The following is a 288,358-nucleotide window of genomic DNA, read 5'->3' as shown; positions in this document are numbered from 1 at the left end:
CCCTCCAAACTATAACGACGTCGTCGCAAAATATTGCAAAGATAAAACAGTGGTGGTTTTAATTTTATGTGACAGTTATGGTTTGCTAATGCCGCTTGCTTTCTTATGGGGGTTCCACAGTAGCGAGGGATGGATTATGGGACATCAAAACATGGTCATAAATTAAACGTAACGTGGAGATTTGTACCGATGGGCACCTGTGGCACCCATCAGATTTGTATGCACGTCCTACGTAGGATGTTTTTATGTAATGAAATGATAGTTGTGTAAATGATTCTAATTTTTTAATTTTGGGTCGCACTCAACAAAAATCTTACTACCTGCTCTATTCCCCAGAGAATGTCTTAAAACTTGTCGACAAGTTGAAAGATGATACTGGTGTGTCTATAATTCTTGTAGAAAACCCTTGTTTTGTTAAAAAATGTCCCAATTCAGAGTAATCGCCTGGATTCAGTTCGATAGTTTCTTGTTAATAAATAGATGATGTCGTTGTAAAAAAATAGTTCGCATGAATTTGCATGGAGTGCCCTTTGGTTTTTTGCAGAGGCCACTCGAATGCAACAATTACAAATCAATTCGGTAATAAATTACCATAACGATTTCCATTATTACGTAAAGAGAGCAACCAGTGCCCAAAAGACAATAGAAATCGATCTCGCGGCCAATAAATATCGGTAAGAGTTGTATAGCGGCATGTAAGAACCAATTTACAAACATTCCTCGAGATGTCGGTAAATTTCAACAGAGAGAAACCGATTGGAGTGAAGATAAGTCCTGCTAGGCTGGTGTTAGTCCAGACGTACGTTTTTATTATTCTTTCTAACAATCAGCCGGTCGCTGTGGCATTCTTCGCGATCCTTGTGTGCGTGGCCATAGCCAAAAATGCCGGAGAAATATCATCGAATGCCGGCGAGGATTTAAACGAGACAAAGTGTCAACGTAGCAAATTGCTCCAATTACCATTATCGAAATGATGGATTCTTTACGTAAGTTAGACGCGCCCGGAATTAGGTTAGTACGGACAATATTGGTCTGGGCTTGGCTAAGTCATTTTGATAGGAACGACAAGCAGAAGAAATATCATTACTGGTTACACCTATTAATATCATAACAATATTTAAATATGTATTAAATATTATTTCTGCGACCGCTAGTGTAAATAGCGAAAATCGCAGCAACAACCCCCCTGGTAAACGCTTCCTTACGCACGTGTACAGTAAATTAACTCCGCCCACTACTTGTTAGGGAATTTTACGATTTAGCGAAATTATGATGGCAGCACCTATGACCGTTGATAACCAAGTACAAGTAGTTGAAAAAGTATAGTAGGTACATTACTCGAGTAGTAACGAGATTACGTACACGTGGATTTACATTACTCTCTCCTTCGTCGCTCGTATGCAATTCATCCACTTGTACGTAATATGCTCTTTACAACTCTCGTAATGTAATATACTATTCTACTATGAATACATAATCTCAAACTTTATGATATTCATTTGAATAGCGCATTGACATGACTTTACGGTACTAGTGCTCTAGTGTGGTAAAATAAATTAAACTGAGAAAAATGATATTTAAGATATTTAAGGAAGATATATTAGGACGTAAATTAAGTTCTAATTGAATTCTAGTTGTTTGTAATAAAAGATTGCCTAAAAGAAAAAGAATAGATGTGCTTTCTGTTCGAGTGCCTTATATTATTATTATATCTTGCAAAGCTGGCGAATCAAATATGAATTTGATAAATCTAGTATTTATAAAAACTCTCATCAGCTGTCATTTATAGGAACGTCGCAAAGCAAGTCCATTTGCAATTTTAACCAATACAGATTTTTTTAACTACATATATAAAAAAAGTGTTAAAAACGCATTAATTTTGGAAGAATCTTCAGCTAGTCCAGCAGTGATTGATCATCTTATTAGAGACCAAAATGTAAAGTATGGAAAAATATAGAAAGGTGAAGCTGTCAAAAATGCCTTGACAGATTCAAACCTATTCATAGCTTCAAAATTTATATTTTTATTTAATTTTTATATTTTCATAAAATGATTTTCAAAGTTTCACAAAATGGGAAATAAATATAAAGTCCATTTTTTAATTATAGTCCGATGGATGAATTAATAAGAAAAACAACTGTAATATGGCTATCTCTTTTCAACATAATGTAAAACAAGCTATTGAACTCTTGTACCTATTTTATTAAGCCCGTCTCACTATGCATCTCGCTTTGGCATGTGCGATTAGGGCAAGACGCGAGTTGTACGTTTCTACATTAGCAACGTCAAATTTTTAGGTTAGGTTTTAACCACATTTGTGATATTTTTTTTAATTTTGCTTGAAATTTCCATCCAACGAAAACCTACCCTTCAAGTGTATCGAATCAGAGTGCCAAGTGTGCCATTTTTGGTAAGCAGATCTGGCACTGTGGGATGAACCAAACGCAGAATTAAAGCAGAAAACGGTGGAATAAATTTGCAGAGAAAAACCAAGGCAGCAAGAAGAACACAAATCAAAATCTCAAAAATTGAAATTTGTAATAACAACTGTCTCAAGTCGCCAACATAGGTGAATTTTCATTGGTAGCATTGGTAGCATCATGCACTGTTGTCAAATGTCAAAAGCAGGGCAGGTTATGTCGATTTCTTGATTTGGACTATCCTCATGAGACTGTAATTAGCAAATGGATTGATTGTACCTTATATTTTAAATTTAGTAGATCAACTAACAAGGACAAACTAGATACATTTTCTCTTTTGTCAAATCTTCTAAATCTGTTCTTTTGATATTTTGATTAATGTGGTTTATTTTTCCAAGAGCAATTTGTTCTCCAGTCTACAACAAATATTTCTTCAATTCTTTAACTTAATTTATCATTTACATCAGTACGCTTAAATTTATTCTTCTTATCTACTAAACGAAAACGAACAAAAAATTCTAGATTTTTTTATTAACTTAAACTATTTCTCCTTCTATTAAAGTATTTTAAATTTTGGTTTTTCTATCTTTCTGTTTTTGACATCTGGTAGTTATCTAGTTTTTTCTGTATTCTTCCTTCTTTATTATATTTCTGATACCGTAATTGATATTAATATCCACAAATCCACATTTTTTTATTCTTGTAAATGTTATCAGTTTTTAGTTTCTGGCACTTCTTGCAGCACATTTATGTGATTTTTCCTTTTGCAATGAAGGTACATTAACCTACTTAAAATTCTATAAAAATGACACATCTGTATGTTGAACTACAAAGAAACATTGAGTATTACAGTCAGTTTCGGCACAGCAGAGAGAAGGACCATCATCGCAGAGCGTGAGTCTTTGATAATTCCACCGGCGCGCGTTACAGTGACACATGTCGTCGATGAGGCAGATGTCTTGTTGCGGCTCATTTTTTAAACGAAAAGAAATGATTACAAGAATAATAAATGATGATTAAGAATGAATAGATAACGCAAGGACCGGGCCGGTTTTGTCTGTTGTTGCGTGCCGATACCTCGACAGCGGTGCCGTTTAACCAAAGAATTCTTGTCTCACGCTACTTGACGCGTCAACTGACGGTACTGTCCTGTCCTTCACCATCACGACTCGTTGTCGACCTCCAAAACAAATCACCGGCCCATCAGAAAGACGGTTCAATTAGCTGGACGTTACTTATTGCCGATGATGTGCGGATTGAGAGGACATTAATAAGAACCGCAGGAGAGGTCGTAACCCCGGTCTACGACGCTCTCGAGCTTTCTTGGTGATAATTTTCTCATTAGGATCTTGTCGACAAATAGGCGGAGAGTTGGTCTGTGAAGAGGTACGTTGAGGTGATTTTTGACCGTCGAGCTTGTAATTGAGTCGGCGGAATTAATGACAGCGATTTTGTGGCTGTTGGCAGGTTTTCAATTCAATTTTAAGAATCTCTGATACGGTGGTTGATAAATGTACCAATAATAGATTCTGATAACAAAATTGCAACAATTTTTTTTTAATCTATTAATAGGATGTGTTTAGAATTGTTTTACAATTTGTGGTCACATCGTTGTGAGGAATGTTACAAATGGTTGATAAAACTGATGGACATTTTCACACCACTCGAAACGACTTTACATAATAAAATTTTAGTAAATCGGTACCTACTATATTTAGTGGTATGACATTTCGAATATTAAAAAATATTTAATTTGGGCACTCGTGTGATTGCCGCACTCAACTAGTGACTCGTGCGAAATATGTCACATTCCATGCTCGTTGTGTAAAGAACTATAACAAAATTAACATATCGGGTGTTCATTTAAATTTTTTCTTAAAGTTGGCGTTGAAGAGTCGATTGTGAACGCACCACGGATTGCAAATCACGGATCTGCTGTTTAAATCTAACCTCACTTTTTGCGTTGTGACTGACCAGTGGTGCGTTCACAATCGACTCTTCAACGCCAACCTTGAGGAGAAATTTAATTAAATGAACACCCGATACTTTAGTAGGTATGACTAGAAACACAACTAAAGCTTCTAACCAAATACATATGTGAAACTTATTGTTTTAGTGAAAAATGTCCTGTTAAAAACAGTAGTAAAAAAGTAGAGACCTGAAATTAATTTTTTGTAGATGCCTTAACAATTTAATTCTACTTTTGTTGAACAATCAAATAGATAATCTAAAAAATTACAATGGCAACAGTTATTTACGCAACAAGTGAGATATAGATATTACACTATTATTGCTCGGATGTGAAGTTTGCACAACGAGCGGTAAATGAGTTTGTGTAAGCACAAGTGCGATAATAATGTAATATGGAATATGGTGTTGCCTGTTTACATTTTTGACAATGCGATTACAACTGCAGTTCTAATTTTTGTGACGTAGTTTTAATTTCTTAATGTAATGTAGTAACACTTGTTATCATATTTACTATCAAAATAAATTTTGGACAAGTACATATTTCCGACTTTCTAATTTCGTAGAAAATTTGAATTCCTTTTTTTAATTCTTATTAGTATATTTTCGATACAAGAATAATTTTTTTAAACCTAACCTTTGCAGCGTCTGTATTGTGGTCGTTTTTGTAGCGGCCATTGGCACAAGACGGACGTATTGGCGGCATCGCTTTTATCTTTTTTCTTCGATACCAAACGACGAAAATTTTAGCTAAATGGTGTATCGGCGTTGTCCACTTTAGGCGTCTCAAAGGCTTCCGCCATGCACGTAAGCGTGCTAATTAAGCAATAAATAATTTATTATGCGATCGAGTAAATAATACCGACTTATGAACCTTGACAATAAGAGATGCGTGGAATTCACATTTTAATAATAAAGTTGGAGAACGTCCGCCGCCACTCGATGAAATGGAGCGGCGCATCTGTTCGCTCGCGTAATTACGTAACGTCAAAATATTTTGACGTGTACGAAAGCATTTAAATTTGTTTTAACGAATTACAATTTCAAATCGATCCAATTAAGATTCATTTGATGCGGGCATGTTTCAGGTGACGCCTGAGAGAAAAGTGACACTTAAATTCTTTTTGCGATTGGTGCGAAAAGGTATTTTTAAAGTGGTCTTCAAGCGTTTGGGTGGCACCAAGTTCAGAACATTTTCTCTGAGATCATTTTTCGTTTTAAAAAAAATTGTTGAGAGATCATTCCATAAAAATAAAAATGGTTGGATTTTTTTGACCAACTTCTTTCTCATCTTGAGACTTATCCTGTGATAAAATTTTTATTGAGTTCTATTCTCTGCGTTATAAAACATTCTGGTATTTGGAAGAGGAAATTGCTAAAAATTAGTTGTGACAAACACCCTTTTAATGCTGTCGGAATTGGGCCCAGCCTTTGAAATGTTGCCGTACAATTTCTGCGCTTTATATAAAGTTACAACAAATTAAATAAAATTAAGTGAGGAATCTTACTGAAGCTATTTCGTTGATCGAAATCCAACTCCTCGTTTGTAATTAAAGCCGGGAAGCGAGACGGAGTGAATTTCAGCGAGAACGCGAGCCCTGAAGACCGATATGAAGTGCGCTCTCAGCAGTACCTAAGATATTCGCTTCATCAAGACGCATCTCGATGAAATTAACTAAGTGAGTGTTTCTTAGACGCATTATCCGACCGATAATAATCAATACCGAATGCAGAGAATCCGCAAGCGGCGGCTTTGTGCAACTTTCGAATAACCGGAAACCTCCGGCTAATAATCCGGAGAGCTGCTATGAATTTCAAAATTCGTTTCAATTGAATGCGTGATCTGAAGAAGTGAACTGATTATCTCGATAAAGTTCCCGTTTTGTCTCTAAAAGGCAAACACGTGAACAGGTTTTAACATTTTGCAAAATTGAAAACTCTAAGCAAATATCGTTTTTATAGAATTTCTTCTAGCAAATAAAGTGCATACATATTTAGAAATCAAAAATAACTTCTAAATCTTTATTTATCTACAAAGTAATCAAAATGTTGAATTTTATAATATTCTTGTGAATGTGTAATGACCTATTTTATCTCAAGTGTGGTAAAGTGACACTTTGAGTCTGTATAAAATAGATACTTTAAACCTAAATATTATATGGAATGAGGTGTTAATATAATAGAATGTGAGAAGATTGTTATTTATTTGATATTTTTATCCCTATTGTGTGCTCCATAATTTAGTTCTTGTCAGTTTATTATTAAATTATACTTAATTTGGAATAATTAAGTATTTTAATAGCAGAGGTAGATAATTGTCTCATAGGAAAGCGTGTAAAACCAACCTAATGAGTAATTCTCCTTTGTGCAGAATGTTACATCTGTAGAATGTATATTGATGTCTTCTATTTAAATATTCAAATATTTTTAAAATCTTTATACAGGGTGTTATTGAAAGTTGTACAGATATTTTAACCACGAGCTACTGGCTTCATGTATATTATTTAAAATATTTACAAATTCTATGTCAGAAAATTAAATGACATTTATCTTTTGAGCTACAATTTTTTTAAATTCCTTTTAGTTTCCTACGTTGTCCTACAACCTCGTAGGTAAAATTTCGGCACATTTTATAAATACACCTTGTAAGTATATCATATTTTATAAAATGTACGCCAATGCGAAGTAACCTATAGGAAATATGCTTTAAAGCAAGGAAACCGCATTGGTGTACGTTTTATAAAATATGATATACAGGGTGTATTTTTAAAATGTGCCGAAATTTTACCTATGAGGTTGTTTGACAACGTAGAAGACTAAAAGCAATTAAAAAAAAATGTGGCTCAAAAATTAAATGTCATTTTATTTTTTGACATAGAATTTTTTAAATATTTTTTCCGAGTTCTACATGAAGCCAGTAGCTCGTGGTTAAAATATCTGTACAACTTTCAATAACACCCTGTATTGCAAAGTTTAATTAGACAATGGTCCATATGACTACTTTGCATAAAAAAATAAACAATTTCAAGTAGATGCAAAAAAAGTACATTATATCATTAACAGTAGAAGTGAATCTTATTGTGCCGACCGAGACGAAGTTGAGGTCGGAACTGGGCGAAGCACAAAAAGACCTTCTGCTCTGAATGATATAATCTACTATTACGTTTCAACCTTACAACTGAAAGTTACACTTTTTGAACTAGTTTTGAAATAGTTATTACATCTTAACCTTTTTTGTGGCTCAAAACTATGTCTTAACTTTTTCCAGTGACTCATTTTACTACGAGATTCTCATTTCACGTTTACAACTTCGATGTTTGCGCATTTTCCAACCATGGACAATTGCGTGATGATCCGTTTTTCAGCGCTCAGCGATGAATGACTTATGACTCCGATTGATGAGAGGGTTGTTTAAAAATAAAATTACACTACTCTACTCTCTTATTAAAAATAGCTCGCGTGTATAACGTGCCTAGATAGTATCGTTTATGACATTAATATTTCACGTTTGACGAATGCGAGCCTGTAATTACGTCGACGTCGGGGGATAAATCACGATGTCTAATCAGTGCTAAGACAATTGCGGCTGAAAATAGCCCGGGAATGGTCTCACCCCAGCCGTTAATTTTTTTTTGTATGTGTGTGGTGTGTCGTCTAGAGCTAGGAATAACTGTTACAACTAACTTAAGTCGTATTTATTGTTTGTTGATGTTCTTCTTAACTTCTCTAAGGCTTTGTTTTGCCACACGCTTTCAAGGGACGCACCCCTTTTAAATCGGCCGCCAAAATATCAATTGTGTTACAGTGATCGACACCCCGACTATACAATCGTAGAGACAAATTGTCTTGATCTAAAACACCAACATGTTGCTAACATTGTTTATCCGTTTCCTGTGATAAAAAGCACTCAGTATTTTTTTACTAATTGTCAACCCCTATTTATTAATTAATAGTTAACTAAGAACTTATCTAGTTATTAACATAATTAAAGTAAAAATTGTCATAATTATGACAAACTAAATTGAATTCCCATTTAATTGCACCATCTCTAATGTTCTTTCTTGGGGCAGTAAGAAATGAACCAGAGGACTTATTAGCTTCTTGTCCACAGGAGGATCATTTTGATTCGTCAGATAACTGACGATTAATCCAGCAATAATAGTAACCACGACTCCAACAAGTGTGTAGTAGTTAAACGAAATTCGGAACAAGAAAAAAGGTTCAGATTGATTCGCATCATTCCTAAATAAAAATTGAAAAATAATTTTTAATTTAACTGTTCAAGATTTATGTAGGTATAGTTTGTCCAACGAGAGATTGGTTGACATAAAAATGACTAAATTCTACGTAGAGAAAGTAGTACCTAACGCACGTAAAATTTGAAATATATCATTCCAGCAGTAACATTTTTGCCTTGAAATTATGCTCTAATTAATGTATTCTAATGGATTTTGTAGTGTTGGATTAATTTAATAAAATTTAAAATCTCCCAATCTCTCGCTGGACGAAGTTTACCTAAAATTGGACGAAGTTTACCTGAAATTGGACGCATTTTGCCACGTTGAGTTGTCGATGAATAATTGCTGAGATGTAAGTGTCGCAGTCTCCTGAGATTCGTAGTACTTGGCAGTTATCAAAATGCTTCCTAGAGTAAACGCACCGGCCATACCTCCAAAGAAAGCCCCCTGCAACATTGGTTGTAACATATTTTGTATACCGGGTGTCCCATCACTTGTGTCCCGTAGGAAAATGACTTTAAAACTAAATTATATTTATATGAAGGTATTATGGATGCATAAATACTGTTCACCGCCACAAAAATTGGGTATTACTTTTTTGTTAAAATTAATTACCTAGGTACAGCAGGCAAAAAACTATCACTTTAAAAATTAAATTTTGTTCAATGCAGTTCAAATTTAGTATACGTTTTGAAAAAATGGTAGAGCAATAAAATCCGTGATTAGAATTTAATTAAAATGTTTTGATGTAAAGATATTTGGTTAAATTAATTTGGGCCGTTCTACTTTATGAAAATTTATTGCAGACGAAGATTTATGAGGGGTGTAGTGTGTTTGACGCCGTAACACAGGCAGGTACCGCTGGAACCCTCTTGAATGGTCTTCGTACCATAAATTGCGGACAAGAATAATACCCACAAACTTAACTTTGTCTTCCATAAATTTTTATAAAGTAGAAGGACCCAAATTAAATTAACCAAATATCTTTACATCAAAACATTTTAATTAAATTCTAATTACGGATTTTATTTCTCTATAACTATTTCATAACGTATACTAAATTTGAACTGCATCGAACAAAATTTAATTTTTAAAGTGATAGTTTTTTGCTTGCTGTACCTAGGTAATTAATTTTAACAAAAAAGTAATACCCAATTTTTGTGGCGGTGAACAGTATTTATGCATCTATAATACCTTCATATAAATATAATTTAGTTTTAAAGTCATTTTCCTACGGGACACAAGTGGTGGGACACCCGGTACAGGTGTCCCAAAAGTACCGCCTTTCCTTGAAGGTGCGTCATCTAGAATTGTTCTGGAGTACCTACTGAAAAATAGTTTAAAAAATTCCATCTCAACTTCTACTTCTCTCCTGAAATGCTTCAGCGCGTTCACGGCAACATCGTTAAACGCATGTTTAGACGCAAATGGGTAAAATTTTGAACATTTATTTTAATAAAATAATTTTTGTTTGATTGTTGTGTTACTTCTCAAGCTCATCAACATGATTGCCTAAGTGTTCAATAATACAATGCTATTACGTATTTCTAAGTAGAGGTAATTCTGAGGTTACATTGTTGCTTTTTTTATATTTTAAAATTGCGTATATTTTCTAAATGAAAGCTCGGAATTTTTTAAAAATATTTTTCCAGCACTCTACCATATCCCTAAATGACGTTCCTTCAAGGAAAGGCGGTACTTTTGGGACAGCCTGTATAGACAACTTTAGGCAAATTTACTTTGGCGTTAGCCTTGGGAAACAGTACTCCCAGTGTAAATATCCCCAGTGTTGGTCCTCCATATAGTGCGATTACGGAAACGATCCAAGGAAATACATTTTCCTCCATACCCACAAGGAAAATCAGACCAGTACTAATAAGTCCAACTACTACTGAAACGACTTTCACAAATTTATTAGAAGTTTTTTCGTCCCAACTTTGTGAACGTTTGGTGAGTAAATCTTTGTAAATAATGACAATCACGCAGTTTAGAGAAGTAGACAATGCACTAGAATAAATTTAAAATACGAATATTTGTGTGCTCTCAGAAAATTGTGTAAGTACCTTAAAGCACATCCAAATATTGCTGCAACGAAGAGACCAGACAATCCTGGAATATTCTGAGTGACTTCCATTACGAAGTAAGGTACCAACTGATCGTCGGAAACGATTATTTTGTTTTCTAACAGATCAACTGACTCGTATCTGGCGTAGATCAACAAACCGTAACATACTCCCAAAGTACTAACCACGGCTGCCCCAATTACATAAAATGTGACTGCCCTAAAATTGTATATTTCTACAAACGATTGCACTTTTTGTATTGTTGTTACAATGTAGATTGTTTGAACGTCGAAACACACAAGCACTTCTGCACAAAATCCTGTGACACCGCTATGATACTCATCAAGTGGACTGATAAACCGACAGTTATTGCCCAAAAATTGTTTCGTTTGGTGGGATCCGGATCAAAGCTGCAAATTACTGTGTAACGATGTAACAAAAACGAATCGTTTTTTACTCAAAAATGTCAAGATGTCCACTGTCAACTGCGCTGTTCCAAAGAGTGTGAAAACCACCGATCGATTTGATGCCCAAACCAAACGCCACAACAAAAGCTACTACAAGAACTAGGAACTGGAGATTATCAGTCCATACGACAGTCTTTAAGCCTCCGATTGTAGTGTAGAAAATGCAAGACAAGCACACCACCAATATCATGATATGTGGTTTAGTTCCGCTAGCTAAAATTCGTTTGCAAACTTTAAAAGGCGACATAGTTCTTTTCTTACCAGTTGCAAAAGTCAAACCTACAATGTAGATGACTATCGAAACGAAGAGAATGTTTGTTATGACAAAGAAGACAGATACGAGTACCTTAATTCTTTTGTCGAATCGCTTCTCCAAATAACTGTATACGGTATATATTTCGGCATTATAAAAAACTGGTAGATAAATGCAAATATTTGCGATAGCAGCAACAACTAGAGAAATAGACGTCAGTAAGTAACTGCCACCATATTTATAAACCTCTGGTGGTTGCATCAAAAGAAGCGGTACAATGTCAGCACTAGAAGTTCTTGATCTCATTTCGAGTTAAACTAGATCGGATTTGATTACCTGCAGAGCATGGAGATCGCAATTGGCAAAGGTTTTAATTTTCGATTTATTAAATATCTATTGGTGATGTCCTCTTTGGCACCACAATACGCAAAGTAAAATCCAATCAACGTACTGAGGATCAGTAGAACTGCAAACAAAATGTAATCATACCAAAAGAACGACACAACCGTTTCCATGACGATTGTTTTGCAGTTACGTAGACAGATAGGTATGTTTTTCGACAATCCGTAAGTCAGGTAACTCATATATTGAACAAAAGTACACAATTTAAACATAATACCAAGCCATTTTTACTTGAATGCATTAAATAATAATCGCGTCGTTTAAATACTGATAAAATGGTAAGTACATTACTATCAGTGCAGTAGATCAAAAGTAAGGTTACCCGAACTAGGCTTCTACAGTCTATTCCATTTATGTACTGTAGCATTCCATTTAAGTATGCAGTATATAATAGCATAGGGACTATTTTCCCGTCGTTGATTGGTCAAAATGAGAGAAAAGTTTACACCAAGGCAATGTTCGATTTTTGATAACTACTGTCAAATTTTGATATTTGTCCTGGAATAGTACACTACTGAATGGATGGGTAGTGACGATCTTGAGTGATTAACAGGAAAACAAATCAAGGGTGCTACCTCATCTTTTGTTTTATCGAAACGTCAGTCTTAGCTTAAATGTACACTTATGTATATGTACAGTGATGGACAAATAAAATTCGGACAAAAATGACAATCACTTAAGTCAAAATTTACAAATTTGCATCGTTTAATTTATGACTTTATCACAATTAGGTTAATTTTGGTATGACATATTATATAGACACTGACAAATATATTGACAATTCAATAGTCTGATTTACATGGATTAAAATTTAAGTGTCCCAGTTTTATTTGTCAATCGACCGTACTTGCTATACACAGTCGTTTTACTGGTTGCCTTCCTCTCGAAAAATTATTATTAAGTAATTCATTAATTATCAATAATGAATGCTTTATCTTAAATCGTAAAACTCATTTAACCAGTTATTCTGAGATAATTGCTTACAACTACAGAAAACGTCCGTAAACTTTGCCGAAATCGAAAACTTTTTTCAAGGTTAACATCAACCGCGTTGCTTTAAAACTGACGTTTCTTTGACATTTCAGCGAAAAATATACCTACCAGTGGCGTCGCGTTTGGCATTAAAGTTGGTAAATTACCCAACTAAATTTCAGAAAAATTGAATAAATTGGATAAACAGGTTGTCGGATCACCCAGAATTTTAATAATTTCTAATATGTAATTCTAAACACACAAACTAAAAAATTTAATATGATTTGAACCAATGAAGTTTTTAGGGTCATACAGAGACTCCATAGCGTAATTCAGATAAATCCTACCTCTTGTTTTTTTTTTTCTGAAGAAATATTGCCGGAACTAATCATAGATTGAATTTTTTTTAATCCTGGCCAGTCGATGTTGTTTGAACATGTCCGGTAATGGATATGATAATTAATTTGTACAATTTCTTCAGAGGCCGCAGATAAGAGTCGCCATTTTCATCTAATCCGGTGTACTAATAATAAAGCGATAAAAATTGGTAAATCTGTAAAAAACTGAAAGCTAATGCGTGTTTTCTGTCGTGAAGTAACGGCCACCGATTATTCTTTCGACAATTGACACTTTGGCATTATCTCAAACAGTTACGAAACGTCCATTCCCGTTGTAACATTAATAAGAAAATCGTCGGTCCGTTGAAGTGAAACCGTCACCGAAGAATTTATTGTTTAACATATTAAAAGCATTCCACCTGCATCAAACGTACCGATAATGCAATAATTTTTTTCACATATAAAACAATAAATAATCGACGAAAGCAGCGACGTTAGCATAATTGGATATGCAAAATTTGCGGAACCGCCACCACTTGGATGCCCCTATGAACGAGAACGAAATTTTGCATATAATGCGTCGGACTGCGACTTAGAGGGATGCAAATGCACATGTGCATGTTCAACAGTAAATCATGCAAACGGAAGCAGTCCGCCTGTCTAGTCTGGTCTTCCTCGCTGTGCAGCTGTCTTGGTGTCTTCCCCCGAAGAGCTCGGCCCAAGATAGAACACCGCAAAGAGTTAGTTCACACGTCCGATGGCCTAGACTTGCTTGGGGTGAAACGTTTGATTCATTGCTTGACATCTGATCAGTGCTATGGCAAAAAAATAGACAACGTACACCGATCTGTAATGTGTGAAGATATGAAGACCTATAAATCATTAGACAGACGCGACGACTATCGAGACCATTTTTTCTAGAGCGCTGCCAACAGGAAGGTTTTATTTGTGGACTGGGAGATGTGCGGATTTTTCGCAGTTTTGATAAAGTTCAAATGAGCGTATCAAGGATTGACAAAAGGATCAACACATGGACTACATGTTCTACGAAATAACCAACATTTGAGCTAATTTCTTGACATTTTCAATTGTTGTTGAATTCGAATCTCTAAGAACAAGGAATGAAATATCTCTTCGTACCATTTGAATATTTCCTTTTAGTATGTGCTTGCTACCAAAGTTGAAATACCTACTTTAGACTCCCAAAAATATTCATTGTACACTTTGAAATTTTCCTTTTAATATGTGATTACTCTCAATATTTAGGTCTCTTTGAAATTACATTTCGAACAAAAATGGCCAAAAAAATCTACAAAACATTGCCAAAGCAAAGGGTCCATAATACGATTTGTAAATTATCTTTTAAAATGTAATTAGCATGAATGTAAAAATATCTTAAAACCCGTTAGATTCCTTCCAAAAATTTTAATATGTGAAAAGTTCCCTTAAAAATTAGAAAATCCACATTTAAAATACATACTTACATAGGTACATACTTCAAAAAGTCCTTTCAAAACTTACAAATATTTTCGAACCCATAGGCTCGTTGTAAAAATTCAATTTCACGCAAAAATTAAAAAAAAAATCAAAAAAAATTGCAAAAATCACGTTAACTTTAACATTGTAATACTAATCTGAGTTAGGAAAAGTGAAAAATTTCCTACTAAGGGCGGAAATAATACTTCAACACTAAAAGATCAATTTTGGTCGTTTCCTGGGATACGTAACATAAAAGGTGGTATTTAATTGAGAGAAAAGCTTAAACGCCTTCACAATTTTTCATTACTAAATTGTTTCTCTATGGTAACGAAAGCAGAACAATTTTGATTTCGCTTTTTAATTTAGAAAGAATTAATAGAATATTAAAAATATCCAAATTTTATGTATTTTCCAAACTCCAGTAGAAAAAATCATGTGTGCAATACGTAGGAAATCCATTTTTTTCCGTACACGGCATGTTTTTGATCTCGACTAACGTCTCGATCAAAAATCCCATGCCTAATACGGAAAAAAATTACATTTCCTAACTTATTGCACAAATAGCTATTTTCTTCAAACGTCCGTAAATTATGATATTATACTGCTGCATTGATAATGATAAACTGTCATTTCATTGTCATGGCATCTAACGAGCTGACCAGCGTCCGTGAAGTTATTATTTCCGCCGAGGGGCGTCCGTAAAGTTATTATCTCCGCCGATGACTGATGAGCGGCGGATTAGCTAAATCATTTGAAATTCCTACCTCAAATGTATTTATCACTTTTTCCGCAAATTCAAGTCATACCCGCTCATGTGTTTACACATCAATTAATAACGAAGCACAAAAAAAGAATTAGTCGATTACAATACTCGAATGAAAAACAGTAAAAACTGTTAGTATTAAAACAGCGATCGTTCTTTCTTCAAAAAGTTTTTACAAGAATAGGCGTTAGAAAATTGTAAAAAAAAATATTCGATTAAAAAAAGATTAAGAAAAATTCAATTGGATATTAAATTTATTACGTGGACTTCCGTAACACCCTGTATACGCGTTCTTCATATTTTCTTCTCCCTTCTTTGTTTTCTTTTTTTTATCGCTTTACCTGAGTATCTTTCGTCCACTTATTATTTTTTACATAGTTTTATTAAAGGGTTTAAGCTTATTGCGCTTGGGAGAAGCTTTGATTCTGGTTCTAATTTACACATTTATTACGACGTTAACTAAACTTTTGGAAAAAGATTGTATGCCAAGACAAGAATTTCCTCTTGACGTCAACAAATCAATGATGCGTAAAGCTTCCACGCGGCGTAAAACTGCAGTGATAAATTTGGAACATGGTATTGAAGTAGAATTTATGTCCTGAAAGAATTTTAGTTCAATTTTTTTTCAGCAAAATTTATTCTTTTACAAGTAACCAAAATAATTTTATTATCAATATGCTTACTTTGAAAAAGCAAAAAGAATTTAATACAGTGGTGTTACATGTGCAACATAAAGCTCAGATTTACTGGGTGAAGTATGGCAACTATGCGCGATAATTTATGTGGCAACTGTGTGGGTAGGATAGAGTGACATTTCTTTGACAGTTCATAGTCGCGCAATTTTGAAAATTGTCAAGTCAACCTATAATGGTAAAAAAATCAAATGCACGCCTATGAAATGTCATACAAATGTCAACTCTATCCTACCCACACAGTTGCCATATAAATTTTCGTACATAGTTGCCATATTTATCCACAATCATTTTGAATCACCCAATATTTTATCATTTTCTCATTTCCGCATCTAAATTGTTGTCACTTCTACTATTTCTTCTGTTTATCAACCCGTGCTTTAAATTTCTATTGCTAAATAATGTCTGCACTTTTTCTTTAAGATTTACTTTATTTGATAATATTTTCCCACAGATTTTATTTATACGTTTATAAATACCTACGATTATCGATTATTATTCGATTATCTTAAATATAATTAATATGTTTAACCGACAGACGAATTGACGTTTTTTTAAATCCATGATTTTCTCTCTTTGTTTTACAAATGCAGTTTTCCTTGCAGTTGCTTTGACATTTTATTTACAGTAAGAACCGCCATGTCATAAACCCTAAAAATTCATTGGTTATTTCTAAAATGAACTATTTTTGCAACAGAAAAAATTCACACCACTGCTTTTTCAATTATCACTAAATATATAACGCTTGACATCTATGATTTGACAGTTACATCAGACTTTAGCGGAACCAAAAGCAATTTTTTTAACCCTCTTTATAAATGATTCTACGTGCGATACTTTTGGAGAAAATTTGTTTATTTATGATTCAGTAAGATCTAACTTTCATATAAACATTAATCTGTAGTTATGGCACGTGTGCTATAAACTATATAATGTTTTAAAAGTAACAGTCGAATATAAGCAGATGTTAAGTTAACACAGGTGTTATAAAAAAAATTAATTTGTTGAAAATTGGATTTGATTTGGTATGTCATTTCAGATTTGATCTTGTATTTTATGTGACAAAATTTCAGAAAAAAATAACTTTCCTGCTTAAACTGAGTACAAATTCTACTTAACGATGGATTAAATCGTTTTATAAAACAGGTGTATTTCCTATTTCCTAACTGTAAATGTGAATGTTAGTTGTTAATTATTTCTACTAATTTACAACTATAAAATATTTCAACATTTAAATAATTATTTAAACTCGGAAGATCCAACTGAGCTAACCCCACATATTTATTCCTGCACACTCACAGCCATAATGCGATTTTTGATTTATAGTTAACCCCTAGTGTTGCAAGGGTGCAGCATCCCAACTTTTATTTGCCCAAGCACCTGTTTTATTTGATATTTAATTATGTGTGGATAATAACCGTAGAAGAGCGACAAGGGGAAGAACTTTAATAAAATCTAACTAATAAAAGAATCGTCACATAACTCGACCCCTCTGTTTCACATGTTCGGAGGGTGTTTCAAACAAGTGTTCGAATATCGAGTGACAAAAAACAAGTCCGGACTGTATAATGCTACATTACATTTAACGCCTCTGAAGAAATTAATTGTGGAGCAGTTTGCATAATGGGCTTTTATGATGGTTATTACAAGCCGGAATCGACAGAAAAAGGTAATTAATTTTTGAATTAAATGAGACACGTGTTGTTGAATTAGCATATCGGTTGGATTGTGTGTGTCGACATTCTTTCCATTTTATATAGTTTATGAGCTTTTAATATGCCTTAATGTTCAGACACATAACTATGATACATGGAGGTTAGATCAAATTTGGGAAAATATTTTAAATATTCTTTTAAATAACTCATTGTGAGTGGCCAGTATGTTTCTAAAATTTTTTATATACAATCGTGAGATAAATCTTATTATCTCACTCATGTCAGACACGTAATACTTTACCACACGCCATACGGTAAATACATAATGATAAATAATGGAAAATTCAAAATTTACTACATATTTTACTACTTTACTGTTTTTCTACAGTATCATTGCATTTGTGTGATTACACTCAACCTACAGCCTCGTTGTGCAAACTTCACACGCATGCGATAACAACATCTATAACGCACTTGTTACGTAAATATCTCTTTTCACACCGGATGATACAAATATTGGATTATTTATAAAAACAACGATTAAAATCGTTGCAGTGTCAAGATCAAATAATAAATTACCTATTTTAATTTAATTTATCGTTTTCCTTTCTGTTTTTTGTGAAAGCCTAGCCTGCTCAGAGCAACGTCCTTTGCGCCGGACGGCAAAGCGAAAACAACAAAGTGCTATCTTTTACATTGAACGCTTTAATAAATCTCTGTGAAAATTTACGAGTTGTCTGAGAGACTATTACCAGTGTCGTCCTCGTTATTTTTCTTACCGAGAATATGACTATAAATTTTTACAAAAAAGAAACGAATTGAAGATACATGTATCAATGCTCCTTGCTTATTTTGTGGCGGCATCCAATTTGTGCGCCTTTAAACGGTTACAAGCAATTTTCAGCGGGTCTGTTCTGCATATAAACTAAGTCAACGCACGACTGAAACATTTCGTTGCGGCTTCGCCTTCCTGAAAAGTACGTATTAATTAGCTTCAAGTGTTGAAACATCCTTATTAACCATACGTTTCAGACTAGCAAAACATTAATTAAAACGCCTCAGACGCTCACCTAACCCAGACAATCACTTAATAGCGACTGAAAAATGAGAACTTGAGGAGTGCTAATTTACAACCGTTTCGAGAGAACAAGGCAACAATTAAACCAGTAAGCGATGATCAAAAGCTAGTTTTCAGAACGAGATGCAAGCTTGAAAAGCTTTCGTAACGACCTTCAAATGATCTGTGATTTCTGATTTATCAACCACAAGAGTTCCTGAACAGTCGGTATTGTTTTTTTGATGATTTGGACAACAAAAAATCCCATTTAACAGTAGGTACATTCATCGTATTCTTAGTAATAGATACATGTTCAGGGTGGAAGGAAAAACTTAGAGAGAGATGTCAATAACTGTTGGAATGTTTATAAAATGAGAAAAATATTAGACCTCACAAGTTTCATTTTTTAATTATTTAGGAAAACGATTTGCAACATTTTTTATTTCAAGATATTTATAGGTATTGGATAATAAAATAAATTCTGCTCCAATTCACTTTTGAATTATGGACTATCCTAATTAAACTAATTTCTAAAAAGTTACAAACAATTTTTTCCATCTCACGCAACATTTTCGTATTTAATAATATTTTTTTTTGTCAAGAATAAACTTTCACTCGGAATATTAGATCTGACGCTCCAGTGGTTTGCAATAAATGAAGGCTGGTAAAGCAGATCTAATTTCTTTGACCATATTCGTTTTTAGCACCGTTAGAGAGAGTGGAAGTGTTGATGTAAGTCAATAATTTTCTTAAATAGTTTTAAAAGAATTGTTGCTTTACTAAAGAGGCACAACGGCAAAGAAAATGGCTAACAAAAATAAAATAAAATAAATATTTTTTTGTTAAATAAGTTATATTTAGCAGTTTTTAAAAATTCTTGTTTGTCTGTCTGGTTCTCTCTTTGAATACACTTTACGCCAAAACTAGTAGAGCGATTTCCTTCAAGCAGAATTTGTTAAATAGATAAAATTCCCAAATGTGTTCTGTACTTTGTATCATCATGATATGATATCAGGAAGCTGCGCAGCAGCGATAAATCTATGCCAACTACATTGTGGTGTAATAAGCTCTCCTCGTTTATTTCTGTTTCGTCGATTAATTTTGCTATGGTTCTTATCGGAAGGCTAGAAGAAATGTTATGAGCTTTTACAGTCGAAATGAAATATTATTTTGTATGAGTTTTCCAAGATACTGTCGCAACATTTGCAACCTCTTAGTTTCATCGTTGTTACGTTTAATTTTCATCATTTTAGATAAGATATAAAGCAGCGCATACGTAGGTACATTTTTCGCTAAAAATAACGTCTCGGGGCCATATTTTTCTGATAAGAACCAATTTCCTGTGAATTATTACCTCCGCCATGCATCTTCCGCCACCGTCCATATCTCCAACAATTCCTTCGAACAAGATATTTTAATTGGAACCTTTAAATACGTCACCGGTGCCCATATTAATAACCCGGCGCAATTTTTCTTAATCCATCCTATTTTTAAATGGCAAATCCGTCTCGCGTCGCTATTTTTACGGTTTCGGCCGCCAATAAAAATCAGATTCCGTCCCGCTCTTGATCCAATTGTGGATTTAATCGTCGATCAAGGAGCGAGATTTTTTGTCTCATCCTCTGTCAGCGTTACCAAACACCATAAATTCCGTCGATCTGGTAGCCGCCGAACCATCCAACATCACGAAAGGTACAGTATTGTCTTTACCCGTCGATTCTTATCGTAAATGTGAATCTGGAACCCTTTACAGGAATATAAATCGTAGCAGCTAACGTTTTGATTGTCCCACAAAAAACGAAACACGTATTAAGTTTATGAGGAATTTCGAGGAAATTTTCCAACTATTCGCTCCGCTTTTGCTCTGCGTAAAGCATTAGGTATACTTGCAGTAATTAATTGCGATTAAGTTTGGCTTCTTAGGAACAAATTACTTTCTCACACAACATCAGAAGTTGTACACGAAGGTCCGGGCACATCCAGCCTAATCGCCAGGATCTAGGCTATTGTATTCTAATGGATCAAACGCTTTCTTGGGGAAAAAAGGCAAATTGGAGCTACTAGTTAAATTAATGGCAAATTAGCCACGAAGGCATTTCTTAATTACCTATTCTTGTTTATTACACCTGGAATAATTCGTATGCACCGTTTCAAAGTGAAATTAACTAACTGTGCAAATAATGTATTTTTTTTTCCACTCTCTACATGGTAAGTACGTTGTTATGACATTGATTTGATAGATGTAGGTACAACTTTTTGACCTAGCGTTGGTTACAACAAAAAGGTCTCGGCTTCGCCTCGTCTGAAACCTAGTTTTCGCGCTGGAAAATACACCTACCGTACTCTAATGTAAATAACTATTGAAATCCAGCACCGAGGTGAAGAATCATTAAATCAGATTATGAGACTCATCGAATCTTTTTTTCCGCCAGTTCCTGCTCAAGAATTTTTTCACAATCTGAAGAATCTCCTCTGACCTTGAAAATAGACTCAGATAAAGATCGCTGATAGTTCAAACGTAATAAAACCGAACAACATGTATATTAAATTTTCTATAATAAACGTCACACTTGATTAAAGCGCATTCTTCTTTCCTCCAGTTTCTTCCACTATTAATCACGACACAGGACGAAGAGTATTTTTCATAAGACTTTTACTGCCAGCACGTCTACATCTTGCGTTTCGCGGACCGGCCGGGTTAAATTTGTCTATTAATTACCATGGCCAGAGCGCCAGAAAGAACTCGACAAATCCGAAACATCTCGAACACGAGGGGCCTGTTATGAATAAATTTGTTCGAAAATAAACTCTTAATAAGTTTGACATTGCGCTCCGGTCGGAAGCTGTGTGGCATCCAGTTCGCAAGAACCGAATTTTCTGGTACATATCACACGAAATGGACCCATTTATTAAGACGCACCCTCCATTAGCCGCGCTCAACCCTTTAATGGGGCGCAACGGATTTATTTTTGGGTGGGAATTTTTCATGGTGACGATGGTAATTTTCGAGGAACGTAATAAATTCGACGATTCAATCCGTCGCGGGACCATACCTGTCAGCGGGTCCAGACCTTGGTCGGATTTACAGTTCGAAGACTATCTTTGGGTACATCACTCGTTCCTCGATGGTCAAATTGGATCGGGAGATCTTGTAAGACAGTTGTCCTGTCAAGTCCGTCTAACGAGGGTCAGCCCCCTGCGGAGCACTACCGACCACAAAATCATTATTATTGATCACCGATCATGACTCCATATGTCACCGGATAAGAGATTCCCACGTGATTTCAGGATTGGATTCTTTATTTGTTTTTATGGCTATATTTAGAGGGACGGTGGTGGTAGGCGTGCATTGACGAGCTTAAATTGTTTGTTTGTTGCTTGGAGAGAAAAGTCTGCAAACTTTTTTAACCAACAAAAATCTAGATTCTAGGGAAGCCGATAGTCATCAGTGGTTTCACAATAATTCGATGAACGACAAGTATGTTAACTACCAAAAAATATCTTTCCGAAAGATCACAAACACCTACAAGAAAATTTCGAATAAAACTTGTAAACAAATAATAGGTACATAAATTTGATTCATTTTTTTCTCTTTGGTTTCGGTAGATTTTTAAACATTGTAGGTTGGACTTCGTGCTTTCGACAGCCCAGTATGGCCAACCGCTCGACGATCGAAATGCATTCCCAATTCCAACGTAAAAGAATATAGTAGATATTTTCGTGGTGCAAACATATTCTTAGAAGTCAGATGTGCAACAAAACTAAGAAAAATGTCCCAATAGAAGAAAGCTGAAAAGCTAAACATAATTGATATGTTGCAGAAAACTGAAAATAAGAGAAAAATATAATTCAAGATTTTTTTTCCAAATACTAAAGAATATTTCAATATTTTCTTGAATAATTAATTCTATAAAATTTTCAAAGTGAATAGGTCAAATTAAAAATTCGTAATCAAACCATCTAAGAAATTAGGTACTGCAAATAATGTAATGAAAGTTTGTTTTTATCATTTGCTTGTAAAGACGCTCCTAATTACCAATGTTTCCAAGATTTCAATAAATTCTGATTGAATTGTTTGTCTCAAAAATTCCTTTCCACACTAGTACGAAAAGAAAAGTTATTTTTGTACTAGTGCGTTAAAGTGACATTTTTCAAACTGAAATGACAATTGAAAAGTATTAAAATTATATTATCATCACGAATAGTGTTATTACACTCACCGGCACAAAAAACGACTCATTATGATTTCTTTAATAAATGGTCACCATGGCAACCGAATTGTTTTGTTTAAATAAATTATTAGAAAATTTGCGTTACTTCCACGTTGTGTTTTTGTTGGTTGATTTAGGTGTTAAAAGATTTAATGTGACAATACGAGATACTAATTCAAAATGCTGTTCAAATTTTGGCAATTTTTCATAACACAAAATTTTTTCTGAAAAATTACTTTTATTTTTTTTTTTCATTAAAATTTAATTTGCTGTGTTTAATGTTTTGTTTGTCGGATATTCTTTGGCAAAGAATAACTTAAATAACACTTATCAATACAACATGATATCAAAAAATGTTTCTAAGACAATGAATTACTTAATTATACTAATAAAATTCAAAGTGAGTCGTTTTTTGTGTCGGTCAGTGTATTATTGTAAAAAATAAACTAAATTTTTTTTACAAATATTTGTTAGTGTTCGATTCGTTTCAGGTAGGTATAGATTTTCTACTTTATTTAATAAATTTGCATTGCGTAAACAACGCCAATGACAAATTTGGAACGGTCAAGTCTGCTCCCAAAAACAGTTTCTGCGAATTATCAAAATCAAATAACACGTGCCTCGCTCATAACACTTGTTTGGAAGTGACTCCACCGTCATCAGGATGCATCGAGTGACGACGCCAAGAAGAAACAAATTAAAATTAAAACGGTCCCCACCCCTTCCGAATACCGCCCTTAAGACAGTCCTAATAAGTTCGTGTCGGTTTATTAGCTTTGAAAATTTTAATATAGGTGTTCTTATGTTGAAGTACTCATTAAGTTTTAATATAGCCCCGAAAAAAGATATTAATCTTGCGCTGTTGGCTTTTAGGCAAATGAGAAACAGAACGGCGAAGACGTGCCCTCCTACCTGCAGTATTTACCTCATTTATTATTATTTATCTACTCAACTCCCGTTTCTACCCACTCAGATTAGAGTTATTACATTGTAATGACCCAACGTTTCCCACATCGGTAATTACATACTATTAAAAGGGCAAAATATTCAAAATGTCAACCCGATAACGCCCGATTTATTCAAAATGGCCGACAAGATAATTGTTGTATTTCTACACAACACACAGAACGAGGGCATGGTAATTAGGACCAATCGGGGCCCACCCTCCCATTAATTTTTTTAAAATGGAGCCTCGTAAATATGAATTTTCCGTGCGAAGTTCCAATTGCAATAAATAAAAGCGGGAAATTTTTACGCCTCCGTACTCCACATACTTCACCCAACAGGTAGCCATAATTTTGGCAACAACGATAAATCTCCAGATTAGAACCGTTTAGGGAAACGCTCGCCGATTAAGACCGGAAGTGTAAGAACAAAACGATATAACGCAGGACCGGAAGCGCCTGATTTGCCGGTTGAGAGACACACACGATCCTTGGCGCTTTTTTAAATGTCACTCTTAAAATAACCGTCCGGCGATATAGATTGGTGATTAATTATGCTTGCAAATAGGACAACATCAATTAGAAGGACTAGATCTGAGAGAATTATAATATAAATCAGTCAAGTGTCTCAGGGAGACGGGATTAGATGGACGACATAAATCTGTCGAATGGCACAGGATGGTATGCAATCGTCAAGAGTGTCTTAATTCTGTACGCAAATAAACAATTGTTAACATTTAAAGAGAACACTTCGGATGCCAAACAATTCAGGCAGGAAATAGACACCGACGGATGTTTCTGCACTGAGCTGGTTACGATTGAAGCGGAGTGGAAATTTTCAATGTTGAGAAAATTTTGTGGGAATTTGTTTAGGTGATCGTTCACGAGCGAAAGAAGCAATAGTGGAATAGTTATTTACCTAACGTATGCGGGAAGTGAAATTTCCCGCGTGAGCATTTTGTTTGCGGGGCGACCGCAGGGAGTGCTGCATTAGTACGAACGCGGGAAATTTCTTCCAGCAAAAGTTAGGTACAATATTTTTTGTAACGAATAACTCAAAAATATTTAAAAATTAAATTAAAAATGTAATTACATATTTAACATTGGTAATTTTTTACTATTGGGTTGGTAGCACCTTCCGCGCCGATTAAATTAAAGATTATTAAAATTTAAAACGTGGGTGCCGTTTACTACGATCACGCAACACGTTGAACAAATTGTTCCCCTATTATTAGGTACTCTTACCTTTTTGAATTGCTATTTTTTGTGTTGATAGGAAGGAATTAATTTTACAATTGCCAATGTGACGAAACGTCCATTTTGTTCAAAGTGAATTATCGTTTCTGTCTGTTTACGTTATTAAATGCCAACCTCATAATGCATTTTCCTCTAGTTTCTGCTTGCAAAGTAAAAAACACGGCGTGCGGGAAATCGTTGAGTCCGACAACCAGGAAATACCGATTTTGAGGCTATGAGTACAAAAAGTGTTTTTGAAAATTCCTTTGACTGGATTACTTCTAAAAGGAAATGACGTTGTGTCTGAGAAATGCTCGATGAAGCATGACACTGCCAAAAAGGATTGACAGGAATAGATCTGAGTGCTCTTGAATTTAGAATGTAGTGCCAACTGCCTCCACTATTTTGTTAATCATTTGATTGTTTACGCCAACTAAGTACTTAATGGTAATGGATAACAAATTGACAAGGTGTCTAGTCTAGGACGATAATAGTTATTTAAGATATAAGTGTAAAAAGTTATTCTTTATTGCACGAACGGGTTTAAAATACGACCGAGGGTACGAGGGAGTATTTTAAAGGATGTGAGTGCAACAAAGGAATATTTTACACGTATGTCTTAGGTATAACATTTTATCTACGATCGTGAGATCATCGCACCGGTGTTAACATAAATTTGTATAAAATTATTATTATTGATTCAATATTTTATGAATAACCAAAGTCGTTTGAGAACAATATCGTTTAGCAACCTACTTCTAAACAATGTTTCCAACAAATTGTATTGTTGTATGCTGACTGTGCCATAAAAGCGTGCACTAAAGGTTTTATGGCACGATTCCGTCAGTTCACTAAACGTCAACTTTGACAACGATTTTTAGTGCAAAAAGTGCCTACTTTTTACAGGATCGTAGATAAAAGAATTCGACGAATAGACACTTTTTAGTAATTAGAAAATAACAAAAGCTTCAACATTGAAAATAATTTTACAAAAATGCAATTTTATTCTAATTTTAAGTCAATCAAATGTAAGCAAATAAAACTAAATTATTTTTTAAAATAGAAGAACACGATACTGCACAAGTTACATGGGATTTGTAAATTATGTTTTTTTTTTTACTTTTTCAACACTACCTACCTATTTATTTAGAAAATTATAAAATAAGTTTCTTAATCCAGCTCATCTTATGACTCATGGATCAGCTTATGATGTGGAATAAACATAGATACATATGTAGGTACCTACACATTTTACTAAAAATTGAAATATACCTAAAACATAATATCACTTTTTAATACAGATATAGAGGGTGTCCCAAAAATGGCGTACTAACGGTGCACTACGGTGTAGAAGAGACTACCGTAAACGTCAGAAAAATGTTTAAAAAATTCTATTGGACTTAATTGCTGATTTGGCGGTCCTTGAAAGTGGCACTTAACAGGAAAATTATTTTGAAATATATGTATGAAATTGTCATGACAGCTACCTCTAATCGTACATATTATCACAAAGTACAAGATTACTCACTACCAATATCTAATCCTGCACAATAGTGAATTTAGAAGCTTTGGAAATCGAAAAAAATTTTTTAAATCCTACGCTAACATTTCAAGGTAATGATGTACGAGTACATCTTTGTTTACATTGTATTACCGTTAATAATAAAAATAATAATACTTAAAAATATATTTCTATGAAGATAAATCAGATGGTGTGAAGTACCTAACGGGAAAAGATGTTTTTGAAAAAATATACATCTTTTTTCTTAATTTCCATTAATTTTCCATTTGCACACCTTCGGAGAGAGAGGGTGAAACATCCAAAATATTTACCATTGGAAAATTCTTCACTATGATTATAGTTTTATTGTAGTTTAGATTTCATTTCGTTTATTTCATTACAAATATGCATCAATTTTTAACAAGAAGGGTTTAATACTTTAGTACAGACAGCAATATTTAAAATGTCGTCGTAGGTTCCAGGGATTCAGTAAGAGAGCGTTTTTTATACTCGTAAGTACATATATGAATATTTATATAACATAATAAAAAATTATTACTTACCTTGAAATCAACCTGATTTTATAAGAAAATGTAACTAATAAAAAATATAAATGCAAATGCATGTTCCGAGAGAATACCACCTCTGTCTAATTTCTTAATTTTTTGTTTCTTCAAATTAATTTTATTTAGTTCCACCATGACCCTAAATTTACTCTTTAAAAATATTTAATATTCAGTATTGCACCAACTGATCTAGATTTTCATGTTTTTAGTTTTTTAGTACATACATATGTAGTTAATGTATGAAGTAAGTACTATTGGGGACACGGAAAACTGGGCAGATGTGTCATTCAGTTGTCAAAATTTCTAAACCATACCTTAGCTACTCATAACCAAGTTGACAGTCTTTTTGAAAATATCAATTATAATGACGGTAAAGGTGCATTTACATTGACACTTTTTGAAATGACAATAACAGACTGCCCAGGATTCCATGTCCCTCATTGTACATAGGTAATATTTTTGTTTTACAATACAAAAATTTCCGATAATAATGCAGAATCTGGAAAAGTGTCCCGAATGCTTGCAGCGTTTCCACGTTGAATGGCAAGGGAAATCCTCTCGAAAAGGAATTTCTCTGATTTTGAATAGCCTGATTCCGCAATAAGTCGGTTTCTGATGACATTAATGAAATCGATGGTTTCTTTGCAACAAGGGTCTAAGGTTTCAAAAACTAAACCTTTAAATATGTAATTTGACGAAATAATTGAACTATGTATATTTGCTATGTTTGCTTTTGCAAGCCATTTCAGAGGCAAAACCTGAAACTTCAGATGTTTTCAAAACGTAACTGTCTGCAAGTGTATCTACAATAGTAACGTCCCAAACTAAAGGTTGATCTTTAATCCATGGTACTAAAGTCATCCCAACTGGGCGTTTTCCATCATACTGAGACAGTTTGGTTCTAAAGTTGAATTAACATGAATAGAAGTCAAAGACCGGTTGATAATAGAATTAATTTCAGTGTGTCTGGAAAATCTACCACTGCTTTTGGAACAACTTAGATCGTGGATGCCAATTTCGTCAACTTTTCGCATTTGCAAATATGAGGTGTACAATGATTACAACCCAATCTTAAACCAATACAAACTTGGAAGGAAGTGTTATCTAAAAGAATACCAATATTAGGAGAAGGTATTGCTTGTAACCAAGATCTTGATTCTCTGCATTGCAAAGACATAAAACGAGCCAAATCTCTAGGTGAATTAAAGATTAAGTCATTGGCAATTATTCGTTTGATATTGATATTATCCCAATTCTTCTGAAATTGTGCAATTGTTGGTCTTTCGTTCTCATTTTCTACATCCCAGACTGCTAAAGCTTCATCATAATGGTGAATAATAAGCTCATTATCCTTTGAATTTAGTACATAATATAGAAAATAGTTTTTAGATTTGTTTGTGCATACCTATTTATTTATTATTAGTGTAGGAATTGGCTGCCATTGAAACATAGAAAAATATTGCTATAGCTGTCATGTCAGGTCAGGTAACTCAGGTCAAATATAGTTGTTATCAAACCATGATCTCGTCTCATCCAGGCTAACACTTTTCGATTTTTCTTACACACCATGAAATTTAATAAAACATTTCTGTTTCTCTTATTATCAGTTTATTGATAAAACCCAGAACTTAGAACCCAGAATCACATCTAAAATAAATTTTTAAGTTATACATAGGTAAATTAGGTGAAATCATTAGTAGGTATTTAATTTTTATCTTAAGAAAAATTAAATTAAAGTTTTTTAATGATTATGGAGGTCATTCACGAAACTCAGATAACCGTTAAAGAAACGGCAAATATCAGTTGTCATGGTTTTGAATTTGCAATGCCTTATCGAGCCTTACCGGGTTTCGTGAATGACCCCCTAAGTAAGTGGTGTTAAGGGGTGATGTACCTCCCTATAACCTGGATGTTAAACAAACCTAAATTGTAATTATTATGTGATGATACTAACAAATTTTACATTTTCAATTGTGTTTGGACAAAAAAGGATTTTTCAATCTATCACAATTTCTTTGAAATAAGCGAGGAAATAAGTAAATGAAAATAAACCAACAGAAATTATTTTCTATTGTAAACGATGGTTGGTCATCGCATGTCCCTTCGTTCTCATTACTTGGTTGAATTTTTTTTTCTACCTTCAACAAACCTTTTTTGAACATGCAGAGAAATCTTTAGAGCTACTACTGCTATTGACGAAATATTTGCATTTTATGATGCTGACAATTTACGACTATGGTCAACGAATTGACCTTTTTGCCAGTGTTAGTTTTTATAGCAATCACACTTTCAAATTAATTCTATTATCCATATAGATATATAAAATTAATAAAAAAGCATAATTTATTCACATCCAGAGGAATTTATTTAACTATAATTTTTACATAATACATACCTACCGGGTGTCCCATCACTTGTGTCCCGTAGGAAAATGACTTTAAAACTAAATTATATTTATATGAAGGTATTATAGATGCATAAATACTGTTCACCGCCACAAAAATTGGGTATTACTTTTTTGCTAAAATTAATTACCTAGGTACAGCAGGCAAAAAACTATCACTTTAAAAATTAAATTTTGTTCAATGCAGTTCAAATTTAGTATACGTTTTGAAAAAATGGTAGAGCAATAAAATCCGTGATTAGAATTTAATTAAAATGTTTTGATGTAAAGATATTTGGTTAAATTAATTTGGGCCGTTCTACTTTATGAAAATTTATTGCAGACGAAGATTTATGAGGGGTGCAGTGTGTTTGACGCCGTAACACAGGCAGGTACCGCTGGAACCCTCTTGAATGGTCTTCGTACCATAAATTGCGGACAAGAATAATACCCACAAGCTTAACTTTGTCTTCCATAAATTTTTATAAAGTAGAAGGACCCAAATTAAATTAACCAAATATCTTTACATTAAAACATTTTAATTAAATTCTAATTACGGATTTTATTTCTCTATAACTATTTCATAACGTATACTAAATTTGAACTGCATCGAACAAAATTTAATTTTTAAAGTGATAGTTTTTTGCTTGCTGTACCTAGGTAATTAATTTTAACAAAAAAGTAATACCCAATTTTTGGGGCGGTGAACGGTATTTATGCATCTATAATACCTTCATATAAATATAATTTAGTTTTAAAGTCATTTTCCTACGGGACACAAGTGATGGGACACCCGGTACTTAGGAGTAGGAGTAGTTCACGAATTTGCAAATCGTTAACGAAACGGCAAATACAATGCTTCAACAATATCAGTTGTCATGGTTTTGAATTTGTAATGGCTTATCGAACCTTACCGGTTTTCGTAAATATCTACAATAATATTTTCTTTATATTTTCTATTTATTGCTTCGTGAGAAAAAATCTAATACACGAATTGTTTTGATTAGCCAACACTAGACTACCTAAAATGGCGGCCAAGATTGGCAAACGTGTTTTTCGCGTTATGCAATCGCGTCACTTTAAAATATCTCAACAATCGTAAATGTTCGCATTTTGTCTAGATAATAAATTCCTCCAGATCAAGATAATTTCGGAGATCTCCGACGAAGGAATTGTCCAAAGTTTGCCGCGAATGTACCCGGAGCAAATCCACTTGTTCATATCTGCATCGGTGAATGTACAGCAGGCCGCCCGTATATAATGCCGGAGAAATAAAGGGGCGTTACCATGGTAACTGAATTCCACCAATCAGCGGTTTCATTATTTCATAGCACACTACTACCGGGCACGAAAATATGAGCTTGGGAGAAAGCCGCCTCGATGTTATTTCATTGCAGCTTTCAAATTAAGCTCTCCGTGCTTCGTGCTTCTGCCGTCGTCACGTTCGTGAATATCTAATAAATAATATGTTTTATTATTAATATCGAGTTGATGGAGGTAACGAGGATATAAAGAGTTTATTTTATGATGGAGGAGACGGTGTCGTAATTCAAGACGACAATAAGGTAGAAGGGTTTATCGACGACAATGGCGACATTGTTTCGGTTGCGTTTCACAAACTAGATTTAATTTGACGAGTTTATTGGCGGAGGTTGTCGAAGTTTATGACGACTCTGCATTAAAACAGAAGATATTCATAATTAAAATTTAATATTCACAGATTAATAAACTGAAGAAAAAACAAGAAGAAAAAAAGAATGTTAAAATACAGGTACCTAGATAAATATAAACATGATAGATACAAATTCTGTTAAAAAGAAACATTTTTTATTCACATACTAAAGTAAGAATAAATCGAAATCTTAGCTATAAGTCTTTGTTTGACTTAAATACCATAAAAATATGTATCTATATTTTAGAGCCAGTGCCACTAAAGAATTCACTTCAGTTCAAAGGGTATAAAGCGTTACGGAATCGTAGTAGAGCAGAACATTAGTTTCTAGGACGTATGGTTAAGTACAATTCTTATCACTACCATATAGAAGCAATTGTTTTAGAAATTGCCACTACAGGATAATGGTAAATACGCTTTTATTTATAATATTCATCCTGTTCCCAGAGGACTAGTCATAATGCTCCATTTTCTTTCAGCGTAAACTAACGAAGTGTTTTATTTTGGAAAATATAAAAAAAAAATAAATTGTAACTTTGAAACCAGCTCGAAGTCTAAGATTTTCTCCCAAGTTTATTCCACAATTTATCAATTTAAAAATTTTAATTAAAAAAAAACTGTGATGATCATCTTATTTATGAAATTAATGATTTCTGATCTGACACTTATTTGAAAAAGAATTGTCTATATTAAAGCACACTTTAATTTTTTTTTAATCTATAGTAACAAGATAAAAATATAAGCAAATAGAACGAAAGTCGATCTTTTATATTGTATAATTCAAAGTACAAACGCTTACAAAAAAATCAGCTGCTGAGACGTATATTTAAAGGGTGAAATTAGTTCCAGGAGCACGGTGAGTTAACCTTCTTTTTAATATTGTTATTGAAGGTATATTGGTTTATGTATAAATCACAGAGGTTATTTAACAAATAAGGACAACGTTCTTGAAGGAAATGACCCTGAGGCATGATGCAGTAATGAAGAAAAAAAATCTGTTTTGAAATACCTATGTATACTTTCATATGTTTAGTAGTTGTTAACTTTTTTGAATTTATTTGCTTAAAAATGAATAATTATATAAAATTTAGTTTGAAAAGTTTATACAATTGTGAAATAAGATTTTTCTTAATAAAACGTAAATACTAAGATTTTCAATAGATAATTACGGTCACATTTGCTGAATTAAATTACACTATTAAATTATCTTAAATATGTTATGGCATTTTAAACAGAATGTTAGTAATTTTGCAAGACTGTGAGGTGTGCAAATTCACCGTAAAAATGATTAATTTAAAATGATTGGCAAATTATATGGTGTAATTTTCATTTTCATAAATCATAGAATAAAATTGTAGAACATAATTATAGGAACCAGATGACATTTCCTCAAAAATTAATTTAAAATGTGACAGAATTATTACAACACGTGTTGATAAAAATATGACTCCATTTGTAAAATTGAGCGCAGTAAACGTAACTACACTCACCGGCAAAAAAAACGGAACATTAATTAGTCAACAACAAATTATTCCCATAATACCTATTTTGATGTATTTTGACCAAGAGGCAATGATAGCAAACATAACCTTGAGCATTAGCATAGGCTATTTTATTAGCAATTTCGCATAAAAACAAATTTTTTGCTTAAAAACCTTCTTTTCTTAAATTTACCATTTTTATAATAATCAAGCAACCTGGTTAGATTTTTATAACTTTTATAATTTTTTATTGTTGTTAACTTCAAATTTAAGTGCAGAACGTAAAAAAATGCCTCTAGCTGGTGTGAATATTGCCAGAGCAGTAGCTTTGGTTGAAGACTGTTGTTGTTTCCGTTATGCAGCTAATGCTATTGAGGCTCCTCTTATTAGTCGTCACAGAGCTGTTAGAAGGTTTCAAGAGACTGATTGAAAAAGAGCAACCACATACCGCGACGATAGATTTTTAAATAATAATGGTGTTCCGCTTTTTCTGCCGATGAGTGTATTATTCGATAAAATGGTCATTAAGTTTACAACGATAATACTATTGAGTGATTGAAAATGATTGTGGATAAGTATGGCAACTATGTACGAAAATTTATGTGGCAACTGTGTGGGATAAGTAAGGATAAGTAGAGCTGAAAATTTCTTTGACAGTTCATAGTCCCGCAGTTTTGAAAATTGTCAAATCAATGTTCAATGGTATACAAAAAATCAAATGCACGCTTATGAAATGTCATACAAATGTCAACTCTACCCCACCCACACAGTTGCCACATAAATTTTCGCGCATAGTTGCCATACTTATCCACAATCATTTTGAATCACCCAATACTATCTATCGCTGGTAGTTTATTCAGTCAATTTCGTTATTTTTTAATAAAAACTTAGTGAATTCTGGTTACTTAACTGATATACTGGATAATTGAAACAGCGATTTTCTTATCCAAAATCTATGAAACACTAATACCTAATAATGTTTTAGTTTTTTCCTAATGCGAGGTTATTTTAGTGGAGGCATTAGAAAGTATCGTATTTAACTCGCGTGTAATGGTTACTACGCACTTGGATCATGACAGCATGACAGCTCATGCCGATAACTGCATTATTCATTACATTCGTTACACGTTCTTGAATACTATACTATACTAATAATACTAATAATACTAATACTATACTATACTATTCTCCACTCCTCTTAAATAATACTTTCGGTATAGCAAGTGCCCAAGCTAAAATTTCGGATGGTATCTTTAACATTACAAATTTGAAAACTTAAAAATGTGAATCGGCACATAGGGGAACATAACTTTATATTATAGTTGTTACGCCATTACTTGGTGTACAACAACCCCCAGCCACCCGGACTTGAAACTTTTACTGACACCCTATATTTTTAACTACTTTTCGTAGGTACGTTTGTGTAAAAAAATCATAACTTACCGAGGAAACTTATTGAAATATTCTACTCTACTTTAAAATTTTTATTGAGTAAAAAAACCTATTTGACCTAGTTCAACTCGAGAACATTTTCAAAATAAAGAAGAATCGCCTGTTCTATATTTTTGTTATTTAAATAATGGACGGTGACCATTTTGAACATTTAATTTGATTAAAATTTGAACATTTATCAGCTAATTATTTTGAAATTATACCGGGTTTCAACCACCAAACCTGGCCATAGGCACATTACACAGGTTTGGTGATTGATACCCGGTATATATTTTTTTAAATTTGTTATTGTTGATATGATACACGCCCAATACTCATCTGTCATAATTAGGTATTTAAAATGTTAAAATTCGCTAGACAATATACGTTTTTTTTTTTAAATTAAAAAGAAGCAACAAATGAATTCTGATAGAGAAAATGTTGAAATTTGTACAAAGAGTAGGTATTACATTTATTCGTGTGTAATGACTATTACGTACTCACTCAGATAAGTAAGTACTCGTTTACGACTTTTGTCCCAAATTTCATCCTCGTAATAACATGGTAAATCCGTGCTAGTTCAATAATTCTACATCGTTTAAAGTAGCGGCAAACGTCAAGTTGCAGCTACTCAGTTGAGACAAATCAGGCGAATTTCGATCTTTCGATGTAATAAATTGATTGTATTTATTTTAAATTAGATATTTATTAGACACCTCTGTTAAGTGTTTCTCAAATAGCAAGATTGGGGATAGATAAAATTGTAAAACGTATTATTCCTACTTCCTCTGTGTTTTCATAAGCTATACAATTTCTGTTCTTTCGAAGATTTTTAAATTTCAGTCGTCGACTGCATTCGATAGGTAAAATCTGAATATTTCCCAGCCGGCGTGTCCCGACTCCATATTTTCCTAGTGAAACTGCTCGTCCATAAATTTCGTGCAAGAGCACCCGACGAAAATTCCAATAAGGAAAATTGTCAGAATCCCATTCCTGTATGAACGCTCGCCGTTCGCAATCATGTTGTCAAATTGTAGGCAATGTAGCGCCGTGCTGTACCTCATTTCAAATCTGGCGCTACTCCTACCCCCACACCGAGTGAGGAGGAAGGAAGAACTCTCTCGTCTCTCGCGGATGAACCAGAAGCTCTCTCGTGCTGTTAGTGTGTTAGTGAACCCAATAAATATAAGCGCGATTGCCAAAACGCAATATTGGTGACCCCGACGTGATCACGCCGACATCTAGCAACGCCAAAATGCCGGGCGGAAGTGACGCGAACGAGCCCCAAGTCGCCGCCTCGCAGCTGACGCTACCTCCGTGCTGGACGCATAAGCCGGAGCTTTGGTTCGCCATGGTGGAGGCCAAATTCAACCTGGCGACACCCAAAATCACAAAGGAGGACACGAAGTTCAGCCACGTGGTCGCCGCGCTCGGTCCAGACCTCGCCGGAGAAGTAGCCGACCTCATACTCAAACCAGATGCGGACGCCCCGTACAGCAGGTTGAAGGCCGAGATTTTGAGCAGGACGACGCTAACGGAGACCCAGAAGCTGAAGCAACTCCTATCGGGACAGGAGTTGGGCACCCGGAAACCCTCGCAACTTCTCAGGCACATGAGGACTCTGGTGACGGACACGCAGTACGTTAACGAATCCGTTTTGCGGGAGTTGTTCCTGCAGCAAATGCCCAGCAGCATACAACCCATCCTGGTAGCGGTGACGGGGATCGATCTCGACCAGGTAGCTATGGTGGCGGACAAAATCCTGGAAGCCACCCCAACGGCCGCCATTGCAGCCACCACACGCAACACGCCGTCCACCCCGCAAGGCCAGTCCACATCAACGTCAGAGGGCGCCACTCTAGGGGCGGTCATGCGGAGGTTGGAGAAGATGGAGCAACAATTGAAGCAGCTAGGCAACCAACGTCACGAGCGGGAACGAAGCAGAGGGCGCAGCCAAAGTCGCAGCCGAGGAGCCCCCGACACGGACACTGGCAAATACTGTTGGTATCACTACAAATTCGGAGACCGAGCACGGCAATGCAAGGACCCCTGCGCGTATCCAAAAAACGCCACGTCGGGGCAGGAGTAAAGTCAGCTCCTGCCACACGGTGTACAGCCCGTCGCCTCTATGTAAGTGACAAACAGTCAAAGATACATTTTTTGGTGGATACGGGGGCGGATTTCAGCATTTTGCCCGCGAAGTTCAGAGACCAGAAACGTTACGTTCCGCGTTTCAACCTGCAAACGGCAAGCGGATCCGGTATTAAAGTGCTAGGTGAAAGACTGCTTCGTCTGAATATCGGCTTAAGACGAGAATTCACGTGGACGTTTTTAATCGCAGACGTGACAGACGCCATCCTCGGAGCAGACTTTTTAGACAGTTTCAAATTAATAGTGGACATCAGTGGTAAAAGGTTAATCGACTCGGAAACGTGGCTAGCAGTGCAGTGCCCCCTAAAACAAACAAGTCCACAGACAATACGGGCAGTGTTTACGAATGCAGCTGACGCGTACCAACAACTGCTGCGGCAGTTCCCCAACGTACTCAGGTCGTCAAACGTGCCAACCGAACCGCATCACACAGTCCTGCATTACATTGAAACAAAAGGTCCTCCAGCACACCATAGACCGAGGAGGTTGCCCCCGGAGAAATACCAGCTGGCCAAAAAAGAATTCGAAAATCTCCAGCGACAAGGCATCATCAAACCTTCCTCATCGCCGTGGGCCAGCCCACTCCACTTGGTGCAAAAAGCTGACAAAACTTGGAGAGCATGTGGAGATTTCCGGACGCTCAACGCCCAAACTGTACCTGATCGGTACCCGATCCCACACATACAAGACTTCAGCCAACACCTCCGAGGCAGAACCATTTTCTCCACCATCGATCTGGTAAGAGCCTATTACCAAATTCCGGTTAACCCAGCCGACCAACCAAAAACAGCAGTAACTACACCATTCGGGTTATTTGAGTTTACCCGTACACCATTTGGTCTCCGGAACGCAGCCCAGACGTTCCAAAGGTTTATGAATGAACTGTTTCAGGGATTAGATTTTGTGTACGTCTACATAGACGACATTTTAGTAGCGTCCCACACAGAAGAAGAACACCTCCGTCATCTCAAACAAGTACTAGAAAGACTTCATCGCCATAACGTGGTAATAAATCCAAAAAAATGCACTTTTGGGGCCGCAGAGATCAGCTTCTTGGGGGTCAAGGTCACGTCAGAAGGCGTAGAACCATTACCAGACAAGGTCGAGGCCATCTGCAACTTGACGTTCCCAACGACATCGAAACAATTGCAACGTTTCTTGGGCATGGTGAATTACTATCGGAGGTGGATCCCACAAGCAGCAAAAACCCAAGCACCCTTAAACGCCCTCCTGAACGGCTGCACACGACGAGAGGTCCCGATCGAACCAACGGAAGAGACAAAAACAGCTTTTGAGAAGTGCAAAGAGGATTTGATGCAAGCAGCCAGGTTAACATACCCCAGCCACAGCAACCCTCTCAGCATCGCGACAGACGCTTCGGACTGGGCAATCGGCGGAGTACTGCAACAGCTCGAAGAGGGACAGCAAAAGCCAATAGCATTCTTCTCAAGGAAGCTCACCGGTACCGAAAAAAAGTACAGCGCCTACGATCGAGAACTTTTGGCGATTTATCAAACCATATTACACTTCCGACACTTCCTAGAGGGTCGCAATTTCACAATCTTCAGTGACCACAAACCCTTAATTTATGCCTTTCAGAAAAAACCAGACCAGTGTACTCCACGACAAGCTAGACAGCTGGATGTAATCTCCCAATTCTCCACGAACATCAGGCACATCAGTGGGGAAGAGAACACTCCAGCGGACACGTTGTCGAGAATACAAGCGGTCCAATCATGCAACTTCACCGGGGATGCATTAGCTGAAGCACAAGAGCATGACGAACAACTCCAGGCCCTAAAAACAGAAGGCAAGTTCACCTTTGTACAGTTGCCCATTCCGCTGTCAGAGAAAACCCTCTGGTACGAAACGACACATGGAAACCGCCTCTATGTACCTAGACCATTCAGACGACTCGTCTTCGACAAGGTACACAACTTGGCTCATCCGGGGGTCAGGAGTATGACGAAACAAATCACCAAAAATTACTTTTGGCCAAATATGAAGAGAGACACCGCATCCTGGGTAAAGACGTGCCTTCAGTGTCAGAGGTCCAAGGTCCAGCGCCACACAAAAACCCCAATCGGCACCTTCAGTCAACCAGATGCACGCTTCAGCCATGTACACCTAGACATTGTCGGTCCTCTCACTCACTCAAATGGAAAAGAGTACCTACTGACGATGGTGGACCGGTTCACGAGATGGCCAGAAGCAGTGGCGATCAGCGACATAAGCGCCGAAACGTGCGCCAGGGCATTCATCACCACTTGGATGAGCAGGTTCGGTGCCCCAGCCAGAATCGTTACAGACAGAGGAACACAATTCACGTCAGCTCTATTCCGAACTCTGACAGAACTCATAGGCACACACCACATCCAAACAACTGCCTATCACCCACAAAGCAATGGTACAGTGGAACGGTTTCACAGATCCCTGAAAGCAGCGTTGATGTGCCATCAAGCCTCTTGGTCGGAAGCGCTGCCCCTAGTACTGCTAGGTCTCCGGACAACAGTCAAAGAAGACCTCGAAGCTTCACCAGCCGACCTGGTCTACGGCACTGCATTGCGATTACCCGGAGACATGATCCGAACCAGCACGCCCGCTTACAGGGACAACCAAGCACCAACACCCCACTTTGTAGAGGAACTGCGGTCGAAGATGAACGCGATCCCCTATACGGCTTCACAGACACACGGCGAGCACCCAGTTTACCTCCCGAAAGACCTGCAGCAAGCCAAATACGTATTCGTCCGAGTCGACGCCGTGAGGAAGCCATTACAGCCCCCTTACGACGGCCCATACAAAGTGTTGGCAAGGAACCCTAAATATTTTTCGTTGCAGATCAAAAGCAAACGCAGTAACGTCTCAATAGACAGGTTGAAGCCGGCGTACCTGGAAACAACAACCAAGAACCTGCCAGGGGACAAGAGCGCGAGCTGTCAAGGATCGACCAGTTCCGGCAGTACCGACCATGGGACCAACGCAAAGCGGACAAGGGCAAACAATTCCCCAGACTACGCGCAGAGGAACCGCACAACACGATCAGGTCGTCATGTGAAATTTCCGACACGATTCGGGGACATGGTGCAAGTGTACTGATAGCGAGCGTTGCTTTTATGTTACCTTCTCCGTTTCTATCATTTGTCAATCTAATTTGGTAAAACTTTGTAAATATTCGTTTCTATCATTTGTCAATCTAATTTTGTAAAACTTTGTAAATATTCGTTTCTATCATTTGTCAATCTAATTTTGTAAAACTTTGTAATTTTTCGTATTCGTATTTCGTATTCGTTCAAATGGCATTTTCACTGGGAGGGGGGTACTGTAGCGCCGTGCTGTACCTCATTTCAAATCTGGCGCTACTCCTACCCCCACACCGAGTGAGGAGGAAGGAAGAACTCTCTCGTCTCTCGCGGATGAACCAGAAGCTCTCTCGTGCTGTTAGTGTGTTAGTGAACCCAATAAATATAAGCGCGATTGCCAAAACGCAATAGCAATACCTGGTGACAGGCTATCAGCCATCTGTGAAATATTCACTGCTTAAAATTCAGTTTCAGCAAGAGAGATCGGTCGGCTGAAAGAGTTCGCACACTCGAATTCTCGAATACACAATGCGACTTACGTTGTTTGTTGTTCTTTTAAGAGTCCGACTTTACTCAATTATTTTCGCACCGACGTATCCACGAAAAATGACCCCCTCGCTTAAAAAAACCTTGTTAACAGCGATCTATCGGCGATTAGAACGTGAAACACACGCAGAACAGGTACGGCTCTAGGAGTCGCTCGGCGGCTACTTGAATAGGATGCCCATCGCATTTTTTGGATTTTTGACGGCAATGAAGTGTTTGTGAAGAGGCGGAGGGAGCCAACATTTGGCGGGACCGACTGTTTCTACGATAGTTTTAATGATGCGGCCTAATAGCCGCACAGATAAAATGTACAGGTGGGAACGGGCATGTGTGCATTCCTTTTCTATTAATTTAAGAACGATGTCCTTTAGTCAGGATCGCGGCGACGTTGGGCCACGATCTCTACATATGGCATCCTCTAATAACCGCCGGAAGATTCCGGACAATTACTTATCGCGCATCAATTACTGTCAGCTCCGATCTTACTTCTTAGAAATTAATCGAGCCGTTCTGTTATCCTGCTTTCTTGCCTCTGTTATAACGATATCCTGATTCCTCAAACTCTACATTGTGTCTCTTCGCTGCGGGGAAAAACTTGATCACGTTTAATGATTTTATTATGACCATTAATGATAAGAAAAAGTGGGCAAGACAACGCTGCTATACCATTTTCAGTTCCTTTAACGTCACGGTAAATCACTACGAAATAATGAAGTCCAAATTCGACACCACTCCATTCAAAAGAAAACGACATACCTAATAACACGTAGTAATAGTAATAGTAATAGTAAAAATACGGCGACATAACTACTTTGAAAGCACTACGATCAGTGAAGTTAAGCAACATCGAGTGTGGTCAATGTTTAGATGGGTGGTCTCCGAGAAAACTTATTTCGTTGTAACTTCAGTACTTGCATTGCTTGCATTACTTGATTTCAGTCTGTGTCTATAATGCATAATAAATAAGTATAGAAAATAAATCACAATATAAAAAAATGTACTTTCAAATGAATGATCGTTATTTGATACAAATATCCGGCCTCGATGCCGTGCTTCCTTTTTTATATAATAATATTGAAATAATATGATTAAAATATTATTTCCCTATAAAATCTTAGTCTATTAAACTCTCAAAAGTTTTATTTATTGGCGATTATTTCATGTTATTGCTATTTCTCAGAGAAAATTGGCTAACATTTGAAGTTAGTCGATTTGGACTAGGTATGTTTTGTCGTCAACAAATTCAATTTTGAATTTTGGATTTTGGAAAATGGATAATCATTAAAATTATCATTAGTCAATATCGTTGACTTGCTCAATTTAAGTATTGAGTGAAATGGATTAAAAAGTTTGTTTAAAATGTTACAGCAACAGTGTGATCTGAAGATTGGTTTAGATTTAAATTAGAGACTTAAGTCTATACCCTGTTCACTAACGCAACAAAGTAGTCACGTGTACTTACACCACGCGATTTCTACGCGGTCAGCTGACCAAGAGACGGAGCCTTTCGTTGTAACTGAATGAACTAAACAAAATAATGTACTGAGATTAACTACATAACACAGATACGGGATGTTTCACTGAAATATATCGGAACCTTGTTTATCTTTTATCGTTGTATTTTTAGTCTTGTCCAATTCTGAACAATCAGAGGAAAATTGCGTCATTTTATTACTATGTAGCTTAAGTGAACGAAGTATAGAAAGTTAGAGTGAACACTAATTACAGTAGGTACCTAATTTCATTTCTTGAAACGCCCTTGTTAAGAAGTACATATCTGCATACATATTAGGATTTTTCTTTTGATCTCTGAATTGTTGCCATCGTTCCTAATCGGTTGTTGTTTAGAGATGCCAAATTCCGACAGCATTGGTGGAATTTCTCGATATACTTTGCTTGATGTTTATTGTTTATTGGCAGAAATATGACCGACTCAATTATAGCAAAATCTTTATGCATTTTGAATGCCACAATGGCAAATTTCTTTTTTATTTTCGAATAGATCCTCTGTATATTTTTGTTTATTTTTTTATTTTTTATCGCCACAATTAATTTTAATTATTCATATAATTTTTGGTTTATTTCCTAATTTTGAATACTAATTATTTTCAAAAATTTTTATCGTAAAACTTTTAATTAATCAGTTCTGTAAAGTCATGATTTTTGGATCAGTTTAGATAAACTTCTTTCACTTTTACACTTATCCGCCTACTCTACGGACCACTCACGTTTCACGACAAATTAGTACAACTCAGCTAATGAATAATCAATTACCAAGAAGAATTTTTTGTGTCATTAGACTTAATTTAAGTTGTAAAGTAAATTAAGGAAAATTAATTTTTATTATCTAATGACGATGCCTGTCTAAACTCGATCTGGTTTTTTAGATAACGTAATTAAATTACAATGACGAAACAAATAGTTGTTAATTAACTTTCCATAATAGAACTAAATTGTTCGATTATTTTTTTAACATAAATTTTAATTTCTAGATAATTTAATTCTGATAATAATTTCATTGCAACTGACACAATTTTTTTCTCCTTGTTGTCTTATCTTTAAATAAATTTAAGTTAGTTAATTAATTAATTTTTTAGATAAATAATAAATATCTTCTTTCTGTTATCCAAATCTAGGACATCTTTCCATTTCAAGAATTTTTATTGAATTCAAAATGATCCTTAATGAGTTTATTTTAAAGTGAAGGACAAATTCTCCTTGTGTACTTTAAAACGTTGTAGAAAAATACATACATATATGCAAAAAACTACATTCTATGTAGATATCACTCACCCACTTTGCAACGATTTTATCAAGCTTTACATTCTTTAATATTTGGTAACCGTCCATTTCTTTTATCAGTAAATTTTTCAAATTATTTAGTCCGGCATTTTGTTCTATTTGCAGGTGTAAATTTTTAGGTAAGATATTTACAATATGTTTTTCATTAAAAAAATACAGTACCTAGATAAAATACAGTACCTGTAGTGGTATAACACAACATACATATTATATTGGAAATAAAATTACTTTTTAAGAAAAATGTTATAAATTAGAAAAAGGATGACGAAATAGTAATTTATTATACAAGTTTTATAAGACACCATTTTGTCGCACGCGTTTTTTAGAGCACGAGGAGCGCAGCGACGAGTCCTATAAAGCAAACAAGTGCGACAAAATGGCTTAGAAAACGAGTATAATACAATGATTTTTTCTATTTTGTCTCATAAATTTAAAAAAAGTTCAAAACATAATGCTAGGAAAATTATATTTGGCAAATATAAGGGTTGGTAACGCTGGTAAATAGACGAACAATTTGAATTTAAAGTGTCGTGAAGTGTAGTGATCACGTAGCAACAACTCATTATGAGTCACTGCCAACATTAAAAATTTAAGTAAATATTCCTGAAACGCGTATCGAAAAGACCTGCTTTTCGAAACCCGTTTGAGTGTTATACTGACTGTGTTATAGGTGCAAAATAGAAAAAATTCTTTTGTTTGCGACCATGCCTAATATTCTATTTATCCTACACATTTCAAACAGCTAATGAGTAATGACTTACTTTACAACAATACGCAGGATACTAAATTATTTTAGCATTGGGTCTAGAACCTCGTTGTGCAAACTTCACATCCATGCGATAATAATGTCTATATCCCACTCGTTGAGTAAATAAATGTAACCGTTTTCCTAGTCTTAGATAAGAAATCCTTAAACGAATCATCTTCAGCTAAAAAATAAACAAAATTGAAACTTGATATTTCTATGTTTCGTTTTATTTTTTTTCTGCTTTGTATGCTGGTCAAAATTTTCCCAAGAGCTCGATTGCAAAGTGGGTCGCCTTACTTTGCCTCCATAAAATATTCTGCTATTCGTGTAATTTCCCTCTTTAAAATTACATTCTGACAGACATCATTCTTTCGTTATCTTGTCGAAAATTGTATAACAACTTATGAAACATTCAGTTGAAGCAATCAGCTCGGTCACACCTTGCCCTAAAGAATGCAAAAGCGGCACTCGCATTTCGCTAATTGCCCGAAAAATATGATGATTGGATTTTAATAGTGACAGGTCCTGAAAGCTGCCTTCCTGTAGTTCTGGTAGCGATTTTTCGATCTATTGTAGCAGCGTTTAGGCGAGAATGTGAAACACTCAGCGAGAGGAGCAGCTGTGGCCATTTTGCGCCTTCGCACGTTTCTCTTCAATTAAAAGCACGAGATCCCGAAAAATAAAAGTAGTCCTTGTATCAGGGTCCGGCATCCGTTTTAATGGCCGCTCTTGCGAAATGATTGCGGCGCTAGCGCGGCACAAAAGGCCCACCATACATCAAACGGAGTAAGAAAGATGATTAAAACTGTTTCAAAGGACGAAAACATCCGAGTAGGTAAATAGGAACATTCCTGGAGTTTTTAAAATTTGCGTTTGTCAGATCTCACCTTATAAATTATTCAGCATTGTAACGCCGTACAGGCAATAAATATCCGCCGCTGTTATGGTGTGGTGGTAGTAATTTACGTTTACCGAAAGCCAAATAAAAGGATCAGAAACGCGGACGGGAGATGAAGAAAGGATGAATTTACTTAGGCGAGCGACGGAGGCGCATATAAGAGCCGACTCTTAAACGCATATTAATGTCCTGTTGGACAAGCAAAAGGCTCCCACTGTTTGTGACTTATGCGACGCTCAACACGACACTCTTTATCAACAACAACTCGTTAGTTTACCGCATCTGCGGATCGCCAAATTGAACAATCAATTTCCGCTTTGCGGTACAATCAGCGAAAAAAAAATGTCAATTACCATTTCAGTATTAACGCAGCGTTGATATTGTCAAGGTTTTACACAATCTAATTTTAAAAAGTAAAATAACTTCGTAGTATACGAGGTCAGGTCAGGTCAGGACATGTCATATCACTGTGTTTTCTGGAACTGCCAATTTAGAACTAAAAAGTTGACTTAAAAATTTAAACATCATCAAAGCAGTGGGAATGGTCTAAATATACAGGGTCTCTATAAATGATTGTCTGGTCAAGCCAGCCTTGGAAAAAAAATTTACTGTTCCGCTTTTTTGAAACCGATGGCAAATTCTAGTTCGTTTTCACGGTCACTTCTGAAATTAGTGAATGACGTTTCGTTTGCGCTTGTCAGTCGAGTTTTGGTTCCTTATATTCGTTTTATCGCAGTTAATCACAGTTAATATACACCAAAAATCTGTATTTTTCAATCAAAATTGCAAGTACGTCCGCTTTTAGAGGTAAATACACGGGCAAAATTTGTGAGGTTATGCTTTAATGTTTTATGTTTTATTTTAGCTTTATTTTCTTTACAATGGTTTATTCTGTTGAATAGAACACGTTCATTGTTGTTTTTTACTTTCGAAATGGAAGGTTTAGTAATGGGGAATTATCTGTTTGTAAAAATGAATTCCATCAAAATATCTGAACAACATTCAAGATGATTGTTAACTCACATTAAGCAAATTGTGAACAGATTTTTAACAATCAGAACAATTAGCAAAGGTAAATCATTAGGACGACCACCAGTATCTGATGAAATACTCGAGGATTTGAAAGAAATGGTGGAAAAGACTCTACAGATATCCATAGTCTGTTTATCTCAACAATCTGGTGTACCACGATGCACTTGTCACAAAATCATAAAAAATAGGCTACAACTGCATCTTTATAAAATTAGTGTTGTACAAGAACTCCAACCTGCAGATTATCAAAGTTGTGTTTAATAATGTAATCAGTTTAAAAATCACCTCAATTTCATAATTTGGAGTGCTGAGAATCCACACCAATTTGTAGACTCCTTTACATGTTTTGAAAATTGGTGTGTGGAACTGTGGATAGCAGTGTTGCTGTACCCTTAACCAAGAAATGCTGCAAAATATTTTTGAAAATAAATGAAGAATTGTCAAGTGTTTAGAAGTTAATGGGGGACATTCTCAATCTATTTTATAAAAAAAATACCTATTTGTGATCATTATTTAGTGTTGTAAATTATGTTGTTGAATACATTTGATTTTATTGAAAAACCAGGAAGACTTTATTTGTTATGAAAAACACTGTTATTTATATTGGAAGAAAAAATGGGAGTCAATACCATATTCGACAATTCAGTCTAGGTCATATTTACCACTAGCATAAAACAAGGAATGTGAAAGCACTAAAGCAGACAAAAAGGCAGTATCAAGTATTGTATTGTGGTATACGGGGACAAGGTGTTCTCAATATTTATCTGTTTGGATTTGTTCTCATACCAATTCTTGTACAGTGTGTGGCGGTACGATGGGGGCAATAATTGTTCCCCTGTTGGTGTTGATATTAAATAATAAATACATTAATGTTAGCAAGAGTAAAGCACAGTTGAAACTTGTCTCTGGTTAAAAGCCAACAACCTAACCTGAAAATGTGACATTCATTATTTGCCGAACAAAGCGGCACATTCAAAATTTGACAAGTTTCCATGGCTGGCTGGACCCGACAATCATTTATAGAGACCCTGTAGGTGCTGCAATAATAAAAAAAAAACAACAATAGATATCAGGTTGCCAACACAATAAGTTGCAAGCAAACAGTACAGAGTGATCAACAAGAAACCAAATCAAGAGTGCTACCTCATATTTTGTTTTATCGAAACGTATTTCTAACATGAATCAGACGCTTTTATTTACTTGCTGTGCACACTCGTTTTGTTGGTTGCCTACCTCTCAAAAATCTATTATTAATTGCCTTTATAAATTTTTTGTAATTCATGAATAATAGATTTAAAAGAAAGTTATAATTAATTATTATTTTTTATTGATAAAGGAAAAAACACAGTTACACAAAATTCCTTCATAAGGCACAATCTTTAGTTACAACATTTTAAAAATAATTATTTTTCACAATTCTTTGTTTTGTTGTTTTCTGTAAGAAAAGGGTAAAAGTTATTATTCTCTAATTTTTGGGTAATTGAGAGCTTACTCGTATCTTTTCTAGCAGTGTTTAAAACATTTAAATTACTCCAAGGTCAAAAAATAAGTTTTCACAAAAACTGCTCAAAATGTTCTCCATTGTGGTCCAGATAGAATCAAATTCGCCTCTCATAATTTCAAAAACCCTTATGAAGCTGTCAATTTGTTTAGGGTAATGTGTGGGTTTTATTTCTTGCAACACACAAAAGGAAACAAATTAATATCCTTCTTAAAAATGTTCTGATAAGTGCCATAACACAATTTAACTTGTTGTCTTAAACGCCTTATGGAAGTTGAGGGATGTTCCTTGAAAATTTGTTGAACATTTTGCACCATTTCTAAAATTTGAACTAAGGACTGACCTGACTTCTTCTTAATGATGGATTATGATTTGCTAAAATTAGGCACTATAATTTTAAGACATTGATAAACTTGTTGATAACCAGTACCATCAGGTTCGGACATCTGACTTGAAATTCTTCATTATAAGGGGGTACAAAGTAAGGCCAGTCTTCATTTTCTTGTTTGACCCTCTTTCGAAAATAATCTAATAAAAAATGCCTTCTCTTTAATGGTAAAACCCATTTTACAACTTATTCTGGGGTAATTATTGCTTACAACTTCAATAAACGTCTGTAAACTTTGCCAAAATCGAAGATTTGTTTTTTAGGTTAATTCACTTAAATTGTCAACAACAACAACCTTGAATTTTGAAATGTGATATGATAATTTACTTACCCTTACAAATGTAAAATGTTGCTCTTGTTAATCTTATAAATTGTTTCCCTTATCTTATAATAATAATAAAATGCACAATTATAATTCCAACGTCTAAAATTCATAAGGTATCATTTTTTATTAAGTAGCGTTTGAGACCATAAATTGTCTACGCCCATGTTTTGATCGCTTATGTGCATATGATTTTGCTACGACGTGACCGATAATTTGCAACGCTTGCTCTGATTTGGATTCTTGTTGATCACTCTGTATGTACCAAGTGAAGAGCGTCTATAAATGAATGTGGGTTCCTAGTTGGCGTTGAAAGTTTGCTGAGTCTTTCACCAGACATCGAATCATATTAGTTTGATCTACGATATGCAACCCTTAGAACAAATTGGTTTCACTGGTTGCCTATTGCCTAGCTTGACAAAACTGAAGCTTTACAAAGAAAATGAAATAAAAATAAAATAATGAAATGCATTATTGATCGGTCTCAACACTCTCTACAAATTACGTGTTTATTGAACATTTAAGAAGAAGGTAAATAACATCAATGATTCAGTTAAAAAAGTAACAATAAAAATTAAAGAAATGGCTCGAAGTGTCCTCCATTTTGCTCTGAACATCTTCTCATTCTCACTTTTTTATTTTCAAAAATATTTTGTAACATCTGTTCATTGATGTTACGAGAACAGTTGGTAATCTCTTCTATTAACTCATTTAAATTATTCATTTGTCATTTATATACCTACTTCGTTTTTCAAGTAGCCGAACACAGAAAAGTCTAAGGGACTTAAGTCAGGAAAACAGATTATTCTGAAACCAGTTATAATAACTTATGCGGTTTCAGGAGCATTAGGGAGGAGCTCTTGTACAGTTGTTACTTTGTATGGATGTAAATGCAAGTTCTCCTTTGACAATTTTATGACATGTGCTGCGAGGTACACCAGTTTGAGTTGGTAAGGGATGTTCTGATGTTCTTCTAAACTAAATGATCTCGTATGTTTTCAACTGCATCTTCAATCACCTTGGGACGACCTGACCATTTCCCCTTTTCAACACTAGTGGTAGTAACAAAACGATTAACAATTCGATGTATGTGAGTTGCGAGGGACTTTTCTAAAACATTTTGGTCCAGGTAGTTGGCCAAAAATTCTTCTTTGCAAGCTTGAACGATGAATGTCTATTCTCCGTCTCTTTTAACACTGTTGCGGCAATATAAGGAACTTATTTTTTTTTTTCAAGTGTGAAGACCATTTTAACAATTACTCTTGAAATATAAATGATAAAAAAACCTATGTAACACTACCGGAAATAATCTAGCTTTGCAAAAAGCTTTTTCTTCTAAGAATAAACAGACGAGGAACGCAAGAAACAACGAAGCAGCACTTCAAAAGCGGAAATGAGATTAAGTTGACTTTGTGTTGACAGCTTGTGAATATTTGACAGTTTGCGATTAGTGTTTCATAAATTTAAAGGGGGTAGCAAATTCAAATTCCAGAACCATCTACGATTCCACATTCTTTTAGACATTCTTATAGACAGTCTGTACAAGTTAGCAAGTAACAGTCAACAATTTACAAACAACAATTGAACCTATTGTACTGTAGGCACTTCAGACGAAAAATGTGTTAAGAAAACGATAGTAGTAAGATAGAAGTTTTGTTTGGATAAAAAACATATCCATGAAAATTATTGTTTGAACCATTTTAGAAAGAATACTAAATTTACAACGGCCATTAGACTTGGATCTACCAAAACAGACCAGAAAGAAATCTGCAGGATTTTTTGGGGAATCAAATTTCTAAGATGGAATAAAGATGCTGCAGCATCGCTGAACTAAATTCAGTATCAATTCTAGTATTAATTTTTGTTACCATGGTAATTATAATTAAAAGCAATATAACAGTGCCTGATGTCCATCCCCCTATTTTTTTAAAGCTGTGATGTTTGATAGTTTAAATTTAATTTTGATATAACTATGGATTAATATAAAAATAAATTAAAATTTATTTTTATATTTATCCATAGTTGTAGTTGCGATAGTTGTAGATGTTTTAAATTTGTGTGACGGGTATGTAACGGGCCTTCAAATAAATTTATATTTAGAGCAACCTATGGAAATTCAATTGTTTGCAACATTTTTCCAGCGTAGAAAATGACACAAGAAACGTCTGACATTTTAACGAAATAAAATTATAGTCGAAATGTTTTGGATATGGATTGTCAAACTCAAGGTCGCTTAAAACTTATGATTGAACTGTACATTAGTGAAATCTGTCATAAATTCCAATAACCTTATTGGCGCGCCTAGTTACTTTTGCTGGTAGTGCCAACTTAACGACAAGTCCCCAATCCACATCCATAACGTTCCGACTGTAGGTTAGAAAATATTTTTAATTTTTGTAGTGCATTCTCCCTATTCCTCCTCCACGGAATATGACAATATGAAATTGGGAAAAAGCTTACTATGTAACCTATGTAACTCCGGAGAATAATTGCTTACTTACAAAAATTATTTTACACTGTTAACAGAGTTAGAATGTCGCCTACGCCTACTCTAAATATATATTTATTTGAAGGCCCGATAGTTGTTTTAACTTTTATTATCTCTCGAATAAACAATTGTGATATTGTTGTTATTTAACGCCACCAAGAGGATTGTAAATAAAATATTTGGTAATTACTTTAAATTGTACTAGGTAATTTTAATGTTCATCTTATCAGGTTTATTATGAGTTAAACAATAACAATAAAGTATTTAAACTAAAAATTATTTTCGTTGAATGCCAAAGTCCAATAATGCCAAATTTAGTTGTTTCACTATTACGATAATTGTTATGATTAATTATTGTATTTTATTTATTAACATGTTGCGTTAAAGTAGTATAAAAACACTTAAAAGATAGTATTAACTAATTTGTAGTCTATCTAATAGCACTGATAAATTTTGACTGCGCATTACGTAATGACCTCTCATCACAACAATAACAATAATTCATTCTATTCAACCCATTAAACCAAATTAGTGGCGACCTTTAAACGGACGAGTAGTATCATTAATACAGTGTAGCCAAAATGTTTGTTGAACTATTATCTGTTCTTTTTCTTTTCCTGTTAATTTACTATTACCTGACAAAACAAAAGTATGAATACTGGAAAAAGCGTGGAGTTCCTGGACCCAAACCGTCCCTATTCATGGGCAACATCGGCGAAACAATTAAAATGAAGAAATTACTTGGACTTGTTCTGGCGGAGATCTATCAGTAAGTTGTACAAATAAAACCGGCAAACACTTTTCCACGTTTTGCAGAAACTATCCAGACCTACCTTTTGTTGGGATTTTTTTGGGGAAAAAGCGAGCACTCTTGGTCCGCGATCCAGAATTCATCAAAAACATCACAGTCAAGGATTTTGGACATTTCGTCGACAATGACGGTTTCGTCGACATGCAAGTAGATCCAATTCTGGGAAGGCACCCTTTTTACTTGAAGGGAGACGACTGGAAACATGTTAGAGGGCAACTCACTCCTTGCTTTACCACAGCCAAAGTAAAACATCCAATCTTAAATTGCAAAATACTACACACTTTGTCTTCCAGATGAAAGTAATTTTTCCTTTGATTGCCCAGAACTGTCAAAAATTTGTTGACTGTATCTCCAGACAAGAAGACGCGTTTAATCCGAATGGAATCGAGGCCAAAAGCTTGTGCATAAAATACACCCTCCAAAACGTCTCAAATATTGCATTCGGAGTTGACAGCGATTGTTTCAACGACCCCAACGACGAGTTCATCGACCTTGCAAGAAACATTTTGCAGCCAGACACCAAACAAGCAATCAAGTCTGTGTTGGTCAAGCTCTGTCCATCTATATTTTCCTTCCTTTCTATAAAGTAAGGAACTACAAATGTTTCCCACTGAATTTATCAGTTTTGATTTAGAATTATTTCAAAAGACGTTGAAAACAGACTGCAAGAACTCGTCACCAACAATTTGAACTATCGAGAAAAGCACAACATAGTGATAAACGATTTCTTGAATGTTCTTTCTACGTTGAAGAAGACTCACCGAGACTTTACCGACATGGATGTAACAGCACACGCAGCTGGATTCTTTGGAGACGGTTACGAAACTAGTTCAATTGCGATGAGTTTCGTATTGTTTGAACTCTCTTGTAATCCAGAAGTACAAGACAAACTAAGAAAGGAACTGGAGTCCTTCGAGGAGCCTCTCTCTTACGAAACACTTCAAGGATTCACCTACCTCGATGCCGTCGTAACAGGTCAATTATAAAAAAATTTCTCAAAATAAACATTAATAACTTCCATTCTTAGAAAGCCTCCGCAAGAATCCGCCAGTTTTTTCCTTGACCAAAACCTGCACAAAACCTTACGTTTATCGCGCATCTGCAAGCGACTTCCAAAACATTTCAGTGTCTTTGGAATCCGGTACAGCTGTAGTGATTCCGGTTTACGCTTTGCAGCACGATTCCAAGTACTTTCATGATCCTGAAAGTTTCGTTCCGGAGAGATTTCTGGATGATAATAAGAATGATTTGTACAAATACACTTATTTGCCCTTTGGTGAAGGTCCCAGGATGTGTTTGGGTAAGTTTGACGGCGATGAGACTGCAATCTGGTTAAATTTATTTATTTAGGGCAAAGGTTCGGTTTGATGCAAATCAAGGCTGCTGTGGCTTACGTTATTAAGAATTTTGTTCTTACTTTGCATAAGAAGACTCAGCTTCCGTTGAAGTTAAATCCTTCGTATGTCATGATGTCGCCCATAGCAGGATTGTGGGTAAATTTTGAAAAAGTCAAAAATTAAAAGAAGTTATTAAGTGTAAGTAAGAGTATTACGAATAAGATTAAGAAACAAAATTGTTTTTGGTTAGAAATGTGTTATTTGCTTTGTTTTTTTCGTTCAAGTATTTTGAAATAAATCAATTATCATTGTTATTATTATTACTTTTTTTTTATTTAAACTGCAATACTAATTAAAATGTAAAATGATCTGGCAATCTGAAACAGAAAAAATGGTTTAAAGCATGAAAAGACAAACATTCATTTTTAACAAATTACCTTGTTAAAGACACATTAGTGGGAGACATTTAACAAATAGCTTGAAAATTTTATTATTCAGGTCATTAGTTATTGGAGGCAAAGAAAAGCAAAAAGCTTAAATGTGGGATTATTCAAGAAGCAATCGAAGTAATAATTGGTAAAATGAAAAATATTGACTTTTCAGAGAAAATATTTTAAGAACATTTTTATTTTGTAGCCATCTTGTATCTCAACCTCTCTACACTGTTTTTGAGGTTCAATTCTAAACATTGATAACCCGGAAGTTTTTAGACCTTACCACATACCTACATATAAAAACAAATTTTTGGTTAAAAAGTATAAAAGGAGTGTTAAAAAATTGAGATTCAAGAGAAAAGCTACAAAATGCGAGAAGAATTAAAGCTTGAACTGATTCTCGCATCGCCGATCAAATTAATTTGTCAAATAAAAATGTCACAATTGTCATCATTTTTCAACGATATTCTGGAGGTGTTTGATAAAGTTAAGTATGGCACACGTGTGTTAGCGGATTTAAGCCACTCGTTTTCAACTCGTGGTTTACCTGTTTTTTCGCGTGACTTATATGCCTTCTAACACACTAGTACCATAAATAACTATTTATTAAATCTATATGATTATTTAGTCTCGAAAAATTACACGAAAAAATTATGTTCTTAATTAACCAGTTTGTGTGTCAAATTTGATTGAATTTGTTTCATTAGAAGTTGCAATTTTGGGGTTGGAAGTAAAACTTGCCGCACCTGTATTTCAATTGAAACCCCACTGACCGGGTCTCCCCTATGTGTACATTTGTCGAACCAACACTCGCTGCTTCTGAAAACGCAACAACAATTCCGGCACGATTTAAATATATAAAATTTTGATCGTCCCTTTTACGACATTTTTATTCCTCATAATTTATTTATTATTTGTTTTTTATTGCCACTCGGGATGGTAGCATTTCGGGCGTGCCAGCCTGGAAGGTCGTCATAGTCGACCGCCGGACCACAAACGACTTTTGCCGACGGAAGCTGAAATATTTCAGCGGATTATGATCGGGAAAAAATTTTCATTTAATTAAGAAAAACAAAAGGAGCGCTCTTATCGCGCCAAAAAAATAATAAAATAGTGCCATATCCGCCGCATAAATCGAATCTTAATTGGTGCAGAAAAAATCAGCTCGTAAATCGGAGCTTATCTCGGGAAACACGCTTACAGGTGCTTTTCTCTATTTTACGATCGTAGTACTCGCCGCCAACTGAAATTTTTCATTTATCTTGATAGTGGACGGCGCGGGGGCGGCTCTCGATGTGTTGGCCGATGATGCGGAGAGTTTTGAACTTTGGTGCGTGCGCTTGCGAGAAATTATTTCATAGGAGAGCTTTGAGGGAAATTTTTTGTCGGTGTGGACAAGTCGGCAGACCAATTACTTTAATTTTACGACTTTCTGCTCCAGATAAAGTTTTAGTGCTGGACACCAGGGGTGGTCCGCTTATCGCACGACAGATCCCGTGTATACAACGGTCTGGAAGTGCACTCCCGGATCAGTCCGGGTGAGGTACTGGCCATGGACGTCCGCAGGGAGGGGTGAAAAGGCCCATCCTCAAATCCTCTACTCTTAACCCTTTTTAAATATCAGCAAATAGCTTGAAATAAAATAAAATGTCACATTCCAGATTGTTTTAGAGTAAAAGTACTTTCAAAAATTGTACCAATTTTACTACTGTGTTCCTTGGTGTAATTTTTTCTCATTTTACTTTCTTAACCAAAGTTGCATCATACTGTATATACTTAATAAAATAATGTACATCACACAGTTTAGTTTGTTGAAATTGAAAGATTTTAACAAACATTTTTCTATCACTATTTCTCTAATTAATTAGATTTGCCAAATTTAAATGTTTCTCTTCTGAAACAATTCATTCAAATTTCTGAAAAATATCTCAGATTCTGATTCGGTATCTGCCATTGGCAAATTTGAAATTCGACCTGACTTGACCTAATTAATATAGTTATGTCATTACTCTGTCCTCAAATGCCCTAGCCACCCCCAGAGGAATTAAAACAGAACAACATTTTTAATATGCCTGTTTAAAAGTTTAAAGGTGACAGGTTACAGAGGAAAGTTTTTGAAATGAAGGTGCGTAACTAAGAAGAAAGAACAAAAGAATATATGCCACTGCAGAAGTAAATAAATGCATAAAAAATGTTGGACAATGAGATCAACAAAAATATTCAAATTAATACACCAATTAATTTTATTGCCTGTTACGAAGAATTTCAGAAACATTTTCCTGCCGAAGTAGTCGACCACTATGACGACGTTTACCAAGTGGGAAGGAAAGCTGTTGAATTCTAGAAAACGGATATATTGGAAGAAAAACGGTAGCGAAAGAACAAAGGAAAACCAACGTAGTAGAAAATAAAAGCAACTCCATCCACATCATTCGTATCATGATGCAAATCTAGAAAAAAGTAAAGGCATAAGCTTTTTTGTTCAGTCTATTTTTTTTTTGTTATTTTCAAAAAAAAAATAGAAAGGAACATTTTCAAAAAAGCTTGTCCAGTTTTGGAACAAGAACAAAAACAAGAAGCAGTGTAACTCGCTGATAAAATGACAAGAGATTTAATCTTGTTTTAGCCATTAATGTTAAAGGTTTCGAGCCATGTAAAGCACAATAAATTTATTACAATCACTCTGGGAAAATATCTCTTTGAAAATGTAATTTTTATCGAGCTCCCTTTGTGAAAGCTCGTGCGGGCGCCCCTGTAAAGGGCCGACACTCCGTTATCGGTTAATATCAAAGGAGTCGGTCTGTCTGTGTAATAGGTAGTAATTAAGAGAGGCAGTTTACTGGCTCAACCGGAGCTCTTCCACAAGAAGGCTGACCTCAGCGTGGTGACACTCACCTGCCCATATCTCTTTTGACGGCCCGACCGGCCACTAATCACATTTTATTTATTGCTATTGATGTTTCGTGTCAATTATTTCGGTGAACTTGAATTATACGATATCGTCGTAACGACCGGCTGAACACATTTACATTTCGATATGCCACCGACACGTTTCGCATTCCGCAGGACATCATCCGGATTATCCGCCAAACTGCGCACTTGCGTCAAGTACGAACGAAATGATCGCTCCTGCGTTAATTAAGTTCTTTGTGTGCGGAATCGAGATCGAGCAATGCTGCACTCTGGGGATTATTTTCAGATTTTTGACCGGCTTTGGCGAGAGAGAATAACTCTTCTACCGAGGGAAAAGCGAGCAGGTACGATACTGGAAATAGTTCGCGGGTTTAAAAAGGCAAATGGCAGATTTTTCAAATCTTTCACAAGATGTTTCTCATTTCTAGAGTTGTTACATTTTAATTAAGTTTTGAAAACATGACAGACATAATTTCTAAATTAATACTTCTAGTAATGTTAATTAACTGTACCTAGCGACAATTTGATTTTGTAATAAGTTTTATTTCCATTTAGATACATTTCTAATTTCATAAAAATCTGCAAAAGTGTAAAATAAAACAAAAATTGTACGGTAGATATTTTACAGCGCTCCAAGTAAACGGGCACTCGGTTTCGCCTCGTGCCTGAAACCTAGTTTTCGCGCTGTAAAATACCCCTACCGTACTCTAATGTAAATAACTATTATGATGCATTTACATTCGGTACACAATTGTAATCGTTATCTTGGAACAGAATTTAAATAAGATTTTTAACAAAGAGAAAACCTGAGACAAACAGAAACTGTTGTAACAATCTAGTTATCTATTATTTAATCTGGAAGTACGAAACAGGTTTTTCTCTTTTTCTGCTCACCGTTGTCATTACCGTCAAATTTATGACTACAGATTTACATGACTCGCTCCGGAGTAAATCAATTGTAAATCGATGTCAATTCCAGTTAAACCGGACACAGCCATGTAAATAAATCCCGCCGACAAAAACCGACGCCATAACTTAACAAGGATTCAGCAGAATCCGCTTAATAATGCTGCACCACGTGATGACCTCCCAGAGCCGTTCCGGACTTTTTTCCAGATATGAATAGATGTGAGTTATGGAATGGTCCGGACGGGAACTAATCGCCCGGACTTATCAGCTCACTTCCTGCAGTTCGTCCTCCGGAGGCATGCTCCACCGTGAGCCGACGTTAAAATCCCCTATGATCAAAATGAAATTCTTACAGTAGTCAAAAAATGCGAGAAATGCTCGGCATGCCTGCCGCTTGCCAGTAAACTGGCCCTTAAGTCGCCCTCCTTAAGACTCGCACGCTACTGTTACAAGCACCGCACGGCAGCCGACAAAGCTCTAGTCCTGTTTCAAAGACACAGATTTAGTATTAACCGAGCTTCGAAATAAAACCAATAAATTTATAGCTCTTAAAAGTGTTTATAAAACATTGGCCGCTCCAACATGCTGATGACCATTTATTTCAGGCCGTGCTGGTGCTGGTCTTTTTCTATGCGTGTGCAAGAATTTTATACCAGTTTTGTTGGGCTTTTTACCACTACATCATATATTCTTGCTCATTATTGCCGCTGGCACGGGCTTTCATCCTGCGACGTCGTTACAATAATTGTTTAATTACCGCCACCGAAAAACTGAAAATTCGATGTCTCCGACCAGTTTGATTTATGGACCATTCGGATATCTTTCGCGAATCTAATCGGCTTTCTTTGCGGTGTCATTACTTTAATTAGGCCTTCTTAGACGACACTAAAAACTTTCTTGACAGTTATCTGATGGTGTTTCGGACTTCGGGACTGTTTCTTTGAATTAATTAATGGGAAGTTATGAGTCTTAGGCAAATTGAGGAGATGTGAGACGGTTTGTCTCGTTACGGTCTTGTTAGCGGCGCTAACACGCACCAACTCATAAAAGAGTCGCTCCCGGAGATGTTAAAACTGTGTTGGACCGACTCTTTGTATTATTTTAAATAATGTGACAACACTGACAACTATTCCTACTTGTCTAGTTAATACAAATAGTGAAACCGCTGTTATTGGCCTTGTTAGGAATTCCGGTGAATGTAGGTACGTACAGTTCGGACCAAAATAGACTCCACAACGTATTAAAAGGATTCTTCTTGGCGAAAACCTTCCACAGCATGAGAGATAAAGTCCAGTGCAACGGTTTTAGGTCATGATTAAATCAGTTAATAAAATCCCCTTACCATCCAAATATTTATCAGAAAAAAATATGATTTTAATTGTAGACCCTTTTTTTATTTAGTTTTTACTTCAATACTATTAAATGGTAATCGATTATAAAGATTATGGCTCTAGAGGTATGGATAGAAGTAACCAATTAGATTTAATATGGACTGAGGCAAAAAACACTTAAAACGTGTTCTCTATCTAAGGAATATTTCTTGGTAAATCTTTAAATTAACTGTACTATAAAATTATCCATAATAATTACTTACTGACAACTACAAGACATTAGTTACATTTATTCCGCCTAGAAAGATATAACTGGTGTTTTGTATATGTACAGTTGCGGCCGTTGAAAACTCAGACACTTTGACAACGCCAAACTTTTGGCTTTGTAAATGGTATTGAAAGTGACGTTTCTCAAAATGTCACTCAAACATTATTCACATTAATTTCTCTCGCAATGGCTCTTATACTCACACCGTCCCTCAGTCAAACACATTTTTGCAAATCAGATAACTGCGGCATTTCAAAAGTTACGCGCGATTCTGACCTAATATGTCAAATACTGACACTGACTTTATAATCCTTGATGAAAATCCTGTTTACGCTAATCAAATTTCCGAATTTATACAGAGTGTTTAAATCTTTCCTGTCTGAGATTTCAACGGCCGCAACTGTACCTCTTAATCTTAATATGTTATAAAGGTCAAAATTTGTTTTTATGTATTGCTTGTATGCCTATAACTAAAGAATTACTGCACAGATTTTGATAGGGTCTTTATTAGTAGGTAAAGTGTTTCTTTAACTTCACTTATAAATTATATTATAATACACGAACAATTCACAATCGCTCGGAACGGTGGTTCATCAACGGAGTGTCCACAAAGCATGGTGTACTCCGTTTCTGAGTTCGATGCCGGTAAGTCGTAAAACCGGATTGTCATAAATCAATAATCACCGCTTAACACACGCATATGCAAATTTCTTTTGTTGGGACGATACTTGCGCTCGGCTCATGTTAATAAATTGGCCATCCTGTCTCTGAAGACTTTTTGCGGGCGTAAGAGAAAATATGATGTTTGGAGGATGCCACGTAAGGGATAGTACTTTAGAGCAGGAAATCCAAAAAGTTGATTTATAACATTTTAATATTAGTAATACCAGAAATATTAATCTCTCTGCTTATAATTAATTATTATTCATGAAATGTTTTAGACGTACTGGAATCTGTCAGCGCTTCGGTCGTTTTATGGCTTAGCGGCATCGGGCTCAGAAACAGAGTAGGTATACAGTAGGCTTCGTTGATCTAAATTTGTTACAATGACAATTTGTGAGAATTACATTTATAATACATGCTTTAATTCAATATACTTCGATTTTACGCTAAAATACTTCTTTCTTCATATCTACACATTAAGAGCTTATCTGAAACTAATATTTGACAAATTCTGACAGCATTGTATCCTCGGTAAAATTTTCCAACAAGGAAATTGGTTTGAAGATTTGAAATAATCTTTTATAATAGTAATTTATTATACGAGTTTTATAAGACACCATTTTGTTGCACGCGTTTTTTAGAGCACGAGGGTGCAGCGAGGAGTGCTATAAGGCAAACAAGTGCGACAAAATGGCTTATAAAACGAGTGTAATACAATATTTTTTCTATTTTGCCCATGTTTTAAATTTTAAATTTAAAAAAAAGTTCAAAACACGATGCTAGGAAAATTATATTTGGCAAATGTGACACTGGTAACTAGACGAACAATTGCAAGTTTTGGATTTAAAGTGTCGTGAAGTGCAATGATCACGTAACAACTACTCACTGTGAGTCACTACCAACAGTACCAACATTAAAAATTTAAGTATCTAAATGTTCCTGAAATCGGTATCCAAAAAACTCCTTTTCGAAACGCGGTTGAGTGTTATACTGACTGTGTTAAAGGTGCAAAATAGAAAAATTAAATTATTGTTAAGATTAAGATGACATTTAACGGGGGAAAGTCGGGTCAAAGCTAGTTTAATATAATTTTTGTCTTATTTTATGTTTCGTAAATTTTAACCGCTGTTGTTCAGTACAATAAAGATAGGACTAAGTATACACTGGCTTTGTTTTAATTTTTATTGAAATTACTGATGGTTTATAAAAGCCTCCTGCTTGAGAGAATCCTTAATAAAAGAAATTGATATTACGTTTATTTTTAGAATTTCCTTGATATTTGCCATCACTTACTTCGGATATTTTCGTATAATACTTCCATTTTAGAGATAAATTAAATAAAAGGCACAAAACTGATAACTCTAAAAGCAGGGACAGCGTTTTATTGCTGATATTCCTGCAACTGAAAAAGAAAAAAAAAATGTTTTTAAGAGGTCCAAATGCAGAAGCAACTGAACTTTGTAAGCAAGGAAAATTCTGGTTGTCAAATTTTAATAAAACTGTGGAATTAATACAATAGAGAGGTCCCTCAGAGTCTTTACAGAAAGAAGAATTTTCTTTGTTAGTTTAATAGAGTTTGAGAAGAAATGACATAACGTTACTGATAGATGTAGGTATACGAGACCTACAGGGTATTTCACGAGTGATAATGAGCCCGACGGAATTGAAAATGCAACCCACAATACATTTGCAAAGTTAACGTGGATATATTTTTTAATATAGTTATATTTCAAAGTGGTTTACAACTTTAAGAGTTTTAGAACAAGCTAGTCATGAAATTTGTTTTACTGTGATTGCATTCTTTGGAGGCCTATTTCGTAGGTTGGCTCTTGAACGCTCTCCTAATGTTATATAACAGAACATAATTATCAAAAAAAATTGAGAAAGTTATGAGTTCAAAAAAAAAACGAATCGAACCACAATTTTGTAAATAAACAAAAACAACATAAATTGCTCTTTTAGGCCTTAGGGCGCAAAAGGCATTATTTACGCCCGCAAACTACTGTATAAATAATATGATTTTACAAAAACAATATTTAGTTCGTTATTGTTAAAGTGTTTAAATCAAGTCTAAGAAGAATTGATTTACAAATTAATTCAACAGATTCATTTCCTATGAGCAATATCATTTTGTTTCATGTTTGGTAATACATTTACCAAAGGAGTAGAAGTAGTGTATTTAATTCTGGTGACAAAAGTGTACTATTCTCCATTATTCCTATTTACGGAGTCAAAGTGTTTATGGTGGTGGACCTTATTTAATCAGGAATAGTATAGTCATCCAAGAACTTTGTAGCACATTGTAATTTCAATAAGGAGAGGAGTATCATTTGCCACCTCCTACTGAGAAACGTACCACTTAGCCCAACAGAGACTACCTGGTGCCCTCCTCCATCTTAATTAAATGCAGAGCCGGTTTATAAAATTGTATCTGTATATTTACGTCAATTACCTGTTTCTTTGTTAACTTTTAACGATAGGTCCTAGAGTACAAAGTTAGAATTCTTGATGACATCTTCATCATAATTAATACTTCGCTTTAGAGATACACTAAATAAAATTGTTGCAAGAAGAGCTGTTCGTGCAGTTTGCCCTGAAAAAGAATCAAACACGTACTAAGTAACTAAGTAAGCCTGATTCTTTTTGTAGACATTTGCTTTAATGAGTTAACCTAATCCCACTCGGTCTGTCAAAGTCTAAAGAATCGTAATAAAACTTTTGCAGTAATATAGATAAGGTGCCGACACCCTGTACAAAAAGCCGTTAATTTTTTTGCGGTAGAGTTGGTCCGTTTCCAGGTATAGAGTCGGTAGCAAAACCGCCTATAATATATTAAACCGTCTCGTTAGTGTTTTCTGAAATCATGCCTATTTGTGTCTTCTGATCATAAATGAGTGGAAACACCAGCGACGGACCAAATTAAAACCGAAAAAAGTACCCATCCAGTATATTAAAGTTATCTGTTCTTTAAGGTCCCGTACGAGCCATAAAGATAAGGAAATGGTTTGACGAAAGCGAACGGAACACGGTGGGTGGCCTTGTTGTTAAACCAATTCTTAAAATGCCTAGTACTACTAATTTCGTCGGATTATCTAGGTTCGGACCGACATTCCGCGCTACTTCATGCCTCTTTAACGTATATGGAAATTGTGTGAAGGTGGTATGCGGACAACCATCTGGTATATATTTGCATAAACGATGCCAGGTTAACAGGCTGGTTATGGTGCTTTACCGCTTTGTGGTAGTTGTTGTTTATGGTTGTATTATCGAAACGGTTGACAACGAATCAATCGGAGTAATGGTGATGCTTTTGTGGGTGGAAGCAGTTTGAATCTCCGACCAGAACTTGTACTACTATCGTTAAAAGAGAAAATTATACACATTATCATCACTTGTCAGTATTTTATGTGAGCTCTCAACTAGCAGCGTTCAACAGTTCAAAGCGGTCTCGGTACATATTTTGAGAAAATTAAAATTATTATTGTGACTTTGTTGTGAATAAGTACCCACAACTGGTAACAGTTATTTTTCTCAAATTAAATTAAATCAGTAATAGTATCAAAAACATAAACCATTTGAAACAGTGTAAAGTTTGAATTTCCCGCCGTTTGACACGAATGACATTTCTTTATGTTTAATCGGCACATAATTAAATATGTTTGTTTTTAGCAAAGGGTGCCCGTAGATATTTGCTTCGAGAATAGGAATCGTTAGTTATTCTATTTTTCATGTAAAATATTGCAAAGAAAGAATAAAAACGGAAAGATTTTTTGTTTATAAATTTTAGGTTAACTGGCATCATGCTCTAATTACAACTGTCAATTTACACTTATTATTAACAACAAGTTTTCATGAAAATTTTCAGTAATTTTTAAGCATTCGAAGTATTACCGCCGACAGTTTTTAATAACAGAAAATATCATTAAATTATTCGCAAACAATAGTAGGTATTCGTATCTTATTTTTACTACTTATGGACATTTTGATGTTTTTTTTTTGATATTGTATAAAACATTAAAAATTCGAATAATATGCAACAGAAATTTACTAAATAGAAACAAATCAAAGTAATCTAGTGTATAAACAAATTTGGAAAGAATTCTATTGCATTTATTTCAAACTGCTATTTTACTTTAAAAAATTCTCTGCCATAAATAAATTATACATATTCAAAATCTCGTAGAGATTTGAATTTATGTTTAATAATGATGCAGCAGACGGTAAAACGGTCAATAAAAATTTTCAATAATCGCAATCAAATCTAAATCTTAACCTTTGCCCTTATTGTGATCTAGTGAAACGTGTGCAAAGCACCATCACTGAATAGGGTTCACAAACTAATAACACATATCTATTTGTCAAATATATTAGTCCTGTGAGGGGGTTGATGGCAATGTCGAGGGCTTCCGTATTATTTAGTACTTCACCCTAATCTGATATAAATTGCAAGGATAGCCCTCCCGGCAACTCTCACTTTCCCCCTCACACACGGAATATTATCAATGCCATATTGAATATCAAGAGCGCGTGTAATTCCGACAGCCACTTAACCGGAGCCTCCGGAGCGTCGTTTTCCCTTTTCATTAAACCAATTTTGCTCGCAAAAATTTTATCGTTCCGGGATTTTCTCTAAAGACAACTATGTATTATTCCGAGAATTTTTTTGAAAAAATTATTGAATTATTGGCACTCTTTAATATTTTCGGGAGGTTAAGTGCATTTCAAACGTTTTGTTTTGCAAAAAGGGAAGCGAAAATGAACCGAGCGGCAGTAAAAAAGCTCGTTCGCTCGTAAAATGGAAAAAGTTAAAAGCGCCGAGTTGCGCTTTAATTATAATTTTTCATGTCTGCAATAATCAGTAATTAAAGGTAGAGCTTAGTGAATTAGGGGTGTACACACACGTGCAATAATATGTCAAGAGGAGATATTAAAAGTCAGCGTCAGGACATGAAAGGACGACCCCGACCGTATACGGTGTCCTTTATTCGGTTTTATTAAACTCCTCCCCAGCACGTTATACTGTTTGAACATTTATTAGTTAGGGTGACCACTTGGCTATGATTAAACCAGAAGTGGGATCGGAATTTTAATACATGTCAGGGGAAATTGATGCTTTCGACGGGATCCGGGACCGGAACTCTAGACCAGCACAGAAATTCTCCATTTTTTGCATTTAGCCAAGGCTGTTATTTATGGGTGTGGACGGGTTTTGATGGTTTAACGATCCCATAAACTCGAAATTATGCCGTAAAAGGCTAACGTGTTCCTAATTTGTTCACATAAATGTCGGTTTCGGCGATTATGCAACGAGGGCCACAAACCGAAACAAAAAAAAAGGAAAAATTATTTTTTGTGATTTGACAATATATTTTTAGGTATCCCCCTTAAATGCAATTTTTAAAAATTGCAGAAAAATGGGTTTTAACCTAACCGGAAAAATATTTTAAATAAAATATTTTGAAATGAAATTTAATAGACCACTTAGTATTCACAATTATAACTCTTTATTATTTCTTTCTCTGTATCATGGCTCTGATGATGACAGCTATGCTGTTGAAACACTCATCACTATAATAATAAAAGAAATCAATAAAGTCTTCACATAGGTATTTTGAAAGTAATTTTTGTTGTTTTGCCCTTTGGTTTACGATGTTATGGTTAAAAAATGTTAAAAAACCAGACAATTATTCCTAAATTTTGCTTTTTTAAAAAATAACTGATTTATACTTATAAAATTATTAAATAGGTACTTATGCATTATTTATTTACATTCGTATTGTCAGTTGAAAGTAATCGAAATTATTTTCTGTCATCTTAACAGCCAATCATTGTTTATTACATCGAAGATTAATAAATAAGTTGAAAAGTAATTGCGTTGATTAATTACAAATTGGTGTTTAAGTTATGTTTAATGGATGCTGATTGCAAATGCAAAGAGCACTGTGCTAAATTTAATTTATTTATTTGTATTTAATTAAATGTAATGGAATTAATGGTTGGGTTTGGGTATCATGTAAAAGATAATTGGAATATCAATATCAATTTGAATTTATGATCTTTAAGATCTTTTCGTCATTCTCTACTTCTTTGTATGTGGTAGTAATACGTAAGAAATGCTGTATTAGCTACATGGGCAACCCAAAATACACGCCAATAACTTGTGTAGAGTGCTTATCTTTTTCTTTCGAAAAATAAAGTATTACATGGTACTTTAATTTTTTTTGCACTTTATTTTTATGTATTTATTTTTATACAGAGAAAAAATAATTAAGATGCTATTTGTTTCGTTAAAAAATGAAAAACATTGCGATAATGTGCAGTACTATACATACAGTATAATAGGCAATATTTTAGCAATATTTTGAGCTTAAAATTCTTACTTTTTATGTAAAAAAATTATTCATCATATTCTATCAAATGTAAATTACATAATGGTAACATTTCAATGTAGGTATAGATTTTTTAAAACTACGTAGGTACAATCAATTAAAACTATACTGTAAAAATATAACAATATGCATACTTATAAATAAAAATGTAATCCCAATCACAGATAGGTAAATGAAAACATTGCATTGGATGGATCACAACCTGCTGCATTATAACCGGTCTGTTCATTTCATTTCATCATGAAAATGTTTCCGAGAAAGAGCTAATTTCCGCCGATGAGGGCGCCACAAAACGGGCGCTTCACGCTTAAATAATAATCAGTGCGCTAGTGCGCAATATAACAAAGAACAATTACACCACTAAACACAAAAACAACGAACAGTAAGGAAAAGATTCACGAATTTAATTTCAAAGCAGCAAAAAACAAAGTGTTTTTGACTTCAAATTCAAAATGTCATTTGAACAAGAAAAAGTCTCGGTGACAAAACACTAGGGCTCTGCGGGGATCACTCAAACTACACTTTTGAACAGGCCACCAGATCGTATGCATGTTGTCTGTGATAGAATACTGGAAGCCAAAGAAAGCCGAAGAGAGAAAATATACCTCCAGCTTCTAGATGGCGTTGGCGTACCATTTTTCATGTTAATTTGAAAATATTAAATATTTGACTTACGTAAAGTAAATTTTTATTTTTGAGTTTTATATATTTGAAAAATAAAAAACAAACAACCTAGAACCGGTACTAATATAATTGATGCATTAAGTACGCGATTGTTAAATTGAACTCTCCTATTCTAGACTAATTATTTCCACTTCATTTAGAACAAAAAGAATAAGAAGGATGACATTAGTAACGCCATACACTTAGGTGACTTCATCTATAACAGTTTCTCTTTGGCAACTTGTAATTATCCTTTATATGTTAATGTGTTACATGTACATGCTAGAAGAGCCGTTCATTGAAACAATCAAGGGGATAGTTAATGGCATGTTAGTGTTTAAAAGTGAAAACTAAAACCGTTACATGTAGTAGTATATTTAAATTTTCTGAAGCCAGTGAAATGTATTTTAATTTATAAAAGGAGTGTACATGATCAACACATACTATTCAATCAGGATTTGGGAAAGGATGTAGGTAGTATACTCCGTACTCTGATAGATTGCACGTTTTTTGACAGAAGACAGACACAGAAACTGGTTTGGCGGGAATTAATCTGCAGGGATACAGCGGTTTTCTACATAATGTGAAACAATTGAGATGGAGAGTTTAGTATTTTTCACTGCTTTATGTTTTGGAACTAGAATTTAAAAACGTGCAATCTATCACCGTACGGAGTATACCACGTTTGTATCGTTGAATGAGGAGATATCCCCCTTGGTGTATACCGGGTTATTCACACAAGAGTACGAGCCTAATATGCAACCCAAATTACATTTCATAGGAAACTAATGTGAAATGTAATTTGGGTTGGATGTTAGGTTTGTACTCTTGTGTGAATAACCCTGTATATTCTGCGCTTTCCATTTAGCAAGTTGTCTAACCATGTTTTATTTAAATCCATAATATAAGTTTTTGTATGGAGATATTTGAACTTCATTGATACTCGTATCATTTAAAAACCATATTGTCTTAGTATCATTAAGGAGTGATACTACCATACCATTTAAATAAGATTGACTAGTTTTGTTACTAGATTTATACATACAGGGTTATTATAAATGATTGTCCATCACAGTTGGCATTGGTGGCGTAGTTGAATGTGCCGCAAGCCTCATAACATGACTAACATGAGTCAGACTAGTATCGTGCGTCTATCAAGCAGAGACTGCAGACCAACCTCACCGAACAGAAGACTGCGGACCCCACGAGGTGGATATGCACCGTTCAATGTGAAGACTGTATTCTTCAGGAATCTGATGTGCTGTACTCGCTCCAGAAGAGAAGAGTGAACATCATATATCGGCGACCATTTTAAACACAGAGAGGCGCAAAAACGCGAAAAAGAATTCTACGAGTATGAATGAAAACCAAAAACTGTTTGCACCTTTTTTGCGTTGCACTCGATAACTTTTTAATCTTATTGTATGCAACAGAAAAACTACTTCTTCCAGCCAAACATGTGGCTCATAAATTATATTCGAAAAGGTCCTTGACACGGGGGTGATTTTTAACACAGGCGAGGCAGTGCTAGAGAAACAGTTACCAGGTGTTTTGGTAAATGGGTGATAGCATGTTTGGGCAACCTGGGCTACTTTGCTAGTATCATCAACCTCTGGCAGATACCATGGTATAATTCCTGAGCGCCGGACTAGGTCCGGGTGGGACACCTTTGGATCGTGATACGGCGGTGCCGTGATCGGACGCATCTTGTAGGGATGGCCGGTGCTGGCAGCCAAATGCACAAGATCATACGTTTGCTTGATAAAAGGTTGTGAGGTAATAATCCCGGTTCCCAGGTACTGAGAGAACATTAGTAAACGTATGTACGGGAGCTATCGCGCTCTCACGCTTGCATTGGTGGTCTCCTTCTGAGGAGACTGCGGGTGGGTTGTGCAACCCAAACTGCACACTGGGCGGTTACAGGTGCTACCAGAACATGCAACGCAAGCCCGGAAGACAGCGCTTTGAAGACGACGCCCGTGGTTGAAGCCTCAAGTCATGATCGAGTTAGGGGGAGGAAACCCCCGGACAGGTCACTGTATGCCCTTGATTGTGTTTATCGTTTACATGTTTGTACCGTCCCAATTTAGCAAACCCGAGTCCGGACCTGTGCTTTGCCGTTTGAATGAGGTGGAGATGAGTCCGATTGTAGATTATCGTACCACTGTGGATTGTCTAATTTAACGAGGACCGACGAGCCGGATCTATTAATTGTCAAATATTTAGTGGTAAAGAAAAACAGAAAAGTATAAGTGTGTGAAATTGCATTTCACGCACTGTTATGTATGGTTTCTATAGTTTCAATCTTACAACAGTGTAAAAAAATTATATGTAAAAAACTGACCCACTTCACGCATAGATAACTGTGCGTGAATATCAATGTCTTGAAGCAATTATAGAAAAAAGCTTTTTTTTGTACCGGGTGAGTCAAGTTTTACCTCCCGCACGATTAACCCTATTAAAAAATTAATAAAAATTACGAAACTTTAGGGTTACATTCCCTTGATATAAGACTTCAAATGTGTGCAATCAATTTTCCGTCATCACTTCATTCAGAGCCATAAACTTTTAAAAATCGATTTTGAGCAAAAAAACATTTTTTTCATACACGCTCATAATTCACAATAAATTCAAAGAACACACATTCGTATCAAAAGAAAATTATTCGTTTTTGAATTATCCCAATTTTAACATTAAGAGCGAAAAATGACCAAGATTAACAACTACAGTGTCGTAAATAAATATCTCATTGTTGGGAAACATCTGTTGACAACTTTTCTAGTAGTTCTTAAGCCTCTAAAGGTACCAAAAACAACCTACGTCAACTTCTTTTGTGGAACTGACCGCCCAATTTAATAATAAATCATAGCTAAATTTTGCAATTTAATATCAAATTCCATTTATTTCAAAAACTTGTGAGGTTTTCATGATTTTAATGACACCAAATTTTTCCTATATGTTTGAAAGGACTCTCAGTGAAAAAATATATATATGTATGTATATTAATGTAGCGCTTATTGAATTAAAACCTGTTTCATTAAAAATTTTGAAAATTTTACAGATTGTTCTGTAGTGATACACAACCATTCCTGAATTTTTTGAGAGTTTTAAATTGATTAGAAGTGGGTGTTTTCGCTCGGGCGGTAAAACTTGACTCACCCGGTACTTTTACTATCTGCTGAACTAATTTGATTCATACACACTGTATATTAATAAATATCAAGTTGTTTTTCGTCTTTATAAGTTAACTATTTCTTATCACAAAGCACGTGTCACTATCGACTAATCCAAAGTGACTTGACAAGTCTTCATTTGCTGCTAAGTAAAAAAAAAACGTTTTTTTCAGCTTTGTTCTACTATTCTCGATATGTGAGAAAAAAATTTCAGTAGCTAGCGACAGATAGATAACCATGAAGATATTTTTGCCCACATCACATTCCTAAAAATAATCCCGCAATAAAACGATTTACAGCGTGCATTACGGATCTCTTTATTATCTTTATTTACAAAAGTAAACCTCCGCTCATTTAAAAAATTCACAATCTTCTGTTTGGTTTCACTTTCATAGCTAAACAACTATCAAATATCACTGACCTTCCGATCCTATCGGAACGTCGATTTGGCAACACCTTAAATTTTATAAATTACACTTTTTTCGTGATCCTTTTCATATATTATGTTAATTTCCTTTTAACAATCCTAATTGTTAATTAAAATATAGCCTCGAACAGAGTCGAGAAGATATTGTTGTCAGTCACCGTCAAGTCAGGGCAACTAACGGATGTACCGCGTAGTCACGGATTTAAATTACGTTGATTCGGTGAACTGCAATAAAAAGTGTCGTTAAATGTAAGTGCAGTGAAATAACAAAAGTGGAAAGGGAACGGTCAAGTGAGCTGCGCTACAATTTTCGAGAAAAAGTTAAAATCGGTAAAAGTGGAGCAATTTTCAGTTTTGAGTGTAGATGGCATTGACTAGCGCATAACCTCTAGCACTTTTTTATATTTTGCCAAAAATGGAAAAGCGTTTTACAGTCGACCGTGCTAGTCAAGGTCATTGGCACATAATTTGTGTTACTTAAGTCGATTCTTCTGAATTTCAAATGCCGTGAATGATGAATAAAATTTGTTGAATAAGTGTCGCCAACAAAATTTCTGAGAGAGAAAACACAGAAAAATGTACTGAGTGGCGCCAAAAAGTAAACTAACAAACACATTAATTTTGGCCGGAATCACTTATCAGTGATTTGCAATTCTAATACAGAAGTGGACGTGTTTGTTCAGAACGATCTGATAAATTTCATTTTTTTTCTATCAATGCTGTTTGTGTTTAATTGTTCAGGAACACATTAATTTTTATTGGTTATCTTAATAGGTCTGCGGTTTGCGTCTAGTTAATTTTTACAGAACTTTATTAGCCTTCTAGAGATAATTATGCTAATTTAACGTTCTGAAAAATGAGGTAAGGACAACGTTTTGTGTCTTGGAAAAGTCGTAAATCTGTCTTAGTGTTGTCATAGTGAGTCACAGTTGCAGAATATCTTCTAGTTACGTAGTGAGGGTAATGTGGGAGCAGCAAGTAGCGCATCGAGTGTGCAAAGCTTTCTTTGACAGAATTGAAAAGGTTTTGTCAGTTTACACATAATTTTAGAGCAGATTAGTAACTGGCTGTACACATTTTAAAAATTGGATTGTTTTGCTGAAAAACCAAATTTCAAAATAGTAGTTTATTAACGAGTTCGCGTGTAATTTGGGCTTTTTTTGGCATTAGTGGGCCAGTTTAAAACTCGAGTGAAACGAGAGTTTTAAAGGTCCACGAGTGCCAAAAAAGCTCAAATTACACAAGAACGAGTTGAATACAACGTTTTTTCGACGAGTCCCCCAAAGGCTCCAAATCGCTGAAAATCTTTAAAATTAGCTTGACGTTTCGTTTTGACAAGTTGTCAAATTTATCAAAATCCGTTCACATAGGAGAAAATTCTCAAATTCTGACAGTGTCGAACAAAAAATATGTTTTTTGTTCAACACTGTCAGAATTTGAGAATTCGAAACGTCAAGCTAATTTTAAAGATTTTAAGCGATTTGGAGTCTTTATTGGGGTCGTTGAACAAAAAAACGTCGTATTCAACTCGTTCGTGTTTAAATTGGGCTCTTTATGACAAAAAGCCCAATTTACACACGAATTCGTTAAATAATATACTGTTATTGCTGTTTACCGTATGCACAACAAGAGGAAGAGAAGATTTATGTTTTACCTGACATTGAATGTGTCTAGAAATCGCAGAACAGCTCATAGGGAAGACTTCTTTTATTTAAATTACAATGATTAAGAGCCAAAACCTTTTGTTACTTTATGTTCTAGAAAAATTATAACAAAGAAAAAATCTTCTGAAGAATATTTTTTATTATGAGACTGACATGCTCAATTAGTAACAACACCAAAATTTTGTTTATAATTTTTGGCGGAAAATACAAAATACAAAAATATCTTCCATTTTGAAGAAAGTGATTTGATTTAATAAAGACAAATGGAAAAAAATGAAAAAATTGTTAAATTACTTACTGGTTGTCAAAAAACTTTTGATTGCAGAAATGAATTATAAAATGGAACAGTCCCAAAAATGAAACATTCTTTATTTATGAAAGAATTAAGATTGATAGATGTTTATAAAAGCAGTGTAAGTTTATCTAAATAAAAATTTTGTGTACGAAATCGTTAAGGGATTTTATATTTTTTGTTTTTGACAGAAAAGTGTTATTTCTTTATTTATGAAACCGCTTTATAATAGTGTAAAATATTCACAACTTTTTTTATGGCGACGCTTTTTTTCCTAAAGTTATAAATAATTTTTATTTAACCATATTTTCTCATCCTACGTTCTGTAATGATAAACAATAAATTGCAGCGCCTGTATTACGTGTCTTCTGAAAAATCTATTTCATTACCTGCACAGTTTACTAATAATCCCTCAGAAATGTGTGCAAAATTAAAATTGTTTATTTTCTGCGTTAGATCAAGAAATGATAGTAGTATGTATTAGAATTTCCAGTTTCATTTATTTATTCTTCACAAACAGGAGTTATAACATCAGTAGTTTTCTTATATTTCTTTTGTTTATTGTGTTTTTAACCTGTTTCTCCAAAAATAAATGCATAGTAATACTGCCCTTGTTTTAAATAAGTACAGTCTTAATGATTACCGATTTCTATAAATACAGTAGCCTGCTTACTTAGCCACTGTATTGATTTGTTCCTATTTCTCTTCGATAAACCATCATAATTTCCACGACATACCAGGAAGAGTACCATTATTTACTTGGTCAGTTATAGCTACTAGTAAATATAATGAAAACAAAAATGCGAAAAGTAATTATCTTTAATTACCATCATAATCACAACAATATAAATTTTATTAACATAAGATAGTAAAGAAAAGAGTCTTTGTTGAAGTCACGATTTTTCACATTCCTTGTCGACGATCGACAGTTTTTAACCGATTTCTGTGTCACCAGACGTTTAACAATAACAAGACGAGATTCTAATTGTCATTCTTCGTAGAAATTGCATACAGCGAATGTCAATTACACGATTTACACATTGATCACCGGAATTCTTGCATGTAAACATAACAAGACGTCTGTTACATTTTTTACGAAGGCGTGTCACTCCAGTGATCAGACTTGCAACTTCCTCCATCGAAAGAATTGTAATGACTGTCACGCCTAATTAAATCAACAGTGCTTGAGGACTGTTGGTGAACGAGTTTTTACACTTTTTTCAACTCTGACTTTCAATCACAGTTTCGAATTGCAAAATTTATTACAGGATATAAAAGCTTTCTGATTAAAAGAAAAAAAAATTAGGGAATTCCTTTTTTGTTTGTTATTCATTCAGCATTTTTTAACCAGAAATCTAGAAAGCATGCAGATCCACATACTTGATTATCATTTCGTAAAAAAAATACAATTTTTCCATGCCATTGAGTATTTAGTTCTGAAGATGAGTGCGATTCTTGATTAGTTAGTCTAAAGTTAAAATTTAGTTGTTTCATGAGAGAAGAATCTTTTTGATAGTATTTTATAGAATCTACTTTTTACTAAATTAAGCAGTGAAAAGTTTAATTTGTGAACGTATTAGTTGTAAATTAATTGCTTCGAACTGGCCAAAACACTTTTATTATGATTATGCACAATAAGTAAAGCAGTGGGCGGCTTTCAAACGGATCAAAAAGAATTTATGGTTAATTTGCCATACATTAATGTGTTGCTCCAAAAAACATAATGGACAATGTACAAACATACATTTACTGTATTGTATTGCCACATTTATTGGGCCATATGTGCTTACCACATGCTCGTAGAACGCTGGTGAGCTCTTTAAGATTTTATAAGCTTTTGATAAATTTATCATATTTTGGCTCGTAAAGAGCTTTATTTGATGATATAATTATTATCCCACAAAACCTTAAAAAGGTTATTCAATATTATTAGAAGAATACGTTTCTCTGAACATTGAAAATCAGTTATTTTGTGTAACATGATAAAAATTATTTCAATTAATATTGAAAAAATACGTGAAAAAAATGGAAAAAAATATTAGTTATCTGTATGATAAAAAAATGACACTGTACTGCAAAGTAATATTTTTATTCTCTCAAAATTGGAGCGTCAGAGTAAGCACACTTGCCGTTACCAAGGTTGCGTTTTATAAGCGGAATAATATATTCTTTCAAAAATTCATCAAAGCTTGGCACAACCCGCGGAAAGAAATAAAACATTTTTCCCTTGTCCAAAATATAAAACAACTGTTATTCTCCGATTGAGTTAATTTTTAGAGGAAAATATTTGTTCACGTTTCGTCAATTGGTCGGAAAACATTTAATCTAACCTGTAGGAGACGAGTTTCGTAGATTGACTTATACGTGATATTCCTAGTACGAATGTAGAAAAATCATTAAATAATACCTTCATTACACATGTGCTAACTGGGTGGGTAATGATATTTATTAATTATTATTATGTACGGCTGTACGAAATGTCTGCATTTACTGAATTTACAATTCATCGCGTAGATTATAAATTTGTTATGACACAGTGCAACAGTAATAGATCATAATTATTGTGAAATGTCATAATTAGTAAGTATACTTTTTTTTTAAACGAAGTTTTAATTAGGTGAATTCTTATACGGAAAATGATGACATTTGTGCATCCTCGAAGAAGTACCATATTCTACTCGCGTATGATGGTAATACTCCACTGGGATAACTACAGTATTCGTCTACTGCTTGTGGTGCTAGCTTGATCGTTGTGGGTAATAGCCATCAGTAAACGTTTGTTGATTATGAAATAAATTTGAAAATAAAACCGGTAATTGGTGATGATAAGAAGTCATAGACAAAAAAAAAAATCTTATAAAAGTTTTTTCGTTTGCGAGATACAAATGATTGAAAATTTGGACAAAATTGCTAGTACGCTGCTGAGGTGATTACCTGATTATCTTGGTAGTTTAGCAACAATAATAATCAAAGGTGCCCGTCAGTCACAAACATAACCTTACTCCTCTCGATCATTTCCATAGAAACATTTACAAAGCAGCGTGCTTGCACCTACGACTTTATTGTGGAATTGATGTAACAATGGTTACTAATGAAATGAACAAATTCAGACAAATTTTCCCTATTCATAGGCGTTGAAAATACAAGGATATAGGGTAATTTCCATCCTTTTGATTTCAGCTCCGAAAGTCATTTACGGAGAATTATTTTGTGTCAAGGATACTCCACATTTTTTTTCCAAACTTATTTCAGAATCACCCTGTATGTACTATTATCGTGAGTAATATGTTTATAATAATCACAGCACTGATAATTTTTACTCTATTAGTTATTCATTTTTAAGAAATAGCTTAATAATGTTTATTTATGCTGCTTTTTGTGCAGCAAAATTTTAAATATCATGCAATCAAAACCATTGTCCTCTTTATTGAACATTTTGTGGTTTGATAAACCTTTTTCATTTTCTTGTGGGGAAACACAAACGTTAAACTTTTCATGTATTCTGTTTTGCACTCGTCAAAACTAAAAATGTCACAGTTTTACATATTACTACAACAGTAAGTACAATCGATTACGACTTTTTTTAAATTGAAAATACATTCTCTTGATTTGATTTTAATTTAATGCGGAACCTTAATCAAACCTGTTTAATTCTTCTAACATAAATAATAATATTTTATGTCTACAAGTTTTTACCCAAATAAAGATAAGAAAACAGAAAAAAAAAGAGTTTCTGGATTAAAGGCAAAATTTTGACCTACAATTACAAACTGCCCCTTTACTATATCTAGAAAAACAACATTCTTGGCCTCCAGCTGATAATGTCATTTTTCATAAGTTATCGATTGTGATTACGAGCATGGAATTTCACAGTAAAAACTTCATTTGCATAACAACAACGTTGATATTTACGCTCTAACATAAGAAAATTATTTGGATATTTTCTATTTTTCAAAAAAAAAGTTGTCTCCTGCTGTGGATTTTTATTGTGGTTTTAGATCAAATGACAATACAAAATGTGACCTAATCGCAATAAACGCAATGAAACACAATTGCACAATCTTGTTACATCATCCTCTATAAAACTGTCAAATTCGATTAAACATGTTGTGACAGGCTACTAAAAGTATACGTTATAAAAATGAAAATCGAAGGTAGTTTTATTATCCTATTGTCTAACAATATTTATAGCGTTTGTCGTAGCCATGGCAATTAATATTGTCCTAGTAGAATAAAATATCGTCATAGTGTTTTATCGGTACACTGCATGTGGTCCCATCGACGTGCATAATAATTTATTGCGTATTAAACAAATATTTTAAATGTACAGTGTGTTTCACGAAAATGCATCAGATGCACTACACTACCGATGGAGCCTGAGCTATCTCAACTTTTCTAAGTTTAGAGTTGTGGGGAATAGCGCTCTGAAAAATATTGGTTCGCCCTGTATAATCACATTTTTTCTCATAAATAATCGTGACTAACTATACTCGTTGTGTGTAACAGCAGGTGCGCTAATTATCATAATGCTGAATTGTCCATTTATATTCAATTATTTCTATTGCTGTGACAGCTTATTATTTGCTAATCCGTTGATCTTATCCTAGAACACGTAAACTGACAGAAAAATTATCACGGTCGTACTGACCTGTTTAAAATAAATAATTATTTATTGTCGGAATTTCGCTATTTAAATATAGATGTACTTAATACGGCCCTGAACTAAATCAACCGTGTCTGGACAGTGTAAAGCCACAATCAGAATTGTTCCACATTTGAATGAAATTGAAAACTAAATCCTCTCGGAATTTCTGGTTTGACGATTGTAAAATTGCTTTTATGAAGTGTATCGGTGCATTATTTTATCAATGGAATGAATGCTGAAAACTCATCCGTGAAATGAATACTGTCATTGAACCATTGAACGTGATTGTAGAGGATGCGGAGGAATATATATTTTAATTAAATCTGATTTCATTTAAATTCAATGGAAGATGGTATTGTCTCGAGCACACAACCACAAAATTTATAATAATTTATAGAACGAAATTAATAAATCTTTTTTAATACATATGTACCATGATTTGTATCTTTTAATTCGATGCTTCTAATAAATGATAAGTTTTATTACTGATTCAAAAAAAGTTATAAGATTTAAAAAAAACTGTACACTGCGCTCAATAATGTCAGGGCTTAGGTAGGTATTTGTTCCGTTTCAGCATTAATTCTCTGCCGCAAATCTTCTAAATTGTTTGGTCTATTAAAATAAACCTTCGATTTTAACTAAATCCACCGAAAAAAAAAATGTTTAAAAATTAAATTAGATGTTTGAAATAAAAATTGCCATTTACTCAAAAAAATTGTTATGTAAGGTACCACTTTTTTCACTCATCGTTTAGGTAGATATTAGCGACGCATCCCCAACGATAAATATGCCAGTTTTTATATATTCTTTATATGTATATTTTTAGATCCCAAATTTGACGAATAACAAATCATTGAAAAAGGACATGTGACATACGAATTACATTCTCAAGCAAAATTAACCTGTGAAGTTTAATTGTCGTTCAATAAACAATATGACATAATTGGTGCGATTCTGTTTTAAAATTTACCAATATTGCTACATAAAAAGGTTAATAATTAACACTCCGTTCTAAAAATTTAAACAGAAGAATTAGACAAAGCATGGTTTTAAGAGCGAAAAACTTTCCTATGAAGGCATTTGTCGAGTTGATAACATGATTCTCTAATAATAGACCTAAAAGGACCTTGTCACAAATGATCGAGATTCCTTTAATATGAATTATTTTTGTTTAATGTTATGCATATACTTATTGTAATTGTTTCTGTTTTAGTACAAAAAACGTTAACTTTCATTTTTATTTCTTAAGTTAAAATTTATGTAGCAAAAAGCAAAAAGAATAAAGAATCACTAGGACAGAAAAATGGTCATTACAGCCTTACTGAAACCCTATTAATATTCATTCTTTTCAACTCAATTGCAATTGAAGTAGTTCTACCTTGCCTTCAAATAAATTCTCAATTAGGGTAGGTTGTGATTTATATCGGGTAGCCTCAAAGTTGGTGTTGAAGAGGCGATTGTGAACGCACCATGGATTACGGATCACAGATCAGCTGGTTAAATCTAACTTCCCTTTTTGCGTTGTTTGTGTTTTTATTCTGCAGACTGACGAGTGGTGTGTTCACAATCGATTCTTCAACGCCAGCTTTGAGGAGAACTTTAATTGAATACCCGATATCTTGTCTATTAATGGTTGGTAGACTAGACTAGCTATTGGCGAACAATAGGAAAACTCATTTGACAGCATGAAGCGCCGAATTAGTTTGTGCATTCAAATTGAAGGACAACATTTTGAACATTTGCTCTAAGAATAAATATGTATTTTGTTTTGAATTTTGCGTTTCTTTCACATTTTTATGTCACGATCAGAATAAATAACTGTACTGACGTACTATACTATCAAATGTTACTGCTGTGCTGTTCTTAGAAATTGCATGTTGCCAACTTCATAATAAAATCACAGCCTACCCTAATTGATAATTTGTCTGAAGACGGGGTAGTACATAGTAGTATTTAAAATTATTATTTTTCATTTATCCATTTGCATTTGATTAAAGGTAAAGTATGACATTCAAATGAAGATTATAAAGCTTGATATTGTGTATCGATAGAAAATAATCGAAAGTAAAAAAACAAGACCTAATTTTTTTATCGAATATATTTTTCAATTTTAGGAAAACTTTTTGCTTTGACAATTTTACGAGTTGAATTTGGGCACTTTTATTCTGGTTAGGTTTAACCTTTGAATAAAAATGCCCAAATATCGACGAGTAAAATTGTTTAAAATGAAAATTGGGAAATTTATCAGATATAAAAAATTAGGTCGTGTTATTTTTGGCAAGATTAATTCCAGAAGACAAACTTTAATGTTAATTATTTATTTATAATACATACTTACAGTTATTAAAAACACAATTATTAAAAACAATTTGAGAATCTGACAGAAGTAGCATGCAATTTTAATCAGTTTTGACAGATGACAGAGTAGCAGGATGTTTTAATCGCGATAAACATTTTTGATTGGAAAAAAGTAAGCGCTCTGATTGGCTGAACACGCACGTTTGATGTACGTGGGGAATTAATCATTATTATTTAATATTAATAAAATGATTTATAAAATATTTCAAATTTTGTTCCATTTTCAAATTTAAAATAACTCAAGTTCAACATATCAAATTTTATAGAACGCCTGACATTTGTTTTTGATAATATTTGAAATCTTAATTTCAAGCCGTTGAATTTTAAATATCTTTACGACGTAATGTCTGTGGACGTAATTTTAAGTTTTCTTCAATTACAAAATAAAAACAAATTATTTGTATTATACAACCAATTTTGGCGCCGATCTAAAATTTAATATTTATTATTATTTAGTGCAAATTGAAAATTATTTTGATTATTTTTTCATGTTTATAACTTCCAATAGTTCATCAGCAACAAGTTTTCGAAAATCTGTCGAATTATTTTCAATTTATTCTCACTCTCTTGTGATATTATTACAGAAAATACCAATAATTTATGGTAATATAATATCTACCACATGATAAATATTTACCAATATTTATAAATTTGAGTTATCGAATACTACGCACAAGTTTTTTACTTCGCAAAATTTTTGAAACCTGTAATTATATACTTTTTGATATTTTTTATCCTTGACCAGGCATTAAAATGAATCTTCATAAATTTCGATTTTATGGACTAGTACGGCTTCTTCGAGAGTTAATGGTTATAAACAGTTCAAAAGCTGTTTATTAGCAGTGATAATAAATATAATAAAATTAATTTGCGATTTCAAGGTGACAGTAAGATGAAAAAATGTGAGCCTCGCAGTATCGCAGAAGACATACATTTTATATTTTGCCATTAATTCTCACAGCAATATCGTAAAGAAGATTTTTTTAAGACGAAAAAAATTAACTGAGCACACACTTCTATGTAAATAAAATTATTGTAGTATTTGTCTTGGAACTGGTAAGGTTTAATATGGCGCCGCCAACGAAAAACTTGTCCATTGTTACATCAAAATAAACAACCACAAAAAATACAAATTAGCATATTTATTAACGAATTCATTATACGTGATAAATGTTAGTCTCATTTGGAAATATGTGCCATAAAAGGTGAAATTCTTGAAATTGCTTAGACAAATTTGCAAATTGCAAAAGTCGCGTTATTAATATTTGAACCACATCTGCAACCTAAATTTTGAGTACACACGAAACAGCTTCACCGGAAGCTTGATTCATGGTCTACTGGGTGGTCTCAAAAAAAAGTTAAAACCACAAAAATTCTAATAGATTTTTCTTCAATAATCGAAAATAAAAAATACCGAGTTACCTTGCATAACATCTCATCTGGGGATAACTCGAAAGTTATGCAACCTAGTGGAGTATTAAAAAATTGTACATTTTTGAGACTCGTCCGAATTCAAGGTCATAAATTGCATCACAGTAGGAGGTCTACCTGTTCGCACATTTACGCAACATGTGGACAATGTTTGAATAGAAAATGAACATCAATTGTACAGAACCTCCCATTCACAATTTGGTAATTCGAATCAGACATGAACTAACTGCGCTTGCAGCGATCGTGCTTCGATCCACCGATAAGTCAGCACATTTATTTCTTTTCTAATTTCAGCGGTCAATGTGTTTACAGATTTATGCAAATATGAACTAGGATGGTTCATATTAAGCGGCCTTGATTAACAATTCTATAATCGTGACGAAACTGCTAAAAAAATGTTGCATGATCGTGGGAATTTAAAATTGATCGTTCGTGTTTTGAAAATTGTAGATCAATTGGTATTGTTGGTGAGCGGTTTATGACCCGAAGCACCGTCCGCTAATTCTGTTGTAACAGACTCTAATTACGTTACAAAATTACATAAATGTTAGCGTCTGTTAATACGTACTATTTATTTAGGAAATAATAAAATCGCATTTTCGGATTTAGCGCGGTTGGAGTTTATTTATGTTTTCCTTCTTTATGTGTTTGTTTTTGTGGAGATACGAGGAAATTTCCCGAGATTGTAAATAAATCATTTTAAAAAGAGTTTAATAAAAATGAGTGTTATAGTCTTGGATCATGAGGATTGGTCGTTATTTATGGGCATCTAATTCATGAAGTGTTAAATTGTGTATCGGAGCTGTTTAAGAGTGTCGCTCTGAGCGCTCAAACAGGTTGACGTCCAGGAGAATATCATTATCATAAATTGATAAGATTAAGAATCCTTGTCAAGCGTTATGGATATTTTCTCGGTTTGCTGCTGGACTGTGGGTAATGTCTTTATCGAGTCTCACGTTTACTACTGAATAATAATCAACTGATCAGCTGTCGAGAAATTTTCAAAAATAAATTTTTGGATGCAAGAACAACACAGGAAATTACCTAATAAAAAACACGTTAACATCGTTTTGATTTATAGACTTTCAAACTGTTGTCAAAAAATAGAGTCACTTGCACCACCTAGGAAAAATAACTACATATTTCTAAATGAAATTTAATGACGTATGAAGGAAGTTTAAAAATTCGTTGTGTAGAAGCTAAAGATATTTCAAAACCTCCTTATGTGCCGTTACTTCGAAGTTAACAAAATATTTTTTTAAAACTGGAGTTTCTGCTCATTTATAGAAAATTCTTCCCAAATAAAAAGTTTGTGAATTTAGAACGAAAGAAAATTTTGAAAGTGCCATGTGGTAACACTTCGTAGTGAAGTTGATAAAGCTTTGCCACAGCAACAGCCGATGCTTCCTTGAGTGTGGTGAAACAAGAATTTCTTTGTCATTCTTAGTAACTTTGTGCGAATTTCTTGGACATGTTGCCTCTTCGAAGATGGTCCCACAGATAATTCTTGTTTTTTGGAATTTGGAAAACTGACGCCTTGATCTTCTTGATGGATGGAACTGTTTTATCTTTGACGGACTCCTTTAGTCTAGTCCCTTTGCGGTTTAGTATGCTTTCAAAGAGTTCTGGTCAAGGTTCTCGTCTTATTAAAAACCCTTTCTTTTCCTAGGTTCCCTTTCATTTTCTTCCATGCCCCGGTGTTTTAGAATCCACGCACTATATCACGATAATGGTTTTTACAAGATTGATATTCCATTTACTTGTGAAAAAAAAACTTGTTCCATTTTATATAGATAGATATTACCCTCTTTCAAATAATGGAGGAGACATGGATCACTACATTTGCGAGAGAAAAATGATTAAATCAGTGGAAACGTAACAATATTTTTTCTCCATAGAAGACAAAATAGTTTTCTCAAAAAATCATCTTGTCAATTCTCTGGTACTTCACTACTGATTAACTTGTAAGGGGTCAGTTCACTATAGAAGAATATCATTTGCATGTTCATGCCCGATTTTTTTTTGTGATCCATTTGAAGATGAAACAGTATATAGCATCAAAGCAGAAGTACGTCTTTTTGTGCTTCACCCAGTTGTGTACCTCGACTTCGTCTCGGTCTTCAATCTTTGAGCTTAACACAAAAAGACTCACTTCTACTCTTAATTATATAATCTACTATTGACACTTTTGTACTATTTCATGCTCATTTCTCCCTTGATTTGATGATAGCTTTCCAAAGCAATTTTAGTCTTTGTTAGTCACAGAAAATCTACGCGAGAGATCAAAAGGAAAAGAACAGAAAAATTTAGAGAAAGGTTTTGTTTCTTCTTTTCTCTGAAATTCTCTTTATAGCGAAAAAAAAATCATCGAAATGTGTAATGTGTTGACTAATTTTATTTAAAAATCTTAAGTAGAAAAATAATCAAATTTATTGTATTGTTTTTTTTTTACAACTTTTTACGATAATTGTTTTTATTTTCTGTTTGATCCCAATAAGTGACCTCTTCACAAGTCACGATCTCGTTCGGCCAGATCTCAATATAACCAATTAATTACAATTGCAATTTTTACAAACAACAATAACCAATTAAAAGAACCAGAACAGTCTATTTGTAGTCCAGTGCCGACAATATTTATTTACCCTATTTTACTATTTGCCAATTTGTTTACTTGCGATTTTTACTATAACCTTCCATCAATTAATCATTCTAGCCCCTCTTGTTTATTTAGTTCTGATCCTTCATATTTTACAATAATCTCAATATTAGTGTTAACAGTCTCATAAATTTTCATTAAAAATTATACGTTATCAATCATAAGATGCAGTATTATTAATTACTACAAACGCGATAATGTCATTGCTACTGTTGTTTCGAATAATTTATGTTACCACTTATCTCGGTGTCTTAAGAGGTACAAATGTAGTCTAAGTGTCCCATTGGCCCACACTTAATCCACGACTCTCTCATGTCATCAGTTCATTAATTAACATAAATCAATTAAAAATTAATCTTCAAACTTCATCACTTGTTTTTTCATTGTTAACAAACTTGTTTTTTAAATAATTTGCATAATTTCTACACTAAACATTCTATTAGTAATTTTGACATCACATCAGCCTAACCCACGTTGACAAATCGATAAATTTTATAAATAATAACAAAATGACGTTATCATTACGGCAGCGTGCTCCACCTATTCTTTGAAAAATCATCGCAACTCCAAGAAAAACAAAGATTATTCAATTCTCGACAGCGGTGTCGTGATAAATTGTATTAATTTATTTGATTAAAATGTTAGTGGGTTTTTTGGAGTCATTAATTAATGGGTCTAAGACGAGTAGTAAGTCTTTCGCGGCGTGTAATTATGTAGTTATTTTTCATGGCGAAATTAGTTATGCATACATTTTCGTATGTTAACAACATAAACAAATAGGAATATTTATGTTATGGCGGCGGACTTTGCCGACAACTATGCTAGGTAAATGCTAATTGCATTAAATCGGTTGGACGCGGTGTCCTTTATTGCCTAGTCGAATACTAAATGTTCTGATGCTAAAGTTCTTGTTAGGAACTAAACATTTTAACACCAAGGCTGCTTTTGCCTAATTATTCTAGTACTGTTACTGATTCATGAAGAGTCCCGAAAAATACAGTTATCAAAAAGCAAGGCGAAGGGCATCTGTTAATGGATTTATTTAATTCTTCCTGATTTATTCATTCATAAATTGTGAAATGACGATGTGACTCGTGAACCTTGAGCAGCACAGTCTGCATTACAGTTTTACTTGTAGAAATCGTCGATGATAATCATGCCACTTGTTATAATAGCTAATAATATAACTCAAAACCAAAGAGTCTATTTCATTTAATTTTGAAATTTAACTCCGATTAATTCCCATATACATTAAACGTGCGTGTTCAGCCAATCAGAACGCTTGCTTTCATCCAATCAAAAATGTTTATCGCGGTTAAAACGTCCTGCTACTCTGTCATCTGTCAAAAGTGATTAAAATTGCATGCTACTCCTGTCAGATTTTCAAATTGTTTTTAATAATTGTGTTTTTAATACCTGTCAGTACCTATTATAAATAAAGACGTTAAAGTTTGTATTCTGGAATTAATCTTGCCAAAAATAACCACCTAATTTTTTATATCTGATAAATTTCCCAATTTTCACTTAAACATTTTTGCTTTAGACAATTTTACGAGTTGAATTTGGGCATTTTTATTGTGGTTAGGCCCGAGAGCTTTAGCTCGAGGGTTTAACCTCTGAATAAATTAAATAAATCAAATCGTAAAATTGTCAAAGCAAAAAGTTTTCGTAAAATTGAAAAATTAATCCGATAAAAAAAGTTAGGTCTTGTTATTTTACCTTCGACAAATAAATCTCCCAAGACCAAAAACCAAATCTAGCTAAATTCAAGAATAAGTTAGACTTGACTAGACCTTAATTAAAGCAGATTCAAATTAGAAACATTAATTCGAACTGACCTAACCTAACTACACGACTTTGAGTTGCCTTGACAGTGTTACTGTGTTTTATGGTCCCAAATAAATATTTTCGAATGTCGATGCTGATAAGCATTCAGACAATTTAAAATGTGTCGTTTTATCGTCCATAAAACGAATATAAAGTAAACAATTTGCCCGCGGAAACATTGTACCACTCACTTGCATAACTATAAAAATTTTGATAAATAACTCCAGTTAATCACTTATTATTAGCCTCGAAAGGTTGGCAAAGAAAAACGCGTCATAAATCAGCGGACATTTTTGTTTTGGCTTTCACAATATTCGGATGTCGTCTGAAAATGAATTTTTCATGTTTATTTCTCTAACAAAGTTTGTTTATCCGTCGGTACGTTATAAAATTTTATAAATAAATTTTATCGGTGCCCATAAAATGCATTACACAATTAAAAGAATTGAAATTACGTAAGATCCGATTGCTTTAAAAGAAGGAAAAATATGTTTGATTGTGAGTACCCAGCTTGGAAATGTAAAAATTTACTCCACACACGAACTACTTCTTGAGGGAGAGTTTAATCATTTGATCCTTATCAATATCAAAGTGAAAAATTGATGCACAACGTACACTCGGTACACATTTTTCTAACAAATAATTTGATAATTTCTAAACAGCCGTTGTCTAACTAGTTCGCAATATGAGCCATTACGGCGCCATGATACTTCATTTATGATTTTATTTCTTCTGTTTCTAATTTCATTTAATGTGATAATTTTGTTCTTATCTTTGAAAGCTTCGTAATCACACTTTTCTCAAATTGAAAAGATTAAAAAATTAATTAAATCTAATCACTCAAAATTTGTATCTTCTAATTTCTGTCTGTTAATAAGACGGCGCGGCGTTCCGTTTTCACGTCCTTATCTCATTGAATCAACGAACCATTCATTTCATGTATTTCTATAAAATTAATTAATTAGTTTCCAGCATTTCGACATTCCCATTTCACAACACATTAGGTAATATAAAAGCTTGCCCTTGATATTTATTATCTCCACAATGAGCGACATCTACAATATCAAAGAAATATTTTAATTGGCCTGGAATTAAAAAGATGTCAAAAATATTTATAGCCATTGTGATGATCGTCATTTCTAGTGGGACAGGAATGGGGGCAACTTCTTTACGATCTCATCAACATTTAAATGTAATTTTCTGGAAACTGGTACTAGAACGAAATTAGACTGTGAGCGGCGCGAGTGATGTGGCTGCGGGTTAATCACAGTCTGACATTTTATTATAAAGTCTTTTAATCTGATTCGGACATTGTAAGTGGTTCGTTAAGGATTATTAAAATGTCGACGAATAATTTTCGTTTCGGTATTCCGCAGCTGCACTGCTTCGGAATTACTTCTCCTAGTTCTGGTCCAAATGTTTTCAATAGGATCCAAGTCAAGCTGTCCGGCGGTCACACATATTCAAAAAATGTCAGGTAACAATATGAGTGTTTACGAGCTGATAAAATAGTCAAGTAATTTTTTAACTCACATCTTGTTGGCGCGTAGTTGTTTCTTTTATTTACATTTTACAACTGCATTGTTCGGATTTATTTTCAAAATAAACTTTGATCCAGTAAAATTATTTTGGAAGCTGGTTCAGTCCATGTAAAAATAACTTTCCTGTTTTGCCAATTGTAAGGAAATACCATTGCAGTTTTTGTAAAAATTAGTGTTTGAAAAATTAAGAATTTTGGGTGATATTGCTGATTATTTAAAAAGTAGGGTACATTTTCTTCAAATAAATCTGGCGGCTCCTTTGAACTTGACCGGTCAAATGTAATATGTTTGCCACTCGTAATTCCATATCTCATCTGATTCAAAGTTTATTTTTTATTCAGTACGAAAATATACGACTCACTCATGTTTTCAATAAATTATTAATAACAGTAGAGTAATTTTTATATTATGACTAGCTGATATCTATTATTCACCATATTTCAAATTGATTATTTTAGTTTCAGTCTTCCTGCTATGTCAAGACATAATAATAAATTTATTTCACATATACGAATGTCTGTGGTAACAAATCTTCCCTGGAAAACTCCACAATTTATGAATTAATTAATATTTTCTGTAGGAACAAGAGTGTAGGATACTTGACATAATATTGCAAATATAAAACAAAAAATCTTTTAAAAGTCATATTGGGTGATGGAAAACAAATTGTGATAATCGTAAAAATGTTTTGTTAAGAAAAGTTTTATTAAAACACCACTCTTGCTACTTGCAGTAACTGAACAGGGTGGAGCACATTTCTTACATTCCCAGACATAATAAATTATTTCTTCAACATTTAAAAAAAATTATTCTATGTTGCAAAATTGTCTTTATTTGTTGTGGCGAACTTTTTAAGTAAGGTTAACTAAGTACAAATATAATGTCAATATGTCAATAAAAATGGTCGATACAATTTAACTTTAAATTAAGTTTTATGTTCCTTGCCACTAATTAAGTTAAATTTAGACTTAAATGTACTCGTGTAACAATTTGTAAATTGATAAATTCAAGGTTCTTGGTTGTATTGTGATAACAGAAAATCTAAAGTTATATTTAATAAAACATTTACGAGAATATGTAATATCGATCAAAGCAAAAGTAAATAATATTCACCAATGTTTATAATGCTCTAGATTCTTTTTCTGAAGTTTTATTTTTATTGTAGGAATTTGTATTTCATAAAGAAAAGGGTCATTGTAATTTGCAAAATTCCAGGACAATTTAAAAACAATAATTTGCCTTTTGGAATTTGTAAAAAATACATATTTATCAATTTCTCTTCATAGTCGTAGAAAAAGTATAGTATTCTACTCACGGGTAACGGCTATTCTCACTCGGATGAATGGCGTCAGGCGCCTTTGGCTCCTGATACAAAATCATCCTCATGGGCAATCGCCATCATTACCTGCTCGTTGAATAATATGCTACCATGCCAAATAAATAAGAACATTAAAATTTTATAAAAATAATTATCCCAAATAAAGAAATACATAATTTTAAAAATAACAATGACAAAAATCCACTTCAAAAGCGTTTAATTTCATAAATTCAAATAATTAGTTTAAAAAATTTGTTGGATTTTTTATATTGTTTGATTTACAATACAAGTATTAAAACATTACTCTTTACTAATGAAGTGTAGAGAATTACTTTGTAATTTTTATGTAAAACCAATCTTAAAAATTTCGAAATTTGATTTCTTAAAATAAAATAAATTTTGTACAAGTGAATAATTTTTCATTGTTTCCAACACATTGCATATTTGATAACTATCGTACAAGTCCTTTTATTTACAACAATATTTGAAAATTTTACAAATTTTACTAAACTAAATTTTAAACAAATAAAAAACTTCTTCAAGTACTGAGCTTTTGGCCACAGTTTCCAAAACACTAGCAGGATTTCCTCTTTGAATAGCAATGTGTACTTATGCTTTGCTGGAAATAGCTAGGGGACTCGGAAACACCAGATTTTTCAAGGAGCAACTTACTTATATCCTTAAAAAGCTCTTTGGCATCTGGGCTCCATGGGCCAAAGGTTTCTAAAGAAAAGGCGACAAAAGTGTGACTTTCTTTAATGCTACAGTGTTTGCTGTGTTTTAATTTTCTAGAACAAGCATCTAAATGTGTTGCAGCCAAGGCATCATATGATAAGTTAGATTTAAAAAATATTTTGAATTTTATTTTTATAAATTAAATACATACATACATATTTTCAAATAATTATCCAATTTTCTTCCAATACATTCAGTAATTTACAGTATCAATTAGATATTATTTGTTTTCAAATGAAGCATCCAGCTCTAGCATGTAATGTCTGCGTAAGCAGAATTTTAAAAATCTCATTATCTAACAAATGATATTTAATCTGGTACTAATTATCCAATTTTCTGCCGGCACCTCATGATTTGCAATTTTTATTCGGATTTTGAAATTTTATTTAACAAAAATTTAGCCCAATCCCGCAAATTTCCCGCCTGTTTACGCATTTTATTTCTGGATAATCACCCAATCTCGTCCCAATATATCGCATTGGCCCAAAATCAATTCCGTCAATGATAATTTGCGGCGCTTATGATCGGCCGACCTATAATTGATTTACAAAAATAACCCCAAAGCTCGAACAAGCAGCGTTTTGGCTTTCATGATATTAAGTAGCGCAGTTCAGTTTATACTTTACTCCCAGATAAAACCGTGCAATCGTCCGACCGCGGCTGTACACCCATACTGGCGGTTGGATTGAATTTCAAGAACAAGAAACCAACTAGTGGCGTGTGTCTCACCATAACATAAACAATTTATTTTTTTGATGTGACATAAAAGTGCCGTCGATGTCGTGTTTAGTGTAACCGTGAACCTTTATTGACTGTTTGCGATTAAACATGTACCGCAACTTTGGACAGAAGTGCTTTTAGAAAATCCGAGGAGCTTGCGATGCTGGGTTTTGGCGTCGGGGACGTCGTCGGCGTCGCCCTTCTGCTGACGGTTATCTCCTCAGGTATGTCACACTTTTCTAATTATTTTTGCGCGTCCCCGAGTTCGCCAAAAAAAACTTCAAATTCGCAACTAAATCCATTCGTTCATTTTTCAGTTTTAAATTATTTTGTATGTGACAGATTTATTGTTTCTACCTGTACTGTTTCGGTAAAGTTAATGCAGAGACATAAATTATGTCCAAATCCGCTGGCAAGTGGGTCTGTGTCAAGTGCAAGGAATTTTACTGTGTAACAACCAAGCAAGTTAAATTTTTATTATGCGTTGATTTGCAAAATTTTTATTGATCGAAATGTGCAACAGAATTTGCAATTTGCTAAAAAATAAGCAAATCGTTCTTATTGCTTTGCTTGTCAATTACCTACTTTTAGATTAATAGGAGTCAAGGTCGCATGTGGAAACATTTTCCTGTTTATTAACTGAGCCACGAACGAAACGAATTTTTTTTAAACTCCATCTTTTCCAAGTATAAAAGTTGTAATTTAATTTTAATTTGAATTTACTCCTCGCGAACTAATTTTACAATAATTTAGTCGTCCTTCTACGACTCATAATGTTTGTGATCATTTTGTGTTACGTAGATTCTGCTAAAATTTGTGTTGTTTGTTTTTTATTTAAATTAGTGAGATGAATAATTATTTATTTGTGTTGACATCTTCGCAGAACAGAAGAGATCTGTGATTCGTTTCGTTCCTTGAAAAGCTGCGTAACTCAGTTAATTAAAAAAGATGCTAAGCAAATATGTGACAATAATTTAAATTATACTCGGTGCTGCGGTACGAAGGATTTCAAATATTTTAATCTAACAGCTTCATTGAAATCCTTTCGTATTGTTAAAAAACAATAAAATTTGGCAACATTACCAAATATTTTGAGGATTTAGTTGTGTATTCTGGGGTTAGGAAGCATTTTTGTGGATCCATTTAGGAAAATAAAAATTGTGTGTTACATTACATTGCCAATAATCAACAATTTGCTAGCAAGGTTAAAATTAGTTTGGAAGCAGATAAATATTGTTTGATTTTATTAATTAAATTTAACTTGCATTTTTTCTTGTCCTATTTTTAAAGTTTACCGAATAGGATTTTTAAGTTTAATTTTAGAAGACACTCGACTGAATAGAAATTATTTTGATATGGGTCACGCTGTTTAAAAAATAAATATAAGTAATAATTTAAATTAGAACTTTTGAAGTACATATCACAAGTTGCTTCCGGAGAAGTGAAAAAAACATAATATTCGTTCTTGTAACTCCAAAATTTTAACTTAAATGCTGTGCTTTAAGCTACAAAGAAAATAATTCTTATTGAATAATTTAAATTTAATTAAATGAAATTATTTTTGAATCTGTTTTAAGTACCAGAATAACTTTTTCAAGGAAGGTATTTGACTTAATGTTGTACTACAATTTTTTAATTTTTATTTTAAAATATAAGAAAAGACTGAACTGATATGGAATATTGTAAATCATCAAGGAAGTTGTGTATAAAGAAAAATTAAACGATGGGTTTGACCTCTTAGTTTGAAAATGTAGGTACAAAATTTCGTGTAAAATTATTACAATAATAAGAAATGAATTCTTTTTATAAATGGTGATTTATGTTAGAATTAGATAACTTATTACCGCCGATTCAAAGTTTGAATAATTTTTTTATATTGTAATATCTTAAGGATTTATTAATGCAATGACATGTTTTACTTTTAAAAATATTCGAACGGAACCTTGAAAATACAAGCTTGTCAATTTTCACATTTTCAAATTTATACTTCAAATCTTCTAATTCTGTTGTCATCAACACTTGAACTTAATTGTTGTTACTTATAAGAACCGACAAATTATTCATTTTGTAAACAGTGACTTATTGCAAATACAATACACAATGCAGATGTCAAGAGGTTATCAAAGTTAAGGCACTTACAGTTAACGTAGCTGTCAAATTAAACTGCAAAGGACGTTGTTAAAATGAGTTCAAATGAAAAGTGAAAATCATCCAAAAGATCGAGTGGCTAGTATGGAATTAGAATTATGTACGCCTGGAGTTCCTCAAGGTTCAGTCGTAGGTCCAGTCTTTTTATTTGTATAAGTCAAAATAATAATAATAATAATAATAGAATTAGCTAATGGAAAACAAAATGAGAAAAAGATCTGAATAAAATTAGAAAACTGAATGTCTTTTTTTTAGTCAGGACTATTATAAAATATGAATTAGCGTATTTCTGGGCATTTTATTCTAAATAAAATATTCAGTTGATTTCCACAATCTGGATTTCGTCAAGCTTCAGTTGCAAGCCAAGCTTTTCACTTACACCCTTTTGCACTTTTGCACATTTCAGATATTCCGCCATGACACTTTACTGTCAAAGCACTTATTTAGATTCAGGGTTATGTTATATTGTTTTTATTTCATGATTAATAATAATTATTATTATTTCATTAAACTCCTTTAAATATATGTATGTATTTGTTTTAAATTTAGATTATTAATTCTTAAAAATAAAATGTATACGTAATAGTTAGATTAGATATTTTTATTACATCATATGTATTTTATTAAAAGAGAAATCAGAACTTCTATTTGAATTTATTTAAACCCAATCTCCAATTACAAACTTTTTATTCGTACCTAAGTTATATTCGTCTTTTTTCTGTTTTGCAAATTAATTATTTTTCCCTTCTTAGTTAATTCATATTGTACATTCTCACCCTCATATTGAGAATCAGTACAATTTATTTGTGTATCAAGGCCAAAAAGTGCATCTTTTTCGTCCGAGTCTGAGTTTTCTGGCCGAGGCGCAGCCGAAGCTTGAAAACAGGCGAGGATAAAAGGTACTTTTTGGCAGAAGTGCACATTAAATTTTTCAGGCGACCGCACGAACTTCAAAGTATGTAAAAGACATCATTAAATTAAAAGACATATTAACAATTTTTTTATAGTGGGTATTTGTTATCAGCTTGCCAACAAAACTAGAAATTTACTATTTGGAATACAGTTACATACTTATTTACGTAATTTATGGTGACAGGACAATTACCGGTTTTGTCGGTTTCGTTGCTAAGTTACTGAACAGACTAACAGATGGCGCTACCGGCAACGTCCGAAAAAAAGTTACTTACCGTCCGCTTGTGAGTACCTACGTAAAATTACCGTTTTCATTAAGGTTGTCTAAAAAATATTTTCAAATCTTTCTTTGCAGTATACTTATCACAATTATTGTTTATTTGGTTAATTTTTTTAAGAAACTACTAAGCAAAATAGATATTAAAATTATCTCTACACCATGGTTCAACCCTAATACTAATTATATTAGAAATTAATAGTAGCAAAATAATATCAGAAATAATTAACAGAGCGAAACAAAGCCAGTGATCATCAGTAAAATTTTGTAAAAGCTGCTAAGCTTTTACCTGGTGCAACGAAATTTTTAACTGTTACCGAAAGTAATGTAACGTTTACTTATAAGGTAATTTTTTTCTTAGTTTATTGTTTTTCAAAATTTGAACGGCACAACAATTTCAATGAATGTGGTGCCACCAAAGTGTCCATTATCTAAAATTTTCAAAGCACTCTTATCAAGACCTTTAACTTTTCACCTTAAGTCAACTAGTTCTGTAACTGTAGGGTCAATATTATTAGTCAAACCATACATTTTTCTTCAAACCTTTGAAAATTACATTTGTTACCATTTACAGAAACTTTGACTTTTAAAGACGGAATTTTTAACATTCCGTTATGATTGAATCGGAAATGAAGCAATTGCAGTCGAACTACATATGGTGTAGCATAAAGATTCAAATAAACTCAAACGCATACATTTCATAAACATATCCAATTAAAGAAACTATTTTTAACACCATAACCAAACAACGATAAATTTTTGGTGTTTTATTCTTCTTGTCATATAGATTAAAAGAAGCTTAAATCAATAATGTAAACGAAAATCATGTAAATAAAGTTATTGACGCAGAAAAACATTCCAGTAATGCGAGACAGTGTTGTTTGGAGAGGAATGCAATATATTACAACTTAGTGTAAATGTTTGTTGATATTATTCATGTAGATTTAATAAGATAATACTGGAAAAATCATTTTGTCACTCTGCGAGTGGGCTCAGACGATTTGCAAATTTCTAGATTTAATGCAATATAATTTCTATAAAAAAATATACTAACGTCATTTAATTTTTCTACACCTAATGTATAACATTCTAATACTGAAACTTCAGATGATTGTTTGGACAGAACGTTTGTATATTATTGAATTTTTAAAATCATAGCATTTAACATCTTGTTACTGACAACGGAAATTGTTTTTTTAATGGTATTAGAAGTGAAAACGTCTGATTTTAATGCTAAAAAAATATGCTAAAATAAACTGTATATACATTTTTACTTCAAATTACAAACAGAAGGACATTGACTGTATTTTATTAATACAACAATAGTATATTTCAAACCAAGGTAAGAAAGTGGTTTCTTGCAGACCGCAGGCAAAGATTATAAACCGAGTCGTAGACGAGGTTTGTAAGTGCCTAAGGTCTGCAAGGACACTTTCTTAACAAGGTTTGAATACAATTTTTTTCCCTACCGGCACAACTTTGTTGAAAAAAGTCAAAAAAGATGGTTATATTCGTGATTAAAACGAAAATTTTGAGAATTGAATAGTAGGCTGTGTTATTTGTTTAATTAACTTGTCATCGCATTTGAAGATTTGAGGTTTGTTCGCAAATTTGATATAAACAGGGTAAAGTAATCTACCTACCTAGCTTATCTGTTTATTTTCCAGATTATATGATTGACCTACCAACTTACTTCACTGAATTGGCTTTCATTTATCAATAACTTATTTCACTTTTGACACTTTTGACATTTGTATTTTGGTACAGTTTTACCATAAACATTTCATGATTAACTTTCTTACCTTAGCGAGAAAGTTGAATTTTCTCACCTCAAATGAGGTATCCACAGCCTACATTTCTAACCGGTAGGGAGAAAAAAATATTATGTACTAAAAATGTTCATGTCCAAATTTTTTTTGCGATCCGCTTGAAGATAAAATAGTATATAATCCTTCAAAGTAGAAAGTCTTATTGCGCTTCCCCCAGTTGCCGATCGCGACTTCGTCTCTCTCTTGAATCTCTGGGCTTAGCACAAAAGGACTCACTTCTACTCTTAATGAATCTACTATTGTTGCACTCAATTATTTTCATGTTTTAAATTTTTGATTTCTTCTCTGAGAATTTTTGTAAAACATCACCAACAGATGTTCAGTTTTTTATTTTTTGTTTTTTGATCTTTAAGTACAAGATCTCTTAATTTCATCCATAACTGAACCCCAGTGTCTACCACAATTGCTTCCAACAGATTCCTACTTTAAGAGAAAAAAATCTTGGGCTGCAATTCACTGTTATTTCATGATTTAGATTATTAAGGTCCTTCTAGTCCGCAATATAGTTAATGATTTTTTTGTGCTGCCGTAGTTGCAATTGGCATTTTAAGTGGACGATTAGCGTGTGGCAATGGAAATGAGAAAACTCTAAAGCTGCAATGGACAAACAAGAAACCTAAGGCAAGAAAAAATAAACTAATTGTGACAAATCAAGTATTACTGAAAGACAATTATGTCTCTAATGTTATAAAACAAAAGGTGCTTCGTAAATATTTAAAAAATGCTAAAATGTGTTAATTTTAGGTTTGGGGGGTTTATTTATAAAAATTTCGGTTGGTGACCTTGCAAGCTATAAAGTTGCGTTTGAATTTGAAATTCGAGCACTGACAGATTGACATTTGACATATTTAGTGCTAAATTGATTACCAACATAATTTTGTTTAAGTAATATTTATTATGTTAATGATTCAAAAATATGTTTTATTACAAAAGGCAGCACAAAAAATATTGTATGGTACTCTTGTGAAAACTCCATTGCTTTACTCACTCACATACAGCGCTCGACTGCGTCTCGCGCCATATTACCGTTCGTAAAGCAATGGATCGTTTTCAACACTTGTAACATAAATAACTATTTCTTGCTTGTAATAAGATGATATAATTCCTTCTTTAAAAAAAAAAAAACTTGTTCATAAAATTTTCTTTTCAAGAATGATTACACATAAGCCACCCAACAGTTGCTAATTTCTTTGATCAACAATTATTTTATAAGTAGGTTTTCTACTAAAGGCAATCCTAAACTCCAACTTCTGACAAGCAGTCTACCCACAAAAATTAATTAACTAATTTACCAATGATAAAAACTGGAACTTGCTCGAAAAATATTTCTTTGCGAAAAGCATCAATAAATAAGATGTATTATTCCATAAATTATTACAATTGAGGTAATTCGTCATGAACAATGTTTTGCAGCAAAATCTATGTTAAAATGAGTAATGAGTAAAATGTGTTATTTCCTCAACCAAACTATCGCTGTAGTTAGCAGGTGTTGCTATACTTACACCTACTTACTCTAAGAATGCGTAAAATATTTATGTATCTATTAATAAACACACAGTACGAGAGTACAACATTTTTTTCTTCACGCGAATTTGCTTCCTTGAACCAGTTGAATAATTCATAAAAATAGCTCTTCTAATTATTCAACAATTAACATGTGACATGCCACAATCTTTCTTCTCAATATTCTTCCCCCCATATTTCCATTATCACCACAGATTTACCAACCACTCTTTTTATAGAACCAGATTAATTTATAACTCACTCTCTAATCTCATTCTTTTTGACATTTGACTGACACAACTAAATCGTTTCCGGTTTTATTTCATACATTAGTAAGATTACATTCACATTATTAATTACATAAGGGTGACCTTTTGACACCTAATTTGATACAGAAACGCTATTAAAATTATTCCAATATTTATGAGTCTTATCGACAACACATTTTCAAAAATTAGTGGACTTTATAAAGCACCATTATAAGAAACTCTTTGAACTCTAATACAAACACAACCTTGACTTTTTATCTTAAGTTTTATGAATAAGTAAATATGAGAGGGAATTAAAAGCATGATCAAAAATCTGCAAACATTGGAGTTATAAATGTTTAACAAATTACACCATGTCGGATTTTATATATAGGTATTTTTTTTTAATAAAAAGTAAATAATATTAATGTCAACTATTTTTTATCGTGCCAATTCCTTTGGCGCCAAATGACCGAATGTCACAGTCAAATAAAACCTTGACACCAGACAATAACAGATAAAAATAACCGCCGAATAACGTTATTTTAAGCCAAGGAAAAATCGTTGCATCGCGCCTCCAATTCGACCCGATCTGAACCCGCTTGACACAGCGGAACTAACCTACCCCACGTGACTGACTGTCTCGTTCCAGTGTCCTCCAGCCCGTCCACTTATCTGTGCCCCAGGAAGTTCGTCCCCATCGGCAAGAAATGCTACCACTTCAGCAACGACTTGGCGACTTGGCACGACGCCCATTTCAGCTGCTCCAGCCTGAACAGCAGCCTCGCCATAATCACAAGGCCGCAGCAAGAACTGGCCGTGAGGCGCTACCTCAACCGAGGGTCTGACGGTGAGAGCGAGCATCACCTTGTTGTTCCAAAAACAAATTTGCGACTTTAAGGCAAGCACGAGCGCTGGTTGGGCGGCAGGTACAACGAGAAGACGGGGAAGTGGGTCTGGGGGGAAAACGGGAAGCCGCTGGTTTTCCACGGGTTTTCCAGGATGAATGCCAACGACAGGAGGTGGGAGTGGCACTGCATCGTTGTGGACCCCGCCGTCCAGAATAAGTGAGTGGGAGTTTTGGAAATTTGGGGTATTTTCAATTTTGTGCAGGTGGAGCGCCAAGGGGTGCTTCGAGAAAGAGCGTTATGTGTGCCAGAGGTCTGCCATTGGGAGGAGGAAGAGTAGCGGAAGTAAGTGTAATGGATCGGTGAATGATACGAGCAGAGGGCGCTGCAAAGTAGGAAGCTCGGCTCCTGGATTTTTAGGTAATAAAGAGTTGAAGAGTTGACTAATTGTTATCACTATTACACTTACTTACTAACTCTTTTGGACGACAAAAATTCTTCTAATTTAGTTTGTATCATATCGCAACAACTCACCAACAGTAGGTGAAGTAAAGAAGTTAAAGAAAAAAAACATTAATGCGTCTGAGCTAACGAGAAACAAATTAAATGTGCAAAAATATTTTACTGATTCCATTTTTTCTTTTTCTGTCTGGAACTTATTTCTGTTGTGTCTTTCACAGTTTGAGCGTACTGTTAAAGCTCAAAACGCTTGGCGAAACTTAATGACTTAATAATTCCCGTTCTAATTTTGTTCACCCTTCACAAAGCCAATCCTGTTTGGAAAAGTTGTAAATCTGAGATGGAGGTCATTACCGAATGCCCCGAAATAGTTTTGTGGCAAAATCTCCTGTTCATATACCGCAGTTTTAGTTAACTGTATAAATATGTAAATTTATGTCTTTTTCTTGGCAACTCCCGAAAGTTCATTACACTAATCCTTCTGAAAATAAAATTGGCCGACGGACCGCATTATTTACTTTAAAAAATATAACTTACACTGTTCTTATTTGCACTTCTGTTGCTAGTTAAGAGACAGCCAAAGAAGTACAAATCTTACCACCCAGCCACTTTTGTCTGCCCCCCTCACATGATCTTGGTGGGTCGAAAATGCTACTTCTTCAGCATCGACAAGACCAGCTGGAGCAACGCTTACTGGGCCTGTCGCGACAACAAAACCAAACTGGCTGTCATCACCACCAGGATACAGGACAACATCCTGCGAGGCTTCCTCGAAGCGTCCTTCGCCGGTAGGTTCGACCTGCTGTTGATTCCCACTTTCTGAAAAAAATTCTCAGCAGAAAAACACGAACGTTGGATTGGAGGGATATACGATTGGAAGCAGAAGAAGTGGAAGTGGGCGATGAGTGGCCGATCTATAAAATACAAAAACTTCGCTAATCCAGATTGGGTCGCCGGTCAAAACAACACCCACCACTGTATCACTCTAGATCCCGAATTAAAACACTTGTAAGTTGACGTTTGAAGTTTCTGGTGTACTCTACTGGTGGGGTTTTAGGTGGAATTCGAAGAATCGACTGGAGGACAAACACTACATTTGTCAAGCTAAGTCCAGGAGCGTGGTGAAATACGATAAACCCTTAAAGCCCAAAGCGACTGTAGTCATTAAGGTTGCTGAAGATGATTCGAAGGGAAAATTCAAGAAAATGGTTGCAACTACAGCTTCTCCATCGCATTACAATAATGAAGTTACCGATAAGTATATCTACAATTAATAAATGTAGTATTTTTGAAAAAATTATACGAATTGTCTAAATCCATAATGAAACACTCCTAAGATGTATGTGTTCAAAGAAGATTTATTTCGCGACAACATTTTAACCGTCTAGATATTTTGGAACTGTATTAAAGGAGATATTTGGGGGCCAAAACTTATTACAAAATTTTTTACTAAATTACCGTTTACACACCTTTTTATCAGATTGTAATAACAATATAGTTCTTGCAAATCTCGAATTTTTATTATCTTATGCTGCCTAATACCTTAGTCTGTAAAATCTATCTATACTTAATCTAGTGACTGCCATTTATTTAACTTATTTATTTTTATAGATATATTTTATTCACTACAAGTGTCTGTTTCATTTGATACAATACTTTTCTGTTTTTCGCACTGCATATTGTACGGTGCTGCACGTAATAATGGTTACTATATAGTATTTTGTTATTTTTTTAAGAGAAGGTTGTAATTGTGTACTGTAACAAATAAAAAGACACTACGTTTTACGTTATGTTGATGATTATTATTTTTATTATGTTATTTATATTGTGATTTCTTCTTTTGTATATCATTCTTGCATGGAACTTACAATAAACGTAATCTTGTAAACTGTGTTCACTGATTAGAAAATGCAAAACCCCTAAAGACAAAAAAAAATCTAGTTGTAAATGTTGTAATACCATTTGTATATTATTTTTGCTCAAGGAAAAATTCTCTACGCAATCACTTCCTCATTAAAACAATTCAATTCTTAAATGGAACACTTTTTCCCAAAATAAATCATAATTTTTATCAGATTGAAGTAAAAAATACAATTTCAATGAAAAAAATATTAAATCTTGCTATAAAAACTGGCTGAGAAAATAAGTGGCCATACATTATGTGATTTTCATAATCTATTGTATAATAAAATATTCAACGAACTTAACAATAAGTACAGGATATTTCACGAGTGTTACTGAGCTCGATGGAACTGAAAATGCAACCCACAATACATTTGCAAACCAAACCTGAATGTTTTCCGCGTCCATGTTCATGTTAGTTTTGCAAATGTATTGTGGGTTGCATTTTCAATTCTTCGGGCTCTTTATTACTCGTGAAATAGCACGTATAAAATGCATTCACGTTGTTTTGACATAATGGTAGGCCATGGAAATTTTGCCTTTAATTTGGTAGTAAACCTCTCTGTCTGTTGAATTAGGTTATGTTTTTCAATATTTAGTCTCTAGGGCATTATTGTCAGTTTTACTAGTTGGAAGAGAAGAATACTCAGACATCGCGGGGAATTCAGCAATATGTTCATTTTGACAGGTCCGCATGTCAGGCACTTTAGTGACGGAAATCAAGCAGTGTATCCAACGTTAAAAAAATAAACTATGAACTCCATTATGCCAAAACAAGGTGAACAGTGTTTAACTTATTCTATATGTGCAGGCAACCAACAATACAGACGTATATTTTGGGTGAAGCAAATTGTAAACTGACATATTCCTTCGTGTTTAATATTACCATTATATTACGACTTATGGGTTATGGGCATATAGGTATTTCGAGTAGTGAATGCACTAAATTTTCAGTTTTTGCTCCCTATTGTGCTTTTATTACCTTGTATTGTAACGCTATTAGATGCTTCTAATTAAAAACCGTACTGAGATTTTTTTTTAAGTCTTATTACTTGGTAAACAAACATCCACCTTCGAGAAAAACAAACACATTAGAAACAATCTACTTTATTTTTACTTTAAATATCAGTAGTAGGTACTAGTTTTTATACAAACGTAATACAACAAAAGAAAGTTTATAATACTTCACAATGGAAACAGGATTGGATTTAGCATAATTCCAGTGGGTGGAAAATTAAAATGGTCCACTTTCTAAACCCAGTCCTGCTAGCACCATACAATTCAAGAGTAACGCATGTCACGAAGCTAGGAAAATATTTACATAGGTACAAAATTGTAATATGAAGCAATTTTACAAAAATACATTTACACACTTAGCGTCTATAAAGATAGCAAACACAGAGCGACAGGTTATATAAGAGCTCTGCACGATAAATTGAGAAGCACTACACTTTACGGGTCCTTCATGTAACTGAACTCTTCAACGATGGCTTTGGGATGAAGCGGATTCAAAGTGGAATCTTTGTAGTAGGTCTTCCACATGATCTTCTCCATTGACAGATCACCACCCTCTTCTTTCACTTTCTGTCTCCTTCTTCTCTCGGTTTGTTCCTCGTGAGTCGTACTGTTGTAACCACTGTCCTGAGGCACATTCGCCTTCTTCCTTCTGTTCTTTCTGGTCCTGCGCCTGTGTACTCTAGGCTTGACGGCAAACTGTGCATTCGGCTGGTGTCCCTTCAACCCAGTGACATTGTAGTTGACATTCTCGGGAAGATTTGGCACAGGTATCTCGTTCAGTTTGTTGTATTTGTTCACCTTGTACTGCCTCAACAACTTCTTCTTGCCTTTATTGGTCACGATTTTGATTTTCGTGTGGCAGATGAAGTGCTTCTGCTCCAAACAACTCCTCGTGTTCCACCTGCAAACAACACACAATATCAAACGGTAAAGTGTGACAGTCAAGCTCACTTGAATTGAAGTTTGGGGTCGACGATGATGCAGTGCCAGCGGAGCTTTTCCTTGTCTTCAGGCTCCATCTGAGAGAAGCCTTGGTAGGCTAAAGGTCTTCCGGACGCCGCCCACTTCCAGGTCATCTGCTCCCAGTCGTAAAGACCACCGAGCCATCTTTCCACAGGTGCTGCAAGAGATTTGATTCAAAGAGAGATGATTCACCCTTGTGCTAGACAAACCTGATGACTTCTTGTTCAAAGTCCTTCGGATCAATTTATCTTGATTGGCGCTCCTGATGATGGCCAGGTTGCTGTGCAGATCCCTGCACTGGAAATAGGCGTCTTGCCACGTCGCAGCTTCATTACTAAAATAATAACATCTGTGGCTGAGCCTGATGAAGTGTGGAGGACAGACGTAACTCCTCTTGGGAACCTTCTTCACGGGTTTGACCGTCGTCGTGTTGTTCAACTCTTGAGCACTCGCCACTGCAAAGTTAATCACGGTTACTTCCGACGTTTCAATTGTGCAATCAACGTCGAGATCAATTTCCAACACTGTAATCTCGCCAGACAGATTTCATTTAGTGTAGGTGTTGTAGGTAAGTTCTGAAATTTATGGCGACCTTGAATGGCCAATGAGTCACTTCGATTTTATTACATCCTCTATCAATTTCTTTATTTTGGTGTTAGTATCTGTTAATTGTTTCACAACTTGTTACGTGTTTATTTAGATATTTAGAGTCAAGGAGTTTTGCTGTTGGAGATTTAATGGTCGTTTCCAGAGAAAGCTACAAGAAAACAGTTAAATTTATTTGAACGGAGATCGAAGCAATAATTTTAGCGCGTTCGCGAGTTGTGGTGCAGATTTACATTATAGTATTTCATGGTGTACATGAAAGGAGTGGTTGGGAAATGTTTGTTTCTCTATTCAGGTTCAGTTTTACCTGTTACACAAGTCAAATAATCAGAGAGGAAAATGATGTTAAATTAAATTCTCTCTTCGTTTCGACTAAGTTTTTTCGGAATTACAGTTACCACTTGCCGTAAGAAAAGTTCCAAAACAGATTAAACCACTTTAAAAAATACTTGACACAAGGTTCCACCATCCATTTGCAATTTAAATTTCCAAAACAGTCAACAAATTTGTTTGTGGCGTAAGTCGTTTATGTTAACAAATGCAAAATGAGGAAATTTTCCGTAAAGATTGTGTTACATTTATTTGCATTTATTTTCGAAACATTAAAAATCCTTTTAAGCAATTTTATGTCATCTCAATACAGTTCTTTTTGCATAAATGAATTTATTTTTTCACTTTTTGTTTTTTGTTGCCAAACATTTTGTTTTCCAAATACAGGGTGTCTCAAAAATGGCGCCCAATCTCCTAAGGGTCTTAAAGACTAGAAGTCTGGGAAGGTAAATCTCAATACAAAATTTGATCGGACCAACAGATTTTGTATAACCTGCTCTTAAATATGGTGATTTCAAAGAGATGTATCTCCTTCATTACCAAATTTTACAGCTGAATTATAAATTACTTTACAATGTTACTTTTTCCAAGACCCCTTTAGGTAGTGGAACAACACCGAAGTAATTCTTTTTAGAGTAATGACCTACCAAAATACGCTAAAATAACAGTGGCAACATTGACCTCAAAGGAGAATTGGTTTAGTTGATTGTGCATACCAACCGATGTTGCCAAATTTGCTTATTTTAAAATGTGTATAACTTAGAAAATGGTCAAAGGAAAACAAATTCACAACGAAATTGAACTCAACTCTTCAAATAGTTTACCCCTCAAGCGATTGGGCGCCATTTTTGAGACACCCTGTATAAAAAAAATCACTGATTTGGACATATCAACCAAACGAGTCTTTCAACAGTGTATTCGCATTATGACCCCGAATTCCTGAAATTTCTTGACCAAGCTGAAATTATTATTTCCAGCAATTACGTAAGCGAAGAATATCTTTGGAACATTCATAACATCTCCAAAACATTTCCTCGATCTCCCCAAATGTCACCCTTACAACAAGATGAATGGTTCGCCGCGTCCAACACGGTTTTGCTACTCACGTGCCAAGACTAAAATTAGCAGAATCGGCTTCATTTCTTCTTTTTCTTGTCGACGATCAAGAGTACTATTCGGAAATCTTCATTCTATGTTATCAATGACGAAGTTCGTGCTGTCATCATCAAACTATGCGTCCCTTGTACACAAGTTCATTGCATATTTAATGCGGGTTCACGGCTGGAACAAAGATACATTTTTAGAATTGGTCATCGTTCGACGCGATCGCTTTCAATTAATTTATGGTTTATTTAGTCAGTTTAATACGTCACCCTTAATAATTGGAGTACTGAGTTGTACCCAACCGTTTAAAGTGGGTCGAGCTGGAGAAATTATTCGTCAAAGACGATTCAAATGAACAAAATTTGAATGAAATCAACGAATTTACATTAATAAGCACTAGTTTTTTTTTTTTACAAGTGGGAAGTTCACACACACGAGCGTAGCGAGTGTTGTAATTCTACGCCAAACAAAAGAAACTAGATTAGCGCAAAAACTGAACTAACGTGATTCCTATTTACGGTGATTGAGCTAATTATTTAAATAATTAATAGTTAATTTAATAACGACTTAACGAACCACCTATTAACTTACAAATAGGCTTTTTTGCCTAAAACTTACCAAAGATAGTTTCTGAGCTGTGTATAGTAACCTAATGACTGTTAAAAATTCTGTAGAATTTCCGATAGACCAGTGTGAGAATAGTTATTTACGAACCGAGTGCGAGAAGACATTTTTCGCACGAGCGCATTATTTGAGGCACAAGCGACGTAGGAGCGAGTGCTTCATTTGCGCGAATGTGCCGAATACGTCTTCGCGCATCGAGGTTAGTACAATATTTTTTGAAACGAACATTAGCATTTTTAAATTATTACCCAATAGTTCCCAATTTAGTGAATAGATGGCGCGAAATTTTCAACATCCAAATTGGAGAAATGACCTTTTGTAAACCAGATTTTATTATTATCAAGTCAAATTATTTTCAGATTGCTCAGAAAGGCCAACGCTTTTTGGATGATTTTGAAGCACTAGTGCGCGAAATCTACGTTCCCGGTTAATTGTTGCGTTTGCGAAATGTCATTTTGAAGTTAGCGAGTTAAAAAAAAAAATTGATTAAAGGAGATTCTGGTTATGTTCCTGGACTAATAAATTTGCAAATTTTTGCAAATTTTCATGAGATATGGTCGAGCTACTGAAGCCATTAGAATTCAGCATAAAGCCATTCATTCAGCAATGGAATAGCAGTAGAGTGGAGAATTGATTGTCATAATGCATCGTAATATCACATTAATTAAGTGAATTGTTGGGGTTAATGGGCCATAAAAGAAATTTATTGGGATATTGTCTGCACTCCAAGCAGAATTTTGATTTCTATTTTAACGAAGGATGTTACTTCAGTTTGCACTTAAAATACTTCACGTTTGTGCCTTTCGCAAGCATGAAAATCTAGCCGGCATTGTTCTTTTGTATCCATTACCATAAATAAACTGGTCTTGTCCGTGATTATCATCTATCTTTGTCATGTCCCGTGGACCGTAATTTCAACAATTTATTATCATCTGATAAAAAGAAATAAAACGAGGCTCTGGCTGCTGACTTTTTGGTCATCTCCCAGCAAATGGAGCAGATATCTGCTTGCAGAGGTGCCAGTAGCGCCGACAATGCCCATATAATTTGATCCACAAGGCTTGAAAAGTTTATTTGGAGATTGTCTCCTATTGTCGATAATAAAGCGAATTGGCAAAAGAATTGAAAAGTGGACTGGAGCAACAAGTTAAAGGAAAAGAAAATTGAAGAAAGAGGACAGGTTATTGAAATCTTTATTAAAATACATATAAATTCCTAGTATTGCAACTTTCTTCTTTAAACATCTGAAGATAATTATCTTGGTAAATTTATTACAGTTGTTGATGTTGATTGGCTTCCATTGAGTGAATAAATCTGATAAAGGAAATTTGAAGGAACAAATGCAAAAGGAGACAAAACATCCACTAGGCAGAATATGCAAGTGAAAAGTGTTAAAGAACAATTATATTTGGTAAATAAGCAAAAAATTTAACGACTTGGATAATAACAATAACAGAAAGTAAAATTAAAAGGAATTAGAAGACTAATCTTCTAATAATTTCTAAAAAATAAAAAAAAAATGGATTGACGAAATTAACGATCTAATAGAATAAGTAGGGTTGACAAGACCAATTTTCAAAATATAGTAAAGAATAATTGAAGTATTTGAAAAATAAAAGGGAAAGTAATAGATTTCGATTGTCACTTCAGTTCTAAAAACTTCACTTTAACGTACAAGTGCGAAAGCAACTGTTCTTTGCGCACTAGTGTGAAAAGACATTTATAAAATAACTAACCTAGAAAACATTGGAATCGGAGCGCTGTTAAAAATAAAATTCATTACTTTAGTTACAGTAATTTATTAGATAGTGTGATTAAGAGTTTAGAATTTTTTACATTTTGTACAGTTAGTTATTCAGGGTAACGTCAATGGGCCGTATCACCACACCCTTATTAAATTTAATCGTGACTCTAATTACCTTGGTGACGAATTTATCTCTTTCTCACAGGTTATAATTGCATAAATCTATATCGTTTTATGTTTACTTTAATCACGATTTTAGTTATCGGCAACTTTAATAACGGTGTCGTGATACGGCCCAATATGTTTACATTTTTTAACGTTCGTAGAAAAAAAATCTATAACACTTGTGTGAAAACTGTATCTTTTGGGCAATTGTATGAACTTTCTTAGACGTGGCAGAAACATCACTCTACTGAGTAATGTAGGTACTCATAAATGTCAGTCAGTAAAGTGTTTTCGTGTTTTAAATTTTCTTAATATGTTGTCATGAATAAAGTCCGTCTTAATCAGCGAACACGAGATTAAACATGTCGTCACCGCGATAATGATCAATGAGATAATAATAGCAACAATCATCTCCTAACTAGATCATCTAAAAAAATCTTCCGCCATGTCAACTAAATCCGGCGACAGTAAATATGAATCCAAACGAAAATAACTCATCTCAAAGAGAAATTAAAACATTAGAATATAAATAAATAAAAAAAAAGTGTAAACATCTGCAGGAATTCCGAAAAATAAGATCTGCACTCCTCTGCTCGTTCCTTAACAGTAAATCGTTTCTCAACGTTAAAGGCGAACCTTTTACCATTACTTCCCATCGTTTATTACATCTCCGCACAACTTATAATCGATGATAATAAGTGTTTCCTGCATCGGAATATTCCCATCATGACGAAGACCAGCTATCTGGCACAATCTATAATTACAGTTCCACTTTCATTGCTGATCTCAAATCAAAAATTCGCACCCACGCACTATTATATTTGCGCCCATGACGTATCAATCCAGCTATTTACATTGTTTTATGGTGATAGAACGATTACCGCATGTTTTACTACCATCTGACATCACACTCTCGTAGTACGATCCCAAAATTCGACACACCGAAAACAATCAAGACGCGAGATGAGTTGCAGTTTGCAATCAAGTCTTGCGCAATTTTCTTGCTGGAGCGCTTGTTGTCCTTTTAAGGTAACACATTTTTTTGGTTTTTTGTCTCGAACAGTGTTATGCAAAATCGAGGGTACGTGGTGTGACCATTATGGATCGGCGTCACGTGGGCCCATTCTGTCAGATGTCTAGTGGAAAGTGATTCCACTGGGTTTGTGTTTTGACGTTACCTGTCAAAGCAGACTTGATTGCTGGTATTTGGGAAACTGTCAGTTAATAGAACGGAGCGTTTGCTCCATTTATTTACAGGTGGTGCACTGGATTAACACTTAAATGTACTTCCGGTATATTTCGACATGTTTCCTGTGCACTGACTCACAAAAATGTTTTTTTGTCCGCTCGCGTGCTAGAAATATGGTGCAAGTTATCCGCTGTTGGCAGTTCATTTACCATCTAGCGTTCAAAATTGAAACTGGCAAAGCTGTCAAATTGGGACACAGTTGTCATTCGTTAAGACTATACCGTCGATTTTTGTACTCAATTCTGTTAAGCAAAACCCATTCATGTAAGGAATATTTTTTTGAGTTTAGAAAATTGCAAAAACTGTACAGGTGGTTTAAAAAAACGCGAAATTAGTTTTTTCATAATGTAAAGTGGATGCTGTCCTTTTGACAATTAGTTGGCAATTTATCCTTTCCCCCGACAACGTTACCCTAATCATAACATTTTTACAAATAAGCAATTTTCAAATGGGTCAATATTTTTCTGACAGTTCCAGTTTTTTATGAAACCAACTGTACTCCGGTCAATGCCCATTTTTTTATTGCCAATAAGGTTAATTTAAGTTTTGTTGTTAATTTATGTGTGTAAACATTATCTACTTTTCATAAACAACATTACAGGCCCCGTCAAGGCCAGGGACGTCTAATATTTATTTTGTTTTACTTTTATGTTGCGACAAGTGTCAAAATCTAAGTCAATGTCTTAATTAACAATATTTATTGAAAAAAAAAACATTCACCACTGGTAATAAATAATTTTATCGAATAATAAGTAACAAATATAAAAATCGCCGGTTAATAAATTGAACTACTGGCGTTAATTGTTTTATTTACGATCATCAGATAAAAGCAATCTTATTGATGTGAAAGCTTTACTCAAAATTGTCATTTTATCCACCCAGAAATTAAAAGAGAGCTCTTATTGGTTCCCAGCCATGATAGGATCTTTTATCCATCAAACCTGGACCAATCAAAATTAGAAATTGCAGTAACTGCAGCAACATAACCAAATACAAGAACGTAGCCATGGTAACAAAACGAACATTATAATTTAAAAAATTAAAAATACTGAACTAAGAATTTGTTTATTTTTTTTGTACATTTGATCGTAAATAAAGTATGGTAGGTATTATACTCGCAAGTAAAAGTTTTTATCCACTCAAATGATTAATGCACTCGCATTCGCTCCTGCAGCAACCTTCATTTTCGTGGATTAACATTATAATGCATTTAACATAGTATGCTGATGTCTAAGAATATAATACGTCCTTGTTTATCATTGTTTATAAAAGAAAAGAATTTTGGATTCCTTTGGAAAACTACTCATTTTTTGCTTTTATCACAGTAGGTACACCAATTTTTTAAAATTTTGTTTCATTTAATTAAAGAGTGCATTCTCTCAATTCTCCTCGAAATGATGTTTTTTGCAAATAAAAATCACATTGTCACTTTTTCGCCAATAAAAGACGTTCGAGATCTTTAGTTTCGCAGCTAACTGAAAAAAAGCAAGCACCAAACAAATTTTTTGAACGCTCTTTGGTTTCATCGTGCAATAACTTTGCAACATGGAATGTACTATTGTCTAGACTCTAGAGTCGTCACAGTTCATGAAAATAAATATTGTAAATATTCCGAAAGATAAAAGAAGCAATTGAAAAATCAAATAAGACTTACATGGCTACGCCCTGAGCCCTACTAGGCAAAGACCAGCATGCTTTAGTTCACACTGATGAGTGATGGATGTCGACAAAGAATATTGCCTACTAGGAACAAATAATACTCTTCAATGAATTAGCAATAAATCTTGTTGTCGCCCGGGGAGCAAAAAAATTAAAACAATTTGAGGAGTTAGACCCACCACGACGCAAGTAAGTGTTAAATTAAATCGAGTCTACTAAATTGTTATAAATGCTAGTCAATGTGTGGCAAATGTGTCAAAACTGGGGACATGTTAATAAACAGTTAAGTATATTGTTCTAATGTAAATTGTAGCCAATTAGAAAGCTTCAACCAAAAGGCTTTTACTGTTATATTACGACCTGTTTCTTTGATTTGTTGAGGTACTACATTCATTTACTGATTCTGGATTACTCCTCTTGCACTTTTTCTTTGGTAAACAAGTTCAGCGAACAAGCTTGTTTAGAGAAAAAACATTGTTGATGAAGTTGCAGTATCATTTGATAAGACAAACAGAAAATACGAAAGAAGTAGTTGGGAGAAATGTTAGAGAGATTTCGATTAAGAGTTTCTCATGGTGTAGTAATCACCATCACAGAAGAAGAAACTTAGATATCTCAAAACTTCACGAACTCCACTACGAAGTATTCTGTTCCTCGGATATAGCTCCTCCTCATCTCTAAATCAAAAAAATCATTATTGAGAGAAATTTTCAACAAATGAAAAAGTTATTGCAAACCAAATAAGAGCTGGATTGCAGTCTGGCTAAGTAAATTATTGCAGACATTTGGGGAATTTTTGCCAACTCAAAAAAAAAAAACTAAATAAAAGCTGCATTGCAGTCTGGCTAAGCAAACAGCGCCTCCAGAACGGGGCCTTTAGGAACATCACTTCTCTGCTCAATAAGCGAATGAGTTAAAAATATCGTCATCTTCTATAAATCGAGATATTTTTCAAATTTCCCAGCAATTTATTCAAGAGAAGAAAATAGCCAAGCGAAGTATCTTCTTAGATTTAAACGTTTCAAATAATTCATTAAGTTTACAACAACAACTGAGATAATCTTCTAGAGTATTAGAAGAATCATCTAGAAGTGACTAACCTAGTGGAGCAAAAACGAATGCAGGAAGGAAATCGGTAAGAATCGGTGAATCAGAATTTGTCTGAAGTTTATTTTAGTTTCTGCCGATTTATTAATAGAAGGATTGTAAATCTCTCTCTACTTTTTTCATCAAGTTGCAGCGTTGCACAACACGCGACCAAATTATTCCCATAAAATCGTCATCGCTTCCAGATTGATTGTTTTTCTTGAAACTCACAATAGAAATACTTGCAGAGGAAAGCTGAAGGTCAAGATCATCTAATACGGGACCAGATAAGCCACCTTCCGCATCACTGGCTCACACATGTGTTGCCACAACCAGTGGAAGGTTTAATTGGCACGATGCAGTTAGAAAGGAGTAATTTTTAAATAACAATGATCACCGTCAGCTTAATTACTCGCATAGTTGCATTTAATTGCGTTCTAAAAGTAGCGTCGACGTGCACAGGAGCTGTCACTGGAACGTCTGCAAGAAGTCAAAGTCAACAGTCCCTCCAAAAATAGTCGGATCTTGTGGTACTTGTACTAAATCGGCATTATTCGTGCCATATGAGATGAGACGCGAGATGACAGCTCGTTTATATTGTGCTTAGTTTATGTTTACGTTGGTGTAAAGGAAAAAAGTAGAAAGGCGGCAAATGTAATTTGTCGTTTTTTGTCAGTCGATGGTTTAATCTAATTAAGCAGCGCGTGTGGTGAGTTGCGCAAAGTGTAATCAAACAGTGATTAATGATTAAATGGTTCATTTTTCCAATCATCAAACATGATTGAAAATAATCATTCTTTATTTAGTCACACCAGTTGATTACATACATAACTGAGTTGTTAATTTTACTTGTTTGAGCCTGATGAATAAATAACTGCTGTCAAATTAAGTAACAGATTTACACACAAGGTAATAAGAAATTAGATTTTTTTCTTATAATTGGGTAGTGTACATAGGTGATATCTCAATAATGAACGCCTATTTTCAAAAAACATTTTTTTCTTCAAACGTCCGTAAATTATGACATTATCCTGCTGCATTGATAATGCTAAAGTGTCACTTCATTGTCATGGCATCTAACGAGCTGACGAGCGGCAGATAAAGTTATTATCTCCGCTGAGGGCGTCCGTGAAGTTATTATCTCCGCTGATGAGCGGCAGTAAAGTAAACTAGCTAAATCATTTGAAATTCCTACCTGGTTTCTTAACATGTCTTAAATAATTTGTTATGAAGGTTTGAAGAAAAAATAGTATATGTTATTCGGAGCAAAAATGGTTTTATGTGCTTTGGCTGGTTTGTCTGCCTCACTGCGTTCGGCAGCCAATCTACCAGCTGCAGCACATAAAACTTCATTTTTGCTCCTCATAACATAATATACTATTATTTATGTTTTCACCATTTCGATCAATAGATACTCTACATTCGCTGGGATAAATGATTAAAGGAAACATTTTGGGAAACTGGATCAAAAAAGTGCAAATCGAGCATTTCTTTTTTAATCTGGGGAGCAAAACTAAATCAAAAGCTGTGAATTCAGTACTGTCCAATATGTGTTCAAATGATATTACTCTTCGGGATAACAAAAAGTGTTTTTTGACTACTCAGTGTAGCTGCAACTGGTCCAAGTTTCGAGAAAAAAAATCATATTCTTTCTGGATTGCTTAAACACAAAATAGAATTTTTTAAAAGTTTTTTTAATTTTTCTCGAAAACTAATAGAGCTACGGGACTACTGTTCTACATCAAAAGAAGCGTCCTGAGGAGAGTTCTAACATTGAAAAATTTAACGGAATATGATAATTAGTAAGAGGGCAATGGTCAATCGAATCCGCAAATTTTAACACCAAATACGAGTTTTTTTAAAGTTATCTTAATTTTTCTCGAAAAGTAAGAGCACTACAGGGCGATCATTATATATCAAAAGAAGCGTCTTGAAGAGAGAATCCAGCAGTGTAAAGTTCAATGGAATACGGTACTCAGCAAGGGAGCAATGGTCAATCGAATCTGCAAATTTAAACACAAAAGAAGATTTTTTTAAAAGTTTTTTTTAAATTTTTCTCGAAAACTGATAGAGTTACGGGACGACTGTTCTACATGAAAAGAAGCGTCCTGAAGAGAGAAATATAACGCTGAAAAGTTCTATAGAATACGATACTTAGTAAGGGAGTAGTGGTCATCGAATTCGCAAATTTTAACACAAAGTTTTTTTTTTAAGTTTACTTCATTTTTCTCGAAAACTAAGAGCGCTAGGGACGACCGTTAGATATCAAAAGAAGCGTCTTGAAGAGAGGAATCCAGCAGTGTAAAGTTCAATGGAATACGATACTCAGCAAGGGAGCAATGGTCAATCGAATCCGCAAATTTAAACACAAAATCAGATTTGTTTAAGAGTTTTTTTTTAATTTTTCTTGAAAACTAATAGAGTTACGGGACGACTGTTCTACATGAAAAAAAGCGTCATGAAGAGAGAAATATAACGCTGAAAAGTTCAATAGAATACGATACTTAGTAAGGGAGTAGTGGTCATTGCATTCGCAAATTTTAACACAAAGTAAGAGTTTTTATTTTAAGTTTACTTCATTTTTCTCGAAAACTAAGAGCGTTACGAGACGACCGTTAGATATCAAAAGAAGCGTCTTGAATATGATACTTAGTAGGGGAGCAATGGTCAATCGAATCCGGAAATTTAAAAATAAAATAAGATTTTTTAAAAGTTTTGTTCATTTTTCTCGAAAACTAAGGGAATTACGGAGCGACTGTTATATATCAAAATAAGAAAAAACAATTAGTATTTGTTCATGGTAATTCTATAGGAATAGTTTATACAATAATTTGAAGAAGAATTCAGTACATATGTTCAATTCAATTTTTCAAAAATATTAAAATTTGTAAAAACACAAACAAAACTAAAAGAATAGTGGCTCATCTTGACTTAATACAAAATACTTTCTAAATTCTCGTTGTTATTTAATCTGAAAAAAGATCTTTCTCAAAAAATGTTAAATTTTTTAAATTTGCTTCGTCTTTTTTTCTTAGTCTACAGATAAAGTTACTCGATAAATCATATTTAAATTTCTGAAATGTTGTTACATGCTAACCTGACGTTTGTGCTTTTACTCCTTAGGGAGTTAAAGTATTTTAAGGGAGAATATACCATAAAGTCGATCCTAAATCAAGGGAGTAAATGTTAACTTTTTACTGAGGTAGTAGACGTGTTTCAGTTTTCTTTTTTATCTCTAACAATGTTTGGATGTTGATAACTTTCGTATGTATTTTTTAAAAGAGCAAGAACATTAATTTAAAGTCAAATTTGATGACAACGGAAAAAACATTTAAGAAAATAAACGTACGAGAGACAAAATGTATCATAGCCATGCAGACATTTTTTATTCGAATAACTCGAAAGTGGGGGTGCATTTTTTCCTAAAAGATTTATAGAGGGAGGTTGGTTTTCTAAAAGATGTATTTTTTTCTTGTACAAAAAACCCACGCAAAAACAGTTCTTGATTTCAGCACGTGTGGTGTGAAAGAATTTTTTAATTGATGCGATTATAAGTGGCCTTTAGAACATTGACCCTTGAAATAAGCAATGTAACACAAAAAACTGGACTGAACAGAAATAGAATCAAAATTCTTCAAAAATTAATTTTTTTCTCAAATTAAAATCAAATCAGTCAGCTCTTCTACGATTTGTCATCTTTCATCGACCAGCTGTTTTGGCATTGTTGCTACAACACACGATGATTCAGTATGTAAACTGCGATTTTATTAGAACAAATGTGCTTTCAAGGGCTCAAAATGTCAAGCTCAATTACAGACTGGCATTTGAGCGAAACTGTTTCAATCGTAGATTTGCCAACGTACTAAAATTAGCGCTTACTCTAAAGTGTTTCCGTCCCATTCGTCATTTTGACAATTCGATAAGGTGCTAACAAGCTAAATTTATGATAGTCCAAGAGATGATCGAACGCGGAAGTGTGACGCATCCTCACGTGTAAAATTTTCCAGATTTCCGTTTTTGTAAATCTTAACACGAGCTTCGACAATAATTTACGATTTTATGTTCTTTTGCATTATTGATAGGTCGTGGTATTTTTATTTAACGATATTTATGCGCGGTCATAAACGACTCAAAAGATATAAATAAGTTTGTCACAGTTGGATGAAATATACACCGAGGAACATTGTGAGAATTATTGCCACATAAGAAATTAACTTGACCTATATTTTCCGTTTTATTTGCGTGCTAATTATTCGTTTATGCAAATATGCACGTTCTGAAATGGGAATGGAAGATTTTGACCAGCTTCCGAGCCATATTTGACGCCTATAAAATTATATTAATAATAACACACACCCTGTAAACTAAACAGTTGCGGTTGACCCTAAATCATCTCTAAAATCTCAGAAACTGTGCTGGCAGTCACGTACAGCTTATGAAAACCTGAAAATAACCGAATTTGAAAGAGTAGAAATGTAAGAAGTTTAAAAGGACGCAGATGCGGTTGCACACACTGCGTAATGATCGTGGAGCAAGTCTTCATTCATAAATCAAACAGAAATTTCTTTAGTGTCGCGTAGATGAAGGCTAAATCTGGACTATTATTCATGATTGTTATGCATACTGCTTCATTCATTATTCCACAACAGTTACGCCCACCTTTCAAGTTATTAATGGAACAATTAGTTTTTTTTCCTAATTCAGTGAGATTAGGGCGCGTTTAGATCAATAAATTTCAAAACAGATTAATTCTTCTGTCGATCAAATATGGAGAATTGATTTTGCAATTATTTATTGTCGGGTTTAGAGAGTTATGTAAGTAGTTGGCTTAGAAACTGGATCCAAGAACAAAAAATGTGATAAAATTGAAAATGCTGTGTGCAGTAAAGCCTCTGGCAAACAAAAGTCGTAAAAGATAACAAATTGCGATGCTTGGATTTGAATAATCTTACTTGAGTAGTTAATGTTACATCTGTTTCTTCGATAAACTGGCTTTACACTTGGAAGCATATTGGAAATGAAGATCTGTTATAATAAATGGTCTTATAGTTCTAATAAAATATTTCTTTGGATTGTCTCAATCGAGAAACTGCACTGAAGATTTTAACATCATTCGTTGTCTAAAGAGATTAGTCTCATATTGAGTTTCATCAAACTTTGGATACAAAATTACTGCGATGTCAATTATTAGAGAATTTCAGAAATTGTTTGGTGTAACGAATGGGTTTAGATTTAACCTGAAAATGTGTTAAATCAATTAAAATCGACTCATACGGTTCTTCTGTCATGAATTCATGAGTTATTAGTTAAAACACGTTATTATTGACAAATGAATATATAAAAATAATTATTCACTCAGTACCAAGAACGATGTAAATTTGCAAGGAACAAAAGATGGAATAACTATTTTCTACAATCGATGTAGAAAGTAGGTCTTTGCGCTTGCATTTGACAACGCAAAGTTGACGTTTTCCGAGGACTGTCACTTTGTCGCTCACGCGCGAAAAAATGTACAAAACGCGCGCTCTTCGAATTTTTTGTTAAAATCAGTGTCGGTGCTCTTTGTGTTTTTACAAAAAACATTGCTCAAAAGCCTGTAGAAGGAAGGGAAACTGTTGAGGAAGCGTTTTCGTGTACACCTTTCGAAATTGTAAGTGCAGCAAAAGAACCAGAATGTACACTTCCAGAGCATGGACTACTTTTCAAACACCGTAATTATTGTACTTTTAATGTCAATATTGTGAATAATTAGTTTCTGATTTTAAGAAGGTATTACATTGATTTGGTCCAAATAAAATAATATGTGTGTGTTGCGAGCGCAAATGTACATTGTCGATTTCGAGAAAATGCTCTCAATCGACAATGTATCACTTTGCGCTCTTAATACACAAATAGCTATTTCCAAAAAGAAAATGTTTCTAAAACCTTATAGAAATTAACAAGAAAATAAAACTACATACATATAGTTGAATTTTTTTAATAAACAATTGTCAAAACGTTGTCTTGTTGGTATGAGCCAAACTGTGATTTTCATGATAATAGGATTGGTCACATTGAGTGTCAACATTTTTTTATGTAACTGAGCCCTCGCCCTAACGAGCGAGAGTTTATTTCAAATTCGAAAAGGTTTCTCCTGATTTCTCATTAAATTTGTTTTGAAAATGAATTCACGGAAGAAAGGTACGGGAAGTGAAGTGAACATAACCTTAACCATGATTTGGTGTCAAATTGTTATACAGCTGTTCCATATGTCCAAATTTTAGGGTGGTACAGTATGGTTTTTTACTTCATTTTGACACTGAAAATTGTTTATTAAAAAAATGTCACTATTGCTCAGTCAGGCAAACAAGAAGTAGAAAAATTATTGGCTTTATTAATAGATTTGTTAAATTTATGAACCACATGTTTGGGTAGAAGAGGTAGTTTTGCTGTTGCGTTTTTAAAATTCGCTTACACACAGTAAAGTGAAAGTTCTGTAAACCGAAAAAATCCAAAACATTTTTTTGAAAAAGTCGTACGTTATGGAACTGACAATGTCACAAAGACGAGGTCGAAAGTAGGTTTCGAAGATGCTAGGACATTATCTATGATGGAAGAAACTCATGTTTTGTTAATGTAAAATTTATTCAGTAACAAGATGTTACAAAATGTTACAAGAGCGTTATGTCGTTTGCTACAAAAACGAGACAAATTCATTCAAAATAAATAAATTGTCTTCTTTTAACACTTACTACCTCAGGTTAAAATATCTGCAAGAATTTTCAATCAGAAATGATAAGCTCTGCGCAACCTCTTCATTGTTTGATTGAAATAGTCTTTATTGGAAAAATTTCGCATAAAAATGTCAACCAATGAAGTTGTTAAACTAGGAGGAAAGAACATCAATAATGTTCAGGACCTGACGACTATAATTTACGATAAAGACAACAATCTATTCTCATTGTGAGGGGATTCTCTTAATAGATTGTTCACCTCAAAGAAGAACAATGACTAGCGAATATTATGCTGGTCTGATCGTTCAAGTAAATGAATCATTCGTCGAAATGAATCAAGCCATATGTCTTAAGTTGCAAAGTGTACAGTCTGTGACAAATGCTTTCAAGAACTTGCCCATCCCCCACACAGTCTAGACTTCTCAGCAACTTTCTTAAATTTAAGATTTGAACAAGGACTCAAAACTTAAACAAATTAGTAATGCCTGAAGCTAAAAAATCATTAGGTTCAATGTGACAACTGACAAGTTTATTAAGCTCAAAAAATCTACAAAAAAATGCATTTTTAGTACCTAGACCGTCCCCATCTCATTCTTTTGTTTTGTTTTGTCAAATTTTAGATTTTGATTTTATGTTTTTGTTGTTGAACATATTTCACTAATTTTGGCAAATGTTTATCAACCCTCCTCTGACGATAAAAAAACATTGTCAAGCGTAGCAAGTCTATTAAGCTCAAAAAATGTATAATGCATTTTTAATACCCACCACCTGCACCATCTTTTTCTTTTGTTTCACTTTGTCAAATTTTAGATTTTGATTTTTCTCATCAAAGTTCATTATTTCCTGTTCATTTCACAGGAATTTTTCTCTTCGTAGAATACATTTCAATTATTTTGGCAAATATTTAAATGTTTACCATTTCTTTTTAACGCGTTTTCGATATTTATAGATATGCCCAATTTCCAATGAAAATAAACAAACAAATTTTACTGCGGCCTCGTTCACATTTCCAGCCACTGGACAGTTATGGATTTTTAATTTTAAAAGATTCTTCAAGGCTTAAATTGCACTGCGAATACCATTTACGGCAATTTCAAGAAAGAAAAAGACAACATAAAACGGACACCGTTAGGAAATTATAAAAACACCAGCGACCTGTCCAATTTAATTTAACGATGCAACGTACGTGACTAACAATATGTAACTCCTTTTTACAGTTCTTCACAGTCCTCTCTCCACCCTTTAACTGTTTTACTTCCTTTCCTGCAACGACTGTTACGTCATCATTTTTATTATACGAACGTCACTCAATCGCACTTCTAATTACTCCGACCGTAAACACATGTCCAGACAAATTTACACCCAGAACTGGGTCATAAAATGGACATTTTTACAAAAACGCGAACTTGTTGAACGAACAAGTCAACAGCTTTGGTCGTAGACGCGTCCTACTTCCAACCTGCAGTCCTGCTGAAGCTGGACCAATCAATCTCGGGCCAGTCCGGTCCTGCAACGATTACAGCCTCAGACATAATAGACCCGCTCTCTCAATAATAACAAATAAAACCTAATATTAGCTATCGCGATAATAAATCAATTGTGAAAATAAACCGGGCCCCTTTGATGGGCCGCGTGGGCAACTCTTCTTTGCCCCAGGTCAGGGTCGGACTCCCGCCGAGACCAATAAATAAAATCCATTAACAAATGGTATGAAGCGTTCAAAAAAACTTGTAGACAAGTAGGCCGTGCTCTTCTCTCTCGATATAATTTGACATTTGTTGTTTCTTGAAAATGAAGAACTCACAGCACTTGGTCGCTCAACAAATGACGTTTGTCATCTATAATTTGACTTGTGGTACCAGGCCACGTGACCATAATTTTTTGAACGCTCGATACTTCCCCATCGGTGTGTCGAGCCCGAACCTGTGCGGCGCCTCGAGTGGTTTCGACCACATCTAATGGAACAACGGGATCGGTGTAATTTGAAGGCGGGACGCCGTTGCAGGAATTCCTGCAGGATCACGTTTCCCAATTAGGCAAATCTGTGTGGTTTTTTGCATAAATAAAAAATTCGATTTTAATGAAGATTGTTTGGGGTTTCCTGTTTCAAATAGGAAACAGCGTAAGACTTAGTTAAAATGTAGTAAAGCTGCCGCGCTAATTTTATGGTTTTATTACTTCCTCTGTAAGCCGTTGGAATTAACAATGATGTCATTAAAGAGTTCTTTTACAAGAGATACAATTAACCTAACCATAGGGTATCGCACAAAATAGATTAATTATCACAATGACTGGCTAATTAAATCAGAAAAATTATTCTTCCCGAACCGATTAATCTTGTTTTGGACAGTTCCGAGGCAAAACTCTATTTTTATCTGTTTATAGCGAGTGAAAATAGTCGACATAAATCATTCGTTGCGTAAAAATTTACATTCATAATCCTATTTGTACGCGTGTAATCTGTGTTACTTTCTCTGGCTTGGTCAACACCACAAACTTGTCTGACTTGGTAATGGTGAGATAATGTGTAATATGCATTAGATGCCCTTGGAAAAATTAAAAAAGATTCCATCTTGATGATCAATTAATGTAAAGCTGACAAGACTTCGGATATTTTTACAATCATGCAAAAAAAAAATCGTTTGAAATTTACTTGCAATAATAAACAGGAAAATTAGTGAAGAATAGTGTGGGTCGTTGTACTTCCGCTAAAATTAATAAACAAATCGATTAAAATAATTCAGAAAATATATCCATAAAACAAAATTTGAGAGTATGTTGGATAAACAATATGTAATAATATCAAAAATTATGTATTCGTTTTGATTTAAAAAAATATGATCTGAATAAATGTTTTATTGTTAAAAAACGAGAAGGGTATGGGCGGAGCTATAATGTATGCTGCAGGCGTCTAGACTTGGCACCACGTGACATACTTATCTCGCGCTAAACTGGTTCGCGAGCGTTCCCAACACGGCCACTCATATCACAGCAATCATCTTATTGAAACACTTTAAAAATTGATTCTGTCTTGCATTTCCGGCACACAAAATCTAATTCGTACTTTCAATAGAAAGTTTGATGCATTCTTTGCTCAATACGGCTCTGTGCATGCACATTACAAACACAAAGGTGCATTTGTTGTCCTTCCGCCTTACCATAAACACACTACTATTATTTGTCCATTTCTGTCCAGTTTCATTCTTGTCGCTCATTAGCACATCCATAACAACTGCTGCGAACTATTAATTTGATACCTTTTTTGAATGGTTCTTCTAATCAAGATGTATGCATTGTAATCTTGAGTGGGTAAATAGCATCCAATAATAAACGATCTGCTCGAGGACGTATCCACATTCAAGACCAAAGGTAATGCATTCTTAACGATCAGCGGTTCACCCACCTGGTGTATACTGCTTTGCTTAATTCGTTTTACATTTGAGATAAAATGAAGATTTATGAACTTGAGTGATGAAGAGTGGTGCTGCAAATGTTAGACCAAAGAGGAATGGAGAATAATGAAGGGAGAGAGTAAAAATTAGAACAGAAGTAAATAGGTTGTGGCAATGAAGATAAATGTTTTTAGCAAAAAATATGATGTGAAAAGTAAAAAAGGATTACACTATACTCTGTAGTAAGGAACATGGAAAAGAAAAAAATTTAAAAACCACAAAAAACACATGGAAAACGGTTTTTTGATTTGGATGAAGAAAAATTTGAAATTATTGTTAAGACTTGATAAAAAAATTAAATGCCCCGCCGGCCACCCATCCAAGCACCGACCACCTCTGACGTTGCTTAACTTCACTGATTAAATGATGATAGTGATGATGTTATTACCATACTATAAAAAGCATTTTTTAAATAGAATAATATATCACGAAAATAAGAATATTCTCCTCCTACATGGTGTGGTCATAAATAATATACTTTGCCAAGACAATTTTAAGTTTCTAACCTTCAAAACCGCATTCTTCTTGTAATACTTTAGTTTTATAAAAAAATATTTGAAAAATGTATAAAACAATGTAGCCTACTGGCAATTAAGACAATTACAAATTAACAATACATATTTAAAAAAAAATCTAACCTATTATTATTTGTTTTGCAGTTCCACAAGCAGCTGTTCCAGACTGTCGATTAAGATTGCGATAATAATTAAACTTTCATTTTATCTCTAATTAAATATAATCTTTTCCCAACAGATTAATATTAATCTTGTCATAATTGCACTCCAATTAGAATCATTTCCTTCAGAAAGCATTTGCATATCTGTGCTGTCTGCATGATTACACCAATTAGGTATTAGTTCCATTTTTTCAATTTTTTCTACCACGATATATAAATACAAAAAAAACAAGCAATATATCATTTTGAAAAATACAGTAAGTGAAACTTAAAGTTGTGATATTTACTGTTTGAACTGTCAAAGTCAAAATACAAATTCAGAATTGATTTTGTACCGAGTTACTTATTACTGGTATATGGCAGGATTTCATTAAAAAAATATTTTTGGAAGATGGTGCTTACACAATTAGTCAATCCCATTTTAGTCTATCCCCAAAAATAAATACATGTCGGACAGCCATAAAAACAAACCGTAAAAAATTTAATGACGTTTTAAAAGACCGCACAAAGAAAACCCTGCTCCAGTCATAAAAACTCGCATTAGGAAAATTCTTCTACAGTAAAACTTAATCCGGATCTGTTTTAACTCGCCGCTGGTTCCTCCGGCACCACTAAAAATATTTTAACGACAAAAATATTTGAAAAATGGCGAAATTACCACAAACCGCGAAACTGAAAGATAAGGTGAGAAGCTGGCAATCACTGTAATTTATTATGAAATACATGGCCCTAATTAGTATCGCTGTAATTTATTGTCCTAACATTTACTCTCACAATAAAAAGTCAGCGTTGCCTTAAATGGCTAAACCCAGACTTCTCTATCTCTAACTGCAGTTAATTTGAATCTATGCAAATGGTGATATGCCGTTTACGGCAACCGTTTTCGTAATTACTTGTTTACTTTTGAATTGTCGTGAAAAAAATCTTATTTAAATGCCAACGCGCAGACTAATTATTTATTTACGAGTAAAAGTAATGACTGATGATGTTGTTTGCAGTGAGAGACCTGTTACAGTTTAATAAATCGACGTTTTATTAAACGACATCGAGAACGAATGATGAGGCAATAAGTGGTACAGAAGCAATTAAAAAATATTTGCTTTCTTGTTGATCATTGTCGGATAACCCAGTTTTCGGGTTTATGTTTAGGAACACAGAAACCCAATTAAGAGATGATCTCGTTGAAAAAATAAGAAAATCACTTCCAGTTTCAAGGTTGATTACAAATCTTCTTGGCGTCCGTATGTGCTAAGCGAAATGTGAAAATTACAAAAATATACAGAGTTAACGCTAAGAAAACACGGTGGTGGCATTGTTCATGTTGGAAATGACGATTTGAAAAATTTGGAAAAATACACAGGAGGGCGCCACTGGAGTAATGACTGGTTTTTTGGGAGAGGCAGGACTGATGAGCAATTTGCTCGGGGCCTCCACACCCATAGAATTAATAACTTAATAATTATTAGTTGGAGTTAATACCGCCTAAAATATACAGCTGCAGATGTGAGGTACCGGAAATGACATCAGATTCTTTTGCCCACACCGAAATACGAAATTTTGACTGAAAGGCTTTAGGTTTCATGCGGTTATTTCGCTTCATTGGGCTCGTAAACCAACAGATTTATCGTCTTTCATGTAGCACAAGCGACTTTAAGCAAGACGCTAATGAGCTGGAAACTTTGAATTAAGTTACTCAGCAGGGAGTCTTTTCCTGTGTTTCGTTGAGCTAAAGTTACATTACTTGGTGAAGAGACGAGGAGGATGTGTCAGCTTTGACGAGGAATAATTTGCAACTTCCGCCGATTTTGTCGTGCTAAAATAATATTTTTTGAAGGGTCAAGCGTGGAAAAAATGCCAGGTATGTGAGTGTGGCAGAGTTGGAAGTTAATGGAGATAAATTGTTTTTTCAGTGCTTCTGATGCAGAGCCAAGTAGGCAGTTTGTTGTTTTATGTAACTTTTTGGACACGTGCAATCGGTCTTTGTGCAATTTGTCTATGAATTTCCTTCGTCGTTAACAAATATTTGAGGCAGGTTTTAACAATTTTATCTAGATAAAAAGAAATGATTATCAAAAAATCTGGAAATTTTAAAAATTACCAATGCAGAATAAAATAGGAAAAAAATTTGACTGAAACTTAAAAAAAATGAATGTATTGTTAATTAATTGATTCTTTCAGTTATTGATAATTTTTTTGAAATGCTTTTGAGTTTTTATTAAGTATTAAAAAATATGGACCAGTCCCGTGATTCTAGTAAAGTAGTAATAAATAGTTTCAAACTAATTTATTTTCTGTTGACGTGTACAAAAAAAAAAATTGGATTGCTTTCAAAGACCTTGCATGTAGTTTAATCAAGAATCTAATGATATTTTAGCCAACTAGAAACCTTTCATAATAAATATTCTAAAAAAAAAAACATTTATTACATTTATTATTTTACTTTATCTGCCGCTCGTCAGCGGAGATAATAACTTTATCTGCCGCTCGTCAGCTCGTCAAATGCCACGGCAATGAAATGACACTTCACCATTATCAATCCAGCAGTATAATTAATGTCATATTTTACTGACGTTTGAAGAAAAACTTTATTTTACTAATGCAACACAATACATTTTGTTGATTCGGGGAGCTTTCATTAAATAATTGTATTTAGTTTAACATCTTCTCTTCCACCAAAACGTTTTAAAAATTGTCCTGTTTGTACATTCCATAAATGAGGTCAAGATTTTTTTACAACATCGTGTAAAATACATACAACGGATGAAAACGGAAATTTACATATTTGCCTGTCAGCACGATATTTCTTCTAGTTTATTGCTAGTAATCGAAATTTTTGCGTAAAAAGAACATCTTCATAAGAAACAGGTTTGCGTAATGTGCGATTCGCATGAATTTTTGGAAATACCCTACTAACCTTAATGACGGATCCAATAAAAATTTTCGACACCTGATCCATTTGATATTCGCCGCAGCTCCATGCAAATTAATTTTTTCCGTCATCTTCGCCTCTAAAACTACAACATCGACTGCGATTAAATAATTAACTAGGAAAAGGTGGTGCTGATAAGCGCGTAATAACAGGTTCGCAGTAAAATTTTAATTGCATTTTCTCATAGGCTGCAATTAGTCGGCCAATTAAAAAGATTATTTTCGTAACGCCTAATATAAATCAATAAATTTTTCGATTGTGGGAAGGATTGCAGACACGTTATTACATTATTGGTAAATTTAGTACCTCGTGGAAAAGATAAAAAACGCAACCACACGGCAGTAATTCACTGCAACAGTTAATTCTTGGCACAGCTATCGACCAAAATTATCCCCGAAAGCTCAAATTATCTTGTACGTGACATTCACCTTGAAAAACTTCTGGATCGAAATCAGAATGATTTCTTTACCTTGACGATTTTTTCAGCAAAAGCAAAAATTTGCAAAGGTGGAATTAATTCATCCATCTGAAAGTCACGGACAACATCCTCGTAAAATTCCACGCGATGTTTTTAATCTATGATTCATTAACAATCAAAGGAACTGAAATTCCTGCTGTTCGGCGGTGGAAATGTATTCCAGATTTGTGCAGATCTGAGCTCCAGATGTCCTGCTGGAGCTGGATGATGCATTGGACCACACCTCAAGTGTTGCTTCTTTGTGGCCGTTGCTGGCTTTTCCGAGAGAACAGATGGGAACCAAGTGATCCTTCAATCAGGATCACAGCCGTCAGACGAGATCTGGTGCGATGACTGATGGCGATGGAGAAATTCTTTTGTGTAAACAGATTCCGCATCAAGTGCAGGAGGTGTCAAGGAGAGGTTTTATCGTGATGGTCCGTGGTATATCCGAATGACGTTTTGTCAGAACCAAATAGTGCGAGAGTTGTTAATAACTAATTTAAATGTCAATTGTTTTTTTGTTTCTTATCTGCGATCTAACAATAGGTAGGCAAATATTTAATGTGGGATAAAAATATTAGTACATCTAGTTATAAATGACTAAAATATGTTTATTTGTATTTTTATCATCTTAGTCGAATTTATTGTTAATAAATTCCATATTTATTTTTGTGTTATATCTCTCCTGATTTATAAAAAATATTCGGTTTTTATCAAAATTTGCTGTTACAACGACATCGGGGTTAATGCACTTGTAGTTTGTATAGATAACTTTTTTCTTTAGAAGAATGTATTTATTTATAAATTTTTTATTGTAAAGAAGTGGGTCTGCAATGCAACATTTTTGACACAGCAAATTTAAATTGTGGAACACTATTAATTGAAGGTTTTTAAAATATTATTATTTTTACATTTTATTTGATAGACATTTTAAATCAGTTACTACATTTCTATATTTAAAAAATGACAAGTGATTTAGAATCACTTAAAAATTGAATTTAGACTAAAAATTCGTTTGTTACCTCCCTAGAAAGTTAGTTACCAGTGGCTTCGTCCACTTCATTTTCGCTTATCGTTTTTCGCTCACTCTTTTTCACTCACTGGTTTTCATTCATTCGTCAATTTTTCCAATTCTTTCTGATAATGTAATTTTTAAGCAACATTTGGTATCTCGCGGCACTTGCCAAGACATTATCGGACATCATCATCCATTTCCACAATTTCCACAACGTGCACACAACCACTTTATTGACATTATAGAACTTATTTTGTATTTTTTTTCACAGCAATAGATCCGTCCAAAAATGTAATTTATTTTTATTTAAAATTTTGAAAAGTTACTCACTTCCTAAGGAGGTCGAACAAAACCAAATACACCACTCGAGAGTAAGGCCGCTTTCGTTCACCTGAATTGCATCGTCATTTCACGTGAACGAAAGCTTTGCCTTCCTCACTCTTACTGTAAATAACTATTCTGGAGTTGGGTGATTATGTACAGAGTGTTGTACATTATTACGTGTTTAATAATTTTGTGTGTAGTCTTTAGAACGATACAGTTTTCTTCTCTACCAATATTTTTCTCAAGTTGAGGGGTTTTCTTAATTTGGATTTTTAAAATCACATTCACATACGTCAAAAATTTTGCCACTTGAATCAGTTTCATTACGACAAAGCTTCTACCTCGTTAAAAGAAAATTTTTGTCGTAAATTCATAGGTAAAAGTAAAAAAAGTACTAACTAATAGTTTCATTGACAGAAAAATTTTTAATGAAAATATCTTTAGAATCGAAATTTTTTTAAAAATAGAAATTTTACTGCAAGTTTTCTTCGACATTTTTTTAAATTTGATGTAACCCTTTCAATAATTTTAGTGAAATCTGCTTTCACTTCTAAGTTGAAGGTACAAATAATTCAGCATATGATTGCTCCATAAAAAGGTTTTGCAAAAAATATTCTTCTTCTTCTGCAAAAACCAAAAATTCGTTTCATTTCCGTTTTCTCTGCAGATTTTTTTCAAGTCAAAATATTTTGCAAACTGGATATTCCTTTAGATCTATGCATAATAGGAGCCAACGCAGAAAAGTAAAAGTAAATACCACAACATAATAAATTACCATAAGGTCTCGCCTTATTAGTAAAAAGAGATTATTATGTAACGAGGTCCTCCTATCTGTTGTTTTTTTTTTAACCAAAAATGTAAATTTTTGGAAAATTGTCTCCGTTAACTGTTCCCCACCCACGTCGAAACCCAAAATCTCAAACAGAAGTTAAATTTGTCTGATACAAATCTCTGAAATTCTACATGTTTTTGTGTCATGATAATGACTAAACGACAACGTTTAGTAAAAATGAGGTCAACCTTATATCTGATTTTTGATTGAAATGAACCAGGTGGGAGGGCATTAGCAATTCATAACAAACACATTCCTGGACGTGTAAATGAAATGCAATTCAATCGCTTCTGGAAAACTCGACTGCTTTATTTGTATTACTTTTAACAGAATGGCCGTCACGTCTTGTCCCAATTTTTTCCAAAACTCTCATTTTTCTGTTAATTGAATCGTGAAACTGTGACCTCAAATCCTGAAGAAACGAAATCATTTCGAGTACAGTCATGCCGAAGAAAAAAATCCAGTAATAACATTGGCCCATATCCAGTCAGCAGTCTTTTTATTTTACTTTCGATTCAATTAACCAAACCGGCCAGAACTAATTCGATTTTATGCAGAATCATAACGTTCCACTGACCGCACAGAGCTGCATTTTATTATCTTCATTTATCGGTGTGCAGTGAGGACATTTCATGAGAAAAACTGTTAAAATGTCGAGCCTTAACGATGTACAGTTTTGCATGCGAACTGGTCACTGAGCACCATGTTTTAAAAACTAAAGTGGAAGAATTACCGACCATTAAGGTGATAGCGAAATGCCAATTTAGCTATCGATAAGAGCGATTATTTAAAAATGTAAAAATCGCTTCAGTGCCTCTGGAACTCGTTTGGACGGTTCAACAAACGAAAAAATCAGAAGAATCGTCATGAAATATTTATAAAATGTAAATTTTAAATTTGAATGGAAGTGAGGACGCAAATCAAAATCTGTAGAATTTGTTGTTGATGTTGGTTCTCAGAATTCAGGTTTTTAATTTGATTTTAAAGAACCAGGTGATTCCGAAACATTCTCAAAATGCGAAAAGGAATTGGAGGTGCTTTGTAAAATTGTTTTTAAATTTTTATTGATTAATAAATAATCATAATAGGAAAAATACAACCTATCGGATTGGCAGCTCTGTATGTCAAAAAGTTTGACATTTGGTATTTCATAAAAATCTGCAAAAGTGCAAAATGAAACATTTGGTCAGCCGAAAAGTCTAATACAAATGTCGTACTCGCCTCTTGCCGAAACCTAGTTTTCGCGCTGTAAAATACCCCTACCGTACTCTAATGTAAATAACTATTGCAATACTCTCAAATTTTAGGAATGATGCGCCAAAACATAAGAAATAATTTTTGCAAACTTTGAAATCTTCAATGTTTATATTTTCTTTCGGAAAAAGACTTGGGTTCCTCTTCTTCTCGAACAACCACACTTGTATAAACATAAGGATATTAAAAATTTGTTAGTCATTTTGGCTAGACTATTTGTGCTGGACTATTTGTGCTAAACAATTAATCGCAATAAAAATGTAATATATGTACACGCTTTAAATTCAGTAGTGCTTTACGTATTTATTTTTATTATTCAAGATTAGTTGTATTGTAACCGAAACTATCTTGAAACATAAAAGAAAAAGACATTTAAAATTAACTGTAACTCAAATCGTTGAAACATTAAAGTGTTTACTTTATGTCGGCCAAAAGTTACTCATCACACACTTAATTTCATGAAGTACTCACAGTCGAAATTGAGTAAAATAATTTTCTGCAGAACCCAAATTTATTTTTGTAATGTGTAAAAAAACCTGTACTATATTTAACTATTTTTTGTGCGTAACACATCTATCTATGGTAATATGTAGTGAAAAAAACAAAAAAACATTGAATTTCGTTGTTTTACTCTGATATTATACAAATACACACTATAAATGATTGTCGGGTCAAACCAGCTTTGGAAAAAAATATTATCGTGCCGCCTTTTTGAAACAAACGGCAAATTTTAATTTATTATTAACTGTCACTTCTGACATTAATGGCGTTTTATAATTCAGTTTTCGTTCCTTATAGGTACATATTCATTTTATCACAGTTAATAGACACCAAATATTTGGATTTTTCAATACAAATTGCAAATACGTTCGGTTTTAGAGCAAAATAAAATTTGCGAGGGAAGGATTTACCCAACAACCTAACCTGAAAATGTGACATTCAGAATTTGCCGAATTTATTCTACATATAAAGCGGCACACTCAAAATTTGACAAGTTTTCATTGTAAGCTGGACCAATCATTTATACTCTTATATGCACCGAAAATAGCTGAATTGTAAGAGTGCATTGAAAACAATTGAAGTTGTGTCACGATTTGACTTTAGAAACGTCAGATTTTGATTTTAGATTGTTGTTGTTGATTATTTTTCTAATTGGATTCATGCATCTTCTTTCACTCATGGGATTGCCGCACTCTCCTACCACTCGTACGGTTTTTTCAAATTGTGGAAACATAATTTATGTAAAATTTAAATGAAGAGAATGTTTTCGAAAAATCTTTGATAATGAGTACAAACATAGTAAATTTAAATTTCTTTTATTGTGTCACTCGTAACTGCAGTGATTGCAATTGCATAATATAATACCTAATATCTTTTATCTAATATATTTATTGTAAGAAATACGGGACCAGAGCAGAGGTTATGTATTTAAAAAACGTTTTCATCTTTTTGTAAATTCTCAATGAGGCCTTTACAGCAGAATAGTGACTTCTTCCTTTTTGTATTTATAAAGTTGTTGGCAACGATATATCATTTATGAATTTATGACATATCATATCTTTACCAGGTATTAAAATTTTGAACAATTAATAAATAAAAACTTGGAAGATTTAGACAAAATGTTTTTGAATCTTTTCTTTCCGGACAGGAAAGAGCACATAATTTTTTTAAATAGTTATTAAATAGTTACTGGATTTCAAATTTAGGTAATATTAATATTTTCTAGAATATAGTTTTCTATATTTTTTCAATACATTAGAATTGACACAAAAGTAAACTATGATTACAACAGCAAATTTAAAATTTTCAGGATTAAATATTCGACTCACTCATTTTCGAATGCTAAAATAATTTGACGCACGCTTATAGAATATAGATACCTATGTATGTATGTATATAGAATACATTTCTGCCAAAAAAATAAATAATCATAATAATTGAAAAATAAAAGCAACTGAAAAAAATAAAAATCAAATATTTATGTACATATTAATAAGAGATGTTTGAATTTTTTTTAAATTTTTTTACTTAAAATGCGTAAACTGTCGCTTTGTAAACCATTACGCAACAATCCGCAAACACACCTATTTTTAGTTACCTTATAAATCTCGCAGGACTCGCAGGAAGCAACAACAACGCACCGATCACTACACGCTCGCAGGAATCATCGCACGCACGACGCAACACCGACCCGGTTGGACGCGAAATGGTCTCGATGGTCTATGCCAAGCTCTGCTGGCATCAACACAGAAGAGAACTCCGGCACGCTTCGTCGGATAGCGGCTTTTTCATTCTTATTAACATCGACCAGACTGCCGGTCTTCGCGATTCAACTCGCTGAAAGTCGGACGCAGGACGACCGCCTCGTCCGCCAGATTTGTATTCAGGAGACAGATAAACATGTCATGTTTCTTCTGGCCGATCGTCGCCAGATTGCGTCCGTCGTTTGCAGGATTTTTCGTATCGGAACTATCGCAGATGTGCCACCGGAATGGAAATTTGAAGTCGTGAGATGGGACCGATTAGATAAGGCGGTTGCGTACACATCTGGTGACATTTGCTGCAGGAGGTTATTCATTTTGCAAGTTTAAATGTTGCAGGATTCTCAACCAAGTCTAACTCATCCGTATAAACTATAGAGGACAACAATTACATTCTACTCCCGGCTTTTCGAGTCTACTGATGAATGCTACAATTTACGAGGGTAGATTCTACGTAAAGCCTCATGTCTTTTAGTTTTGGAACTAATCAAGATTTTCCAAAAATAAAAATAGTGCCAAATAGTATTATGTATCTGTCAAGTGCTGTATAAATTTTGGTAATTTTTATCATTTCATTCCCTCGTAATAAAATAAAGATGGGCGAGTGTTGTTACAAAAGCTGAAAGTTGTACTGCCACTAATAATCAGGAATGGTCAAAGAGGACATATGGGGATGCTGCTTTTCGATAAGAGACGCCAGGGGATGGGTTTATCGAGGTAAAGAGTTTCAAATCGGAATGTTAAAGATTCTAAATGGTAGGAAATAAGGTTGGCCAAAAGCAGTGAATGTTGACGAAAATCTTTTTGAACTTATCAGTGGAAACAGAGGTATAAAGCAGTGCGAAATTCCTGCACTGCTTTTAATTTCGAAGAAAAGAGTCGAAAACATCCTAAAAGTTCTTGGATATAAAATACTTTGTCCTTTTTGAGTGACAAAAGTTGTCAGGCAGAAAGAAATGAAGTCAAAACGAGAGGAACAATTTCAAAAAACAAAAGACAATCACTCAATGGGGTTTGGTGTTTGGTCACGAATAATTAAGAAGTTTACGATTCCTTGTGCTGGCAAAATAATGTCAATAAATTCCTGAGATGTTCTTGGAGTGGCTCCTATCGTATTTTTTCTCCGTGGTGTCGGAATCAATTTTACAATTTTGTTCAACTTTGCAAGAGCTTAAAATCCACAAGACGTATTGGACCAGAGCGCACATTTTTTTTTTCCAATGCACAATATAGTGAGCGAAACATTGAAAGAATCAAAAATCTGCTATTTGAAATTGTTTCTCACCCTTCGTAGACCTGATCTGGTCTGTTTTGATTTTAGCCTTTTCCCCAAATTGAAGGAGTATCTTAGAGGTAACGATTACAAGGTTGTCAAGCTTTTGATCTGCTTTTGATCTGCAGTGTGCCATTGGCTGAAGAGGCAAAGACAAGAAGTCTATTCGCAGGGAGTTGAAAATTAGGTTGTAAGAATGAGTTGTAGTTTGATACCTTCATTAACGTTGACTATTCTGTTTGCAGTTTTTAATCTTAAATTAATAAATAATTTTAATATTGCACAGTTGCACACATATTTGTTCTTTTGGATCAAGATTTATGAAAAAATGTTCCATTATTGCTTGACACAATACATCTCTGAAGCTATTGGCGACAAAAAGGATATATGTACATAATTAGGTAGTCATTCCATAAAGAGATAAGAAACATTTACAAAGAAATCCAAATTTTAAAACCTATGCCCCATTTTCAATTAACAAATAACGTTTCCAAAAACAAAAGAAACAAGGAAATTATCAAAAACTTTCTACTAGAAAATTCACCGAAAAAACGATAATGTTTGCTTTTTAGATTGAATTTTGTGGTTGTTTAATCGTTTTTATAATTAATTTAACCACAAATTGTTTCTAACTTATTCTGCACCTTAATGTAATTTATATTACATTAAAATATGTATTTTACTACAGGAAGTGAGTAATGAGAAACCAAACGTGTGGGTTTAGTCTTTTAACATTTTTCCAGAAAATTAATTTAAAACAAACGGTTTGACGTTATGGAAAATTGAAAAACATAACTTGCGTACAAAAAATCAATTAAATAAAGCAATAAAAATCACAATCTGAGGGTACCTTATCTGCAAATTTTAAATGATTTTTTTAAAGGTTTCTACAAAATTTCTTGAAAGATATAATAATGACTAAATAAACAACATTTTTATCTTTTTGTATTTAACTTCTAGTCTCCTAACTTTCCATTAGTGCACAACAATGTCCTTCAAAAACCTGTCATTGTATCAAATGGAACTTTATACTTGATAAATCACTGCTATTAAGATATCTCTGTCATATCAGTTTCAGTATAACAATTTGTTCCAGTAATTAAACTTTAAGACACTGATAAAGGAATTGTCGGAAACTGACTTCATTTAATTCGTAACGTTACAAACCCGTACTGATAAAAGAATGTTCAGTGAAGAAATCATCAAGTCTCATTCAAATAAGTTCTGCAGAGATTAACTAATGAAATTTTTTACAAGATTCTGTTGCTCCGAAAAGAAAGAAAAATCTGATCTTGCGGGTTTCAGAATAGTTATTTATTTAACGAGTTCGTGTGTAATTTTGGCTTTTTTTGGCATGAGTGGACCAGTTTAAAACTCGAGTGAAACTAGAGTTTTAAAGATCCACGAGTGCCAAAAAAAAGCCCAAATTACACAAGAACGAGTTGAATACAACGTATTTTTTGTTCGACGAGCCCCTTAAAGGCTCCAAATCGTTAAAAATCTTTAAAATTAGCTTGACGTTTCGTTTTGACAAGTTGTCAAATTTATCAAAATCCGTTCACACAGGAGAAAATTCTCAAATTCTGACAGTCGAACAAAAAAAAATATTTTTAAGCGATTCCAAATCAGAGTAAGGATTCGCAACATTCGTTTATGTACATTTAGTGTAAGTTAAATTCCTGTTTCAGTCAAGACTTTTTTGTGCCCGTTCGTTGAACTGTGGCACCTTTATAACCATAAAATTGGCTAAAATTAAGAATAGAAGCTGTAAAACCTGAATTGTAATACATAATTCTAATTAAGACATCTCGTCGTGTTGCTTTTTTGTTTGTTTTTTTTTATGTTGTAGCTTAACTAATTCGAACCATAATTTCGTCAAACTTCCAAGGAAATATTGTCAGAACTGGAAATTTAGCAACGTTTTTTACGAAATTACAAATTCGAAACATGCAAATATTTTCAGGACCAGTAGCAAAATCTGCAAAATTTCAGTGTTGTGCAATAAATTATTTGAAAAGTTTCGAATCACAAATGTCTTAATATCTAACAGTTATCACTCAGTTTTGTGTGATATTTATTTTCACTTATGCGGTTTTAAAAAGTACACAATTGTTGTATGTAAAACAAGTCCAGTGAAATTATTTTTAGATATTATAACTACGTAATACCTTGTCATGTTAATCTTTGGGAATTACCATTCACAGATAAGATTTAAAAAAAAATTAAGGCTATTTTTGAGTTTTAACTTTACTAAATTTCACTGAACTTACTTAAAATGTGACCTAGAGATATGAGTTTATTCTCCTTTCAAAGATTATGAATGGATCTTTTGTCTGATACAAAATATTTCATGTTTTTTGGTTTAGATTTTTTTTAGTTTTCCAAAAAAATTTTTTTGAGATCTTCAAAAATAGTTACGACATCTATGAGAGTGAATTCCAAAGTTATTTTTTATTGGTTAATTTTATACAGGGTAACTGATTGATGCTGTAACGGGTAAAAACGCCCCATTTTTATTAAAAATTTCCAGGTTGTGATTTTTGTGTTGAGGGTTCCTTTGCACAACATGTTGAAACACAGTTTAGACTTTCCCTCAATATTTATTGTTTAAAATACTCATCTTAGGTAATTTGATGGATACTTGATATAATCACATTATCTAATTCTTCCATTTCCCCATTTTTTTCGTATATTCTTTCTTCTTTTTCGCCCTGTGATGAAGGGCTGAAGAATATCGCCACCCTTTGTGATTTAGGGCAAGTAAAAGTCTTCCGAAAATCAAAAAATTAATTTTTATAGTCACCTACGGAAAAGCTTTACTCGCAGGGTAGTTTAGCCACCTTGTTCCCTTTAACCTTACCCTGGAGGCCCACACTTGGGTACTGTGAGCCTCAGTTTCAGTGCCTTCGTTTCTTCGTGCCATGAATCGGTGGGCGAAACTAGTTTCATTTTAATGCCCGTTGTCTTCTCAATGTAATCCAGCGATCAAAGGTTTGCTGATTTCCCAACTATTTCACTTAACCTAACCTCACTTCTTTGTTTATTTTGATCTGTCACCTGTCTTTTTCCCCAAAAATCTAGCACCCCACTTTTCCTATGACTGCAATGCACGGCAGTACACTATTGGCCCATTCGATTTTACGTAGAGTTAACAAAAACTCCGAGTTTATAAAAGAGAAGGATACTAGATTTTTACCCTCTTCCTGTTTTACGTGTACAGCGAATTTGTTTACACAGTAAACTTTCCCGCAAAAACTTATCGTTGAGTACCGCAAAAAATAAGAAAAGCAGTAATTGTTACCTCCAATCTACTAAAGTGCAAGTCGAATAACTCGACCCAGAGTACACCCATCTGCGCCCATTTTCCGGAAAAGGCCAGAGTAAAAACTCAGGTGAGACTTTCAACGTTCTTATCTTCGGCCTTCTCTCTTTTACTTCACTTAGGTAATTTTCTATTCTCCTCCTAGGCCTTTTTTACTTTACCGTCTTATACTGGGCATTCTGAATTTTCGAGAGGCTAGTACGTGATCCTCCAGGAAATATTGTCAAATCCTTAAGATCAAGATAAGGGGACAACCACCAGGGACAACCATAGGGCTTTCGTTGCTTCAGCGTCTTCTCGGGCGCAGTTCTTACCACCTGAACTCACCACCAAAATAGACGCTCACCGGAGCCCCCGGAGTCCACCTTCTGGTAGTAGACAGCACTGGAGTAACCACGGTCAGATTTTTTGATTCCTATTTGTAAATTGTCGCAACGAACGGACAATTGGTTCCGTCAAATTTCGCTATATGAACCTACCGTGTACCAAGGTGTAATTTAGTCAAGTTTAATTTAGATAAGTTTACAAATAATCTTGTGAAGGGCATTTTTGAGCACAACTTCCAAGTTTGTTTGTTTTTTTTTTTTAATTCGCGTTTTACTTTTTGCTTATTCCTTAAAAATCGAATTAAAGCGAATTAAATAAAGAAATGAATAGATCTTATTTATGTGTAGAGTTATTCATATAACGAAGAGTTTATTTCTGGGTCAGGTGTTGTTATAAAAAATGAGTTGTATGGATCTTAAGCTAAAGGCTAAGATCCACACAATCAAAATTTTTCCTTCTTTATGGCCCATAAAACCCGTTAAAATTATTGTACGGCTACGTAAACAGCATAACAAATAAATTACTTGACGACTATCCATCGCACGTTGTACAATTGAAAATGGCCCATAAAAGACAATTGAGGACATTAAACTCGCGAATAAAGTGCAAATAATTAAAGTGACGAATGTGCCAAACGAAAACTGATCCCATTGCAACAGACCCCCCACAATTTCTCACTTGAGAAAATCTGAAGTCTCGAGAAAATTCTTGTGATTTCTGTATGATACATTGGTTCCAACGAACTATGCGGTCTACCAAGATAAGAAAATTTCCACGGATCTACTATTAAAAAAATACGGAAATATGTCCTTATCACTGAATTGTAAATGTCACGTTCGGGCACTCTTATCAAATTATCCGCGTCTGTTTGTATAGTGTTTCATTCATTCCGGAGTTAAATTTAATCTAATTATTACGTAAAGCGAGTTATAATGTCACGGACATTATCATTTATTGTACATCTTTTCTAATTACTATTTCTATTATTATCCTACGGATACTGCGCACTGGTATTTCATTCAAATTGTCAAGAAACAACCTACATCTGCGAAATCTAGTGGTTCAGGACCGGCTCCAGAAGAAAACAAATTATGTAGGGAGCAGTTGTAAGACAAGTATCAGCAAAAAGAAAATAAATAAGACAGTAAGACACTGCAGTTAATAAAGTCAGTGCAGTGGTGGCTATAATTGTAACATTGTTGTAACACACGTTACTAAAAAAAAAAAAAATAACATCTTTCCATATAATACATTAAGCTCAAATACCAAGATCTAGTAGAGTAGTCACTTAGTGTAGCGCAAGTAATCACAAACATTTTTCTTCTTTGTAACGAAAACAATATAAAATTGAAGTTAAAAAATGTCCCTTTCCTGATTAAAGCAGTCTTAAACATAAATGTTTATTCTGATGTGAAAGAACCGCTACTTCTAGCGACTTTTTATGATGCTTTTGAGTGAAGATGAAGAGTTGGTAGAAGGAAGCGCTTCATTCTCATTCATCGAAGACACAAGACTTCTGTCATGAAACACTAATGTCATTTTTGATGAAATAGAATGATTTGCCTGGATGTCTCTGGGAGATTAATATTTGCAGAATTGCAGATGAAATTTATCCTTTTTCAGTTCAACAGATCCATGATAGATTAAAGTACTTATACCATTGGTGATACAGTACTTCATTAATTAGTTCATTGTAGACAAAATGGAACAGCTGAAGCACTGCGCTCTATTTTCTTGAAGAGTTCTTGTGAAAGTAAAATTCTTTATCGAATTGACTTTTATTCATTTTATTACAGATTCTAGCTTCAAACATAAATTCTTCATCTTCTCCGTCTTTTGAAATTGTATCAACGTCAATGTTTTCCTCATTGTATTTATAACTATGAGTATTTCAATTTTAAGGCTTCATCTGCTGAAACCAAAAATTTAACAGTCTTAAGATAATATCTGAAGCTATTCTCTGTTCTATTGTTAATGTTACAAGCAAGTCCTTTCATGGATGATTATGGAAATGACCATTCAAAGATTCATAAAGGAAATTCTTAAATTCATAAAATGCTTACTCTCGTGATTGAAAAGAAAAGAAGAATTTTCTTTCCTCTACATCTTCTACCTCATCACCAAGTGTATTCTGACTTGAATTTCCAATGTTCGAATTCTTTCTTCTTTTTCATTTTCTTCGGTGAATTATTTGATGCTCCCTTCTGGTAATTTCTCTCTTTAAATAAAAAATGAAACTGGTTCCAGATGATCGACTAAAAATATAAAAAAATGAGAAAAATGGATTAAGGATGAACTGGAGTAACATTGAAAAATGGCGAAAATTGCTTAAAATTGGTACAATAGTCCTTTCATCCATTCTGAAGTACTGTACCTTTTAAAATTTCGGGATATTTTACACGTGTTCTTATGAGAAATCGAGCAATGGTCGCATAAAAAGTGATAAAAAACATATTTCAAAATGACCAATTTTTCTTAAATTTTTCACACATAAAGTATCGATATCGCAAAATTTTCTAATGAATTTACAAAAAAAGTTGGTCGAGGATTTTCCATGTAATCGCTAATTATACAGTGAGTTTTTTTTAAGACTGGCCATAGGGTTTTACATGCTAATTTTTCAACCCCCTGCTAACTTTTGTTCCGATAAAAATATTCAAACCATTTTTGGAACAAAGTTGGATGATTTTTTAAACTATCGGGTAGATTACAATTTAATATCCCAAACTGTCGAAAAAGTTGTGAAAAAAATATTTTTTTGGGCGCTGAAATAATAGTACGTCGAGCGGCCGCCAGAGTAGCGCCATTGTCGGCTCAACCAGCACCTGACGATCTCCGCTTTTGGACGCTTTTGGCGCGCTAAAAAATATTTTTTTCACAACTTTTTCGACAGTTTGGGATATTGAATTGTAATCTATCCGATAGTTTAAAAAATCTTCCAACTGTGTTCCAAAAATGGTTTGAATATTTTCATCGGAACAAAAGTTAACAGGGGGTTGAAAAATTAGCATGTAAAACCCTATGGTCAGTCTTAAAAAAAACTCACTGTATGTGGAAGAACACGGTTTTTGAGGTTATGTATCTGTTTTAATTTCAATAAAAGTGAACAAAATGCATATAATTGACGTCGGTATGCAACATTACACTCATATCGCACGTTTTACCACAGTTACGTTAAGAACTTTAACAGAAATCAATGAAAATTGAAATTCAGTGTGCTTCTGTTTACTTTCTCGTACAGTCTTAGTCAAAAGATTGTAAAATGACATGTAAGTAATTATCTAAATATCAAGAAAATAAACACAAAATTTACTTGCAACTCATTACAATTCGTTTCCAAAAATTAAAAACTCTTTTTTTAAATATTGATTTCTCGTAATAAACGTTTCATAGCATTATAAGAATTCCGCAACTTTTTACTGAGATTGTTACTCCAGTTCATCCTTAACAAGATAGTATTTCTTGGTAGAAGACAGCATTTATAGAAGCTTATGGAAAATCGTCAATTAAAAGGTTTTAAGAGTATTACAAATATTTTCCAAAGGTGATGTTCAAAGTGTATTTCATGATAACTTTAAAAACGATATTAAATACATACATATGTACAAACTTTTAGAAGTTTTTGCGTATTGATCATTATAACTGTAGGTGCACTTTTAGGTGCTATTTTATTTTTATAAAGTAGCAATTTTAATAGAGGATTGTGGTTATTTTTAACCACCAATTATAGTAACATCGTTAAAGTTCTGAAATGTAAGTAAGTAATACATCTATTTTTGGAATACATTTTTCTAAATAATAACGAAAACACTCTTGCGTTTTTCCCCAAATTTATTTTGTTTACTTTATTATTCGAGTTTCCATTTCAGAAATGTGTTAAAATGGAATTTAACAAACTATTTGAATAAGTTGCCATAAAAGCTTGTTCTAGATGTTTAACATAGGTATATCACTCAAAAAATATCCTCTTTTAAAAAATACAAAATTAAATTATCCAAATACGTTAGGATGTGTCCATCTCGTTGCTTATATTTTTCCACACTATTAATTGATTTTGAGCAAACATCCATCAGACGCTCGGATCTCAAAGAACCTAGGACCGGCTCTGCTTGTAAGACTAAACCGTCGATTCCATTTGTTTTCACTGCTCTTTTCCTCAATGTTGCAAAAGTTTATTTGGTGCATATCCAGGAATAGCCAGATATGTAGAGTGAATATCATAAATAACACTTGCAAATCTAGGCGGACGGAGTGAAAAGTTGGTTTGTTTTTTCTTAGCTCTAAAAACACCAACATAAAATTGAGCCACGGATCAAAAGATGTGCGTTGAATCCTGACACTATTCCCATGTTTTGTTATACGAAAAATTCAAGAAATCTCACAAATATTTTCTTTTGCGGAATTTGGAAAACTATAACGGATATCCACACCGGCATCAATTATTCGATTTATTTTTAGTTTACGATGGTTGTAAACAAAACCCAGTTTCTGTGGAGGCATGGTCAATGAGCTCACCATTGCGGGACGGGCATAAAACAAAACAAAATGAGGTTCGGCATTCGGTGATTTTTATAAGGTTCATTTTTATTACATGGATTATTTGCCGACGTTTCTGACAGATAAATTGCACCTAATTAGGCTAATTAGGATCCCTTGACTCAGATACTCTCCAGAACCGCCTCTATTTTTAAACAAGATAATAATATTCTAATTTAATCCATTTATTTTGACTAGATTTGATTAGACTGAAAGGCGCAGAGAAAATAAAAAAATTGCGGCCGCACAAAATTAATAATAAAATTGAAAATAAATAAGTGCCATATTAAGTGTTTTTGAAAAACGGACCGATTGTCTAAGTGCTGATAGGAAGATTGCTTGTGTTGTGTAAAAATAGAACAGATTTAACAATTGATCCCTGACGCACACCATTGGAACTTTGCGATAACAATTCATTAATTTTTATTAAATGGATTAAAACTGTTTTGATTCACTTTGCATTTAAATTGCACGTCATCCTCATTGGTTCAACTACAACGGCCTGAATACTGTAATCTATAACGTAAACGTAAGTGCCCTGATTTGCATAACGGTTCATAGTGTTATAATTGGTCGCCTCTATAATTGGTTGATCTAAACAAGTACATAATGTTTAATTTTGTGACCAAAAGTTGGCCAGTGACAGCTCCGGGCTCCCAGGGGGTTTTTCGGGGCAGAGGGCGTGGGTTCGGATTTTTAAAAAATGGGCGCCAGGCAGCTATTGTCTTGAGCTGGTTGTTGCTTGTCCAGCTGCCGGGACAAGTGCTCAGATCTTACTCGTCGAAGGTAAGTAAAGGCAAACGCTTTCTGATCGTTAAACAAATTTTGGTTTATTCGGTTACTGCAAAATTATCCACAGAACAGTATTTGGTGGTTCGGTACTGGTTCACACGAATGCGATAATGGTTCGCTTGTAACTACTAGATGAAAATTGAAAGATGCGGAACCAGTACTTTTAGGTGGCCTTAATATCTACTTTGGTCGTAACCAGAAAAGCTTTTCTTTCACATGTGACCGAATCTTAAACTAAACATGATATTCTTCGACGAAATAAAAGATGTTTTGATTCCTGATGAGGAACCTCCCGAACTTAGACTTCCTTCTGATCGAGCTAATTGTTAAATGTAAACTTAATGAAACCCAAGGTCAAGATTGGGGTGTCACCTTGACAAAAAATTTAAAATTGATCCTGATAGGAAAGTTTAAATCGGTGAAGTTCCGAAACGTTAAATTTGACTGAAATTTCTTTAAGTTGACACTGGAGATTGAATGAAAAGGTTCTTACAAAAAAATTCTAAACATTTGCAAAGTTTCAAAAAAATTAGTGAACATACAAAAATTATGAAAGCGAGAAGCGAGAAATTCGAGGCGTTCCTAAATTTTGCAATGCCGCGGTAAAAAAATATGGCGACTTAGCTTTATGACGGGTCTGTTGTCTCCTCGAATAGCGTCCTTTTGACTTGCGGTGTGACCTTGGCGATACGGTGCTCAAAATAAACGATCGCCTCTGCGAACGATGTTCTCCAAAATGGTCGCCTCTGCGAACGATCTGGCTACGAATCGCCCTGCGAACGATCTGGCTACGAATCGCCCTGCGAACGATCCCTTTCAGCGAAAAAGGGGGTTCTTGGCGCTAAATCGAAGTCCTTCCGGCACTCCTTTACTCAAAAATTTTCGGTACTCTAAAGTTGCGATACGGTACTGGATCAATTCATCCAAACGGGATTGACTCTAAACTGGATCGAACCACCCCTAATACATGGTCTTAGTGAAATGAATTCAAAATTGAACGATAATTACCTCTATAGTGCGAGGGGTCACTCGACCACGAACTCTAAAAGGCGCTTCGCTGGCGTCGCTTCGACGGCTCTCGACGAAGTGTCCGACTTCCGCATTTTTAATCTCGGTACCGCAGTCCCATAAATCGCGAAAATCGTCACGCGCGCGATTCTCGACCTTATTCAGTTGTGCTATAAGGCGGGCTGCGCTTGCGTGGTACTGCGCAATCAAAAATGTGCATTTCCGGTGGTACTACACGTGCGCGTGTCATGACAGGTGGACCGTCATGGCGTCGGTTTGTTTACCTCGAAATTATACCGAGCGGGAGAATTCAGATTTTGGACGGTATTGTGTCGGTAAGTCGTGCACGTCTATCCTGATGTTAATTGCCGTAACTCGCAGGTCAAAAAAAGGACAGGAAGAAAGATGGGGTTGAAAAGAAGGAGATGACTTTCCGGCAAGTTACTAAAGAGGAAAAGGGACCCAACATTGCCGTACGGTCACCTATCGCTGAGAAGAGAAGAAGAGGAAGTGAAGAGAAAGAGAAAGTGAAAGTGGGGTTCTGAAAGATAGGTTGCAGCTCGCCAACCTAGAGGCGTGAGGCCACCTCAGCCTGACATTTGCGGGGGTAACATGTGTTCTTCCAGCCCCCCCGTGGTGGCTGGCACAAATGACTCTAAATTGAAACTTTCCGCTTCCGGAATGGGCGACGTAAAAAACTTGAAGGCAGGGTGGGCGCGTCGCGTTGCCAAATGCCGTGCGTTAACTGCTAGTTCCGGGTCTTCGAACTGCGATCTATTAGCCCCGCGAGCATAAGTAGGACCTCGTGGCCTCCTACTCCGGCCAATCGCCATTGTGGCGTTTCGTAACGCTACACTACCCCCCTCCTCAAAAAGAAAAAGGAAAAGGTAACTCAGTTGCCTTTTACTTTTTACAAAAAAAACGAAGATGAAGTCTTCACAAAAAAAAAAAAAAAAAAAAAAAAAACGTCAAAATTTGATCACTGGAAAAGTTTTGGTTTCGCCACGAAAATGGCTTGTCGATATCTGCGCGTATCAAACGATTGAAAACTGAATCTCAATGTCAATTAGTACTTGAGTACTGCGGTATGATGTAAGTCAAGTCCGGTTAAATGTCATAATTTGAGGTTCTTAAATAAACTTTTCCTGAACAAACTCCACGGTAAAATTTTACTGTCGTCAACATTCCAAAAGAGGACAAAAGAATTAATCGAAAAATTGAACGGTACGAAAAAGTGAAATGCAAAGCTCGCTACGGTTCTTCGGCTTCTGCCAGAGATCCTCTGAATTCTTTCAAATCTTTCATGTGCCAAACACCTAGATCTGCGCGGTTCTCATCTTCGAGAGCGTACGCGAGTTTCGATAGTTTTCTCGTTATCGTGCACAGCACGTAGCGTGGCGCTAATTTTTGCGCAAAGTCTTTCGCAGCGCTGGAAAGTACTTTGTTGCGTTTCCAAACTTTGTCGCCTACAAAAAATTCAGCGTCGCGCTTCCGAAGATTGTACGAGCGTTCGTTGCGTTCGTGCGCTTTGTGAAGGTGCTGGGTTACATCCTGCAAGATGGTCTTGAGGTGTTCTAAATTTTTCGCGTGATCTTCGCGATCAGCTGTCGTCAAGGTTTCCGGATTTTCCGCTACTTTGCCGTAAAATTCACCGGTACAGGGTACTACCCTACCAAAATTGAGAAATGCTGGACTGAATCCGGTTACTTCGTTGACCGCTGTGCGAATCGCGTACCCGATCTTTGCCACCTCGGCATCCCACTTTTTGTGAGCGCCTTTGACGTAACTTCGTATGGCAGTGCCAACTGTGCGGTTGTATCGCTCCACAGGGTTGCTCTGAGGGTGATACTTGGCTGTGAACCAGATCTTTTGAACTTTGTAGTTCTCGCAAGTCTTTACAAATTCGTTTCCGACAAACTGCTTGCCGTTGTCGACCAAAATGAATTGCGGTACACCATACACAAGAAAAATTCCGTTCTCGATACATTCTGTAACTTTTGAGCTCGTAGCTTTTCGTAACGGAAATAGTACAACGTACTTCGTGAACCAATCTACGATCACTAAGAGATACGAATATCCTTTCGTGGACGTCGGTAATGGACCAATCAAATCAACGGAAATCATTTGCCACGGAAACTGAACCTTTTTTTCTTTTCCCATAAGCCCTGCGCGAGCGGTGTTCGGTGCTTTTTGCTCATTGCAAACCTTGCAGTTTCGAACGTAACGAATGACTGAACGACGCATTTTCGGCCAAAAGTGATTGATGGATAACCTTGAAAGTGTCTTGTAGTACCCGAAATGAGCTGATGTCGGTGCATCATGACATGATTCTAAAATTTTTGTTCTTTGATTTCGCGGTACTAAAAGCTTCCACTCCGGGACGTTGCCGGGTAGTACAATTTTGTTCGGTACGAATCGATACACGAAACCGTTCTCGACTTTCCATGATGGATTTCTTTGAGGATTGGCGATTACGTTGTCGCGAAGTCGCGTGTACGACTCGTCCAAATCATTCAAGTTCACGCCGAGAAAGCTGTCAATGTCTACCGCAGCAATTTCTGCAGGTAGTCTCGATAGTGCGTCCGGTACTACATTGAGCTTGCCCTTACGATGGACCAAATCGAATGAAAATTGATTGAGCTTGACACTCCATCGCGCTAACTTGCCTGCTGGGTCCTTCATTCGGTTTAACCAGAGCAATGAATAATGGTCCGTCACGATCGTGAAATGGGTGCCCTCAACGTAAGGTCTGAACTTTTCCAACGCGAACAAAACGGCTAAACATTCTCGTTCCGTAACGCTATAATTTCGCTCGGCTTTTGTTAGCGAACGGCTGGCGTACGCGATCACTCTCTCATCTCCGTCTAAATCTTGCGTTAAAACTGCTCCTAGACCGGTGTTTGAAGCGTCAGTTTGGATCACGAAAGGTTTCGAGAAATCAGGACTTGACAATACGGGTGCTGAAACAAGTGCATCCTTGATTTTCTGAAAAGCTTCCTGAGCTTCAGGAGTCCACTCCGTTTTCTGTCGCTTTCGCTTTCCGGTAAGTAACGCGTTTATCGGGGACATGAGGGTCGAAAAATGAGGGATGAAACGCCTATACCAAGAACACATGCCTACGAAACGTTTGATTTCGGTACTAGTCTTCGGGACTGGATAGCTCACCATGGCCGCTACTTTGTCTGGATCGGTACCTAGACCATGTTCATCGACAATGAAACCCAAATATTTCAAACTTGAGCGGAAAAGTTGACACTTTTTCGCATTCACGGTGAGTTTCGCGTCTCGAAGACGTCGTATCACCTCCCTCAAAACTTGTACGTGTTTCTCGAATGTCGGGGCGATAATGATTAGATCGTCCAGGTAAACAAAGACGTGAGGTTCTAGTTCAGGTCCGAAAATTCTGTCCATGAGACACTGCTGCCTCTGGGCTGCGTTTGTCAGTCCGAACGGTAATACGTTAAAATGAAAAAGACCTCTGCCGGGAATCGCAAAAGCTGTCTTCGGTCTAGACTCTGAATCTAACGGGATTTGCCAAAAAGCGTTCTTGAGATCGATCGAACTGATGTACTTTGCTCCTCGCAACATACTGAGAATCCTGTCGACACGCGGTAATGGGTAACTGTCACGTTTTGTCACGGCATTGAGCCTGCGACCGTCAAAGCAAAGTCGGTATTCACCGGAAGATTTCTTTACTAACAAAATTGGAGAAGACCACGGACTGTCAGAAGGCGATATGACATTGTTCTCGAGCATGCGGTCAATTTCTTTGTTGACTTCCGCAAGCATGTACGGAGACCACCAATACGGACGTTGTTTGATCGGCAATGCTTCTCCCGTGTCGATTGTGACTGTCATTTTGTGTGTCCTCCCTAACTTTCCGTCGTTGCTCAACAAATCTAAATTTTTCCGGATGATCTCGGTGATCTCATGCCGATCCGCGCCACACTCCGTCACCGCGTCACATTCTGGTACTCTTACGATATCCGACGCAACTTCAATTTTGTGACCCGCGAAATCTATCTTGAGTCCGAATAATCTACAAAAGTCGCACCCTAATATGACGCTATGCTGAAGATCTGGCACGTAGTAGACACGAATTCGCCGTCTCGACGAGTCTAACACTGCTTCTAGTTCGATAGCTTTGGTTACCGGATGTTGTTTTCCGTCGGCAGTTCTGATGGTTTTTAGCCGAGATGGGAAAGTTTTTCCACCTGCGCGAAAATGAATTAAATCGGCTCCTTTTCCACCAACTATAGTGCAATTCGAACCGGAATCCACGAGTCCTTCAGTTTCCTTATTGTTTAGACGCAGTCTGATAAATGGCCTATTGTCATTGGTTTTGCTGACGAAAATGGAAGCGGAATTTGCCCGAGAAGGCTTGCAAAACTCTTTGACTTCGTCTAACCAAGCGTTCCACTGGGTGTCCGTACGTTTCGCGATGATCGATGCGTTTACATCGGCCTTGGGATGTTTTAGGAACGTAGCACGGCCGCAAGTCTGCCGCGTCCCTACTGCGCGTTTCCCGACGGATTACACTTTTTGCAGGTCGCCAAGGTGACGTCTGGCTCCCCACAACGGTAGCAAAACTGCTTTCTTTTCAGTCGACAGTTCATGAACGAATGATTGGGCTGTTGACAATTCCAGCACTTGAACGACCTGGAGGACGAACTCGCGGGTTCACTCCGTCTGGCTGAATTGCCTGAAGGTTCCTTCACGACGATGGCGCGTGGACCCGCTTTCGCGGGTTCGCTCGCCCGAACATATGCCAACTCTGGCTCCAACACGCAAGATGACTTGGGTGCAGCGCGATGTTTCTGCCGCAAAGCCGATAACTCCTCCACTTTTTTGCACAACTTAATCAACTCCGGTACGGTGACAACTTCGGTGATGCTAAGCTGGTTAAGGTAACATGGAAGCAAATTCCTCCGAATCGTCTTTACCTTGGTTATCTCCGCCGGTGGTCGACTAAGTCTAGCAAAAAGCGTCTCCATAACCGCAACGTAAATGGTTATCGACTCGCTTTTGCCCTGAAGCCTGCCCTTGATTTCGTCCCACAACAATTCATCGAAATCCGGTGGAAGAAATTCCTGTTTCAACAACTGAACCACTTCGTCCCAATCGCTCAATCTGCTCCGAACAGAACGATACCAAATCAGCGCTTTGCCGCTAAAGAGATCAATGGCCGCGTTAAAAAGGTCCCTGTTGGTTGCGTTTCGCGCTACCGACAGTTCCTCTACCCGTTCCAAGAACTGGTTCACCGTCATTCCATTTTCCTCCCCGTTGAAAGATACGCCCCAGGTGTGAATTGGCACTAGTTTCGGTTCCGGAGATCTCGCGTGAGGGTGCACGTAAATGGGAGTAGTCGCGACGACTGGTGGCGCTTCCACCGTAACCGGGCTCGCTTCTGCTGCCTTGTCGTGAAGATCAGCTTCGAGCAACAAACATGTCGTGTACGCCTCATTTCTATACTCCGCATCTCGCTCGCGTCTCATTCGCCGAATGCGAAATGAAAGGTGCGTTAGACGGGTCTTCAACCGTTTGAAGATCATGTCTTCCGCCGTTCCTTCAAATTCTGTCAAAATCGTGCGTATGCTCTCAAGGGTGTCCTCAATGGCCTGGACCTCGGTGTCGTGATCATACTCTGCGTCATGAAGTGACAGAAAGTATTCGTCCGGTCGACCTAGTTCTTTGGACAGAGCTCTCGCTAACAGTTTCCTCTTATCGTCCTGGTTTCGGCTAGTCGTGATGCCGCGTATACGCAATTCATACGTCAGCTCGTCAGCTAGTAAATGCTTGACCTTGAATTGTTCGTCCATTTTGACGAAGACTCACCGCGATTCCACGGGTCAGTAACGCAATAAAAACGCCGGTCAAAACACTACCAAAAAAAACAGCGCGCAACACGATAGTCGATTCCGAGAAAAGGTTTTTGTCGTCGAGGGTACAAGATAAGACCGCTACTCAAACAATGAATTCGCCGCTAAATTTCCGCTTCTCATTAACACACAATCAAAAAATTCAACTTTCAATAAACCTTTACCAACTCCCTTTGCTCCGATTGAAAAAAGTGACTGAGCCTCAATGAAGTTGAACGATAAACGAAAATTTGTGGTTGCTCCAAAAAATCGGGCCCCACGTTGGGCGCCAAAATTTGTGTGACCAAAAGTTGGCCAGTGACAGCTCCGGGCTCCCAGGGGGTTTTTCGGGGCAGAGGGCGTGGGTTCGGATTTTTAAAAAATGGGCGCCAGGCAGCTATTGTCTTGAGCTGGTTGTTGCTTGTCCAGCTGCCGGGACAAGTGCTCAGATCTTACTCGTCGAAGGTAAGTAAAGGCAAACGCTTTCTGATCGTTAAACAAATTTTGGTTTATTCGGTTACTGCAAAATTATCCACAGAACAGTATTTGGTGGTTCGGTACTGGTTCACACGAATGCGATAATGGTTCGCTTGTAACTACTAGATGAAAATTGAAAGATGCGGAACCAGTACTTTTAGGTGGCCTTAATATCTACTTTGGTCGTAACCAGAAAAGCTTTTCTTTCACATGTGACCGAATCTTAAACTAAACATGATATTCTTCGACGAAATAAAAGATGTTTTGATTCCTGATGAGGAACCTCCCGAACTTAGACTTCCTTCTGATCGAGCTAATTGTTAAATGTAAACTTAATGAAACCCAAGGTCAAGATTGGGGTGTCACCTTGACAAAAAATTTAAAATTGATCCTGATAGGAAAGTTTAAATCGGTGAAGTTCCGAAACGTTAAATTTGACTGAAATTTCTTTAAGTTGACACTGGAGATTGAATGAAAAGGTTCTTACAAAAAAATTCTAAACATTTGCAAAGTTTCAAAAAAATTAGTGAACATACAAAAATTATGAAAGCGAGAAGCGAGAAATTCGAGGCGTTCCTAAATTTTGCAATGCCGCGGTAAAAAAATATGGCGACTTAGCTTTATGACGGGTCTGTTGTCTCCTCGAATAGCGTCCTTTTGACTTGCGGTGTGACCTTGGCGATACGGTGCTCAAAATAAACGATCGCCTCTGCGAACGATGTTCTCCAAAATGGTCGCCTCTGCGAACGATCTGGCTACGAATCGCCCTGCGAACGATCTGGCTACGAATCGCCCTGCGAACGATCTGGCTACGAATCGCCCTGCGAACGATCCCTTTCAGCGAAAAAGGGGGTTCTTGGCGCTAAATCGAAGTCCTTCCGGCACTCCTTTACTCAAAAATTTTCGGTACTCTAAAGTTGCGATACGGTACTGGATCAATTCATCCAAACGGGATTGACTCTAAACTGGATCGAACCACCCCTAATACATGGTCTTAGTGAAATGAATTCAAAATTGAACGATAATTACCTCTATAGTGCGAGGGGTCACTCGACCACGAACTCTAAAAGGCGCTTCGCTGGCGTCGCTTCGACGGCTCTCGACGAAGTGTCCGACTTCCGCATTTTTAATCTCGGTACCGCAGTCCCATAAATCGCGAAAATCGTCACGCGCGCGATTCTCGACCTTATTCAGTTGTGCTATAAGGCGGGCTGCGCTTGCGTGGTACTGCGCAATCAAAAATGTGCATTTCCGGTGGTACTACACGTGCGCGTGTCATGACAGGTGGACCGTCATGGCGTCGGTTTGTTTACCTCGAAATTATACCGAGCGGGAGAATTCAGATTTTGGACGGTATTGTGTCGGTAAGTCGTGCACGTCTATCCTGATGTTAATTGCCGTAACTCGCAGGTCAAAAAAAGGACAGGAAGAAAGATGGGGTTGAAAAGAAGGAGATGACTTTCCGGCAAGTTACTAAAGAGGAAAAGGGACCCAACATTGCCGTACGGTCACCTATCGCTGAGAAGAGAAGAAGAGGAAGTGAAGAGAAAGAGAAAGTGAAAGTGGGGTTCTGAAAGATAGGTTGCAGCTCGCCAACCTAGAGGCGTGAGGCCACCTCAGCCTGACATTTGCGGGGGTAACATGTGTTCTTCCAGCCCCCCCGTGGTGGCTGGCACAAATGACTCTAAATTGAAACTTTCCGCTTCCGGAATGGGCGACGTAAAAAACTTGAAGGCAGGGTGGGCGCGTCGCGTTGCCAAATGCCGTGCGTTAACTGCTAGTTCCGGGTCTTCGAACTGCGATCTATTAGCCCCGCGAGCATAAGTAGGACCTCGTGGCCTCCTACTCCGGCCAATCGCCATTGTGGCGTTTCGTAACGCTACAATTTTTAAATTTTCAGTCTGTTGCTAATTATTACGTTCGAAATGTTTAAATTAATCGATTTAGTTAACAAATTAAAAATAAGAAAAAATTGATTGAGGTATTGTTTTCTTCTTGAAGAAGTCGCAAGAAACAAAAATAAAACATCCAGGCTGGTAAACAGACGGATTAGGGGAAAAACTGAATGCCATATATTTTTTTAGTCACGATTTATTTTATTTTCATTGTTTCCACATTGAAAAAATCGTGGAAGCGAGGGGAGAACTTTGAAAGCAATATCGTTGGGTGTGGACATTGGCCATTGCGCGCTGAAAATAACGCTGAAAGATTGACTGAAACGCGGAAAACGCGAAATGTGATCTTATCTCCGCAACCAGCACTACGCAAACATCGCCGTCCAAAACGAAAATACGGGTCATAACCGACGATTTTATCGGCAATAAAACGAATTAGCTGGGGAGAGCAATAAGGGTATCGAGTTACGACCGACACAATAAAAACAACAAAATAATTCAAGAAGGATGTGAGAATTGTCCTATAATAAAAGATTAGTTAATCCTGGTTGGATAAAAATTCGAGCTCGCCTAATAAAAACAGACGAGCAGGTGATTTATTGGACGTTTTAAATATGTTCAGAAAAAATGTTTTGATGTTAATGAGTTGTTCTAGACGGTAAACACACAAACATTGACTGGAATTGTAGGTGTAATGGTACGGGCGCCGCCTCTGACGTAACATCAATTTGAATTTGATTTAAAGCTTGATAAATAATTAAAATTCTTTAAATAAAGTTGACAGTTCATTTCTATTTTTACTACGTGATGTGTGGTTATAAAATTAATGCAGGCCTGTGTATCCGCGGATAACAATAAAAACATAAATAATTATAATAATGGGTTGGTGTTTATTACCAACTTCCTGCGAGTTTCGAAACCGTGCAGAAATAATTTTAAATTCTGAAAACGTGTTTGCTTCATAGCTAGACTCACTAATTTCCAAATTTATTACCTATTCTGCCTGAATGCCGTGCCTTAACACTACAGCGTGATGAAAAAGCACACTTAGGTCACCGTTTGTTCATGATCATGACGGTGGGAAAATATCTTATGTACAATTTCTAAATCCAGAAATCTTATAATGAGACTCCTATTATGTGTTGGTTAAATTTCCATTGCAATTTAGTTGCAATACCTACACTTCAGTGCAATTTAGTGCAAACTTATTTAAAAAAAACAATGGCTAAGGGCCGGTTGCACCAACGCCAGTTAAAGTTAACTGTAGGTTAAAATGCATTGTTACTTTAGTTACCTATTGTTATAACAATGTTTTCCTATATTTTAATCTGTAGTAAAATTTAACTCACGTTGGTGCAACCGCCCTTAAGGTCCGGTTTCACGAACGCCAGTTAAAGTTAACTGTAGGTTAAAATGCTGCGTTACTTTAGTTACCTATTGTTATAACAATGTTTTCGTATATTTGTAGTTAAATTTAACTCACGTTGGTGAAACCGGCCCTTAGTAAACATAAATATTATTGTCAAATAGAGTTAAAATCTAACAATATTGGTATTGGTATTGTTTAAATATTATTTTAAAATGAATACAAGACAAGGTGATTTACGAGAAAATGCAACCCACAATACGTTTGGAACGTAAAGCTGAATATGGATGCAATAAATAACTAAATACCCATCATTATTTACTCGTAAATCGCCTTGTATCTGAAAATAATTAAATTTAAGCAACTGTTTATTTACCACTGTAATCGCGGTTGCATATCGTACTTTCTAACGTAATTTCTTTAAAATACAGAGTATTTCACGAGTGATAATGAGCCCGACGAAATTGAAAATGCAACCTACAACACATTTGCACAGTTAAAGTAGATATTTGTTTTTTGATTTAAAAAAAAAAAACATAGCTGTGCAGTTTCATAAATTTTGACATAAACGTCATTCGCTTGGTTATGAAATTGTGAAAAAACGTAAAGTTTTTGGTAAAATGTTTATTGTCTGCATAAACGCGCAACGGGAGAAGCATCTATATTAATCAGGATCATGTCTGTTTTCTCATCGTTCCAATACATTTTAATCGTCGTATCTTAACTTTTTCGTAAATGTCAGTTGTGACAAATAAAATGATTGGAAGCAAAGCCATCATGGATTCATAATTTTATTTAAAAAAAAAATCGATATTTAAAATAGCTACGTTACTTTGGAAATGTATTGTGGGTTGCATTTTCAATTCCGCCACGCTCATTACCACTCGTGAAATACCCTCTATAACTGTTTGGCCCCTTTATAACTTACAAAATGTATACATATTACGTAAAAAAGTTAATTTCCCCTATAATACAAACAAGCTTTTCCAAGAGATTTATACAGTATGTTTAAAAAATATTTTCTTCCAAGTCTTCTTTGAATTTACTTATAACTCAGGTCGTAATGTTAGCGAGTTATTTTCGATTTTGTTTGACAGATGCCGTATATTTTTATAATAAAAAAATACATTTGAAACCACTGTAGTAGGTACTTCAGAAACCGAAAATTTGAAACTGGAAATGGAATTATCCTGCCGAATTTCGAAGACGATTTCCAAATTTGTCTATTTTCAATATATGTTTTTTGGTACACGCTCTCCAAAATTGCCATTTTACGGATTCATTTGAATCCGTAAAATGAATCTTTTCCGGATTCATTCCCGAAAAATTGCCATGACAATAAAACAGTATGTATACAGGTACATTTTCAAAAAAAGCCGGACATTTAAATTTCAGTAGCCAGCTTTTTTCGGAAATGTAGTGTGGGTTGGATTTTTTATTCTGTCGGGCGCATTATTACTCGTAAATAACCCTGTATTATTTCTACATGAGCAAGTAAAGAAGGTTTTAATCTCAAAGTATTTAAAAATTACTTACTTTTTTGGAGATAATCTGTGCGATTCCATTTACACATTGTTATGATTTAGCGATCGTTATTTTAACGATCGATTTTTTAAAATAATTTTTAAAGAGCTTGCTGATTTCTTAAAGCAAGTTGATGATCTCTACAAGTATATATTTGCTAAATTAACTTGATTTTTTTAAATTTTGATTCGGAAGTGATTTTCTAATTTTTAAAAAAATATTTAAAACAACCAATTTTCAATGTAACGATCCATATTATAACTATTTGGAAACAGAATTGCACTGAATATAGTGACGCATCTTCGTTTATAAGCACTACCCCGTTATTTTCTTTTCTGCACGCGATTTTGCTGGAAGTAAACCCAGTTCAATGTCTTTAGCCTTTTTAGAAATATCTTCAGAATTTTGAAGCAGTTTAAAAACTTTTCTGTTTTTTTTTTTAATGACAGAATGAATAAATCAACAAAACAAACTTGTTGCTATGGCTAAGCTACAAGTTTTTATTTACGGTTGCTCTTTTTTGAACAACTTTACCGTGATCGCAAGAGAAATTTCGTAATTCATCTGCAACGATTCGTCCGCAAAAACAATGTTTTAGGTATTTGTAACAAAAATAACTATTACAAGATATTTGTTCACAGTGTAGCTCTGTTTACAGAAACCAACATCAATTCGCAGCTTTTTTGCAAGGCTGGTTGCATACACGTCGAATTACAAATTAATTTGCATCTTGTGTGAAAAGTTTGTTTCAAAGGTACAAAGCTAAAGTAAAATGTCAAAGTCAAAATGTTAAAGGAAATGCGCACATCCCTTCTGCCAAAAGCACAAAACCACTCGTCTCTTCATATTATCCAAAACATTTTCAAAAACTGGTGCCGTTATCTGACTAGGTACATTTGTGAGGAATCCAAGCTTACAACTCTTCCAAAATGTCTACTCGAATTTTAAAGATGGTATTTTTTAGTTGTGCAAATCGAAGTCTCAAATTTTCGATAACATCGAAACAGTTCTATGGAGTGCTGATTTGCGGCGGCTTCTCTAAACAGCATTGTAAAAAGTATTTTGTATCTTCATTCATAATCGAATATTGAACAATAATTCGCAGTTTGCTTTATCGGTAAAAAATATTCTGTATTTATTCAAATGTTATCAGTTTATCTAAAATACAACGAAATCGATTCCTGTAGGTGCTGTGGGTATGTGCAAGTTATGTGAAAATGGCTGATCAGGTAAGTTTTACAAATGTTGCAAAATACGGAAATAATGCACCAACAATAAAGAATATTGTGTAAAAAGCGATAAAAAAGCAAAATAATAAGCCAGTACGTTGAGCACGTTATCTCTTTATTTATTTAAAATCTCAATCTCAGGGTCAAGTGAAAGGCTGTTTTATACTCGAGTTTATGTCAATCCGACATAAAATTGATGAATCATTTGTAACTCAAAAGACATAAAAATCTGTCTGTTTGCAGACGTTTGCCTCCAGACAAGAGGCCATAGACTTTGGGAAAGACTACGAATACCTCGTAGCCGCTTATTTTGCTTTAATTCTGAGCCTCAACGACAAAATAGCTGAATTCAGAATTTCAACCAACAACAAAAACTTCGGGGATTTCGACGATGCAGTTATTGAAATTGAACTCGTCAACGGTGAAGAACACGTTGTTGTGGTCCAGTTGAAACACGTTGCAAGACCTATTGCACAGGTTACTTTAGTTACAAAGAATAAAAGATTTGGTTTGAAGAAATACGGCCAAGAATTCAATACCATCAAAGCTTCACACCCAAAATTCGACTGTTGTGGCACCCCATTTAAAAATTTTCACTTCGTCCTGTACACCAATTCAACTTTGGAGAAATTTGAAGAGATCGACGAAAACTGGAAGAAACTGGAACCGGTCGCGAACGATAGAAGAATTGAATCTGACATTCTAATCAAAAAATGTTATCACTCTCTTGGACGAAGACTGGGTTTGTATGATGACAACAACGATTTTATTTACAAATTCAAGTCTGAAGAACAAGACTCACCTGATCAGCAGTTTTTTCAACAATTTGTATTCTACACGCAACAGAAGAATGCCAAGGAAGTCGAATCTTCGATAGCCAAGCTGATTTTAAACAATTTTCCGAAATGTGATCCCAGTGCTGTAACTAGTTACATGAACTTCTTCAGCTATTGGTGCAGAGGGGATTTTGGGCACATCAAACTCACCAAACAAGATGTGAGATTAAAGCTTGCAGAACTCTTGCTCACAACGTACATTCCAGAACCTTGTACAGACAATTTGAAATATCCTTGCGAAGATAAAATTGAGATTCTTTCTAAGATTTTTGCAAATTTTGATATTGTCCTTGTGAAGGATGAGTCAGAAACTGTACTGAATAAAATTTGGGCAGCATTATTACAACCATTCCAGGATATTTCATCCAGGTGGACCAATCCAATTTCTGGTGTTTACCAAAAACGATACTTCCAGCAGAACAAATACTTCCAGCAGAACACACGTCAAATGCCAATCGCAGCTCAAAGTGAAGTTTTCAACGAAACAACACTGAAGAAGCTGTATTTGACGTTATGGCACTCCAATCTAAAACCTCTGCTTCTGAAGATTGATGAATTTGATGCAAACGTGTGGAAAATGCTGGAATTAACTAGAAACAAGGAAGAAATCAAAAAGTGTATTATTTTTTCCAGAAAGAGTTTACCTTCTGACTGCGACTGGAAAACGTTTACAAGCCTTGACGATTTGTTAAGTTGCGAAGATATCTATCAAAAAGTCACCGAACAGCTTTCAGTTTCTCTTCAAGGAAGACCTCGCATCTCTCTCAAGCAATTTCTAGCAAGCGATGCCACTCTTCCGCAAATCATTTCATTTAAAGAGATCATGTTAATGTTAGATGACAGCTTTGTCCTTGACAGTGACGACAAAAAGATTTTTCCCAAACATTACGTGACCAGATTTGTGCCAAAAATTTTGATCAACATAGACGCACTTAAAGAAGTAGACGATTTGTTTGTGGTCGTTTGTGCGGACAACACTGAAATCATAAAAATGAAGTTAGAAGGAGTTAACACTGTTGATCTGAACAAATATCTGTTACTGGACCGAAGCAGAAACATGAACAGGAGAGTCCCAAAACCATTATTCTCAAGTTCTCGCCGGAGCCAAGATAAAAATGTTGACAAGTTTGTGATTGTTATCGATACTTGTACAACAGACCAGTTCGAACAAATCTGTTCGATGAATGAAGACAAAAATTGTCACTATGTGCGTTTGGTTGACGATAGAAAAGTAGAGTGGATTCGGTCTGGTGGAAGCATTGACAATATTCGTCCTTATCAATTAAACTACAACTACAGTCCTGACAACTTCGTGAGAGATCAAGAAATGTTGTCTTATTTTGACAACAAGCTCAACATTCTTTGTGCTGGACCTGGAATGGGTAAATCTGTTTTGGTGGACACTTTAAAATTAAGTTGTCCTTCAAGTTATTGGGTTGTTACAGTTAATTTAAACGAGCACGTCAAGTTTCTCAAGGAGAATCACACAGTCGACGAAACTATAGAGTATTTTTTGACTAGTCAAAGCAATGACGGTTTCATTAAGCAAATCGTAAAAAGTTTTTACCTAAAAAAGAAAATTTTATTTTTGTGGGATAGCTTCGACGAAATGTCGCACACTTATGCAGAAACAATTATCACAATAATTAAGACTCTTGCTACAAATGGGCACTGGCAATGGATATTTTCCAGAGAAAGTTTGAAGGATTGTCTGGAAAGTGCGTTCAACACTTTAGCCTTGACTTTGACTAAGTTCAGTCAAGATGATCAATATAACTACGTATACAGTACACTAAAAGAAGAAAATGAGAATGAAGAAGAAGTCAAACAAATTGTTCATAAAGTAAATGATGGCATTACAAAGTCGTTGCGCTGTGGATATTTGGATTATTCAGGAGTTCCTCTTCAAATACACATGATGGTGGAAATTTTTAAAAGGAATTTAGCAGAACCGAGTGAACTACAACTGGTCTCCTTAACAGACACGTATGAAGAATTTATTGAAGGAAAATTCGACTATCTCTTCAAGAAAGCAGATGCAGATTTGGAAAATTATGACATGCAAGAATTTAGAGATCAATTTAGAAATCGAATGTTGCCTCAATATGAAAGCGCAGCACTGAAAGCGTTATTCGATGAAGAGGTCTTGTCTAATCTACACCTCGACTGTGACTCCCTTTTAGAAGAGTTGTCAGAAAGCGAAGACATTCTAGGATTGATAGTCGGAGTCAGGAGCGACAAGAAACCGGTTTTTATTCACAAGAGCTACCAAGAATTTTTAGCAGCGTTGTGGTTGTCCCGAAACTACCACAACCACAGAAACTTGATTTTACTTCTGTTCAAAAGGGATTACAGCAATACGAGACTAATGTTTGACATGCTTCTTGCCAAAAATTCATCGGTACATCTTGCTGTTTTGTATCGAAATTTAGACATACTGGAAGAGCACGAGGACGAAATCGTGGATTGTAGAGATGCTGCTGGCAGAAGTGTTCTTCACCTGGCTTGTTCTTGGGGACGAAGACATCCGCTAGTTAAAACCATAACTAGTTCTACAGAAATTGGCGTCTACCAAAGGGTCTATAAACATACATCGTTCAATTCTTTTAAAAAAATTTTGCCTGATTATGACTTTTTCCAAGAAGTAGAAATTGACGAGAACCCTTTTTATCCAGCCATTCCAGGTGAAATTTTTATAGTTGGAGAGACTGTCAACTGCATTGAAGAGGAAGACGAGAGTTTCTTGAAAATGTTGCTTTTCTTGTTAGAACACAAGTGTCATCCTTTGGACCAAGACAAATTGCTTAATTGGAGTGCGTTTCAGTATGCAGATGAGTCACTGTGTCTTGCAGCTCTCAATCAACTCGTCAAATATGATCACATTTCTCTTAATTCACTACAAATTTTCAATCACATTCCTACGATTCTCAGTTATTCGACAGTTTTTTTCTACAACAATTTAGTAGAACTCATCGACGATATTCCTTACGTTGAGTATCAGTTTGAATCTGGACGAAGCACTTTGCTTCAAGTTGCTGTCGAAGGTGATAATCTACCTTACGTGTCGCGACTGTTAACTCTTCAACACTACCAAGACGTGGTAAACAAACAGAGTCGCTTTGCTGGTAATCCTCTAAGTTCCGCGACTGCTACCGGAAATTTGGACATGATAAATCTTCTCTTGGAGAAAGGAGCTAGACCAAATGGTCACAAGACATCACCGCTTGTTGTAGCTTCTTACAACGGCAACAAAATCTGCTGCGAAAAACTGATAGAAGTAGGAGCGAACGTTAACGAAATGACGATTGAAGGACTGAGACCTCTTGTAGCAGCAATCTTGACGAATCAGCTAGACATAGCGTTGTTGCTTCTTCAAAGTGGAGCTGACGTCAACTGTTCGTACAAAGACTTGACAGCGCTAGATCATGCAGTGGGACAAAACCAACTCAACTTGGTCCAACTTCTCTTACGTTACAAACCTGACATCAACCATCGCTGCAAAGATTTGGGCTACACGGCTTTACACTATGCTTGCGAAGTTGACGATATAGACATAATAAAATGCTTGTTGCAACACGGAGCTGATCCTACAATCAAATCAAAACGACACTTGACACCTCTCCATGTGGCACTGAGCAATGGGAAAAAACAAGCCGCGATAGAACTGATCAAAGCTGATCCAAGTGTCGTCAATGATTATAGTTTAGACGACAACGACCAACCCGCACTAACACCCATGTGTCTTGCAGCAATGGAAGATTTCCCTGAAGTCATTAAACTTCTAGCAGAATGTGGCGCCGATGTTTGCACCTCTACTAATGGCATCCCGCCACTCCACTTCTCCGGGAGTCAAGGTCTCGACTCTTGCCTCCTCGCTTTGGTCAACGCTGGGGCTGCAATAGATCAGGTCAGTGAAGATGGAGTGACTGCTTTGGTCTGTTCCGTCGACAACATCTCGGCTGTTAGAATTCTTCTAGACAATGGCGCAGATGTAAACTTTCGAAATAGATCTGGCTTGACAGCTCTACATCATGCTGTGGTTCACGACAAGTTGGAAACTGTCGAAGAACTGGTAGAAAGAGAAGCAGACGTAAATATCAAGGATGATCGCGGTAAAACAGCTTTGTACTATTCAATTTTAAGAAAAAATAGTAGTATTGCAAAATTTCTTCTAAAGCGTAGTTCTACTATTGAAGATGGTGCAGAACTACTTTGCCAAGCTGCTAAGCTTGATCTTCCGGAGTGTGTCTCTCTGATACTAGATTGTGGAGTTGAAATCAATTCTCTTGACAGTCGGAATAAAACCGCCTTGCACTATGCTTCCACAAAATCGGAAAGAGGTGTCAAGGTTTTGCTCGAAAGAGGAGGAGACCCCAACTCTCCGGGAAAATTTGGTCGAGTGTCAAGTGTTACGCCACTGATGTCTTCACTTTTATTCGGTAGAACTGACATTTTGAAGATTCTTCTTGACAGTGGCGCCAACCCCGAGCATATATTTGGATCACTAAGCGCTCTTCATGTAGCTACAGTTTTCGGAGACATATTTAGCACAATTCTTGTGGCTGACAGCGGAGCTGATGTCAACATCCTTGCAGAAAATGGACGCGCACCTCTTCACTATGCAGCCGAAAACGACATTACCCTGCTGTATCTTCTTCATGAATGCAGCACAGACCCTTTCTTTTTGGAACATTTCTTCAGTATGCACAAGTCTAAATCTTCAAAATTCCAAATCAACTACAACAATTTGGACTGTGCCAAAGAACTAATCTCAAGAGGAGCGAATCCCAATCAAAAGGATAATAATTCTGTGACTCCACTTCATCTCGCTTCATCTCAGAAATTTTCTGAACTGATTAAACTGCTCGTTAACAACGGCGCAAATGTCAACAGTTTGAACAGCAACAACCAAACACCTCTTCACTTATCTTGTGAAGTTGAAGCAATGGACGATGCTGAGTTTCTTATAAAAAGTGGTGCTCGACTGGACCTTGTCGATGAATTTGGAAAAACTCCAACGGAGTATGCCTTGGGAAAGGTGCACAAAGGTGGTTTTGAAAATGGAGGTGTGCTCAAAAAATTACAGAAACTGGGAGCTGATCTTGATTTACCAGACGACGATGGATTCAGACTTTTACACAAAGCGTCGAAAGCTGGTGACAGTGATGTTGTCAGTTATCTTCTAAACAGTGAAGTGGATGTTGACAGTGAAACTCGCGAAGGACTTCCTCCAATTTTCTACGCCGTCTATGGCAATCACAAAGAGATTGTGCTTCAACTATTGGAGCATTCGTGCAAGGTAAACGTTCAAGATTCAAGTGGAAATACTCTACTACATATTGCTGTTGCAAATGGTTGTCAAGAAATTGTCAAATATTTGCTGAAGGCAGGTTGTAATGTCAATGACCAAAACAACAGTGGCAACACAGTCTTGCATTTAGCTGCAAAATCTGGTTCGTACGGTTCTTGTAAAATTCTGCTGGAGGCAGGAGCTAACCAAGACATTTTAAATTGTGAAGGTACGACGAAAATAAGTGGATTTTTAAGATTTACCATTACATTTGTTTTAGATGCTTCTCCCTTGGAATTGGTCAATCCAGAAGAAAACAAGGACCTAGTTCACTTATTTCGTTCGATTAAATCTCTTGATTCAAATTAAGGCTTGTCAAAAAATTAATGAGGTATGTTGTGATGTCTCACTACATAAATACAATGAAATCAATATTATGACGATTGATTTTTATTGCAGTGCCATTTAAATCAAAATTTTGGTTAAAAATGGAAAATGTATTATACCATTCACGATTGTTTCAAATTCGGACTATCTATGAAAATCTGACATTTTAGTTGGCAGTATTGTGATTTGCCATGATAAATCTATTTTAGGTTATAATTCAACCGAACACTGCTCCCAGGTTGTTACATTTTTTAAATAATTGACCGCATTAGGAACAATGATCATAAAATTGTAATTGAAATGAAACATACATATTTGTAGGGCAGTGCTAGGTAAATTCTTATTAACTAAATTAATGACGGAATTGACAACAATGCGAATATTTAAAAACGAAACGTCATATGACAGGACCTGACACCAATCTAACAAAAAAATATCTTGGCCTGCTGCGTGTTTAAAACAATCGTCGACGGCATATAGGAATATTTTCATCATATGAAGTTTGAATCTACCAATTTATTGTATACAATAATATTTAAAATATTTTTATTTTCTTCGTATCTAATTCCTTGCTGATAAAGAGTGATTCTGAATGTACAGATAACTTATCGTCACCAAACAGATAAAATTACCTTATCAAATTATGTACTGTCGCGAGCAAAAAATTCTGGTCGTCAATGTCATTTCAAAATTTGGTTAGATTGTCACAAATTGAAAATTTTTCCCTGCCTGATTACGCCCATGTCAACAAAGTGTCAAAAAAATTAGAAAAAAATGACAATTAATGTCATACAACATGATGATAGGTTATGATATTTACGACCGTTTTACAATGGAGCATTTTCTGTTGTGTCAAAGCATGATTTTGACGACCAGGTTTTTTTTGCTCGCTACAGTACCTTATACGAATACTGCCTTCTACCTTACCGATAAGGGTGCCGAAATCAATACTACTACAGAATCTAAACGATTAACACCGTTGCATATCGCTGCACTTATGGGTCATGTGGAAATTGTTAAACTTCTCCTACTGTTTAATGCTGATGTAATAATAGTACATTCTTCAACGAGCGGATAATGATCGCTATTACTCAAAAGGACGAAAATTCCAACACGAGTCGTAGACGAGTGGTGGAATCGTCCGATTGAATAACAGCCATTATACGCGAGTTGAAGACTATACTTTCTCCACGACTGTATCAAGAAAAAAAATCTTCAAAAATTGAATTTAATTTCACTTTTATTATTTGACAATTAAAATTGTGCCTCATTTAGCGGTTGCTACGCGATGCGCGACTTATTGTTCACAAACGCATCCGATTGGCGATCTGCGGGTGAGAGAATGTAAATACGAGGGATGGATTGGCTGACAGCCGTGGGTTTTAGCATTTTCTCTCACTGGGCGTAGGATTGATATCATTCTTTCGTTGAATATCCAGCAAGAATGCATTCATTTTTTAATAGTCGTGGAGAAAAGATATTTCTGGCAATTCTCCACTAGTGAGTGTTGTGGCGAATAACAATTTAGAAATCGCCAAGTTATTTGCTGAAAAACTGGCCGATAATAAAACGTCAGGAAATAATAACGGAATCATTGGTAAATAATTATTTAGACAACGAGTGTTAGAAGTGCAACATTTTTTCATAAGTGTGGAAGATTATTAAACGAGCCGTAGGCGAGTTGAATAATCCACACGCTGAGAAAAAAGCACGCTAACACGAGTTGTCTATAAAAATTTTTAACATTTCATAAATCAAAACCTATTTTAACTGTAATTTTGTGCTTCCCTTTTGGTGTCAAGTGTGGTGGCCGGTTGTGGTAACTAAGGAAACGTTATAATTATATTTAATGAAATTATTTGTCAGTTTTATGTCAGTTTTAATAAAAGTGAAAATGAGTGATTCAGATGAAGATCCTGAAATTACTATATTCTGTTCACGTTGGATTGAAGTGGTGCAAATCGCACACATTTGGCATTAACTTTCATATTAGTTGTCATAGTAACAGGTCAGGTCATTTGCACCACTGATGTTCATTCCCACGTGAACAGATATTAGTGGACTCAAGAAAGGTGGGTTTAATGTTACTAATTGTTATAATCGTTATTTCAATTTTCATCTTGATAAATCACTTCTTTGTAGAATACGTATATATCGTTCATTCATGGATTAAAACCAAGCAGTTAAAAAAAGTTGATGATATCATAACTTTTTTTCACTAACTGAAAAAAAGTAACACTTCTAACACTAAAATCAATGAAGTAAATCCGGAACTCGCTGAAGGGAAGGAGGAAGAGCTCGACATCCTACCCTCACCGGAGGGCGGTGTAATCGTTCTAGCTTCCGAAAAAGGGTCGGCCTTCCACCCCCTTATAATTTCGCGACTTGCTGTCAACGGTGACGGAAGATTGGCTCGTTGGGTTCACGTTATAATTTGTCCGGGATAAAGTAGGAGAAAATTAGACAGCATTATGTTAGGTTTCTTTTTCAGATCGTGGAGTTTTCTTTTTGCAGATTGTATCATTTCGTTAAGTTGTGCTAGATAAGAATTCTACATTTCTAGGTTTCATTTCATTTTATCGTAATCTTGTCTTACAACAACAATTTCACGTGACAGTCTGTAAATAAAAACCTTTCTCCACGAATTTGTTGTGTAGCATTTCCCGTACTCCGGGCAGTTCTCACCATTTTTCAGCCTCAGTCGACGATACTCGTGGTTCGCATTGTAAACCGAGCAAAGCCTACGACCTGTTTGTTATACCCCTGAACATTCCGGATTTGTAAGCGGTAACAGGGTTGCCCAGTTTCGGGAGGGTAATTAATAACGTAACAGTCTCGGTAACAGTATATTAAAATTTCTCCACGAAAGCAATTTAATCCAGGTCAATGGAAAAGACCAAGACAACTCTTTTACCGCCTTACATTATGCTTGCTATGGCGGAAACTACGACGTCGTCCATTATTTGTTAGAAGTTGGAGTTGATGTCAATGGGAAAGCACACAATAATTGGGTACCTCTATATTGTGCTTCAAGCGGTGGCCATCTAGACATTGTCAAATTTTTGATTGATTTTATACTCTACTGCTGCGTCTGGATTTTTAGAAATTGTTCTGTACGAAAGTGGTGCCAAAATTAATGTTGTTGATGAAGATGGTGATACTCCTATGCACGATGCTGCTTTTAACGGGCATTTTTTGGTAGTCAATTATTTAGTTTGGAAAAACGCCGAAATAAATCACAAAAATAAGAATGGTAAAACTCCTTTAGATTTGGCCGTTGATGAAGGAAACGAAGAAATTGCAGAATTTTTAAGAACAAAAGTATAATTATTGTAATCCATTACTATTTTATGAAATATTCGGTATTGGTATTACAATAGTTATTTACATAAATAGTGGGATGAAAGCAATATTACAGGACTCGAGTGTGAAGATTGCAGATGACGAGGGCGTTAGCCCGAGTTCATCTGTAATCACACGAGTTTCCTGTAATATGCTTTAGCCCACTTGTTATGCACAAAATTGTATCTAAGACCGCCCCAAATTAAAAAAAAAAGGTAAATCTTATCTATTGATTATTACCTCACTGCGTTTCATTACCGCACTCAGTGGGATAAATGAGTTTCGTTACCTCACTCAGTGGGATAAGTAAATTCTTATCCCACTGAGTGCGGTAATTAAAATCATTTATTTCACTGAGTGCGGTAACGAAATGAAATGAAATGAATGAAATGAAAAGTAATGAAGTTCTTATCCCACTCAAAATTAGTGGGATAAGTATCATTTATCTATTTCGCTGAAATGAGTATTGTAAAAGTTGGTGTAAATTGGTAGAACAAATTTTGATACTGTCAAGGTACTGTCAAGTAGACAATTAAGTGACAAATACTTAAAATCAAATTTACGTTAGGAAAAATTTTATTTCCCGTTTTTTTTTTTTAAATTTAGCTGTACGCTATTTTTATAACAGAAGGCATCCTAGTGTGAATGTTATTAAGATGTATTGGTCAACAACTGAGAGAAGAAAAAATGTAACCATGACTACTACATAGTGTTTAGTTACCCATTGCGTTGCTGCCATTTTCATTTTCACTTTCTGAGATTTTTTTTAACTGAAAGCTCCATAACAGTTTTTGCTATAAAATCAGGATCTTTGTTATGCTGTGCTACTGAAACACCTGTCCGTCTTTTTTGACACACTCGATATAATTCGAACTCTTCTCTAAAACTACAAATTTTTTTAAGACATTCACGGCAATTTTTTTGCCAATAAATCTCAACCTGGTCGAGCAAACTTTGAACAAACTTCGTAACGAATGCCTGTTTTAATGATTAATAAGCTCATTAAAAAAATTGAATGAAACAACATGTTTAATAACCACTTAGAACATAGACATAAACATAAGGGATCAGTTTATTAATAATGTATTTAAAAAAAAAATCTAAACAACAACTGATTTATTAAAGGCCCATACACAATGGCGTTAACGTTACGTCAATGTTAAAACGTTAATGGTAACGTTAGATCTAGAAATTCAAAATTACATGTATTTCATTGTGGACCGTTCACAATGACGTTACGATGAAAATTAATGTTGCATGATATTGTTAGCGTTAACGTTAGTTCTAGAAATGTTCTGGATTGTTAACGTTACATTCTAACATTAGCCAACGGAAATAATTTATAAAAAGTACTAAAATACATGTAATTAGATCTAACGTTAACATTAACGTTTTAACATCGACGTAACGTTAACGCCATTGTAAAAGGGCTGTAAAGCTTACTTACTTTTTTGACATGAAATCACTAACCAAGCATTTAAAACACTGACTTATTTCCAAATCACATTATAGTTAGAATATTGTCTAAAATATCGATAATAATTTATTGAAATTATTCGTTTGTATTCTTATTTTTAAATGTATTCGCCAAACAAATAATTAATTTTTTCTCGATTATTATTGGTTGATGTAAGAGGCTGAAATTTTAATCAGTTTTACGTTGAGTCAAGAGTCAAGACTAATATGTTGTATAAAAATTAATTTGATATTACCTACTATTATTTCTTGGTGTTCCACTTCTAATGTCACTCAGTATGTTTATCAAACGCCTTCAGGTGATGTTTTAATAGTTGTTAAAAATGTGTATTATTTAATTGATTTTCCAAGTTTTAATGTTAAAAGTGGATATAATGGTCAATCTATTGAAAATTTAGGAATACCAAAAGGAAAAAGAATTTATGCAATATTTAGAACTTATTCTGGAAAAACATACATATATATTTTATAATAAAGTTGTGTAGGTACATTGAGTTTGATGAGTGTTGGTTTAGAATTTAGATCAAAGAAAAATGGCCTTATTTCAGAAATAAGTGAACGAGATGAGCGTGTCGTGCTGTGGTCTGTTCTCGTGGTATCACTGTTATTATTCTTCAGTTTATCTGATTTTTGAAATTGATTTCCACTTTGTACATTGTGAGTGTAACTCAAAGTGAGTATGATGTAACGATCTAGCATCATATCTCTCAATTTACATTATTGCGTCGGTACGTCGGTCGTACCGTAGTGGTTATCTTCCGATAACACTATCTATTCTGTTTTTACAGAATACCTGTGTGTAAATTATGTGAAAGTGAACGGACAAATGTTTCAAATGTCTTTTTTGTTATAATAAATATCATGTTAAATGCTTAAAATATGATGAGGCTGACATAAAAGTTCTAAGTAAATTTAACAATTTCAAATTTGTATGTGACGATTATAATCGAGGGTTCTTCCAAAGTTGATGCTTTACGTGATTCTGTTGACAAATTGAGCAACAAAGTGAAAAAATCAAAATTCAGAAGGCAATTTTAAATAAATTAATTGATAAAGAACTAATAACCTCGGAAAATGAAAAAAAGTCTTCCTTCGCCGAGGTTGCAAAAAGAAAATCCTTGATTATATTATTACCAAAAAACGATAAACAATCGGTGTCTATTACAAAAAAAGATCTTTTAAGTAAAATTGATCCCATTAAATCGAATGTTTGGTTTTGTTTATGACAAAAGAGCTATTCTGGAAAACTTTGATACAATACCATTTGGCTATTAATTAGATAAAAAAAAAATTAAAGTAATGAGTAATTTCTATACTGGATATTAAAATAGTTATGTGTTATAGAAACAGCTGTTTATTTGTGAAAATACATTTATTTAATAAAGTGTTGTTACAAATAACGGGCGATTATAAAGATAAAGTTTGAGATTTGTATAAAAACTGCGAGGCATAGAAAAATAAACTATTAACAAAAATAATTACCTACATTTATATAAAATAACTTTACACTCGTACTATTTCTTCAAATAAACTGTTTAGATCGAGTTGAGAGAGAGAGAGATTCATTCGATCTGAAAATAAAACAATGCATATATTCAGAACAATGTAAAATCAATGCTTACCCTTTTCCATTTGGGCACATTTTTGGTTTTAATGTGGCCTTCTCAAAATCCAAACCGTTTACACATGGGCAAGGATCTCTTGAGTACACAATTGCAATGGAAAATGCACTTACTAAATGTCTACTAATGAATTTGGAGTTTACCGGTTTATACCGTGTTAGTTTTTTTGATACGGCTTTCAGCTCTTCCCCTGGTGCTGGTAAACCTAAATGGTTAGTTGTTCGAAATTCGGCATACCACCGATAAAATGGTTTGCTAGTTGAAGGTAACGCCGTAACGTTTTCAACGACAAACCCTTCCGGGCAAAATCGTTGTAATGCTGTTCAGGCATAAGCAGCAACTGCAGGTTGCAAGCTAGCGCAGGGTAAACTCGCTGGAAGTCTCTCTAGATAATTTTCGTATCCCACCTCCACCCGGCGGCACGGCAATTTTGCCGGAGTACATACACTATTACGGATAATACTATCAAGTAATAGTGCAATGCTTATCAACATAATTACCGGCGTCTCGCCTCCACATTTTGACTTTTTTGTGTTTTATGTTCTGTGTCAATGTTAAGGAATTTCCTCACGATGTGACATGAGTATAATAATATACCTTTTTGAATTTCAACCACCAATGTGTTCTCTAAGTCCAAAATTTTTAAATTTTTAAAAAGAGATTGCGGTACTATTCCTGTTGCTGAAATTATAAATGGTAAAATCGAAATTTTTTCTAGACAATAAGAATAAGCAATTATTATTATTATTGTTATTGAATAAGTCAACTAACAGACTACTGTCCAAATAAAAGTTGACTAAAACAGAAAAATATGAACAGAGTTCAGCAACAGTAAGCTACAATTATTACTGCTGTCCCATGTCGGGAGATAACACTGAATAAAAACCATGTCAAGTAAGCCGTTGCAATCGATCCAAATTACACGATATAACAACTAGTATACTCGGAAGTGGCATAGCATGAAGATCACAAATATCATTGAAACAGTTAAACATGGAACACATTCTGAACGAAGGAGAATGATTAAGAACATTTGTATTAGCTCTAGGAACATGGAAATATCTATGCGATCATGATAAAATCTGAGGAACGCTGATGCACGGACCACTCAAAAGACTGGAGCAGTCCACTTTATTGTGGAATAATTTAAAGAAGAAAGTCACCGTATCAAGTACCCGTCTAACTTTTAAGGGGGTAAAATTAAACTTGGAACACAAAAAATCATAATCAACACCAATCGGCGGATAAATTCCGTCTTCCTTAAAAGAAAGATACTTTAGAAATTTGCGTTGCACAGATTCAATAGAGTTAATATATGTCGCATAATACGGAGACCATATTATAGAACCATATTCCAAACGAGATCTTACAAGCGAGAAATTGAACGTAGTTAAGCATTTGACGGAACGAAACTCATTGCAAGATCTAAATAGAAATCCGAGAAGTTTCAACGATGCAGCAACAACAGAACTAATATGCACATGAAAAACCAGCCTGGAATCAAACCAACTACCGAGGTCCTTGGTGGAAGAACGACTAGAAAAAGTATGGTTGTCTATCTTGTAATCAAATCGACAAATGTCATGCTTACGCGAATATGAAACAGAAATGCACTTGTCCTTATTCAGAACCAATTTGTTTCTTGAGCACCAATCGGACACCAAGTCAACATGCGATTGTAGTTCTATACAATCATGCATGTTATGTATTCTCGAAAATAACTTTAAGTCATCGGCATATAAAAGGTAATCAACGGTGAAAATCTCATTAATGCCATTTATAAACAACAAGAAAAGCAAAGGACCAAGATTCGATCCTTGTGGAATGCCAGAATTAACTGTAAAGCGAAACGAACTGAATCCCATATACTCAACGTATAGAACCCTATCAGATATACATCTATGTTTTAATTAGATATAAAAGAGAAGGACTGAAACCGAAGGCACTCAATTTACTACGAAGCATGTGGTTGAGCTTGTCAAAAGCCTTCGAAACGTCTGTGTATATCACGTCAACCTGAGTATTGTTATCGTAATGCATACTAGATTCGTAATGGTAGAACGCGAAGAGACAAAACCATGCTGACTTTCCGAAATATGACACTTAACATCTGAATAGATAAATCTTTACAAGACAGATTCAAACAACTTAGAGACATTAGACAGAATTGTGACGGGGCGGTAATTATTATTGATGAGATTTCTATCTCCAGACTTAAATATTAGACAAACTCGTCCAACCTTCCACATGATTGGATATTCACCCGACCTTAGAATAAAATTGAACAAAACACTAAGGGGAGGGAGAAATAAGTACTTACAGTTTTTAATCAAAAAAGCAGGAATTCCATCATTACCCGAACATAGGCCCGACTTAAGCAATCCAATGGATTCCAAAATATCAGCATCCGAAACATTATACAAATGGAATGTAGCATTTCCAGGAACATCTATCAAGTTCGCAGGAGGATCCACAGTATCATAGGAATTCTTAAAATGAGTGGCAAAACTATTCACAATTTAAGAAAATGAGCTTAAAGAATGACCACCATTGCTCATACGGGAAGGAATCCTATTCCGACCCTTCCTGTTGTTAACAAATGCCCAGAAATTCTTAGGATCACGGACTAAGTTTTCTTGGATCTTAGAAATATAATCACGGAAACGTTCACACATAACATTAACATCATCACAAACTGATACGAACCCCCAATCAACACCCATAAGTTCTCTATATAAACCTACAAAGTCAGCCTTCCTAAAATTGTAAGCGGCAACATCCGGAATCTAACCTGCAGCAAACGACTTCGAAACCTCAATAGTACAGGAACAGAACAGTGCAGGATAATGTCTGCTCTCAATCAACATAGGCATGAAATCATGATGTACTTCACAGTTGTAATCAGCAACCAAGAGATCAAGTAGTCTACCTAAATCATTATAAACGACATTCTGTTGAGAAAGATTCAATATACTGTGACGGTCCGAATAGGTTCGATAAATTAAGAATTTTAATTTTTAAAATAATTTCAACGAAATGTTTTAAATACCGTTCATTTGCAACGGAAATGCCGGTCAGCTGTAAATTTTAGTGATGTCTTTGTCGGCAAGAATGGTACCACATTCCTTAAGTGAAATCTGCCAACCAGGTACGCGCCCGGTCCGAACACAACAAAAAGATAACAGTTTTCATGGGAAAAGAAACATTGCAAAATTTACTCGTTCGACAATTTGGGGAGTCCAGTTAAAATCAGAAGAAAATTAATGAATTTGGTGTTAGCAGGTTTCAAATTGAGAGAACCATCAAATCAATGTTCATTAGGTTAATTTACCTTTTTCTTCTCAAATTTGTGGCATATTTGTAATTAAAGGGCGAGAATTGTAAATTAGAAACAGAGCGCTTTATCGTAGAAAATCACTAGAATCGTTTGCACTTTTAGTTAGAAAAGTAACAAAGAAAAGTAGAAAGGGAGTCGGTAGAAAACAGAGACAACAGAGTAACGGTAAAGCCAGGTAGTCGTAGAAATCAGAGGTGTGAGTGAGAGAGAGAGACAGAGAGGAGCAAATTCCAATCAAAATGATAATAATTCCGTGACGCCGCTTCACCTCGATTCATCTCAGAAATTTTCAGAACTGATTAAATTGCTCGTCAATCACGATGCAGATATTAACGCTTTGAACGGCAACAACCAAACAGTTCGAGCAATGGACGATGCCGAGTTTTTCATTAAAAGTGGTGCTCGACTAAACCTTGTCGACGAATTTGGAAAAACCCCAATGGAATATGCTGTGGGAAAGGTGCACAAAGGTGGTTTTGAAAACAGAGGAATGCTCAAAAAATTACAGAAACTGGGAGCTGATCTTGATTTACCAGATGACGATGGATTCAGACTTTTACAAAAAGCGGCGAAAGCTGGTGATAGTGATGTTGTAAGTTATCTCCTAAACAGTGAAATGAATGTTGACAGTAAAACTCGCGAAGGATTTCCTCCAATTTTCTACGCCGTCAAGGGTAATCACAAAGAGATTGTGCTTCAGCTATTGGAGCATTCGTGCAAAGTGGACGTTCAAGATTCAAGTGAAAATACTTCTTTACATGTTGGTGTCGTAAATGGTTGTGAAGAAGTTGTCAAATATTTGATGAAGGGAGCCTTGCATTTAGTTGCAAAATCTGGTTCATACTGTTGTTGTAAAATTCTTCTGGAGGCCGGAGCTGATCAAAACATTTTAAATTGAGAAGGTACAACGAAAACAAGGTTATTTTTAAGATTGACCATTAAATTTGTTTTAGATGCTTCTTCTTGGAATTGGTCAATCCAGAAGAAAATAAAGACCTAATTCACTTATTTCTTTAGATAAAATCTACTGATTCAAATGATGGCCTATCAAAAAATTAATTTAAATCAAAATTTGGGTTCAAAATGGAAAAGTAGGAATATTTTTTTCATATGAAGTTTGCATCTACCAATTTATTGCATACAAGAAAATTTAAAATATTTTTACTTTCTTCATATCTATCTCCTTTCCGATAAATAGTGACTCTGAATGTACAGATAACTCATCGCCACCAAACAAATAAAATTACCTTATCAAATTATGTACCTTATCTATTATTAAAAAAAATTGTGTTCGAAAGCGGAGGTTAACATCTGTTTTAATAATTACTGCAATCCTGCCGTGTACAGAATGAACTAGCATAAGAAGAGAAGATTGAGCGTTCACTGCAGTGCATTTTGCATCAGGCAACAATGAACGAAGTGAGTACCTACCTACCAATTAATGCTACTTATCCAAGTTAATATAATATACATAATACTATTCTATTTGATGTTCTCGAAATGTCCGAAAGTGGGAAATATTTATTTGTCATACTAGCTTATCAAAAGTGGTATTAACACAGTTTACAGATTTTGATTTGTGTTTATTGAACATGTCGGAATCTTTTTTAATTGAACTAGAAATACCTAAATAAAATTATCAAAGTTGTCAAATGATGTTAGCTCGTGACCTTCATATTTTTATCTATAATGTAACAACTCCCTAAGAAGAATTGAATGTGCTGCTTCAATTTTACGAGTCATGTAATCGATCATTAATAATATCTCTACAATAAAACATTAATACTTTAATAAAATTTGATATTCCTAAATCAAACTAGAAACAATATTGCAAAACACTTCATAAATCTTCAAAAACTTAATTTCAATTAATTTGTGGAAATATAACATTATAATTATATAATTATTCATTCTTAGGAATTTACGCCTCGCTATGAAGCCACCGATTTCGGAAAAGACTACGAATACCTGATTCCAGCCTATTACTCCCTCGTTTTCAGCCTAAATGACGAAATAGTGGACTTTAAAATGTCTACCAACAACAAAGACATGGGAGATTTTGACGACGTGGTCATGGAAATTGAACTAAAAAATGGCGAACAACATGTCTTCGCGTTGCAACTGAAACATATTGTGAGACCAATCGCACAGATCCACTTAGTTACCAACAACAAGAAGTTCAGTCTGAAGAAGTATAGTAAAGAATTTAAAGAGGTGAAGACTAATTACAACAAATCTAGCTCCTACAATGCCCCTTTCCAAAATTTCCATTTCATTTTATTCAGCAATTCGGTTTTAGAGAAACATGAAGAAATCGGGGAAAACTGGATGAGACTGGAACCAATTGCTGATGGCAATAAAGTCAATTCTGATCTACTGATAAGACAGTTTGACGATTACTTCGAAAAGAAATTTTTAAATCTTGGAGAAACTGACAACGGCATTAATTTCAAACTAAAATGTGTTCAAAATGACTCTCCAGATAAAGAATTTTTCCAACAGTTTTCGTTTTACACTAGACAGAAACACGCCAAAGAGCTTGAGGCTCTGATTGCCGACACGATTCTGAAGACATTTAAATATTGCAGTACAAGTGTAGTTATCAATTACCTGAAATATTTTGATCAGTGGTGCAGAAGAGAGTACGGTTGTCTAAAACTCAATAAAACGGATGTAAGAATGAAGCTTGCGGAACTACTCTTGACTCCCCACATTCAATTTCCGAATTTGGAAGAATTGACAACTGTCCCAGAAGAACAGAGTTCATTGGTGCTCGAATTATTTGGCATTTTTGACATGATTCCATTCGAAAAACCGCCTGACATAGTGCTAAATAAAATCTGGACCATTATACTAGAACATTGTAGAACTATATATCTTTGCTATAAATCTACAATATTTTTCGATCTCAATCGTGATCTGTTAAAGAAAAATGTCGAACTTCCTCTTTCTGCTTTTAGTGAAAAGTTCGATCAAATTGCCTTGAAAAGATTTTATGTAATGTTATGGCACATTGGTCTTGTTCCACTAATTGTGAAAATTGTCAAGGACACTCCTGAACATGAACATATTTTGCAAGCAGTAAAATTATGTAAAAATAAATTAAACACCAAAAAGTTTATTTTAATAGATAACTACAACTTTGAAGGTATTAATGACTGGAAGATTTTCAGAAATTTGACGGATTTAACAAGTTTTACTAATATTTACGATTTTATAATTGAGCAATTGTCAATTTCGCTTCAAGGAAGAGAAAGCATTTTTTTGAATCAATTTGTAAAAATAGACAAACGGTTGTCGGAAAGCATCACAATGGAAGAAATTATTCTCATGTTGGATGGCAATTTTGTGGTAGGATCCGATGGTAAGAAGAATTTTCCGAAATACTACACTACTAGGCAAGTACCGAAAGTTTTATTGAGCACGAAAATATTTGAGGAAGTTGACGATCTCTTTGTAGTCAGTTATTCTGAAACTACCGAAAATGTAGACACACAATTCAACATCAACGTTATTGACGTCAACAAATATCTTTTCTTGAAACAAAACGAAAATGTTTCCAACTATAACCCGAAACAATTTAAAATGTCTTATTTGCAAAAAATTCAACAGAACAATGAAGACATTAACGATAAGTTTTTAATTTTGGCTCGAGGTGGTTGCACTGAAGAACAATTCGAGAAGATATCCTCCAGAAACCCTTTGAAGAATTGTCACTACGTCCGCTTTCTAGACAAGGAGAAAGTTGAATGGATAGAAAGTAGAGGCGGGATCCAGAAAATACAAAAGTATCGACTGGACAGTGAAGAATTCAAATCAGACGATTTTGTTAAAGATGTAGATGTGTTAACTCATTTCAGTAATAAAATCAATCTTATTTGTTCCGAACCAGGAATGGGCAAATCTGTGATGATGCAATTCTTGAAGATGCAATATTCTTCTGAATTTTGGGTCCTCAGTATCAATCTTGGAGAACACAGTGAATTCTTTAAACAGAAACACAACGTTAAAGAAATTTTAGAACATTTTTTGCAAATCGAAAGTGTCAACTCTTTCGTAAGAAAAACTGCCGAAATTTATTTTTCAAAGAAACAAATCATATTCTTGTGGGATGGATTCGACGAACTACCCGGAGTTTGTGCCGATTCAGTCATAGATTCTGTTAAAAATTTAGCATCTGAAGGATATTCACAATGGTTATCAGCTAGATCTGATTTAAGAGGAAATCTTGAATCTGCCTTCACCACATTGAATTTATCTTTAACACAGTTCAGTCAGCAAGACCAGCGGTACTATATCTTGAAACATCTAGAAGAGAAATACGACCCCATTAAATCAATACATATTGCTACAAAAATGAGTGAAAATATTTCTGCGTATTTAAATTGTGGATACTTCGACTACACAGGCATTCCCCTGCTGATACACATGTTTGTCGAAATTTATCTGCGCACACCTGAAGATCAAATGAACGATGTCCTCATCATTACTTTAACCGACATGTACGACGCGTTTATTCGTACTAGATTTAACATCTTGTTCGAAAGAGCAGAAACCGATCCCGAAAATTATTACATGCGACAAATCCAGGAACAATATTTAGATTCTCAGTTGCCCTTGTACGAAATCGCCGCCGTGAAGGCTTCCTTTGAGGAAGAACTGTTTCAAAGTCTCAACCTGAACTGCGACGAACTAATGAACGAAGTGGAAGAAACCGAAGACAGTTTAGGTTTAATCGTCAGGATCAACGATTACGGAATACCAGTTTTTACTCACAAAACTTATGAAGAATTTTTAACGGCGTCCTGGATATCAAAAAATTACAAAGACCATCTGAACTTACTCGTTGTCTTGTTTCAAGAAAACCATCGCAACATCCGATTTATGTTTGACATGATCCTTGCAAAGGACAGTTCCGTTCATCTTGCAATTTTGTATAGAAACTTGGAAACATTGAAACTACATGAGGATCAGATTAAAAACTGTCGAGACAATGCAGGCCGCAGTGCTTTACATCTGGCTTGCAGCTGGGGGTCTACATATCCTCCAGTCAGTGTCATCGAAAACAATGTCCAAGAAGTCAGCAAGATTTCGGAAAAGGTAATAGTGTGCATAAATTCTCCTATTACAATTTACGGCCAAGAAACATCTTGTTTTCAAATTATCAATTTTTTGTTAGATCATAACTGTGAAGTTATGGAACAGGATTTGTTATTAGGATGGAATGCTTTTCACTACGCTGATCGAGCCCTTTTTGTTGGTGCAATCAATTTATTATTGAAAAAAGTTCTAATCGATAGAGAGTTTTTACTGAACTATAATCACATTCCCACACTGTTACACTATGCCACATTTTTGTGCTACGATGAACTCTTTCAACTCGTAGACGAAATACCTTACATGGAATACGAATTAGAATGTAAAAAAATCAATTTGTTGCAAATCGCTGCACAATCAAATAATTTACATGCTGTGTGCAGAATTCTTAAATGCACGGTTTACAAGAATGGACTCAAGACAGAGTGTGAAGTTGCCTCCAGCACTCTCAATTCCGCTATTTGTCACGGAAATAAGGAAATTCTTAGCGTTCTGCTAGAAAATGGTGCTGAAGTCAACGGTCACGAGAACCCGCCATTAGTGGAGGCTGTTATTGAAGACCAAATGGAGTGTTTTAAAAAATTACTTAACGTAGGAGCAAACGTTGACGAATTTTCAGATAAAGGATTTTCAGCCCTGATTGCCTCAGCAAGATACAACAGAAAAGAATTTATGAAATTGTTGCTCAAAAAAGGCGCCAATATTAATCTTACAAAGATGGAACTTACAGTTGTAGGTTTTGCTGTTAAGCACTGTCCAGAAATGATTCCGTTTCTTTTGGAGCACAATCCTGATCTAAACTTCCAAAGTGAAACTCTCGGATATACATCTTTACATGTGGCAAGCGAACTAGGCAGTCCTGATATAATAAAGTATTTGCTAAAGCATGGTGCTGACACAAGAATCAAATCAAAGCAGTTACAGACACCTCTCCATATAGCTTTAGCAAAGGGAAACAGAGAAAACGCTCTGGTACTTATGGAAGCAGATCCAAGTGTTGTTGACGAGTGTTGTAAACTCCACCAAGGCTATCTATGCAGTCCAATGTCGTTAGCAGCGAAATCAAATTTTCCCGAGATAATTCAGATTTTATGCAAACTTGGTGCCGATGTGAACAGCGCTCAATGCCAGTTAGCTCCTTTACATTGTGCTTCTTATTACGGTGTTGACGCTTGTGTACTTGCACTGATTGAAGCCGGAGCTTCAGTTAACAGACTTGACGCAAATGGATCGTCATCACTACATTGGTCCGTGAAGAAACCAGCAACGCTCAGACTTCTTCTCCGTAACTCTGCCGATGTTAATGCTAAAAGCAAAACTGGCGTAACAACTCTACACCTCGCAGCGAATAATGGAAATATTGAATCCGCTCAAGAACTAGTCAAAAACGGTGCGAACCTCAATGCAAAAGATAATAAAAATCGTGCACCTCTATATTATTGTATTCAAAACGGTCATTACAAGGTGGCAAAGTTTTTGTTGGACAATGGTTCTACTATTGAGGACGGTGCAGAATTGTTGTGTCGGGCAGCAAGTTCAGATTTTCCAGATGGTATATCTCTTCTTCTTGAAAGAGGTGTAAACGTTAATGCTAAAGAGGCTAAAGACGGAAAAACATCTTTACATTGTGCTTCGATTGAAGGAAGCAATAAATGTGTAAAAGTTTTGTTGGATGCAGGAGCTGATCCCAGCTGTGTCGACAACTTTAAGTGCTCTCCTCTGATGTACTCAATATTGTGTAGCAAATACAATGTTGCAGAATGCCTTATTAACGCCGGATCTGATTTGAACCTTAAATGCGAAGGCACAACTCCACTACACGTCGCTGCGAGTCATGGTGACATATTTAGTACGATTCTTTTAGTTAGGCATGGAGCTGATGTTAATGCAACAGATGGAAATGGATTCACACCACTTCATTGTGTGTCTGGAACTAAGGAAACCGTTGTGAAATTGCAAGAAATTCTCAGAGAAAATTCAGAAATTCAGGACAAAATTTACATTAGCTATAATGGCGAGGACTGTGCTAAGGAATTACTTCAAAATGGTGCTAACGTGAATCAGAAAGAAATAATGGGTTGTACACCATTACACGCGGCTTGTAAGATGAAACACAGTAATCTGATAAAAATATTTTTGGAGAATGGAGCTGATATCAATGCTTTGAACAATATGAAGCAGTCACCTTTGCATAGTTGTCTTGCAGTTGGCAACATTGAAGATGCAGAACTTCTTTTAGAGAGTGGTGCTGACTTGAACATTACCGATGTATTCGGAAAAACTCCATTGATGTGTGCTATGGACTGGATACATTCAGAAGGAATTATAAACTTGGCTATTTTGGAGCAACTGGTTAAATTGGGAGCGAATCTTGATTCCCCAGACCAGAAAACTTGGACGCTATTGCATAGAGCTAGCAACGAGGGTAATACTGAAGTGGTGAAATTCTTGTTGAAGAATGGAGCTGACACAGAAAGTAAAAATTTTCGAGGTTTCACTCTACTCTTTTTAGCTTGTGCCGGTAATCACAAAGAAATTGTTGCTTTGCTTTTGGAAAAAAAATGTCAAACAAATGTGTGTAATGCGGAAGGAGTTTCACCACTTCTCTTAGCCATTTTGAAGAGTGACGAAGACATCATCAAGTTACTACTCGCCGCCGGTAGTGAAATAACCACTCAAGATGATGATGGATTGACCCTTCTGCATAAAACCTGTGCTTTGGGAATGTACAATAAAAGCAAGATTTTTCTCGAAGCTGGAGTTAAAATCGATCAAGTGGATAATCAAGGTAAAAAAAATACTGTACGTTTGTAGTTGGGTATAGTTTTTTTATTTCAGGTCGTACTGCACTGCATTATGCCGTCTATTCACAAAATTTAGATTTAGTTCAACTATTGGTCAATTCTGGAGCCAACGTTAATGACAAAGATGATCAAGGAGTAACTGCTCTCTTCTATGCCAGCTCCAATGGTAGCAATTTAACAGTGGCACATCAGCACATCTCCGTCATGACATATTTGATCGACAACGATGCAGATGTCAACCACAAGAGTGGAGATAATCGTACTGCTCTTTTTAATAGTTGCCATTACGGTAATTACGATACTGCCCGCTACCTTATCGAAAAGGGTGCCGAAATCAATACTACTGAAGAATCTGAACGCTTAACACCGTTGCATATTGCTGCACTAATGGGTCATGTGGAAATTGTTAAACTTCTCTTAGTGTTTAATGCTGATATAACTATAAAAAATATTGCTGGTGATACTGCAATAGTTAGTGTTGTGGCGAATAACAATTTAGAAATCGCCAAGTTGTTTGCTGAAGAATTTACCGACAATACGACAGGAAATAACAACGGAATCACTGTCGAAAGTAAGTTTATTTTAACAAAATGTGTGTATAATAAAATAATTATCTCTTCCTTTTAAGACGAACTGGACAGTGAATGGCAGAAAGCTTTCTTTTATGCAGCTCAACGCGGTTTCCTGGATATATTAAAATTTCTGCACGAAAGCAATTTAGCCCAAATCAATGGTAAAAACCCAAACAAATCTTCTACCGCCTTACATTATGCTTGCTATGGCGGAAACTACGACGTCGTCCATTATTTGATAGAAGTTGGAGCCGATGTCAATGCACAAACAGATGACAATTCGGTACCTCTATATTGTGCTTCACGCTGTGGTCATCTAGACATTGTCAAATTTTTGGTCGAGTCTAAGGCCGAATTAGACCTTGCCAATTCTCATGGAACTACAGGATTGTACTCTGCTGCTGCGTCTGGATTTTTAGAAATTGTTCAAGTTCTGTACGAAAATGGTGCCAAAATTCACGTTGTTGATGGAGATGGTGATACTCCTTTACACGATGCTGCTTCTAACGGGCATTTTTTGGTTGTCCAGTACTTAGTTTCGAAAGATGCCGATGTAAATCACAAAAATAAGAATGGTAAAACTCCTTTAGATTTGGCCGTTGATGAAGGACACGAAGAAATAGCAGAATTTTTAAGAACAAAAGTATAATTAGCTTTATGAAATATTCTAGGTATTGACAATACAAATATATTTTCTCTTCAAAATTAATTTCGATTTTAATGAAATTATTATAAAACTGTAATTTTTATTTTTTTTCCGTTGACCGCTTGTTAATTTCAATATTAATGAATTCTTTTGTCTAAATGATAGTGTATTAATGGACTTCATTAATACACTATTAATCAACGATTTTTGCGATTTTGACGTTTTGATTAAATTTTGATGTATAAACCTCGAACATGCATTGTTTGCACTTACCAACACTGCAGCAGGTAGTGCAGCAGGGTTTTCTATATTTTATAGGTCCATAACTGCACAATTACAAATTCACTTTTTCAAAAACCGACATTTTTGGTTATAATTCGCATGTCATATTTTTCAAAGGTAACTAGGTTTCCGTAGCAATCGTGATTTTTACGTGAAATTGAATGTGAATGGAGTTGACGTCTTCTGACACTCTTTGTGGAAAAGTGAATAGAAAGTGTTGAAAAATTTAAAAATGGTCTACCCTGAGGACAAAAAAAGAATGAAGGTATTTACAAGGTCTCATCTTTATGGAAAAAGATGAAATTGGTTTTGATTTGACTTTAATTTCAAAATTTGTCACCAAAAAAAAAGTTTGCTGTCAACGAAAAAATGTTGTAATCAACTCTTTTGTTAATGGGCGATTAATAATCTCAACTATTAAAGCCACTCACTCGCTACACTCGTTCGTGCTTTAAACAGTTTCGATTATTAATCGCCTTAATTAACAAACTAGTTTATTAAATAACTATTACTGTTATAGGACAATTAAGAAAAAATTTAAATTTTTCATTGTAACGTAAAATCACATCTACTGTTGCTTTTTCACAAATAACCTCTAGTTTTTCATTTTAATTCTAATATCTATTGACATCATCAAGAGCTCCTCCGCTTAGTACTTACGCAGTACTTGTCAACTCAAACTCTTACCACCATGGAAGTTTGCTCTTTTACTCGTGCGAACTTTCTGTTGTAAACTTTTTGAATGTTACCTACATAACACATTCGTTGAAATTACCAAAATTGGATGTTTCGTTCCTAAGTCGTGATAAACTGCCATCAAGTATTACTTACTCTTGAATTTGATGATAATATTAAACTTATATGTACCTACCACAATTCCATTGCTCTTGATTACTGGTTGCATATACTCAAGGTTAATGCTCGTGTACTTAAATTAAGTCAGCTGTAGTGATGTGAGAGTATGTATGAGTAATTGAGCGGATTCGGTTCCTACTGTCACAGTTTAATGTGGATTTTATAAATAATTTTCGATTACGATCTGTTTATTAACTTTAATTGCCCATTAGATATGATACGAAACAAATCGGCTGATAAAACGAGTGCAAGTAAGGGGAATATTCTGCAGTCTTTCGCGAAAGAAAAAGTGACTGCAGCTGGGGAAATCCAGCCTGTGCCAATCTAGAATTGATTAGATTAAAAAACCACGTTAAAATGATTTAACAAAACAGTATTGACACCAAACTGGAGAAATGTGCTTTTAGTATTGCTTAAATAGCAAATTTCCATATTTTTTGCCTAAATTGGCAAACACTAATTGATATGTGGATTTATAAGTGAAAAACTTCAAAATGACGAGCGAGGTAAGTACAAGTACTTAAAATATTTACTTTGTATCTAATCAAAAGCTATTGTGATTAAAACTGTTGTCTTATCAGTAACATTATTAATTTGAGCTTCAGAAGTGCGAATTGTTTAATAAAGAAAACTGTAAATGATGATAGAAGAAAATCATTTTTGAAAGTACATGCAAGAAATAAAAATATGAATTTTTGTAACTTGGAGGAGACTGATGAAAAGTGTTTTTATATCTTATTTCGGCAAATCGATAACTTTTCTTAATTCAGTGTGTACTGCATATCTGTTAAAAATAAAATATATTAACGTAAATTTATCGATTACAACTACGTCGTAATTTAGTCAATCTAATAAGAATTAATGGAGTCAAAGGGAACCCCGAAATTACAAAAAATGAAAAAGATTAATATTTTTAATAAAACGAAATTAAGATGTAAGGGGTGAAAGCAAAGAGAACTAGGTATTCAATGTCAAGAGTTTGAACATACCACGACCTGCTGTATTATAACCGGCCTGTTCAAAAGTGTAATTTGAGTGATCCACGCAGAGCGCTAGTGTACGAGCGCTTTTTGGGGATATTATTCATCTTAAGTTTTTGTCACCGAGAGTTTTTCTCGTTCAAATGACATTCGAATTTAAAATCGAAAACACAAAAATACAATTGTATTCAGTATTGTTTTAGAAAGAAAATATGATCTTACAGTGCTCAATCTTAACTCTAAAATCGTGTCTAAACCTATTTTTCCGCATTTTTATTCTTCAGAAGCGCCCGTACTGTGGCGCCCTCATCGGCGAAAATTGGCTTTTTCTCGGAAACATTTTCGCAATGCTTTTTTAATGAAATGAACAGGCCGGTTATTATACAGCAGGTCGTGGAACATACAGTAAAAAATTTAAATAGTTCACTTGCAGAATGTTCTAAAAGCGACAAGGTCATTCATGTCATTTAATTTGTTTATGTAAAATATGTTTATTCGATGTTTTCACTGTGCAAAAAGATTAGCAGTGTTCTTGTAAATCCATTTTTTTTAAACATGCAACGTGGCCTTAAGTTATGCAAAATTACTGAAATGTTTCTGTTTTTTTTTTTTTTAATTTTGACTTGTACATTCAAAAACGATACGCCGAATGCATTTTATGATCTGCTTAAGGATGAACTGGAGTAACAATCTCAGCAAAAAGTTGCGGAATTCTTATAATGCTATGAAACGTTTATTACGAGGAATCAATATTTGAAAAAAAAGGTTTTAATTTTTGGAAATGAATTGTAATCAGTTGCGAGTAAATTTTGTGTTTATTTTCTTAATATTTAGATAATTACTTACATGTGATTTTACAATCTTTGGCTAAGATTGTAGGTACGTAAAAGTAAGCAGAAGCACACTGAATTCAATTATCATTGCATTTCTGTTAAAGTTCTTAACGTAACTGTAGTAAAACGTGCGATATGAGTGTAATATTGCAAACCGACGTCAATTATATGCGTTTTGTTCACTTTTTATTGAACTTAAAACAAATACATAACCTCAAAAACCGTGTGTTTCCACATATAATTAGCGATTACATGGAAAATCCTCGACCAACTTTTTTTGTAAATTCATTAGAAAATTTTCGCCATTTTTCAATGTTACTCCAGTTCATCCTTAAGTGTTATTATTCATTTATTTCTAAATCGTTTAGGTTTCAACAAGAGAATAGTTTTTCCTAATAAGCTTAATTTAGACCTTTAGCTTTCGAGATGGAGCCGTCGATTTTGGAAAAGATTACGAATACTTGATTCCGGCCTACTACTCCCTCGTCTTCAGTCTCGACGACGAAATGGTCGACTTTAAAATGTCAACAAACAACAAAGACATGGGAGATTTTGACGACGTGGTCATGGAAATTGAACTGAAAAATGGCGAACAACATGTCTTTGCGTTGCAACTGAAACATATCGTGAGACCAATTGCACAGATCCACTTAGTCACCAACAACAAGAAGTTCAGTCTGAAGAAGTACAGTAAAGAATTTATTGCGGTGAAGACCAATTACAACAAATCTCGTTCCTACAATGCCCCTTTTCAAAACTTCCATTTCATTTTATTCAGCAATTCGGTTTTAGAGAAACATGAAGAAATCGACGAAAACTGGACGAGACTGGAACCAATTGCTGACGGCAAAAAAATCAATTCTGATCTGCTGATAAAACAGTTCGATGATTGCTTCGAAAAGAAATTTTTAAATTTTGGAGAAACTGACAACGGCATTAATTTCAAACTAAAATGTGTTCAAAATAATTCTCCAGATGACGAATTTTTCCGACAGTTCTCGTTTTATACTAGACAGAAACAAGTCAAAGAAATTGAAGCTTTGATTGCCGACACGATTCTGAACACATTTAAATATTGCAGTACAAGTGTAGTTATCAATTACTTGAAATATTTTGATCAGTGGTGCAGAAGAGAGTACGGCTGTCTAAAACTCACTAAAACGGATGTAAGAGTGAAGCTTGCGGAACTACTCTTGACACCCCACATTCAATTTCCGAATTTGGAAGAATTCATAAGTGTCCCAGAAGAACAAAGTTCATTGGTGCTCGAGTTATTTGGCATTTTTGACATGATTCCCTTAGCAAAACCGCCTGAGATAGTGCTAAATAAAATCTGGACCATTATACTAAAACATTGTAAAACTATATATTCCTGCTCTAAATCCACAACATTTTCCGATCTCAATAATGATCTGTTAAAGAAAAATATTGAACTTCCTCTTTCTGCTTTTGGTGAAGCGTTCGATCAAATTGCCTTGAAAAGATTTTATGTAATGTTATGGCACACTGGTCTTGTGCCACTAATTGTGAAAATTGCCAAGGACACTCCTGAACATGAACATATCTTGCAAGCAGTAAAATTATGCGAAAATAAGCTAAACACAAAAAAGTTTATTTTAGTAGATGACTACAATTTTGAAGGTATTAATGACTGGAAGATTTTCAGAAATTTGACGGATTTAACAAGTTTTACTGATCTTTACGGTTCCCTCATTAAACAATTGTCAATTTCACTTCAAGGAAGAGAAAGCATCTTTTTGAAGCAATTTGTAGAAATAGACAAACGGGTGTCGGAAAATATCACAATGGAAGAAATTATTCTCATGTTGGATGGCAATTTTGTTGTAGGATCTGATTGTAAGAAGAATTTTCCCAAATACTACTCTACCAGACAAATACCAAAAGTTTTATTGAGCACCAAACTGTACAGGACCGACCTGTACCGTTAGTTTAGGTACCTGACCAGGGAGGACCGCACCCCACCACCCTCTCTTAAAAAGCGAGACGCATCCGACAGATACATCAGATCAGTCAAACAAATTCAAACAGACATAACCATTTTTATACAAACATTTACTTATACTTTGTTAATGTTATTGTTTGGAAGTTATTAAATATTTAAAAATCAACAATTCTTTTCCTGCGGTACAACGCCGCAACATTTTGGTCCAATCGAGCCGGATCCGTGATCCAGTGTCAACAAATTGAAGAAAGTCGGATCCGTGATCCAGACAATCAAAAAAGTGCGATCCGTGATCAGCCAACGAGGAAGTCGAATCCGTGATTCATCTTCAGAAGCATCAACATTCAGCATCAACTTCAACAATAAACATTATAATTACATTCAAGAATCCAAGCACCACTGTCGTGTCGTCAATCGCCATCGCATCACAGAGCATCAAAACGTGAGTCTGTCAATTCCATCAAACCTTCCTACATTTTCCGTGCATGCTAAATTTGTATCACTACAACGTTGCATTTCTTCGCGTAATTTGTACCTAATCAATCAAATTCAAAATGACCATCGATCTCCCGGGTTGGAAAAGGAAACGAACCACTGTTAAATCAAAAATTACGAGAATTGAAAGTTTTGTCAAATCCTTTAAAGACGGTGACGATTTATGTCAATTAGAAAGTCGAATACCACATTTAGAAAACGCGTTTAAGGAATTTGAACAGTATCAGGATGAAATTGAACAGTTCGAGTTCGAGGAGGACGATAACACTCGGGAAGAAGTAGAGATTCAGTATCACAATACAGTAGCTAAAATTAAAAACTTGACCAGCAAAGTTAAATCTCCCAGTGCGTCTAATTCTCATAATAACAGCGGTGGTAACAATCAATCGTCACCAGAATTAGCCGTCAAATTACCAGTCCTAAATTTACCACAATTTTCTGGGTCTTACACTGAATGGTTGCCGTTTTATGACACGTTTAATTCATTAATTAATAACAATGCAAATTTAAATAACTGCCAGAAGTTTCACTATTTAAAATCGTGTTTAAAAGGGGAAGCTTCAGCGACAATTGAATCTCTCACAATTTCGACAGATAATTATAATGCAGCATACGAGTTATTAATAAAACGGTATAATAACATACGATTAATTGCGCAAGAGCACGTTCTAGCAATCATCAATAGTCCAGTTATTTCCAAAGCAAATCATGTATCGCTTAGAAAACTGTTAAATGACATCACAACTAACATAGAAGCATTAAGGGTACAAAAACAAGCGGTAGATCATTGGGATTGCCTAATTGTCCCTCTAATTTGCGAAAAATTAGACTACACTTCGAGAAAAGAATGGCAAACCAAATTAAACACAGACATTCCAAAATTAAAGGATTTACTTGAGTTTTTGGGAAAACGGTGCGAACTTTTAGAGTGTATGTCCAAAAACGACAAATCAAGTCAACACAATGAGAAACAAAAAACAAACTACAACAAGCAAACTAATCAGTCAAAACATCAAATTGTTCAAACAGTCATCAATAAATCATGCATACATTGCAAATCAGAGTCACATATGGTCTTTAAATGTCCAGAATTTCTCAACTTATCCACTTCAGACAGAATCAAAACCATAAACAATTTAAAAGCATGCAGAAATTGCTTCAAATTAAATCACACTGCATCTGCTTGTAAGTCAGTCAATACCTGTCGAGAATGTCAACAAAAACACAACACTCTACTTCATCTTTCAGAATCCACGTCAGCTAACGACAATTTAACCTTATCAATTTCGAACAAAACAACTGTCTTGCTGGCCACAGCAATTGTTAAAATAGCAGATTCCGCCAGTAACTATCATAATTGTAGAGCAGTTTTAGACTGCGGGTCTCAAAGTAACATATTAACGAGCAATATGTGTAAAAAACTTTCGCTTAAAACCAATCATATCAATCTTCCTATATCAGGTGTAGGTGAAATAGAAACTCGCGTGAAATATTCAGCAAATGTTTCCATAAAGTCATGTTACAACTCGTTTGCGTTAAAAATGCACTGCCTAATATTACCAAAAATTACAGAACAATTTCCAAATCAAACATACTCGCGAGCCAATTTGAACATTCCCGATAACATTGATCTCGCAGATCCTTATTTTAATGAATGCGATAAAATCGATTTGTTAATTGGTGCAGAATTTTTCTGGAGGATAATAGGTTTTTCCCAAGCAATCGACATTCTCAACAAACAGATTTATTTACGACGCACCCTTTTAGGATGGGTCGTCACAGGCAAAATCATAAATGGTCAAAATAACAGCGGCAAACACTTTGTCGGCTTTACCTCCAATAAAAACCCAGACGTCGAACTTTCTAATCAATTGACAAAATTTTGGCAACTCGAAGAGCAAACCGACAATCAACCACCGTTATCAGCAGAGGAATTTGCCTGCGAAAAACACTTCGCAGAAACGGTCAGGAGAGGTAGCGATGGTCGTTTTGTTGTTCGATTACCATTCAAGGGTGACGTGTTACTAATGGGACCATCAAATAAAATGGCCCTCAAGCGGTTTTATTCAGTTGAAAAACGGCTTCATCAAAATCCAACGTTAAAACGCGATTACACAACTTTCATGAATGAATATTTGCATTTAGAACACATGATGTTAGTTTCACCATATGTGCCAGAGGACAACAGTCATGCCAATCAATATTTTCTTCCGCATCATGCGGTAATTAAAGAATCAAGCTCCACCACAAGGGTCAGAGTAGTTTTTGACGGATCCGCCAAAACTACCACCGGAATCAGTCTTAATGATATGTTGATGGTTGGACCCACAGTCCAACAGGATCTGTTTTCAATTATTACCAGATTTCGAACTCATCAAGTTGCTTTTTCGTGCGATATTGTCAAGATGTATCGCCAGATCTGGGTTGATCCACGCGACACCGCATTTCAACGCATTTTGTGGCGTGATGATGTAAGGAAATCTGTCAACATTTATGAACTGAAAACTGTTACTTATGGAACGGCATCAGCGCCGTATCTAGCAACTAAGTGTCTGCAACAATTAGCCATAGACGAACAACACAATTTTCCGTTAGCCAGTCCAGTAATTCTAAAAGATTTTTACGTAGATGATTTGTTGACAGGAACTAACACAATTTCAAATTCAATCGAACTACGAAATCAGCTAATCAGCGCATTAAGTAAAGGAGGATTCCAACTACAAAAGTGGGCCTCGAATTATTCAGAAATTTTACCTGCTCATGAAACAGGTGCAAATTCTACAGTTAAGCTTGATCATAAACATGAAGTTAAAACCTTAGGATTAGTCTGGAACTGTAAAAACGATACTCTGAAATATACCGTAAATGCAAATTTCAAAGAATGTCCGACAAAAAGGTCCGTACTTTCAACCATTGCTCAAATTTATGACATCTTAGGATTACTTTCACCTGTCATTGTAAAAGCAAAAATTCTCATTCAAGAAATGTGGGCACTTAAGCTTGATTGGGATGATCCTCTCCCAATTCATATACGTGAAAAATGGATGAAGTTGTCAGATCAGCTGCACATGCTAAATACATTGCAAATACCCCGAAAAATAATATCAAATGCACAAAATCAAGTTGAATTGCATGGGTTTTGTGATTCTTCAATGGCCGCCTATGGTGCATGCATATACATAAGAACATGCGATGAAACAAACAATACATACAATACCGAACTTTTATGTTCTCGATCACGAGTGGCCCCGCTGAAAATCATAACTTTACCGCGGCTAGAACTGTGCGCGGCAGTACTTCTAGCGCGAATGGTTAACAAAATTTTGTCAACATTAAATCTAGAATTTAAATCAATTTTTCTTTGGACCGATTCATCTATCGTTTTATCATGGCTTAACTCATCGCCAAATACTTGGAAAATATTCGTAGCAAATCGGGTAGCGGAAATTCAACGCCTAACTGAAGTCGACAATTGGCATCATATTGGTTCGAAAAACAATCCCGCAGACCTAGTTTCGAGAGGTGTGCTTCCAGAAAATTTAATCGACAATCACTTTTGGTTTCATGGCCCATCCTTTCTGTCAAATCACAAAACCGAGTGGCCAAACTCACTACCTGATGAAACGAAAACAAATGATTCAGAGAAACGTACCAACAACAAAGTTCTAGCGGTATCGGTTAAATTAGAACTTCCATTCCTAACAAAATACTCTTCTTTTGCAAAAACACAAAGAATTCTTGCATATTGCCTGAGATTTATACAAAATTGTTCATCCAAAAATGACTTAAAACAAACTGATAAAACATTAACCGTCGCTGAATTAAATAATGCTGCTAACATGATAATCAAACTTGTACAAGAACAAGAATTTGAATCAGAACTGAAAGAATTAACGAAAAACCAGCCAGTAAAAAGGTCCAGCAAACTGTTAAATCTAAATCCATTTTTAGACAATAACGGCATAATTCGTGTTGGTGGTCGATTAATTAATGCACACATAAATTATGACCAAAAATTCCCAATCGTTTTACCATCTAAACATCATATAACAAAATTAATAATTTTAGATCAACATGAAAAAGAACTACACGCAGGGCCATCAGCCACAATTACGGCAATTCGCGAAAAATATTGGCCATTATCAGCCAGGTCAGTTGTGCGAAACTTAATATACAAGTGCCATACCTGTTTTAAAGTAAACCCTCAAACAACAGATCAGTTAATGGGAAATTTACCTTCAATACGGGTAACACCGTCGATGCCATTTTCACACTGCGGCGTGGACTATGCAGGTCCCATTTTAATAAAAGAGGGTAACCGCAGAAGCAAAAAAACAATAAAATCTTATATTGCTCTTTTCAAATGTTTTGCAACAAAAGCCGTTCATATTGAGATAGTTACAGATGCCACATGTGAGGCATTTTTAGCTGCTTTAAAACGCTTCATGGCTAGACGAGGAAAGGTCTCCTCAATTCATTCAGATAACGCAACATATTTTACCGCAGCAAACCGGGAATTAACAAAATTATTTACATCAGCAAACTTTCAAAACGAAATCATCCAGTCTTTAAAGCAACAGAATATACAATGGCACTTTATACCTGCTCGTTCTCCACACCGCGGAGGTTTTTGGGAAGCCGGCATTAAGGCAATTAAATTTCATTTAAAAAGGGTTGTAGGCAATGCACTGTTTACATATGAAGAAATGCTAACAGTATTGGTACAAATCGAAGCGTGTATAAACTCCAGACCTATAACCCCATTATCCAGTGACCCAAACGACTTTTCCCCGTTAACCCCTGGACACTTCCTAATAGGACGCAGACTCACATCAAACAGTGAACCAGATTTAACATTAATTAAGGAAAATCTCCTCTCACGATGGCAAAGAGTTCAACAGGTGACTCAACATTTTTGGAAACGGTGGAGCAAGGAACATCTGAACACACTCCAACAACGAAACAAGTGGCGTCAACGATCACAAGAAGTTCTACAAGCAGGAACTCCCATCCTCCTAAAGGAAGAAAATCTTCATCCCCTGTGCTGGCGTATGGGTGTCATTCTCGAGGTACACCCTGGACCAGATGGACTGATACGAACAGCAACCATCAAAACATCCACAGGAATTGTGACGAGAGCCACGAACAGGATATGTCCCTTTCCGACCGAAGATTTTGAACAGGACCGTTCAAAGGGGGGCAGGAATGTACAGGACCGACCTGTACCGTTAGTTTAGGTACCTGACCAGGGAGGACCGCACCCCACCACCCTCTCTTAAAAAGCGAGACGCATCCGACAGATACATCAGATCAGTCAAACAAATTCAAACAGACATAACCATTTTTATACAAACATTTACTTATACTTTGTTAATGTTATTGTTTGGAAGTTATTAAATATTTAAAAATCAACAATTCTTTTCCTGCGGTACAACGCCGCAACACAAACTATTTGACAAAGTTGATGATTTACTTGTGGTCAGTTATTCTGAAACTACCGAAAGTGTCGACACACAATTCAACATCAACGTTATTGACGTCAACAAATATCTTTTCTTGAAACAAAACGAAAATGTTTCCAACTATAACCCGAAACAATTTAAATTTTCTTATTTGCAAAAAATTCAACAGAACAATCAAGACATCAACGACAAGTTTTTAATTTTGGCGCGAGGTGGCTGCACTGAAGAACAGTTAGAGAAGATATCCTCCAGAAACCCTTTGAAGAATTGTCACTACGTCCGCTTTCTAGACAAGGAGAAAGTTGAATGGATAGAAAGTAGGGGCGGTATCCAGAAAATACAAAAGTATCGACTAGACAATGAAGAATTCAAATCAGACGATTTTGTTAAAGATGTAGATGTGTTGAGTCATTTCAATAATAAAATCAATCTCATTTGTTCCGAACCAGGAATGGGCAAATCAGTCATGATGCAATTCTTGAAGATGCAATATTCTTCTGATTTTTGGATCCTCAGTATCAACCTTGGAGAACATGGTGCATTTTTCAAACAGAAACACAACGTCAAAAACATTTTAGATTACTTTTTGGAAATCGAGGACGCAAATTCTTTCGGAAGAAAAACTGCAGAGCTATACTTTTCAAAGAAACAAATCATATTCTTGTGGGATGGATTCGACGAACTACCTGGAGTTTGTGCCGATCCAGTCATAGATGCTGTTAAAAATTTAGCATCTGAAGGATATTCACAATGGTTATCAGCTAGATCTGATTTAAGAGAAAGTCTTGAATCTGCCTTCGACACATTGAGCTTAACTCTAACACAGTTCAGTCAGCAAGACCAGTTGTACTATATCTTGAGATATCTAAACGAGAAATACGACCCCATTAAATCGCTACAAATTGCTACAAAAATGAGTGAAAATATTTCTGCGTATTTAAATTGTGGATACTTCGACTACACAGGCATTCCCCTGCTGATACACATGTTTGTCGAAATTTATTTGCGCACACCTGAAGATCAAATGAATGATGTCCTCATCATTACTTTAACCGACATGTACGACGAGTTTATTCGTACTAGATTTAACATCTTGTTCAAAAGAGCTGAGGCCGATTCAGAAAATTATTACATGCGACAAATCCAAGAACAATATTTGGATTCTCAGTTGCCCTTGTACGAGATCGCCGCCGTGAAGGCATCTTTTGAGGAAGAACTGTTTCAAAGACTCAACCTGAACTGCGACGAACTTGTGAACGAAGTGGAAGAAAGCGAAGACAGTTTAGGCTTAATCGTCAGAATCAACGATCACGGAAAACCAGTTTTTACTCATAAAACTTATGAAGAATTTCTAACCGCGTCCTGGCTATCCAAATATTACAAAGACCATCTGAACTTACTCGTTGTCTTGTTTCAAGAAAACCATCGCAACATCCGATTTATGTTTGACATGATCCTTGCAAAGGACAGTCCCGTTCATCTTGCAGTTTTGTACAGAAATTTGGAAATATTAAAATTACATGAAGCCCAGATCAAACATTGTCGAGACAGTGGGGGCCGCAGTGCTTTACATCTGGCTTGTAGTTGGGGGTCTATTTATCCTCCTGTCAAAGCCATAAGAAATGATACTCAAGAAGTCGACCTAGCTTCAGAAACGATAACGATCCGTATAAATTCTCCTATTAAAAGTTACGAACAAGATACACTTTCACTTCCAATTATTAATTTTTTGTTAAATAAAAACTGTGATATTTTGGAAGAAGATCACTATTTGAAATGGAATTCCTTTCACTATGCTGATCAGGCCCTTTTTGTCGGTGCAATCGACTTAATGTTGGAACAAGTTCATATTGATAGAGAGTTTTTAGTGAACTATAATCACATTCCCACGCTGGTGCACTATGCTGCATTTTCTTGCTTGAATGAGCTGTTCGAACTTATCGACGAAATACCTTACATGAAATACAACTTGGAATTTATCAAAATCAACTTGTTGGAAGTTGCTGCAAACTCGAATAACCTCTTCGCCGTGTGCAGAATTTTAGAATACACAATTTACAAGAATGTACTCAAATTGTAAAGTGACGTCGCATCCAGTACTCTTTCTTCTGCTGTTCGTTTTGGAAATGTGCAAATGCTTAGTGTTCTTTTAGAAAATGGGGCCAAAGTCAATGGCCACAAGAAGCCACCATTAATAGTGGCTGTTGTTGAAAACAGTTTACAGTGTTTCGAAAAATTGCTAAGAGCAGGTGCAAACGTTGACGAACTTTCAGACGAAGGACATTCTGCTCTTGTAGCTTCAGCAAGATTCAACAGACAAGAGTTTGCGAAATTGTTGCTTGAGAACGGTGCCGATATAAATCATACAAGCACCGACCTCACAGCTTTGGACTGTGCCATCCAACACAACCCACAACTGGTTCCGTTTCTTGTCCAGTACAAACCTGATTTAAACCGACAAAGTAAAAAGCTAGGACTCACGTCTTTACACGTGGCGAGCGAAGTGGGCAATCCTGATATAATAAAATATTTGCTGGAGCACGGTGCTGATGCAAAAATTAAATCAAAGCAGTTGCTAACACCTCTCCATGTAGCTTTAGCAAACGGTAAAAGAGAAAATGCTCTGGTACTGATCGAAGCGGATCTAAGTGTTATTGACGAACCTTGCCAAAACGACGAAGGATATTTAGTGACTCCTGTGTTGCTCGCAGCGAATAAAAATTTTCCTGATATAGTTGGAATTTTGTGCGAGTACGGTGTAGACGTAGATAGTACTCAGTGCACGACGAGTCCCTTGCATACTGCTTCGTATCACGGTTTTGACTCTTGCATAGTAAAATTGATTGAAGCTGGAGCTTCAGTTAATAGACTAGACACGCAGGGTGAGTCACCACTCTTTTGCTCTGTAAACCACTTAACAACCCTTCAAGTTGTTCTCCAAAATTCCGCTGACGTTAATATCAAGAATCAGTGGGGCGTAACGGCTCTACACGAAGCGGCGAATGTTGGAAAAATTGAATCTGCTGAAGAACTGATCAAGGCAGGTGCAAACGTAAATGCTAAAGACAACGCAAACCGGACATCTCTATTTTATTCTATTGAAAAGAAGCATTACGAAATGGCAAAGCTTCTATTGGACAGTGGTTCAACTGTCGACGATGGTGGGGAATTGTTGTGTCGAGCAGCAAGATCAGATTTTCCAGATGGAATATCTCTTCTTCTTGAAAGAGGTGTTAACGTCGATGCCAAAGACAGTAGAGGGAAATCAGCTCTGCACGATGCTTCGCTTGGAGGCAACAGTTGCGTAGAAGCTTTGTTGAAGGCCGGAGCTAACCCCAACCTCCTCGACCATTCCAATTTGACTCCATTGATGTGTTCAATAATTAGTAGCAAAAACGATGCGATAGAACGTTTGATTAAATCCGGAGCCGCCTTGAACCCCAGAAGAGATTGTCGCACTCCACTTCACTTGGCTTGTTGTTTTGGTGACATATTCAGCACAATTCTTTTAATCAAATATGGAGCCGATGTTAGTGCGTCTGATGAATATGGATTAACACCTCTCCATCATGTCTCCGGAAACAATCAAACGGCAATGCTTTTGCAAGAACTACTCAAAGAAAAATCACAGGACGATGAAAAAATCTACATTAGCTACAATGGCGAGGACTGTGCGAAAGAATTGCTTGAAAACGGTGCAAATGTCAATCAGAAAAATAGTATGGGCTACGTACCGCTACACGTGGCTTGCACAGATAAAATAAGTAATTTGGTTAAACTCTTTATCGAGTATGGCGCCGACGTGAACGCTTTGAACAGTATGAACCAGTCGCCTCTGCATATTTGTTTTTCACTTGGCAACGTGGAAGATGCAGATATCCTTTTAGAAAATGGTGCAGATTTGGACATCGTCGATTTATTCGGCAAAACTCCATTGGAGTACGTTATGGATAGGATGCACTTAGAAGGAAAAACAAACTTAACCGTACTGGAGAAACTGGTTAAACTCAGAGCAAATATTGTTTTACCAGATGACACTGAATCAATGAAGCTGCATAAAGCTTGCTTTGAAGGTAACACAGAAATGGTCAGGTCCTTGTTGGACAATGGAGCTGACCCAGAAGGAAACAGTTTAAGAGTTCTGTTGGTACCACTCCAATAGTAACAGCAGTGGACCAGAATAAATTAGAAGTCATCAAGTTGTTTGCCCATGAACTGAGACACCTCGAAGCGACCGGAAATAAAAATGGAATCCTTGACAAAAGTAAGTCTTTTTAACAATCCGCGTGGATGAAAATAATTTCTTTTTTTTAAGGTGAACTGGACGCTCAGTGGCACAAAGTTTTTCTTCGTGCCGCCGGATTGGGTTATCTTGATATCGTAAAATATCTGCACGACAACAATTTAGCTCCGGTCAATGCTAAAGATCAACACAACCTTTTTACTGCCCTGCATTACGCTTGCTACCGTGGAAAATGCGACGTTGTGCACTACTTGTTAGAAAACGGGGCTGACGTCAACGCACAATCATGTGAAAAAGGTGTGCCTTTGTTGTATGCTTCACGCAAGGGCTATCTTGAAATTGTAAAGTTATTGGTTAAGGGTGGGGCTAAACTGGACATTCCCAACTCTCATGGAAATACAGGATTGTACTGTGCTGCTGCGTCTGGATTTTTGGAAATTGTTGAATTTTTGTACGAAAGTGGAGCCAAAATTCACGTTGTTGACGCAGATGGAGACACTCCTTTGCACGATGCCGCTTTCAAGGGACATCTTTCCACCGTCAAGTATTTAATCTCGAAAAACGCCCACGTGAACCACAAAGATAGGAATGGCAAAACTGCTTTAGATTTGGCCGTTGCGCAAAGAAACGAAGAAATTGCAACATTGTTAAAAGCCAAAACATAAGTAACATACTCAGAGTATTATTAGCTTTACGATATTGATATTATAGGAAATCAAATTTCCTTTTTATTTGTATTTTTATTGTTTATTTCGATTTTAAGTCGTAAAAATAGTTCGTTTTAATAAACTTTTGAACAACTGTAAGATATACGGAATAGTTATTTACGATATGTGTATCGTAATGTGGAATTTTACGATACGCGATGGAAAAATTGTCCAACAAGCCGAAGGCGAGTTGGATAATCCATCAAGTATCGTAACGACACATTACGATACAAATGTCGTACAACGTTTTATCTACTTTCATAATTAATACCAATATTTTTGTGTTTAAATAAATTTTTAAAATTGCGTTTATGCAAAAATAATAGGGCGGCTAATCTATCTAATAACCGTGGTTACGAAGTTGTTTACTTTTTTCAAAAGTGTTCCAATGAAAGCAAGTTGCAGTGTCAGTGCAAAAATGAGTGATTCAGAGGAAAATTTGCCTTCTGATATAGAATTGGCTGCTCAATCTGCTATAGATACATTAATTCCTGTCAAATCCAAAGAGCGGTATGAGACAGTGTGCAAATATTTTGAAGAATGGATGGAAATCAAGAAAATTCGTGAAGTCTCTGAAAAGGTGGTCCTTGCCTATTTTGCGGAACAATCAGAGAAGCTAAAACCATCCTCCTTATGGTGCCGGTATTCTATGTTGCGGACGATGGTGTCGATTAAGATAAAGATTGACATTAGTCAATATCATCAGGTTGTGGCTTTCTTGAAGAGGAAATCAGAAGGATACCGACCTAAAAAATCGTGCATTTTTTGCAAAGAGGAGATACACCAATTTCTTAAGGAAATGAATGATAAAGATTTCTTATTTATGAAGGTAAATTGGAGCTGAGATAATAAAAAACAATCTCAAACGTATTATGCTTTCGTTTTGATATTTGGAATTTTTGGTGCTTGTCGACGCGAGGAGATCACAAATTTGATGAGACGAGACGTTCAAGATAAAGGAGAATTTATCTGGATCACCTTGCCGAATACAAAAACTAAAATTACACGGGAATTTGCCATAACAGACGGAAATATTCAGAGTATAAGTTGTTAGGATTTATTTCGAAAATATATGGATTTGCGTCCCAGTCAGACCAAGCACGATAGATTTTTTCTTACCTACAGGGGAGGTAAATGTACCCAGCAGCCTGCTGGAGTGAATACAATCGGAGGAATTCCAAAGAAAATCGCTACTGCATTAGGATTATCTGAACCAGCAAACTATACAGGTAGCTCGGTGGCCGCATGGCTGTCGGAGACAGTGCTCCGAGGTCGCGGTCCCGGCGCTAGTGGGTTCGAATCCCACCGAAGGGGGAGGATTTTTTCGAAGGAAGGAAACTCCGCCGGGCCATGGATGTGTGTGTATGTCTAGTAGGGGCTGACGGTAGGGTGGTGGAAGGAAGAGCGACACTCTCCCGACACCACCGCGAGGTCAGCAGGGTTCAAATCCCAGGCCGGATGGCCTCGCATGGATGTTGTGTGTTGTGATATTCGTGTTGTGTCGTCCAGAAAAAGGAGAGGAGAGAGGGTGGGCGTAGGTAGCCGGGGAAAGTACCCCGGAGCCCCGCCGCACCACAAAGGAAAAAGAAACCAAGCCGACCGTAAAAGGTACCTGATAGGCCTGTTAGGTGAAAAGGGAAAGGCAAAAAAAAAAACCAGCAAACTATACAGGACATTGTTTTCGGAGATCCTCAGCATCATTATTGGCAGATGCAGGGGCAGATATGCATACTCTCAAGCGTCATGGAGGCTGGAAGTCTGACAATGTTGCAGAGGGATATGTTGAAACATCAGTTCAAAATAAGAAAATAATTGCAACGAAAATAATGGGCTCTTCAGATACCATACGTTCAACAAGTAACGTCATGGTGGAAAAGCCCAGCATTAACTTGGGGACAGCGTCTGGGGTCAATATTGAATTTAATTAATTTATTTTAATAAATAGTTGTAAATTTTGCAAAATTTAGTCTCTTTACTGCACTAGTGCTTTATTACCGCACTAGTGCCGTAAAAACTGCCATTACGACACTTAAAAAAATTGTGAAATATGGCACATTACAGTATGAAAGTAGATAAAAAGTTTTTACCTAACAAAGAAAATTTTATTTTTGTGGGATAGCTTCGACGAAATGTCGCACACTTGTGCAGAAACAATTATCACAATAATTAAGAATCTTGCTGCAAATGGATACTATTACGACCCAAAAGACCCAGAAGGTCGGGCCGGCCACAAAACACAAATCAGGTGTCCAGATTGGGGCGCGGAAGGGAGAGAGATACAAGTTTTGAAAAGACAACACAACATTTATTTCCGTCCGATGATGTACAGGGGCGGTTTGCCCGGTTCCTGCACCTCGCAGTGTGCGATGTCGCGCAGGACTGGTCACTCCTCGTTTCCGGTTTTAAGATCGAGTCGTGGTTCAGTGGGACCTAGACTAACCGCTAACTAGATCGCGAGCCTATCCTTTCGCCGGTTAATTTAATCGGTCCTTTGACCTTCGCCTCCGGGACGTTATTACCTTGAACGCTCGGACACTAATTTTTAACACGGCGAAGCGGTACTATGTGCTGTTCGATGGACCTTTCCACGGAAAAGAGAACGAGTTCTTCCGTTGCGGGTTTTGCGTCGGCGCCCTTCACTAATTAGTGGGGACGAATTTGCGGGTGGTTTTACTTGCAATGGATATTTTCCATAGAAAGTTTGAAGGACTCTATGGAAAGTGCGTTTAACACTTTAGCTTTGACTTTGACTAAGTTCAGTCAAGAAGATCAATATAACTACGTGTATAGTACAGTAAAAGAAGAAAATGAGAATGAAGAAGAAGTCAAAGAAATTGTCAATAAACTAAATGATGGCATTACAAAGTCGTTGCGCTGTGGATATTTGGATTATTCTGGAGTTCCTCTTCAAATACACATGATGGTGGAAATTTTTAAGAGGAATTTAGCAGAACCGAATGAACTACAACTGGTCTCTTTAACAGAAACGTATGAAGAATTTATTGAAGGAAAATTCGACTATCTTTTCAAGAAAGCAGATGCAGATTTGGAAAATTATGACGTGCAAGAATTTAGAGATCAATTTAGAAATCGAATGTTGCCTCAATATGAAAGCGCAGCACTGAAAGCGTTATTCGATGAAGAGGTCTTGTCTAATCTACACCTCGACTGTGACTCCATTTTAGAAGAGTTGTCAGAAAGCGAAGACATTCTAGGATTGATAGTCGGACTCAACAGCGACAAGAAATCGGTTTTTATTCACAAGAGCTACGAAGAATTTTTAGCAGCGTTGTGGTTGTCCCGAAACTACCAGAACCACAAATACTTGATGTTACTTCTATTCCAAAAGGACTACAGAAATACAAGACTAATGTTTGACATGCTTCTTGTCAAAAATTCATCGGTACACCTTGCTGTTTTGTATTGAAATTTAGACATACTTGAAGAGCACGAAGACGAAATCGTGGATTGTAGAGATGCTGCTGGTAGAAGTGTTCTTCACCTGGCTTGTTCTTGGGGACGAAGACATCCGCTAGTTAAAACAAACCATAATTAGTTCTACAGAAATTGACGTCTACCAAAGGGTCCATAAACAATCATCGTTCAATTCTTTTTCTGATTATGACTTTTTACAAGAAGTCAAAATTGACAAAAACCCATTTTCTCCAGCCATTCCAGGTGAAATTTTTATAGTTGGAGAGACTGTCAATTGCATTGAAAGGGAAGACGAAAGTTTCTTGAAAATGTTGCTTTTCTTGTTAGAACACATGTGTAATCCTTTGGACCAAGACAAATTGCTTAATTGGAGTGCATTTCAGTATGCAGATGAGTCACTGTGTCTTGCAGCTCTCAATCAACTCGTCAAATATGATCACATTTCTCTTTTTTTAATGACATTCCCGTTTTTTGCCATACGGCTTTTACGGTACCTTTCGGTCGGCCGTTTTTCAATTCCTATTCCTTATATCCTTTGCCTATCCTTGCTTCAGGTGGTGCGACGGGGCTCCGGGGCACTTTTCCCGACCACCCACGCCCATTTCACCTCACATTCACAGACATACATAACAACATTTATACACCCATGGGCGCCCTTCCCGACGGGACTCGAACCCGTGCTGACCTCGCGGTGGTGGTCGAAATAGTGTTGATTCTTCCTTCCACCACCCTACCGTCAGCCCCGAGGAGACATACACACACATCCATGGCCCGGTGGAGGTTCCTTCCTTGGAAAAAATCCTCCCCCTTCGGTGGGATTCGAACCCACTAGCATCGGGACCACGACCTCGGAGTATCTCCGACAGCCATGCGGCCACCGAGCCACATTTTTCTTAATTCACTACAAATTTTCAATCACATTCCTACAATTCTCAGTTATTCGACAACTTTTTTCTACAACGATTTAGTAAAACTCATCGACGATGTTCCTTACGTTGAGTATCAGTTTAAATCTGGACGAAGTAGTTTGCTTCAAGTTGCTGTCGAAGGCGATAATCTACCTTACTTTGGACAAGATAAATCTTCTCCTGGAGAAAGGAGCTAGACCAAATAGTCACAAGACATCACCCCTTGTAGTAGCTTCTTACAACGGCAATAAAATCTACTGCGAAAAACTGATAGAAGTAGGATCGAACGTTAACGAAATGACGATTGAAAGACTGAGACCTCTTGTAGCAACAATCTTGACGAATCAGCTAGATATAGCTTTGTTGCGTCTTCAAAGTGGAGCTGACGTCAATTGTTCGTACAAAAACTTGACAGCGCTACATCATGCAGTGGGAGAAAACCAACTCAACTTGGTCCAACTTATCTTACGTTACAAACCTGACATCAACCATCGCTGCAAAGATTTGGGCTACACGGCTTTACACTATGCTTGCGAAGTTGACGATGTAGACATAATATGTAAAATGCTTGTTGCAACACGGAGCTGATCCCACAACCAAATCGAAACGATACTTGACACCTCTCCATGTGGCACTGAGCAATGGGAAAAAACAAGCCGCGATAGAACTGATCAAAGCTGATACAAGTGTCATCAATGATTAGAGTTTAGACGACAATGACCAATCCGGACCGACACCCATGTGTCTTGCAGCAATGGAAGATTTCCCTGAAGTCATTAAACTTCTAGCAAAATGTGGCGCCGATGTTTGCACCTCTACTAATGGCTTCCCGCCAGTCCACTTCTCCGGGAGTCAAGGTCTCGACTCTTGCCTCCTCGCTTTGGTCAACGCTGGGGCTGCAATAGATCAGGTCAGTGAAGATGGAATGACTGCTTTGGTCTGTTCCGTCGACAACATCTCGGCTGTTAGAATTTTTCTAGACAATGACGCAGATGTAAACTTTCGAAATAAATCATGCTGTGGTTCACGACAAGTTGGAAACTGTCCAAGAACTGGTAGAAAGAGAAGCAGACGTAAATATCAAGGATGATCGCGGTAAAACAGCTTTGTACTATTCAATTTTAAGAAAAAATAGTAGTATTGCAAAATTTCTTCTAAAGCATAGTTCTACTATTGAAGATGGTGCAGAACTACTTTGCCAAGCTGCTAAGCCTGATCTTCCGAAGTGTCTCTCTCTGATACTAGATTGTGGAGTTGAAGTCAACTCTCTTGACAGTCGGAAGAAAACTGCCTTGCACTATGCTTCCACAAAATCGGAAAAAGGTGTCAGTCAAGGTTTTGCTCGAAAAAGGAGGAGACCCCAACTCTCCGGGAAAATTTGGTCGAGTGTCAAGTGTTACGCGACTGATGTCTTCACTTTTATTCGGTAGAACTGACATTTTGAAGATTCTTCTTGACAGTGGCGCCAACCCCGAGCATATATTTGGATCACTAAGCGCTCTTCATGTATCTACAGTTTTCGAAGACATATTTAGCACAATTCTTGTGGCTGACAGCGGAACTGATGTCAACATCCTTGCAGAAAATGGACGCGCACCTGTTCACTACGCAGTCGAAAACGACATTACCCTGCTGTATCTTCTTCATGAATGCAGCACAGACCCTTTCTTTTTGGAATATTTCTTCAGTATGCACAAGTCGAAATCTTCAAAATTCCAAATCAACTACAACAATTTGGACTGTGTCAAAGAACTAATCTTGAGAGGAGCAGACACCAATCAAAATAATAATTCCGTGACGCCGTTTCACCTCGCTTCATCTCACAAATTTTCAGAACTGATTAAATTGCTCGTCAATCACGATATTAACGCTTTGAACGGCAACAACCAAACCCCTCTTCACTTATCTTGTGAAGTTCGAGCAATGGACGATGCCGAGTTTCTTATTAAAAGTGGTGCTCGACTGAACCTTGTCGACGAATTTGGAAAAACCCCAATGGAATATGCTTTGGGAAAGGTGCACAAAGGTGGTTTTGAAAACGGAGGAGTGTTCAAAAAATTACAGAAACTGGGAGCTGATCTTGATTTACCAGACGACGGTGGATTCAGACTTTTACACAAAGCTGCGAAAGCTGGTGACAGTGATGTTGTAAGTTATCTCCTAAACAGTGAAGTGAATGTTGACAGTAAAACACGCGAATGATTTTCTCCAATTTTCTACGCCGTCAAGGGTAATCACAAAGAGATTGTGCTTCAGCTATTGGAGCATTCTTGCAAAGTAGACGTTCAAGATTCAAGTGGAAATACTCCTTTACCTGTTGCCGTCGTAAATGTTTGTGAAGAGTTGTCAAATATTTGGTGAAGGGAGGTTGTAGTGTCAATGTTCAAAATGGCAGTGGCGACACAGCCTTGCATTTAGCTGCAAAATCTTGTTCACACTGTTGTTGTAAAATTCTTCTGGAGGCCGGAGCTGACCAAAACATTTTAAATTGTGAAGGTACAACGAAAACAAATGTATTTTTAAGATTGATCATTAAATTTGTTTTAGATGCTCCTCCCTTGGAATTGGTCAATCTACAAGAAAATAAAGACCTGGTTCACTTATTTCTTTCGATTATCTGCTGATTCAAATAATAGCTTGTCGAAAAATTGATGAGGTATTTTGTGATGTCTCACCACATAAATTTAATGAAATCAATATTACGACAATTGATTTTTATTGCAGTGCCATTTAAATCAAAATTTTGATTCAAAATGAAAAATGTAGGAATATTCTCATAATATGAAGTTTGCATCTACCAATTATTGTATTTACTATTTTTACTTCCTTCATATCTATTTTCTTGTCGATAAATAGTGACACTGAATGTACAGATAACTTATCGTCACCATACAGATAAAATTACTTTATTAAATTACCTATGTACCTACGTTATCTATTTATTATAAAAATATATTGTGTGTTTGAAAGCGCAGTTAATGACAATATTTTATGATAATATTTTACACATAACGAGCTGTGTTAATAATTACTGCAGAAGATTGAGCGTTCACTGCAGTGCATTTTGCATCAGGCAACAATGAACGAAGTGAGTACCAATTAAAGCTACTTATCCAAGTTAGTTTAATCATCCTGAATTATAAATTTCTATCATTAGAATTCATAAGAAAAAATATCATTCTATCTAGGAGGATTTAATATTGTAAATTAATTAATTATGTATTTTAATGTTCACACTTTATATTCCCGAAATGTCCGTAGAGTGGAAAATATTTATTTGTCATACTATCTTATCAAAAGTGGTATTAATACAATTTATCGTATCATTAACGGTTATGATCACTTTATGTTACACATTTATATATAATTATGAAGTCCATAACATTCGAATAACTCAGCTTCCTTAGTTACTTATACATAATACGTTAGTTACTCATAATAACACATTAGTTACTTAGGCCCCTTGCTGTTTCTTATATTCATTAATGATTTGTCGCCAGTAATAAATTGTCACAAACTTTTTTTTGTTGATTTTGACGATTTAAAGGATTATTGCGAGATTACATCTGTATAAATGATTGTGAAAGATTACAGGGGGATATTAACAACAGCTTAGTAAACTTGTGGAATGTCAACCATCTTATCTTGAATATAGAAAAATGCTCAATAATGACGTTCAGTCGAACACTTAGTCCTATTAGCAATAACTATAAGATTGGTGGCGTTTTGTTAAGTAGAAAAGAAAGCGTTGATGATTTGGGCATCCTATTTGACAAAGGTCTCAGTTTTGTTGACCACATCAACTCAATAACTTCGACAGCATTTAAAAATCTAGGCTATATTTATAGAAATTGTACATCATTTCGGGATATTGCCTGTTGGAAATTGTTGTTTTTTGCGTTTGTTAGATCAAAGCTAGAATACCGTTCACTTATTTGGTACCCAATATACAAGGTTCACATAAACCGAGTTGAATCTGTTCAAAGACGATTTCTAAAATTTTTAATTTTTCCTGAGGAGGGTAACTATCCTTCCTACACAAGGGATCGATCAAGCTGTCCTACTGCAACGTTTTAACATGTACTCCTTAGGTGTTAGACGGATTGTAGCCTCAGTAAAATTTTTACATGATTTACTACACAATTGCCTTGATTGTCCATCATTATTAGATTATATAAATGTTCCAAGAATCAGTTCACGCTCGTTTTATTGTGATAAAGCTCGTACAAATATATACATTAAAAGTCCTATTTATTTAATGTGTAAAAATGCCAATAATTACTGCGCTGACTGTGACTTATTTGTAACCAATTCATTTCACATGATATCTGGACATTTGTACTGTTTACAGCCTATTAATTATTAGTAATGGCCACTATTACATTTGTTTTTTTTTTTTTTTTGTTATTGTATCCCACCTCCACCCGGCGGCACGGCAATTTTGCCGGAGTACATACACTATTACGGATAATACTATCAAGTAATAGTGCAGTGCTTATCAACATAATTACCGGCGTCTCTCCTCCACATTTTGACTTTTTTGTGTTTTATGTTCTGTGTCAATGTTAAGGAATTTCCTCACGATGTGACATGAGTATAATAATATACCTTTTTGAATTTCAACCACCAATTTTTAAATTTTTAAAAAGAGATTGCGGTACTATTCTTGTTACTGAAATTATAAATGGTAAAATCGAATTTTTTTCTAAACACCAAAGATTTCTCATAGCAACGGAGAGCTCTAAATATTTATTAATTTTTGGATTATATGTCTGTGTTAATTTGGAACAGCTATATCTAAAAGATATGCTTGCTTTTGTTGTTTATTTAAAATAATAATGTCTGGTCTGTTATGCTGAATATGAATGTTAGTTAAAACTGTACGATCAAAATATAATTTGTAATTTTCATTTTCCAAACAACTTTCTGGTTTATAAATATATTGTGGTTGTGTATCCTTTAATAAGTTGAATTTAACTGCTAAATTCATGTGTATAATTTTTGCGAATATATCATGACGTTTTTTATATTCGCTTTGAGCCAAAACGGTGCAAGAAGAAATGATGTGTTCAATGGTTTCCCCTTCAGTTCCGCAAATCCTACATTTATCAATGATCGATTGTAAACCGCATATGTGTTTTTTATAATTTCTTGTATTTATAACACGATCTTGTATTGCAAATATAAAACCCTCAGTCTCAGGATGAATATTTGATTTTTTAAGCCATGCATGAGAAGCTTGAATATTAATTTCTGGTTCAAGTTCTTTAAAATATTATTCTTATTATATTATTTGTTTTTATTACATTATAAGTCGGTATTTATTTTTCCTGTCTAGGGTATCCAGACATTATCTTTTTCTTTTTCCATTATTTTCCTGTTTTTGGGTGTACAACCTGTTGGAAATAAACATATTATTATTATTATTTTTCTATCCCACCTCCACCCGGCGGCACGGCAATTTTGCCGGAGTACATACACTATTACGGATAATACTATCAAGTAATAGTGCAGTGCTTATCAATTATTATTATTATTATTATTATTATTATTATTATTATTATTAGTTACGCCCTCATAATACGTTAGATACAATGATACGATAAAGCTTTGAATATGGCTCGAATATTAGCGATTTAAACCATCTCGGACGTCGCAACGTCCTCGATATTATAAATGGGATAATATTCTCGTTATATTAATAGCTATAATGTCCGACTTTATTGTTATCGAACGATAATGACTCAGTTTTCTGATACGTAACTATAGAAATAATCCCCTAGGGCGTTATATTTAAATAACAGGCTCTAGGACGTTATAAGTTTTTGTTGCCTAGTCACGACCAGGTTTAATGTATTTGCAAACAAATTTTGATTGATTGATATAAATTAATCAAATTATTGTCAATCCAAAAACACACGAAACTAGTCGAACATTAAACGTTGAAGGCACCACGGGTGTGGCCCTCTGGTTTTACTCTGCCTCGACCTCGCGTGTTATCAACTTTATAACACCCTCGATACCTTAATAATGATTTTGATTTGTGTCTATGGAACATATTCGAATCTTTTTTAATTGAACTAGAAATACCTAAATAAAATTATCAAAGTTGTCAAATTATGTTAGCTCGTAACCTTCATATTTTTTTCTACAGTATGTCCACGGATTGAGTTACAAAGAGGTATGAATGATAAAAATATTTTGAATTTGAATTTCATATTTGGGGATTAAGCCCTGCTTGGTTTGAAACTAATTTTTAGTAAGTTTTCGATTATTCGATTGTTTCAAATCAAGGAGGCTGTGGTGGTTTCGGTAAAGTAGCTGTTTTGTACGAACTATGGCAAAACGCCATTAAGAAAAGTTCTTTACAATGTAAAATCATGGCTCCATGCAAAATTTCAGAAATATCGGCTTACTTTTATGAACCGTGCCTGCTTATTGCTTGCATAATAAATAATAATAAACTGAATTCCACTTTGTAAGGCTTTATTTCTACGTGACATTTGGGGATTTTCTTCAAGTGATTGAAAAACTAAAACGGATGCTGCATCATTTTCGTCTAAATGTTTTCTTATTTTTTTAACATACAACAATATTGTACAGGGTTATTCTAAATGATTGTAGTCGAAGCATGCCATTCCCATGTTATGAAATTTCTGCCGCTTTCAAGTAAACTGTCAATTTTTGTCGCTGTCACTGTCATTTTTTATTTGAAAAGTGCGGTGATGAGAATTTTATTTATTTTTTTTAAATTAACGATTGAATCCAAAAATGTTGTTTTGTTTTGCAACCAATTCTAAAAATATTGAGTTGTTTTGCACCCAATTTAACTCCTGTATGTGAACGGTGTGTACTCACTTATTCACTTCACTTTGAAGTTTTTTATATGGAGCGGCAACCATAAATTTTACATTCAGTTTTTACGCCTACTTGGACCACAATCATTTAGAATAATCCTGTATAATGTGACAAGTCCCTAGGAAGAGTTGAATGTGCTGCTTCGGATTCACGAGTCATGTAATCGATTATTAATAATATCACAAAATAGAACATTAATACTCGGAGAAAATTTGATATTCCAAAATCAAGATAGAAACAATATTGCAAAACACTTCAATAACCTCTGAATTGATTTACAACATGATATAACACTATAATTATTCATTTTTAGGAATTTACGCCTCGCTGTGAAGCTACCGATTTCGGAAAAGACTACGAATACCTGATTCCAGCCTATTACGCCCTCGTTTTCAGCCTAAATGACGAGATAGTGGACTTTAAAATGTCCACCAACAGAAAAGACATGGGTGACTTCGACGACCTGGTCATGGAACTGGTCCTGAAAAATGGTGAGGAACACCTTTTTGCTTTACAACTGAAACATGTAGCTCGACCTGTGGCACAGGTCACTCTGATAACAAACAACAAGAAATTTGGTTTGAAGAAATATAACAAAGGATTCGAAGAAATCAAAAGAAATTATGAGAAATCTCGTCCTTACAGCGCTCCTCTCAAAAATTGCCATTTCATTCTTTTCACTACCGCTGACTTGGAAAAATGTGAAAATGTTGATCAAAATTGGAAAAAACTGGAACCGACTGCTGACGGTAAAACGATTAAATCCGATTTTTTGATAAAAATGTGTACGAATTCGTTCGAGGGGAAGCTGTTAAATTTGGGTGGGACGGCCAACAATTTTAATTACAAATTCAAAACCGACAAGAAAGATTCACTGGATGAAGATTTTTTCAAGCAATTCTCGTTTTTCCCTAGTCAGAAGAACGTCAAAGAAATTGAATATTTGATTGCCGATACGATTCTGAAGACATTTAAATATTGCAGTACAAGTGTAGTTATCAATTACTTGAAATATTTTGATCAGTGGTGCAGAAGAGACTACGGCTGTCTAAAACTCACTAAAACGGATGTAAGAGTGAAGCTTGCGGAACTACTCTTGACACCCCACATTCAATTTCCGAATTTGGAAGAATTCATAACTGTCCCAGAAGAACAAAGTTCATTGGTGCTCGAGTTATGTGGCATTTTTGACATGATTCCCTTAGCAAAACCGCCTGAGATAGTGCTAAATAAAATCTGGACCATTATACTAAAACATTGTAAAACTATATATTCCTGCTCTAAATCCACAACATTTTCCGATTTCAATAATGATCTGTTAAAGAAAAATATTGAACTTCCTCTTTCTGCTTTTGGTGAAGCGTTCGATCAAATTGCCTTGAAAAGATTTTATGTAATGTTATGGCACACTGGTCTTGTGCCACTAATTGTGAAAATTGCCAAGGACACTCCTGAATATGAACATATCTTGCAAGCAGTAAAATTATGCGAAAATAAACTAAACAGTAAAAAGTTTATTTTAGTAGATGACCACAACTTTGAAGGTTTCAATGACTGGAAAATTTTCAGAAATTTGACGGATTTAACAAGTTTTACTAAGCTTTCCGATTTCGCTTCAAGGAAGAGAAAGCATATTTTTGAAGCAATTTGTAAAAATTGACAAACGGTTGTCGGAAAACATCACAATGGAAGAAATTATTCTCATGTTGGATGGCAATTTTGTGGTGGGATCTGATTGTAAGAAGAATTTTCCCAAATACTACACTACCAGGCAAATACCGAAAGTTTTATTGAGCACCAAACTGTTTGACGAAGTTGATGATCTATTTGTAGTCAGTTATTCTGAAACTACCGAAAGTGTCGACACACAATTCAACATCAACGTTATTGACGTCAACAAATATCTTTTCTTGAAACAAAACGAAAATGTTTCCAACTATAACCCGAAACAATTTAAATTTTCTTATTTGCAAAAAATTCAACAGAACAATCAAGACATCAACGACAAATTTTTAATTTTGGCGCGAGGTGGTTGCACTGAAGAACAGTTCGAGAAAATATCCTCCAAGAACCATTTGAAGAATTGTCACTACGTCCGCTTTCTAGACAAGGAGAAAGTTGAATGGATAGAAAGTAGAGGCGGTGTCCAGAAAATACAAAAGTATCGACTGGACAGTGAAGAATTCAAATCAGACGATTTTGTTAAAGATGTAGATGTGTTGACTCATTTCAGTAATAAAATCAATCTCATTTGTTCCGAACCAGGAATGGGCAAATCAGTCATGATGCAATTCTTGAAGATGCAATATTCTTCTGATTTTTGGATACTCAGTATCAATCTTGGAGAACACAGTAAATTTTTCAAACAGAAACACAACGTCAAAGACATTCTAGATTACTTTTTGAAAATCGAGGACGCAAATTCTTTCGCAAGAAAAACTGCAGAGATATTCTTTTCAAAAAAACAAATAATATTCTTGTGGGATGGTTTCGACGAAATACCCAGAGTTTGTGCCGATTCAGTCATAGATTCTGTTAAAAATTTAGCATCTGAAGGATATTTACAATGGTTATCAGCTAGATCTGATTTAAGGGAAAGTCTTGAATCTGCCTTCAACACATTGAGCTTAACTTTAACACAGTTCAGTCAGCAAGACCAGTGTTCCTATATCGTGAGACATCTAGACGAGAAATACGACCGCGTTAAATTGAGACAAATTGCTACAAAAATTTGTGAAAATATTTCTGCGTACTTAAATTGTGGATACTTCGACTACACTGGCATTCCCCTGCTGATACACATGTTTGTCGAAATTTATTTGCGCACACCTGAAGATCAAATAAATAATGTCCTCATTATTACTTTAACAGACATGTACGACGAGTTTATTCGTACTAGATTTAACATCTTGTTCGAAAGAGCTGAAGCCGATCCAGAAAATTATTACATGCGACAAATCCAAGAACAATATTTATATTCTCAGTTGACCTTGTACGAAATCGCCGCAGTGAAAGCATCCTTTGAGGAAGAACTGTTACAAAGTCTCAACCTGAACTGCGACGAACTAATGAACGAAGTGGAGGAAGGCGAGGACAGTTTAGGCTTAATCGTCGGGATCAACGATCACGGAAGACCAGCTTTTTCTCATAAAACTTATGAAGAATTTCTAACCGCGTCCTGGCTATCCAAAAATTACAAACACCATCTGAACTTACTCCTTGTCTTGTTTCAAGAAAACCATCGCAACATTCGATTTATGTTTGACATGATCCTTGCAAAGGACAGTCCCGTTCATCTTGCAATTTTGTATAGAAACTTGGAAACATTGAAACAACATGAGGATCAGATTAAAAACTGTCGAGACAATGCAGGCCGCAGTGCTTTACATCTGGCTTGCAGCTGGGGGTCTACATATCCTCCAGTCAGTGTTATCGAAAATAATGTTCAAGAAGTCAACAAGATTTCGGAAAAGGTAATAGTGTGTATTAAGTCTCCTATTACAATTTACGACCAAGAAAAATCTTGTCTTCAAATTATCAATTTTTTATTGGATCATAACTGTGAAGTTATGGAACAGGATTTGTTATTAGGATGGAATGCTTTTCACTACGCTGATCGAGCCCTTTTTGTTGGTGCAATCAATTTATTATTGAACAAAGTTCTAATCGATAGAGAGTTATTACTGAACTATAATCACATTCCCACACTGTTACACTATGCCACATTTTCTTGCTACGATAAACTATTTCAACTCGTAGACGAAATGCCTTACATCGAATACGAATTTGAATGTACAAAAATGAACTTGTTGCAAGTCGCTGCACGATCAAATAATTTACATGCTGTGTGCAGAATTCTTAAATGCACGCTTTACAAGAATGCACTCAACACAGAGACTGAAGTTGCCTCCAACACTCTCAATTCCGCTATTTATCACGGAAATAAGGAAATTTTTTGCGTTCTGCTGGAAAATGGTGCTGAAGTCAATGGTCACGAGAAGCCGCCATTAGTGAAGGCTGTTATTGAAGACCAAATGGAGTGTTTTACAGAATTATTTAACGCAGGAGCAAACGTTGACGAATTTTCAGACGAAGGATGTTCAGCCCTGTTTGTCTCAGCAACAAGATACAACAAAAAAGAATTTATGAAACTGTTGCTTGAAAAGGGCGCCAATATTAATCTTACAAAGATGGAATTTACAGTTGTAGGTTATGCTGTTAAGCACTGTCCAGAAATGATTCCGTTTCTTTTGGAGCACAATCCTGATCTAAACCTCCAAAGTGAAACTCTCGGATATACATCCTTACATGTGGCAAGCGAACTAGGCAGTCCTGATATAATAAAGTATTTGCTGGAGCATGGTGCTGACGCAACAATCAAATCAAAGCAATTATTGACACCTCTCCATGTAGCTTTAGAAAACGGTAAAAGAGAAAATGCTCTGGTACTGATCGAAGCAGATCCAAGTGTTGTTGATGAGTGTTATGAACTCGACCAAGGCAATCTATCGAGTCCAATGTCATTAGCAGCGTATTCAAATTTTCCCGAGATTATTCAGATTTTATGCAAACTTGGTGCCGATGTGAACAGCGCTCAATACCAGTCAGCTCCTTTACATTATGCTTCTTATCACGGTTTTGATGCTTGTGTACTTATACTGATTGAAGCCGGAGCTTCAGTTAATACACCTGACGCTGATGGAAAGTCACCACTACATTGGTCCGTGAAGAATCCAGCAACGCTCAGACTTCTTCTCCGTAACTATGCCGATGTTAATGCTAAAAGCAAAACTGGCGTAACAACTCTACACATAGCGGCGAATTATGGAAAAATCGAATCTGTCCAAGAACTAGTCAAAAACGGTGCGAACCTCAATGCAAAAGATATTGAAAATTGTGCACCTTTATATTATTGTATTCAAAACAGTCATTACGAGGTAGCAAAGTTTTTGTTGGACAATGGTTCTACTATCGATGATGGTGCAGAATTGTTGTGTCGGGCAGCAATGTCAGATTTTCCAGATGGTATATCTCTTCTTCTTGAAAGAGGTGTAAGCGTTAACGCTAAAAACGCAGAAGGAAAAACATCTTTGCATTGGGCTTCATTTGAAGGAAGCAATAAATGTGTAAAAGTTTTGTTGGCTGCAGGAGCTGATCCCAACTGTACCGACAACCTTAAATCATCTCCTCTGATGTGCGCAATAATGAGAAGCAATTATAAAGTTGCAGAATGCCTCATTAACGCCGGATCTGACGTGAACCTTAAATGTGAAGGCACAACTCCACTACACTTGGCTGTGTCTCATGGTGACATATTTAGTACGATTCTTTTAGTTAGGCATGGAGCTGATGTTAATGCAACAGATGGAAATGGATTCACACCTCTTCATTTTGTCTCTTTAAGTGATGAAACCGTTATGGAATTGCAAGAACTTTTCAGAGAATATTCAGAACATCATGAAAAAATGTACATTAGCTATAATGGCGAGGACTGTGCTAAGGAATTACTTCAAAATGTTGCTAACGTGAATCAGAAAGATATAAAGGGTTGTACACCATTACATCTGGCTTGTCAGAAGAAACTCAGTAATCTGATAAGAATATTTTTGGAGTATGGAGCTGACACCAATGCTTTGAACAATATAAAGCAGACACCTTTGCATGTTTGTCTTGCAGTTGGCAACATTGAAGATGTAGAACTTCTTTTAGAGAGTGGTGCTGATTTGAACATTACCGATGAATTCGGAATAACTCCATTGAAGTATGCTATGTACAGGATACGTGCCGAAGGAATTACAAACTTGGCTCTCTTGGAGCAACTGTTTAAATTCGGAGCGAATCTTGATTTCCCAGACGAAAAAAAATCGACGCTATTGCATTCGAGGGTAATACTGAAGTGGTGAAATTCTTGTTGAAGAATGGAGCTGACACAGAAAGTAAAGATCTTCTAGGTTTCACTCCACTCCTTTCAGCTTGTGCCGGTAATCACAAAGAAATTGTTGCTTTGCTTTTGGAAAAAAAATGTCAAACTAATGTGTGTAATGCGAAAGGAGTTTCACCACTTCTCTCCGCCAGTGTGAACAGTGACGAAGACATCATCAAGTTACTGCTCGTCGCCGGTAGTGAAATAACCACTCAAGACGATCATGGATTTACCCCTCTGCATACAACCTGTGGTTTGGGAATGTACAATAAAAGCAGGATTTTTCTTGAAGCTGGAGTTAAAATCGATCAAGTGGATAATCAAGGTAAAAAAATACTGTACGTTTGTAGTTGGTTATAGTTTTTTATTTTAGGTAATACTGCACTGCATTGTGCCATCTATTCACAAAACTTAGATTTAGTGCCACTGTTAGTCCAACATGGTGCCGCTATTGATCAGAAATGTCTTTCGCTAGCTGTAGAACTAAATGATACGGCAATAGTTAAGCTGTTGGGAAAAGGAAAAGATAATCTAGATTTTAGTGCGAGCAGTCTAATTAATGTTGTTCTAAATGCAGAAGAGAAAAATGTTGATTTGTTAGATTACCTTCTTAAAATGGGATCGAATCCTAACTCGTTGTGTGAAAATGTAACCAATCTGCAGAAAGCTTGCATAATAGATTGTCTTGATTATGTTCATTGTCTTTTGCAAAACGAAGCAAACGTGAATGGACGTGGAACAAATGGTACCACTTCTTTGATGTCCACTTATTCGAATACTGATCTACAAATTGCTACTTTATTGGTCAATTCTGGAGCCAACGTTAATGACAAAGATGATCAAGGAGGGACTGCTCTCTTCTATGCCAGCTCCAATGGTAATTTAAATCTGGTACAATTCTTACATAAAAATGGTGCCGACATTTCTATCGAGAGTAATGCAAGAAGTACTGCTTTAACAGTGGCACATCAGCACATCTCCGTCATGACATATTTGGTCGACAACGGTGCAGATGTCAACCACAAGAGTGGAGATAATTGTACTGCTCTTTTTAATAGTTGCCTTTACGGTAATTACGATACTGCCCTCTACCTTATCGAAAAGGGTGCCGAAATCAATACTACTACAGAATCTAAACGCTTAACACCGTTGCATATTGCTGCACTTATGGGTGATGTGGAAATTGTTAAAATGCTCTTAGTGTTTAATGCCGATATAACTGTAAAAAATATTTCTGGTGACACTGCAATAGTTAGTGTTGTGGCGAATAACAATTTAGAAATGGTCAATTTGTTTGCTGAAGAATTGACCGACAATACGACAGGAAATAACAACGGAATCACTGTCGAAAGTAAGTTTATTTTAACAAAATGTGTGTATAATAAAATAATTATCTCTTCCTTTCAAGACGAACTGGACGGTGAATGGCAGAAAGCTTTCTTTTGTGCAGCTCAACACGGTTTCCTGGATATATTAAAATTTCTGCACGAAAGCAATTTAGCCCAGATCAATGGTAAAAACTCAAACAAATCTTCTACCGCCTTACATTATGCTTGCTATGGCGGAAACTACGACGTCGTCCATTATTTGATAGAAGTTGGAGCCGATGTCAATGCACAAACAGATAACAATTCGGTACCTCTATATTATGCTTCACGCTGTGGTCATCTAGACATTGTCAAATTTTTGGTCGAGTCTAAGGCCAAATTAGACCTTGCCAATTCTCATGGAACTACAGGATTGTACTCTGCTGCTGCGTCTGGATTTTTAGAAATTGTTCAAGTTCTGTACGAAAATGGTGCCAAAATTCACGTTGTTGATAGAGATGGTGATACTCCTTTGCACGATGCTGCTTCTAATGGGCATATTTTGGTTGTCCAGTATTTAGTTTCGAAAAACGCAGACGTAAATCACAAAAATAAGAATGGTAAAACTCCTATTGATTTGGCCGTAGATCAAGGACACGACGACATTGCAGCATTTTTAAGAACAAAAGTATAATTAGTGTATAGTTTAGTTAGCTTTATGAAATATTCTAGGTATTGACAATACAAATATATTTTCTCTTCAAAATTAATTTCGATTTTAATGAAATTATTATAAAACGGTATTTTTTATTTTTTTACTGTTATAGGACAATTAAGAAAAAATTTAGTCCTTTCATTGTAACGTAAAATCTACATCTACTCTTGCTCTTCCACAAATAACCTTTAGTTTTTCATTTTAATTCTAATATCTATTGACATCATCAAGAGCTCCTCCACTTAGTACTTGCGCAGTACTTGTCAACTCAAACTCTTACCACCATGGAAGTTTGTGCTCTTTTACTCGTGCGATCTTTCTGTTGTAAACTTTTTGAACGTTACATACACATTCGTTGAAATTGGACGTGTTTCGTTCCTAAGTCGTGATAAACTGCCATCAAATATTACTTACTCTTGAATTTGATGATAATATTTAACTTATACCGGTAGTTCAGTCAATATAAACATTCGACCTTGCAAAAGGTCATGTAGTTCTGATTTTTTAATATGTTCTTTGGACCTCAGCCAAGAGTAAAAAACCAAATTTGCAACTTCGAAAGACTTGTGCGCGCTGCGTGGTAGCCGAAGAACAGCAAAATTTTCACACTATTTTCAGTTTTTGCTCAATATCTCTCAAGATATGAGTCTAACAGAAAAAGTTGAAGTTATCTTTTTTAAACTAGATTAAGTTCACTTTAGTTTGAGGCCTAAGCAAACTTTGTGCGTCCAGCAGTTTCCGAGATACAGCTCTTCAAAAATTGGGTATTTTTTCCAAGAAGTGAAATTTTTTTTGTTTAATTCTCTTTTTTTATTAAATATCGTCAAAAATACTCGCCCCATGAGAAAAGTCAAGGGAAATTTACTTTAAGCGTATTTATTTAGCTTTAAACGGAGATCTGATGGGCAGCTGCAGGAACAATGCTTCTCTAAAAAGTGGCATATAACCGAAAACCTCGAAAAAGGGAATTTGGGAAAAATAAATGAAAACAAGTTTTCAGCGCATCAAACATCACGTATAGGGCCTAAACCGATCAAATAAGTTATTTTAACGTAATTTAGTATGTGTGGTTAACAACTTGAAGGGAGTCTGTGAAGTCGGTGGAGAAATACTGCCCTCAGCGCCAGACTTGTTCTGATTGTATGGAAAATCATCAACTACCCCAAGTATGCTCCTTTGGAACGGGTTCATTAAGCAGGTGACAAGTGGTCTTGCGTTTTATGCCTCAAAAATTATTTTCCTCTCATTTATCCGCACCCCACCTACAGATTACGATACAGTGTTCATATCACCTTTTGAAGCTAGTGAGAGAAGTAAAGGTCATTTTCAAAAAACCTACTTTGTTACTTTTGATCAACCACTGTTCTTTAAGGCCAGAGATATTGTTGAGGGTGGCCAACATTCTGAGTTAAGCTGCGTGGTTGTGAGGCTTGGAGAGTTCCATCTCCTCATGTCATTCATGGGTTGTATCGGTGCCATAATGGCAGGGAGTTGCTTGAAGGCGCTATTTATGACTATTTATACAGATCACAGGCCTGGACAAGATGCTGAATGATCATGCCTATTCACGAGCTGTACGAGCACACATTTTGACTAATCTGATATTGGCTGGCATTATTTTGGATGAGGTAGACTTGACTGGGAAAGAAAGAGCCGAAACTGAGAATAAGCTACGTCTTGTTTGTAAAGGAAAATAGGACTTACCAAAGCCTAAGAGCCAAATTCAAAACTGCATTGCATAATTTGGAAGGTAATCAAAGCTGTGGGACCAATATTTTCACACGTCTAATCCCGTAAAACTATTCATCCAGGCAGAGCGTTAGGGTGATTAAGAACCTTCACCTGTATACTATCGATAAAATGCTACCTTGTTTTCATTCAGTTGGTCACTATTTCTTCACAAAGAGTGCCCACTTATATTTGCAAGATATGATAGCTCTAGAACAGCGGATGGATCCAACTGAGTTTAAGATATTCATAGAACAAAATTTTACAATCCGCCGATCCGATAAATTTTGGTCCGGCCTATGGTCAGATTTGATTGCTGATGTGGTTTATGAAAAGCTACTGTGGATTGGCACATGTGCGTGGAATCTCCAGCAGTGAGCTAGCACAGTGGACCGTAAAAATGGGGTTCATGATAAACATACTTGTATACGCCAGGACATGTACCCGCCGGAGCTCAAATTAAAACGCGCCAATGAATGAGAGGAAAATAATTCTTGGTCGATCAAAATCAAGACCAGTTGTCACCTGCTGCATGAACCCGTTCCAAACGAGCATACTTGGGGTGTTCGATGATTTTCCATACAATCAGAACCAGAACAAGTCTGGCGCTGAGGGCAGTATTTCTCCACCAACTTCACAGACTCTCTTCAAGTTGTTAACCACACATACTAAATTACGTTGAAATAACTTATTTGATCGGTTTAGGCCCTATACGTGATGTTTGATGCGCTGAAAACTTGTTTTCATTTATTTTTCCCAAATTCCATCTTTCGAGGTTTTCGGTTAAATGCCACTTTTGAGAGAAGTATTGGACCTGCAGCTGCCTGTCAGATCTCAATTTAAACTAAATAAATACACTTCAAGTTCATTGCCCATGACTTTTCTCATGGGGCGAGTATTTTTGACGATATTTAATAAAATAAGAGACGTAAACAAAAAAATTTCACTTCTTGGAAAAAATACCCAATTTTTGAAGAGCTCTATCTCGGAAACTGCTGCATGCACAAAGTTCGCTTGAGCCTCAAACTGTAGCGAATTGAATGTAGTTTAAAAAAGGTAACTTCAACTTTTTCTGTGAGACTCATATCTTAGGAGATATTGAGCAAAAACTGAAAATAGTGCAAAAATTTTGCTGTTCTTTGGCTACCACGCAGCGCGCACAAGTCTTTCGAAGTTGCAAATTTGGTGTTTTACTCTTGGCTGATATCCAAACAACATATTAAAAAATCAGAACTACATGACCTTTTGCAAGGTCGGACCCCTTTTTATGTTTATATTGACTGGACTACGGGTGTAGAATTGGTTTACGAGACATGTACATGTAAAAATAAAGAGTTTCAATTATTGGCCCCCCTAACAATTTTATGGCAAAATGGTTAAAATGAAAGTTAGAAAGAATTACAATTACTCTCTAATTTCAATCTTAGTTTTATTCTATCATCTTGTGGTACTGAAAGAAAGGCAAGAAAAGAGTTAACACAAAAATACTAAAAAGTACTTCTAGGCATGAAATTTTATTTCTTTCTTTAAATGGTATTATGTAGGATCTTCTTTAAGAAACTTCCAAGCAACATTTGCTTCAGGTTTCCCAGAACGACCAATTTCAGCCATAGAAACAATTCGAAGAATTGGAGAGAAGTTTGAACATTTAATGGAAGATACCTTTTCATTCGTCCTGTAGTCCTGTACGAGTTCTTTTGAAGGGCAGATCAAAAGAAAATTAAATAATAGTAAAACCACCCGACAAATAATTTTAGAAATAAAATTTCATTGCTAGTACTGCTTTTTAGTATTTTTGTCTTAACTCCTTTCTTGCTTTTCTTTCAGTACCACAAGATGTTAGAAAAAAACAAAGAGTGGAATTAGACAGTACTTTTAATTCTCTCTAACTTTCATTTTAACCATTTTGCCATAAAATTATTAGGGGAGCCAATAATTGGATCTCCTTATTTTTACATGTAAAATCCTATGTATCGTAAACCAATTCTACACCTGGTACATACACCTACTACAATTCCATTGTTCTTGATTGCTGGTTGCATATACTCAAGGTTAATGCTCGTGTACTTAAATTAAGTCAGCTGTAGTGATGTGAGAGTATGTATGAGTAATTGAGCGGATTCGGTTCCTACTGTCACAGTTTAATGTGGATTTTATAAATAATTTTCGATTACGATCTGTTTATTAACTTTAGCTGCCCCTTAGATATGATACGAAACAAATCGGCTGATAAAACAAGTGCAAGTAAGGGGAATATTCTGCAGTCTTTCGCTTTAAATTCGACTATTACTAAGCGAAAGAAAAAGTGACTGCAGCTGGGGAAATCCAGCCTGTGCCAATCTAGAATTGATTAGATTAACAAACCACGTTAAAATGATTTAACAAAACAGTATTGACACCAAACTGGAGAAATGTGCTTTTAGTACTGTTTAAATAGCAAATTCAGAGTTTTTCATATTTTTTGCCTAAATTGGCAAACACTAATTGATATGTGGATTTATAAGTGAAAAACTTCAAAATGACGAGCGAGGTGAGTACGAGTACTTAAAATATTTAATTTGTATCTAATCAAAAGCTATTGTGATTAAAACTGTTGTCTTATAAGTAACATTATTAATTTGAGCTTCAGAAGTGCGAATTGTTTAATAAAGAAAACTGTAAATGATGATAGAAGAAAACCATTTTTGAAAGTACATGCAAGAAACAAAAATATGAATTTTTGTAACTTGTAGGAGACTGATGAAAAGTGTTTTTATATCTTATTTCGGCAAATCGATAACTTTTCTTAATTCAGTGTTTACTGCATATCTGTTAAAAATAAAATATATTAACGTAAATTTATCGATTACAACTACGTCGTAATTTAGTCAATCTAATAAGAATTAATGGAGTCAAGGGGAACCCCGAAATTACAAAAAATGAAAAAGACGAATATTTTTAATAAAACGAAATTAAGATGAAAGGGGTGAAAGCAAAGAGAACTAGGTATTCAATGTCAAGAGTTTGAACATACAGTAAAAAATTTAAATGGTTCACTTGCAGAATGTTCGAAAAGCGACAAGGTCATTCATGTCATTTAATTTGTTTATGTAAAATATGTTTATTCGATGTTTTCACTGTGCAAAAAGATTAGCAGTGTTCTTGTAAATCCATTTTTTTAAAACATGCAACGTGGCCTTAAGTTATGCAAAAATCACTGAAATGTTTCTGTTTTTTTTTTTAATTTTGACTTGTACATACATTCAAAAACAATACGCCGAATGCATTTTATGATCTGCTTAAGTGTTACCATTTATTTCTAAATCGCTTAGGTTTCAACAAGGGAATAGTTTTTCCTAATAAGCTTAATTTTAGACCTTTAGCTTTCGAGATGGAGCCGTCGATTTTGGAAAAGATTACGAATACTTGATTCCGGCCTACTACTCCCTCGTCTTCAGTCTCGACGACGAAATGGTCGACTTTAAAATGTCAACAAACAACAAAGACATGGGAGATTTTGACGACGTGGTCATGGAAATTGAACTGAAAAATGGCGAACAACATGTCTTCGCGTTGCAACTGAAACATATCGTGAGACCAATTGCACAGATCCACTTAGTCACCAACAACAAGAAGTTCAGTCTGAAGAAGTACAGTAAAGAATTTATTGCGGTGAAGACCAATTACAACAAATCTCGTTCCTATAATGCCCCTTTTCAAAACTTCCATTTCATTTTATTCAGCAATTCGGTTTTAGAGAAACATGAAGAAATCGACGAAAACTGGACGAGACTGGAACCAATTGCTGACGGCAAAAAAATCAATTCTGATCTACTGATAAGACACTTCGACGATTACTTCGAAAAGAAATTTTTAAATCTTGGAGAAACTGACAACGGCATTAATTTCAAACTAAAATGTGTTCAAAATGACTCTCCAGATAAAGAATTTTTCCAACAGTTTTCGTTTTACACTAGACAGAAACATGCCAAAGAACTAGAGGCTTTGATTGCCGACACGATTCTGAAGACATTTAAATATTGCAGTACAAGTGTGGTTATCAATTACCTGAAATATTTTGATCAGTGGTGCAGAAGAGACTACGGTTGTCTGAAACTCACTAAAACGGATGTAAGAGTAAAGCTTGCGGAACTACTCTTGACTTCCCACATTCAATTTCCGAATTTGGAAGAATTGACAACTGTCCCAGAAGAACAAAGTTCATTGGTGCTCGAGTTATGTGGCATTTTTGACATGATTCCCTTAGAAAAACCGCCTGAGATAGTGCTAAATAAAATCTGGACAATTATACTAAAACATTGTAAAACTATATATTCCTGCTCTAAATCCACAACATTTTCCGATCTCAATAATGCTCTGTTAAAGAAAAATATTGAACTTCCTCTTTCTGCTTTTGGTGAAGCGTTCGATCAAATTGCCTTGAAAAGATTTTATGTAATGTTATGGCACACTGGTCTTGTGCCACTAATTGTGAAAATTGCCAAGGACACTCCTGAACATGAACATATCTTGCATGCAGTAAAATTATGCGAAAATAAGCTAAACACAAAAAAGTTTATTTTAGTAGATAACTACAGTTTTGAAGGTATTAATGACTGGAAGATTTTCAGAAATTTGACGGATTTAACAAGTTTTACTGATCTTTACGGTTCCCTCATTAAACAATTGTCAATTTCACTTCAAGGAAGAGAAAGCATCTTTTTGAAGCAATTTGTAGAAATAGACAAACGGGTGTCGGAAAATATCACAATGGAAGAAATTATTCTCATGTTGGATGGCAATTTTGTGGTAGGATCTGATTGTAAGAAGAATTTTCCCAAATACTACTCTACGAGACAAATACCAAAAGTTTTATTGAGCACCAAACTATTTGACGAAGTTGATGATTTATTTGTGGTCAGTTATTCTGAAACTACCGAAAGTGTCGACACACAATTCAACATCAACGTTATTGACGTCAACAAATATCTTTTCTTGAAACAAAACGAAAATGTTTCCAACTATAACCCGAAACAATTTAAATTTTCTTATTTGCAAAAAATTCAACAGAACAATCAAGACATCAACGACAAATTTTTAATTTTGACGCGAGGTGGCTGCACTGAAGAACAGTTAGAGAAGATATCCTTCAGAAACCCTTTGAAGAATTGTCACTACGTCCGCTTTCTAGACAAGGAGAAAGTTGAATGGATAGAAAGTAGAGGCGGGATCCAGAAAATACAAAAGTATCGACTGGACAGTGTAGAATTCAAATCAGACGATTTTGTTAAAGATGTAGATGCGTTGACTCATTTCAGTAATAAAATCAATCTTATTTGTTCCGAACCAGGAATGGGCAAATCTGTGATGATGCAATTCTTGAAGATGCAATATTCTTCTGATTTTTGGATCCTCAGTATCAATCTTGGAGAACACAGTGAATTCTTTAAACAAGAACACAACGTGAAAGACATTTTAAATTACTTTTTGGAAAACGAAGAAGCAAATTCTTTCGGAAGAAAAACTGCCGAGATATACTTTTCAAAGAAACAAATCATATTCTTGTGGGATGGTTTCGACGAACTACCCGGAATTTGTGCCGATTCAGTCATAGATTCTGTTAAAAATTTAGCATCTGAAGGATATTCACAATGGTTATCAGCTAGATCTGATTTAAGAGAAAGTCTTGAATCTGCCTTCAACACATTGAGCTTAACTTTAACACAGTTCAGTCAGCAAGACCAGTTGTACTATATCTTGAGACATCTAAACGAGAAATACGACCCCATTAAATCGCTACAAATTGCTACAAAAATGAGTGAAAATATTTCTGCGTATTTAAATTGTGGATACTTCGACTACACAGGCATTCCCCTGCTGATACACATGTTTGTCGAAATTTATTTGCGCACACCTGAAGATCAAATGAATGATGTCCTCATCATTACTTTAACCGACATGTACGACGAGTTTATTCGTACTAGATTTAACATCTTGTTCGAAAGAGCTGAGGCCGATTCAGAAAATTATTACATGCGACAAATCCAAGAACAATATTTGGATTCTCAGTTGCCCTTGTACGAAATCGCCGCCGTGAAGGCATCTTTTGAGGAAGAACTCTTTCAAAGACTCAACCTGAACTGCGATGAACTTGTGAACGAAGTGAAAGAAAGCGAAGACAGTTTAGGTTTAATTGTCAGAATCAACGATCACGGAAAACCAGTTTTTACTCATAAAACTTATGAGGAATTTCTAACCGCGTCCTGGCTATCCAAAAATTACAAAAACCATCTGAACTTACTTGTTGTCTTGTTTCAAGAAAACCATCGCAACATCCGATTTATGTTTGACATGATCCTTGCAAAGGACAGTCCCGTTCATCTTGCAGTTTTGTACAGAAATTTGGAAATATTAAAGTTACACGAAGCCCAGATCAAACATTGTCGAGACAGTGGGGGCCGCAGTGCTTTACATCTGGCTTGTAGTTGGGGGTCTGTCTATCCTCCTGTCAAAGCCATAAGAAATAATATTCAAGAAGTCGACGAAGCTTCAGAAACGATAACGATCCGTATAAATTCTCCTATTAAAAGTTACGAACAAGATACACTTTCACTTCCAATTATCAATTTTTTGTTAAATAAAAACTGTGATGTTCTGGAAGATGATCACTATTTAAAATGGAATTCTTTTCACTACGCTGATCAGGCTCTTTTTGTCGGTGCAATCGACTTAATGTTGGAACAAGTGCATATTGATAGAGAGCTTTTAGTGAACTATAATCACATTCCCACGCTGGTGCACTATGCTTCATTTTCTTGCTTGAATGAGCTGTTCGAACTTGTCGACGAAATACCTTACATGAAATACAACTTGGAATTTATCAAAATCAACTTGTTGGAAGTTGCTGCAAACTCGAATAACCTCTTCGCCGTGTGCAGAATTTTAGAATTCACAATTTACAAGAATGTACTCAAGTTAGAAAGTGACGTCGCATCCAGTACTCTTTCTTCTGCTGTTCGTTTTGGAAATGTGCAAATGCTTAGTGTTCTTTTAGAAAATGGTGCCAAAGTCAATGGCCACAAGAAGCCACCATTAATAGTGGCTGTTGTTGAAAACAGTTTACAGTGTTTCGAAAAATTGCTAAGAGCAGGTGCAAACGTTGACGAACTTTCAGACGAAGGACATTCTGCTCTTGTAGCTTCAGCAAGATTCAACAGACAAGAGTTTGCGAAATTGTTGCTTGAGAACGGTGCCGATATAAATCATACAAGCACCGACCTCACAGCTTTGGACTGTGCCATCCAACACAACCCACAACTGGTTCCGTTTCTTGTCCAGTACAAACCTGATTTAAACCGACAAAGTAAAAAGCTAGGACTCACGTCTTTACACGTGGCGAGCGAAGTGGGCAATCCTGATATAATAAAATATTTGCTGGAGCACGGTGCTGATGCAAAAATTAAATCAAAGCAGTTGCTAACACCTCTCCATGTAGCTTTAGCAAACGGTAAAAGAGAAAATGCTCTGGTACTGATCGAAGCGGATCTAAGTGTTATTGACGAACCTTGCCAAAACGACGAAGGATATTTAGTGACTCCTGTGTTGCTCGCAGCGAATAAAAATTTTCCTGATATAGTTGGAATTTTGTGCGAGTACGGTGTAGACGTAGATAGTACTCAGTGCACGACGAGTCCCTTGCATACTGCTTCGTATCACGGTTTTGACTCTTGCATAGTAAAATTGATTGAAGCTGGAGCTTCAGTTAATAGACTAGACACGCAGGGTGAGTCACCACTCTTTTGCTCTGTAAACCACTTAACAACCCTTCAAGTTCTTCTCCAAAATTCCGCTGACGTTAATATCAAGAATCAGTGGGGCGTAACGGCTCTACACGAAGCGGCGAATGTTGGAAAAATTGAATCTGCTGAAGAACTGATCAAGGCAGGTGCAAACGTAAATGCTAAAGACAACGCAAACCGGACATCTCTATTTTATTCTATTGAAAAGAAGCATTACGAAATGGCAAAGCTTCTATTGGACAGTGGTTCAACTGTCGACGATGGTGGGGAATTGTTGTGTCGAGCAGCAAGATCAGATTTTCCAGATGGAATATCTCTTCTTCTTGAAAGAGGTGTTAACGTCGATGCCAAAGACAGTAGAGGGAAATCAGCTCTGCACGATGCTTCGCTTGGAGGCAACAGTTGCGTAGAAGCTTTGTTGAAGGCCGGAGCTAACCCCAACCTCCTCGACCATTCCAATTTGACTCCATTGATGTGTTCAATAATTAGTAGCAAAAACGATGCGACAGAACGTTTGATTAAATCCGGAGCCGCCTTGAACCCCAGAAGAGATTGTCGCACTCCACTTCACTTGGCTTGTTGTTTTGGTGACATATTCAGCACAATTCTTTTAATCAAATATGGAGCCGATGTTAATGCGTCTGATGAATATGGATTAACACCTCTCCATCATGTCTCCGGAAACAATCAAACGGCAATGCTTTTGCAAGAACTACTCAAAGAAAAATCACAGGACGATGAAAAAATCTACATTAGCTACAATGGCGAGGACTGTGCGAAAGAATTGCTTGAAAACGGTGCAAATGTCAATCAGAAAAATAGTATGGGCTACGTACCGCTACACGTGGCTTGCACAGATAAAATAAGTAATTTGGTTAAACTCTTTATCGAGTATGGCGCCGACGTGAACGCTTTGAACAGTATGAACCAGTCGCCTCTGCATATTTGTTTTTCACTTGGCAACGTGGAAGATTCAGATATCCTTTTAGAAAATGGGGCAGATTTGGACATCGTCGATTTATTCGGCAAAACTCCATTGGAGTACGTTATGGATAGGATGCACTTAGAAGGAGAAACAAACTTAACCGTACTGGAGAAACTGGTTAAACTCAGAGCAAATATTGTTTTACCAGATGACACTGAATCAATGAAGCTGCATAAAGCTTGCTTTGAAGGTAGCACAGAAATGGTCAGGTCCTTGTTGGACAATGGAGCTGACCCAGAAGGTAACAGTTTTGAAGGAATCCCTCCAATATTCTACGCTTGTGTCGGCAATCATAAAGAGACTGTTGGCATTTTGTTGGAAAGAAGATGTCAAGTGAATGTGTATGATGATGCAGAAGGAGTTTCACCCCTTATCTTGGCCGTTCTAAGCAGTGATGAAGACATCATCAAGCTGCTACTCTCCAGTTATACAAGTATTCAAGCTGACGCTGGATCTGCCCTCCTACGTACAGCCTGTAGTCTTGGAATGATCAATAAAAGCAAAATTCTTCTCGAAGCTGGAGTTCAAACCGATCGAGTGGATAATCGAGGTGAGACAAAGTCTTCACATTTGCAATTAGTCATATTTTTCAATTGCAGGTTGCACAGCGCTGCATTACGCCATCACTGAAAAAAACTTTGACTTGGTGCAAATCTTGGTTCAACATGGTGCCGTCATTGACCAGAAGTCTCTCTCTCTAGCAGTAGAAACGAACAGAACGGAAATAGTTAAGCTGTTGGTAGAAAAAGAACAGCACCTGGATTTTAATGCCAACAATTTAATTTCAATTGTTTTAAATGCAAACCCAAAATTTTTTGATTTGTTAGAATATCTTCTTAAAAAGGGGTCGGATCCTAACTCGTCGTGTGGAGATGTAACCAATCTTGGTAAAGCTTGCAAAATAGACTGTTTTGGTTCTGTTAGGTGTCTTTTGCAAAACGGGGCAAACGTGAATGGTCGTGGTGCGAAAGGTACGACTCCTTTGATGCTAACTTATTCGAACATGGATCTACGAATTGCTACTTTACTGGTTAGTTCTGGAGCTAACGTCAATCAAAAAGATGACCAAGGATGGACTGCACTCTTATATGCCAGCCACTATGGTAATTTGGAGCTGGTGCAGTTTTTACATAAAAGTGGTGCTGACATTTCTCTCGAGAATGATGTAGGAACTACTGCTTTAACAGAGGCACATCAGCACACCTCTATTATTAAATATTTATTACAAAACGGGGCAAATATCAATCATAAAGGTGAAAATGATTCTACAATTTTATTTCGCACTTGTTTTCATGGCAATTATGAAGGTGCTCTGTACCTAATTGAGAACGGCGCAGATGTTAATGGTGTTACAGAGTTTGAACATTTTACGCCATTACATGGCGCTGCTTTTATGGGTCACGTGGAAATAGTTAAACTCCTGTTATCTTCTAATGCCAATTTAACAATTAAGAGTTCCGTTGGTACCACTCCAATAGTAACAGCAGTGGACCAGAATAAATTAGAAGTCATCAAGTTGTTTGCCCAAGAACTGAGACACCTCGAAGCGACCGGAAATAAAAATGGAATCCTTGACAAAAGTAAGTCTTTTTAACAAACCGCGTGGATGAAAATAATTTCTTTTTTTTAAGGTGAACTGGACGCTCAGTGGCACAAAGTTTTTCTTCGTGCCGCCGGATTGAGTTTTCTTGATATCGTAAAATATCTGCACGACAACAATTTAGCTCCGGTCAATGCTAAAGATCAAGACAACCTTTTTACTGCCCTGCATTACGCTTGCTACCGTGGAAAATGCGACGTTGTGCACTACTTGTTAGAAAACGGGGCTGACGTCAACGCACAATCATGTGAAAATGGTGTGCCTTTGTTGTATGCTTCACGCAAGGGCTATCTTGAAATTGTAAAGTTATTGGTTAAGGGTGGGGCTAAACTGGACATTCCCAACTCTCATGGAAATACAGGATTGTACTGTGCTGCTGCGTCTGGATTTTTGGAAATTGTTGAATTTTTGTACGAAAGTGGAGCCAAAATTCACGTTGTTGACGCAGATGGAGACACTCCTTTGCACGATGCCGCTTTCAAGGGACATCTTTCCACCGTCAAGTATTTAATCTCGAAAAACGCCCACGTGAACCACAAAGATAGGAATGGCAAAACTGCTTTAGATTTGGCCGTTGCGCAAAGAAACGAAGAAATTGCAACATTGTTAAAAGCCAACACATAAGTAACATACTCAGAGTATTATTTGCTTTACGATATTGATATTATAGGAAATCAAATTTCCTTTTTATTTGTATTTTTATTGTTTATTTCGATTTTAAGTTGTAAAAATAGTTCGTTTTAATAAACTTTTGAACAACTGTAAGATATACGGAAAGACAGTTAAGGTTACCTTGTCTTGTATCTTTTCGTTTCGTTTTATATTTGAAAATTTTCAGGGATAAAAACATGACTTTGTATAAAATCTGTTTTATTTACAATTCATTATTTTCACAGTAAATTTTTGTATAAAAATCACATCTGAACATCTGGATAGCGTCATTATCACAATAACTTACATTTTAAATCTTAATATCTTTCATTACGAGCGTATTAAATCTTAAGTATTAGACTGAAAGAAATGGACAACGTCATCCCTTTCGTTGTCTATGGCGAGATCTGCTGGCACTTTTCCATTTTTGTTTCTCAACCCTACATCAGCACCTTCCGAAACAAGATACTGAACCACTTGTAAATGCCCCCCAGCGGCGGCATCATGTAGAGGTGTATCTCCATCGTCATCGATGACGTTAATGTCAGCCCCATTCTCACGAAGTGAAGTAACAACATCTAAAAGACCTTGAGCAGCAGCAGCAAACACGCTCGTATTACCATGCCCATTGGGGACATTCACTTCAGCTTTATTCTCTAGCAATAGTCGCACCACATCCAAATAACCTCTGCGGGCGCAAAAATATAGAGGAGTGCAGCCATCCGCATTTGTGGCATCAACGTTGGCACCATTTTTGATCAAGTAGAGGGCGCATTGGAAACTACCCTCGGAGCAAGCACAATGCAGTGCTGTCATACGACCTGTACCTCCTGCGCCGTTGACCTTTGCCAGTCCACTCTCGTGCAAGAACTGAAGAACTGCTTCGTGGTTCTTCAACGCAGCGGCGAGGAAGCTTTTTTGCCATTCGTCGTCAAGATCACCTAAAATATCTGTTAGTTTCAATATTTCACTTTCGTTTCAACTTACGCCTCGACTGGAGCTTCTTTTGGAAAAATTTCACCATGTCCAAATTGTTGTGAAAGGCAGCAGCTACAATGGGCGTCCAACCAGACTTGCTAGCTTTTGTTACAAGCGTACCCCTTTCTATCAGTTCGTTGGCGCAGTCCTCGAAACTGCGCTCGAGCTGAAACCCAATTTTGCAACTTTTCACCGTTTTCAAAATTTTAAAAAGTAGATGGTCGTCACTCTGTTCGCTGATACAATGCAAAGCAGTTCTACCATCTTCATCTTGGGCGTTTACGTCACTGCCCAAGGTGATTAAGAGGATTAAAGTGGCGATGTCACCGAGTCTTGCAGAAACGTGTAAGGCTGTAGAACGGTCAAAACCCAATTGAAGATCAGCGCCATTTTCTACCAGCTCTTTGACAATATCGATTTTTCCCAAGAACACCGCAAAAGATAGAGGAGTCAAACCGTTTTTGCCCGTCACATTTACGACAGCTCCTTTCTTGAGCAATACTTTAACACAGAAGAGGCTCTTCATGGCGGCAAAATGTAAAGCACTTGTTCCTTCTTGATCTGACATGTTAACGTCGATTCCGTGATTCAGTAGAGTCAGAAGACAATCAGGGCTGTCTGTGATGCAAGCAAGATATAACAAACTAATGCCGTCGCCCACACTGGCATTGTGTTTTAACAGACACTTCACAATTACGTCGTGCTTTTGTCTGGCAGCGTAGTGAAGTGGAGTCCGATGGTTAACATCTACAGCGTCGACGTCTGCTCTGTGTGCGATCAGTTGTTCCACAGCTCTTATTTTTCCATTTTCTGCGGCAAAATGTAGTGGCGTTATGAACCCTTTGCCCTTAAAATTAACATCTGTTGCTGCATTGTCAAGGAATAGGTTCATAATAGCTTCATTTTGAATGGCATAGAACAAGGGACTATTTCCATGGATGTCAGCTCTGTTAACCGTTGCACCAAATGTCAGCAAAATCGAGACACACTTGTCGAATTGCTTCAAAGTAGCAATTCGAAGAGGGGAATCCTTGCTTTCTCTACTGTCCATGTCGGCACCCAATTGTGACAACATCTCGACGGTACTGTGGAAGTTTTCCAACGCTGCAAGCATTAGAGGTGTCGATTTTTCTTCAGAGTACTCGTTGATGACACTGCAATCCGCTTCTATCAAAATCTTCGCGATCTCTTCTTGCTTGTTGATCAGAGCAACATGTAACGGTGTGTACAGTTGATTGGACTTTATCGTAGGATCGGCTCCAGATCGCAGCAAAAATTTTACCATTTCGGCGTGTCCCAATTCGCAGGTGTTGTGAAGAGGAGAATACCCATACAACGTTCTCCCCTGTCTGTTGACATTAGCTAAAACAAAGATTTAAAGTATTGGTTGCAAAGAATAAATTCAATTTTACCTCCTTTAGCTACAAGGATCTCAGCTCCTCTTAGACATCCATTGTCGATGCAATAATCCAGAGCTGTTAGGTCTAGACAGCTCACGTAGTTGACAGAAGCACCATAATCCAACAGCAGCTCCAGAACATCTAGATGATCCTTCATTGCAGCAATTTGAAGAACTGAGTTACCGTCCATGAAAGTCTCATTCACGTCCATTTTTTCCTCAAGCAACAACCGACAAAACGCTTTATGGCCCAGTGCGACGGCAACTAGCAACGGTGAGGATTGGTTCCGATCGATTTGCGCCCCCTTGGTTTGAAGAAACTTGAACATTTCAATGTTTCCATTGGAACCTGCGGAGAAAAGAGGACTCCCCAAATCTTTGTAGGGTTTGTTGATGGCGTTCTGATAGTGAGGTAGATTTAGTAGAAGCTTCACAAAATCCAGTCGGTCCATTTGAACGGCAAATTGCAGAAGAGTACGCATATCTTCGCCTTCTAGACTGAGCTCAAGGTATGGGTAATCTGACAGACGGAAAAACAAGTTCTGGTAATTATACTTGACGCTGTAATACAAAAGAGTGTTGATGTCGTTGAAGTTTGACAGTTTTGCAAAATCAATTTCGTGCTTAAATGCTAGAATTGCTTCGAGTAAAGACAACGAAAGAGTCTTGTCAGCATACTCCACAGCGTCCCAACCAATCAAGACGTCTTTGTCAAACGGATTGCAACCATGAGAAAGTAAAAAGTTGACAACTTCGACATTGAGTTGAGGCTCGCTGATGTTTTCGTTTATGGAGATTACAGTTTCGCCGGTGTTGCTTTGGAATGTGGTCCCCAAAGGATGCTTGCTTCCCCAGGCGCAGGCAATTTGTAAAGGATTCCGTCCCCCTTTGTCTTTATATTTTGACACGTCGTTTCCATATGTTTCCAAAATGTTCATGTTCCGATAAAGAATAGAAATGTGCACTGGACTGTCTTTAGCCAAAATCATGTCAAACATAAGCCGGATGTTGTTGTGCTCCTCGTTGAAGATAATCTGTACCAAGTCCGGGTGGTCTTTATAGTTTTTCGCCAACCAAGACGCCGTCAAAAATTCCTCGTACGTCTTGTGGGTGAAAACCGGTTTGTTCTCATCGTTCAGGCCAAAAATTAAACCGACGCTGTCCCTGTTCTGTACAATTTCTTGTAGGAACTTGTCACAGTCGAGGTTGAGAGAGTTGAAGATTTTGTCGTCGAACGAGGCTTTCAGCGCCGCGATTTCGTACTGAGGCAGTTGAGCACCTTTGAACTTCATCTGGATCTTTTGCATGAGATAGTTCTTGCTTTTGGCACTAGCTCGTTCGAACAGATTGGTGAATTTTCCGTCCGTGAACTCTTGATAGATGTCAGTCAAAGTAACTATTTTGATTTCTTCCAGGTACTTTTGTGGATTCTTGAGAAAAATCTCCATGACCATGTTGATCTGAAGAGGCACTCCAGTATAGTCAAAATATCCGCAGCTCAAAGACGACGACATATTTTCGTTCAGTTGGACAACCATCCGCTTTACTTTCTCTTCATCATCGTATCTTTCTTTTATGTGATTGTAAATGTATACTTGTTGGTCTTGTTCGCTGAACTGGGTCATAGTCAACGACAAGAGGTTGAAAGTGTCTTCGAGAAATTGCCTAGAGTTGTTTCTTGCCGCAATCCATTGCCAATAGCCTTCGACAGATAGTTTTTTCATCAGAGAAACCACAGGATTCACACAGGCGCCGGGTAGCTCGTCAAAACCATCCCACAAGAACAAAATTCTCATTCTTGAGGAAAATATTTGTACGACTTGTTTGACAAACAAATTCTTGCTTTCAGTTGCCAGTAAGTATTCAACAGCCTCGTTTACTGTGTGTTCTTCTTTAAAAAACTTGACGTGGTCGTTGAGATTAATCATGATCACCCAATGGTTTGGTGGACATTTGTACTTTAGAAACTTCATCATGATTGATTTTCCCATGCCTGGACCGGCGTTAATAACATTAATTCTGTTGTTGAAATAATCTAATACTTCTAAATCGTTGACGAAATGATCGTCTTGGAAGTTTAGTACATCAATCATGTAAGCTCTCAATTGACTGATATTTCCTTGTGATTCTATCCACTCGATGGTTCCATTGTTGACAATTCGAACATGGTGACAATTCCGATTGTTGTTTAACGAAGAAATTTCCTTGAATTGTTTTTCAGAGCAGAGTCCATTAACCAAAACAACAAATTTATCGGGAAATTGTTTGTTGCCACCTTTCATCAAGAGATACTTATGCATGTCAAAAGTGGTACTTTTTAAATTAGGTTTTTGGAACTCTTGGCAACTAACCACAAACAAATCGGATTGAATTTCGTCGATCGCCTCTGTTTTAAGTAAAATCTTTGGTGTCTGTCTTGTCACGTAGTGCCTTGGCAGACTTTTTTTGCAGTCATCCCCGATACAGAAATTATCACCTAACATTTGAAGAAATTCTTTAGTTGATATAATTTCGAGGAAGCGACTGTCAAGCTGGATAAGACGTTCAAGAGTAACCCCCTGTCGTCCTTGAAGAGAAACCATGAACTCCTTCTTGATTTCATCAAACTTTTCAAACTCGACGACATCTGACAATTTTTTAAAAATCTTCAAATCTTCATTGAATTCGTCTTCGGCGAACTGCCTGTCAATCACAATAAATTTCTTTTTTTGTTCAAAATCCTCACAAAGTTTGATTGCCGCATAAATTCCCTTCTTGTGGCTCTCGCTGACCTGGATAACCAAAGGCAAAATATCCATGTGCCACAAAATAGTATAAATCTTCTTTAAAGACTGGTCAATAAAATTTTCACCTTGCGCCGAGATCGGTACTTTTTGATCTTCAGGCAAAAATTTTGTCTCAACTTTGGGCAAAGGTTGCGACCACAACCATGACTTTTCAATATCTTTGAAATATCTCTTCAGAACCATCCCCCAAATAGAGTCAACGATCTCATTGTTTTCCACAGTTTCAACTACCGTCAAGTCAAAATTTTTGAAACAATCGTCGAGCAGCTGGGATTTTTTCCCGTAGTGCGGAAGCTTCTTGAAGTTGACATCGGGAATGTGTTGGATCAAGACGTATTCGGCTAGTTTCAACATTATGTCTCTCTTGGTCAACTTGTAATTGCCAAAGTCGCCCCTCCACCAAGCTTTGAAGAAGTTCAAATAGTTAGTGACAACGTCGCCGTCGCAGTTGCTGAAGATGCTCCGGATGAATCTGCTGATTTCGTACTCGACGTCTTTCACCTCTTTTTGCCCGGTGTACAAGAAAAAATGATCCAAGAATTTTTCATCCAACAAGTCTTGCTTGTCGGTCTTGAACTTGTAAATAAAGTGGGAGTTAGAATCGGACAAGCTTAGCAAGTTCCTCGCCACGCACTTGTCGTGTCTGTAGATTGTGATGTCTGACTTCTTGGTCAAGGGCAGCTCGTCTATTTCAATTTTTTTGCCCCTTTCGTTCTTTGTGAATTTCGGCAACACTTGATTGGTATACAAGATAAAGTAAAACTTGTCGAAAGGTAGGGTGTACGAAGGGTTGTCAGAACATACCTCTTCAATGCTTTTGAATCCTTTGCAGTACTTGGTCAAACCGAATTTTCCCTTGTCACCGTCGAAAGACATCAGACTTATGCTTTCATCCTTACTTGCGCAGTGTTTCAGTTGCAGAGCATACAAGAATTCGTCACCGTCTGAGTAAGTAATTTCAAGGACGATATCGTCGAAGTTTCCCATGTCGTTGTTGTTTGTAGACAGCTTGAAGTCGGTCACGTTTTCGTTGAGACTCAGGTGTAAACCGTAATAAGCGGCCATCAGAAATTCGTAACTGTCACCTAAGCCAACGGTGCCAGCCCTGGATGGGAATTTCTAAAACTAACATTAGCGACAAATTTGCATGTGCATTGTGCAACAATATTTACCTGGTTATTCATGTTGGATCGGGCACAGGGGGTTAAGTACCGATAGGCATTCTGTGATTTTGGCACGCCAAATACTAAATATAAGCCGATAGAGAATGCTTTGGAGGTTAAGTAGGTGTTAGGTACTTAAGTCAGCTGTGATGATATGAATGAATCATCAGCAGATAACGCTTCCGCCGCACACATTGTGTCGATTCCGAGAATTGTTTTCGATCAGAACTTGTTTAACGCGTTTTAAATGCTATCAGATCTCATACAAAATGTGACTGATAATGTGAATACTAGGAAAATAAATATTGTGCATTTAAAAAGAAAGGGAAAGAGAAAAATATGACCGTAGTGAGGGATTTCCGGCTTGTGTTAATCTCCAACTACGATAAGATAAAAAATGACATAAATATGAACTAATACTAGACTACTGACATTAAACTCACCAAATGAATTCTTCGGACAATTCAAATAAAAAAATTAGAATGGTGTAAGTAAACTGCGGTTAGTGTGTTTTACCCAGTGAGTCTACCAGTTAAGGATGGCGGACGATGTGAGTACCCAAATTTACCTAGATTCGTAATTATTTGGTACTGCAATTAAAACTCTTGTATTCAGTATAAGTAAATAAATATAGATAGATATAAACTGAGTTTAATTCTGAGAAAAAGAAATATTATTTCTCATTTATGGTTCTATAAAATTGGTTCCATTATATTCTCATTGTACGAAAAAAACTTTTCCCTGTTTGAAAGTAATTCATTTTTAGAATTTTATCTCGAGACCATTTTCTATTTTGTATATGCTGATATAACATAAAATGACAAATTGAATTAAGCGGAATGGTTAGTACGAAAAACAAATTGTAACAAATTTATCAATAACTGGATAAACGTGGGATAATAGAGCATTTTTGAATCGGATAAATATTTCAAATATCAAATCCTTTCTTTCTATAATTCATGTAATTACGAGAATAGAAGACATTTCTTTGATATATGTACATATTTATACATTGTTCTGTCGCTGTCTATGTCTATATTTCAATTCAACAACAATGAACAGTTTGTCAGTTTGGGATCTTTTTTAATTACATACTTATTGAAAATGAAAATGGGTTTTTCTTTCGTCACATCACAGTGAATTAAACGGTTTAAAAGGTGATATTTTATCTTGCTGTATCTATCTGCAAATCTGAGCAGCAGACGATATCTTTTCGCGTTTTAAATTTTTAGTTGACTATATACCGGGATATCAAAAATTATCTTGGTCAACGGTGGTCATGGATTTTCAAATAATTGTCGAAGTTTTGTGTCAATCATTTTTTGAATGTCAAAATCAATTTTCGAGAACACTTCTCACACTAAACACACTTGGCAGTAATATCGAAGGATTTTTATGCATGCCTTACAAAATGTGTTGGTGTGTTTCGCGAAACTGGCTCTGTGGCTCATACGCCAATCGTTCGTACCGAAGAAATCGTCACACGAAATAACTTGAGACGGACGTTTTCCAATCCATGACCATCATTGACCAAGATAATTTTTGACATCCCGGTATATCAACTTAAAATTTACATTTCTTCAATAGAATGGACATTTGTAACAGCAGTCAGCATTTCAGCATCTTCTGCTAAATTTCCGTCTTAAACTGAACGTTTTGCTTTGTTACCGCAAAACAAGTTCGTCATTACATTTGTATTTTGAACATAGTATAAAATGAAGCACTGAATCTAATGGTAAGTAATATGTAATTGTTTCCGAAAAACTGTTGCATAGATATTCATTTAGAAGAGTTTTTGTTTTGACAATATTTTATCTCTTATCTCCATTGCAAATAAACTAAAAATAAATCGATTAGATACGTCATCTAACATTTGCAATTAATGAGTACCTACTTAATTCCAATTTTTACCACCAAATACCAATTTTCTTTTAAAATTTATATCCATCAGGTGTAAAGGAGAGCCAGCGATTTTAATTAATAGGAAAAAAAAATATTTTTTTGCAAAAACTTCAGAGGAATAACTTTTTTTGCTTCATTCGAAACAGCCATTTCCGTTATTAAAATCTCACTATTGATAGATATACATATTGCATTTTCAATTAACATTTTCTGTTAAAAGTTGGACTTTTTTTAGAATTAATTTTTATGTTTTAAATTTTATTACACTTGCCCTTGTTTTTTAACAAACAACTTATTACTGTTAGAAATAATTTCAAAATGTTGTCTTTAAAACAAAGAATTTATTTAATCCAATGTTGGACCGTTTTTCGTCACATACATAATTACAAAATTTAATGAAAAATTTCCCAACACTTATGTATTACGCGTGTGTAAAAATGTATAGGGAAAACCTGCCTAATAGTGCTGAAGAACTAAGACAGCGCATAAGAAACTCTGTAGCATCATTAACAATTAAAGAACTTCGATATAGAGTTGAATTAGGTGCAAAAAACGGCGGAGAGTTAGTAGAATAGTTTATATTCAATTTATTATCGTTTGATTTTTTCAAAAAAAAGTAAAACATTTTTTCTGCATTTTCTTTAATTTTAATCTTAACTTTTCCTCTGTGTTGAAGAAGACTTTTTAATAACAGATATGGGGATTTCAGATGAAGCAAAACATGTTATTCCTCTGAAGTTTTTGCGTAAAATCAGAAAAAAAAATCCCTCTTGTGAATTCAGTCCAGGGACATAGTTGATACATATAAATTTGTCTTTTTAACCTTTAGTGCTTATTCACAATGGACATAAGACATAAGAAATACATAAGAGATACCTAAGAATAATTTGTAAATTTGGGCAATTGGAAAATAATTTATGTGTCCATATAACTCGAATATGATTCTTCATGCCTTTTTGTACAGAACAATAATGTTCACTGAGGTCACTTCTCATAAGTTACGTAAAAATTAATAGTATATCCACTGCATGTATCATGAATGCCTTATGTCAAGCTTATGTCCATTGTGAATAACCACTTACCTTTATGTAAACTATGCTTTTTATTCCAAATATGAGATCAAATTTAGCTGATTGCTGAAATCTTTGCCTAGGTTTTCATCAAATGATTGAATTCTCCCTAATTTCGAATGTTTTACCCTAAAATATACACGGTGTATCAAAACGACCGCACCAACTACTTGTAATCGTATAAAGTAGAGTTACAGGAACGTGAAAAAAATAATACAAATATTCTCCTGATGCTTTTTTGTTGCTTCGTATTTTTCCAGACTTTGATTTCGTTTGTTGACATTTAGAAGCACATGATTAATTGACTAAGATGTAATCAAAAATTGTGTAACAAAAATTTTAAATTTCGGATTTTAAAAAATCAAATGGATTAAAAGAAAAATTCACAGATCTCGCAATCCTTGCAACCATCGGGGGGTGTTGAAAACAAACACGATATATTGGGTGATTCAAAATGATTGTGGCCGAGTATGGCAACTATGTACGAAAATTTATGTGGCAACTGTGTGAATGGGGTAGAGTTGACATTTGTTTGACATTTCATAAGCGTGCATTTGATTTTTTCAATTCCATTACACATTGATTTGACAACTTACATAATTGCGCGACTATGAACTGACAAGGAAATGTCAACTCTACCCTCCCCACACAGTTGCCACATAAATTTTCGTACATAGTTGCCATACTTGGCCACAATCATTTTGAATCACCCAATACATTGTATAATGAGCACTGTTTATTACAATTTTAAAAATACAAAAAAAATTGAATTATAAATGTTGCTTACTTGAAGGCTAAACGAATTAAGGAAGCGAATATACAGTGCGTTCGTAAAGTTCGGAATAAATTCGATAAAACTGTAAGTACTAATTTCTAGAAAAATCCTCGAACAAGTTAACTTTATTTTTAAAAAGTGCATATTCTTCAGTACTTTACTTATGTTGACATCTCCTAATTATAACGTCATCAATAATTTTTAAAATGACAACCCCCACTTTTATCTTCTTTTTCTGAAAGGCCTTGGTACTAGCTAAACGATGAGTGAAAAAAATTGATAACTTACATAACAATTCTTGTGAAAAAATGACAAATTTTGTCAAAAATTAATTTCCTTTTTGAGAGGATTTCCCTTGCCATTCAACGTGGAAACGCTGCAAGCATTCGGGGCACTTTTCCAGATTCCGCATTATTATCGGAAATTTTCACATTGTAAATTAAAAATGTTATTTAATAAAATTCCATTTTATTAAAATTAATTTAATTTTTAATTTATTGTATTTTTAAATAGCTGATCTCAAATAATAAATCGTTTAAAATCAGCAAAAATTTTAATTCAAATTACCATTGTGATTATCATTGATCGGAAAATGTTATTTTTAGGTGGAAAACGCAAAGAGTTTCATCTTTTCATTTAATTCCTGTTAAAAAGTCGATTCAATGGCTGGCAAAAATATAACTTCCTCGTTGTCAAAAACGTTCATTTTTGGAATCATTCGATTCAGCACAATGAGAATCGTATTTGTAGGTAACTTTGAGGTCTCCTAATTTGTTTTTAGAATTTGCGTCTCTAATAGGTCTATTATTATTGTATTCAAGTTGGACTCGTTTATGGCTAATCTATATATTAAAACACTCGTGGATCTCTGGAAAATTTTGTTTTTAAAAATTGGTACCTATAGCACAACTATCAATATAGCTGTCACATGTCAATTTCAACATTATTGTTAACTGAAGTTTTTAATTTTTAATGATTTTATTATGTACGTTTGTTGCTAGTAATTTATTTTCTTGCTATTTATTTTATGAAGTGCATCAATTCAAGAAATTCAAGAAAACTTAGTTGCATAGACGTTTTTACTTCGTTAAATGGTAAAATAGGAATATGTTAAATTTAGACGTGGAATCAAAATTCTCTTATTGCGTGCGGTTCCAGTTAAAACTTCCCAATCAATAGCATTGCGATGCATAAACTTGATGCGCATTCTTTGTCCATTGACTAATGCTTCCTTTGTATTGAAGTTTCTGATCGGTAAAACGATGCAATTAACTTTCAATACTAACTTATGAGGCGGCAAACCACTAATAGTCAAATAATTTTGTATTTCATTCCGAAGATTTTTTTTATAAATAATCTAAATAAACTCCCCCTTGGAGTGGATTTCATTGCGGGGGGATTAAGCATAGACTCTAGTAAGGTTTTTTGACTTTTTTTGTATGTAAATGTATCTTTGTGATACATGTTCTTTTCAGAATAAAAATCTTTAACAGAATTTCAAAAAAAATATGTTTTCGCATTTGAAAAAGAATATTCTGACACCTTATCCTTAAAGCCCTTGGGGCTATATGTGAATTTATTAGGGCCTTTTGTAGACCATTCACAACTATTTAATTTGGTGTATAAATAATTAAAATCCTCCGATAAATAAGGGAGAAATGGACTCGTCTTTTTTTGGGGCACACCTGTACAGTGTGAACATAAAGTTTGGAACAACATTCATAGTAGCGTTATGTGATGTTTTTTGGAAAATCGCTCGGACAGGTCGATTTTTATTTTGATAAATGCCATCCTGTGACGTACAACTTGTTTAAATAACGTCATTGGTCAGTGGGCAACCCCCACTTTTTTCATGTTTTTCTGATAGACCTTCCTACTACCTAAACGATGAATGAAAAAAATTTGTACTTTACATAACAATTTTTTTTGAGAAAATGGAAAATTTTATCTTAAAAAATTAATTTAATTTTTAATGTAAAAATTTTAATTGACCTCAAACAAATACAAACAGCCATCTAAGGTTAACAATAAAGTTTAACGCAAATGTTGAAATTATTCCCTGCCAACCAGTTGGCACTTACCGATACTTTGTACACTGCACTCAATAATGTCAGGGCTTTTTGTTCCATTTTAGAGCGAATTCACTGTAGTAAATCTTGTAAATTGTTTGGTCGATTAAAATAAACCTTCTGTTTTAAATAAACCCATAAAAAAAATTACATTAAAAATTAAATTAAATTTTTTAAATAAAAATTGCCATTTTCTCAAAAAAATTGTTATGTAAGGTACCAATTTTTTTTCATTGGTCGTTTAGGTAGTGAGACTCACATTGTTTACGCATTGGATGCGCGGTCCTTTACAAAGTGAACAATGACGTCATTATGTGAGTCATGTGAGTCTGCTGTGCTCATCTCAGTTGCAAATGGGAAGCGACTATTGAATGCAACTTCCCACTCTACCCCTCCCATGCGCGCGCCGCGTGGCGCTCGAACTTGACAAAATTTATAAGTATGTGTTTTTTTCAACTCTAAAATAATTTAATTAATGAATGTTATTGCAATTGAATGAATAATCTGTCTAAAATAATAGGAACGAAAAAAATTTTTTTTTCAAAAACATTTTTGGTTAACATTTTCTAACTTTGACACCCTGTAACTTTTAATTGAATTTGGGTGGAAAAAATGTCATTTTTTTAATGTTCTCGCACTCTATTCTGTACAATTGCTAGTAGTTGGTGCGTTCGTTTTGAATCACCCTGTATATTATTGCAATAAATCTATTTTTAGACCTTCACCTCTCGAGGTGGAGCCGTCGATTTTGGAACAGACTACGAATACTTGGTTCCGGCCTTCTACTCCCTCGTCTTCAGTCTCGACGATGAAGTGGTCGACTTTAAAATGTCAACGAACAACAATGACATGGGAGATTTTGACGACGTGGTCATGGAAATTGAACTGAAAAATGGCGAACACCATGTCTTCGCGTTGCAACTGAAACATATTGTGAGACCGATCGCACAGGTCCACTTAGTTACCAACAACAAGAAATTCAGTCTGAAAAAGTACAGTAAAGAATTTAAAAAAGTGAAGACTAATTACGACAAATCTCAGTCCTATAGTGCCGCTTTTCAAAATTTTCATTTCATTTTATTCAGCAATTCGGTCTTAGAAAAACATGAAGAAATTGGTGAAGACTGGACAAAATTGGAACCCATTGCTGATGGTCAAAAAATAGATTCTGACATATTGATAAGAAAATTTGACGATTGCTTCGAAAAGAAGTTTTTAAATTTTGGAGAAACAGATAGTGGAATCAATTATAAGATAAAGTGTGGCAAAGAAGGTTCTCCGGATGAAGAATTTTTCAACCAATTTTCATTTTACACCAAACAAAAAACCGCCAAAGAAACTGAATCTTTGATTGCTGATACCATCCTGAATACCTTCAAGAATTGTAATTCGAGTGTAGTTATCAAATACTTGAATTATTTTAGCTACTGGTGCAGAAGAGATTTCGGAGCTTACAAGCTCACCAAACAAGACGTGAGAACGAAATTAGCTGAACTTCTTTTGGCTCCACACATTCCGGAGCCGAATATTGAAGAACTTAAATCCCTTCCGGAAGATAAAAACTTGATGCTTCTTGAAATTTTTCTTCGTTTCGACATTGTTCTCTTAGAAAAACCGTCTGAAGTAGTTTTGAATAAAATCTGGAGTATGTTTATGCAACAGTTTTTAATTATAAGCAAAGAATGGACTACGCCTATATCTGGACTTTACATTGGTTTGGTAAAGGACATCATGGACCTTCCCATATCAGCTTTGAGCGAAAATTTCAACGAAATCTCGTTGAAAAAAATTTACTTAATTTTATGGCAGAAGGATATGCTGCCGTTGATTCTTAAAGTTCCGAAAGACGCTCCTGAACAACAACATATTTTGCAAGCTATAAAATTGTGCGATACCAAAGGAAGAAAAAAGAAATTTCTTCTAGTAGAGGAAACCAACTTGGAGGAAACCTCAGACTGGACTATTTTCCGAAATTTATCAGATTTGAGAAGTGCTACTAATTTTTATAATGTTCTAACCGAACGACTGTCGGTTTCGGTTCAAGGTCGACCAAGCATACTTCTGAAAGAGCTACTACAAATTGACGAAAGTTTAGTAAATACTTTTACGATGCAAGAAATTGTTCTCATGTTAGACGGAAAATTTCTTATAGGCGACGATTGCAAAAAACATTTTCCTAAATATTACGTCCCAAGACAAGTGCCAAAAATTTTGATGAATAGCGAAATCATTGACGAACTTGACGATTTGTTTGTAGTCAGCTATTCTGATGATGTCGACAACATCCATACGAATTTCCGCGTCAACACGCTTGACATAAGTAAATATCTTCTTTTGAAACCACGAGGAGGTTCCATCAGTTACAAACCGAAACAGTTTCCGGCTTCCTATTTGGTGAATATTGAAGAGAAGGAACAAGTTATAAATAACAAGTTTGTAATTTTGGCAAAAGGTGGTTGCTCCAAGGAACAGTTCGAGGAAATTAGTTTAATGAATTCGACGAAAAATTGTCACCACGTCCATTTTATTGATAACCAAAGAATTGAATGGATGGAAAGTCGAGGAAGCATCAATGAAATACAAAACTATCAGCTGAACTCTAAAGAATTGAAGTCCGAGGATTTTGTCCAAGACTCGGATGTGTTTACTCATTTCGGCAACAAGATTAATGTGATTTGCGCCGACCCAGGAATGGGCAAATCCATCATGATGAAATTTTTGAAATATAATTGTCCCTCATCTTTTTGGGTTGTCATGGTGAATCTCAGCGAGCATACAGGATTTTTCAAAAAAGAACACGACGTTCAAGAAATATTAAATTACCTTTTAAGCATTGAAGGTAGAGATGCTCTTGCGGAGCACGTCGTCACACTTTTGTCTTTTAAGAAACAATTGATATTTTTGTGGGACGGCTTCGACGAATTACCAAAGGAAAGCATAGAAGGGGTCATCTCAGCTGTTAAGGATTTGGCTTTGGAGGGATACTCACAATGGTTGTCAGCCCGATCCAATTCGAAAAATTTTCTTCAAGAAACTTTTCAGACTCTCGCCTTAACAATAACACAGTTCAGTCAAGAAAACCAGTACGAATATGTCCACACACATCTGACTGACAAATATGATGACGAAAAGAAAGTTCAAGATGTGATTGGCAAAATGGACGAAAACATAAGAACCTCTTTAAACTGTGGATATTTCGACTACACCGGGATTCCTTTGCAGATCCACATGGTGGTGGAGATCTACTTGCGTCAACCTGAAGACCAGATCGACAATGTACTCGTCATCACTTTAACTGACATGTATGAAAAATTTATCAAGGGTCGCTTCGACACCATGTTCGAAAAGGCTGAAGCTGATCCTGAAAACCACTACATGCAACAAATTCGGGAACAGTATGTGAACGTCCAGTTACCTCTTTACGAGATCGCAGCCGTTAAAGCTTCATTTGAAGAAGAACTACTTCGTAATCTTAACTTGAACTGTGATGAACTCTTGAACGAACTAGAAGAAAGCGAAGACAGTTTAGGTTTGATAGTTGGAATGAACGACGAAAAAAAATTAATTTTTGCACACAAAACGTATGAAGAGTTTTTAGCGGCCTCTTGGCTCGCCAAAAATTGTCACTCCCATACAGATCTTGTGGCAGCGTTGTTTCAAGAAAAACACACTAATATCCGGTTGATGTTTGATATGATCCTTGCTAAAGACAGTCCTGTCCATCTAGCCGTCTTATACAGGAACTTGGAAGTGCTGGGAATGAACGAAGACCAGATTGAAAATTGCATTGATAATGCCGGACGAAACCCTCTACACATAGCGTGTTCTTGGGGGCGTAAACATCCAGTGATTGAAGTAATGAAAAATAGTTCCGAAGAGATAAACATAGAAAGAAGTTCTGAAATAAATCAGCAGAAGTTTCTTGACTTGATGCAATTTTTAAAACAAACTAATCCAAACATCGAAGGAATATTGACAAGCCCGAAGTCGTTCGACGCTGCAGACAAATATTTTAATAACTTGTACCAACAAGTTGGAGAACCATCCATTTTGGAAAATAATTCAGAAACAGTAACCATTTGTGCAGAGACTCTTGTCAAGGTTGATGAAGAAGACACAAATTATTTGGAGATTGTCAGTTTCTTGCTAGACCACAAGTGCAAACCTCTGGAAGTCGACCAGTTGCTAAATTGGGACGCCTTTCACTATGCGGACAAGACTCTGTCTCTTGCTGCCATCAATCTGATGCTAAAACGTGTCCAAATAAATCGAGAACTACTGAAGAATTACAATCACATTCCTACTCTTTTGCATTATTTTGTAGGATTTCTGTATAACGAGCTGTTTGAACTTGTTGACGAAGTACCTTACATACAGTATAAATATCAATATGGAAATCTCAGTTTGTTACAACTTGCGACGGAAACAAACAATTTGCACGCCGTATCCAAACTTTTACAATATAATTGTTACAAGGATGTTATTAACATGCAGAGCGCATTCTCTGGTAATCCTCTTACTTCGGCGACTTTTCACGGCAACCTCGAGATGATCGACGTCCTCTTGGAAAACGGTTGCAAAGTAAACGATCATAAAATGCCCCCAACACTTGGTGCTGTTTTCGGCAATAAAATACAATGCTACGAAAAATTACTCAAAGCCGGTTCAGACGTCAATGCCCTTTCACATGATGGCAATTCGCCTCTGATCATCGCAACGATGTTGAATCAGAAGGAAATTATAACACTGTGTCTTCAAAACGGCGCCGACGTCAATTACGCAAACGAAGAGTTTACAGCTACAGACCATGCCCTGAAGCATGGCGTCGAACTGGTGCAGCTCTTTCTGAAATATAAACCTAATCTGAATCGGCAAAGTCCAAAACTTGGATACACCACTCTGCATTTTGCGTGCGAGTATGACAACCTTGATGTAATAAAATGTCTCTTAGAATATGGCGCCGACACCAAAATCAAATCGAAAGAATTAATGACGCCTCTCCTCGTAGCTCTCATGAACAGTAACAAAGAAATCGCTCTGGAATTAATTGAAGCAGATCCGAGTGTTATTAACGATTGCATGTACGAGACCCCTTCCAAGTTGAGTCCGATAATTGTTGCTGTTAAAGAAAATTTTGACGAAGTCATTCGAGCTTTGATCAAACACGGTGCTCATTTGTATAACGATGAATGTGATACTACTCCTTTACATATTGCAGCTACCAAGGGCCTCGATTCGATTGTAACAACGTTGATCGAATTTGGAGCTTCAGTGAACAGATGTGACGCAAAGGGAGAATTGCCTTTATGTTTAGCCGTAGATAACGTAAGCACGGTGAAGATTCTGCTCGATAATTCTGCTGATGTGAACGTCAAGAACAAATCCGCACTGACCCCTCTCCATTTTGCAGCGTTTCGGGGTAAATTAGACTCTGTCGAAGAATTGATCAAGAGAGGAGCAAATATAGATGCCATAGATGAATCCAATTTAACGCCTTTGTTCTATTCGATTCAAGCAAAGCATCCGGAAGTGACAAAATTTCTGCTGGAAAAAGGTGCCAACGTTGACGACGGCGAAGAGTTGTTGTGTCAAGCAGCACGCTCAGATCTTCCTGAATGTATAGTTCTTCTATTGGAAAGAGGAGTTAGCGTCAACGCTAAAGATTCAAGTGGAAAAACAGCCCTGAACTATGCCTCATTTAATGGGAACAGTTGCGTGAAAGTGCTGTTGGAAAAAGGAGCCGACCCAAACAGTGTCAGCAGTGTAGAAGAGTCTCCAATAATGCTTCCTCTCATATTCAGCAAAACTGATACAATCAAGGAATTGATAACCGCCGGCACAGATTTAACATTTATGTCTCTGAATGCTCTTCACTTGACGGTTTTTCTCGGAGATATATTTAGTACAGTCGTTCTGATCAGAAGTGGAGTTGACGTCAACGTTACCGACGAATCAGGAGGAACTCCTCTTCACTATGTTTGTGGGAATAATGAAAAGACGAAAGTTATAAAAACACTGCTCACTTCAAAAGATAATAACATCTGCATTAACTACAATGCCGATGACTGTGCTAGGGAACTGCTTGCAAATGGGGCAGATGTAAATCGCAAAGACAATAAGGGATGTTCACCATTACATTTGGCTTGCAGACAAGGAGAAAACGGTTTAGTAAGATTGTTCATTGAACATGGAGCCGACGTCAATGCCTCGACCAATGAAAAAATTACTGCTCTCCATGTATGTTATGCTAGTAACAATCCAGAAGGTGGAGACATTCTTTTGGAAAACGGTGCCGACTTGAATGCTATAGACGCGTGGGGAAGAACTCCACTTTCATATGGCATGGACCAGGTTCATACCAAAGGATTTGACAATCTGATCTTGTTGCACAAACTGGTCAAATTGGGAGCAAATATTGATTGGCCAGATCTGGACGGTTTTACATTATTACACAAAGCTTGTAAAGAAGGAAATTCAGAAGTCGCCGATTATTTGCTACGGAACGGAGCCAACGTTGAGACTAAAACAAATCAAGGTTCAACGCCAATTTTCTACGCTTGCGATGGACTTCACGAAGAAATTGTTGCAACGTTGTTGGATAGAAAATGTGAACTAAATGCCCAGAACACAGATGGAAATACACCACTCCATGTTGCAGCTCTAGAAGGTAACGAACTTATAATGACACTGTTGCTGAAAGCTGGAAGTGACGCCAACATCCAGAACAATAACAAATTTACCCCTCTACATTTGACTTGTCAGTTCGGGGAATATATTAAGAGTAAAATCCTTTTGAAAGCAGGAGCCAAAATCAATCAAAAAGGCAGTCAAGGTAAGCTACTTAAGACTCATTTTCACCACAATTTAAATCATTTTCTTTTAGATTATACTCCTTTGCATTTCGCCATCTCTTCAAAAAACACAGATTTGGTGCAGTTACTTATTAGCCAGGGTGCTAACATCGACCAAGCGTCTCTCTACAGTGCTGTCCACGTAGTTGATTTGGAGCTTGTTTTGTTGCTTCAAAGCAAAAACCACAGCCTTAACTTCAATACCGAAAATTTAATTGAAGCTCTCTTAAATGCCGAATCCAGAAATCTTGACTTATTAAATTATCTGCTTAGAATGGGCTCAGATCCGAATTCTTTATGTGGACCTTTAACCAATCTTGCATTAGCTTGTAAAGTTGACTGTTTTGGCTATGTCGAATGTCTTTTACAGCATGGGGCAAGCGTTAACGCTTGTGGACTTACGGGCACGACACCTTTAATGGCAACCTGTATGAATAAACATCTAGCAATAGCAAATTTATTGATGGAATCTGGTGCTGTCGTAAACCAGAAAGATGATCAAGGATGGAATTCTTTCTTTTACGCTTGCTCCAATGGAAACTTGGATTTGGTAAAATGTCTACACAAGAAAGGCAGCGACATTTTTCTGGAAAGCAAGACCAGAAGTACTGCCTTGATAGAAGCTTCCCAACATACCCCGATCATTAAATATCTTGTTGACAATGGCTTGAGTGTCAACCACAAAAATAATGACAACTGTACTCCTCTTTTTAACGCCTGTCTCTACGACAACTATCAAGGTGCCCTCTACCTCATCGAAAAGGGTGCCGAAATTAATGCTGTTACAGAGTCTAAACGCTTAACACCGTTGCATGCTGCTTCGATGATGGGGCACGCTGAAATTGTTAAACTCCTATTATTCTTCAATGCTGACGTCACAATAAAAAGTACTTCAGGTAACACTCCTTTACTGAGTGCTGTCGGTAATAACAAATTAGAAGTCGTCAAGTTGTTTGCTGATTTACTGACGAACGCGGAAACATCAGGAAACGACTATGGAATCACTAACAGAAGTACGTCGCCTCTGTTAATATTAGTAAAAGTGTTAATTTGTTTGTTGCTTTTAAGGTGAACTGGACTCGGAGTGGCAACGATGTTTCTTACATGCTGCCGTATATGGTTTTCTCGATATTCTGAAATTTCTCCTCGAAAGTGGATTAATTATAATCGATGGTAGAGACCCAGAGAATTTATTCAGTGCGTTACACTATGCCTGCTATTCTGGTAAATACGATATTGCTCACTACTTGATCGAAAATGGAGCTGATGTCAATGCTGAGTCTTCTGAAGATTTTTTACCTCTTTATCTTGCTTCGCATCATGGGCACCTAGACCTTGTAAAATTATTGGTCACATCTAGGGCTACAATAGACGCACCCAACTTTCACGGAAATACGCCGTTGTTTTCCGCTGCTGCCAATGGATTTTTGAAAATTGTCCAGTACCTGTACGAGAATGGGGCCAAAGTTCACGTGGTGGACCAGGATGGAGATACTCCCTTACATGATGCTGCTTGCCGGGGACATTTGTCGACTGTGGAATATCTTGTCTCAAAAAATGCTGATGTAAACTATAAAAATAAGAATAATAAGACTCCTTTAGATGTGGCCATCGAAAAAGAGAACCAAGAAGTGGTGGAATTGTTAAAAGTTATAACTCAAAGCGAGTAATACATTTTATTGATTGCTAATATTGTTACTGTTTGCTAGCTTTTATATTCAATTACTCATTACTGTGATTAATTATAAAAAAACGATTAATAAATTGGTGAAAGTTTAAATTTTATTTATCTACAGCTCTTTTTGTTGAGAAAATTATTCTGCAGAACGACAGAACTTGTATTATTTATTTGAAACAATTTTTGAGTAGCTTGATTGTAGCAGTGGGTTTCTATTGAAATTTACAATATATGGAAGTGACGAGGTGGGTAATAATTACCAATAAAATGACTTGAAAGTATACTACAAATACATTTCACATAAATATTTTTGTCTGGATGAACATTAGAGAATAAAACCAAATTGCAATTTTGAATAAATCCTTAAATCAAAAATTCGTTTGAGTTTCTATTAATATCTTGAGAGAGTATTGATTTCGCCTTTTTGTTAATGAAGCACTCGACAATTGTTGATTCTGATATTGGTACCTGGACAACAGCATTGCAAGTATGATGCAACGCAAAATTACATAGACAATTCCACTCAGAAAATTTCAACCAATCAGCTTGTAGTATTTTGAATCATTTGACCAATTAGGAACGAATTACACCGACTATTTCCTTCGAAAAATTTAAGCCAATCAAAAAGCTCGAATATTTGAATTTTAGCCAATAGCGATCGAATTACAGCGACAATACTGCACTAGTGCAATTATCGATAATTTGCACTAGTGCCAAATTTTCGCGTAGTCCTAATTATAACATCATTTTGGTATTAATTTTATATTTTAAAAAGAATTAAGTACGTTTATTTGTACTTACTTATCATGTAAATTTTTCTAAGGAAATAGTCTGCCAAAATATCCTCTCCTGCATGTCAAATTGTCAAATTTTTAATATACAAAATTAATACCAAATGATGTTTTAATTAGGACTACGCGAAAATTTGGCACTAGTGCAAATTATCGATAATTGCACTAGTGCAGTATTATTTTTTTTTTTTACTTTATTAGCCCAACAGTTGTACAAAACAACCCTTTATAGGACACAAATACAAAGAGGAAGAAAAAAAAAAAGGCTTAATACATATAACAAAAGAACATGAAACTAACCAAATAATTGATAATTAATAACATTTGAAAGAAAATAAACGAAACTATAGTCTACTAACAAGGTCAATCTATAATCTAAAAATACTACCTACAAAATCAGTCTTTATAATTGAGAATACCAATAACACTATCTCTAAACAACATCGGATTTTTACGGAAAATATCTACCCCATCACATATGCTATTGTATAAACTACACATTAGAATAATTGGACTTCTGGCTAACGCATTTGTTCTAGGAGTGGTGTACGCAAACGTGAGAGGAAATCTCGTTTCAATACGAGGAACCAAGAAATCGATTTTGTTGAAAATATCTGATAAGTCAATTTTGTTGTGTATGATTTTGTGTAGCACAGTTAAGGCAGTAAGATCTCTTCTGATTCCTAGCGGCAAAACATTGAATTCGGACCAGAGTAACTCGTTACGATAACCAATGGGCGGGTAATATTTATGTTCTTTAAAGAAAAGATACTTGAGGAACTTACGCTGTATGTTTTCAATCGCTGCTATGTAACATTGCTGGATTGGATACCAAATTAGAGACCCATACTCCAGTTTGGATAAAATAAGTGCAGAAAATATCGATTTTAAGCAATCACAGTCTCTAAATAACTGACAGTTACGTATGATAAAACCCAGGGTAGACATACACGAGGAGGTCAAATGATGAATGTGGGTGTCGAACCTCAATTCTCTATCAAAATGTACTCCAAGATCCTTAACAGTTTCACAGCGTTCCAAAGAAGTATTACCAATCGAGTAGACAAAGGGTATTTCGGATTTTTTACGACAATAAGTCATAACTTTGCACTTTCTGGGATTCAAATTTAATTTGTTACTGGTACACCAGATGTTAAGCCTGTCCAGGTTTCTTTGTAGGTTGTCAGCATCAGAGAGAGAGTTGATGGTCTGAAAAATTTTGGCATCATCAGCATACAACAAAACTTCGCAGTCAAGAACAGATGGAAGGTCGTTGATAAATAGAGTAAAAATCAGGGGACCCAGGACCGACCCTTGAGGAACACCAGAGTTTGTAGCGTAAGGATAGGAAGAAACCCCATGATAATGAACATACTGTTGACGGCCAGAAAGATAGGACTCGAAGAATGCAATTAGTTTATTACTGAAGCCGAACATATCCAGTTTTTTGATGATAATATTATGATCGATCTGGTCGAAGGCCTTAGTGAAATCAGTATAAATTGTGTCGACCTGCTGTTGTGTCTCCAAGGATTCGGAGACGTATTGTGAGAAGGTTAATAAATTTGACATTGTGGAACGGCGGTCAATAAAGCCATGTTGGCGTGGAGAAAATCCGCTACGGACACTGGAGTAAATATAACTATGCAAGACAATTTCAAATAACTTGGAAAAATTCGACGACAAAGATATAGGTTTATAGTCAGAGATATTGGAGGGTTTTCCAGATTTAAAAACAGGGCACACCTTAGATTTCTTCCATTCTTTTGGGAAGCAACCTGACTCGAGTGAAGCATTAAAGATTATCATCAGAGGTTCAACAAGAACATATCGGCAGTCCCTAACCAAAAAGCCAGGAAGTCCATCCGGACCTGATGTCATTTTATTCGGAATTCTATTTATGGCACTAATAATATCGGTCTCAGAGATCTTGAGTATATTGACTGTGGGAAAACAGCTCGAGGCAGCATCAACGTTGTTATGATTGCAATAGGGATCCGATTGCACAAAAGTAGATTTGAAATATGATGCAAATGCATCCACAATATTCTGCGGATCATCTAACAATGTGTTTTCAGGGGTTCCCCCTTTCTTTAGATTGATGTAAGACCAAAAATCCTTCGGCTTGGATTTAATATTGTTCTGAACATTTAACACAAACTGAGAGTGAGCTTTGGAGATATCTTTTTTGGAGGTAGTTCTTAATAGCTTAAAATTTGCAAGATGGAGTTGCGAGCCTGATTCCTTGTATTTCTTCCACGCCTTATGTTTTTCACGGAGAGTTGCTATGATACGTGCATTAAACCACGGCGGATAATTCTTCCCACTAGGCTTGTAGGTCGGAACATTCCTGTCTACGATTTAGAACAAAAAATGATAAAACTGGTCCACCATTGCATCAACGGTAGGTAAATCTTTTAACAGGCTCCAATCAATGGCCTGTATTTCCTTATAGAGAGTTGGGAAATCAGCTTTACGAAAATTGTATGCTATATGGCTGTAATCAGAATTGGTGAAATTATTTTGACCACGGGATGCCAATATCATATCTACAGACAATGCGGGGTGATAGCCATCTTCAGAAACAAGAGGATCGAAGTCGCGGATCACTTTGCAGGAAGTATTGGAGAAAAACAAATCAAGCAGTTTGCTGTTGCAGTTACGTATTCCATTACACTGCTGCAGACCCAAAAAACTAGCTGCCTGTTTTAACCTCTCAGCTACGTTGTCCGGAGGAATCTCATCGACACGAGGTATATTAAAATCACCAGCAATAACTAAATTGTTACAATGAATATAATCATTTTCAAAAAAGTCACACACACTGTTCAGGTCAACGATAGTCGGGGTACGAGGAAAATAAATGACAAAAATGAATATATCCTCTTGGTTGAATCTGTATTTACAGCCAATTATATCTATGCGCGGAACCACAGTACGCAGACCAGACAAATCAACCTCTTCCACTGCCAGAGTGTTATTATACGCCAATAAAACTCCACCACCCCTACTAGAATTTGTTGCAGTTAAATCACGATCACGGCGGATGACACGGATTATCGTTGTAATTCGATCGCTATTGGCTAAAATTCAAATATTCGAGTTTTTTGATTGGCTTAAATTTTTCGAAGGAAATAGTCTGCCAAAATATCCTCTCGTGCATGTCAAATTGTCGATAATTTGACATGCACTTGGGATATTACTAGTGAATATTGCACTAGAGCAATACTCAAAAAGTGAAACATTAATAAATAATCCATTTTTTTTTATGATGTTCATGATTCAGTTTTTAAATAACTGTTTATCTTCATGTGAAATTTTCTTCGGGCAATAGTCTTTCTTAGCATCAAAATTACACTGACTATTTGCTAGTAGCTAATTACCGCAATAATTTTTTCGTCAGTAAGGTAGCGCAGCCATTAAAAATTCAGCACCGTCGCCATTATGGAGTACCATACAGATTTCGCTTTTGAGATTTGACATAGTTTAAAAAATAATCACGCCGAATTACATTCGTGATGGTACTTTTTTGATAATTTAAACTAGATTAGCACTCATCTTTGTTGTTATTAAAAAATCTAGCTAAAAATAGCAACAAAGATTCGTGCATCTAGTTAAAATTATAGCAAAAAATTACCACCACTTATGTAATTACTGTTGAATAATTGCAAATAAATTTCTATGCAAACAATCAAAATTCCGATCATGCTAATTATATTCAAAAAAATTAAATAAATGTAGGCCCCAAATAATGCAATAAAGAGTTGTATCGCTTGCAATATCACAAACTGCAAGAGGTATCTCCTAAGTTTATTTTTGTGACACTGGGTGTGTTCAAGATGTTTTTTTTAATTGAAACAACTGTGTCTGCTTGTAGAATTTGACAATTATAAAAGTGTAAAAATCGTGCACGACAAATGAGGTTATCATTAATATAATCAAAATGTGTTGACTCATTGATGATTTGGTACAATACCAAGTAGTTTAATGCCAAAAAAATAAATATTATCGATAGACGTTAATAATACGAATATCAGGGACCCAAGAAATTTCTAAAGATAAGTGAATTTTCTGTTTGATCTGATAGATTGAGAAGTTATCGACAAGATATTTCCAAACCGAAAAATCACAACAATTATCTTTGTATCCTTTTTTGACTGACTAAAAGTTGCAAGTAAGTACGTCTGAATTGAAAGTTATTGATTCAGGATGCTTTCTTTTATTTTGTCTTTTAAGTTGGTAATGAAACAATATTATTTGAAAACCGTATAATGAGATTTCATGGTTAGGGTCTATAAAATATCCACTTGTTATTTGTTTAAGTACTTTATGGACGTTTTATGGGTTAAAGTGGTTTTGGCTGCAAACAAATTAGTAAATAAAGTGTTTTTAACGAGTTGAAATAAATACAAAGTTTTGCGACTAATTTCCATGATTTTTCATCTTCTTAGAAGTACCTACTGTCATTACTTTCGTTATGCAAATTGTTCAACAATTACGTATTTGAAAAAAATGTAGGTTTGATTAGATATGTGTCAACAACCTTGTCCAGCGAGAGATTCGGAGATTTTAGATTTTATTAAATTAACCCAACACTACAAAATGCACTAGAATACATTAATTACAGCATAATTTCAGGGTAAAAATGTTACTGCTTGAAGGATATATTTCAACGCATTGATATCTAATACAGTCTACTACGTCCTTCAAAAAATGGAAAAGTGAAGAAATTCAAGTTAAAAAAGAGGTAATTTGGGCTGAGGCCAAATAAAAGAAAATGGCAAATTTTGACAAAATGTACAGTAGCTATAGTATAATTCAGAATAAGTGGCATCGCGGTAGGCGTTGATTCTCTAAAGTGAGCTTTATGTTATGTCAAAAAATTTAGTAAAAATGTGAAACCGTCATTACTTTATTCTGAGGTTATGCGTTACATAATTTTGACATGGTTTTCACCCACAGCAGAGATAACCCCCAGACAAATAATACACTTTTCATAAATGAAACAAGGAAATTCGAAATACTTATAACAAGAAAATAAACACAAAACAATTCCAATGATAATATCAAGGCCAAATTAAAAGCGAAGGATCTTGCAGCCAACGTAAATTTGAATTTCCAACGCCTACCGCGATGCCACTTATTCTGAATTATAATATACCTTTTTTTCGTAGTCTGTTTCTGTAGTCCTTCTTCAAGATTATCAGTAGACAGTAGGTATCAAGTCGAAGTGGGGTGTTTTGACAGTTCTTGGCCAAACATGAGGCCGCACTGTCAAAGGACCTCCTCATAAATTTTATCTATGAAAACTGGGTTGCCTTCGTCATTCAAAAATAAAAAAATTCCGGTTGCAGAGAGCAATATTTATTCTGGAATTTATCTTGAATTGCGATAAGATTAAAAAAAATACCTAAAACATAATCAAAATTGATTGGTGCCGACATTAAGTTATCGAAATGAAATCTTGCACTAGAGAGTTCAAATAGAAAATGTATTATACACATTTCACATGATTTGCTACGATTAGTGTGGTTGTGCCAGTGAATCTAGCACTTGAGAATGGCGGAAGGAGTAAGTAGTTAAAATTGTCTAATAGTTACGTGAAAGATAGCCGCAAAGCCTTACAATACGTATGACGTAGCAAAAATAGTTGTACGTGAAGTAACGCTTCATCTGGAACATCTGACTATAGTATTGCCGTTATAACTTTTTATCTGCTCCGCCCACCAAAATTGACCAATCACATTTGCCACGTAAAAAAGTTAAGGTTAGAATTTTGCTGTCAAGTCCACAATTATTGTTTTAGGTTCTAAAAAACAAAATGTCATTAAGACAATTCGAATGTCAGAAATTTTCACTGTGTAAATCAGATCGTCTTAACAACCTATTTGATTGGTAACTAAGAAAATGAAATGGGCGGGGCAGATAAAATGTTACGTTGTCCATAGTATAGTGAGAAAGGAGAAATCATTTTTATATAAAAAAGTAGCTGTGAGAACAAAGGCAAAATTAGATTTGAATAAATAGGTTTTTAAGGGCGTTATTTAATAAATAGGTAATTTGCGGTTGGTTCAACAATAGTGCTAACAATATCTTATCAGTTATCTCTTATCTATTATACAATTTAACTAAAAATAAAACTACTATTTATTGTACAGTGTGGAATAAAATGATTTACATCTAGTTACCTTTGGAATTTTTGCACATGTATACAAATCTGACAAACAGTAGCAAATGTAGACAAGATCGAAGATGATGCTTCACAATTTTAACACTAACACAAGCGCGATTTTGCAGGCAATAACGATGACCTCACTTCCGGACATCGGGCATATCTTGATTGCGATTTTTTATTGAAACAATTTTTTTTCACAAACAACGGTTGACATGACGACGTCCTCCGCACACTTATTAATCATTCGGTTTTTTCGATGGCGTTGAAAAAATGTATTTCAAAAAGATAATTGGGAATGAATCGTAGAGATATTACAAAAACTATTGTACAACACACGTCCGTTAGGGCCTTTACAGCCTCGCCAGTATTATTCGACTCGCTCTGCGAGCTCGTCTCACAAAATCTCTGGCTCGGCAGTAAAGACTATCCTAACGGACTTCTACTGTAAAATACTATTACAGAATTTTTAAACTGTTTTCATTGCACATGTTTCTTCAAGTTTACATAAAAATCATTGAACATTCCCATTGTCTTTTGTTTATACTATCTTCATTACTGAATTTTATGTTAAGGGCTTAGAAATAATCTATTTCTTCTTCTTTTGTTATTTAAAATCTATTGTGTATACTTATATTAATAGAGTAAAATCATTTTTAGACCTTTTCCTTTCGGGATGGGACCGTCGATTTTGGAAAAGACTACGAATATTTGATTTCGGCCTACTACTCCCTCGTTTTCAGTCTCAACGACGAAGTAGTCAACTTTAAAATGTCAACGAACAACGATGACATGGGAGATTTTGACGACGTGGTCATGGAAATTGAACTGAAAAATGACGAGCAACATGTCTTCGCGTTGCAACTGAAACATATTGTGAGACCAATCGCACAGATCCACTTAGTTACCAACAACAAGAAATTCAGCCTGAAGAAGTACAGTAAAGAATTTAAAAAAGTAAAGACTAATTACGACAAATCTCAGTCCTACAGTGCCGCTTTTCAAAATTTTCATTTCATTTTATTCAGCAATTCGGTCTTAGAAAAATATGAAGAAATTGGTGAAGACTGGACAAAATTGGAACCCATTGCTGATGGCAAAAAAATTGATTCGGACATATTGATAAGAAAATTTGACGATTGTTTCGAAAAGAAGTTTTTAAATTTTGGAGAATCAGATAGTGGGATCAATTACAAGATAAAATGTGACAAGGAAGGTTCACCGGATGAAGAATTTTTCAGTCAATTCTCGTTTTACACTAAACAAAAAACCGCCAAAGAAACTGAATCTTTGATTGCTCATATCATCTTGAATACTTTCAAAAATTGCAATTCGAGTGTAGTTATCAACTACTTGAATTATTTTAGTTACTGGTGCAGAAGAGATTTCGGAGCTTTCAAGCTCACCAAAAAAGACGTGAGAATGAAATTGGCCGAACTTCTTTTAACTCCCCACATTCCGGAACCGAATATTGAAGAACTTAAACGCCTTTCGGAAATTAAAACTTTGCTGGTTCTTGGAATTTTACTTCATTTCGACATGGTTATCTTAAAAAAACCGTCCGATGAAGTTTTGAATAAAATCTGGAGTATATTTTTACAAGAATTTTTAAGTAAAAGCAAAGAATGGACTAAACCCATATCTGGACGTTACATAAAAGACATGGTGAACGTTCCAATATCGGCTTTGAGCGAAAATTTTAACGAAATCTCGTTAAAAAAACTTTACATAATTTTATGGCAGAAAGGTACGCTCCCGTTGATTCTTAAAGTTGGGAAAGATGCTCCAGAACAACAACATATTTTGCAAGCTATAAAATTGTGCGAATCCAAAGGAAAGAAAAAGAAATTTGTTCTTGTAGAGGAAATCTACTTAGAAGACACCTCAAACTGGACTATTTTTCGAAATTTATCAGATTTGAGAAGTGAGAATCTTTACAATGTTGTAATCAATCGACTACCAGTTTCGGTTCAAGGTCGACCAAGCATACTTCTGAGAGAGCTACTGCAAATTGATGAAAGTTTAGTAAATAGTATTACGATGGAAGAAATTGTTCTCATGTTGGACGGAAATTTTCTTATAGGCGACGACTGCAAGAAACATTTTCCTAAATATTACGTCCCAAGACAAGTGCCAAAAATTTTGATAAATAGCGAAATCATTGACGAACTTGACGATTTGTTTGTAGTTAGCTATTCTGATGATGTCGAAAATATCCATACGAATTTCAACGTCAACACGGTTGACATAAGTAAATATCTTATTTTGAAACCACAAAGAGGTTCCACCAGTTACAAACCGAAACAGTTTTTGGCTTCTTATTTGGTGAATATTGAAAAGAAGGAACAAGTTATGAATAGCAAGTTTATAATTTTGGCAAAAGGTGGTTGCCCCAAGGAACAGTTCCATGAAATTAGTTTAATGAATTCGACGAAAAATTGTCACCACGTCCATTTTTACGATAACCAAAGATTTGAATGGATAGAAAGTCGAGGAAGCACCAGTGAAATACAAAACTATCAGCTAAACTCTAAAGAATTGAAGTCGGAAGATTTTGTCCAAGACTCGGATGTGTTTACTCATTTCGACAACAAGATCAACGTGATTTGCGCTGACCCAGGGATGGGCAAATCTATCATGATGAAATTTTTGAAATTTAATTGTCCCTTATCTTTTTGGGTTGTCATGGTGAACCTCAGCGAGCATACTGGGTTTTTCAAAAAAAAACACAACGTTCAAGAAATCTTAACTTACTTTTTAAAAATTGAAGGTAGAAATGTTCTTGCGGAGCACGTCGTCACTCTTTTGTCTTCCAAAAAACAACTGATATTTTTGTGGGACGGCTTCGACGAATTACCAAAGGAAAGCATAGAAGGAGTCATCTCAGCTGTTAAGAATTTGGCTTTGGAGGGATATTCACAATGGTTGTCAGCTCGATCCAATTCGAAAAACTTTCTTCAAGAAACTTTTCAGACTCTCGCATTGACAATAACACAATTCAGTCAAGAAAACCAGTACCAATATCTCTACAGACATTTGGTTGACAAATACGAAGACGAAAAGAGAGTTCATGATATCATTTACAAAATGGACTTTGGATATTTTGATTACACCGGAATTCCTTTACAGATCCACATGGTGGTGGAGATCTATTTGCGTCAACCTGAAGACCAGATCGACAAAGTACTCGTCTTCACTTTAACTGATATGTACGAAAAATTTATCAAGGGTCGCTTCGACACCATGTTCGAAAAAGCTGAAGCTGATCCTGAAAACCACTACATGCAACAAATTCGGGAACAGTATGTGAACGTCCAGTTACCTCTTTACGAGATCGCAGCCGTTAAAGCTTCATTTGCAGAAGAACTACTTCGTAATCTTAACTTGAACTGTGATGAACTATTGAACGAACTACAAGAAAGCGAGGACAGTTTAGGCTTGATAGTTGGAATGAACGACGAAAAAAAACTAATTTTTGCACACAAAACTTATGAAGAGTTTCTAGCAGCCTCTTGGCTTGCGAGAAATTGTCACACCCATACAGATCTTGTGGCAGCGTTGTTTCAAGAAAAACATAATAACATCCGATTCATGTTTGATATGATCCTTGCTAAAGACAGTCCCGTCCATCTAGCCGTCTTATACAGAAACATGGAAGTTTTGGCAATGAACGAAGACCAGATTGAAAATTGCATGGATAATGCCGGACGAAATCCTCTACACATAGCGTGTTCTTGGGGGCGTAGGCATCCATTGATTCGGGTAATGGAAAATAGTTCTGAGGAGATAACCGTAGAAAGAAATTCTGAAATAAATCAGCAAAAGTTTCTTAACATCATGCATGGCTTAAATCAAATAAAACCAAATATATCAAAATGTATAGGAATATTGACAGATCCGAAATCAATGGGCGCTGCAGATAAATATTTTAATAATTTATACCAACAAGTTGGGGAATCATCTATTCTGGAAAATAATTCAGAAACAGTAACAATTTGTGCAGAAACTCTTGTCCCAGTTGTCCCAGAAGACACAAGTTGTTTGGAGATTGTCAGTTTCTTGTTAGACCACAAGTGCAACGCTCTAGAATCCGACCAGTTGCTAAGTTGGAACGCCTTTCACTATGCCGACCATACTCTGTCCCTTGCTGCGATCAATCTGATGCTAAAACGTGTCCAAATAAATTCAGAACTACTGAGTAATTACAACCACGTTCCTACGCTTTTGCATTATTCTGTAGCATTTCTATATGACGAACTGTTTGAACTTGTTGACAAAGTACCTTACATAGTGTACAAGTATCCATTCGGAACTTCCAGTTTGTTAGATCTTGCAACAGCAACAAACAATTTGCACGCCGTGTCCACACTTTTGCAATACAATTGTTACAAAGATGTTGTCAACATGCAGAGCGCATTCTCTGATAATCCTCTTAGTACAGCGACTTTTCATGGCAACCTCGAGATGATCGACGTCCTCTTAGAAAACGGTTGCAAAGTAAACGACCATAAAGTGCCTCCAATACATGGTGCTGTTTTCGGCAATAAAATACAATGCTACAAAAAATTACTCAAAGCCGGTGCAGATGTCAACGCCCTTTTACCTGACGGCGATTCGCCTCTGATCATCGCAGCGACATTAAATCAGCAGGAAATCGTAACACTCTTACTTCAAAACGGCGCCGACATCAATTACGGAAATAAAGAGCGTACTGCTTTAGACCATGCTCTGAAACATGGCGTCGAACTGGTGCAGCTCTTTCTGAAATATAAACCTAATCTGAATCGACAAAGTCCAGATCTTGGATACACCACTCTGCATTTTGCGTGCGAGTACGACAACCTAGATGTAATAAACTGTCTGTTAGAACATGGTGCCGACACCAAAATTAAATCGAAGAACTTACTGACGCCTCTCCTCGTAGCAATCGTGAACAGTAATAAGGAAATCGCTTTAAAACTAATTGAAAGAGATCCGAGTGTTGTCAACGATTGCATGTACGAGATTCCAATCAAGTTGAGTCCAATGATTTTTGCTGTTCAAGAAAATTTTGACGAAGTCATTCGAGCGTTGATCAAACACGGTGCTCATTTGTATAACGATGAATGCAACACTACTCCTTTGCAGATTGCAGCTACCAAGGGTCTCGATTCGATTGTAACAACTTTGATCGAAGTGGGAGCTTCAGTGAACAGACCTAATGCAAATGGAGAATTGCCATTATTTTTTGCCGTAGATAATCTAAGCACAGTAAAGATTCTTCTCGATAATTCTGCTGAAGTGAACGCCAAGAACAAATTCGCAATGACACCTCTCCATTATGCAGCGTTTCGGGGTAAATTAGACTCTGTCGAAGAACTGATCAAGAGAGGAGCAAATATAGATGCCACAGATGAATCCAATTTAACGCCTTTGTTCTATTCTATTCAAGCAAAGCATCCAAATGTGACAAAATACCTATTGGAGAAGGATGCCAGCGTTGCCGGCGGTGAAGAGATGATGTGTCAAGCAGCACGGTCAGATCTTCCTGAATGTATACTTCTTCTATTAGAAAGAGGAGTTAGTGTCAACGCTAAAGATTCAAATGGATATACAGCTCTGCAAAATGCCTTATTTCATGGGAACAGTTGTGTTAAAGTTCTTGTGGAAAAAGGAGCCAATCCAAACAGTGCCAACAGTGTCAACAATGTAGAACGGTCTCTGATAATGCGTCTACCTCTACTCAGCAAAACTGATACAATGCAGGAATTGATAAGTGCCGGCACAGATGTGACAATTATGTCTCTCAATGCTCTTCACTACTCTGTTTTTCTTGGAGATATATTTAGTACAGTCGTTTTGATCAGAAATGGAATTGATGTCAACATTACTGACGTGTCAGGAGCAACTCCTCTTCATTATGTTTGTGAAAATAACCAAAAAACTAAATTTTTAAAAGAACTGATCACTTCAAGGGACAATAACATCTGCATCAATTACAACGCTGAAGACTGTGCTAAGGAACTGCTTGCAAATGGGGCAGATGTAAATCGCAAAGACAATAAGGGATGTTCACCATTACATTTCGCTTGCAGACATGGAGAAAACGATTTAGTAAGATTGTTCATTGAACATGGAGCCGACGTTAATGCCTCGACCAATGAAAAAATTACTGCTCTCCATGTGTGTTATGCTAGTGACAATCCAGAAGGTGGAGACATTCTTTTGGAAAACGGTGCCGACTTGAATGCTATAGACGCGTGGGGAAGAACTCCACTTTCATATGTCATGGACCAGATTCATGCTAAAGGATTTGACAATTTGACCTTGTTGCACAAATTGGTCAGGTTGGGAGCAAATATTGATTCACCAGATCAGGGCGGTTTTACGTTATTACACAAAGCTTGCAAAGAAGGAAATTCAGAATTGGTCAATTACTTGCTAAGCAACGGAGCCAACATTGAGGCAGAAACAAATCAAGGTTCAACTCCAATTTTCTACGCGTGCGATGGACTTCAGAAAGAAATTGTTACAACATTAGCTAGAAAATGTGAAGTAAATATTCAGAACATTGATGGAAATGCTCTACTGCAATTTGCGGATCTAAAGGATGATGAACCTATCATGAAACTATTGCTGAAAGCCGGTAGTGACGCCAACATCCAGAACAATAACAAATTTACTGCTCTACATTTGACTCATCAGTTCGGAGAATATATTAATAGTAAGATCCTTTTAAAAGCAGGAACCACAATCAATCAAAAAGGTTGTCATATATAATTTATTAAGAGCCGCTTTGATTTCCGGAAATTATTTCGACCTGTCGAGTTCTTTTTGCGTATTAATCACCACGAACGCCAGTGAGTGGTGATTACGCTAAAAGAACGAGACAGGGAGAAATAATAATTTCTGTAAATCAAAACGGCTCGAAATAGATTCAGCTAGAAAATCGCATAAATAAAATTATTTATAAGTGTGAATTGATGAATGAATGGCCGCGTGATATGATTTCCGAAAATTTCTCTAGAGTGATTTCCGGAAATCAGTGTGTTGTGTAATGACCACGGTGATTTCCACTAAATCATCGTCTTATTGGTTGCTAAAGTAAAAATTACAAAATTTGATTGATTTGATTTTATGCATGCGATTTTCAATGTAATACACCTAGGACTCATTTCCAAACCTTAAAATAATTTTCTTTCAGATTATACTCCTCTGCATTTGGCCATCTATTCAAAAAACACAGATTTGGTGCAGTTATTGATTAGCCAGGGTGCTAACATCGACCAAGCGTCTCTCTACCGTGCTGTCCACGTAGCTGATTTGGAGCTTGTTATGTTGCTTCTAAGCAAAAACCACAATCTTAACTTCAATACCGAAAATTTAATTGAAGCTCTTTTAAATGCCGAATCCATAAATCTCGACTTATTAAATTATCTGCTTAGAAAGGGCTCAGATCCGAATTCTTTATGTGGACCTTTAACTAATCTTGCATTAGCTTGTAAAGTTGACTGTTTTGGCTATGTCGAATGTCTTTTACAGCATGGGGCAAGCGTTAACGCTTGTGGACTTACGGGCACGACACCTTTAATGTCAACCTGTATGAATAAACATCTAGCAATAGCAAATTTATTGATGGATTCTGGCGCTGTTGTAAACCTGAAAGATGATCAAGGATGGAATGCTTTCTTTTACGCTTGCTCCAATGGAAACTTGGATTTGGTAAAATTTCTACACAAGAAAGGAAGCGACATTTTTCTGGAAAGCAAGACCAGAAGTACTGCCTTGATAGAAGCTTCCCAACATACCCCGATCATTAAATATCTTGTTGACAATGGCTTGAATGTCAACCACAAAAATAATGACAACTGTACTCCTCTTTTTAACGCCTGTCTCTACGACAACTATCAAGGTGCCCTCTACCTCATCGAAAAGGGTGCCGAAATTAATGCTGTTACAGAGTCTAAACGCTTAACACCGTTGCATGCTGCTTCGATGATGGGGCACGTTGAAATTGTTAAACTCTTATTATTCTTCAATGCGGACGTCACCATAAAAAGTACTTCAGGTAACACTCCTTTACTGAATGCTGTCAGTGATAACAAACTAGAAGTCGTCAAGTTGTTTGCTGAATTACTGACGAATGCGGAAACATCAGGAAACGAGTATGGAATCACCAACAGAAGTACGTCGCCTCTGTTAAAATTAGTAAAAGTGTTAATTTGTTTGTTGCTTTTAAGGTGAACTGGACTCGGAGTGGCAACGATGTTTCTTACATGCTGCCGTATATGGTTTTCTCGATATTCTGAAATTTCTCCACGAAACTGGATTAATTATGATCGATGGTACAAACCCAGAGAATTTATTCAGTGCGTTACACTATGCTTGCTATTCTGGTAAATACGATGTTGCTCACTACTTGATCGAAAATGGAGCTGATGTCAATGCTGAGTCTTCTGAAAATTTTGTACCTCTTTATCTTGCTTCGCATCATGGGCACCTAGACCTTGTAAAATTATTGGTCACATCTAGGGCTACAATAGACGCACCCAACTTTAACGGAAACACGGCGTTGTTTTCCGCTGCTGCCAATGGATTTTTGAAAATTGTCCAGTACCTGTACGAGAATGGGGCCAAAGTTCACGTGGTGGACCATGATGGAGATACTCCCTTACATGATGCTGCTTGCCGGGGACATTTGTCGACTGTGGAATATCTTGTTTCAAGAAATGCTGAGGTAAACTACAAAAATAAGAATAATAAGACTCCTTTAGATTTGGCCATCGAAAAAGAGAACCAAGAAGTCGTGGAATTGTTAAAAGTTATAACTCAGAGCGAGTAGGAATACATTTTATTGAATGTTAATATTGTTACTGTTTGCTATTTTTATTTAATTGTTCAATAGGTACTGTGATTAATTTTACCAAAACGATTAATAAATCGGTGAAAGTTTGAATTTTATTTACCTACAGCTCCCTTTGTTGAGAAGTGATTTTGCAGAACGGCAGATCTTTTATTATTTTTACAATACAGGCTGATTCACGTAGCCCGTTCTTTAGAAACTTTTTGATTTCCCAAAATCATATTAATATGAAAATTAGTAGTTGACTATAACCGACTACTCCAAGGTCAAATGAAATATTTTCAAAACGGCGGCACTTCCGGAAATACCGGAAATCGATGCCATCTTTGTTTTTTTAAATAGAAAGGCTCCATTTTGACTTCACATTTCGATTCTACGTTAACTTTTGAGTTTAATACGTCTTTTTGTCAATACTTATCTGTCATCGTTTTTGACCTAAGCTATCTTTTTTGCAAAAAAGTGAGGTTGCTGGGCTTCATTAAAAAATTTATAAATCCTGAACTAAAAATCACTAAAATAATTAAATGTTTAATTGTTAAACACTGTTTTGTTGGTTGATTCATCTTTATGGAGTGATCATATTGTGTGATTATCTTTGGTTAGGCCTACTAGATTTTTGTATTGTCTTTTTAACGGAAAAATTGCACCAAATTTAGCGATTTTAGGATACCACCCTAGATTTTCAGATTCGACTATACAAATCTTATATTGTTCAAAAGCTTGTCAAAAAAGCTTTCGACCAGTGCAATAATAAATACGGGGAGCCATTTGAAAAAAATGAGTTTTTAACATTTTTAATTCGTTATGTTTAAAAAATCGCAGTAGGCATATGCGACTAAGCAGGTTATTGAGTAAACACTCAGCAGATGCAGCAAACATTCAGAAATCAAACAGCGTCAATCATTTTAATTTATGTGCAACGATTTGGAAGGTACGAATTTTCGAAGGGACCCCTGCAATTCGAAATTCTGGTAAAAAAAGCGCCACTGATTAAAAACTATGGCAGATAAGTAAAAACGACCTGTATAAATTTGATTCATAATTTAGCATAGAGTTCAAAAATAAAATCAAACTGGGTAGTTTCCATTTAAAAAAACATAACTTTAGTGTTTTTATAATATTGGGACATTCTGTATATATACCGCAATATTTTCCGAATATGCAGTAGAAGCGTAGCTATCATCTAGAATAAAGAAAAAGTTGATATCTTTAATAACAAACAAGTTATGGAGCTTTATTGCAACTTTGGGACACCCTGTATAGAAGTGGCAAGGTGGGTAATAATTACCAATAAAATCGCTTGACATCTGTAACGGTCCGAATAGGTTCGATAAGAATTTTAATTTTAAAATAATTTCAACGAAATATTTTAAATACCGGGGCAGGGCCGGATTGCGGCGATGGTCAACTTTTAAATCTCCCGTTTAAAATGTACCTGGAAAGGTGATGACCGGATTGCAGCAGTGATAGCATTCGGGTAAAAAGGGGCAGGGTCGGATTGCGGCGATGTACTTATAAATGTCTCCGACTTTCGTCTACATATATTTTTGCATTGCAGCTCTACACTGTGCAACACCACTTCACACCTTGCTTTGTGGCACTTTTTTTAGAGTATTTAAAAGACTCTAAAAGAATCCATCTTCACTTCTCCTCTTGTGTCGTTTACTGTTAAGACTAACCATAATTTTGAAAAACTGGATATTTATAACAGGACTTTTATGGTAGGTAATAGACATTTTAGGATTAAATATCCCTTCCCTAATGATGTCCAGTAATTTCGCCGACCGGCCGCAATTCGGCCCCTACCTTTACAGGTACAATTTCAATTCCGCCGCAATACGGCCCTCCATGTACAGGTAAAGTATGACCACGGCCGCAATCCGGCCACACCGAAATACCATTCATTTACGACGGAAATGCTGGTCAGTTGTAAATTTCATTGAAGCCGTGTCGGCACCACATTCCTCAAGTGAAATCTGCCAACCTTTCTTTGAAAATGCAGGTACGCGCCTGGTCCGAACACAACACAAAGATAACAGTTTTCATGGGAAAAGAAACATTGCCAAATTTACTCGTTCGACAATTTGGGGAGTCCAGTTAAAATCAGGGGATAATTAAATTAATTAATTTGTTGTTAGCAGGTTTCAAATTGAGAGAACCACCAAATCAATGTTCATTAGGTTAATTTACTTTTTTTAGCATTCTCAAATTTGTGGCATATTTGTAATTAAAGGGCGAGAATTGCAAATTAGCAACAGAGCGCTTTATTGTGGAAAATAACTAGAATCGTTTGCACTTTTAGTTAGAAAAGTAACAAAGTAAAGTAGAGAGGGAGTCGGTAGAAAACACGGACATCACGGTAACGGTAAAGCCAGGTAGTCGTAGAAATCAGAGCTGTGAGTAAGAGAGAGAGAATGAAAATTAGGAAGTAATTATTAATTAGAATGGTCTTGGGGAATCAAACCAATGTAGAACAATTTTTAGAAGTAGCAGGTCAATGGAATTTAGTTGCATGATATAACACTTACGTAACAGCGTTTCAAGCCCAATTTTGGTCTCAAAATAAGGTTAATTTGTTTCATTTTAATTCTGTTTGTTTCATTTTAATTCTGTTTGTTTTATTTTAATTCTGTTTGTTTCATTTTAATTCTGTTTGTTTCATTTTTATTCTGTTTGTTTCATCTTAATTCTGTGTGTTTCATTTTAATTCTATTTGTTTCATTTTAATTCTGTTTGTTTCATTTTAATTCTGTGTGTTTCATTTTAATTCTGTTTGTTTCATTTTAATTCTGTTTGTTTCATTTTAATTCTGTTTGTTTAATTTTAAATCTGCTTGTTTCATTTTAATTCTGTCCAATTCTTGGTGCTGATTTTTATTATTGTATAGAGTCAGTAATTTAGTGTTCGTTTTCAGGCTTCTAATTCAAAGACGAATTTGTACATTCGGTGTGGTCCTAACAAAAGTCTAAATTTAAACATTTAAAATAATGGTGGAAAAACGGAAACTGCAATTTCAAAAGTTCTAGAGATTTCGAAAAGGTGTCGCGATCGGCATAAAGTAGAACCGAGCGGATTGGTCACTTTGGTCAAGTACTGTGTTTTCAATTTGGTTGTAGGTCGTAAAATGTTATGGTACTTTAAGTTAAAGATCTTGGGGGGCTTATAAATCCTAGTTTACCACTAGCAGGTAATATTTTAAGCAGGGTTGTATTGTACATTTTGTATATTTGCATTGGACGGAAAACGGCACGCGCCGCTTCCCAACCTTTTCAAACCCAACCATTGTGCCTGTTAATCCCTCATAATCAATAAAATTTTACGACCTACAACCAAATTGAGAATACAATAGGGGTTGCGAAAGTGGGGTGCGCCAGAAATGATAAAACCGAATGCGGAACGGGAAACAGGGCTTTTTTGAGTTTTTTGATTCACTCGGGGTTTGATCTCCAAAGTAGCCGGAGGTACGTTCAGTACTTCCAGCAGCCATTTTGTGACCACGTGCTTAACATTTACAAGGTAAATTATTTCTCTAATTCTTGTTCATTATTTGTAGCCGCAATTTAATTAGTCAAACAGCATTTAGTTCTTTATCGTTCTAAAGTAAAGATTATATTATTTTCTTTGAGCTTTTGATGATCACGTGACTTTTTAGAATCTTGAATTAATTTCTTTATCGCGAAGTATGTGATCTTCTTGTCAAGGGGAACTATTATACAATTATTATAAAACATTTTCATTCATTTATTTATGTTTTGGAGTCTCGAGTTCGGGAAACTACCGCCAGTGTCCGTCGTACTCAATTAGCTGTGGTCCGGCGTAAGAGCACAAAATTAGCCGCGTCACCCCCAAGGGGGCCAGCGACCAAACTAGGCCAGCTGACACGTGAAGAGAGGTACTCTTTGGCCCTGTTAGAACCTTTTTCCGTTTTATTTTCGACCACCGGAGTAGACCAGGGTAATCTATGAGATTCCAGTGCATCGCGTCGGGTTCAATCTAATTGGGGAAATAATTCAAAACTAAATCGGGTCACATATGTAGTTCGCATATCAAATTTCCACCAACTTCTGTTATTAAATTAATTTATTTATTTCTATAATTTGTTGGTACCAAACACCACCACACTCGATTATTTGCTAAAAAAAAAAATAAGTAAAGTGTGCTCAATCGTTTTAATTCTATTGGGAAAAACCTTCCGAAGGTACGGCTCTCGTCAGAACCTAATTAAACAAAATGAAAAATAAAACACATCGTAGGATCCATAAATATTTCTTTTCTCATTATTTTTGTTTCGTATTTTTCCGCAAAAATTTCATCCGAGGGAATGCGGCAACCAACAATACACCAAATGAGGGAGAAAAAAAATCATTGAGGAAAAGTCAAGGAAGTCGAAAAGTTTCAGTATACATACAGGTGTCCCAGAACTGGCGTACAGCCCGTTAACCACGTGTTCCGCTCTTTCTGCTGAGAAAGATTTCACTAGATTTTTTTTTTGTTTAATCTTATAGTTTTTAAACTACAGCAATTTTAAGTTAGCCAGTCACAACAGAAAGATTGCAGATAAATCTACCGTGAGGTGTTGTTTCCTAGGAAACGCATGGATTGAATTCATATTTGTCTACGATGATTTGTTAAATTAAAATCGTTGTAACTTAAAAACAAAGGGATTTAAACAATTTTTCTTGCAGAATATATTTCAGAATAAATATTTACATTTGCAGTGAACGGGATGTACGCCAGTTCTGGGAAACTCTGTATAGCTACAAATGCATTTTACATAAATATGTATTTTTATCTGTTTCAGATGTTCGAAAAAATTCTATATGTAATTCCGACAAGGTAAATATGTGAATAACAACGAACGAAACAAGGCAACATGTAGCACGCAACATTTTTTGGTAATGACCTGCAACATTACTAAAAAATGTTGCGTGCCACATGTTGCCAATTGTTGCCTTGGTGTAAGACTGCCTTTCGAAAACAAAACCAAATTGCAATTTTGAATAAGTCCTTAAATTAAAAATCTACATAATTTTTATTTTTATTTTTAACTTACTGTTAACTGCAATTTGCTGTGAGCAAAAATGTTTCCGTCACAACGGTAATCTATTGTACACGTTACAATATGTAGTACACAATTACATCATTAACCCTTAATTTCATAATCAGCCTAAAGTTACTTTAACATTAAAGTTTACCATTTACCACGGAAACATATTGTCGCAACAATCACCTTAAAATAAAGTCGCCTTTAAGTTTATTATGAAACTGGCCCTAAGAGTAGAAGTGTCTCTTTTTGTGCTGAGCCCAGAAATTGAAGACCGAAACGCAGTTGAGGTCGGTAACTGGGCGAAGCACAAAAAGAGCTTCTACTCTGAATGATATACAGGCTGTTTCTGAAATACGTGTGTTAATTTTAACCAGTGGAAGAACGCGCCAAATCATGGAACTTTTCTCTATAACATTTTTACGAAAAAGCACTACAAATTGATTTAAAATTTGGAAAAAATTAACCATCAAAGTGTATACTCGCCTATGAGTAAGGGTGAAAATTTTCTGTTCAGATAGAAACAGAGCTTTTTTAAAAAGTTCCATTGTTATAGAAAAAAATTAATAATCAAAATTTAGATTCTCATGGTTACAAAAAGTAGAAACTAGTTAATCACACAAAACAACTCGTTTGGTAAAAATTGTGGGGCAAAAAATCTTGGAATACTTTTACGAATTTTACAAAATGGTATAGAGAAAAGTTTCATAAATTGACGAGTTCTTTCACTGATTAAAATTAACACACGTATTTCAGAAACACTCTATATACTATTTTATCTAAGCAGATCACAAAAAAAAATCGAACATGCACTCACTTATTTATTTCATTTGTTTGACATCTGATCTGACATCCATGGACACGCCCACAAGTCCCACAGCGGGCGGCTCGTCTTTAGTCACAGTCAAATCGGTTAAATATTGGATAATAATTTCGTTATTTTGCTTTTTTAGAGACTTTATCATAATGGGGATAATTTATTTATTAAATATTTCGTGTAATTGATAAATAAATCGTGACAAATACTTGAAATGACCTTACATTTGACCCGGTCGAGCCGCCTGTGGGACACTTCTACTCCTAGGACTTGAAGTACTTCTACTCCGCTCAGAAAAAAAAGACAGTTTAACAGTCTCTATGGAGATATACAAAGGCGCGATTTTCGACCGCTTGAAGATAAAAGTCCTTTTCGTGTCTCCGACCGGAATTGGGTAGTTTGTAGATCTCGAAATCGTCCAGAAACACATGTGTTGCCGGCTTAGTCCGGCAAAACTTAAGGATTTTGAGTTGTCAACGGTTTCGCTTGGCATGTGTTAACAGAATTCTGTAAAGCGTCAATGTCAGTTCTGTGCATGGTTCGTTAAAATTATTTTTCTATTTACAGTTGGCTTCAAAAAAAAACGAGAAATGAAATTTGACCTAATGTGAATTGGAATTTTAATTTGTCAATTTATATCAATTTGTGTCTGTTTGACAGTAGTATTTCTGACACATAAGTGCAGTTTTTTAACCTAAATTCTAAAAGACCGTTTCAAACTATAAAAATTTAATAAAATCTGACAGAACTTTTTCTGACAGTTCCCGTTTTTTTTTTTTTGAAGCCAACGGTACAATAACGTACAAACTACAAAGAAGCAATATTTAACAAAAATTAATTAATTGAAATTACGTTTTCAGCCACTTCTTGAATATGGGCTGGTATCCATTACACCAAATGTTTTGGAAAATGTCAAAAAAAAAAATTAAATTAAATTTAATAAATGTCAGGAAACAAGAGCGATGTTGATTTTAAAATTTAAATGTTTAAGTGTTGCCAACGCAAAAAAGTCACCAATAATTAAAACAGTGCCTTAACTTTTATTTAACAAAATTTCCGCAAACCGTACTCATGCTTGCTCGCAAACGTGCAGTTTCTGGCCTTGTGGTACAAATGACTATTGTTGCTTAGTTACAGTCAAATGCAAAACGTTTTGGTCGTCAATGTCATTTTTTGACAAACTTTGAAATACTCAATTGTAAATCGATCTTAATCTTTGTAGCCATCAGGAATTCGTAATTGGTACCATAGTCAATGGTACCAGTCCTGGAAGGGAATTTCTAAAACGAACATTAGCGACAAATTTGCATGTGCAACAATATTTACCTGGTTGTTCATGTTGGATTGGGCACAGGGGGTTAAGTACCGACAGGCATTCTGTGATTTTGACTAAGGGTACGTTTATGTTGGAGCTGTGATAAATGATAAGAGCGGCGATGATAGCAGCGACGCTAGCTAGCATGCTAGGTATTTTATAGTGGAGCTTCGATAATAGCAAAGACCTTTGCTCTGCATGCAGAACTTGATAGATCTTACACATCTCGACATGTGTGATTCTGGGGACGAAATGCTTTTTTCAAGTGCTGTTACTTTACACACCCAATAAATACCAACATGCACGTTTTTGGAGAGTTTCATCATCTTTACAAAGAATTAAGGATGAACTGGAGTAACATTGAAAAATGGCGAAATTTGCTTAAAATTGGTACAATAGTCCTTTCATCCATTCTAAAGTACTGTGCCAAATTTAAAGAAATTTGGTCGAGGAATTTTAAAGTTATTACCATTTAAAGTTTCGGGATATTTTACACATGTTCTTATGAGAAATGGAGCAATGGTCGCATAAAAATTGATAAAAACATATTTCAAAAGGCCAATTTTTCTTAAATTTTTCACACATAAAGTATCGATGTCGTAGAATTTTCTAATGAATTTACAAAAAAAGTTGGTCGAGGATTTTACTTGTAATCGCTAATTACATGTGGAAAAACACGGTTTTTGAGGTTATGTATCTGTTTTAATTTCAATAAAAGTGAACAAAATGCATATAATTGACGTCGGTATGCAACATTACACTCATATCGCACGTTTTACTGCAGTTACGTTAAGAACTTTAACAGAAATCAATGAAAATTGAAATTCAGTGTGCTTTTGTTTACTTTCACGTACAGTCTTAGTCAAAAGATTGTAAAATCACATGTAAGTAATTATCTAAATATCAAGAAAATAAACACAAAATTTACTTGCAACTCATTACAATTCGTTTCCAAAAATTAAAAACTATTTTTTCAAATATTGATTTCTCGTAATAAACGTTTCATAGCATTATAAGAATTCCGCAACTTTTTGCTGAGATTGTTACTCCAGTTCATCCTTAAGGCAACGTCCTGCAAAATTCTTCGCATCTGTTGATTTCTATTTTTTGGTTCCACACGTGGGTCCTGACAAATATTTTACTAATTAACCTGTCGATATCCATCCCGAACAAATTTGATAAAAGCAAAGAAAATAGACAAATCATTTATCGCCGCTCTTATCGCTGCTCGGCCACCAAGCGTTGCTCAACGCGTCGCTCCAACATAAACGCCTTAATACACTGCGCCGCAAAATTAACGCATAATTTAGAAAATTAATCGTATTCCTTTTTAGAAAATTTTCACTGCCCTTTGGAAACCAAAAATGTTCATTCGCATTATCTTAAAGTTTAAATCCGATGCTCATTAGAAAACCACTTTTCATAATGAATCATTTAAAATTTAAATTTACAGGCTTTTTTAAAGTTTTTACACAGTATGCCCTAATTTTGCGGCTCAGTGTACAAACCAATGACAATCATTCTCTCTGCTTCGCTAGTATCCCTGCTCTTATCGTTTATCGCAGCTCCAACATAAACACACCCTAAGCCGGTAGAGAGCGCTTTGGAGGTTAAGTGTTAGGTACTTAAGTCACCTGTGATGATATGAATGAATCATCTTCATCACTCATCAGCAGATAACGCTTCCGCCGCACACATTGTGTCGAATCCGAGAATTGTTTTCGATCAGAACTTGTGTAAGGCGTTTTATGTGCTATCAGATATCATACAAAATGGATAGACTGATAATGTGAATACTAGGAAAATGAATATTGTACATTTCAAAAGAAAGGGAAAGAGAAAAATATGACCGTAGTGAGGGATATCCGGCTTGTGTTAATCTGCAACTACGATAAGATAAAAAATGATAAAATAATAAAATTGAACTAATACTACACTACTGACATTAAACTCACCAAAAGAATTCTTCGAACAATTCAAATAAAAATTTTAGAATGGTGTAAGTAAACTACGGTTACAGTGTTTTTCCCAGTGAGTCTACCAGTTAATGATGGCGGACGATGTGAGTACCCAAATTTACCTAGATTCGTAATTATTTGGTATTGGTACTGCAATTAAAACTCTTGTATTCAGTTAAGTAATGTAAGATAAATATAAATATAGATAGATATAAACTGAGTTTAATTCCGAGAGTAGTATATTATGATACAAGTTTATAAGGAAGCCTTTAAAGCACGCGCGACGAGTTCAAGAGCACGACGCGTAGCGGAGTGCTTTTAACGTCGCAAGTGCTTTAAAGGCCCTTATAAACGTGTATCGTACGCTATTTTTTATTATACCTGCACTACAATCTGAAAATTATAACAAAAAAAGTAAATTGAATTACCTTTTCCGAGGTAATCTGTGTCATTAATCGTTGATGTAGAAATGGGTCAATTGTTGTTGTTTCGTTGCTATCATGAATCGTGTATCAATGTCTATTTATCATTGTTCAAAATGTAGGTGAATTTGTTGTTACTTAAGCAACCCTTAAAGCTTTAGTGTTTTAAAGGCCCTTTTTCGCACGCATTTTAGTGTCAAAAACAGGGATTATGATTCAGGTATAATAAAAGTATTTTTTTAACGTCCGTCAAAAAAAGTGCAATTTTTTTCATTCGTTTGCGTTCATAAAATATGTGATTTTTGAATCGGTCAAGAAGCGTTAAAAAAAGTGCCATAGCGGTTCATTTTTGCACGCATTTTGCACCAAAAAAAGTGCCGTAGCGTGTCATTTTTTAACGCAATTATAAAATTTTTCATTCATAATTAGTAGTTTTTTTAACGAGTTCTTATGTAAATTGGGATTTTTTGGCATGAGTAGGCCAATTTAAAACGCGAGTAAATGAGCGTTTTAAAGGTCTACGGCTTCACACAGGAGAAATTTTTCAAATTTTGAGAGTGTCGAAAAAATTTTTATCTAAACTTACGGGCGCCAAAAAATTTTTGTATGCAACTCGTTAGTAAAGTATCTTTTTTTGACTCGGCGAATTGCGCACTCGCTTCGCTCGAGCGGCAAATTTTCCTTCTCGTAAAAAAAGTATTACTTTACTCACTTGTTGTATAAATAACTATATTATTTCTCATTGATGGTTCTATAAAATTGGTTTTATTATACGAAAAAAAATTTTTTTTTTCAGTTTGAAAGTACATAATTCATTTTTAGAATTTTATCTCGAGACCACTTTTTCACAGAGACCTTTTTTATGCATGGCAACGCCGCTATCTAAATTGAGATAAATAAATGTCAAGAATTGTCAAACGTAAAACATTCAAATTTAAATTTTATTGAAAATGTTCAAATTGACCACCATTATGCTCAATGCATAACTGAACCCTTCGAGCAACATCTCGACAAATTTTAGTGCACAAATCGGGGGTAAAAATTGTTCGGAAAACCTAATTCACATATTCTTTTAAAAAAATTCAAAAATTGAATGTTGCAAGATTGAACAAATTTGGCTTTTCGAAAGTGCCATCTTGTGACACTTTGTGTAAAAGTTGCTACCACATTTCTGGGCGCACTGTACAATGAAATTACATAAATTGAATTAAGAAAAATGGTTAGTACGAAAAACAAATTGTAATAAATTTATCAATAACTGGATAAACGTGGGAAAATCGAACATTTTTGAATCGGATAAATATTTCAAATATCTTTTTCTTTCTCTAATTCATGTAATTACGAAAACAGAAGGCATTTCTTTGACAAGCATATTTATACATTGTTCTGTCGCTGTCTATGTCTAGTATTTCAATTTAACAACAATGAACAGTTTGTCAGTTAGGATTCTTTTTTAATTACCTAATTATTCAAGATGAAAACGGGTTTTTCTTTCATCACAATGTATTAAACAGTTTAAAAAGTGATATTTCATCTTGCTATATCTATCTGCAAATCTGAACAGCAGACGATATCTTCTGCATTTTAAATTTTTAGTTGAAAAAATTTATCAACTTTGTAAAATTTACATTTCTACAGTAGAATGGACATTTGTAACAGCAATCAGCATCATCACATTTGTATTTTGAACATAGTATAAAATGAAGCATGAATCTAATGGTAAGTAATAATTGTTTCCGAAAAACTGCATAGATATTCATTTAGAGGAGTTTTTGTTTTGACAATATTTTATCTCTTATCTCCATTACTAAAATACTCCATAAACTAAAAATAAATCGATTAGATACGTCATTTAACATTTTCAATTAATGAGTACCTACTTAATTCTAATTTTTTACCACCAATTTTCTTTTAAAATTTCTACTCATCAGATGTAAGGGAGAGCCAGCGATTTTAATTTATACGCCTTAATAAACAAAAGGTAAATGGTACTTTTAGTCCCTTAGAAGTAAAAATATAGGCTTCTAAGTTAATCAATTGATTGTGATTGTTACATTGATATAATGTGTCAAAGTAACAATAAAGTAATGTTTGAACGAAAAAATTAAAAGCATCCTTGAAAAACACAATACATGTGTCCAAAAGATCAGATAATTTTAAGTTTGATTACGCCCGTAAAAAGTAATATTGATATTGAAACGTTTCGAGTTCCTTCACTTTTCCTCGATGATTTTTTTTCTCCCTCATTTGCCGCATTCCCTTGGATGTTATTTTGCGGAAAAATACGAAACAAAAATAATGAGAAAAGAAATATTTATGGATTTTACGTTGTGTATTATTTTTTCATTTTGTTTAATTAGGGTCTGACGAGAGGCCGTAGCTTCGGAAGGTTTTACAAAAATAGAATTAAAACGATTGAGCACACTTCACTTAAATTTTATTTAGCAAATAATCGAGTGTGGTGGCGTTTGGTCCCAACAAATAATAGAAATAAATAAATGACTTTAATAACAGAAGTTGGTGGAAATTTGACCCAATGAGATTTGACTCGCGGCCCACGGATTGAGATCTGGCTCATGAATAAATGACTAAGCTGGGCAAATACAGAAATTTCTGGCGCGAACAACATTATGAGAGTTTGAGATGCGAACTATGTGATCCGATGTAGATTTAAATTACCCCAATTAAATTGAACCCGACGCGATGCCCTGGAATCTCATAGATCATCCTGGTCTACTCCGGTGGTCGAAAATAAAAGGGAAAAAGGTTCTAACAGGGCCAAAGGGTACCTCTCTTCACGTGTCAGCTGGCCTAGTTTGGTCACTGGCCCCCTTGGGGGTGACGCGGCTGATTTTGTGCTCTTACGCCGGACTACAGCTAATTGAGTGCGACGGACACTGGCGGTAGCTTCCCGAACTCGAGACTCCAAAACATACATAATGAATGAAAATGTTTTATAATGATTTTATACTAGTTCCCCTTGACGCGAGTACGTTTCCCCAATCGGAAGAGGAAAAAAAATAATTTTACGCAAAAACTTTAGGGGAATAACTTTTTTTGCTTCATTCGAAACTCCGCGACAACTGAATAGCCTCACTCCAAAATTACGCTTGTTTGCATGTTATGAAGTCAGTTCGATTTGTTTTGTTATACATTGAGGCCTATTCTGTAACTAATATGTTATTTTTTAACATCATTATATAATGTTATACAGGTGTCCCCAAAAAAAAAGACGAGTCCATAGCTCTCTTATTTATCGGAGGATTTTAATTATCTATACACCAAATCAAATGGTTGTTAGTAGGCTACAAAACGGCTTAATAAATTTACGTATAGCTACAAGGGCTTCAAGACTAAACTGTCAAAACATTTTTTTTTCAAATGGGATTACATACTTTTTTTAGTAATTCTGATTGAGATTTTAATTCTGAAACTAAATAATAACTTCACATAAAAAAATAACACTAACTTTTGAAACAAATGACGAGCACCAAGCGAAAAGCTATCAAAATGCATTGCGTTACAATGTAATAACCAAATTAAGGTAGCTGGAAAAACAAATGACAAATAATAACATGTGGGATTGCGCAATATGCCGCCAATGTTTAGCGCAAAACATAGAACATAGACGATAGTAGCGTTTTTTAATTTTTTTTTGTGAATTTTTGGTATTTAAGTGTATATTTGTGATACATTGTTATTTTCAGAATAAAAATCTCTATCAGAATTACTAAAAAAAATATGTAATCCCATTTAAAAAAAAATATTTTGACAGTTTACCTTTGAAGTCCATGAAGCTATACTTGAATTTATTAGGCCATTTTGTAGCCTATTAACAACCATTTAATTTGGTGTACAGATAATTAAAATCTTCCGATAAATAACGGAGTTATGGACTCGTCTTCTTTTTTGGGGACACCTGTATATAATATAATTTATGTCCGATCAGGCGAATTTTGCCTACTTATGGACTAGTTTTTAGGGCGTAATTCAGTATATTATAGCCCCGGGCTGTAAACGTTTTTATGGCCCTTGTTTATGCCGTTACTACAGTAATAACAATAACTGGCTTATTCCACCTTCCTGATTTTTGTGTCGTTATTTTAAAATTGAATCTACCTAAATTATTATAAAATTCAAAACTTCGACCGGACATAAAATGTTGTATGTACCACGGGCATAATTGGCGTTTGTGGCCCTTACCCTGTTATGGCCCTCGACTGACGTCTCGGGCCCCAATGTCACGCCTTCATTACGCCCTTAATACATAAAAAACAAAAAAGTCAAAATGTGGAGGCGAGACGCCGGTAATTATGTTGATAAGCACTGCACTATTACTTGATAGTATTATCCGTAATAGTGTATGTACTCCGGCAAAATTGCCGTGCCGCCGGGTGGAGGTGGGATACAAAAAATAACTATTTCGTATCCCACCTCCACCCGGCGGCACGGCAATTTTGCCGGAGTACATACACTATTTTAATTAACCATGAATGTGGTACTGAATCATAGGCTTTTTTGTAGTCTATGAATGCGGTATAAATATTTCTATTATTTTTTCTAGCTTGTTCCATTATTACCGTATCTATTATGAGTTGTTCTTTACAACCAAAACACTCCTTAACACAACCTTTTTGTTCTTCATTAAGTATATTTAATTTTTGACAATGGTCGTAAATTATTACTTTAATGCAAGATGTCATAATTTTATAAATTGTAGGTAGACATGTGATTGGCCTATATTTTGATGGATTTTTAGTATCGGAAACTTTTGGTTTCAGATATGTTATACCATGGGCCAAAAACTCTGGAAATGTATTAGGTTCCCTAATAAATCCGTTAAAGTGATCAAGTAAGCATTTATGAATACAAGTAAATTTTTTTAACCAAAAGTTATGAATTTGGTCACCTCCAGGGGATTTCCAATTAGGTGAACTATTAATATTTTTAACTAAAATTTCAAGGCTAATTTGAATATGATGTCGATTATTACTATCTGGTATATCATTTTCTAAATGAGGAATCCATTCTGCCTGATTATTAAATTGAACTTCATTTGGGATATAGTTTTTCTTCATAATGGCTCTTCTTTGGTCAGCTAAATTTTGAATAGTAACAGGAAACTGGGCGTACTTACTTTGGAACGCTTTAAATAAATCAAGCCTGTAAGTACTCACAACATCCTGTAGTTTGATGATCCGAAAATATTCGCGTATAATAAAAATATTCATCTAGGTACATCGTCCACTTTTTGCGCTTTCTAACCTCTCTAGCACCATTGGATTGCAGTGAAGCACTTGCAACAACATTTGGCGCGTTTTTATCACAGAGTGAATTAATTGACATTATAAAATAACGGCCATTAAAATCGCAAATCGTATTCTGTAAAACGATGTTATGTTAAAAAATTGACAGACCCTGTTAATATGTCCTGTTATTATAAAATTTTAACGACCTCCTTATGTGCCTTTAAAATTTAACATCATGTTATAAATTATTATCTGCTCGACTAAAAGGAAGATTTAGATGTCTTCTGAAATCAGAACTTTACATTACTTTTTAGATTACATTTTGACGATATTTAATAAAATAAGAGAGGTAAACAATTTTTTTTCACTTCTTGGAAAAAATACCCAATTTTTGAAAAGCTCTCTCTCGGAAACTGCTGGATTCACAAAGTTCGCTTAGGCCTCAGACTGTAGTGAATTTAATCTACTTTAAAAAAGAAAACTTCAATGTTTTATATGAGACTTATATCTTAGGAGCTATTGAGCAAAACCTGAAACTAGTGCGAAAATTTTGCTGTTCTTTGGCTACCACGCAACGCGCACAAGTCTTTCGAAGTTGCAAATTTGGTTTTTCACTCTTGGCTGAGGTCCAAAGAACATATTAAAAAATCAGAACTCCATGACCTTTTGCAAGGTCGGACCCTTTTTTATGTTTATATTGACTGGACTAACTCTTACTGAACGCTTTGGACCTTCAAGATTATTATTTAATATTGCTTTTAAATTTATTCATTTGCTTTCTACTATCCCAGCTTAATTTTGTAACAGCTTTCTGTTTTCCGCCAAATTCTCCTTATTATTCTCCAAGAAGGCAATAAGAGCTTTTAGTTGCCGTGTTGTAATGCGTAGTCTTGAACGCTCGCTCATTTTCTAAATCTGATGGTGAAAATTAAAAATATGATGACAGACGTCGTAATTAAATATCAGAACAAGGAGAGATAGTATGATATGATATGAGATAGTAAAGGAGAAACGTATTTGTATGATATGACAACGTCGTCAGTTTAAACGTGCTTGTTAAAAAAATTAACTATAACAGTTGCTTTAAAAATTACCTTACGGAATACGCATCCGTGTTAAAATTTTAACAGCTCTGTTATAATTAAACTTTTAACATTCCTGGTAATTTTAACACAAAAGTTACAGAATAGGCCTCGTTATCAAATAATATAAAATTTTGATTATTAAAAATCAACAGTTGCACTTGCTTTTTAACAAACAACTAATTATTACTGTTACAAATAATTTCAAAATGTTGTCTTTAGAATAAAGAATTTATTTAATCCAGTGTTGAACCGCTTTTCGTCTCATAATTTGTCACGGTTCGAATATCCCGTTCCATTCTCGTTTTTGCGGATTTGGCCGGAGTGGAAGGCCTAAGGGCTCCACTAATGCTTGGGGATGCAACATCGTTACTCGAACACCTCGAAAGTTACCAACTCGGCGAACGCTCGCTCACAGTTAGGCAGAGAGTAACCGCATGTTACCGCGACCGTTTCGTTCGTGTCCTTTTTCCTTCCCGATCCCTCATCATCCCGTTCGCTTATCGTTGATCCCTCTTTCTGTTTTTCCTTTGAGTTTTTTTTTGTCGCTCCGGCGAATTTCTTCCTTTGTACGAGTATTTCACGGCGGAGAATTCATTTATATCCAAATATCGTTTGATTTTTTCAAAAAAAAGTAAAATATTGTTTCTGCATTTTCTTTTATTTTAATCTTAACTTTTCCTCTGTGTTGAAGAAGACTTTTTAATAACAGATATGGTGATTTCAAATGAAGCAAAAAAAGTTAATCCTCTGAAGTTTTTGCGTAAAATCAGAAACATTTTTCGCTCTTGTGAACTCAGTCCAGGAAAATAGAGTATATAAATTTGTCTTTTTAACCTTTACCTTTTGTGTGAATTATGCTTTTTATTCCAAATATGTATGAGATCAAATTTAGCTGATTGCTGAAATCTTTGCCTAGGTTTTCATCAAATGATTGTATTTTTCCTAATTTCGAATGTTTTACCCTAAAATATACACGGTGTATCAAAACCACCGCACCAACTACTTGTAATCGTATAAAGTAGAGTTTGAGGAACGTGAAAAAAATAATACAAATATTCTCCTGATGCTTTTTTATTTTTTCTTATTTTTCCAGACTTTGATTTCGTTTGTTGACATTTAAAAGCACGTGATTAATTGACTAAGATTTAATCAAAAATTGTGTAACAAAAAATTTTAAATTTCGGATTTTAAAAAATCAAATGGACTAAAAGAAAAATAAATTTAATTAGTGAATGTTATTGCAATTCAATGAATACTCTGTCTAGAATAAGAACGAAAAAAATTTTCTTTTCAAAAACATTTTTGGTTAACATTTTCTAACCTTGACACCCTGTAACTTTTAATTGAATTTGGGTGGAAAAAATGTCATTTTTTTATGTTTTCGCACTCTATTCTGTACAACTGCTAGTAGTTGGTGCGTTCGTTTTGAATCACCCTGTATACTATTTCAATAAATTTATTTTTAGACCTTCATCTCTCGAGGTGGAGCCGTCGATTTTGGAACAGACTACGAATACTTGGTTCCGGCCTACTACTCCCTCGTCTTCAGTCTCGACGATGAAGTGGTCGACTTTAAAATGTCAACGAACAACAAAGACATGGGAGATTTTGACGACGTGGTCATGGAAATTGAACTGAAAAATGGCGAACAACATGTCTTCGCGTTGCAACTGAAACACATTGTGAGGCCGATCGCACAGGTCCACTTAGTTACCAACAACAAAAAATTCAGTCTGAAAAAGTACAGTAAAGAATTTAAAAAAGTGAAGACTAATTACGACAAATCTCAGTCCTACAGTGCCGCTTTTCAAAATTTTCATTTCATTTTATTCAGCAATTCGGTCTTAGAAAAACATGAAAAAATTGGTGAAGACTGGACAAAATTGGAACCCATTGCTGATGGCAAAAAAATAGATTCTGACATATTGATAAGAAAATTTGACGATTGCTTCGAAAAGAAGATTTTAAATTTTGGAGAAACAGATAGTGGGATCAATTACAAGATAAAGCGTGACAAGGAAGGTTCGCCAGATGAAGAATTTTTCAACCAATTCTCGTTTTACACCAAACAAAAAACCGCCAAAGAAACTGAATCTTTGATTTCTGATACCATCCTGAATACCTTCAAGAATTGCAAATCGAGTGTAGTTATCAAATACTTGAATTATTTTAGCTACTGGTGCAGAAGAGATTTCGGAGCTTTCAAGATCACCAAACAAGACGTGAGAACGAAATTGGCCGAACTTCTTTTGGCTCCTCACATTCCGGAGCCGAATATTGAAGAACTTCAATCCCTTCCGGAAGATAAAAACTTGTTGCTTCTTGAAATTTTTCTTCGTTTCGACATGGTTGTCTTAGAAAAACCGTCTGATGTAGTTTTGAATAGAATCTGGAGTACGTTTATACAAGAATTTTTAAATAAAAGCAAAGAATGGAATAAACCCATATCTGGACTTTACATGGGATTGGTAAAGGACATCGTGGACCTTCCCATATCGGCTTTGAGCGAAAATTTCAACGAAATCTCGTTGAAAAAAATATACTTAATTTTATGGCAGAAGGATATATTGCCGTTGATTCTTAAAGTTCCGAAAGACGCTCCTGAGCAACAACATATTTTGCAAGCTATAAAATTGTGCGAAACCAAAGGAAGAAAAAAGAAATTTCTTCTACTAGAGGAAACCAACTTGGAGGACACATCAGACTGGACTATTTTCCGAAATTTATCAGATTTGAATAGTGCTAGTAGTTTTTATAATTTTGTAACCGAACAAATGTCAGTTTCGGTTCAAGGTCGACCAAGCATTCTTCTGAAAGAGCTATTGCAAATTGACGAAAGTTTAGTAAATAGTATTACGATGGAAGAAATTGTTCTTATATTAGAGGGAAATTTTCTTATAGGCGACGACTCCAAAAAACATTTCCCAAGATATTACGTCCAAAGGCAAGTGCCAAAAATTTTAATGAATAATGAAACCATCGACCAACTTGACGATGTGTTTGTAGTCAGTTATTTTGGTGATGTGGAAAATATCCACACGAATTTCAGCGTCAACACGGTTGACATAAGTAAATATCTTCTTTTGAAACCACAAAGAGGTTCCACCAGTTACAAACCGAAACAGTTTTTGGCTTCTTATTTGGTGAATATTGAAAAGAAGGAACAAGTTATGAATAGCAAGTTTATAATTTTGGCAAAAGGTGGTTGCCCCAAAGAACAGTTCCATGAAATTTGTTTAATGAATTCGACGAAAAATTGTCACCACGTCCATTTTTACGATAACCAAAGATTTGAATGGATAGAAAGTCGAGGAAGCACCAGTGAAATACAAAACTATCAGCTAAACTCTAAAGAATTGAAGTCGGAAGATTTTGTCCAAGACTCGGATGTGTTTACTCATTTCGACAACAAGATCAACGTGATTTGCGCTGACCCAGGGATGGGCAAATCTATCATGATGAAATTTTTGAAATTTAATTGTCCCTCATCTTTTTGGGTTGTCATGGTGAACCTCAGCGAGCATACTGGGTTTTTCAAAAAAAAACACAACGTTCAAGAAATCTTAACTTACTTTTTAAGAATTGAAGGTAGAAATGCTCTTGCGGAGCACGTCGTCACTCTTTTGTCTTCCAAGAAACAACTGATATTTTTGTGGGACGGCTTCGACGAATTACCAAAGGAAAGCATAGAAGGGGTCATCTCAGCTGTTAAGAATTTGGCTTTGGAGGGATATTCACAATGGTTATCAGCCCGATCCAATTCGAAAAACTTTCTTCAAGAAACTTTTCAGACTCTCGCCTTAACAATAACACAATTCAGTCAACAAAACCAGTACGAATATGTCCACACACATCTGACTGACAAATATGAAGACGAAAAGAAAGTTCAAGATGTCATTGGCAAAATGGACGAAAACATCAGAACCTCTTTGAACTGTGGATATTTTGATTACACCGGAATTCCTTTACAGATCCACATGGTGGTAGAGATCTACTTGCGTCAACCTGTAGACCAGATCGACAATGTACTTGTCATCACTTTAACTGACATGTATGAAAAATTTATCAAGGGTCGCTTCGACACCATGTTCGAAAAAGCTGAAGCTGATCCCGAAAACTACTACATGCAACAAATTCGGGAACAGTATGTGAACGTCCAGTTACCTCTTTACGAGATCGCAGCCGTTAAAGCTTCATTTGAAGAAGAACTACTTCGAAATCTTAACTTGAAATGTGATGAACTCTTGAACGAACTAGAAGAAAGCGAAGACAGTTTAGGCTTGATAGTTGGAATAAACGACGAGAAAAAACTAATTTTTGCACACAAAACTTATGAAGAGTTTTTAGCGGCGTCCTGGCTCGCGAGAAATTGTCACATCCATACAGATCTTGTGGCAGCGTTGTTTCAAGAAAAACACACTAACATCCGGTTAATGTTTGATATGATCCTTGCTAAAGACAGTCCTGTCCATCTAGCCGTCTTATACAGAAATTTGGATGTGTTGGCAATGAACGAGGACCAGATTGAAAATTGCATGGACAATGCCGGACGAAATCCTCTACACATAGCGTGTTCTTGGGGGCGTAAATATCCAGTGATTGAAGTAATGGAAAATAGTTCCGAAGATATAAACGTAGAAAGAAGTTCTGAAATAAATCAGCAGAAGTTTCTTGACTTGATGCAATTTTTAAAACAAACTAATCCAAACATATCGAACATCGAAGGAATATTGACATGCCCGAAGTCGTTCGACGCTGTAGACAAATATTATAATAACTTGTACCAACAAGTTGGGGAACCATACATTTTGGACAATAATTCAGAAACAGTAACAATTTGTGCAGAGACTCTTGTCAAGGTTGATGAAGAAGACACAAATTATTTGGACATCGTTAGTTTCTTGCTAGACCACAAGTGCAAACCTCTAGAAGTCGACCAGTTGCTAAGTTGGAATGCCTTTCACTATGCGGACAAGACTCTGTCTCTTGCTGCCATCAATCTGATGCTAAAACGTGTCGAAATGAATCGAGAACTACTGAAGAATTACAATCACATTCCTACGCTTTTGCATTATTTTGTAGGATTTCTGTATGACGAGCTGTTTGAACTTGTTGACGAAGTACCTTACATACAGTATAAATATCAATATGGAAATCTCAGTTTGTTACAACTTGCGACGGAAACAAACAATTTGCATGCCGTATCCAAACTTTTGCAATACAATTGTTACAAAGATGTTATTAACATGCAGAGCGCATTCTCTGGTAATCCTCTTAGTTCGGCGACTTTTCACGGCAACCTCGAAATGATCGACGTCCTCTTAGAAAACGGTTGTAAAGTAAACGGCCATAAAACACCCCCAGTATTTGGTGCTGTTTTTGGCAATAAAATACAATGCTACGAAAAATTACTCAAAGCCGGTGCAGACGTCAACGCCCTTTCAGATGACGGCAATTCGCCTCTGATCATGGCAACGATGTTAAATCAGAAGGAAATCGTAACACAGTGTCTTCAAAACGGTGCCGACGTCAATTACGCAAACGAAGAGTTTACAGCTTTAGACCATGCCCTGAAGCATGGCGTCGAACTGGTGCAACTTTTTCTGAAATATAAACCTAATCTGAATCGGCAAAATCCAGATCTTGGATACACCACTCTGCATTTTGCGTGCGAGTACGGCAACCTTGATATAATAAAATGTCTGTTAGAACATGGCGCCGACACCAAAATCAAATCGAAAGATTTACTGACGCCTCTCCTCGTGGCTCTCGTTAACAGTAACAAAGAAATCGCTTTGGAATTAATTGAAGCAGATCCGAGTGTTATTAACGATTGCATGCACGAGAACTCTTCCAAGTTGAGTCCGATGATTGTTGCTGTTAAAGAAAATTTTGACGAAGTCATTCGAGCCTTGATCAAACACGGTGCTCATTTGTATAACGATGAATGTGACACTACTCCTTTACATGTTGCAGTTGCCAAGGGCCTCGATTCGATTGTAACAACATTGATAGAAGTTGGAGCTTCAGTGAACAGACCTGACGCAAATGGAGAATTGCCATTATGTTTTGCTGCTCTAAAGAACGTAACCATAGTAAAGATTCTTCTCGACAATTCTGCTGATGTAAACGCCAAGAATAAATCCGCAGTGACCGCTCTCCATTTAGCAGCGCGTCGGGGTAAATTAGACTCTGTCGAAGAACTGGTCAACAGAGGAGCAAATATGGATGCCGTAGATGAAACTAATTTAACGCCTTTGTTGTATTCCATTCGAGAAAAGCATCCGGAAGTAATAAAATTTCTGTTGGAAAAGGGTGCCAGCGTTGACGACGGTGAAGAGTTGTTGTGTCAAGCAGCACGCTCAGATCTTCCTGAATGTATAGTTCTTCTATTGGAAAGGGGTGTTAGCGTCAACGCTAAAGATTCAAGTGGAAAAACAGCCCTGAACTATGCCTCATATAATGGGAACAGTTGCGTCAAAGTGCTGTTGGAAAAAGGAGCCAACCCAAACAGTGTCAACAATGTCGAAGAGTCTCCGATAATGCTTCCTCTCATATTCGGCAAAACTGATACAATCAAGGAATTGATAAATGCCGGCACGGATTTGACATTTATGTCTATGAATGCTCTTCACTTGGCGGTTTTTCTTGGAGATATATTTAGTACAGTGTTTCTGATCAGAAGGGGAGTTGACGTCAATGTTGTTACTGAAAATTCAGGAGAAACTCCTCTTCACTATGTTTGTGGGAGCAATGTGAAGAAGACAATTATAAAAATACTGCTCGCTTCAAAACATTATAATGTCTGCATCAACTACAACGCTGAAGACTGTGCTAGGGAACTGCTTGCAAATGGGGCAGACGTAAATCACAAAGACATTTACGGCCTTTCACCATTACATGTGGCTTGCAGAGAAGGAGAAAATGGTTTAGTAAAATTGTTCATTGAACATGGCGCCGACGTCAATGCTTTGACTAATGAAAAAATTACTGCTCTCCATGTGTGTTACGCTTTTGAAAATCTAGAAGGTGGAGACATTCTTTTGGAAAACCGTGCCGACTTGAACGCTATAGACGCGTGGGGAAAAACTCCACTTTCATTTGGCATGGACCAGGTTCACACCAAAGGATTTGACGATCTCATCTTGTTGGACAAACTGATCAAATTGGGAGCAAATATTGATTCACCAGATCAGGACGGTTTTACGTTATTACACAAAGCTTGCAAAGAAGGAAATTCAGAAGCCGTCGATTATTTGCTGCGTAACGGAGCCAACGTTGAGACTATCACAAATCAAGGTTCAACTCCAATTTTCTACGCTTGCGATGGACTTGACGAAAAAATTGTTGTAATGTTGTTGGATAGAAAATGTGCAGTAAATGTCCAGAACACAGATGGAAATACACCACTGCATTTTGCGGCCCTAAAAGGTGACGAACTTATAATGACATTGTTGCTGGAAGCTGGAAGTGACGCCAACATTCAGAACAATAACAAATTTACTCCTCTACATTTGACTTGTCAGTTTGGGGAATATATTAAGAGTAAAATCCTTTTGAAAGCAGGAGCCAAAATCAATCAAAAAGGCAGTAAAGGTAAGTCACTTAAGACTCATTTTCACCACATTTTATACCATTTTTTTTTTAGATTATGCTCCTCTGCATTTCGCCATCTCTTCAAAAAACATAGATTTGGTGCAGTTATTGATTAGGCAGGGTGCTAACATCGACCAAGCGTCTCTCTACAGTGCTGCACATATAGCTGATTTGGAGCTTGTTATGTTGCTTCTAAGCCAAAACCATAGTATTAACCTTAATACCGAAAATTTGATTGAAGCTCTCTTAAATGCAGAATCCAGAAATCTCGACTTATTAAATTATCTACTTAGAAAGGGCTCAGATCCGAATTCTTTATGTGGACCTTTAACCAATCTTGCATTAGCTTGTAAAGTTGACTGTTTTGGCTATGTCGAATGTCTTTTGCAGCATGGGGCAAACGTTAACGCTTGTGGACCTACCGGTACGACACCTCTAATGTCAACCTGTTTTAATAAACATCTAAGAATAGCAAATTTATTGGTAAATTCTGGTGTTGACGTAAACCAGAAAGATGATCAAGGATGGAACGCTTTCTTTTACGCTTGCTCCAACGGAAACTTGGATTTGGTAAAATTTCTACACAAGAAAGGCACCAACATTTTTCTGGAAAGCAGGATCAGAAGTACTGCTTTGATGGAAGCTTCCCAACATACCCCGATCATTAGATATCTTGTTGACAATGGCTTGAACGTCAACCACAAAAGTAATGACAACTGTACTCCTCTTTTTAACGCCTGTCTCCACAACAACTGTGAAGGTGCCCTCTACCTCATTGAAAATGGTGCCGAAATTAATGCTGTTACAAAGTCTCAACGTTTAACACCCTTGCATGGTGCTTCAATAATGGGACACGCTGAAATGGTTAAACTCCTATTATTCTTCAATGCTGACGTCACAATAAAAAGTACTTCAGGTAACACTCCTTTACTGAATGCTGTCAGTAGTAACAAACTAGAAGTCGTCAAGTTGTTTGCTGATTTACTGACGAACGCGGAGACATCAGGAAACTACTATGGAATCACCAACAGAAGTACGACACCTCTGTTAAAATTAATAAAAGTGTTAATTTATTTATTGCTTTTAAGGTGAACTGGACTCCGAATGGCAACGATGTTTCTTATATGCTGCCATGTATGGTGTTCTCGATATTCTGAAATTTCTCCACGAAAGTGGATTAATAATGATCGACGCTAGACACCCTGAGAATTTATTCAGCGCGTTACACTATGCTTGCTATTCTGGTAAATACGACATTGCTCACTACTTGATCGAAAATGGAGCTGATGTCAATGCAGAATCTTCTGAAGATTTTGTACCTGTTTATCTTGCGTCGCATCATGGTCACCTAGACCTTGTGAAATTATTGGTCACATCTACGGCTGCAATAGATGTGCCCAACTTTCACGGAAATACGCCGTTGTTTTCCGCTGCTGCTAATGGATTTTTGAATATTGTCCAGTATCTGTACGAGAATGGGGCCAAAGTTCATGTGGTGGACCAGGATGGAGATACTCCCTTACATGACGCTGCTTGCCGGGGACATTTGTCGACTGTGCAATATCTTGTCTCAAAAAATGCTGATGTAAACTACAAAAATAAGAATAATAAGACTCCGTTAGATTTGGCCGTCGAAAAGGAGAACCAAGAAGTGGTGGAGTTTTTGAAAGTTATAACTCAGCACCAGTAATAAATTGTATTTATTTTTGATGTTGTTATTCTTTGTTTATTTTCTTTTTATTTACTAAAAGTAGGGTGATTCATTATTATAACAAAACTGATAATAAATTTGTGAATCCTTAAATTTTTGTTCATGAGAAAACTTTGGATAAGGACAAATCCAGTATCAATTAACTGATCTCATTTAGTCTACTTTCTCTTCTTTTATCGCCGTTAACAGAGCTCTCTCAATGTCCTTTAACATTAACTCAAACTATCCCACCTCCACCCGGCGGCACGGCAATTTTGCCGGAGTACATACACTATTACGGATATTACTATCAAGTAATAGTGCAGTGCTTATCAACATAATTACCGGCGTCTCGCCTCCGCATTATGACTTTGTTGTGTATTATGTTCTGTGTCAATGTTAAAGAACTTCCTCACGATGTGACATGAGTATAATAATATACCTTTTTGAATTTCAACTACCAATGTGTTATCTAAATCCAGAATTTTTAAATTTTTAAAAAGAGATTGCGGTACTATTCCCGTTGCTGAAATTACAAGTGGTAAAATCGAAATTTTTTCTAAACACCAAAGATTTCTCATAGCAACGGACAGCTCTAAATATTTATTAATTTTTGTGTTATATGTCTGTGTTATATTATGTGAATTTGGAACAGCTATATCTAAAAGATATGCTTGCTTTTGTTGTTTATTTAAAATTATAATGTCTGGTCTGTTATGCTTAATATGAATGTCAGT

The 288,358-nt window shown here is 35.5% G+C and overlaps 15 protein-coding genes and 2 long non-coding RNA genes across 32 annotated transcripts; 13 read left to right on the top strand and 4 right to left on the bottom strand.

The window, feature by feature from the left end:
• Nucleotides 1-8,307: 8,307 nt before the first annotated feature.
• LOC138132144 (sodium-coupled monocarboxylate transporter 2-like) lies at nt 8,308-12,301 on the bottom strand. Its single transcript, XM_069049540.1, has 8 exons — nt 11,746-12,301; nt 11,418-11,695; nt 11,147-11,369; nt 10,959-11,099; nt 10,690-10,908; nt 10,366-10,633; nt 8,925-9,073; nt 8,308-8,630 (listed from the first exon to the last, which is right to left on the bottom strand). The coding sequence occupies exons 1-8, from the start codon at nt 12,021-12,023 to the stop codon at nt 8,405-8,407; spliced, it is 1,782 nt and encodes a 593-aa protein (XP_068905641.1). The 5' UTR covers nt 12,024-12,301; the 3' UTR covers nt 8,308-8,404.
• An 8,053-nt stretch (nt 12,302-20,354) lies between these two features.
• On the top strand, nt 20,355-20,885 carry LOC138130570 (uncharacterized). Its single transcript, XR_011159607.1, has 3 exons — nt 20,355-20,459; nt 20,521-20,635; nt 20,691-20,885. It is a non-coding gene; the product is annotated as an uncharacterized lncRNA (long non-coding RNA).
• Nucleotides 20,886-46,756: 25,871 nt separating this feature from the next.
• On the bottom strand, nt 46,757-47,391 carry LOC138131803 (uncharacterized). Its single transcript, XR_011159903.1, has 2 exons — nt 46,945-47,391; nt 46,757-46,887 (listed from the first exon to the last, which is right to left on the bottom strand). It is a non-coding gene; the product is annotated as an uncharacterized lncRNA (long non-coding RNA).
• Nucleotides 47,392-50,590: 3,199 nt separating this feature from the next.
• Nucleotides 50,591-54,194, top strand: LOC138131500 (cytochrome P450 6j1-like). 2 transcript variants are annotated; one of them, XM_069048556.1, is made up of 7 exons: nt 50,591-50,920; nt 50,968-51,205; nt 51,256-51,548; nt 51,597-51,937; nt 51,990-52,262; nt 52,313-52,497; nt 54,175-54,194. In XM_069048556.1, exons 1-6 carry the CDS (start codon nt 50,733-50,735, stop codon nt 52,480-52,482), a joined length of 1,503 nt encoding a protein of 500 aa, XP_068904657.1. In that variant the 5' UTR covers nt 50,591-50,732; the 3' UTR covers nt 52,483-52,497; nt 54,175-54,194. The 2 variants fall into 2 exon arrangements, with proteins under 2 accessions (XP_068904657.1, XP_068904656.1); XM_069048555.1 differs by lacking the exon at nt 54,175-54,194 and having other exon boundaries at nt 50,592-50,920; nt 52,313-52,613.
• A 15,414-nt stretch (nt 54,195-69,608) lies between these two features.
• On the top strand, nt 69,609-98,768 carry LOC138130932 (macrophage mannose receptor 1-like). 2 transcript variants are annotated; one of them, XM_069047647.1, is made up of 8 exons: nt 69,609-69,799; nt 88,569-88,880; nt 96,226-96,423; nt 96,475-96,640; nt 96,687-96,841; nt 97,447-97,668; nt 97,720-97,888; nt 97,938-98,768. In XM_069047647.1, exons 2-8 carry the CDS (start codon nt 88,817-88,819, stop codon nt 98,152-98,154), a joined length of 1,191 nt encoding a protein of 396 aa, XP_068903748.1. In that variant the 5' UTR covers nt 69,609-69,799; nt 88,569-88,816; the 3' UTR covers nt 98,155-98,768. The 2 variants fall into 2 exon arrangements, with proteins under 2 accessions (XP_068903748.1, XP_068903747.1); XM_069047646.1 differs by having other exon boundaries at nt 97,717-97,888.
• Nucleotides 98,769-99,873: 1,105 nt separating this feature from the next.
• Nucleotides 99,874-153,775, bottom strand: LOC138130934 (uncharacterized). Of its 2 annotated transcripts, XM_069047649.1 has the most exons (6): nt 153,655-153,775; nt 136,231-136,422; nt 102,805-102,979; nt 100,972-101,217; nt 100,751-100,919; nt 99,874-100,700 (listed from the first exon to the last, which is right to left on the bottom strand). In XM_069047649.1, exons 3-6 carry the CDS (start codon nt 102,836-102,838, stop codon nt 100,235-100,237), a joined length of 915 nt encoding a protein of 304 aa, XP_068903750.1. In that variant the 5' UTR covers nt 102,839-102,979; nt 136,231-136,422; nt 153,655-153,775; the 3' UTR covers nt 99,874-100,234. The 2 variants fall into 2 exon arrangements, with proteins under 2 accessions (XP_068903750.1, XP_068903749.1); XM_069047648.1 differs by lacking the exons at nt 136,231-136,422; nt 153,655-153,775 and adding an exon at nt 129,083-129,293.
• LOC138130928 (uncharacterized) lies at nt 152,626-160,332 on the top strand. Of its 4 annotated transcripts, XM_069047641.1 has the most exons (4): nt 152,626-152,852; nt 153,096-159,207; nt 159,259-159,369; nt 159,438-160,332. In XM_069047641.1, the coding sequence occupies exons 1-3, from the start codon at nt 152,841-152,843 to the stop codon at nt 159,345-159,347; spliced, it is 6,213 nt and encodes a 2,070-aa protein (XP_068903742.1). In that variant the 5' UTR covers nt 152,626-152,840; the 3' UTR covers nt 159,348-159,369; nt 159,438-160,332. The 4 variants fall into 4 exon arrangements, with proteins under 4 accessions (XP_068903742.1, XP_068903739.1, XP_068903741.1 ...); XM_069047638.1 differs by having other exon boundaries at nt 153,096-159,369; XM_069047640.1 differs by lacking the exon at nt 159,438-160,332 and having other exon boundaries at nt 159,259-159,415.
• A 5,860-nt stretch (nt 160,333-166,192) lies between these two features.
• LOC138130927 (uncharacterized) lies at nt 166,193-178,324 on the top strand. Of its 2 annotated transcripts, XM_069047635.1 has the most exons (6): nt 166,193-169,734; nt 169,843-170,044; nt 170,096-170,561; nt 171,060-177,027; nt 177,078-177,614; nt 177,672-178,324. In XM_069047635.1, exons 3-6 carry the CDS (start codon nt 170,553-170,555, stop codon nt 178,262-178,264), a joined length of 7,107 nt encoding a protein of 2,368 aa, XP_068903736.1. In that variant the 5' UTR covers nt 166,193-169,734; nt 169,843-170,044; nt 170,096-170,552; the 3' UTR covers nt 178,265-178,324. The 2 variants fall into 2 exon arrangements, with proteins under 2 accessions (XP_068903736.1, XP_068903737.1); XM_069047636.1 differs by lacking the exons at nt 166,193-169,734; nt 169,843-170,044; nt 170,096-170,561 and having other exon boundaries at nt 171,217-171,356; nt 171,442-177,027.
• Nucleotides 178,325-179,471: 1,147 nt separating this feature from the next.
• On the top strand, nt 179,472-195,643 carry LOC138130930 (ankyrin-3-like). The gene is made up of 3 exons (XM_069047644.1): nt 179,472-179,904; nt 181,622-193,395; nt 193,447-195,643. The coding sequence occupies exon 2, from the start codon at nt 191,266-191,268 to the stop codon at nt 193,291-193,293; it is 2,028 nt and encodes a 675-aa protein (XP_068903745.1). The 5' UTR covers nt 179,472-179,904; nt 181,622-191,265; the 3' UTR covers nt 193,294-193,395; nt 193,447-195,643.
• Nucleotides 193,378-194,039, top strand: LOC138130396 (ankyrin repeat domain-containing protein 1-like). The gene is made up of 2 exons (XM_069046841.1): nt 193,378-193,395; nt 193,464-194,039. The coding sequence occupies exons 1-2, from the start codon at nt 193,378-193,380 to the stop codon at nt 194,037-194,039; spliced, it is 594 nt and encodes a 197-aa protein (XP_068902942.1).
• Nucleotides 195,644-198,499: 2,856 nt separating the features above from the next.
• LOC138130395 (ankyrin-1-like) lies at nt 198,500-206,277 on the top strand. The gene is made up of 5 exons (XM_069046840.1): nt 198,500-198,983; nt 199,177-199,334; nt 199,670-200,572; nt 205,596-206,196; nt 206,267-206,277. The coding sequence occupies exons 1-5, from the start codon at nt 198,500-198,502 to the stop codon at nt 206,275-206,277; spliced, it is 2,157 nt and encodes a 718-aa protein (XP_068902941.1).
• LOC138130929 (serine/threonine-protein phosphatase 6 regulatory ankyrin repeat subunit B-like) lies at nt 201,341-211,185 on the top strand. Of its 2 annotated transcripts, XM_069047643.1 has the most exons (3): nt 201,341-201,512; nt 205,596-205,773; nt 205,830-211,185. In XM_069047643.1, exon 3 carries the CDS (start codon nt 206,968-206,970, stop codon nt 211,183-211,185), a length of 4,218 nt encoding a protein of 1,405 aa, XP_068903744.1. In that variant the 5' UTR covers nt 201,341-201,512; nt 205,596-205,773; nt 205,830-206,967. The 2 variants fall into 2 exon arrangements, with proteins under 2 accessions (XP_068903744.1, XP_068903743.1); XM_069047642.1 differs by having other exon boundaries at nt 205,596-211,185.
• Nucleotides 211,182-213,282, top strand: LOC138130931 (putative ankyrin repeat protein RF_0381). Its single transcript, XM_069047645.1, has 3 exons — nt 211,182-211,530; nt 211,579-212,556; nt 212,614-213,282. The coding sequence occupies exons 1-3, from the start codon at nt 211,467-211,469 to the stop codon at nt 213,204-213,206; spliced, it is 1,635 nt and encodes a 544-aa protein (XP_068903746.1). The 5' UTR covers nt 211,182-211,466; the 3' UTR covers nt 213,207-213,282.
• A 3,743-nt stretch (nt 213,283-217,025) lies between these two features.
• Nucleotides 217,026-226,087, top strand: LOC138131464 (uncharacterized). The gene is made up of 4 exons (XM_069048480.1): nt 217,026-217,485; nt 218,310-224,268; nt 224,318-225,298; nt 225,350-226,087. The coding sequence occupies exons 1-4, from the start codon at nt 217,474-217,476 to the stop codon at nt 225,940-225,942; spliced, it is 7,545 nt and encodes a 2,514-aa protein (XP_068904581.1). The 5' UTR covers nt 217,026-217,473; the 3' UTR covers nt 225,943-226,087.
• An 84-nt stretch (nt 226,088-226,171) lies between these two features.
• On the bottom strand, nt 226,172-269,675 carry LOC138131465 (uncharacterized). 2 transcript variants are annotated; one of them, XM_069048482.1, is made up of 4 exons: nt 269,633-269,675; nt 228,360-232,251; nt 226,957-228,309; nt 226,172-226,910 (listed from the first exon to the last, which is right to left on the bottom strand). In XM_069048482.1, the coding sequence occupies exons 1-4, from the start codon at nt 269,642-269,644 to the stop codon at nt 226,318-226,320; spliced, it is 5,850 nt and encodes a 1,949-aa protein (XP_068904583.1). In that variant the 5' UTR covers nt 269,645-269,675; the 3' UTR covers nt 226,172-226,317. The 2 variants fall into 2 exon arrangements, with proteins under 2 accessions (XP_068904583.1, XP_068904582.1); XM_069048481.1 differs by lacking the exon at nt 269,633-269,675 and adding an exon at nt 232,305-232,445.
• LOC138131462 (uncharacterized) lies at nt 232,703-262,538 on the top strand. Of its 6 annotated transcripts, none has more exons than XR_011159820.1 (6): nt 232,703-232,845; nt 238,829-244,943; nt 244,995-245,975; nt 246,031-249,835; nt 249,887-253,002; nt 260,787-260,801. XR_011159820.1 is itself a non-coding variant. In XM_069048477.1 (4 exons), the coding sequence occupies exons 1-4, from the start codon at nt 252,991-252,993 to the stop codon at nt 262,422-262,424; spliced, it is 7,638 nt and encodes a 2,545-aa protein (XP_068904578.1). In that variant the 5' UTR covers nt 252,835-252,990; the 3' UTR covers nt 262,425-262,538. The 6 variants fall into 6 exon arrangements, 2 of the variants coding, with proteins under 2 accessions (XP_068904579.1, XP_068904578.1); XR_011159821.1 differs by having other exon boundaries at nt 246,031-250,184; nt 250,247-253,002; XR_011159822.1 differs by adding an exon at nt 233,883-234,030 and having other exon boundaries at nt 232,831-232,845; nt 246,031-253,002.
• A 1,661-nt stretch (nt 269,676-271,336) lies between the features above and the next one.
• On the top strand, nt 271,337-287,735 carry LOC138130371 (uncharacterized). Of its 2 annotated transcripts, none has more exons than XM_069046815.1 (4): nt 271,337-271,683; nt 279,802-285,931; nt 285,984-286,964; nt 287,020-287,735. In XM_069046815.1, exons 1-4 carry the CDS (start codon nt 271,669-271,671, stop codon nt 287,619-287,621), a joined length of 7,728 nt encoding a protein of 2,575 aa, XP_068902916.1. In that variant the 5' UTR covers nt 271,337-271,668; the 3' UTR covers nt 287,622-287,735. The 2 variants fall into 2 exon arrangements, with proteins under 2 accessions (XP_068902916.1, XP_068902917.1); XM_069046816.1 differs by lacking the exon at nt 271,337-271,683 and adding an exon at nt 272,075-272,221.
• Nucleotides 287,736-288,358: the final 623 nt, after the last annotated feature.

This window comes from Tenebrio molitor, chromosome 5 (genome assembly GCF_963966145.1).
Source record: "Tenebrio molitor chromosome 5, icTenMoli1.1, whole genome shotgun sequence".
Classification (NCBI taxonomy): Eukaryota; Metazoa; Arthropoda; class Insecta; order Coleoptera; family Tenebrionidae; genus Tenebrio; species Tenebrio molitor.
This window is presented reverse-complemented; position numbering and strand designations above follow the sequence as displayed.

Coding starts and splice junctions, on each gene's coding strand:
- LOC138131500 (XM_069048556.1), top strand. CDS start 50,733: ATGTTTGTTGAACTATTATCTGTTCTTTTTCTTTTCCTGTTAATTTAC. Junction 50,921..50,967: donor GTTCTGGCGGAGATCTATCA/GTAAGTTGTACA, acceptor CACGTTTTGCAG/AAACTATCCAGACCTACCTT. Junction 52,263..52,312: donor AGGTCCCAGGATGTGTTTGG/GTAAGTTTGACG, acceptor TTATTTATTTAG/GGCAAAGGTTCGGTTTGATG.
- LOC138130395 (XM_069046840.1), top strand. CDS start 198,500: ATGTTCCTTACGTTGAGTATCAGTTTAAATCTGGACGAAGTAGTTTGC. Junction 198,984..199,176: donor TGACGATGTAGACATAATAT/GTAAAATGCTTG, acceptor TGTGTCTTGCAG/CAATGGAAGATTTCCCTGAA. Junction 200,573..205,595: donor AAGCTGGTGACAGTGATGTT/GTAAGTTATCTC, acceptor ATTCATTTTTAG/GAATTTACGCCTCGCTGTGA.
- LOC138132144 (XM_069049540.1), bottom strand. CDS start 12,023: ATGTTTAAATTGTGTACTTTTGTTCAATATATGAGTTACCTGACTTAC. Junction 11,696..11,745: donor GCGATCTCCATGCTCTGCAG/GTAATCAAATCC, acceptor AAGAACTTCTAG/TGCTGACATTGTACCGCTTC. Junction 10,634..10,689: donor ATATTTGGATGTGCTTTAAG/GTACTTACACAA, acceptor AATTTATTCTAG/TGCATTGTCTACTTCTCTAA.
- LOC138131465 (XM_069048482.1), bottom strand. Junction 228,310..228,359: donor GATCCTTGTAGCTAAAGGAG/GTAAAATTGAAT, acceptor TCTTTGTTTTAG/CTAATGTCAACAGACAGGGG. Junction 226,911..226,956: donor AAAGAAGCTCCAGTCGAGGC/GTAAGTTGAAAC, acceptor CAGATATTTTAG/GTGATCTTGACGACGAATGG.
- LOC138130932 (XM_069047646.1), top strand. CDS start 88,817: ATGCTGGGTTTTGGCGTCGGGGACGTCGTCGGCGTCGCCCTTCTGCTG. Junction 96,424..96,474: donor CCTCAACCGAGGGTCTGACG/GTGAGAGCGAGC, acceptor TGCGACTTTAAG/GCAAGCACGAGCGCTGGTTG. Junction 97,889..97,937: donor GATCCCGAATTAAAACACTT/GTAAGTTGACGT, acceptor GTGGGGTTTTAG/GTGGAATTCGAAGAATCGAC.
- LOC138131464 (XM_069048480.1), top strand. Junction 224,269..224,317: donor CGATCGAGTGGATAATCGAG/GTGAGACAAAGT, acceptor TTTCAATTGCAG/GTTGCACAGCGCTGCATTAC. Junction 225,299..225,349: donor AAATGGAATCCTTGACAAAA/GTAAGTCTTTTT, acceptor CTTTTTTTTAAG/GTGAACTGGACGCTCAGTGG.
- LOC138131462 (XM_069048477.1), top strand. Junction 260,307..260,786: donor GTTCGGAGAATATATTAATA/GTAAGATCCTTT, acceptor ATTTTCTTTCAG/ATTATACTCCTCTGCATTTG. Junction 261,768..261,822: donor GTATGGAATCACCAACAGAA/GTACGTCGCCTC, acceptor GTTGCTTTTAAG/GTGAACTGGACTCGGAGTGG.
- LOC138130934 (XM_069047649.1), bottom strand. CDS start 102,838: ATGAAGCCGATTCTGCTAATTTTAGTCTTGGCAC. Junction 100,920..100,971: donor TTTGAACAAGAAGTCATCAG/GTTTGTCTAGCA, acceptor AATCTCTTGCAG/CACCTGTGGAAAGATGGCTC. Junction 100,701..100,750: donor GACCCCAAACTTCAATTCAA/GTGAGCTTGACT, acceptor TGTTGTTTGCAG/GTGGAACACGAGGAGTTGTT.
- LOC138130929 (XM_069047643.1), top strand. CDS start 206,968: ATGGAAGAAATTATTCTCATGTTGGATGGCAATTTTGTGGTGGGATCT.
- LOC138130931 (XM_069047645.1), top strand. CDS start 211,467: ATGTACAATAAAAGCAGGATTTTTCTTGAAGCTGGAGTTAAAATCGAT. Junction 211,531..211,578: donor CGATCAAGTGGATAATCAAG/GTAAAAAAATAC, acceptor TTTTTATTTTAG/GTAATACTGCACTGCATTGT. Junction 212,557..212,613: donor CAACGGAATCACTGTCGAAA/GTAAGTTTATTT, acceptor CTTCCTTTCAAG/ACGAACTGGACGGTGAATGG.
- LOC138130371 (XM_069046815.1), top strand. Junction 285,932..285,983: donor CAATCAAAAAGGCAGTAAAG/GTAAGTCACTTA, acceptor TTTTTTTTTTAG/ATTATGCTCCTCTGCATTTC. Junction 286,965..287,019: donor CTATGGAATCACCAACAGAA/GTACGACACCTC, acceptor ATTGCTTTTAAG/GTGAACTGGACTCCGAATGG.
- LOC138130930 (XM_069047644.1), top strand. CDS start 191,266: ATGCTTAGTGTTCTTTTAGAAAATGGGGCCAAAGTCAATGGCCACAAG.
- LOC138130927 (XM_069047635.1), top strand. Junction 177,028..177,077: donor CGATCAAGTGGATAATCAAG/GTAAAAAAAATA, acceptor TTTTTATTTCAG/GTCGTACTGCACTGCATTAT. Junction 177,615..177,671: donor CAACGGAATCACTGTCGAAA/GTAAGTTTATTT, acceptor CTTCCTTTTAAG/ACGAACTGGACAGTGAATGG.